The sequence below is a fragment of the Tauraco erythrolophus genome, chromosome 8, assembly GCF_009769465.1.
Source record: "Tauraco erythrolophus isolate bTauEry1 chromosome 8, bTauEry1.pri, whole genome shotgun sequence".
NCBI classification, from domain to species: domain Eukaryota; kingdom Metazoa; phylum Chordata; class Aves; order Musophagiformes; family Musophagidae; genus Tauraco; species Tauraco erythrolophus.
This window is the reverse complement of record NC_141472.1, coordinates 22,857,699-23,115,704: the sequence shown is the minus strand read 5'-3', so window position 1 is coordinate 23,115,704 and position 258,006 is coordinate 22,857,699. Positions and strand designations below refer to the sequence as shown.

At 40.9% G+C, this 258,006-nt stretch overlaps 4 protein-coding genes across 4 annotated transcripts; 2 read left to right on the top strand and 2 right to left on the bottom strand.

Annotated features, from left to right (window-relative positions):
- Positions 1-40,720: 40,720 nt before the first annotated feature.
- On the top strand, positions 40,721-168,046 carry CERS6 (ceramide synthase 6). The gene is made up of 11 exons (XM_086615692.1): positions 40,721-40,890; positions 81,570-81,675; positions 84,175-84,305; positions 109,767-109,824; positions 127,224-127,274; positions 131,043-131,135; positions 140,793-140,921; positions 145,065-145,171; positions 163,024-163,180; positions 164,179-164,202; positions 167,885-168,046. Exons 1-11 carry the CDS (start codon positions 40,721-40,723, stop codon positions 168,044-168,046), a joined length of 1,188 nt encoding a protein of 395 aa, XP_086471818.1.
- Positions 168,047-184,767: 16,721 nt separating this feature from the next.
- Positions 184,768-188,236, bottom strand: SPC25 (SPC25 component of NDC80 kinetochore complex). Its single transcript, XM_009983439.2, has 6 exons — positions 188,083-188,236; positions 187,930-187,995; positions 186,979-187,125; positions 186,723-186,827; positions 186,321-186,419; positions 184,768-184,892 (listed from the first exon to the last, which is right to left on the bottom strand). The coding sequence occupies exons 1-6, from the start codon at positions 188,234-188,236 to the stop codon at positions 184,768-184,770; spliced, it is 696 nt and encodes a 231-aa protein (XP_009981741.1).
- A 7,546-nt stretch (positions 188,237-195,782) lies between these two features.
- Positions 195,783-202,389, top strand: G6PC2 (glucose-6-phosphatase catalytic subunit 2). Its single transcript, XM_009983793.1, has 5 exons — positions 195,783-196,000; positions 196,328-196,437; positions 199,594-199,705; positions 200,580-200,695; positions 201,878-202,389. The coding sequence occupies exons 1-5, from the start codon at positions 195,783-195,785 to the stop codon at positions 202,387-202,389; spliced, it is 1,068 nt and encodes a 355-aa protein (XP_009982095.1).
- Positions 202,390-207,513: 5,124 nt separating this feature from the next.
- Positions 207,514-252,710, bottom strand: ABCB11 (ATP binding cassette subfamily B member 11). The gene is made up of 28 exons (XM_086615979.1): positions 252,635-252,710; positions 248,672-248,693; positions 247,213-247,260; positions 247,069-247,117; positions 245,607-245,848; positions 244,001-244,088; positions 242,939-243,072; positions 241,158-241,329; positions 238,253-238,377; positions 237,331-237,505; positions 234,894-235,007; positions 232,806-232,916; positions 231,755-231,880; positions 229,184-229,387; positions 227,751-227,921; positions 227,206-227,407; positions 226,412-226,490; positions 225,323-225,458; positions 222,894-223,055; positions 217,593-217,697; positions 217,333-217,494; positions 215,016-215,219; positions 211,901-212,142; positions 211,629-211,785; positions 210,393-210,590; positions 209,437-209,643; positions 208,469-208,615; positions 207,514-207,714 (listed from the first exon to the last, which is right to left on the bottom strand). Exons 1-28 carry the CDS (start codon positions 252,708-252,710, stop codon positions 207,514-207,516), a joined length of 4,059 nt encoding a protein of 1,352 aa, XP_086472105.1.
- Positions 252,711-258,006: the final 5,296 nt, after the last annotated feature.

Here is a 258,006-nt window from a genome sequence, read left to right as displayed (position 1 = left end):
TACAGAGGCTCCTAGTAGTAGAAAAAATATTGCACATTTTTGTGCTAAACTAATGATTCCTCTCAATCCCGTTTTTAAAAGCTAAGTGATTAAAATATTTTCATATGCAAACATTAGAAATTATCTACTTAAAACTGAAGGTCAGCAAGACTTGGAAGAGGAAGTATTAAATTGTCATTCAATATTAAGCTTAATGCCAAGACTAGACAAACTTGTTAGTAGAAAAGACCTTTCTGCCAGCAATAGCATGGAGGAAAAAAAAAAAAGTAAGACAGCAACAGCACAGGCCAAATCAATCAGCACAGAAAAATGGGTTACTCACTATTGATGGAAAACAGCCAACTTCTCCATCTGTACTCGGTTGTTGCGGGTGGTGGCAGGGGCTAGGGGGTGGTTTTAGTTCCTGAGCCATGAATTTATGTGATCCTCCTGCCATATCACTACCTAAACTGGTGGTTTACATCTGATACCATTATAGTAATTTTTGTCCCTATTATTGTCCCAATTTGTCCCACTAATCCTACAACTTTGGGAATTTCTAGAGTGTACCTGCACTCTGCAATTTGTTGAAATGAACAGCTTTTACAGGAGGAACTTTCCAGGATAGCAATTTTATGAATAATGGGACCTGCGGGAAACATTCCGTGTATTCAGAGTACCGCTCAAGAAAAGTATCAGACCCTCAGAGTCGGGTACAATAATAGCAAAGAAAGCAACAGCAAGACCTTGGAGCGGTGGCTCGGTGCCAGTGGGCCAAGCTGCCTTTGAAAAGCAGGTCCCCTGCTGGAGACATAGGAGAAGAGCCCTGCAGTACTGAAGGCTCTGCTATGGAAAGCATTAGAGGCAATACAGTTCTTCCACAAGACTTTTCAGACACTAAAAAGAATAGCAATCTGCAGATTTTGGAGATTCCAGAGAAAGAGCTGTGGCTCACTTAAAATCACTGTTTTCCAAATTGAAGACAGTTCAGAACAGTCCTGTCTGAGCATGGTTTGCCTTTTCTAGTGCTTGAAGACATACGACTCCAAGAGATTGTCTGGGTCACTGAGTCCAGTCATCAAATGATTGATTCCACAATGAAAAAGGCTTTACATAGCCAGGCTACAATCAAAACTGGCAGTATTTAAAACCCTGTAGGCTGTCATGGAGAAGAGTTAAGTCAACACTCAGATCTTTCAATAGTCCTCAGCAGTACCCTCTGCAGATAGAGAGGAAAAAAAAAAAAAAGAAAAAAGTTTAGAGCAAAATAACTAGATTTCATTTCTAGGTTTGAAGGATTTAGGCAAGAATGACATTGGTGGTTACAATAATGTTTCAGAACAATTAATTGGCTTTAAACATAAGCGTACCTATATAAAGTCAAAGGCAAAGCATGAGGACAGGGGTTCATAGGCAATGGTACGTACACTAGAAGCATGCAGAAGGCATAGCAACCACCCAGTCCTTTTTTTCTGAGCAAAAAGGCAGCAGATACAACCTAAACAGCTATATAACTTACCGTAGACTAAACCAGAGCAAGAAGGAACTATTCTCTCTACTATCACTTCTACCCCAGAGAAATAAGTGAAGTAAAACCATCCTCACTACCAAAAACTGGCCTAATATTGCAGTTGTGACCATCACATGATGTAGCACAACTGTCTGTAATTATGCACATAAAGTTTGTAAGTGTTTAATTTGGTAGCAGTGAGGGATGGCTGTGCTTTAAAGGGCATCACGAGATATGAAGGCTGACACAACAGCAGCTGGTGCTGATAGGAGTGGGATAAATGCTTTCAACCTCGCATGAGCTTCCACAAGTCAAAATGCAAGGTCCTTCACCTGTGTCGGGCCAATCCTAGGCACAAATATAAACTGGGCACAGAGTGGGTTGAGAGTAGCCCTGAAGAGAAGGATTTGGGGGTGTTTATAGATGAGAAGCTCAACATGAGCCAGCAGTGCCCTCATGTCGCCCAGAAGGCCAACCGCATCCTGGGATGTTATCAAGAGAAGCGTGGTCAGCAGGTCGAGAGTGGTGATTCTCCCCTTTATACTGCTCTTGTGAGACCCCACCTCGAATACTGGATCCAGTTCTGGTGTCCCCACCATAAGAGAGACATAGATCTGTTGGAGCGTGTTCAGAGGAGGGCCACAAAGATGATCCAGGGGCTGGAGCACCTCTGCTATGAGGAGAGGTTGCGGGAGCTGAGATTATTCAGCCTTGAAAAGAGAAGACTTTGAGGAAGACCTAATAGCTGCCTTCCAATACCTGAAGGGAACTTACAGGAAGGCTGGGGAGGGACTTTTTGCAAGAGTGTCTACTGATAGGACAAGGGTAAATGAGTTTAAGTTGAAGGAGAACAGATTTAGATTAGATCTTGGGAAGAAATTCTTCAGTACGAGGCCCAGAGAAGTTGTGGGTGCCCCCTCCCTGGAGGTGTTCAAGGCCAGGTTGGACGGAGCCTTGAGTAGCCTGGTCTAGTTGAGAGGCGTCCCTGCCCATGACAGGGAGATTGGATTAGATGATCTCTGAGGTCCCTTCCAGCCTATGCCATTCTATGATGATTCTATGATTCTCTTCTAGTGAATGGATAGTTAAATAGGTAACATGCCCAGTACTGTTACTAGAATGCTTGCTTTCATCAAAGCTTGCTGCTTAGGTTAGTTTCTGCTCACACAGAAGACATGAGAATCTTCTTGGCGATTCACATTACAAAAAGCATCTTACTTAATACACTGGAAAACCTTTGATTCAGAAGTCACTGTCAGCTCTGTTCTTACTAAGTCTCACTGAAGTTAATGTCTATCAGAGCATAGTGACCTTACAAAATAAACCACTTCTATTTTCTTCCTAGGTTGAAGGCCTCGATGCCTTTTTCTTTTCTTCCCCCTCTCCTTGTAAACCTTTGCAAGCTGTTCCATTCAGCAAATTTACTTCTTAAACTCAGGTAGGAAGATTTTCTGTTCTGGATGTTAACAATTGTTGAACCAGTAACCATTAAGCTAGAATTTATTGTTATATAATCACAAGGGCCTTTAAATTATTTCCTTATATGCCATACCCCAAGCTGTTACCGGTCCTTGCGATAGAAACTTCCCTTGCCTTGCTGGTAAGTGCAGTCAGTGCCACAATACATGCCACTGATTAGTGACTCCATTAGAAACAGAATGAAATACTGTTCTATTTCATGTGAACACCAGACCTTTTTCTTAAATATAGTCTTATTTGACCATCTTATTTTTCAGGCCACAAATACAGGAAATGTTCACATCTTTGTCTCAACCACTCTGAATGTGAGCAGCACAAATGAGGGCAATACCCAACTGTGCATACATATAGAATATTTACACACTAGCCATTCATGTATTGGCAACAATAACCTTTTTGCAACAAATGCCTTTTGGAACCTGCAGGAATCACAATTTCCACTATGATGATTTGAATGAATTTAGGATACAGTCACCATGAACATGAGAATGGACTAACGATTATTGTTTCTTCTGAACTCCAGTTTACTATCATTAAGATGTTGTGGAGGGATCTGACTAACTGAGGCTTTTAGCAGGAATGATCTCTCTGTAGCTGTGAATGGATAAAACGCATATAAAAGAGTTGATCTAGGAACTTCCGTGGCTTTCATCACTGTAGGACATGAACATCTCACGCATATTAATAAATTAATCTTCACGTACCAAAAGGCTGGGGAATATAATTATCTCAATTTCAAAACTGGAAACATAGGAAGCTTATGGGATTTGCTAAAGTTCATACAAGAAGTCTGTAGCAAAACTGGGAATATAACATATATTTTCTAAGGATAGGATTTCACACAGCCTCTCAGCAAGATCAGGGACCTAATCTGGCCAACAATTAATTCCTGGTTTGGTTCAGCTGAAAACATTAACTAATTCACTGGACAGCCAAACAAGTGATAGAGAGGGTAAACAGGAGAGACATGGAAAAACGTGGCCAATAGTGGAGAATGGGATATGCCGCCGTTTAAGCAGGAGCACAGTATTAGCTTTGTTAGCTGGTGATGAAATGACACTATGTCCAAAACAAATACCTTAATTATAAAAGGCTGTTCAGCATTTGAGTAAATGACCCTAGCCTTTCTTCATGTTCTATTTATAGGATCAGAGAAGGAACGGTTCATACTTTACTGGAAAGCTACAAGCTTCAATTCAGCAATGTTTGTAAAAGTGCTTGAGTTCTTGGGATTAAAACACTTTGATATGTTTTCCTTTTAGTTTTGGGGATGTAAACTGAAATAATTTTGTAATCTAAATGCTACAAATGTGCCTGTCTATGAAACCCAACCATTAACAAAAATTTGTAATTACATTTAAAATTTCCAAATTTTTTTTCCTGATGGAAAACCTGGGGTCTGATGAGCAGCACTTTCTGGGAAATCAAAATAGTGGTTAAAAACAAAATAAACCTTGCTCATATTTTATGCTTTCTTTCTAGCGTTATGATTTGCAAATGACTAATTAAACTGTCCAGAGCTGCTGGCTAAATTTACCCTCAAGTAATTCAACAAGATTCCCAGTCCAACCTGAGCATTATAAAAAACTCTGGCTCCTATCTCTTAAGGCAGCTTGCTCCGCTTTTGCAGGACTGGCAGAGCTCCTCAACCTAGCTCATTCTTGAGGAAGAAAACTGTTTAATGAAGAGCTCCTGCTTGAGCAAGCCGTGTCAGGGCACAGCGAGTGCTGGGCTGCCCTGCGAGGGCAGGTGAGCCGGGAGCCGTGGGTGCCAGCAAGGCAGCAGGGGCAGTGGCTGCACTGAGCAGGGGGCAGTCTGGCAGGACCCCAGCCAGGTGAGAGGGGCAGGCCCGGGGATGGATGGCAGCGGCATCCGATGACAGCCAGGTGAGTCTGTAGGGACAAGGCAGGTCCAAGCTGCCGCTAGGAAGCTCAGGAGGTCAGGATCAGCAGGGTGCAAGACTGGGCGCCACTACAGTGTAGTAGGCTCAGATGAGGACCGCGCACAGCTACAGCGTAGCTCAGCAAGGACCACGGGCAAGGGCCTGAGCTTGAACACAGCAGAGGACCCAGGTGAGGCTTCTCATAGCTCTTTCTTGCAACTTGGCTTTTTTCACAGCACCCTGATCCAAGGTTACAGGGCAGCACCATGTCTGAGCTGGCCTTGAGTACAGACAGCGGAACCCCCAGAGCAGGGAAAGGTTGTAAATCCAGTTGGTGTGCTCAGAGTCCTGGCAACATGGTCTCAGCACCAAGAAGTCTCAAGTGTTTCTCGTGTCGGGAGTGCCTGCTATATCCACCATTAACTTCCAGAGTTGCAGTACAAAGGAAAAGTACTGTCAGCATAGCTTCAGATTTGGATTCAGAAAACTGCCTATTGCTCTAATTCCTGCTACTCTAATAAAGTGCTGAAACGTGGCAATCTGCCCAAAGGGGAAAGGTCAGAAGTTGCCATCCCTTCCTATGTATCAATTAAAGCTCACAAAGCTTCCTGGTACCAAGACAAGCTATGGAATAATGTCTGAAACATAAATCTGGTAACAAATGAGTAGTCTCCACTCTAGGAAGATTAAAATGCCAGTTAAGGCGTTAAAAATAGAACTCAAATCTAAAGAAAAATCTCTCTTCCTTAGAACAATGAGGTGCTTTAGAATTCCTAAACACTCTAATTCCTTTCTCTCCTATCTGTAAGAAAAGCTAAAACATACAGTAATAATCTTCTCTAAATGTTCACAATATTAAAAAAAAATTTGTTAACTCAAATATTTAGACTTTAGTCTTCTTTAAAAGACCTTTAACAATTGCTCTGGGTCTCACACCATTTGTGTAATTGAAGCGAAGGAGGCTTTAAATGTAGAGATATAAACAACATTCTTTTCCAAGGCATCCCACCTGGAATACTGTGTTCAGCTCTGGAGTCCCCAGCACAAGAAGGACATGGAGCTGCTGGAGTGGGTCCAGAGGAGGGCCACAAAGTTGATCCGAGGGCTGGAACACCTCTGCTATGCAGACAGACTGAGAGAGTTGGGGCTGTTCAGCCTGGAGAAGAGAAGGCTCCGGGGTGATCCTATAGCAGCTTTCCAGTACCTGAAGGGGGCCTACAGGAAAGCTGGAGATGGACTTTTTACAAGGGCATGTAGTGATAGGACAAGGGGCAACGGATTTAAACTGAAAGAGGGCAGATTTAGATTAGATATAAGGAAGAAATTCTTCACTCTGAGGATGGTGAGACACTGGAACAGGTTGCCCGCAGAAGTTGTGGATGCCCCATCCCTGGAAGTGTTCAAGGCCAGGTTGGATGAGGCTTTGGGCAACCTGGTGTAGTGGAGGGTTTCCCTGCCCACGGCAGGGGGGTTGGAACTAGATGATCTTTGAGGTCCCTTCCAACTCTAACCATTCTATGATTCTGTGATTCTATCCCTTATTGTTTTTATGATTTCTTTAAAAATTTAATTTATCTATGAATGATGGAAACCTAAACTCATCAATGCTGTGCTTTTAATGGACAAGAAACAGAAATTACGCAGCTTAGGCACAAACTATTTTTACGTTTTACTGACATATCATTAAAACAAACAAAACACCCCAGCAGCCATCATTATTCACAGATGCTGTACCCATAAAAGCCCTACATTTAGTATATACCACTAGCTTTAACATGCCAAGAAAGCATTCCTAATATTTTCAATCATTACTGTTACAGCCTGTAATGCACTTTCTGCAAATAGAGTGATCAAAGTCAGAGCACTGACCTGATACTCTGGCCAGTAAGATTGCACCTATGAAACCAGTTATAGCAGCAGAAAGCATACTTTGACTAGTTCAGTTTGCTATGCTTATGTAAAGATGCTTATTGTACTAAAATTAAAGCCTAATTTTGCCAATATACAGGCAGACAGATTTGGAAATGGTGCCAGTAAAATTCAGGTTTTCCTCTGTTGGTGAAAAAGTCCTAGCATAGGCATAGCTTTGTCTTACAGGTGATTACACCAACACGTGTGTTAGCATAGTGCTGGTATGAAAGTACTCACTGATATAGGTCATACTACTCACACAAAACATCAGCTGAAGTGGTGTAGTTCTGGGATGTGATCTCTGAGTGGCACCAGAGAGAGCTGTATGGGAAGCGGATGCTCCAAGCAAGCGGAGCAGGCACAGCTTGCTCTGGGATGTGTAGGGCCCAGGGTGAATATTGCTGAGTAACAACCAAAAGGCAAGTGTAGTATTTGATGAGAAGAATGGAGCTGTTGGAAGCTCTGGGACAACTGAATATCTGACAGTACAAAAGACGACAGGAAGACACTTAAAAAGAGCTTTCATCTGACTGCAGCGTCAGCGAAAAACCCTCTCAGAGTATCACGTCATTTCCTATAGTAACTAAAAACTCTAACACATCACACACAGACACTGTTTACTTAGAATAAGTTTACTATAAAGTTGTATTACAAAGACTTAAGCAACATGCTACACGTACATTTGAAATGTATGAGTGCAGTGTCTTTTAACCAAAGGAAAGTGGAACTATAAGGGAATATGCAACCTGCCTAAGCTATGCGCCTTTAGGGCCTGACGTACCCTGGTTTCCTGCAGTGGACTGGGTTGTGGCTGGAACTGTGAACAAAAACTTCATTCTCAGTATTTCAGTAGTCCAAAATCTTGGCTAGCCTGCTGACATGCTGAGACATCTGAAGTTGTCCACTCTGGGAAGAAATCTGCAGAGTGGAAAACACCCCGATGTTCCACATGGGATTGAGAACCAGCACAGCCCTGAGGGGAGAAAGGTAGCAGAGCTCAAAATACGGGAAGACCTGCAGGTTCTGACAATAGCAGCACAAATGAAGGCAATACCTAACATACAGAAAACAAAGAAATGCCATGAAAGCCTTTGCTTCTGTGAGTGAAGGAAAGCAAAAGGCAGGCAGATAATGATTAGATCAAAAAAACAGATGATTGATGTCAACAAGATGTGGATTGTGATTGCCAAAAATGTAGCTGAAGAGCAGAACCTGCAAAGTTAAGGCCATTAGCATAGTTTGGGACAGGAGGTGCCCAGTTCCACTTACAGATTCTGGAGCAATTCAAGATGTCAACTTTTTTCAAAAGACAGCAGACAACTGATCTTGTTAGAGAAAAATGTATTAAAGTTATAGGCTATATATGGATTTAAAAAGCAAACAAAAGAGTTAGTAAAATTTTATATTGGCCTCATTGTAGCTTCTGTGACATCAGATTAATTGTGGAGGCTTGTGATACGCCACAGACACAACTTCAGTGGAGAAAAAAGAGTTATGTCCTGATGACAAAAAAAAAGCCACAGGTAAAATCTTTCATAGACTTGTTTATGTTGATGGCAAAAATATATAATTTACTATTTTTAATTTGCTGGAACAGATATGCAAATGGAGTATTTCAGCTAAGCAGCAGATTGACAAAGTCAGACTTGTTTAGCTGGATAAATATTCTGTATTGCAGTTTATGTGGCACAAGTTTGAGCAGGTTACAATAAAGTTGGTTTTCTTTTTCCCTTAGTTCACTGAGGTAGCTGAAAGTAATTTTAAAGTAATACCATACATACTGGAAGGGATTGTAGTGAAACAGTGTCAGATTCAGTTTCATTGATGCCATATCCTGTTATTTAATACTGCAAAGTATAATTGAACAGTTCTAACGATGAATAATTTTGGGGAATCTGCAGACTTTTTTGATAGAAAACTCCAAACTGGAATACTAATAATGGAAGAAGCTGAAGGTAGAAGAAAGATGGGATGTGCAAACCTATAAAGAAATAGAAGACCTCAAATAACAAAGGTAGTGAGTACTTAGGAATTAATGCCTCTTTGAAAAAAGACAAAAATGGAAATAAGTCATCACAGATATCAGATGACAGATAAGGTCACCTCCAGCCAGAGACACTCAAAGGAACATATGGCACCTTACCCAGCTCCCAGAAAGGAGAGAGACCAGCCACGTACAGAATGAGATGTAAGAGTGATGGTTTGCTGCAGAACTGAGGCAAGACCACCAAATCCCCTGATATAAAACAAGCAGAACAAATGAATTTTCTGTATCAACAGTGACAGTGAAATGACGACTGAAAATCACTATCATTTTTAAGTTGTCAGCCATCTAAGTAGGCTCCACTTATCACCTGGAAATTTTAAAAATAGTCATATATTTTAAACTGTGGTTGAGAAAGAAAGTCAAAGCAGTAAAATCAGCTAAAGACTTTCCTATGGTCATTCACACCACCTCAACTGAAGGGAAGGAACTCCTTTCTCTGCTACAAACTTTTTAGCAAGCAGATATCTGAATGTCTTCCAAGAACCTATTAATACCGTGGTTGAGGAAAACTAAACAGGTTTTGTACTTGCTCTTACATCTGAAAGTTTTTCTCTAATAGGTAGAAACATGGTAGCTTTTAATAATGGGAACAGAAATTAATATTTCCTCTACTGCTTTGTCAAACAAGAAATAAAGTACAAGTTCTTTTTTGTTAATTCTCCCAAGACTCCTGTCGCTCACCAGCCTGGGCTGCGGCACCAAGGACGCTGTTGCATCCTCCACAGCCAGGAGGAAACGGCCTGCCTCTTGTAGGCAGGATAGGTACCTTGAGTTGATTAGTAATTAGTAGTTCATTATCTCAACTCAGTCCAGCTGGGTAAGAATGATTGGTGCCATAATTCCCCCTTTTTGTTTTACCATTTTTTGTTTTCACAAAGGCTTTATGGGTGAGCAGAGACCCGGCCCATTCATCCAACTCCAGCACACTTCCCTCCCACAAATACCACATCGGGGCTTGCGGCTTTACCTTCTTCTCCAAAGGACTCTCGCTCAAGCTCCCGGCTCTTTTGGCTCAGGCTCCTTTGGCTTAGGCTCTCGGCTCGGCGAGGGAGTCGGGGCTTCCCAGGGTCTCACGGATGTATCACGTCAGGGTCACCAGTTGTCGCTCACCAGCCTGGGCTGCAGCACCAAGGACGCTGTTGCATCCTCCACAGCCAGGAGGAAATGGCCTGCCTCTTGTAGGCAGGATAGGTACCTTGAGTTGAGTAGTTAATTAGTCATTATCTTCAACTCAGTCCAGCTGGGTAAGAATGATTGGTGCCATAGACTCCCAGCAAGTGACAATACATAAAGGGCTTTTTGTTGTCTTTCCCTTAAAGGGAAAGTTGTCTTTTTATTGTACTTTGGCAGTTATAGAAGAGTATTTTGCAATGCTTGCAACAGTGTAATATGTAAACTCAAAATATGTAGGAGTTATAGCATTTGCAAGAAATATTTTTTCTGCTACAGTATAACGCTACTATTTTTAATGAAGCAAACAACGGAAATGGTTTCTTTTCACACTAATCATGTGCATATTTATTGATATTCTCTGATGGAGTTCCTTTATGAATGCAGTATTGAATAATTAAACAGCATACATATAGAGACAGAGAGAGAAATTAGATAATATGTTTACTTTTTAGATTCAAATATTATCTGCCAAATGCCTTAAATGAATATTGTATAATAAAGACTTATACTTTAAATTAACGCCTTAGATTCCAGTCTGAAAAGTAAATTAACTAGTCTAGGCTTACACAAGATTTTCGCGCAATATGAATAAAACAGTTTTGGTTTTGTTTGCTTAAATTAGCCTTTGCACTGCAGATAGTACTAGTCCTCTTCAAAGCTGCTTAGAAATTCTGGCAAAGTACTTATCCAACTGTGTAACTTCTGTGAAGCACTGGTGTATGAGCTAGTCCAAAAGCAGGGGGAAGAATTTAAGTCAGTTTAAATGTTTTTTAACCCCAACTGACCAATATTTCAGATTTTTTTTTTTTAAAAAAAAGCAAAACCAAAAACATTTGCCATGTATATTTGCAGAGAACTTAAAAGTGACTCACAAGAGGTGCAGGACTCAGCCCTAATGGCTAAGGCTCACTGGCATCAGTACAAGCGAAGCATCAGCGTATGAATGGTGCTGACCCTTCGGGAAACTGCCCCTGCTGACTGTGATGGACCCCGAGCTGGAAATAGTGCTGCTCACTCACCATCACCATTAGGACTGTTTTCTTAGGGCATATATCCAGCCGCATTTAAACACCTAAGCACCCCAATGACAGTGTGAGATCTCTGAACAAGCCTCTGGGTTCAAAACTCACTATTACTTTTAAATCGAGATCTTATATTCTGCAGAGCTGGGCACTGATTCAAGTACTAGATAAATATATCAGGCAAGCTGCCTTCAGCCAGGGGAGCTGCAAGCTGACACACGCATTATGAATCAGGAAAGTAACCAGTATTGATCTGTATTAGTGCTGATCTCATATTCCTCAGCAAGGTTCAGGTGACATTTCCACTCCCTTGATGAATTGGAAGTTCATATCATTTGCAGAGGCAAGCCAGACAAATGCGAAGAACTATTACTTACAAATGAGAGATTTCATAACTGTAAAAGCCTATGTTTTCTCAAGTTTTGAAGTATTTTTAACCTTGTGCCCCTGAAAGTTGCCCAGCTGACTAGCCTGGATGCTAGAACCACTTGCTTAATGGAAGAGTAATACCACAGGCAGACAGGCAGGCTTCCTCCGGCTGCAGAGTCAACACAGTCTCAGACTCCACCACTCCATCAGTCTTCAGTCTGTCTGCAGAGAATGCCACCAAGCATCATTTAGCGGCACCCCCAAACTGCAAGGAGACACTGAACAGATTTCAAAGCAGCTGCCTTTCACTCAGCCAGGTGACAGGGCCAGGTACACTCTGTAATCAGAGGCAAATAGACCATCAGTTTCTAGATTCATAGGCTAATTTTTAATTCCCACTCTTGCCTACTCTTTGCTTGTAAATTCAGCTATCTAAGCAATCTGCAGAAGCTTGAATTATTTTTAGCAAGTGGATGTGTACATCCTTCTGTTACTTATAGTCTGTTCAGTCAGAGAGGTTTTGGTTAGACTATAGCTTATATATATCTTTATACTATCAGAAACAAGGTTGTGGGAGGGAGTAATCTCTTACCATTCTAATTGATACTGTTGGGAGGATGAAAAGGAAAGACAAGTCTTTAGATCACAAGTTCTTCAGTTCTGAAGCAGAAGCAGCAAGCTTGGAGATGGGTGCAGTCAGAATCGGAGACAGCTGGCAAGGACAGAAACGCCTCTTGCCTTCAGAACGTTTTTAGGGAACAGCCACTGTAGCTCTGGCCTCTCACTCTTATCCTGGGCTGCTTTCCAGAGATAAGTGTAGGAAGAGCAAAACATAATTTCACTACCGATTAAAAATCATAAATCCAGTACAGATAATTTTTACCATGCCATGCCTGCTGTTGATCCAGAGCTGCTGACTCTACATCCTGCAGCCCTGACACCTTCTCTGCCTTGCTGTCCCTGTCTTCCTTGCTGTCAGGTGTCTGTGCCTTGCAGGTGCCAATTACCCTTTTCCCTTAACTTGTTTAAAGGGTTTAAACTCTGAGTAGTTTCTCCCTACCTGTACTTTGCCTGAGGCTTAGTGACTCTGTTCCAGGACTGAAGAAGTCTATGTGTTCAAGCGCTCTTTTATTCTCTCCAGCAGTATCAGTGCTCTGTAGAAGATGTGATCTCTCATCTTTATCCCGCCGTAGCTTTACGGTACCACTTCTTACTCTTCCATATACCTTGATTACTTCTCCCATGGGGTATTTCTGGGACTTATCACACACTGGGGGGGGAGTGCACATGCAGTTAAGTGTGTGCAAGGGAAAATACATCTTGTGTTTGGTTTTAGCATTGGCTGTATTCCCAGACTTGGAGCCTTCTGGAAGGTGCCTGTGTCCCAGCTGTGTCTATCAGGGCGCAGCAAGTGCTGGGCTGCCCTGCAAGGGCGGGTGAGCCGGGAGCCACGGATGCCAGTGAGGCAGTGGGGGCAGTGGCTGCCCTGAGCGGAGGGCAGTGAGGATCATCAGGGCTCAGTGTTGGGGCCTGTTCTCTTTAACATCTTTATCAATGATCTGGATGAGGGGATTGTGTGCACCCTCAGCAAGTTTGCAGATGACACTAAATTGAGACGTAGTGTTAATCTGCCTGAGGGTCATGAGGCTCTACAGAGGGACCTGGACAGTCTGGATCGATGGGCTGAGGCTAACTGTATGAAATTCAACAAGACCAAGTGCCAGGTCCTGCACTTGGGCCACAACAACCCCCTGCAGCGTTACAGGCTTGGGGAAGTGTGGCTGGAAGGCTGCACAGCAGAGAAGGACCTGGGGGTGCTGGTCAACAGCCGATTGAACATGAGCCAGCAGTGTGTGCCCAAGCAGCCAAGAAAGACAATGGAATCCTGGCATGTATCAAAAACAGTGTGGCCAGCAGGAGCAGGGAAGTGACTGTCCCCCTGTACTCAGCACTGGTGAGGCCACACCTTGAGTACTGTGTCCAGTTTTGGGCCCCTCATTTCAAGAAGGATGTTGAGGTGCTGGAGCGGGTTCAGAGAAGGGCAACAAAACTAGTGAAGGGTTTAGAGAACTTGTCCTATAAGGAGTGGCTGAGGGAGCTGGGACTGTTTAGTCTGGAGAAGAGGAGGCTCAGGGGTGACCTTATCACTGTCTACAATTACCTGAAAGGAAGTTGTAGGGAGATCGGGGTCGGTCTCTTCTCCCATGTTATGAATGACAGGACGAGAGGGAATGGCCTCAAGTTGTGCCAGGGGAAATTTAGGTTAGATATCAGGAAGAATTTCTTTACAGAGAGGGTTGTGAAGTATTGGAACAGGCTGCCCAGGGAGGTGGTGGAGTCCCCATCCCTGGAGGTGTTTAAAAACCGTGTAGATTCGGTGTTGAGCAACATGGTTTAGGGACTCTGACAGTGCAGGGTGAATGGTTGGACTCAATGATCTTGAGGGTCTCTTCCAACCAGACGATTCTATGATTCTATGATCACTCCAGCCAGGTGAGGGGGCAGACCCAGGGATGGATGGCAGTCAGGGTCGGTGGCAGTCCGATGTCTGCCAGGCGAGTCTGTAGGGACAGGGCAGGTGGAAGATGGAGTCAGGCTGTAAAACAGGGTCAGGCTGTAAAACAGGGTCAGGATGGGGCAGGAATGAGCCTGGCGCAGGCAAATCTGCAGCATAGGCAAAGGGCCTGTGGTCAGGTGCACACTCCAAGCAGAGGACCAGAGGTCTGAGGTGAGGCACCTCATGGCTCTTCACAGCAGGCTGGTCCAGGTCACCAAGCCACGCTGTACCGGAGTGGATCTTGAGCACAGGCAGCAAAATCTCTGTGGAGGACATTGCCTGGGCAGGCACTCAGGGCCAACAGTCCTACGGCTTCATTTTAGCTCAGTTTTGTCCATTGGGAGTTCAGCTTTGCAAAGGATAGAGGCTGCTGGTGGGACCTGTAGTCAAAGGAGAAGCAGTGCTCCCTGACGTGGCTTCGTCACATCTAACAAAGCTCTAGAGTTTAGGATCAGGACCTCACAAGTGCTGTAATATTTGAAGAGAAGCTGATACAGGTTAACATTTTGTACTAGTTATGTTGTTGTGTTTAACAGTGATTAAACTGAAAAATTCAGTGGTCCTTTAGTTAATTATAATTCAAAATTCTTGTTACACACACAGCTGTACCTGACTCTTCCCACCTCTGGAACATGATCAGGTGAGAAGGGAAGGGCAGCCAGAAATTGTGTGTCGATGTAATGTTTCTCCCAATGTGTATTCACTCCACCAGTGTTTTATTTATTTATACTCTTTATCCTATTCTCATCGTGTCACCTATTTTTTAAGCTATCTTTCCTTGTCTTTAAAAAAAAAAAGTTAGAGATTAACAGCAGAATGTGAGTGCTGAGAATTCCCATCTAAAACATTTTCCTTTAATCAGAAAGGATATGTAGATTTTGCATGTCTTTTAAGCAAGTCTTATAAAAGTCTGTATTCATATGGACAAGAAGAGAGAACAGAGTGAGAGAGAATCGCTGAAGATTCACTTGTTCAAGAAAGTTTTGGGTGTATTCATTTGCGCCAGCTTTATTCCCTGTTGTATGTGTGTACACGTAATGAACACGCAACATAATTTGGTTGATATACAGTGCAGTAAATAAAGCTCTTTGTAGGGCAACTGCAAAACCAGAAGGATTGCTAACGTGCATGCACTCAGAGAAGTCGCAAGTTACTGGAATTACCCTGTCACCTTCTGTTCCTAATATTCACTTTGGAGGGTTAAATAGTTGTTTTGCACAGCCCTTCGGAAGTATAATAAAAGCCACCTCACTATCATGCTGGCATACCAAAAAGATAAATCCTTTCACAGTTTATCTTTCTTCAAATACAGTACTTGACATGAAAAGTGATGTTTAAGCTATTTCTTATGCTTTGATTTTCCCTTTAAAAAGATACCCCAATCTAGAGCCTACCCTCAGACTTCAAACACTCCCCAGACTCCAAAGGGTTGGAGAACACAGACCCAGGTCTTCCTGGAAGAGCCCACTCCTCCTGCCTTTGTGGGGAAGGGGCAAGCTGAGGCACAGGCAAGTGAGATAAATATAAAACAGATTCACAAAAAATTTATTCCCTTCCATTGCCACTGTTCTATGATATGCTTGCTGAGATATGCCAGTGGTCATAGGATCTACTGCTGGGGGCACAGGGAGGCTAGATTTTGCTCCCACTGAATGCCTTTGCCTAGAGACAGCTTGTTCAGTCTCCTTGAGAGAGGGGCGTCAGCACTGCACCAGCCGCTGCCACAAGCAGGGAAGTCTTCCAGTCCGGTGCTATTGAACAGAGCAGGGCTGTGATTTTCTCTGATTATACAAATAGTCTCTTGGCAAAGCAACTAATTAAATTAGGATGATGGAGCTGAAATTTAGATCTATTTCATTATTAAGTTACTTAACAAAATCTTCTATCAGAAAGCAGAAATTGTGGACCACATGACACTTGAAGTGATAAACTATTGAAATAGGAGCTGAGAATGAAGTAGCAACTTTTAATGAAATAACAGCTCTGAAAATTATGTCCCCAGTTTTGGTTTTTGGTGTATGTTTTAAGTCTATTTACAGCTTTTACTGTAAGAAATGCCTTGACATAGTTATCATATGCCACAAATTTTAGAATCAACCAGGTTATTCTCTGCAATGTCATTATGGCAACTTAAGTGACAGCTATAACATTTAAAAACAAAAAATACTTCCTTTTCTGTTCCAGTCATCATTATTACGATTCAAGTCTTGGAGAGAGTGAAGACAAGAAGAGAAAATGAAAATCACTTCATTTTCCAAAACCATAGATTTGCAGGCATTTATTTTAATAAGCATTATTGTAACTTCCACCAAGGTTATCTAAACCCTATCTCTTGCCATTTGTCTGCATTTTGGTTTTGAAATACACTTTTTCGGGGGTGGGATGTCCCAGGAATTTGTTGAGGGAATCCCAGGTTCTAGCTCATGTTCTGAATCAATTCTGTTGTTCCTGACCAGCACTGACCCTGTTTGGGAAAGCAAACAGAAAGTAGCTCTGCTCTGCATAACACAGTTATTTGAAAAAGGCAGATAGGATCACACCAGATCAAAGTGTGATACTGGAGTGAGGTTCTTGTACAAGATTCACAGGTGCCTTCTTCAACAGTAATGTAATTCCCCTTCTCAACACCCAGGTAACAGAATAATGCTCTCTAACTCAATTAATAGTTCTAGTTGCACATTTCTAATCTCTCCATGTCCTGTACAGTGACAGTCAAGCTTTCAGCTATCGAGTTTCCCATTAAAATCCTGACACCTGATTCCTGCTGCCTGAATACCCCTTCCCATCATTGCTGCTTAGGTATTTGTATCTCCTCTTACCCCTTCCAAACCTCAGTCTAGTCATCTTTGGTTCAGGTGGCACCTAAATGCTTTCGGATGCTCTTCTCACCTGAAATCTGTCATGACATAACTGTCTTTTCAGCTAGTCTTCTCTCAGGCTAATCCAAGGCCTCAGATTACTTTTAAGACCAATGTTCATTTTACCTCTGCAATGAAAATCAAACCATTGGGAGCCAATCAACTCAGTCCTTAGAGAAAGGCTGAAGGTGGCAGTCAGATGGCTGTCACCTGCCTGACCTCTACAGCAATGGAGAGAGATCTCCTGGGAGCTCATGCAGGTAGTTCCCTCCCTCCTTCTTCACTCCTCCAGGCAATCAAGATGTGTAAGTGTTCACCTCTATAATTTTTCCTAAACTTTTTCCTATGGTACTGGAGAGATAATTGTTTGTATGAGCTTGATATATAAAATTACATTTCTAAGTACGTAATATTTATATTTTGTGGATAAAAGTATGCAGTAAAGCAATTTTACGTATGAACTTTACATTTTGATGTTGAAGTTGCAGAGGAAATTTAGGGAGACACAATGACACAGTCGCTAAGGCACATAAAGAAACAGGCAGTAAGTAGAATAGCCACCTCTCCTTCTGACTTTTCCATAAAATTGGATTTTAGAAAGGATGCTGTAGTCTCTTTGGTGATCAGATATACCAGAGTACTCTTCATAAGCACTGAAATTTTAACAAACATGCATGTAAGGAAGAGAATAAGAATCTGCCCGATCTCTCGACTATTGAAGTACATTCAGATTGCATTTCAGAATCCCTTACTGAATCAACTTTTTTTTAATTGGTCGTTGATCTTGTTTTTTTTCTGCAAAACCTGCTAACACTCCTTCTTGTATTCTACTAACCCTATTCCAGCAGTTCAAAAGTCCTATCAAACTTGTATTACAACCTTTGTAGAATACTTGTTTTCCTCAGTGAGTTCTTCAGGCTTTGACTAAAAGCAGAGTGCTAAAATGTACAGAGTTAATGCTGAGACTAGAGCTGAAGAGTGATTCCCAGCTCTATGTTCAGATGATGGCTCTACGCAGTTAAAAGCAGTGGTCTCAAAGGAATAGCATAGCAAAACTGTTTGAGACAAATCTACAACCGATAAGACCTCTTGTTTGGATACTGGCAAAATATCAGTTCTTACAGCGCAGTGGATAGGATACTTTATCACAAGAGTATGTTTACATGCAAACATACAGATTTTTTTAATGCATGATCTTTGAAATCACAGAGGGAAAATTCCATAAATAGTTTTCTTGCATTACATAATAGCAGATAGTTTGCCAACTGATGCAGCCATCATGTACTGCAAATCACTTATTTCCTGGCAATTAACAATCAAATAACCTGTGTGATTGCTTGGGCAAGTTTTTGACTATATACTCCTATTGTTTTAACCCATTTGGTCTTAATTGATCAATGGTAACATGCCACGGAGACCATGGTATGTTTTTCCACTCTGTCTCAAATGCCCTTTTTTTCTATGCTTTGATCAACCTTTACAGCTCTAGTAATTAATTCACAGATTAAGTGAGCTTTTGCTTTTCCTAGAAAACATCATTCAAATTTAAAACGTAGAAAATTTTCTCTTCCCTCATAGTGAAAATTGGTCAACCAGCCCAGAAAAATTAAGTGGTGATACTGGATTCTTAGTTGTCTATGCCCTGATTAACAGTCATTTCTATCTCTTTCTTTGGCTTCTCGCTCTTGATTGGGTACTTATTATGGTGGCTATACCTCTGCAGTTCCACTAATAATTGAAATATTTTAACTGTTTCAGGGAAGAATGAAAGCATTCACAAGAAAAAAACAATTATAAGAGAGCTGATTATTTTTTGAGAGAGAGCGCTTTTACTCCCCTTTCTACACTCAAAGCTCTTCCTTATGTAAATTTTGCAGATGCCTGGCAAAATCAAATTGTAGTGACAATTTAATCTGATACATCCATCACTGGCATTCCAGTCTGTCCTTAAAGGAGAATGGACTTGCTCACCAAATAGATTTTTTTCTGTCTCCCTCTGCTATGATTATCTACTTTATATGCCTCAATACCAATAGAAAAGGTCATCCTAGTTCAGAAAATGTTGGCTAATAACCATGCAAAGACAGAGACTGCAGAAAATGCTGTTCTCCACATCTGAGACATCAACTTGAACGCCTGGTCTGTATAGAGGAACAGATTTGTCTGAAAGAATCCGAACAAGAGAGTGTGCATCTGAATGCAGATTTCTTGAGGATTTTTAAATTATTTTGAAGGAATTGGAGGCTCCCTCTTGTGCCCAAACTATAGCTGAGAACAGAGTTTACAGTGACTAAATTCAGGTAAAAGCAACATTCCATGTTTTGTAGTGGATTTCCAAATTCTACTTAATTATTATGTAAATAATCATTTGCAAGAACTCCTCCTTCAGACAATGTGATGTAAAAGTCTACCTGACACAGCACGTAAGGTGTAGGACTGTTATTTACTCGTTGTGTAGTTTTTGTTACTAATTTGGTGAAGTACAGCTCTTCAGGAAACTTTCCAATGAGGTCTAAAAGTACATTTCACTAAAGATGATTTAGCCACCTTTGTTGCTAGTTCTTAGCAGCCCAGCCTGTGATCATCTGCTCTCTCATCTCTTTCCCACCTTGTTTTCAAAACTCTGCTACAAGTAAGAGAAGTTGCATCTGCTGATTTCTTGTCCTGCATTTTTCAGGCATTCCGTATGTCTTGGAATATAAGCATCTTAGTGGTGACTTTTCAAACTGTGCAGTGGGACCAAGAATGAAAAGACAAGTAATTATTGATAAACAGTAACAGCAGCACATCAGCAGCTAAAGAAACAAAATTAGCCTCCTGTGTGTTGCTGTCCTGTTCAATCTATTGTGTAAATTTGCTCTTATGTAGGAGTAAGATTAATCAGTAAGATTAGAATAATGTTTGTGAAAAAGTCAGATTCTCTGTCTTGGCAAGAAAATATTTCTCTATGAGAAAATGTGTCTCTTACAGAAAGTAATCAATGGTCTATTGTATCTTGATTTCCATGAAAGGAAACAGAAGGATGCAACATGTCTTACTGTCCCTTACACAGTCCTCTTACACTACAAAATTGAAGGAAACTAGCTGATACCTCACCCTCTGTTCCTAAGGTGGCCAGAAAATGCCAGCTCCCAGGAAAGTCTGTGTGAATGCAGCTTTAACTTCCCATGTACTTCAGTCTTCCAGATGTAAGTCAACAAGTCCTTCTATACGAAGACAATATTTGGTGGGAGTGAGAGTGAGGTGTGGTACCTGCTGTGCTCAAAAGTTACTTGCTAGAAAGAGACCAAGATAGACACAGACATTCCAGATGGATGGCCAAATGCAAGTACTGCTGCTGACCATAAGTGAGACCTGGCAAGCAGTAATTTCAAAGGTTTGGATGTGCAAACAATAGGAAGTCTCCATCCCACAACTTTTTATAAAGGGATGAAGTCAAACGCATCATGTTGTATGTTCTGTCTCAAAAACACTGGAAGATGCTGTTCCTTCAAGATAACTGGCTGCTCATAACAAGGTGTAAGTTCCCCTTCTATGGGCATATGGGCTTCTCAGCACCATGCAGAAGGTACTCATTGTGAAAGCTAATTCAGCAGGACAGATACAAGAGGAATTCACTCATAGCTATGTGGCAGCAACCTTCACATTTCTGGTTTTTTACTAGCTCTTTCCAGCAGTATGCTCCATTTCATATCTGGATAAGGATCTATCCTAGTGAAATTAGATCCTAATTAAAAATATTAAACCCTGAATATGTATCAAATATTGCAATGCCACAGAAGAGAAAATACAGAGAATTTCCCAACATTATGTTAAGTGATTTTCAAATCAAATACATTTTCAGACTATATATCTATATTGAAATCAATGAGCTTATTTTATACTGGGAAAAAAAAAGAGTCATTTTACTTGAATAGTGGATTGCTATTGTAGGACATAATAACCTTGAACATTCAAGTTAGTGGGAGATTTTTTTTTTATTTGACCCAAATGACATTAAATTCAAGCTCTTACTCAGATATATATTCAGCAAAAACCATTAGGTTTTTAACGCATAGATGATAAGGCTCAATCTTGCATCTATTGAAGATGACAAGATGTTTCTGTCATCAGGAAAATAACAGCTTTTAGTGCACACATGAATTAACATAGGTGTCCTTGGTACATATTTATACATGAACTGTATGACCAGTATGGCAGGCCAGCATTTCTATTTGGTTGCAAATGAAAGAACCTGTGTCCTCTCCAAAAGAACATTTATATTTGGCCATGAGAGCACAGACATCCTCCCTAGCTCTTAAAAAAGATAGATATGTGTAATAAAGCACATGAGCTACTGAATTAGACTGTCAGTAATGTGCATTTTAAAAGGACCCTGAATAGGCATTGTAATATGGTATATGAAATGTATTTGTAAGAACCCGTCAGTAAATAGGAGAAATTCACACATCAGAAAATATGAAGGGTGTCTGCCTCAAGTATTCAAGGTTAACTATTCAGTTTTAATCTGAGGATATTTTCACCTTGATGTATGAGCACTAGTATAAGTGGATGCATGTCAATGCACGAATACTTCAGAGAGAAAGTGCTAACTGATGGTTACAACAAAATATTAAAATAGTGCCTGAAGATACTTCTTTATAAACATCTCTCTGGTACTTTGGAGCTGATTTCATAGTACTTGGCTATCCTAAAGGGGTACAGCGAAACTTTACATTGTATCTGAGTGAAAAAAGCTAATAGAATCGTAAATTATTAGTGCCCACATATCTTCTGTACTGTGGCTTATGAGCAACGGTCCAGGTCGTCATAAAGCATTACATAAAACCACAGGGATGGGGGCTGATATATCATCTCATCAATTTGTAACTTAAGTCTTATTTTTAATAATAGTTTTCTTTCAAATTACTGACAATCAAAAAATATATCTGGGACCAGTATTGAATCTCTGGAGTTCTTGGCTTTTTGACATGATGAAACTGTTACATATGAAACTATATGAAACTAACTATAATGGGTTTCCTACGTTAATAGGTTGCAAAAGATCATTGTTGCTTCCTGCTAAGATGCTTAGAAAATAGTATATATAGCTATAAAGTTGGTATCAAGATATTACTGATAAAGAATCATTACTGAAGTCACTTTCATCTGCATATGGTCTGGAGCAGAACCCAAAGACAGTGTGGCAAGTGGAATTCAAAGTCAAACTTTAGATTTCCTTGTTTCAACGCGTTTTAAAAAGTAGAATAAAACAAGATAAGCAAGAAATCTTCAAAGAAAATAAGTATCATCAGCCAGATGGAAGTTTCATGTGAGTTTGGGGTTTTTTTGACAATCTAGCTTTCAGAGATACATCCTGCACGTTGAAGAGCAGTCTTCCCTGCTCTCTTTAGTGTCCAGAAAGAAGGTGGTTTTGGGAGGCTGCCTGTTTGAAAGATCATCATTTGCAACAAGCTGTAGTTACATTGCGGTTGGTTCCATACACCCAGCCCCTCCATATTACTATAGGAATCATTGCTTCCTTATAGGAGAAATTGTCTTCATATTAGTTAAGTCAATGCTATAGGCAGCCTTTCCATATTCCGAAACCCCAGAATGAGTGGTCAAACTTACAAAGAGTAACTCATTCATTGCCATCCCATTACTCTTCTTTTTAATTCAGTGATATCATTCAAACACCATGGCCAGCACGAATGGTGCTCCAAATCACAGTGCTGATCGCTGAGAGAAGCTGCAGCTTGTTGATGGGTGTTTGACATCTTACAGTTAAACAGCATCAGTTTTGCACATCAATGATTAGGCTCCTGACTGACTTTTGGCAGCAAAACCAAGAACGACATTGCCTGCAGCTGCTGTAGGAAGACTGTGAGAAAGAAAAAAGGGAAGGATGTGAAGCAGCTCCTTCTGAAGGAATTACTTTTGATTCAAACTCGCTTTGTTCGATGTCAGTTCCAACAAGCATCAACTGGCGGAGAAGAATGTGCTGCACACCTGGAAGACTCAGCAGTGGCAGCAGGACCAATGCCACCTTTCTAGAGATCTCTGCAGAGCTCTCCTCTTCTCCTCTAAAACCATGCAAAAGAAGCACAGGGAAGTGAGATGCCCCTGTAGTACTTTCATGGTCCCCATTGCCACTGCTGACTAAGTTCACTGAGGTACTCAGAATCACAACTGCTTTTATTTCATCCTTGGTCTGAGCACAAACATGTATTAAATTAGGCTGCAGGAAGCTAAGACTCCCCTTTTTAGCTGGTGTAGAGCAGGTGATAACTGCCTTGCCACAAGGATGTGTTCTCAGAGGTACATTTCTTCTCAGTAGCTGATAGCTGCTCATCTAAGACAATCAGTAGATCCAGCTCACAAGGAAGGTAAGCACACACCAGGGTATGTGTTTCTGGAGAAGCGTGAGGGCCTTATTTGAATCAATTTCACTTGGTGTAATGGTGCTTCTAACAAGTATCCTGGGGGGCCACTGTTCTCCATCGTCCATGTATCTGGTATGACTGAGGGTTAAAAGTTACTCTGGGGGGCTAATATTGCAGGAGGTCAAACCTATCAAGCAGCTTGCCAGTCAGAGAAAGGCATCTAAGGCCATCCTGGCAGGTCCCAGGAGTGGTTTAAGAAAATAGAAGAGCTTAGCTGCCAGGTCCTGTCTCCTCTGAAAATGCCAGAGACTGAGCTAGAAATGGTGCCTGAACTCTGCCCAGACCAAGATGGTTTAGATGTACATGGGATCCAAGTTCAAGCCTAATTACCAAGAATCCTGGTGACAATTAATTGAAGGACCGCCAGTTTTGTAATACCATACACTACCACACTATCTATTTACTGTGGAAATGTCTGTATTTGCATGATATTTTCCTGTCCTGCAGACTATAATTATCCCTATTTAACAGCTGGAGAGGAAGCAGAACTACAGCAATTTTATTTGCCTAAGGCCATGTTGTGTTTCTTTCACAGACATAAGGATATCAATTCTTATATCTTGGCTCTCAAGCTAGTTCTGATCCTCACTCTTACTCTTGCACTTTAATCAAGTGATCGTTTTTCTATGTTTTTACAGATTTTCCTCCTGACACAGCAATAAATGGGTACAAGCATTTAAGTAGCTTGCTGATCTCCAAGTTGGAGACGCCAGTGGAATGTACTTGAAATAAAAGCCAAAGTCATTTTCTGAAAACCAAAATTTACAAAAAGAAGGAACGCACTCTTCTGATACAAGTACTTATGCAGTCAGTTGTTAGGCAGCCCTGCTAACCCTATTTCACAAAAGTATTTCACAGTGTACTCCTTGACGAGAAGTGCTGCCAAATGGTTCATTTTGTGGAGAGCAAAGCACTTAATTCTCAACTTCAAAGAAATCTTCAATCATATGGTTCACACAAGCATTACTGAAGACTTGTCATGGCTGATGTGTCCAGGAAATATCAAACAAGGACCATATGCATAGATGATCTAGTGGTACTGAAATCATCAGAATCCTATCATTAATATATTAATGAAGTGACATTGTTATGTTTAATTTAGGTAACTAATGAAGAGTTTTGTTTGCATTTGCCATATGCTTTTAAAGAAAGGTTGAGATAGCTTCACTTAATCGAATAGACTTGACTTACTGGGATCCCTAAATACATTTTTAAATAAGGTTTTAAAAAACTTACAGCCAACAGGCTTGATCCATAGTTGCCAGAAAAGACTATAAAAATAGTTTTTAAAACCTATCCAACAATATCCCCAAACTTGTAATTTTCTTGCAATTTTAATACCGTGAAACTGTAGCATAAAGGTGAATAGAGAAGTATTAAAGAAACCGATGTTTGCTTTTTATCATCCCAGTTTACTTCCGCAATATAAAAGAAGTTGAAATTATCTAGGAGGCTGTCATTTAGGAAATTATCCAAGAGAATAAAGCACAGTTTATGAAGAAAGAGGGGAATTTTTTTAAAATGATCTCTTTGAAGTTCCCCAGATTAGATAGAATAGATTTTCCAGTGCTGAGATATGCAATCTACTGTAGATTAGAAGGGGAAAATTAAACTAATCATATGTCTCACAGGAGTCCAAACTAATTTAAACTTAAAATGAAGCATCCCTGCAGGTTTCTCAATGGGCATCTGTGGCCAAAAGAGCAAACAAGTCATTAAAGGGAAAGAAAAGAATAGCAGATTCAATGTGACGGAAAGAAAATCTGTCATTGTATTGACACTGCAGCATCAGCTGCATGGTCTTGGTAACTCCATGTCAAAAAGGATACCACAGAGCTAATTAAAGTGGCTTCAGGAAAAGGGGCAAATTAAAAAAAGATGATCAATCAAAGGAGTGGAAAAAACTCTCCCACGGAGGCAAATTAAAAAGACAAGAATTGTTTGCTTGAATGAGGAGATAAATAAGAACATGGTAGATAAAAATAATATTATGAACTAGCTTGAAGCTTTCTGTCTGCACTACTTTTATAGACAAGAACAAGGCAACATTCAATTAAATTAAAGGATGGTCATACAAAAGTAATGAGTCTCTACACTGAACACCTAATATAACCTTTGTATTCACTAGCACGAGGAAAATGATGAAGGCCGATAAATGTTAGAATGTCACTGGATAACAAACATCCAGAGTTGTAACTCTGGACAAAGCTCTCTGAAAGATATTTTGGGGGGATTCACAAAATCTCCATTAGATCAGGAAGAAATCTAAAGCATGTGTAGGGGACAGCGGAAGACAATGTTTTTCTCATATGCCAGCTGCAGAAGTCTTACATATTCCTCTGAAATACCTTGTACTGACTACTGATAGAGAAATTGAATTCTGGGTCTCATTCAGCTGCCGAGTTCTTGGTTTGTTCTGGGACACATCAAAATATTAAGTTCTTGACTTTAAGTTTTGCAAATGTATTGATTGTGTCAAATGCATTGGAAATCAATCAACTGCAGTGATGCAAACTAAAGTAGCATGTGCCTGCTGATGAATTTCAGACATGGATTTACAAGGCTGGAACTCTCCTTAGAGAGATAAGCAAGTCCTGCTTGCTACGACCTGCACTATGTGTCAGAGGAAGAGGAAGAGCTGCAGAGCCTCCTTCCAGGCCACCTGTGAAGGCTGTTCCTGCCCCAAAACCTCTGGGCTGAATTCTCAGCAAGTCTGACTCATTTTATGTTCCTTCAGCCTCCTGCAGTCACCAGCTCTGATCCAGAGCCTCTGCTCTATCCTTCTACGGCCCCTGTAGTACAGTGGACATAAGGATTACAGGAGGTTTTCCCAGCAAAGAAGCACGTGTTGTGCAGTAAAAATGTTGAAGCCTCGGACTGTCAGGAGAGGCCTGTGTAAAACCTTGTCAAATGGAAGTGTCCTCCGACAGCAGGGGCTTGAATTTTTGAGGTATCTTTGCTCTTTTTCCACAGGGAGATTGCCTCATATCTAGGACAAGGGCAGGGTGCTGGGACATTCCATTTTAGTGAGGAGTGGACTAGATGAGGGTAGAAAGAAGTAATCTGAAACCATTTGTATTTCAGATGTCTTGGATTAAAACACATCAGAATACAAATTGCTCTGCTTACAATAGTACTTCAAAACAAAGCAGTTATTTAAAAACAAATACGCTTCATCAAGATACAGTTTATTCCTAATGTTGCACTTAAATGGTGAATAATCACCTAGTAACTGCTTTTGTTCTGGTGCAAAGACAGTCTGTGGTTTATCAGGTGTTAGCTTCTCAAGCTAGACCCTGGGCTTTATGCTAGGCTTAACTTTAACCAGCTCATGACTGCAAACTTTTAACAGCTTGGTTTACACTAGGATTTGAAAAGGTGTTAGTAAACAGTACATGTTAAAGTAAAGCTTTCTCTAGCAGAGTCTCAGTGGAGTAAGCACAGCCACAGAGTACATAAGGATAACAGCTGCCAAGTGAGATGAAAGATTTTTCACGATGGGGTATCCCTTTCTCCCAGTTCCCAGCCTGGCAAGATGGATATGATCTGGCTGCCAGCATGTGCCACTGCCTGAAACTCCTGCATGCCAGAAAGCTGACTATTTCAGGCACCCAGTTTCCACACAGCATGTGCCCAAAGAGGAGAGATTTCCAAAGAGCAGAGTTTGCCTCACAGGTGGGGCCAGATCACTCAGAATTTCAGGGAGTTACACAAGATCAAGGATTCATTTCCAGCCTGCTACCTGCCTGCCAGAATCTGGTCACCACACTCCCTAGGGATGATAGTTTGGCTTTTTTTTAAATTGTGCCCTCAATTTTGTATCATGCACTCCTAGACATCTGGCCCTTGGGTTAACTTTAACATACGGTAGATGTTGCACATTCCTTAGTAAATTGTCTGCTAGTGTGAAGGAATTCCCCGAGAGAAGATTGTGTCTTTGCTACATGCTGTATGGAAAGCAGTAAAACAGCTTCTCCCCTGGGGAGTGTGTCTCAGAAAAAAACTCACACGTGTAATGACACCTCCCAGAGTCCACCCAAGCGAATGATGGTGGGACGCTCCCTTTGCGCCTTCCAGAACCACAGGGCAGGGTGGCAGCACGTAGGCTGCAGCCATTGCTCATCCCTGTGGCAGGTTTCCCTCCTGGCGTGTTTGCACAGGTGGCGTTGCAGTCTGCAGTATTCTTTGGAAGGGTGTAACTCTGTTTATGTCTAATTGCTGTATTCCTCTTTTGTCATCAGTTGCAAAAGCGAGCAGACCTCCAGCACCTCACACGTTGCCCCTGCTGGCGTATCTGCCGTTAGCTCGAGCGGCAACGAGGCAGCACCTATGGGAGCCCAGGGGCAGCACATGGAGGACACAGCAGAGTGGGCAGCCCACACCCAAGCCGTCTTACCAGGTGCTCTACCAGGGCCACCCTGGCTGTGGGGCACCAGGCACCCTTGCAGCAGTGCCACGTGGAAGTCAATCTGGAGACCGTTTCTGTCCATCCCAGCTACCCGGTGAGCCGCAGCCTGCTCTCCCCAGGTTATGGCATCAGAAGACAAAGAATTCAAAAGCAGCATTAAACAGATTTTTCGCTGAGTAAATCCCAGTCTTAGGAGCCTGAAGCATAATGGAGCAGCAAGGCAATTATTTTTTCCTCCAACGGCTAATCTTCCTTAGCTTTTGGCCTGTCTTTTTGCTGATTCTCAGAAAGAGTGATTTGTAGGTGTTTATTGCTGAAATTTGAAGTGATTTAAAATGAATGCTTATATGTAGTATGACTTTCAGAACTAAGTTATTCATACATTACTAATTTTCTAAGTAGTTAATACTTTTTAAGGACTCATAATTTATTAGCACACTTCATATCTCATAGTTTATGCAGAAATGGCAATTAACCCACACAATGTGCAGTCAAGATAGATGAGGATTAAGTCCCTACAGCCATAGGAATAGCAGGGATGCAATGACCTGAAAATCGTATCCTTCGCTCCTTTGCCTGTAATTAACATAAATTCACCAGTGAAGTGCCTTTCCTCTTTTTACTAACCCCTTATCTCCAGTCCTGGATCTCTGTTGCTCAAGCAATTAGGACAGATAGCTTATGCTTTCCTGATTCTTTCAGATCTGACTTCAGACTTGCAAGGGCTGCCTGACCAGGCTTGATAAACTGGGGAGCATAGGAGGACAGGATACAACCATCCTTCATATGTGCAATAAATTTCCAGTTATGCAGAAAACACCAAGGCATTTAACCAAACAGCTCTCCAGCTCGTATTTCTTGTGCATTTGTTTTTGTTGCGCATTTTTGAACATGCATTACGTCTCCTCTTCTTTACTTAGTGTCAGCCCTTCCACACTTTGTTTTCTTCTTTGCTGCCTGCTGGCCCAGAAATACAAGAAGCAGCGTAGGACTATGGAGGAAGCCCCTCTTTTGTGCATGGAGCAGCAGGTGAGAAGGAAGGACCCATGGCCTTGCTGCAGTAACAGAGGCATGGTACAGGATAGGATGACCAAAATATTTTGATAGGGAACAGAAGTAATTACGTCAATGCTTTTTCTCTCATTTCCAAAGGCACCCAGTGAAGGTAGAGTCTACTGTTCTGACTCCAGTTGCTGTCGACTGGCATAAATTTTAACACATCTTTTGCTTCTGGTTTGCCTTTCAGAGCTACGCAGCTGCCATCGGAGCCAGGCAAATGAGCAGAGCTGCAGGTGCACGTGGTTAGCTGACTAGAGGGATATTTGAAACTGCTCAGGTCCTGATGTGGGTACCAGCATCACCACACAACTAAAGACTATCAGAGAGAAAGGGATGTCTAACAGACTTTCAGAGACTTCAAAGCCAGCATTAGATGGCTGTGGCAAATGCTGTGAGTGATACAGGATTCAGGTTGGTAAAGAAATTCATTATAATGTTCTCTTTTTCTCTGTGAAATTACTTAAGATTTAATCTCAAAATAAAGAGGAATGCAGACCTTTGTGTGTCCTTGAAAACAAAAAGTGCAGTATACTATTTCTGGTATTTTACAGGTGTAAAAATTAAGGTTAAGGAAGGCAGCAGGGCTTCACTGAGGCAATAGGAAAATTTCAAAAGCAGTAGGATGCTTATGCTGCTCCTCAGAGTTGCAGGAAGATTAATCTGTGTTTTGGCTTAGAAATTTTGTTCCACTAGCTGAGATATTTATAATTTTACACTACTTTGTGCACCTCTTTGAATGTAGCTCATTTATTAAGCAGGAGGGGCCTTAAAATTGGTAAAGCATTCCCTTAACAAGCTCTGACATCAAGGAAAGATAGAAACCTACAGCTAAATGAAATGATTGAGAAGGCAGGAATCTGTGCTGGGAAATAAGGCCATGAGTCATAGTGACAAAAGGATTTCTAGGAGTCACCAGCTGACAATGCTATAGCAGATCTATGGAAGGAAATACATCTAGTGATCTAATGGGCAAAACTGATAGGATTAGAGGAGTGCTGAGAAGCAGTTGATTAGAGTCATCTGTTTAAGGCAGAATGACATTGAAAGTAGGAGGTCATAGGATTTAAGGATTAGCAATACTAACCTTAAAAAAATAGTGAACTCGGAAGTCAAAGCTGCTAGATAGTTGTCTTTGGCACATTATCAGTTACTGCAGCAGGGGAAGAATAGTGGCATGTAATTGGCATAGGTGTGTAGTTTAAGCCATGTATGGAGATGTGTTTGTTCTCATTGTAAAACCATCGAAGTATCTAGCCTTTAATAGCTAGCCTGGGAAGGCAAAGATTGTTAAAGAATCTTTTTCTCAACATCCATCCAGATATGTCATCAGAAACAGACAAGAAGAAACCAGAATTTGCTATTAAAAGATTGCTGGAAGCCATGGTACTCACCTGAAAGATGATATAATTTATGCAGTGACAGGGGAACAATTAACTGCTAATCTAAAGTGGATCTTGTTTCTGATTATAGTACTTTCATGCAGCTAACAAACATGCTGTCAGCTGGGTCTATGTAGTCTTGGTGTAAAGAGAGAGGTGGAGGTGGGAGCAGATTATTTTTGGTCTGTCTAGCAACCTTTGGGTCTCAGTTTCTATTAACACAGGAGTTCCCCTGTTATGATGTTGTGTCTCCAGCCCAATGGCATGGCATGACCAGCCCAAGAAGGGGCAACTGGTAGTTGCTCTGCTAGCAAACCTCACTCAAGAGTGATGGTTAAGTAAGATATTTTTCTGCTTTGAGCTACTGGACTGGGAAACAGCATGTGAAGTGGCCCTTAAGGTAAGTGATGCACTGTGGACGAGATGCTAATCTCTTCTGCCAGGCAGACTGTAAATCATCTATTGCCAGGTGCAGCTCCCTTCACAGCTGCTTCACCTGATCCCTTAGTCAGAGGTGCTATGAGAGCTCAGGCTTCCTCTAGTGCTGCTTTCTGTGCCTCTGAGGTCTGGGGGCAACACACTTCTGCTGCTGGCAGCCTTTTTCTGATGGTCCTTCAGTCACTCTTTTTCTCTGTCACCTTGAGATGTTTGCAGAATAAATGGCAAGTGCCGAGGTAGATGAAGAATGAAAGATGAGGTTTTTTTGAAAACACAAATCCATTTATCTCCTTAGAAATATGCACTTTTTATTGTTGGTACTTTTTCCATCCTAAAGTTGAAAAATCTGTCAGTGTTGATTCAAATCCAATTGGTATTGGTGAAATCCTTGCTCATGCTTCTATATGCTTTGCTCCACACTGTGTTTTACTAGATGACTAAACATGCTGAGAATGTCATTGTAAACATGCTGATTATCTTCAATATTGGTGGGTGAGTGATTTTTTTAAAGCCTATTTTAGTACCCTCCTGATTCCTATTTGAAACAGCCTCTGCCTATATACTCTTTGCTGTTTTCCGTTAGTTCCTAGGCTGATTTTTGTAATCAAATCAGCATGAAATCAAACAGAACATCATAATTTTGTGAGTGCACTAATAAACAAACACATTAACCATCTGAAATAACACTGTGGCAAAAATATATGTATTTTCACAGCTCAAATTTAGTGAACATTGAGTTTCAATAATAAGTGAGTGGAAAAATGACCACATACACAGGGAAGGACAGAAGAGAGGCAGTCAAGTGAGAAGGAAAAATGGTTTAGAAAGCAGTAAGTAGTCTGCAAAAGGAAAGCATTAAAAAATTGTTGAGACGGAAACTCAAAGAAATAATCAGCAATTAGGGATTTAAATACCTAATTAATATTATCTTCTTAGAAAAGAACACCTGCAAAGCACTGACTACTGGATCTTTTTACAGTCACTGACTGGTAGAAGGAAAAAAAAGGACAAAATTGCTACTGCCAACTGTGGTTAAAAGTTGGCAAATTGACACTAAGTGCTCTCTCACATGGTGACTATTCACACTGTTATCAACTCAGCCCATCCTTGCAGATGTTTGTACTTTGTTTAGTGCTCAGTATTACCATTCTTCATTCCTCCTTGGTTTGTTCTGTATCATGTAACAGATTCAGTGAAACACAATTCAACACGATAGACTGAATTTACTAAAGAGAAAGCAGTAAAGTATTTTCCTCATTTTATTTTTAAAAGTCATTAAAACTTAAGTGTATAGATAGATGCTGACCACTTCTAATGCTGAGAAAACGTTGGTATTTATGAAGTGGGGTCTTTCTACTTTTTATAATACTACAGAGCCTGAGTCAACACGCTGTAGAGTGTAAAACCTTACAAGATGTCTCTTGAAGATTTAATCCCAAGACTTAGTTTGAAAGCAGAGGGTCCAATACAGACTTCTAAAATATTATTATAGTGAAATAAATACATCAAACATGCTAGTATGGCACAAGGAAAATCTTACATATTTATTGCAACAAGCAGAGGATTATAGCCATTGTATTGTGACTCTACCTGCTGACTGACTTCAAAGCAGATTTGAACACCCATGTAGCAGAAGGCACAACAAAGACCCAAAATAACATGCCAAGGAGTGTTTATTTTGCCTTACAGTGGAATTCAAGATAGAAACTATATAATAATTTCATAAAAATGATAGAACCATCCCCATCCTTCCCCACCCCCCACAAAGCTGTGCTCCAAATGACTTGAAACATATAACATAGATGACTTAATGTGCCTTAAAGAAGTGGCATTTATTTAAAGACAGGCAAATTGGGGGGTGGGGATGTATTTTGGAATGCAATGCAGCTGTGTGTGTCTGGCTCTGCTTAATCACAGCTTGTGTGAAGAGTTTTTGTATGTTTGAAGTTGTGCAGCTACAGCATGCTGCCTGCCTTCTTCTATCATTTCCCGAAAAAGCTTGTTATGGTGCCACTTTGGTGCAGGAGAATTTCACTTCATAATTGAGGCAGCTGGGTATAACCCATCCCAGCTCTATTCCCCGTTCCTAAGGGCTGCATCTTTTCTTCTGCTCTGAACCGCAGCTATGAGATTTCATGAGCAGCAAAAATTGAGCTCCAAAGAAAAAGACTGAAGAATCTGAACTTGCTGTGGCGAGATCGGAGAGCACCGGTCTCAGGTTCAGCTGGAATCATGTCAGAGCATTTCTCTCCATCCCCCATCTGCCCCTGAGGGCAGAACAAAAATGTGTTGTACTTGGTGATCAAATCCACTGGAAGGTGCAACAGGATAAAGAAAGATAATCTTTCCTTTAAACTGCATCCCTTTAACTCCCTTTCCTGCTCCCCTCGCCAACACTTTGGGCCCCAGCCAGCTGGATCTTCATCCTCCGTTGATATCCTAAATGCATAGTTAGAAATGAGTGCATTGTGGTTTGCGTTATTTCATTTGTGTTTCTGTGATGAGTTCTTACTTCTAGAAGCAGCATTTCCTTCCTGAGGTTTAATTACTTGGGGTTTTAGTAAATGAAAACCTCTTTTATTGATAAATAATAGCAAATAATGATAGTGAAAAGCATTTTAGTTAAAAGATTATATTTAACATTGTGACACCAATATGTTTTTTCCCCATGGAGTATCCTTTCCAAGAAAAAGCCATCGTTTTGACTGAAATTTTGGGAAAAATATTTTTTGTTTTGAAAAAAAAGAAGCCTACCAATGTTAATTGATATTATTCAGCTACCCGCATTTGCTTGGTTTGGATTTCTATTTAATTTAGCTGTCTTGATACAAACCTCACTCACCAGGGAAGCTCCTGAGCTTTTGCAGCTGTATTTATTCTGATCTTTTGTAAAGTGGGTTAGCTATCAAAAAGTAGTTTCTAACATATAATTTATGTTTATGAAGTTCCCAAATTATAGCCTGCCCCCCTTCATTGTGCAGAAGGAAAGGCTTCCATAGCACTGCAACAAAAGCCAGAGTATGAGGTAGCAGTGCTGATCAGCATGTAGTTTGATATCTGAATTTGGTTCCTCTGGAATGATGAAGGCCACTAACCTCAGCAGTATCTACTGTTAACTGGGAAATGAATTAAATAATAAGACTGCTCTGTGCCTGGTAAAAGGATGTCCCTGCCCAAACTCGTTTTCCAGAACGATTTTTATTCATTGACATACTTGATTTGTTCAGGTCAGTTTTATAGAAATTCTTTTCATGGTACCTCTAATCAGTTAAAATAGCCTTCTCCTTGTTTTGTTTCTGATTTGTAGGAAATTCAAATGTACACCAGTTAAAGCAAAATAGCAACAACCTGGTGACAGTCAGAAAACAATAAGCTCAGCCACCTGCCTTTTCTATCAGTCTGATAGTTTTTCTTTGAGGTCAGAGACAAAACTGTCACTGATTTCAGAGACAGATTGTACACAAATGGTATAAAACCACAAAACCATTAATACCTACTGTTTTTTTCTTATCTTAACACTGTGTGCTTTTAGGAACTCCGGCTTCTAGGTCAAAAGAGATGAAGGCCTTACAGGTTTGGAATCTTTTCTAAAAATAAATTCTCTCAGCTCTACGTATATATCTAGATACAATTACTTATGCTAAAAATGTATTTCTAATAACTGCTTTTTATCCTGTTTGATAGAATGCTTGTATAGTTAGATCATGTTATGCAGATTATAAGTTTAGAGCTGTATGTCTTTGCAAGTACTTCTTCTGGGGTTCACTAGGCTGACTTGCAAATTTTGCAGTCTTCTCTGCTGTTCCATGATGGCATCTATCTGTCTGTGATGCTTTGCAGAGCATGAGGATCATTCATCGCACCAGGATTTTCCCCTACAGCAGACAGACGTAAGAATTCAAGGCAAAATTATTGCCAGCATCGGTCTTTCTCTTGGTGTGAAATGCAATGGGGAAAAAACCACAAAATAATCACCAAGCAATGGAGCCCATTTGACCTTTTCTAGATTAAGTATTACTAAAGAAAATGTAATCTTTCTTACAAATAATAAAACTTTTAGTAACAAAGGCCCAAGAATAAGTAAATTATAATGTGACTCTATAGCCCAAAGCTATAGGTCACATGAATAGGTGTGAAGTAGGTGTTTCTGAAATGCCAGTTAAAGTATAATGCAATGTATCTAGTTTGAGATAAACCCGGCACTTTTTGCAGCCATCTGTCTATGCTAAGAGTTGTGCAAACCTCATCAGAAGTTTTCTTTCAGGATAATTTAGTTAAAATTGGTGCAAAAGTCTCTGACTACTCTTACTGAAGTTTGAATAGGGTCTAGTTCAGTTTAGCGTAAGCTCGGGTAGTTAAGCAACATTGACATCAAGTGAACTATGACTGTATCATAATTAGGATGTACACTTTGGCACGCTTTCTTTAAATTTAGAGCAGGAAGCCAAACCCAAGTGAACAATGGAGACAAACGAAGCACAGAGACATACAGTGACTCAGGCGATCCCGGCTTCCTCCTCTCATTCTGGCCAGTCCTCATCGAGCAGTTCTGCTTCAGGTCTTTACTTTAATTGGAGCCCAGCACAAAGCATGAACCCTCCCAAGGCTTGTAAACTCTTTCAGCTAGAGCTACTTGTCCACACGTCTTTTCACGACAGCCAAACTAATTACCATTGCATGTCTTCCCAAGTGACAAAACTTGCTTGTCTGCCAAGCCAAAAAATTTGGAGACTGTGAAGTGATATAACCTGGGGACACCTACTGCACTGAGGTATTTTAAGCACTATTACAGAGCTCTGCTACTGATTTGAATTCAGGCTATATTGTTTGGTAATTGGGTGAAGCCAGACTAGTCTCTAAAGACTCATACAACCCCATGCAGCAGTCAGGATTGATCTGACTAGCCCAGCATAGCTTTTGTAATGACTGTGGCTCTGTTAGTGTGATTTTACTTAGGTGAAATTATTAAAGAAGCTGGCAAAACTAGCAGCACAAAAAATTGGAAATCCCCACAGCTGCTGGGACCAACATGCAGAAGACACGTTAGGAGAATGACAGCCCAGGGTCATGCCTTCCACTGCCACTTCCCCCCATGCCAGGGTCATGCCTTCCACTGCTACTTCCCCCCATGCCCATGGTCCTCCACCCTCCCCAGGAGGATGCAGAGCAGTCACGCAACACCCAGGCAGCTCTTGGCCCTTCTGCTAGGCACATCATTAGTGGCCTAATGATACGGACCTACGGAAATGGGACTGGCACTGCTGCTTTTACATGGGCCAGCCATGCTGTCTCTTCTGCTCAAGAACAACCCGGTTCAGATTTGGACAACAAAAAGTCTCAGAGGATCGCATTATTGGCACCTGTACTATCCAGTCCATTAAACAGACTGGCCTGGAGTTTGGTCGCAGTTCTCTGAGTGTAAGCCTGGTGCTACTCCAGAATTACAGCAGACTAAATGAGATAAAAAATTTGGCCAGTTGCTTTCAATTCTTTAGCAGTCCTTTAAAATCAAGAGATTTTTGCTGCAGCTTTTCCTGTTTTGGTGGAGGATCCCCTCCAGGTGGGCAGTAGCACGGCACAGACACATTGGCGCTAACAAACACACATTACCAAACTCACCGAATGCGCCTTAGAGATGCAATACACGCTCCTGCTGACAGCAGATGGATAAATAAACCATGACAGGTAAATAAAAATAGTGGGCTATTACCCACTGTAAACTAGTACAACTGCTTTTGAGACATGTCCCCAGTGGGAAAGATCGCTGTCAATATCCTTCAATGAAGCCTCCAAGGTTTCATTGTGAGCTTGTAACTCGAGCCATATTTGCAGTATGAATGTAGTGCTTGAAAACTTTAAATGGCATTTCTGTGCTAAACAGCTGAGTTTAAACGGCACGCTGCTTTTCTACACAGTTTTTGCAGTATCTGTTTAAACATTGTCCTAATCAACCAATATCTTATGTGTCCCATTACTTAAAGCAACTCTCTCATCTTAGAATAATGTCTAAATACTGGTGGGTTTTTTTTAATATTTGCTTCATATGCGGTTATATCTGTGTGGAAGCCTAAGACAGCATAAACCACTGCCTATTTTAAGCAGTTTAATATTGATAGAAAACAAATTTAAATTTTCCAGAAAACTTTCTGAATTTTCATTTATTAAAATGTATTTTATTAAAATGTATCTACGTTGGAAAGTGTCACAGAGTTTATTCTGATCTGTGAGGAAGTAAGTACTAGCAATCTCCTAATCTGATGTGAAGAGGCTACTGGAAGTTCATGGGGGTGAAGTATGCGAAGAAGTAAGGCTGATGGGCAAAAGGAAGTCTTCTGCTCTGTGACAATGCATTTCATACACTTGTTCGAAGCCTGAAGAAGGAACTTCATTAGACTAAGAACAATCATTCTGTTTCTAAAGCTAAGGAACCTTTTCTTTTGCACTTGAGATCTAACCTGGCTTCTTAATGCTAAACAAACAAGCCAGACATAAACAAAGTCCTTGATTTTAGAGTGGTCACGCTGCTGGCTGCTCAAGGTCTTGAACTAGCGATGTGCATGCAGTCTGTCAGTTTCCTCTTTTTCTTTTTGGAGTAGAAACAGAAGATCAGTAACCATTGGGGAAATTGTGTATATATTATTGTTTAGTTATTACCAACTCTTGTATATTACAAAGAGTGCCCAGGCTGGCCTTTTGAGGAAACAACTTCACTCTCAGCCCTTTACTTTTTTTTTTTTTTTTCCCAAATTCTAGCACTATATAGGAATAAGTTCCTTCAGGATGTGAGACCACCTATGAAACCACATTTAAAGTTCTGTTGGACTCACTTTTGTGATATAACAGTTTTAGAGGGCAGAAAAACAAATCCTGGTAATGTCTCCTTTCAAAGCACAAGATATGCAGACAGCTTAGACAATCTGGGTTTGTTTAGCCTGAAGAAGGCTCTGGGGAGACCTAAAGGGGGCCTACAAGAAGGCTGGAGAGGGACTATTTGGAAGGACATGTAGTGATAGGACAAGGGGCAATGGCTTTAAACTGAAAACGGGGAGATTTAGATTAGATCTAAGGAAGAAATTCTTCTCTCTGAGGAGGGTGGTGAGGCACTGGAACAGGCTGCCCAGAGAAGTTGTAGATGCCCCATGCCTGGAAGTGTTCAAGGCCAGGTTGGATGAGGCTTTGAGCAATCTGGTCTAGTGTGCCCTGGAAGGTGTCCCTGCCCATGGCAGGGGGGCTGGAACTAGATGATCTTTAAGGTCCCTTCCAACCCAAACTATTTTGTAATTCTATGATTCAAGCATCCTCATTCCATAGTCCTGTCTTGGCTACGTCTACATAATTGCTGCTACAGTTTGAATTCAATTAAAAGCTTTTAATTGGTCATCCTCCCAATGATGAGAATGTTTCAGAAATGTCATTCATTTTCAGATACACTTAGAGATCTGTCGTCCTAACATAATTTTAGTCTGACACAAAAATCAATTACACTAATTATTCAGCAGGAATTAACCTCTTATGCATCACCAGATTGTTACTGTTGCTAGGTTCACTTTGCAAAGATCTGTTCCTTTCCTGTATCTGTACATAAGCGATGTCGAGCACCAGCGAGCCTCAGTACTGGCTGGGAAAGAACTACTTCGCTATATTGGAAAGTATTTGAAACAGACATACATATTGAATATACTTCTAAATTGATTGAAATATGCTGCAAAAAGACAGGTCACCTTCAGGTGCGGAATAATGATACCAATTTTCTGATTAAAATTAACTTTGTCTTAAATGCAATTATCATTAATGAAGCAAATGGTTATCTGTGTATTGTAAGCTATTAAAATGATATTTAAAGAGCTTTTCATCAATAGATTTCAAAGTTTATGCTTCCGATGTCATTCTGAGGACACACATTCATATCTCCATTTAAGACTGGCTTATGCAAGTCCATTCAGAAAATGGAGTGATCTGAGTATATGTACATATATATGTATATGTGCAGGAGCCAGCTCAGGTGTTTGTGAGACAGGGCTGGAAGCTGAGCTCACAATGAACTACTTCTTCCCAGGAGAAGTTCTAGGTCAGCTGGGTAATCCAGCCTTGAGAACAAGGCAGAGGTTGGAAGGAGGAAGGGAGATATTAACCAGTTACATTTTTGACACTGGCTAAAAAAGGTCTTACTAATTTGAGCAAATAAATGTTTTCTTCTGCTTGGAAAATTATTATTTGTAAGTGAAGAAGGCTGCATTAGAGGCCTCTAACTTCCATGGTCAGTTTTCCCTCTGAACTGAAATCACAGCAAAGCCCTGGGTTTTGACAGATAGCTCGTATCGGAGACACATAGTAGGATCCTGAGATGATTATGCACAGGGTTGAAACCAGTGGGTAGCTGAGGGCTCAGATGGGTACTGACAGTGGGCACTGTGCTAACTGCAGTGAAGGAAGAGATGGGGGCAGGTAGATCTGACAGTGGTGCTAGAGCCCACGCTATTTTTCAGATGATTTGAAGGACTAAGTGTCCATGGAGCAGCCTCCCGCTACCAGCTCTTTTCTCTCTCACTAAGAAGCAACCCCAAGAACTGAATCAGAATGTTTACAGACACTTAGGATGTTGGCTCAGTAGTAAACCAGAAACATTCAGTGGCAAGTTCACCTGCATGGCTCCTCAGCCATCCTGCCAAAGCACTCCCTGAAACTGCCCCAAAATGTCCTGAATGGGAATTGCCTCTGTAAACAGAAATGGTTTGGTTTTGTTTAAATTGGTAGAGTGTTCTTCACAGCATCGGGGTCATGTGTTTAACTTAGAATTTTCTTCAGCACAGACATGAGGAGCTGCGCGATTAATTTTTCAGGAACAGCAAGTAGAGTCAGTAGGTGGAAAAGAGCAAGCTAGCTGAAAACCTAAAGGCAGGATGATAAAACTCCAGAGTATGCCATGTGCAGAAGTCAGCGTCTCTTAGTATTTAGTAGCCAGCTGGAGAGTGCGATGATACAGGGGAGAAAACTGAAGCCATCTAAAATGAAGTGAGGCAGGGCAGACGAAATGGTGATGTGATACATGAGTGCTATACCTACTACGTGAGGTAATTTTATGCCTGGACCACCACGTGTACAGTCCAGCTCCTACAGCCACGCTCAAGCCTGCTCGTCACCTTTGCTGTAAAGTCTAGTGGAGACAATTACGGTTTTCCTCTTGCAGCTTGTCTCTAGCGGGGCCGGGCAGAGAGGTAAGAAACCGAAAGTGAAAACCCATGTCAGACAAAAAGGTTTTCTTTATCCGGGAGCGCACAGCCACAACAGCGCTGACCTGTTTTGTTGCTTGATGAGCGGTGTGCGCTCAGACGCTTTTCCGTGCCTCATTCGCAGCTGTTTGCTGTACACGCACACAGGGTGAAGTCATTAAATGTTTCAGAGGGTCCTTTCACCCGGGACAGTCCCGCTCCCATTTACACGCCTGAGCAGGAGAGGGAGAGCCGCGCTGCTGGCAGGGGTTACTCGCGCGGGGCCCAGGTGTCCGGCAGGCGGTGCCGGCCGGTGTGGCGGCGGGAGCTCAGAGAAGGAGGGCTTTTTGTTGCTGCCCTCTGCCTCTTCAGATCAGTCGGCAGCCTTTCCAGGCTCGCCGGGAGCCCCGCAACACCGCGCGGCGGCTCAGCCCGGCTGAACGGCGGGAGGGAGGGCCGCGGCGGCCAGGCGGGCTGACGAGATGCGGAGCCGCGTCGCCGCCGGGCCGGTCGGACGCTGAGCTGGCGCTGAAGCGGCGGCTGCGTCCCAGCCGGGTACAGCGCGCTGCTACCGGCAGCCTCGGCCGCGGTGGGTGCCCCCAGCACGGGGTCCCCGCTCGCTCGGGCCGCGTAATTTCTGCTTCGGGGTTTTTCAGAAGAAGAAGAGCGGGGACAGGCCGCTCCTGGCCGCCCGGCCGGCCCAGCGCCGGGGCCGCCGGAGGAGCGCGGCGGGCCCCGAGGCAGCCGAGCAGCGGGGCGCGGGCGGGAGCCAATGGGGGCCGGCGCGGCCGTGTGACAGGCGGGGCGGCCGCTGCCCCGCCGGGCGGCCGGGGCGGGGAGCCGGCAGAGCGCGCCGCGCCGCTCGGCAGCATCATCCGCGGCCGCGGGGCTGACACACGCCTCCATCCTCCTCTTCCCCCGGCAGCCGCTCGCACACGCCTCGCCGCGGCGAGGGAGGCCGGCGGGCGGAGCGGAGCAGAGCAGAGCGGGGTTCGCCGCGGCAGACAAAGCAAAGATGGCAGGGATCCTCGCCTGGTTCTGGAACGAGCGGTTCTGGCTGCCGCACAACGTCACCTGGGCGGACCTGCAGAGCACGGAGGAAGCCGCCTTCCCGCAGGCGGAGGACCTCTACCTCGCCTTCCCCCTGGCCTTCTGCATTTTCATGATCCGGCTGCTCTTCGAAAGGTAACGCCGAGCCGCCCGCGCCGCCCCGGGCTCGGCGGGGATGGGCGGACCGCGCGGCTGGCGGCGGCCGCTCGCTGAGGGGCAGCCGGGGAACCTTGGCTGCCCGGCGTCCTCCACCGGCCGCCGCTTCTCTCCTGGCCTTGCCGGGCTCTTACGTTTTCCCTCCCCTCTCGGTCGGTCACGTAGCGGGCCCGATGCAGGAAGGTGGAGGGTTCGGGAGGCAGCCGGCGCTCCTCTGCCGCTGCCCGCGGCGCGGCCCGGCGCGGGCGCTAGGAGGCGAGGTCTCCCCGGGAATGCCCTCCCTCCACCTGCAGCGGCCGCGGCGCCCCGGCCCACCGCTGGCGGTGGGCGAGAAGGGCCCTCCGGCACCTGTGCGAGCGGGGGTCTGCGCGCCCGCGCGCCGCTGCCCACGGGTTGCGGCGGGGTCCTGGCTGCCTCCCGCAGGAAGCTCCACGGGGACGGGGCGGGGCGGGAAGCTGTCGCGGCCGGAGAGTTTGCCCGTGCCCCGCCGCGGGGTCGCTCTCTAGAGAGCAGAATTGCGGCGCAGCCCGCGCCGCGCTCCCGCCGCGGGGCGCGTGGCGCCGCGGGGCAGGGCTCGGCCTCGCTGCCGCCGGAGGCGCGAGGCGCCGCGCGGCGGAGGGCGGGCGGCGGCCGTCGAACCCCGGCGGCGGGTGGGAACGGGGGGTCTGGTGGTGAGCGCCGGCCGGGCGTGAGGCGGGGCTGGGCAGGGCTTGCCTCGGCCGGTCTGCGCGGTAGCGGTGCGAACGGTCCGTGCCGAACGTCGGAAGCGCTCCCAAGAACCGTCAGGATGAAGCATCTCGGTAAAAACACGCTCCGGCCGCTGCTCGTCGCTGAACCGAGCTCACCGTTCTTTGAGATCCCTGGATTCAAACCGCACGTTTCACAAACGCATGCATACGTACATATGTATATTTAAACACGAGACGTCAAACTAGTGATTGGTCAGCAGCGAGTGTTTGTCTTCTGTGGGTGTTTCCGCGCGGGTGTTCAGCAGAGGTGCTGGTGACGGGGAGGCAGCTGAAGCCAAGCGGGCTGCGCCCTTGCGCACGCTTCTGTGCCGCCTGACAAAGGTGGTGTTCCCTCCATCTGCGGAGAACAAAAGGACGGGTCCCTGTGCCAACACCTACGTGTTTTCAGTGCTGTCTTCCTAGGCGATGCTGCTAGGGTAGTCAAAGAGGATAAAGGAAGACCGGTAGTTACCACGTGCCGGAGAGAGGCTATAAAGATGCTTTAAAAACGGTAAAATAGCTGATGAGCCGGAGAGCACTCCTCATCGCCTAAGCATTCCCTCGCTCTGGTTAGGATATGGCACCTGGGATGTTGGTTTGTGGAAAAGCTTGGCTGTTTTCGTGACTCAGTTGAGGGGACCATATTTGTTTTGAAAAATAAGCTGTCGTGGGCTGTTGTTAACTTCCGTGTTGCTTTACAGATTTACTGAAAAAGACAGCAAAACTTGTGGTCTGCCTGAAAATCTGAGGTTATGAAAAGTTGATTGAAACACTTATCCTGAATTAAATACTGCAGTATAGTTACATTCTGAGTGCCAAGCATTATTTGGATAATGTCAAATCATTAGTGTTTTGGTTTTTTCTTTTTCCTTTGCAGTCTGTACAATGTGTACTTTTGAGCACTGAAAGTGGGTGCGTGATGTTGCATCTCTTGCCATCTGAACTGCAATATGTATCACAGCAGGGCCGTGTTTAGATGGAGGAACATTTAGTCGGGGAGACAATTTCAGCCTAAACTTAGAATCACATTGTTTCTGCTAGTTCTAGTGCGACTGTTGTTACTGTTATAGAAGCTACTGTGATTATTTAATACTCTGTATCCACTCCCTCTGGTTATTTTTCCTCATTCAATTAAACTAAATTTTTAATTTTGCAGTACATTGTATTTTTAAGTGTTATACAGATGAGAAAATCGGTACTTTTTCATAATTCTCTTATACTCCTTAGGCCAACTTTGAAATTCAGACCTGGGAATGTGTTCTGCTAGCCTGGTAGTAGGTGAGAGACCTCCAGAGAAGTTTTGTTAACAATTAAGTGTATTTTTTTCCTTTTTAATTTCAAATCAATTGCAAAACTCCCCTGTGAGAGTAGGATCAGGCTGTTTTGTGCGGAATTAATCCACACGGCATGGTACCATTGTGATTTTTCATGTAGGGCATTTTATCAGAGCAGGCTGAGCAAAAGTGACCGGACCTGCTTCCACTGATCAAAGCGGGGTGGGGGTGGGGATTGTCTCTGACTTGAATGGGGGAAAGATCAAGCCTTATTATGGCTCATTAGTAATTTATTTTGTCAGACCTCTGTGCTTCATTTGTTGGAAGCCACAGAAATGCCTCATGCACATCATTAATTAAAAGCTTGCAATTATTTCAATTGATAAAGCTATACAAGATCTGGAAGGGCAAAAGAGAAGAATATCTGTTAAACTGATAATTTTTTATTCGTCTGTGTATTAAAACAGCTACACTTTTTCCTTTGAAAACTCAAGTTGTGGATGACTGATGTTGTACGTGCTGCATCCTCGAAGAAGCTTTTGCAGATCTGTAACAGATCTCTGTTTTTTCAATGGTAGCAACTAAAGCAAAAATAAAAATAGATGCTGTAATAAAATTAAAAAAAAAAACAAACAAACAAAAACAAAACCAGGTTAACTTTAAATCCATGGTTGTACAGCAATATTTGTGACATCAGTGTATTCTTTATTTTGTTTTGTAAGATACCTACTACAGGTGCTCTTGTAATTCTTTATATTAGTAGAGAAGCAGCCACAAGGTGTTAAGAATCTGATTACATATTTTATATCCATTATTTTCAGACTCCTTCACAGCAGCTGACTGCTGGGCTGCTGGAGCAGTATAGTTTTACTTCCCTTTCTATGGAGGGTGACTAACTTCATGGATCTTCTCAGTAGTAAGAAATATGATTCAGGGGGAACTATAATTTGGACTTCACATGACTTTGCTTACAAAAGTCTTGATCTGTCTGGGGGATAAACCTTGTCATGCTAAGGGCCAAAAGCTGACTTCATGTTTGTGTATATGTATTCTATATACATATATATTTGTGTGTATGTATTTGTGGGTGCAATTGAAATGTCAGAACTTGTAAATTGTGTTCTATACATACTGACCTGTTATTAACAGAATTAATCCTACTGGGTTGTGGTTTTTTGTTTGTTTGTTTGTTTGTTTTGTTACCAGTTTGGTGAATCAACTAACCAGGTCAAGAAAAGAATCTAGACACTTCTGATTTTTTTTTTTTTTTTTTTTATTTCGGATAACTACTTTTGTGCTGCTATCCCTGACCAGCACTCTTGAATGAAAGAAAAAAGTAGATTAGAACATTAAGTGTATGCTGAATCGCTTCAGCAATTGGATCTGATGATGATGAGTGCTCTTGAAATAAGCTTTGCTCTGAGGTATAATCTCATAACCATGAGATTTAGTGGATCTATCTGCTGAGGCCATCATAGTTATAGATGAGGTGCTAAAATACCTTAACAGCCTTTTCTCTTTTCCCTTCCTTCTCATTCATCTTTCTTTAAACACAAAGTACATTTTAGAAAATTGTAATAACTAGGTGCAAAGATGGCGTTACCTAGTAATGTGGAAGATGACAGGAGTTTAGCAATGCAGTGGTAATGTGGGGACATATTTCTTCATAGTATCCCTCTGTTTTGTGATACTATTTTTTTAAAGGTATGTAAGCAATTAAGAATCGCCTTTTGTACTATACAATGCCTTCAGCTATAAGGAGATAACATAAATGCTCGATAATACCAGTCTCTGTCTCTCTGGATCCTTTCCAGTTGTAGTGCAGGCAAGACAGGTTAAAGCTGAATTGAAACTGGTCTTACTAATAGCAGGGTGTTGTAGTGTTGGTTGGCCTAGAAAGATAAAGAAGCGTCTGTTATTCTGAGCAAATAGAATTTTTCTTCTTTCTTTTATACGATCACATAGCTCTTCTACCTCTGCGCTAGACCTCACTGCTCAGAAGCAGCATCCTCCCAAGCACATCCTCTGTGAGGGGCATATGGTTATATGAAAACAATATTTGCTCGGAAATTGGTGTTGGACACAAAACAAGAGAGTAGCACGCCTCTGCTTTAGAGACTTCTCTCAAGGGAGAAGTTGGCTGAATCCTCCAAAAGAAGTGCTAGCTAAACACATTTCTGATGGGCCCAGCAATCTTCTGAGTCTAGTAGTCCGATATTATTGCTTTCTTTAAGCTTGGAACATGTACTGAAGTTTCTCAACTCTCGTTTTTGCATTGCAGTTACTTTCCCTCACCTTGTAAGCAGCAGTTTGGGCTCAGATCTGATAAGATCAGCAAATTAGGCTTTATAATGCCTTTATTGTCCTCTGGCCTTGACTAGGGTGGGGAGCAGTCCTCAAAGAGGAGGCTGATATTCCTCAGTTGATGGAATGGCTCGTGTGGTCAGGGATAGCTTGATCATATACAGGAACAGCCCTCCAGCAGCACTGATTTAGACTGAGCCAGCCTCATCATCTACTGTCAGTCAGATCAAGATACTCTAGACATTGAGCGTCTGGAAATTCACGGCTTTTGTATGACACTTTGCTTTTATAATGATAATTCAGCCTCAAAGGTAACCTCAGCTGACTCATTTAGTATGACACAGTAGAATTCCTCGTGGATCAGGGTGACATAATACAATGACTGTGTGTGCGCGCACATATGTGTGTATATATATTTTGCTAACTGTAAAAATTCTTTCAGGTGAAAATACATCAAAGCCTTGCAAGTGTTCCTGGTACGTGGTGTATACATACCAATTTGATTTTCATAATCCTTAGGACATCTAGTGTTGGTGCTTCCTTATAAGAATCACTCATAGAACGGTTTGGGTTGGAAGGGACCTCAAAGATCATCTAGCTCCAACCCTTCTGCCATGGGCAGGGACATCCTCCACTACACCAGATTGCTCAAAGCCTCATCCAACCTGGCCTCCAACACTTACAGGGATGGGGCATCCACAGCTTCTCTGGGCAACCTGTTCCAGTGTTTCACCACTCTCAGAGTGAAAAATTTCTTCCTTAGGTCTAATCTAAATCTCCCTTCTTTCAGTTTAAAACCATTGCCCCTTGTTTTATCACTACATGCCCTTGTAAAAAGTCCCTCTCCAGCTTTCCTGTAGGTTCCCTTTAAGTACTGGAAGGCTGCAATAAGATCACCCCGGAGCCTTCTCTTCTCCAGGCTGAACAGCCCCAACTCTCTCAGCCTGTCTTCATAGCAGAGTTGCTCCAGCCCTCGAATCATCTTTGTGGCCCTCCTCTGGACCCGCTCCAGCAGCTCCATGTCCTTCTTGTGCTGGGGACTCCAGAGCTGAACACAGTATTCCAGGTGGGGTCTCATGAGCAGAGTAGAGGGGCAGAATCATCTCCCTCAACCTGCTGGCCACGTTTCTTAGGATGCAGCCCAGGATACGGTTGGCTTTCTGGGCTGCCAGTGCACATTGCCGGCTCGTGTTGAGCTTCGCATCCACAGCACTCCCAAGTCCTTTTCCTCAGGGCTGCTTTCAATCTATTCTCCGCCCAGCCTGTATTTGTGCTTTTCTTGGGAAAGAACAAGGAGGCTAGACAGGATACAGAATTTGGAAGAGAGTGTACAAACTTGCTGAATTTCCAGCAGCCCAAAACCTCATCTGGGGAAGTTGAGTGGGGCAATGATCGTTATTTCTTTCAAAACCTGTTTGTAGACTATGATGTTTGTAGATTTCTTGCTTAGTTCCCTGTGTATTAGGTGAAATCTGACCATTCAGGTATAATTCACTTGTAAGTGGATGCACATGTTCACTGACAATAACTTTCTCAGGTTTTTTTCTCTATTTTTTTTTATTATTACTTTTTTCATAAAATTACCTGCAGCGTCATTTTTTTTTCTTGATTGCTATTTAATAAATGCTTAATTCGGTTGAAATTGGAACATTGAAATTGATAACTTCCTAGGAAAAGGCAATGTAAAGAAAATAATTAAAAAAACCCTATTTTTTTTAAACTTTAAACCAATTTATTTTTAGAATAGTAACAATAGAGCATTAACAGCAAATAGCTTTAAAATAAATTTGCATCTTGCTGTTTGTACTGTCCATTTCTCTGTGTTTCTTTTCATTAGTTATTAGTTTTCTATCGTTTATCTTTTCCTTTATGTAACCAGTTTTTGTTTCCTAGGGCTGCAGCGTTTGAACTTCAGCCACTAACACAAGTAGATACCTCACAATGAAATGATTGTTTTTACCTGGAGAGCTGTTGTCTGTCTTGGCATGGGAAGAACCGTGTCTTACCAGCTCTGACCAGTGCGGTGTATGGTCACGCAGCTTGATTGTGTCTGCATTGGCTCGTATGCACCTCTGTTGTGCAATGTAGTTGTGTATTCAGGTGTAAGCTGAGAGTGTTCCTTTAAAAACAGGTGGAGTGGATAAAACGCATGCTATTTAAACGTCCTCCGTAAAGGACCAGTTATAGATGCACATTAGTGCCAATCTCAAAATTGTGAGTTAAGTGGGAAATATGTGTTGAGCTCCAGTAGAGAATGCCATTAAAACTGATTTCTAAAATATCCAGGTGACAGAAGTATGACAGCCAAACCACAGCTCGGCTGAGGGAAAGGTTTCAGTGACAGGTCGCTAGTGGGTACTGGGAGCCTATTACTGAGGCGCAGCTGCTGTTAGTAGGGTTTTGTCTAAGTGGGGGTTCCAGTTACTGTTAGAAACTCCCATTCAGTTCCTGCCTGGATTCCTGTAACTGCACAGTTGGATCCAAATTGCCTGTGGCTCTTTCGGTTGCTCCTACTTCTGCCTCTGTCACTGATTAACAGACGTTTGCTGAGAATTTGTTCTTGGGGAAAAAGAAGAGGTTCTGGTGTGCTGCCTCTTTCTACTCATCTACAGACCAGTGTCGTCTTAGTCCATACAAAGTACTTAGTAAATTAATATTTGGGGAAATCTGTTTCCTTGACTCTATCTCTGTTATCTGTCAACAGAGGAGAGAGCAAGCGGATGCCTGAGCTGAACAGTGCTTATTTGGACATATTTGTGTTTTGTTTTGGTGTTTTCCCAACAGTTGTTAAATATCCCATGCCTACAATAGTTTGATAGTTAATTAGCATTCAGGGTTTCTGTGCCTGTCTCAAGGTGGTCTTGGAGTATTGAGAAGAAAGTGGAAATTACAGCATAAAAGTATGTGGCTTTCATAAGTGACGTAACCTTATATAATCAGTAGTATGCTTAAGACTGTAGTGGGCACCTTATGGAGAGTCAAATGCATACAATGAGTGTCAATGGTTTCTTGGAGGTGTTCATCTAACACCTTGATTGCTCTGTGTCACTTCCTTCACTCGTCGGGCACTTACAGATTTTGGGAGTGCAGCAGGGATGAGCATCCAGGTCAAGGGAAAGAGAGGGAAACATATGGGTCTCTGTTCACTTGAAAGAGGAGGAATCGTCGATGTCTTGCTTTAAGGTGAGCAAAGTTTCTGACAATCAGATGGGCTGAGATCTTTGGTCCTCTGCAAGGGAGGACCAAAGCACATCATCCTTGCAGATAACTAACTCTACACCACCTGACATCCATCAATTTCTCACAAGGGCGATACCTCTCTGGTTATTCTGAAGTAGTCAAATTGTGGCAGAGGTGGGAGAGGTGGAGTGTTTAGCATAGCCGGTTATAATCTTAGAGATGGTTTTCATAATGCCGGTGGACCTGTAACACAAAGCTGTGACTTCTGTACCAAAACCAGAGAGTAAACTGTAATAATTTTTTTTTTTAAATGTAGTTAATACCTCTTATGACAGCATTTTTGCTGTTGGTAAGCTTTCATACTGCTGAGTAGTTGTGAAGCCTCATGTAACCGTTACTGATGTGACATAGTCATATTTTAACTCTCAAGGTAATTGTCTGCGTGATTACTAGGACTGTCTAAGAGCCGTAAAGAAGCATAACCTCCAGTTAGCCGTGTTGTGTATTTTATAATATGTAAGATACATGTGTATTTATATGTTGGCTATTAATCCAAGTTACCTTTTGCACTGCGAGGTATGCTTAGGGTTCTCCAGACTAACATGTATTAATGAAATATCTTGCAGCTTCACTAACCTAAACTTCATTTTAATATTATAAATGATGCACTTTATAGTTTGATCTGAAATGATGAAAAGCCTTCTTTGCACTCATAGGTCACACTAGGATGGTTAAAGCAATATATCTATATCGCTTGCATTTTTTCCTCAGCGTGAGTGCAGTAAAAGCTTCCTTTTAATAGTATCTTCTCTGTCTTGGTTTCCCCTGTAGGGATGGGGAGGAGAATAACCTATAGTACTATATTAAAAAAAAAAAAATAAATCTAGCTGACATAGTTACACTGGTGCAAAAAGCAGAGGTTAGAGCCCAGAGGGTGTTCATTGGCATAAAATCTTAAGATTCCTGGGGCTGTTTGAGTATTTGTGCATGCAGTAGTATTCATCTCTCCTTTATAACAAGCTAGATTGTTCTATTTTTAACAGCAATGGGATGACCCAGAGGAAAAGTGGCTCTTTCATTTATTACACGTGGTGTCATCACATCTACTTGTGGCCCATTTGCCGTCCTCTGAGATAAACTTAATGTTCTTTAGTTCTGCAAGCAGAAGGAGAAAAAGGCTTGATAGAAATGATGCTGAAATCCTCACTTTGGAATTGAGATCTCTTCACTCCCTTTTTGCCTTTGTTACTGACTGAATTCAGTTCTGTAAAACATTGTATAGATACCTGAACTTTCACCAGGACTACTGTTTACTGCATCCCTAGAACTCTGATCCTTACTGAGAAAAGCATAGAAGCAGAGGCCGCTCTCAGCTTCTACTTCGCTATGATGTTTGGCATCCTGTAGTCACACAGAACTTTCAACTATGAAAGTTCCTTTTGCACCACTACTGTCTACCTGCACAAATGGTACAAAGGAGCATAACTGCCTAAGCCAGTGAGAGACGCCTTCATGCAGTGGCAGGCAGTTGCTTATTTGGAAATAAGAGTGTGCTGCTGTACAGTGCAAAGTAAAGGGACCCTGCTTACTCAAAAGTAATTGCTGACCACAAAAGTGAATAATGTGAGAAGAAGATCAGTGGCACATAGTAATATCCCTTCGCTTGTGTCTGTTGTGACTGTGTAATGTGTCTGTTGCTGAGAAACGTAATGGTCCACACAGCTGGAGACAAGCTGCTTGCTAGGTGTGCTGTCATGAAGGAGGCAGTCCAAACAAGATCTGTTCCTTAAGAAGTACAGAAATTAGCCATGATATAGCAACTGCTGAAACTTTGTAGGTGAGCAGCATAAACATGGAATGCTGGTTTAAATTCGTGGCCATAACAGCCTCACAAAGCAGACAAATAAAATCTCTGAGAAATGAAAGTGAGAGGAGAAATTTTGGGGATGATGAGTGAACTCAAGTGGTGGCGAGCTCCCCTGATGCTTCTCAACCAGAAGGAGACCTGCTCAGCTGAGGAGGTGGAGGGCTCCAGCCTCTCACCAGCTGGCTGGTGACGGGCTGTGGCTTTCCTGGGAACTGCTGTAGCAGGTGAGACCAGTGAGTCATCAAGACCAGTCTCCCCTTTGCAACTGGTGAGACCAGTTGCTTCTGTTGAAAACAAAGTTTTAGGTGATGAGTGGGTTATGAGTGGGAATCTGCCTGTTGATGAGCTTTTCCGCAGTTGTCCATTAGATTTTCTTGAACTTCTGCTGGATGAGGTGATTTGGTCCAGTTGGGTGTTTTTATTCCTCTTATGGGCATCACATTGGAAAGAAGCGTTGAGAAAAAGAAAAGCAAGTGGTTAGACCACAAGCAGGAGTGTGTTTTGTATATATTGAAGCAATAATTGGGTGGTAATTGGGTGGTTGATACTTATCTGTCAACTTTTCCCACACACATATTATGAGGGAAGGGAGAGAACTGATGTGATAAGAGAATAGCCTGAAAATATGAACAGTTCCAGTGCTAAACACTCCCCAGGATTACAACACCATTGTACTAAATTAACTTTGCAGCAATTGCATTGATGTGATTATGACGAATTGAACTGCAAATGGAGTCCTGGGAGCACTAGTGGACAACAAGTTGAACACGAGCCAGAAACGCACCAGCAGCATTGGGGAAAGTGTTGCCAGCAGGTTGAGGGAAGGTATTATTTCCCTATACTCGGGACTGGTAAGGCCATGTCTGGAATAATAAGTCCAGTTTTGGTTTCCCCTCTACAAGACATGAACATACTGGAGTGAAGGCAGTGAAGGGCCACTAAGGTGATTAAGGATTTGGAGCATCTGATATGTGAGGAGAGTCTGAGAGAGCTGAGACAGTTCGGTCTAGAGAAGAGATGGCTTGGGGGAATCTTACTGGTGTGTACAAATACCTGATAGGGAGAGCAATGAAGGCAGGGCCAGACTTCTTAGCGGTGTCTGGTTAAAGAACAAGAGGCAACAAGCAATTGATATGCCGGAAATTCTGTTTAAACGTGAGAACAAACTTTTTCCTGGGATGGTCATGAAACACTGGGACAGGTTACCCAGAGAGGTTGTGGAGATACTCAGAAACCAACTGGGCACAGTCCTGCTCTAGTTGACTGTGCTTTGAGTAGGCGACTGGACTTGGTGATCTCCAGAGGTCTCTTCCAACCTCAGTGATTCTGTGAAATCATAAACCTCACGGAATGGCATGCTTTCACAGTGCAGGGCTCTGAGGGGCTGCTGGGATCCTACGTCTGTATGAAGTGTGTAAACTATGTTGACAACCTGAATAGGTGAAGATTAGGTTGAAGTTCACTGTAAGCCTACAGGAGAAACTTAATTAGGGCAGAGCACGTAACACTTGATTGAATGGACATCTGGATTTTCCACTTGCTATAGAGCGGGTCTTTTGATTTTATTGTGATCTGGCACGTGAACAGATGGGATGTAAATCAAGAAATAGATGTGTACCTCCTCTACCTAAGACAGAAATTACCGTGTGTGTACCCAGAATGAAGTCTGAGTTGCTGTGGTATAAACGCATTCTGTTCTCTTCTACGATCAATACTTTGAGTCTCATACAGCATTAAATTTGATTATAACAGGCAGTTTTGAGGATAGTTTTAGTTTTGTTGCCATTAAGTTTATTCTTCTCCACAGTGCAATATCTTCAAGGTAATTTTGTTTTTGAAAAAAATTCACAGAAAGATGCTTAGAAGATGGGAAACGGTGATCACGTGCCTTAGAGGAAAAGCTTTTATTCACTTTGTGTTCAAGATAATAAGAGTAAATCAGTCTTAGGAAAAAAACCAAGAGAAACTAGTCTTTAGTTCCACATTCACTAATTGTTTATATAGGCAATATATGTGTATAGTTGTAAATATATATATATGTATGTTTGACACAGTAATTTATACACCACAATGGCATCATATCATTCTGGTGTAGTACTTTTTTTTTTTTCCTATTTTATTAAAAATCATTAAATTAAAAAAAAACTTTAAAAGCAGCTCTAAAATATTGACTGGTATAGAAAATGAGATATTTCAAAATGCCAGTTGTTGGAGTGATAATGAAAGTTTGATGTTTGACAGAAGAAACACACTGTATATCTTAATTAGAGGAACTCTTGTGTGTGCTAAACTGGAATTGTTATTTTCTAGAGCATTTATAGGAAATGTGAAAAATATTTCGTTTTCTTCCAGTTTGGAATGAAATGGAAATTCAGAAATGTCAAAATTTAATCAGGAACAGATGTCCTGACTTTTAGCCAGCACTGATAAATGGGTCTGGTTACAAGACAATGATGTAGAGGTAACAGTGAGATCTCTGTAGCATTGCCAGCCTCCAGAAGCATACGTTCTTGACCAGCTCATTTAAGAGTTACTCAGTTTGTATCTATGCGTGGTGCACAGAAAGTTTTGGTGTGGATTTTTGTTTTGGTTTGTGTTTTATTTAAAAAAAAAAAAATCTCTGAACAGATTGATTTTCTTGAAAATAGGCTGATGGTTTGCTAGAATAATGGCAAGAACTCAAACCTCTAGCCTGGCATTTACCTTCAGTTGTCAAGATGAAAAGTGTGCTACCAGAAATGGATGAACACTACTTCATCTTGCTTACTCTTTCAAGGTTTGAAGAGAAAGTAGCACTGTGTCCATCACCGTAGCATTACTTGTGTTTTGCCTTGTTTCCTGATTGGAATAACTCGGACATAACACCAGAGTGGCTTAGAGCTTTAAATACTACTAACAAGTTTCTTACTAGAATAGAAAACTGCAAAGTTACCTTGAAGCATCTGTGTTTACTCTTATTTTTAAGTGCATTGTAGTTAAATCATTTGCCCTATTCTGGAGGGTGAATTTAGTGGTGGTATGAGGGTTATTTTATGGTTGGTTTTTTTTGTTTGATTGTTGTATTTTGTTACCATGCTTTCATTTCTAACTTGAAACATGACAGCCATCACATCTTTGAAGCATCAAGGCAGTACGAATTTACAGCTAGAATTTAGGATTCTGATTGTTTCATATCTGCTATGGAAGCTGCCTATTAATGTTTCAAAAAGAATGCATTGTTTTGGGGCAAAGCATATGGTTCCTGACACTTTAACTCACTCACTCTTTCACTTCTCATCTTACAGCTGTGCCCCCATCTCAAAATAAATTTCCCTTACATGTCTTATTTAAATTAAAATTATGATTTATTCCAGTATTTCTTGTTAGGCATCTTTCTGATCATTGTCTCTTCTTTTATGTGCCCTATCAATGTTTTCTTGTCCTGCATCTGCTTCCATCTTATCTTTTCTTTTTATTTGCCCTCTTATTGATTCCCCCTCACCTTTGAACAAAAGCTATCTGTCCATTCATGGTGTTCTGCAGAGCTGCTGGTGGCAAAGAAAGGCAGATCTGAAGTTCTGGTCTTGAGGTTTGTTCATCGCTGCCCAGATCTTGTGTATGGAAGAGGCAGCAACTGAAGTAGAGAAAAAACAAAGTCTTTGCCCCTCTTCAGTGCTGTTACGGTGTGTATCGACTCTACTATTCAGATGAGCTGCTCTTCCAGTGCACCTTTATTGAAGAGCAGTGGTCAGAGCATTACAGACTCCTAACTTAGCTTTTAAAATGGCATTTAATTGTAAAAGCAGCCATAGAGGAAGGCCTACTGTGTCCAGTGGTTTGTAGGAAGATGGATTTGGGTTGGGAAAGGGTTTCAAGCTGATACTAATTTTATCAAGGATCTTTCTCAGTTTGGTGGAAAAAGAGTACATTGGTCATCTTAATCACAAAACTGTCAAAGTATTTATTAAGAAAATCATAGCTTCTTTCACATTTTCTTTCTGCAAGGTCCTGTATCAATACCAGCAAATATTCCCTGAAAAATGGTTGGAAATAACCCAAGTGCATTGACTAAGAAAATGACATTATCTGCTAAATAATGTCATCTGCTCCCTGCTCTCAGACTAGAGCACAGCAGGATGAGGAACCATATACAGAGAAGGAGATAGCTACCAAAGCAAGGATGTTGCCAACTACGTGGTCCATAAGGTGATTCATTAAGCAAGGAGAAGATAACCTTGGTTTCAGTCCTCCATATCCAGTGCTTTGTGTGCAATATCCAAAGGACTTCTGCTTCCCTTGAATAACTGTGGCTAACTTTAGACCTTGACCAGAGCAGGAAGGTGCTATTATGGATTGTTGTTTGGTTTTATTTTGGTTTGTTTATGGTGGGTGGTGGCCCTCTGTATTGGGGAAGGCTTGTTGGAATGAAGAGCCAGGGCGGTAGTTTCCAGCATCTTAACTTTTCTTCTTGTTGATATAGTTCTGTGTAGAGATGCCAAATAAAAAGCTAGATTATTTCATATATAAAAATGATGTTTAGAATCCAGGAGTTATCACTTGCATCTGGTTTTCTCTTTCAGTAAATATTAACTTCACCTGAGGCTCCTGTGAATCTCTTCCAAAGCTTTAGGCCTGCCTGCTGCACATGGGCCAGTAAATCCTAAGTCATGCGTGAAAAACATACAGTGGTCAGGGTTTTTCATGTTCCCTGGCCAATGACTTCCTACAGCTTCTTATGAAACATCCTGATGTCAATACATCAGACTAGCTGTCTCTCTTGGAATATTAGCATTTGCTTTCCTATATGAATTTTAATGTGAAGAGGGCATTAGTTTTGTGAAACTTTATTACGTGCATAAAGAGAGCTTTGTCACACAGTCTTATTTGATTACTTACATGCTGGTAAGGTCTGCTGGTGGTGTAAATCAGTTTGTTTGAGGGTGGTCAGACTGATTTATATCAGTTGAGGATCTATATTACTCTTGAATATGATTTATTTACTCACAAAGGTCCTGAATCTGATCTTCTGCCAGTATAAATTAGAAATTAGCTTCTGCTGAGTTCTGGTGTTATATCAGCATAAAACTTGTGTGAAAGACCAGAAATTGTATGTCACTGTGTATGGTCATGTGTAGCCATCTGATTACTGTTTTAGTAATTAAGAAGCAGAAGCCATTCAATCCGTTCACCTAGGTAGAAATCAAGGTGATCTTGTATGTGTATATATATATATGAAAAATAATGTTTTTCTTTCCTTGACTAAGTGCCATGTTTCTTCCCCTTCCCGTGTTTTTCAGGACTGGTAGTATGTGTGCAGCCATGGAGTATTGTTCTGTGAAAATCTCACACATAGGAGGTTAGTTAACATTTGATGTTAACTAGGAAGACTTACACTTTTTTGGCAGAGTAAGACATGGGCCTCTGCTCCTGCATGGTGTGATGTGATCGATCAGTCAAAGGGTCACGTGATAGTCTTGCTTCTTCCCTTGGTCCCTTTTGAACAAGAGCATCTCTAATACTCACTAAAGGTGTCAGGTCTGCAACTCAGCGACAGGCTATTAGTGAGCACATTGTGGACAGCTTTCTTGTGTCCTGCCCCAGTTCTGCTCTTGCACAAAGCTACTTTGTGGTGAAGAAGGTCTGATACATCTGCGCAGTGGCTGTAGCTCCTGTCAACAAGTGTAGGGTGGCCTGGAAGGAGTATGCTGGTGTTGCCCTAACGGGTGCTGTGCCGCAGCTGTGTTACTGTCAGTCCACATGTCAAGTAGCTTAATGTGAACCCAGGTGTTCTATGTGAGTTACAGTCACTACCAGAGTCACCATGTATGCATCTATTAAAAGCTCTGTTGAGTGCACACAAACAGAAAAAGAAAAGTGTCATCCTCAATGATGATGATGTTTGTTCCTGTCATGGTTCAGCCCAGCTGGCAGCTAAGCTGTCTCTGGGTCACTCGCTCACCTCCTCGCCTCGGTGAGGTGGAGAGGAGAAAAAAATAACAAAAGGCCTGAGGGTCGAGACAAGAACAGGACAGGATCACTCACCAACCATGGTCCTGGGTGTAACAGACTTGGCTTGGGAACAAATCAATTTAATTTATTAACAGTTCCTTGAGAGGATAACAAGAAACATGCTGTCTCACCACGGGCTGCAGGGGAATCTCAGCTCCGGCACACCTCCTCCCGCTCCATCTTCACTGACCTGGTGTCTGTGTGGCCATTTCTCTCAGATCTCAGTCCTCTCTTTGCTGCAGCAGTGCCGGGCTGGACGAACCTCGGCACTCCTGGCAGGATGAACTCTGCTCAGCGGATGCCTCGGGAGCGGGGCGCTTCAGAGCTCTCCAAGCTGCGCCGCAGTGGCTATCTCCAGTCAGGTGGCACCGGCCCAGCAGGGCTGGTCCCTACTCCTACCCCCTCTCTTCACTGCAGGTCCGAGCCCAGTTCAAGCTCCTTTGTCCCCATCTTAAACAGAGCATTCACAGCAGTGCCAATTGGCTCAGCCCTGGCCTGAGAGGGATGGGGGAGCTGACCTGCCCAGAGACCTGTCTGACTGGTTTTGGAGCCTGGGAAGTTTTTTTTGCAGCTATTTACAGGGATCATCTCTGCAGCCCCTCCCCTGCTACCGAAACCCCACCACATAAACCAGCACAGTTCTACATGTGATGATTTTGTGATTTAGAGAGTACAACTCTGCGTGTGTGTGTACATCTGGATATTAAATAGGTTATAATGATGACCATCTCAACGAGTCTCCCACTCTGCTTCACAACATAGTGCACTTTTTGCTTTGCCTGATAGTGCTGCAGGTATTTATTTATATGAAATGACATAAAGAGGTCTCTGAATGAGTACACTTGCATAATGAATAGGAAAATGGAGCACACTGGATCGACCCTGTATTTTCTTACAGTTCCACTTTAAGCAAACTCTCTTCAAGTGAAAGATTGGCAAATGTTCCCTCTCAGCTTTGCCCACAGAAAAACAGTTATCAGCCAGAAAGCTTAATTGCAGGAGTGGGTTCTGCATCCTCCAGAGCCTCCGCAAGTCCACCCTATGGGACAGTGATTGAAGTATCCTGGTCTGGTCTTGCTGTTGACATTGAAAGAGCAAGGCTCCTGGCTGCAGGAGGTCTAACTTTGAGTGTTAAAGTGAAGCAGAGGACTGAAAATTTGTGTGCATGTTTTCTCTGCTGATGATTTTGGATGATCTATTATGTAGTCTTAGGGCCTGGGATCCTTTTTTATAATAATGAGTGTAAGAACAGTACCTGCTTCTTGCTTCTAAAATATTTTCACGTTGTTTAATGAGAACTGTCATGAATAGCAAAAAGTTTTCAGAACTTACTGCAAGGCGAGCTGTTCTGCTGAACTCCAAAACCCCCTTCCTCTTGGACAGTTTACAGTCTTACAGGTGCAGTTGCTTCGGTTCTGGAATAGCTTCAAAATGTGGGTGGGATATATGAAGATAGAGGGGGAAGAAGGAAGATGGAAAATTTCATCTTCACACTTGAGTTTTCTGGGATATTTTTCTCTCCATCTCTTAAGTAAGACTTAAGTATAAGGTCCCAGGGACAGACAATTGCAACCAACCGTACTAAGCATCCACTTCTAAAGTTAGGTTATTGATCCTGCAGCTCGATTCTTTATGGTATAAATGAAATAGTGATAAAATGTAAATTCTTTTGGTCCTACTGCAGAATAAGCTGAGTGATTTTGGGTTTCCAAAGCTGCTTAACTAATAGTGTTAAAATAATGAGTAGCAAAACCAAAAGTTGGAATACTTCTATGCCATCAATAAATATTTGCATCGCAAATGATGGATCATGTCAAGTCAACCCCCTCATGTGTGTGAGTAATGGAAATAATTTTTGTGAAGATACAGTGCAGCAACCATGTGGCTTGTGGTGTGACAATCTGCTGCTCTTCAGTATCTTGACACTTCTATTGCTTACTTGGAACTTAAAATTCTCTTCTTAAAAACTCCCCAAATTCCTCCTATACTTGCTAGATAGAAATTGTTAATGGAGAAGGGAGGAGCAGAGGTGGGAATGGGGCAGAGAAGTAGAATTAGAAGGAGCACACGTGTTTTCTGGAGTGTGGGAGAGGGGAGTGAAACTAACGATAACAGTGTGAGGGGGAAAACATCACCATGATGTATGTGTGTGCACCTGGGAGGAATGTCCTGTAACCAGGCATGCCTGTTTGTTTGTTCTCATCAGAAACAACATGCGTTTGCAACTGCTCCCTTCAGGTATACTTCTAAATTCAAAGGTATAGGAGAACACTTGTATCCTAGGAAGGGAAGAAACTTGATATATATGTGATTTGTCTGCTTCAAGTTTTGCATGGAACAGATCTGAAAATTGTTAAGAAGAATTAAAATTTTGCTTTTTTTTTTAAAAAAAAAAGTAGGCAGTAGAAAGCTATAGTGTTTGTCTCATTGCAATCCCCTCCCACATGGAAGGGTGTAGCATGCCCAGGCACCACCCCCACCTTCTTGCAGCATCTTTAATGAACACAGGTTACAAATAGAAAAGATATGCCAGCTGGCTAATGTGACCCAAAATGATTACGGACTGGTATCTGTTTATCTCTGCTGATGGCATCCAGAAATCTGCCATTTGGGAGTGACAGCACCCTTGCTACTATTTTCAAATTAAGTCAATAATAACTTTCCAGGTTTGGCTGGAAAATGCAGGTACTGTTATTTCTGGCAGGTCTTAGGTGAGAGATTGGATCCTCATCATTCATCAGAGCCCTAGATGGTCAGTGAGACCAGGAACACTGGAAGGAAATGCAGAGATTTGTATAAAACTTTCATTAGGGTAGGTGATTTCCATCTGTAGAAGTTTTAAGTATTATTAAAATGAGCCAGTTTCTGATTGCTGAACTGCAAGCTCCAAGGATAGAGAAATTGCAGCTGCACATGAGATGAGGTGACGTATGTCAGTATAGCCAGGAAGAATGGGAGATCTTGAAGATGGAGGTAGCAGGTGAAACTTGAGTCTGATGGGCCTTTTGTGGGGAAATAAGAGCAGTACTGTTACATGCAAAGCGGACTCTACCCTTTTCTTTGAACTGGAAAGAGCCCATTGCAACTGCCTACCAAACTCTGCTGTTGGCAAACCAAGACGACCGATAGAATTACTGATTTCAAGTTAGAGAGCATTTTCAATCAGCTAGACGAGGCATTCTTCATATCCTTAGGCTATCACAGTACGAAAAGTACTGCTTAAATAATCTAGGGAAATTTATAGTGTGCTGCTCTGATGACTTGATTACCACTAAAGGTTTATTTTATGACATTAGATTTCTAATTTCAAATAATTGTTCTTACTTTATGCTGTACTGTAAGGAGGGATGTGTGTGTGGATGTGTGCCTGTGTGAGAGAGAAAAATGATAATGTTCTCTAGTAACCCAGAACAGCTATGATTGCCTGGATCATCTAGAAGCACGAGATGTTTTCAGCAAATAATTTATAGACTTAGCAGATGTTTGTTATGGCAAAAACCCAATAAACAACAAGAGCTGTTCTCTGAAAGACTGGTAGTATGTTTTCCCAATAACTGAGGCTTAGGAGAGAGATCCACAAACTTAATTTCCTTATTGAGAAACACCTATTTCATAAGGAAGATCTTCTGTTAAGTTTCTGCTTAGAATATCAGTCATAAGATGGTTTAATGATCTCGCAGAAGGAACTTAAACAATTGAAAAATTTGCTTTCTTTACTCAATACAGTTTGACTGTTCTTGAGAGCTGCTGTTGAATTGTTTTGGTTTGAGTAGTTTTTTAAATAAATTAAAGAAAAAGTAATTTCCAACTTGATTTTTGAGTACACTAATTTCAGCTGGTAGATTAAAACTAAAAATAAACTTTGTTTCATATAGAAAGCAAATCTAGTTGACAATGCTGTTTTGCTAGGGATCTTTAAAGAATGTCAGATTCTGAATAAATTGTGGAACAAGAAATCATACTTTGGCAAATGAAGCTGATCGAATTATTGTACAATGCATCTGTTGAACAGGATGGGGAAAAAAAACTTTTGAATCTCAGACTGTTTCTCATTCTGGGGCAGTATTTAAAAAATGAAAGATAAATTAAGGAAGTATCCTTAATTTAAATTAGGTAAATACAGGCATTCTATTTCACCTGTGTTAAAAGGATTAATGTCAAATGAAACTTTGAATTTTTATAGAAGCAAAACATCTGTGTTAGATCATCATGCTTGAGCGCTGCTTAAAGAGAAGAACTGAGCATTAAGGTACAGACTTCAAAACTGAGTATTTGCTTTGCTTTAAGTGAGTTAAAGTATGCTGGATGCTGCTACCTGATGGTGTAGTGGTTCTAGAATGTTTTTAGCTTGGAAATTTTCTCACAAATGATTGTTTTCCCTACTGTGCTTTGTCCAGCTCCTCATATCCACCTCAATAATCCCAGCACTGCCATTTCCTTACTTATCTTCTGATCAACTAGACATTAAGCAGAGCTTGTTAGATTGTGTTTTGCATCTTATTTGGTCCAGATTCCAAGTCTCCTGGGTTCAGGTCCAAGATGCCTCTTTGCTCTTAATGTGTCACTGTCAAAAAAACAAATGAAACAAACAAAAACCAACCAACAAGAAACCCCCAAACTTTTTCCTCAGGATTTCCATAGCTGTTTATCTAAGGTAGTGAGACAATAAATGTTTATGGCTTGCTGAGTTAAGGATGAAAAATTGTCCAAGACTATGAAAATTCAACAGTGACCATTATAGATAAGATCCAGCTCAGAAACAAAGTCCAGATGGGGCTGATTTAGATGAGTTATGTGTAGCATAGCCTTGGCTTCAAAGGAATTTAGCCAAAGGCAGGAAGGGTAAAGGTAAAGAAACATCAAAGACAAAGGCTCTCCCTGCACGTTCCTGAATTTAGGATGCATTCTGTGTAGTCTGCTGCTCAGCTACATACTGTGCTTCAAATGGCTTTTCTGGGTGGTCTGTGATAGTCCTGGGTTTACTGGTGAGAGAAAAAGGCTTTAGCAGCACAATGGAAACTCTGCTGAGCACCTGTGCAGAAGCAGAAATTAGGATGATTTCCGTTAATTCAAGCTAAAATGGCTTGAAACTGGTTGTGTGTTTTGCCAGCCAGATCTGCAAGTATCACATTCCACAATGGCTTTTATTTTCCATCAAAGCAAATGAATGGGACAGTCCTGTTTAACAGCAGCATGGTCCCCCCTGCTGCCAGCACTCCTTTCCCACTGCGTAAGTCCCTCGACTGCTTATAAACAGCATATCCCAGTCTTCCTTGAAGAGGAAGCAGCAGCGTGTCTGAGGCCACTGTCACCACATTGTTGGAGGAAGCTCTTGCCATTAAGAATCAGGACTGGTTCCCTCACCCAGCCTGTGGAGCATGCCAATGTTCCCCCAGCCTTCAGCTGTCAGCAAAACATGCTCTGGCAATCAATCATATGAAGGTTGGGACATGTGGCTTGTCAAACCAGTTAGGTTGGCCATCACTGCAGTAAGTCAGGAAGTTGATTTCTTTGCCTTCTTGCAGTAGCTTGTCAGGCAGCATATTGTGTGTGGTAGAAATGGAGTTGTAGAGTGATTTGTTTTAGTATTCAGCTGGAACAGAATTGTGTATCTCTGTTTTTTGTGGTTCTTGTTTTTTCTTTTTTAAATGATGGAACTGAGTGCCTTCTGTCTGTGCAACAGAAGGAGAGAAATGAATAAAAATGAGCTGAAATTGGACTGACTTGGTCCCTACATTTTATGAAGATTTAAAAAAAACCCACTTAATGCCTTTGTGACAGTGAATATATGAATTGCAGTATGTGAGTCCTTTTTTCTGAAAAGATAATTGTTTAAAACATACACAGGGTGACTAGTAGATATAAAAACTAGTATTACAGTTACTCTTTGGAAATCTAGTGTCAAATGGAGATATTTGAGGTTTCTAAAACTGTTCACTCACAAAGCTGTAGAAAATACACTAGCAAGATGTCATTAAAAGCAGCAGATGCTATCGTGTTTTTGCTGCAAGCACAGCAGAAGCGAAAGCACAGCAATTCCTCTATTTTTGCCTCTTTCTGGGCTATCTTTGTCTCTTTCCTCCCTTCCTCCTCTTTTATTTGTTAACATGCATCACTGTTTGGCTGCTAATGGACTCTAGTAGCATTGAGTACATACGCTCTAGGATTAGGATTTGTGAATTGTAAGGACTGTAATGATTTAGTTTTTCCCCTTCCATCTGTAGGTGTCTAGATGACCGCCTTCCCCCCCTCCACTATGTACCAGGCAGAAGTAATTTGAGACCTGCATGACAGGTCTGTTGCATTCTCATTAATTGATTTCTTCAATAGCTACTGAAAGCTAAAGGGGAGGAGGGCTGGAGAGGATAGCAGGGAGGTTGACTAGCAAAAAATTTGACCTAGTTTTTTTCAATCTGTGTGGTTCTGCAGACAGATTCAGTTATAAATCTGCCTCTTTAGAAGAGCTTTTATTTATTTATTTTTGTTCCCTGCATGAACAGCTGCATTTGTTTTGAATGTTCAAATTTAGTGGGCTAAAATGTAAAATTTTCTCATCATTGTGTAATGTCATGGAAATGTGCATGTAAGGTAAGGCGTAAGAGAAGGAAGGCACTGACTTCTCTGGATTGCTGTGGGGGTTTCTGCTTTCTGCCGTGCCCTTCCAGCCTTTTCCTTTCTGTGTGTTTAATAGCTGTTGGACCTTACACGCTTGGGTTTTAGTCCTACTGTCGTGGTTTTAGGCTGATCCAGCAACTAAAACTCACAGTCTCTCCTTCTCCAGTAAAGTAGAGAGGAGAGAAAAAAAAACAAAGGGGCTGAGGGTTGAGACAAGAACAGAGGGAGCACCCACCAACCATGGTCCTGGGCAAAACAGACAGGGCTTTCTCAAAGCAAAACAGTTTATTAATGATTACTTAGAAGGACAAAGGGAAACAAAAACCGATTACTCCAGAGGACAGAAAGAAACAAAACCAGATCTTAAAACCGACACCTTCCTCCCCCCTTTTCCTTTTCCTCCCGGCTCTACCTCCTCCCCCCAGCAGCACAGGGGGCAGGGACTGGGGGGTGCAGGTCAGTTCATTCCGTGCTGTTACTGCTGCTTCTTTCTTAAAGGAGAAGGAGTCCTTACACCCTTTTCCCCTGCTCCAATGGATCCCCGACCCACGAGGAAAAATCCACAAACTTCTCCAGCGTGAGTCCAGCCCACTGGAAACAATCCTTCCCCACAGATTGCTCCGGTGTGGGCTTTACCACAGTCTCGGGTGCTTAGGGAGCTGTAGCCACTCGCTCCGGCGTGGGTCGTCACGCAGACTCCAGATGCCTCTCTGCCTTGTCGTGCACCCCAACACGACCATCCTCGGGCTCAGGCATCTTCTCCCCACGGGCTGCGAGTGGGTCTCTGCTCCACCGAGGCCGTCCTGGTTGCAGGGGGGCCGCCTGCTATCTCACCATCAGCCGCAGGGGAAAGTCGGCTCCGGCACACCTCCTCCTGCTCCATCCTCACTGACCTGCTGTCGATGCAGCTGTTTCTCTCAGATCTCAGTCCTCTCCAGGTGAACTCAGCCCAGTGGGCACCCCGGGAGTGGGGTGCCCCCGAGTTCCCCAGCTGGCTCCGCCGCCGCCATCCTCCGTGGGCGGCGCCGGCCCGACGCAGGCAGCTGCCCGGCCGGGAGCCAGGGAGCGGGGGCAGTGCCCTCCTCCCTTCTCTGCTCGATCCTGGGCAAAGCACCTTTTCCGGTCCCTTTGTCCTGACTTAAATAGGGCAATTCGCAGAGGCGCCCTATTGGCTCAATCCCGAGGGGGATGGCAGTCTGATCTGGTGGCCAGAACTAAGCCTAACCCGGTTCCAAAACCGAGGAGGTCACAGGGACCAAAACCCCTCTCCTGCCACCAGAACCACCCCCCCCTCCACATCAAACCATGACACCTACCCTGCAGTATTAAAAAGCATGTGAAATACAATCACTCTTCACTTTATGCGATTTTTGTTGTGATGCTGCTTTGCACAAAAAGCTAAACAATGCTGAAATACTTGTTTTTAAAGTTTTCGATAACATCTCTAAGCTAATTGTCTTGCCTTCTTATTTCTGTTTATATCAAGTGGTCTCAGCTTTCTCTTGGTTTGCTTGTTTGTTAATTTTTCTTCCCTTACTTAGCAGTGAAGGACTAGGGATTAGTACTAAATACTATAACAGCATGGGGATTCATGACAGACTCTCAATCAGTGCTTTGACCATTGGGATGCTCTGGATAAGCATTGCAACAGACATCTGAAGGGGGATATTCAATTGCTGAGTAGGTATGTGTATGTTTGTCTTCTGACGTTTGATCACAGAGAGGTTTCTTTCTAGAGTTGTTCCTTAACTGAAGCACAGGATGAGGGTCTTACCTGTTCTGCTTTCTTTAGTAACTGGTTTTGTCCTTGAACTTCCTGCATTTGCTACAGAAAGAACATACCCGACTGAAAGCCAGAGAACTGACTTCTGTTTCTGGAACTGCATCAAGAGACTGGATAAACCCATCCTTGCTGGTTACACTCTGGCTTCCCACCCTCCCCAGGCTGAGACTCTCTTTCATTGTGCCGTAGACGGTGTTGCTGGAGCACAGCTTTGTGCAGCTTTGCAGTTTGTCACTGTTTGCTGTGATCTCCGCTCCCTTATGGCACTGGCTATAGCTCCAATGTTGGTTCTTGAGTGCTGTAGAGGCTCTTTCAGCAAGGAGGGGGCCACAGTGGTGGAGAATGAGCAAAGCAAAGGTGGTGCTTGGACCAGGGGAGGTTCTGTAGGTTTCATGGGAGCTCCTCAGAGGTTGTCTTTCTCTCTTTCGCTGGCCTGTATATGTCAGTTAGCAATATTCACCTGCTTTAGGCCAGGAAATGATAGTTTCTGTATGCTGCTGTGACCTTGGTGTAACAGCATTCCCCAGCCCTCCTTCTTCCATCCCTTCTTTGTTTTGCAAGTGCTTCTCTCTGAAGCTGAAAAGATATCCCTGTAGGTAGAAGCTGATCTTGCAGTGGAGTAAATTCATCACAGTTTAGTCTTCTAAAGTGAAACTTGGGATTACACCATAGTTCTGGGTATTCTGAAGACTTTTACTTTTCTTTATGTTGCTAGCTGTAGGCATGAAGGCAGCAGTCACACTCTTTGGGAGCCAGACTGTGTCAGTAACATTTCTCTAGAGGATGATGACTGACATGCATGTCAAGAAAGTGACTGTTAGCCCAGGGGCTGAAAGGCGGTGCCCACTCACAGGAACTGCTGTGAGTATCCTTCTGAGGCATTACATCTGCTGGCCTGACATTTCCAGTCCCACTTTAAGTGAGCTACAGTCTTGGACTGTGATAGTTCCTCATGTTTCCTGGATATAGTTGTCATGTCTAATTTGTTCTCAAGGGAAGGCAGAGTTTGATCTATAATTCTGTGTAAAGTTGGTAATTATCAAGTGCTTGCAAAGCCTTGCTGCAGTTCAAGCACCGAGCAGGTACTTAACTGGTGTGCGTGCTGAATGTTGTGGAGCATATGCAAGAGGGAACTGCGAAGGTCCTAGCAGCACGCTGGCCAAGTGCATATGATGGGCTATAAACACTTGTATTTGCCTGGGCAAACAGTCTGTATGGGTAAGTCTTCAAAATGAGTCCTGCAGCGATTCCTACCTAGGTGTTTCCCCACCTTGTTCCACCTCCTCCTTTCTTCCTCCTCTCACCAAGCATACAGCACTCTACAGTTCAAGTGCAGCGATGTAACCCGTGGCTAATCCCTAACCCAGCTGGGTGAGAGACTGGCTGTCGCTTCCATTTGAGTTGGCAGACCAGCATACTAGATACCACACTGAATAGCTTTTGTGCTTTTTCCCCTGAGCTGCCTTATAGTTCTCCGTGCACACCAGAATGCTCAGTTTACTGCAGTGCCTAGAACACTGGGACGAGCTCTAAAGACCTGTGAAAGAGGTGATCTCCAACAAGGCAGTGTGTTTGTGTCTAAGTTCTGCTGGGTGGGCTTCGGTGGTTGGGCTATGTTAGTGTGTTGCTTCTCTGCTCAAGCCATACCCTCGCAGTGCCTGGTCACAGTTTATTTTAAAGGCAGAATGTTTTTCCTTTTGACTTTTTAGTTATACTCCTAAATAAGAATTATTTGATGACCAATCTTAGGAACCATGTTTCTTCCCGTTTAAAAAATAAAACTCATGGTCTACAATTGTGTAAAAATATTCTATAATGACGTGATTGTAACTCATATGGGTTCCCAATTTTGGTGATTAGTTTCCATTTTTATATTCTAATAGAAGGTACTAAACCAGTTCAGAGCAGGGTCCTCTGTAATGTGGTGGAGGTCATGGTATGTGGGAGAAGCTGCTTTTATCCCAAGCAAAATGGGCTGTGGTGTGTTAAAAACAAATAAATAAGCAAGACAATTCTAATGATCCCAAGGAGATGAGAAGGCATATAGCACCCCTAAACAGAAATACAAAGAGTAACAAATACTTGGCACTTTAAAAGCTTTAAGTAACTATTCTCTTGTAAGTATTTGTGACCTGCCAGGTCATACTACGTGCTCTGCCTGGTTTTCTGCACTGGGAATGTGTCTCCTTTTTTTTTTTTTTTTTTTTTTTTTTCAAACTCTAATAGGAAGAGAGACACCTCTTGTGTTACCATCTCAGCATCACTTACTTATGGCATCTAATAGCAACCACCAGGGGACAACATGACAGTGTCGGGCTCCGTCAAATATCCACCTGCCCAAATATTATTATTTTTTAAACCCTCTGCTAATAGACTTTGGCAGTTAATATTAGGAGAGAATCACGTTTCAGTCAGGTGTGCTTTGTGGGATCATTTGAAGTTAGAGTGCACAAATTGCTGAAAAAAAATCTTGTAATGAGCTAAAAGAAAATAGAATTGTAACAGTTTCTTCTGTGTTTTAATGTACAAAATACACTTGCTTATGGATCCAGGGTGTAACTGATTCACAAATACCCCAGATTTGACATTACATCTTTTCTTTTGTTTGACACATGCTACAGCATTTTCAATTGCTGTCAAAACTGGTGTGCCAGCATTGCTTTCATGTGGTGGGCTCCTGCCGCTTGCCAGTAGCTGTGCATGCAGCTCATCAGTGCGCCGTGCCCTATGGCTCCCTTCCCGGTCTGCCACTTCTGGCTGCAGCAGCCCAGGGAGTTGCTTCCAAAGTGGTGTTTGGGTGATCCGCTAGCATATCCTATTATTTGTTAATAGGATTTGTTCTTGCAGTGCTTTGTCCGATCACTAATTGTTTATCGCGCATTAGGAGTACAATGAGATGCCTGTCAGCTGTGTTATGAGCGTTTTGTGTGCGAGACTCATTGTTTGCCTTCGATGGTGGGTTTTGCTTTGGGAAAGCCTCAATATGGAAGGCAGAAAAAAAAAGTTCTGCATTTCAAACACTGCAGCATATCCTACGCCTCAGTAGGCACTAGTTTCCCTGGCTCCTCAGTAGATTGTGGGGCACATAGAGGGTCAGTGAGCTTATCCGGAGGGCTGCGTGCTCTGTGCTTGTGGATGCAGAGCCACAGCTGCTTTCCACATTGCCTCTGTGCCTTTCCGAAAGTGCCCTGCTGAGGTGGCAATCAAACAGGAAAGCATTATGAAAATGCAGAAATAATTTGAAATAGAATAGAAAGTTGAAGATGAAAAATGTACATGAAAGCTTGGGAGCTAGTGAGAACTAGTAGTTTTTTTTTTCTTTGTTGGATGTTTTCATCAGTTGGGATGGTATTTAATGATCACACAATGCGGGTAGAAGCTGCTTCTCAAAAGGGGTCCATCTGAGCTGTTTTTTGAGGTTTCAGATGTGAGCATTTGTGTAGGTATTTTTACAAATATTTTGCTGAAATAATCCTTCCAGCAAAACGAATTCATAATAATTGTTTTGGATTATAGGTACCCTAATACGCTTTTTCAATCCCTTTTCTCAGAAGAGAATACTTTTTAAGAAATACTAAAATCAGATTTCCAAAGGAGAGTGTGGTCCTGATATGGCTTAACTTGAGCCTCTAGAGAGTTCATGATCATTGCTTATGTCTCAGTTCAGCGATGCTGGAATGAATTGGATCAGGTCACTGATCCAGCTGAAAACTCGATGCTCTTCTGGGGAGGTGGACAGACAGTCTTCAGTTTCTCAAAGCCCTAATCTGTTACTGGCTGCAGTAAAGGTGCAGGATGGGACAAGGGTGGGTGAGGAAGCCTGAGTGTTTTGAGTGGCTGCTGCTGCTCAGAGTGCTGTGCCTGGGCAGGTGGGGCTGGCTCAGGGGAGCCTGCCCTGGCCTAGTTAGATCCAGCTGGAAATTCTAGCTGCAAATTTTGAACAGTCCTTACCTTCTTAAGTAATCTCAATTTAAGGATAAAATAGGCAAAATAATTTGTTGTGTAGTTTGGCTGCATGCTTCTTCAGAAATAGGTTTCCTGACTATCATGGAAACGTATTCATCAAATACATGAAAATAACGTGTATTTGTTATCTTTTTGTATTGAAGATAAATAGAAATAGAGTGAGGAACTAGATTTCTGTACCGGTTAGGAACAGCGTTTTGTTCTCATTTTGTGCAAAGCATCTGGAAAGAAAGAAGCCTCTAATTCTTGTTGAGTAGTCAATCAATATGCTGAAGTTTGATTGTTTATACATGCACATATATACATATATATGTGTGTTTCTGTGTGGATATACATATATACATGTGTTTATACACACACATATAAAAAATATAGAATCATAGAATCATAGAATGGTTAGGGTTGGAAGGGACCTTAAAGATCATCTAGTTTCAACCCCCCTGCCATGGGCAGAGATACAGTGAATGAATACCATTGTAATCGTCTTGTGTGACTAATACCTGCCAGCCAGGATGAAAATTGGTTCATCCTAAAGTTCCCTCAAAAGGTTGTGGTGATTTTGTGACCTAGCTCTTGGAATGAAAGCTTACCTTCCAAGTCAAACCAACCATCCCTATTTCAAGTACTTACAGAAATACAGCCATCCTACTGTGAGCTATCCATGACCTATTCCTTTTTCAAAGGGAACAGTCTTCACTAGAAGAAAGCTTCAGTGTGAGCTTTCATCTCAGAGAAGGAAAGTTCCTGAAACATGTCCTGCCTCCTGATTTAGGGGAGAAATAGGATTTGCACCAGAGGTACTGGTTTGTCAGTAAGAGTGAGGCACATACTTAAATTCTCTCTGTTGTATGCCATGACAGCCCACCCGCAGTGGAGGAACCAAACTCCCAAGAGGATAAAGAGGAAGCTTACAAATATTTAAATACTTTGTGGTGTGTGCTTTTCTCTGGAGACCTGAAGTTTGTGCCTCTTCCAGGCAGCATGATGACTATGTTCAGGAATAGAGCATGCCTATAAATTGTGCAGGCAGGCTGGAACGTTTGCTCGAATGCAAATGCACACTTGTAGCAGACAGGTGGAGGTTTGGGCATTGCTGATCATGCAGCACCAGCGCTTGCTGAGGGACTGGTTGCAGAACCTGTGGAGGAAGGCAGCAGGGAGAGGTTCTTGAGCCAGACAAGCATTGAAACATTTTGAGGACTTAAATATTTTTTTAATGTCCCATTCAATATGAAGCGTCTTCTGTCTTCTCTGCTTTCAAAAAATGCATGCTAACCCAACATAACTTTATGAGTTCCTGTTCTAGGTGAGTAACACAATTTCTCAGCATTTCAGAGACCTTTAGGAAGGCATTGCTGAACTGTCCAGTTCTATTCTGTGACTTGCTACAGTCTTTTGTAATAATATCAGATGGACTGATTGTTGTTAGAATGATCACTAGGGATTTTTAACTACATCCTACATTATTTTACCTCCTGGTAGTAAAGAGATCAGAGTAAGGAAAATAAATTAGAATATAGGAGGACATTGATGAGATGAGCTATCACTTAATGACCAGGCTGAGAACTACCACAGAGGCACCTGAAGGAGTAGCATTGGCTTTCTAGTGGGCAGAGTTATGTTATTTATCAAAATGATTGCTGAGGCTTTTACTTCTTTAGACAGTTGCTCTGAGCCACTTAGCAACTTTTGGGTCATGTCCAAGTGGCAGATAACTGCAGCTTCTTTTTGCGTCTTGGAAGCTGCCTTGGTGGATGAAGGACAGCTGCATTAAAAGTGTGTCTACATGCCAAGAGGCTGGTGGATGATATGACTTGGTTATGACTTTAATGTACGCACATGTATTGCTCACATTTTTATTTTTTTTTAAACCTTGCTTACATATTGAAAATGTGACCAAAGTAAAAGATAAAACAATGCTGCAAGGCCTAGTGGGTTGGAACAGAGTCATAGTATTCGGGTGATCTACTGTGATTTAAAAATCAAATTGTCGACCTTCCCTTTCTGTATATGCTTTCTTCCTACTCTTTTCTCTGTCCAGCATTTAATCCTATTTGGGCCATGTGTCTTTTCATATGTAGGTGTTTTACAGCTGGCTCTTCGCTTTGGTTGTCCCAGACTTGCTGAAATAGCGGTACGTATCAGCGTTGTGTTTCAGGAGGTGGCAGAGGGGAGTAGGACATGGTGGAGGGCAGCTGAGAGAAGGCACTGTCTGTATGAGTTGGAGGGGATGGAGTGCATCTCCTCTTCCATTCCTTGTTCCCTCAGCCTCATCTGCACTTGGAAAGTTACAGAGTGACTAAACTCTTTATTTTTAGACATTACAAAGAAAGCAAGCATTAGACAGCTGGCTGCAGAAATATTTATTTGTGACCTTTATCTACATTTGTGCAGTTCTTGTTGCTATTCTGGAGAGAGCATGCAGTTCCTCCCTACTTCAGCTCGTTGGTCTCACGGAGTTTCAGGAGAAACTGAAATATTTATAGCTTCATGCATGCATATATTAAAAAAATAATAATAAAATGCTTCCATGTTTGGAAAACATGGCTACTTCTGTTTGTAAGCTGTTGGCCTACATTTATGTCCCATTTTCCTTGAAACTTATTAACTGGACAAGCAACCAGACCACTGCTGGTAGGGACTGTGCTGGGGTATTCCCATATTGGGGGCTGAACACCCTCAGCTCCAGTCAGACCTGTTATGAACTAACCTACAGTTTGAGATAGACTCTTCCTTAACCTTTCTACTTGTAAGAGAAAGGGTTAAGAAGTTTTGCCAAATCAATGAGGCGAAAGAGTTTGGCAGTGTATGTGAACACAGGCTGGAATCAGGGCCATGATCAGTGTGGTCTGGCCTGCAGCTTGTGATGAGAGCTACCAGGCATCCAAATGTAGCTCAAGCCAAGCAGATGTTACTGGCTGTGGTTTTTGTGATTGGAACAAAATCTCAGGAAAAAGGGGGTATTTTTGACTTTGCACAATTGGTAGATGTAACTTTTAGACACATTGCATGTTCAGTCAAAAAAAAAAAAAAAAAAGAGGCAGGACAATATAAATGTGAGAAATCCAGCTGCAAAAAAGAAATAGTTTTACAATATTTGAATGGTATGGGTCAATCATGTCAGTTGTGTTCCTTCAGAGTAATACTGCTGTTGAGTGATGAGGATAATTTGTTTTATTTACTTAAAATGATGTGTGTTAGCCCTGTGCTGCTTGGTAAGCCTACAAGCTGAAATGCAGCTACTAAATCTTTTTTTTTTTTTATCACAGCTACCTTTCACAGGCTGTTGAGTAAAGTGAAACTTTCTATTATGTGACAGTACTCTTGGATGGAAGCCCTTGAGTCCCTTATTACCCCCAAGCAGATTACTATGACCAAATTTTCTTCTCTAAAACTGATCTGTATAAAACTATTTTTCACTTCTATAGCATCTGAAGTATGAAAAACACTTGATGCTGAATGCTAGGACAATATGCTGAATTTATAGGGCGCTTTACTTCCCAGCTAAAAAATTACTAAAACCTTTTTGAAGGTGAAGCATTACTCTTGCAAGCAGAGATGGAGCCGTTTTATGCAGCTAATATGTGTATATGTCAGTATTCTTCTTGCATCAAGTGTTACAGGTGTAGTGCTATTCTTCAGCCTGCCTTTTATATCCATCTTTGATATATTAAAGGAAAGAATATTTTCTTGTCAAAAGGCCGAAAAATGCACAGACATGCTGCTGCAGCATTACAGGAGCTGCCATGGTACTCAAGTACTAGCAACTGGTATGCCAGAAGAGTATCTGGCCAATGGAGCAAGCCTGATAGAGCGAACATGTAGCCATGCTTTGGCTTCTGCCACAACTGACTTCCAGGACTCTGCCCACACTAGATCCTAGCAAATACCTGCGCTTAGTAAAGCATTCCTTATTTCAGATGAGCAGTTTCTCATTCCACACCATTAGTTCCACCAGCCCTCAACGACGCTGCAGGCTGCTGCCAGCCACGCTCCCTGAGGTCCAAGTACTGTAACAGATGCATTTCCTACCGCCAGTTTGACGTGTACTTTGATTTTTATAAAGAATGAGCAATGTCCTTTGTTAGGAAGCATTTCAGATAGCTTCGCAGCTCTATGTTTAAGAAGTAGCAGGACATTGGTGATCATTGTGTGGGTGGTTGTTGTTTTGGTTTGGTTGGTTAGTTTTCATTTTTTTAAAGCTTTCTAATGAAACTTAGGATACTTCGTAGAAATGTCGAGGTCAAAAACATGTTTGCTTGTTGGAAAGGTTTCACAGGTCAAAACATTAGCAAGCAGCTTTCAAAACCTTGGACAAAAAAACCCACCCCAATGTACTGATTTTCCAGCAATCTTTTCCCCCCCCCTCTAGTGAGTATAATGCTGTCTAATAATTTGAGCCAGACAAAGACAGAACTTCACTAATTCAGTGAGCTGAATTATCTCTCAAGCTGCTTAGCTTTTATTTTTTAGAAACACATGTGAGTTCCACAGTATAGTGCTTAGTTTGTATAACTTGATGGGAGGTATGGGATGTTGATGCTGGTGTGGAAATAGCGGCTAATGTATCTCTAACAAGAAGAGAAGGAAGAAGCATTGGACCTCAGATGAAAGGCATATGCGTACGTGTGCTTCTCTCAAATCATTTCAGGCGGGCTGGGAATAGGTCCTTTCTGAAAGGGTTGACTGCGCTCTGCCTGCTGAGGCAGCACTCGTGATGCTCAGTAGCAGAAGGCTCTTGCTGATGTACCAAGTTGTGTGCTGGGCTTCTTGCTTGGGCAGGCAGGTTCTTACCTTTCAAAGGTTTCATTGTACAAGCTGTGATCGATTTCCCAGCACAGCCAACAAATTTTAGTGAAGTTAACTTTCCGGTATAGCTGCTCAATGAGGTTAGCTGGATTAAGACCCCTGCCTGTGCTTCAGACGTTGTATCCTGGTGGGTCTTCTGTAGCAAAAAGTGTTGGGGAACATAAAGCCAAAGTCGGTGCTGGGATAGGTATACTGAAGTGACTATCCTACTTATATACTGAATTTGTCCTAGGACTGTTAAGATATTTCTGCTTTTTTTTTTTTTTTTGTTAGCAATACAAGTAACTTCTGAATTAAGTAGGTCAGCTGTACAAAAATAACAAAACAAATTCAGCAATTGTTTTTGTGTGTCACGGCAGTAAATCTGTTGAGCGTCTGCTCAGAAACAAGCCTCTTCTGCTTTCCCTCATCCTTGTAGTTAGAGCAAATTTAGATTGGTTTCTGTTTAAAACCAGCAAGCAATGTCCAACAAGTTAGACAATTGTAATCATAAATCCCAGGAACAATCTGTTTAGAGAGCATAAAGTTAGATGAGCAGGGAAAATTTGTTTTGCATCGGTCTTTCAAAATGGGAGCCAGACTCTTCAAAACAGATCTGGTTGCCTGTTTATCACTGAGAGGGATTTTTGCTGGTTATAACTGCCTTCCCTGGTATTTGTAAATATACTGAAACCAAACTATGAGATTTGACGGACATACTTAATTTGTAGGAATAGCTTGCTTGTTTTTTTGTTATGGAGCTCACAGTTGGCTGGTGTTAGCAACATGAACAGTCTTTCACACAAGCACCACTCGAACTGTGCCTGTGTCTAAGTTAGGAGTTTTTTACCAGGTTCGCAGAGAGGCTGTATGTATGTAATCTGGGTGTATCACTTAGCTTGAACTAGAGTTCATTATACTTGGAGGTGACTCAAGGATTCTCTCCACACTTCACATTCACCATAGTTTTCTCAAATTTCTCTATGTAGATACATCCTCAGCACAGGAAAGGGAGATTCAAACTTGTATTGTACACTGGCAAGCAATTAACTCAAAGGTCTTTGTGGATATGAAAGACTAAAGCAAAAATGCATATTCTCAGTTTTCATGGGGACCTTGTAGCCAGGATTCTGCCTGATAGCTTTATAAAATTTTTCATCTGTTAGCACAGATCGTGTAGGAGCAGTCTCCAGGGTGATTTTATGCAGATACTTTGTGCCATGCTGAAGTACCATTCCAGAAACCAGGTTGTTGGTCAGGGAATGGATGGGCTCCTTAGGTCTTGTGCTGTAATAAGGAGCCATTAGTCCTGTCTGTTGGTCCATGATATGACCTACTTTTGATAAAAAGGAAAGACAAAAGGGAACAGTTCAAACTATGATCAACAAACATTTTTTAAAAAGTGTGAAATGTGCAGTAGTTCAGCTTTTCTCTCTTGCACTGATGAAAATTTGCAACTGGGCTTTCATATTGAAGTTGACCATAAAATAAAGTTATTTAAGTGTGGGAAGAAGCCTTCTGTACTTGAAACACGTCAAGGGAAACAGAGGCCTGTTAGCCGTTAATATGTCTTACACCCTACATAAAAAAGTCACTGCTTGAACAAGACTCATGAAGAATAAGAAGGTTGATGCAAAACTAAGAAATAACAGTAATAGGGGAGAAACTGAAACGAATTCAGTCTTTGCTTGCAATCCTCAGGAGAGATTTTGAGGTCAAGGAACAGACAGGTCACTTGTCTCAGTGCACATAGTTCAAAAGTTTTAAATTAAAAATTTAACATTGCAGAAATCTTCTTGACATACAACAACATTTAAAACATAGTGCATGTGAATGGCAGGACAGCTTATTAAATCTGATAGGGGAAGTCCATAAATTAAATAAAAATAAAAAATCTAAGCTTGTTTTGTTGGCAGTTATTCCTGGGTTTAGCCTAGTAAGACTTCTTGCAGCTCCATCCCTTGTGATGGTGACTTTTTAGGTATGCCAGTTTTAAATGCAGAAGTGTAAAAAACACCCTTTTTCATCTAGTCGAAGAACATCGTCTTGATTTAAGTTCTCTTGAATGGATACTCTTGTCCTTATCTTTTTGTAAATAATTGGACAAGAGTTCAATAGCTTTTATTGCAGATTATATTAGGACAGTAAAATAAAATCAAAGATCGTATAATAAGTTCTTATCCTCCTGCAGTGGTGGGGGGAGATCTATAGCAGACTTTGTTGTTCATTCAGTCTATTGCTTCCCCATTCCTGGGCTCTTTTCTTGTAAACTCAGGTTTGAGTTTGAGAGAGGAGAGCGAGCTGTGGGGTTTGGGTTTGTTTCTCTGTCTCTCTCTTTCTTTTTCTCTTTCTCTTTCTCTCTTCCACCCGCCCCAGTAAAAATGAAGAAAGGTTTATGGTTTTCAATTTCTGGATTCTTCTGTCTTGTTCTAGAGAGAATTTTGGTGAAGTGAAGTGGGTTTCTAAATAAAGCAGAAACATTTGACAAATAAGCATTGCAAAGCAGTACAATTTTAACACTTCAAAGGGCATGGGAAGGAATCTAAACTTACTTTGAACTGGTTAACGTGTATCACTTACCAGCTAACATTGTCAATTATTTTAAGACTGGTATTTCATAAATTGAATGTTTAGAACAAGCTATTGAGTGTTTTCTTTATATCTCCCCATACATTTAAAAAAGAAACTGCATATTTAATTACATGAATCAAATATTCATTAGCCCTGTTAGCTTGATGGTTTGTTGGAGGTTTTTTTGACCCTGTTTGGAAAGCCTTAATTCTTGCAGACCTTTTAGCCTGCTTAAAAAACCTGTAACCCCTGTTAACCTGTTGTGGGCCCTGTGGTGGTTTGAGCGTCTTCAAAGCTGTTGAGAAACTGTCAAACATGGATTTGCTAAAGGACAGCCACTGCGGTCAGCTCAGAAATGGCAGGTGACCTGCTGATGTGGGAACACTACATTCATGTGCTATACAAGGGCCCTTCGGGCATATTTCCAGTGCCTCAGATGACCAGATTCAGAGCAAAGATTGAGTGTCGCATGTAGAGCTGTTTGATTTATAGTAAAATCCAGAGATTCACAAAAAAAAAAGTGGTTTTTTTTTAACTTTTCTCCTCCTCCTTCATATGATACTTAAAAAAAAAATTTATTTAATGCAGACTTTGCTAGAGTTAATGAACATCAGCCTGCAAGGATTTTGAGGGTCAACACTAACATTTCTGGTTAATTCAGGGATTAAAATGATGTAATTTATCAAGATGAAAAGCACTAAACTAAAAAGGTTACATGGCAATTAATTAGTAGGGTTCAAATAGTAAAGGAGAACAGAAAGAGCTCTGAGTCAGTGGGGGCACATTTTCCTTACTCTTTTATTAGAGGTTAGTTTATCAGTGATACTGCAGTTAAGTTTCCAGTTGATGTGCCCAGAATGGCTTGTGCTCATTGCGGATCTGACCTGTTCATATTACTAAAGAGAAACTTTTACAGGGTGTGAAGTGCCCAGGAAGTGGAGCCAGCATATTTTTAAGCTGTGAGGAATTAGATGCCTAGCGCAGAGCAGTGGGAATGGCTTCTGAAGATTCTGCAGGTTTCGGATTTCATTTTCCCCAGGGTTGGTGGCCTGGTGGGATCCTCATCTCCCTCAGGGCAGCACTGCACCTGCTGCGATCGCTGCAAAGAGCAGGTGGTGCCCAACTGGCACTTATCTTCCTCCACCAGGGCAGAGTTAATTTTTAGTTGTTGATTGTTGGGTTTTTTTGGTTTGTTTTTTTTTTTTACTTCTCCTTTTTCTACTTATTCATCTGTTGTAATAGCAACTGTCTTTGTCTAGTTGACATTTGTTAAAGGGCAAGTGGGAAACCCAAATGGTACTTGTTATTGATCAAATTTACATACTTCTGGTGAAATGGTGCTTCTTTTTGGGCTCTAGGGGAGGTGGGGGATCATTTTGCAAAGAGTTTCTTGACCCCTTTGAAGAGAAATACTGATCTCTGAGTTTGGGGTGGAGTATGAGGCCTTGCTCTCACTGTTGTAAATAATTTGAGAAAAACAGAGAGTATCCAAAATGCAAACCAGCGCCTGCCTTCAGGGGGTACAGGACCCTCAGAAATGCTTGTTGTCTTCAGGCAGATGACGCAGTATTTATGGGCCTACAAAGGCTGAGTGCTTTCCACGCAGTGCTCTACAGTAACCCACGTTATCTGAACTGGCTGGCTGTGGGCTTTTTGGTTTGGTTTTGTTTTTAAATGAGGCTTTAGACTGTGAATGAGGAAGCTGCCTTTATAAAGGTTCTTGAATTCTGAGTTTAATTCCCCTGTTTATTTCGGTCTTTCATTTCTAGGTCCAGAATGGGTGGGACTCCATTCGGCAAAAATGCTTGTCCTTTAATTTCTCTGTAATTGAATGCCAACTTTCAATTCAGCTGTACTGGAATCCTTTGAAAAAGAGATATTAGTGTGGTGTTTGTTCAGATTTACATGTTTTAAAGAGAAAAGCTGGCAATATACTTAGTTCTGCTCTGCTCACTCTTTCACAATAGTTCTTCCCTCTTAATTGTACTACCTTATGCAATAAATAGTCCCATGGGTTTCTGTGAGAGTGCTTAGGGAATTGAATACCACAGCAGTAGCAGAAATGGAAAAAATGAATAGTGCTTTTAAGGAGTGAAACATTTGGCAAAACGCTCATGGTTTGTACACATATCAAACATTAATTCTGTTTTGTTTGCTTATGAATCTATTTAAATTATTGCAGAAAACTATCAGTGAGAATTATGTTAATGATGCTTTTTATGGCACCTGGTGTGACATTTGGGATCCTATTGATTAAATTCTACTTTTAAATTCTATTTTAACCTTGAAAAACAATTTTTATACTGCAAAGAATAGCTTCAATTCATGAAGTTTTTGTGTAAAAAGTAAAAAATATCTCTTAAATTTTACCAGTTCCATCAAAGGCAATCACATAGACACGGCTCATGCACACGTGAATTGATGGTCAGACCTGCTCAGTATTGCATGCATATAAAATGTTTCTGTTAAAATGGCTTATGTCCCTAGAGTGTCCTAATAGGAATTAACAAGCCTTTGAGGGGATTTTTTTAAAGCTTTTCTTCAAAAGTGGAGAAAGAACACAAGAGCGTATCAGGAGAGACCTTTATGGCTTTTATTAGACTTTCCCTGTCCCTTCCTCCCTGATGTAGCTGGCCAAGATCATCCTGTGTCTTGCAGCTGTGTACTCTGTGCACGTCCTTACTGTGCTTTGCTGTCCTTGTGGATGAGCTCTGGTTCATGTCATGTGCCCATTCCTCCAGTGCCTGTGAAGAACATAACCAGCAAAGGAAGAAAAGTTTATATTTTTGTTTGGAAAATACCAGATTGAAGCAGAAATGTGTTTTGGTTTAGGTAATGAGTGTAACATCAATATTACAATTCTCTTTTTTTAAAATCTAGACCTACACTATATCTCTGTGCTTTGTCCTGGATTTATCTAGGCTGTTCATTAGCAAGACATATCTTTTTAAGAGCAGCATTTAAGCAAACCTGGCTGGTATGCTTAGTTTTAAATGAAGATCAGCTCAACATGAGGTTTGTTGGGATTGCTCCTTGTGGAATTTTTCAAACTGGGACTTTTTAATCTGCTTTTGACTACCAAATTAAGTATTTTTTTTCCTTTTAAATTAGCATGTTTAGGGAGCTGCCTTTCTATTGAAGTTATATCATGTCTGTCTCATTCCTTCACTCAGCAGAAGGAGAAAAGCAAAATAGAAATTGAAAGATGTATGTGTGTTTAAAAAAACCCAACCAAAACAAAACATCAACCTAAAAAAAAAAAACAATAAAAAACCAAAAAAACCCCATGAAAAACCCCCACCAAACAAATCACCACCCCTCAAACAAACAAACAAATGAACAAACAAAAACAAACCAAATCAAGTCTTACTGCAGAGGAAACTGGCTTTGCAAGTGCCTAGAAAATCCATCTGAAACAATTTTTATTTTTGTGTTTATTTAGTGAATGTTTCTTGATTGTGCTGTTGATGGTGAAGGCTGAGCTTGGGTTCCTCTGTGAATGCATGAAGCTGATAAAGAAGTTGTCTCTCATTTCTCTCATTTGTTTTTATTCCACCTGCAGCACTCTTCTGCCCTATCTCTACTTGTAAGTGTTTCCTTGTAGGGCTTTGTAAAACTAGCTTGAACACTGATTGGCATCCCCTTCACTGTCTGTCTTAGGCTTGACCTTTGTAGGGTTCAATTACTTTCTCTTCAGGACATTGAATTTCTTTGATAGCTAAGACTGGAATTTTGGGGTTTTTTTCAGCTTTTTGGTACAAAACATAGACATAGATGCCAAGATTCTCAGCCTTGCTATTATAGGGCTAGAAGTGTTTTACAGCTCCTTAGAATTAAAAAGTAAATTTCTGAAATCAAACTTTATAAGCATTTTGTTAGCTTCTTCAGCTACCTTTTTGGTGATCAGCTAAGAGCAGTGGCCAGCACTGGTTTGTTTATGACCATGCTGAACTACAGAATACAATTCTCACTTCTTCTTTTATCACCTTATACTTCAAGTAATACAGAGTTTCCAATGTAGCTAGATTACAGTGTATTTACATATAACATGTACAGAGTTTATATGTTTCCGTTTCATGAGCAGAAAACTGGACTGTTTTCTTCTCGAGCTCAGCAGTGAAACTGGTATCGTCAATGCTCTTAAACTAAGGAATTTACCTGATGCAGTGCCGTTGATTTGGTTGATGCTATGGAGCTAGGAGTATGGTTGCAATCTGCAGCCAATCCAGATTGTGACCAGACTTTTACAGAGTGTAAGTTTGTGGGATTTTTGTTTGTTTGTTTTTCTCTTACAGCATACAAAAATCAAATAGTGAGTTCACTGATACACTGCGTATGTCTTTGGATACATGACTTACCACCTCCCTCACAAATAGTCACCACAATGATTTCAAGCTATAGAATTGGCTTTTCTGTGGGAATGGTATCGATATATCTAAACTTTTTCCTTGGAAAACCAAGGAAAACAGGTAATCTGGCATCAGCCATCTTTATTTACCAAATGCTATTGCCGTGACCACTGTAACGTTGCCTAGGTCTTAATTCTCTTTAATCAGCTCTACTGTCTTAAACATAGCAGAAACTGTAGTTGTAGCTCAAAACAGTGCTTAATGGGGCTTGCATGTGGATAAGAATTCCATGATTTTTAAGAGCTTGTGTTCATTCAGCTGGATAAACATGGAACTACTTCTTAACTACTGAGTGTGTTGTTTTGGTCCCTGCTAGCAACTGAAGTCTTAGGAAACAGAAGTCTTTTAAGTGAAATCAAGAGTTACGTAGTTCAAAGATGGCAGAAGTTCATACTGTTGATGTATGAATGTGTTCCCTATACAGACTTTGTAGCTTTCATGGGGATTCCAGAGTTGGACTCATAGTTACAAACAATCTATTTTTTAATGAGTGGAATGGTGGTCTTTGAGTGTGTGTAATGTAAACTAGGTAATTCATCTCTAAAATGTATCCGAGACACCCAGTTTATAAACTAGATGAATTTACGGATTGGTGTTTGAATCTGTGACAGCTTCGTATTTTAGCAGAAAAGTTTGGAGGAAGAGGAAAGTCTTTGAGGCATGGCTCAACACCATTTAAACTTTATGATTTAGAAAGTTGTATTCACTGGGCAGCTTCAGTGCTTGCTGCCTTTAAGAACTTTGTTTGAATTTCCACTGTGCAAAAGGAGTCCTGAGGCAGTAGCTACTCTGGAAACTGATTTATGAAAAAGGCTCTGTTTGGAGGAGAATATTATGTGCTCCTCATCTCTGCAAGCTACCCCGCTCTTTTCTTTAGTTGATGCTTCTCTAGGAGGCATTCCTCTCATACTTTTGTTCTGTCTTTTTTTTTTTCACCACATGAAAGAAAATCCCCTGTTTCATGTGCTCCATGGAGTTCCTTTCATCCTTCAAAGTGATGTTACTTATTTCGCGGTGTAATCGCCTGTGTGAGCTTGCTTTTGAGCTGTAAGGCTAAGTATTGTTTTTCTTGGCAGGGTTATAATGTCTGCACATTTACCACATGTCATTGATTGATAACAGTGATGAAGTAAATAACTGAAGGATTTCACTTGTTTTCTTTTTTTGTTCTTCTGTTTCTCATAGGTTCATTGCTAAACCATGTGCCTTAGGCCTTAAAGTCCAAGCCAACGGACCACAGAAAGCTCAACCTAATGCTATCTTGGAAAAAGTTTTCACAGCTATTACAAAGGTAGAGTATTTAACTAAAATAGTTACCTTATGAAGTGGGATATGGCACTATAAATTATGTCTGAACAAAACAAAGCTAACTGCGAAGTGCAACGCTGCATTTTTACAGCTAAAATCAGAATATGTAAATGTCAAGATTGTCATTGGCATGCCACCTTGAGCAGTTGTGCATCCCTTCATGACATCTCCTGTGAGCTTTTAATCAAAAAAAGTTTCTGCAGAGACACTGTGTAGGTTCCATATGGCCATCAACTGTTTTTTTTCTTCTTATCTTGTAGAAATTTCCACAAAATCATTGGGTTTTTTGAAAAAAGAGCAAACAGTGAGCCAGTAAGATTGGGTTTACTGTGTTTTCCATGGAAATTCAGAACTACTCCTTCTAGGGGAACTGCCTGAGCACAGGGTGCTGGTGGCTTTCTGGTGTCCCAGCTGTTTACATTGTGACAAATGTCCTTTGAAATTGTGGCGGGAAAAGGCTAGACAAGAGGGTGGAACTCAGCGAAAAATGTTTTAGAGCTTGCAGATTTTTTTGTACAAGTTTTTCCCCCACCGCTTATGCCTCTGTTTCTACGGCTCTCACTGTATGATATCTCAACTGAACCTCTGTGTCGTCCTGTCCATGCTTTTGAAGCATCCTGAGCTTTCTCATAGCAGTAGGCAGTGATCAGATGTCCTTTAGCGTCTCCTGAAGACCTCAGTGGTCAGCTGCTTTGTAGTGGAAAGGCATGTGGAGGGCTGAAGGACGAAGCCACTGTGCTTCAGGAGCTTCCCAGTCCCACCTCTGCTTCATGGTGCAGCTGAGCACGCCACAGAAAAGGCATCAGCCTAAACTTCAGAGAGTATTAGAGTCATAGACTGGGTTCAGTGTCAGGGACAGTAAAATATGTTGTGAATCTCTCTTGCTTGTGTGTCCTACCCTATCTTGAGATCACTATGGCAGCTGATGTGTTTTTTGTCCTGTTTTCAGTGAGGGAATTGCACATACCTTGTTTCTAAAAGCTGCAGCACATGTACTCTCTGCCCAGACTCAGCTGGAGGAAGAAGGGGATTTATTTATTTATTTATTTTAATTTTTCCTTGCAAAATCTGCTAGTCTGACATGGGGCCTGAGAGCGTGAAGTGATATAACTAATGCCTGTGAGTCATGGTAGGAGCTGGCATGCATGGCTCACAGCACCCCGTGCATGGAGACGAGCGGGAAGAGCTCCAAACGAAAGAATCTACTTTCCTTCAAGAGTTTGGTAGGGCTGCTTGGTAGCTGCTCTCAAAGCAACTGCCCAATTTAGCTAGCAGTGGTTTTTTGTCATGTGCAGCAGTTCTCTCTAGTCAAACTCCCAAGAGCTGCATCAATCATTTGATTTTTCTAAAGTTACAGAGAATGGCTTTTCTTAGCTTTCCATTGGAAAACTAGTGACTACTTTGGTTGACTAAAACCTGAGGGTTTTTTGTTTGTTTGTTTGTTTTTTGAGATGGATGGCAAATACTTTGCCCTTCTCTTGTCTCATCCTTTCCCTTCCTTTCCTTCCTATCTTTTCCTGGAGGCTGATTGATGAAGCCTGACTGAAGCTTTGCTATTTCACCTCTTGCAATATTTTAAAAAATCTTTTTTTGTGGCAGCTCTTGTGCCTTATTCAATGTATGTGACTGACTTGCAGAGGTAAAGCTAAAGCTCCAGAAAACAGATTGTCCAAAAGCTTTTTCTATTTCTGTAAAATAGAATGTGATCAGGAGAAATATATAAATAGTCCTCGTGCAGTACATACTTGTAGAATTGCTGCATGATTGGAAACATGGCCTGTATTGCTCTTCTCTGTATAGTAGTCAAATTAAGGACAGACTCATTTTCTTTTGCTTTACCTCTGCACTGGTTTGCAGCCACTCTATTGGAAAGAGAGTTCCACATTTGCTACTTTAGAGAATAATTGTGTGTAGCTAATTTTACAGAAAAAAATTCTCCCTGTTGTCAAGGTGATTTTCCTTTTGAAGTTGTCACTTTGTTTAATGACCTTGGTTTTTAACATTAACATGCATGAGCATGGGATATATCTTCTTTCCACGTCCGTCAAACAATCTTCACTACTGCAACAATTGATAGGACAAGGATCCTGATGCAGGAGAATGGAACAGTCATAGTGTGTGGCAGGCAGGAACTGTCTGTAAGCCCTACTGCTCGAGAAACACATGGCATTTTCTTCCTACTTATCATTGCTTTCCAAGTTTCAAGCAAGATTTCATTCCATTGTCCCCTGTGAGTGTCTTATTAATAAAAACCTGCATGCAATATTACAGTATATGTCCTTCTAGATTAATAGTCATCACTGTAAACGTACCTTGTGGATCTGCCAGCAGAGATTTCTGTGAAAGTCATTTTATTTCTATGTATCCATGTGTCTGACAGGCAGCCTCTAGGACATCGAGAGGCAATTCAGTGGTTCTAAATTTAAAGTGAAGTTACTGGAGTGGGGCAAAGAAATAGTTTTTGTCCTTCTCTGTTCTGTAGCATCCAGATGAGAAGAGACTGGAGGGCCTCTCCAAGCAGCTGGACTGGGATGTACGCAGCATTCAACGTTGGTTTCGACAAAGACGCAACCAGGAAAAGCCCAGCACTCTTACGAAGTTCTGTGAGAGCATGTAAGGATGCGCGTTTTCTTCTTGAGTCTTGTTGAGCATGCGTCCTCCTCGGATTTCCCCTTCGTTTTTCATGGATATTTTTGTAGATGGGTGGAAAATGATACAAATTGTTAGAATATAACTTCTTGAATGAGGAAAACAATCTCCTTTCTCCTGAAGGAGTCAGATTGTACTTTTTGTGTACTTTCAATGATGGGAAGCTTTCAGAAATCAGGTGGTTGTGATTCTATGCTGTTAGGGTGCCAGCTGATCTTTTGAGACAAATTGCCTGGTGTTAGAGTGGGAAGCTGTCTTTACAGCACAGCCTTTAGCTATACAACCTGACAGAGATCTGAGATGGAGGCGTAAATAAACATAAAAGCTAATTGGGTTGTTAAACCCCTTTGTTTTTTCTCATCCCAGACTTGTCCCCTTTACTAGCCCATTTCCCTGGGTGCACTGAACTCTGAGAAGCTAAAGGCTTTCTTTAGGAAGTTATTTTTCACCTGCCAGGCTTTACTTCTAAGGAATCTTTCCCCACAGCCAGCTGTTCTTCAAACTGGTTATCTACATAAAGGTCGTTTTTCTAATTAGATTCCATTGGTTTTAGTGTCTGAGTTTCCATGCCAGCTGGATGTAACATTTTAATACTTAATCTGCATTGAAAGAGCATGGAAAATTAAATCTACTTAAAATATTTACATGTTTTTCTTAAAGGAGGACTGATAGACATTGAATTCATAACAAAACACAGAAAACAACACTAGTTTATTTGAAAGACTCATTAATTCCAAGACTCAGCCCTCTAGCACTGCTGGATGTTGTTCCTTTGATGTGGAAGGTCATGCATTTAAGACAAATTTTACATGCTCCAAATTAAGAGACTTGGCCAGTATTGCTGAGGCCATAAACAAGTATTGGCTTTATTACACCTTGTTGGTCAAGCAGTTGTGTTATTGCTGGCTTAAAAACTCTAGTTACACTTTGTTAGCTGGAAAAGAAGTGTTAGATAGAAATGTCAGCAGAAATAGAGGAAGCCTATTTAAGTTAGAAAGCAAATCTTAGTTAATCGTGATTTCCAAGTTTTGTGTTTTATTTTGGTGGTGGTTTGATTTTTTTGTTTTGGTTTGGTTTGTTTTTTTTTTTTACCCTAACAATTCTTAAATGATTTCTCTAAGAAATTTCAAGCAAAGAAACCACAAAAACATTGCAGACTGCTGGAGAGTGGGGTGTACGTATGAAAGAAAAACAACTTGTGGAAAAATACTGTTGTATCATTCATGTAGATTTGCTAAATATATTTCATACTTTTTGTAGGTTTCCTAAGTATTTTCCTTAAACTTTATTGTCCTGTGAAAATATACAGGAAAATTGATAATATGGTCCTGAATAAATAATTAAGGCATTTTCTTCTAAAGCCAAACCATAAATGAAATGTTATTGGAGTAGCAATTGATACTTACTTTCAACTAAGGACTGAATAGGAGAGAAATGAGAAGAGTTACTGTTATGCGTATTGGCTCTCTAGCTCAGAGAAACAGTCCTTTTTTAATTTTAGAAGAAGAAAGATAAGTTGTCTAAAGATGATGACCCTTTAATAAACAGAGAAACTTAACTGTTAGAATGCTTAAATCCTTTCCTTGGTATTTACAGCTAAAATCCACCTTACTTAATATTTAATATGCCGGTCAGGGTGACATTATGGATAAACCTAGTCGTCCTGTTGCTAGCAGCTGGTGGTCTTAGAATTACTAATTTCTGAGGTCAGTGAAGAGCTCCCTTTTTTCTACAAGGTTTGTAGCTGTTAATGTATACATTTGTCTGCTTAACTTGTAGGAAAGGCTGTGGAATCTTGGAAAAAAAATAAAATTCTGTTACTGTTAGAGCTAGCATATTTGGGTGGTGTATTTGTCTGCTTCTATAACTCAGGTCAAAGACTTCATTCTCTTGCGTTACTGCCAGCGCATTTGGGCTGACCTAAAGGTAGAAAAAATGTAAACATATCGTGAAATACAGGCACATATAGGAAAGTTACAGGTGCTGAACTTGCTCCTTTGTGGCATACATTATGGAAAAAGCATGCAGATGAGAGCTATGAGTGCGAATGGAAGGTAAGGTCAAGCTGTAATGAATGTTATTAACGTATGCTGGCAGAATTAAGGACCAGCTTCATTTAGAGAGCACCGTTGGGTGATACTGCAATATGTGTACTTAATAGTAATGATAATACTTGTCCAAAAAGAAGCAAGGTGGTGTAAATAATAAGTGGATAGTTCAGGTTCTTTCTGCTCATGGTTTGCAGAAGGTGCAGTGGGAGTTGCCTCTCCATACGTACATGCTGCTGTGGGAATGTGGTGTTAACCATCCGACCGTGTGTTCATTGTCCTGACAGCATTTTCAGTGCTGCAGTGTGTGCCACCAGCCATCCTGTTGCACATGCTGGATGGAGTTGTTGGCAGGTAGTCAGAAGAGCACTGGGAAGCCAGGGATACCCTTTTTTTCCCCTCAGTATGGGTGTTAAAAGGTTGTCTAGTTAAATCTATCCATCAGAGCACTAAGCGTGGTGCTTCACTTCAGTAAGTTTGAAGCAAAGACATCCTTTTGTATGAGATCTGTAGCCTTTTCACAGCTATTGAATTAATGAGGTGGCTTTGTGGATGAAGAGTCCATGTGTGGCAGCTGCTTTGGAGCTCCGGGGTGCGTAAAGCACATGTTCCCATGACAGCCGTGGAAAGGAAAGGACTCCAAGTCTTCAGGAACTGGGGTGGCAGTGGAGAGTTTCGTACCCCTGACAGAGAACAAAATGTGCCCTTATGCAATAAGCAGTCACAGAGCAGTCAAAATGACTGATCCCCACCTACACCTTCAACTGTTGAGCTGCAGTTGTCCTTCCAGAGAAGACTTCAGTTTTATTGGCAACTGCATTGAGTGACTGTGACTTGGGAAGAAAAGTGACAGAACCCACAGCAAACACGGAGATGCTTAAAAATATCTCCAGCCCTTTTTACATGGAGATGATTCAATTTACTGCTAGAAAAAGTATTCCTTGGGCCCAGAGTGGCTTTTCCGTGACGCAAGGAGAAGGCAGCTGTGCCAGGAGGGCCGTGGGCCATTTCTAACTGCCTTATCTTTCTTGCCAAATGAGTAGTGTGGGTACTAAGGTAGAGGAGCTTCAATAGACAAAGGCTGAGAGTGAAACTCAATGATAAACACGCTCAGCTGGGATGAATGACACAAGGATCCAGGCCCAAACAGACTAAACCAGTAGCTTAATCATTAGATTCTTCTTGTCCCAGATTTCTCACTTTCTCTACTCCTTCGCTTCTTTTTCTCTTCAAGCAACTTCATTTCTGGTCCTCAACTGGAGAAACTCCCAAACCTATGTTTTCGGTTGTTTTTCTTTTTTCAAAATGGAATAGTTCCTTTGCTGCCAGCCTTTGTCAGATGTCTTGGGCATTAGCAGATGGTGGTTATATGAAGAAAAAGGCAGTAAAATCTCTTGTCTATAGACACTGTTAGTGCCACAGCACTGTGGTGAAAATAGATTACTTTTAAGGAACCTTAACCAGTAATCACCCCATAGTTTTATGTGTCAATCTGAAAGAGAAGGCGCCATTTGATTTTTGGAGCTGTGGAGACTGCTAATGGTAAGACTTCAATGGCATCATATACCTGCTTAAGATTTCAGATGTTATGGTGATAAGTACCTATATGAAATATGAAATAGATAATTTCACTAGGTGATGATTCATGATCCAGTATTAGTCAGAAAGACAGTAATAATTTAGGTGCTGAGGATTATTTTACTGCAAGTCAATGGATTGTTTCTCAAGGATTTGGTGATTTTGACATTAAACTTGGACTTAACAGCACAGTGTTTGTAGTCACTAGGAAAGGCACCCACCTAGTGTAACCTCAGATTGTATTACTCAGGCACTTAGCTTACCATATTGACTGCAGGGGAGAGACTCTGTCCATAGCTTTTCTTTCTTTTGTGGGAGTTCAGACAGCTTTGCTTCTTTCCTCAACTTGAAAGATCCAAGGTGCATAAAGGAGAAGAAAAGGTGGTGAACTGAGCATGCAAACTGGACTTGTCTACTGCCATGCACTTCTGTTGTTTTTATTCCTTTCTCTCTGTCCCCATGGCAGAGCCTCACAACAAGGGAAGACAAGCTTTCTCCTGAACAAGAGTAGGCTGAGGACTTTGTGCTCTGCACTTTGAGTCCATGAGAAAACACAGAAGGCAGATTACCTTGGAGCTTTTCTGAAGCTTGTGTGGTTTCTGTGTTATTCATGGAGAGTATCTGCAGTACTTTACAAGGGTAAAAGTTGTTTCTGCAGAGGACTATCGATCTGTTTATAGGTGGGTGATACAAATTGGATCAAATGCTCTAAAAACTCCACTGGAGCATAGTTCTGGCACACAATTTTTTAATTTTTAATTTTTTCCTCAAAAAAAAGGTGTCTGACCACAAATCAGTTCCTAAAAATGTCTTAAGGTAGGATGTTGTATCTGAATATGGTGGAATGGGAATTGCAGACATGGAATAACCTAGGGGGCAAAGCGTTTCAAGGTATGCAGAGAACCACTCTAAGAATGTAACTCTTGAAAGACCATGCATAGTGACTTTGCTGGTTGCCAGACAGAATACAGGATCCAGGAATGTCGTTGTTAATATGTGACATGTCAGAAAGCCAATGCGGTATCGATTCCCAAACTACTTCCAGTTTCTTCTCGGTTTCAGTGTATTGTGCTGCTGCTCAGACTACCAGTGCGTAGGCATGTCTGCTTTTTTCAAAGACTACATAGTATAGAAAGGGCAAGCATCCTGTTGTCTTCCAATGCTGCCCAGAGCAAAGGGAAAGAATCTGTGATGCCCTAAGTTATTAGGCTGGGACTTTGGAATGTCATCAGGCTCATGACTTGTCTGTCCTACAGCTATATACATTTAAGCAAGATGTTTAGTAGAGACATTTATACGGTTTCCAAGGAGTGGCTGGCAGAAACATATGGCCAAGAGAGTTTTTGAGTTTATGCAACAGTCTGCATGTGAAAACATGGAGATGAAGACTGCAGAGCCAAAGCTTTTTTTTTTTCCCTTGTATTTCTGTAGAAGAAGCTTGGATACTAAAGTATCTATAAATTAGGTGTGTTTTAGTTTTGATGTAGAGGAAAGAAAAGTCTCTGTCTTATCTCCTAGCCAGAACATATTCTTTTTCCTAAGGAATTGAAACTGTGCTTATGCACATTGCTTTTGGAGAGACTTTATCTATCTATAGCTGTATATATCTATGCGTACATGTGTATGTGTATAGATAGAGATAGATATACACAGAATATTTTTTTTTTTGCTTACCATGCACGTTCGTGTGAAAACTTTATGGGCAGTTTGCAACTTCGTGGCCGTATTGCTTTTCTTGACTAGCAGAGTAATTCTCTCCTACAAAACTGTACTGGAAAAATTAACTATGCAAGGGAAAGAAATTGAGACAGCTGCTTGGCTGTTGAAATTCTGAACTGTGCTGGTACAAATCTTAACAAAGCGCATAAAAGAATTCATCAGTCTGCGCTTTGTGTGTAGTAGTAAAGCACTAGAAAATAAATAGGCGTCAGAATGCCTCTAGCTCTGAATTTTGAATAGCCTTAGGCCCTCTCAAGTCAGCTTCTAAAACACTGCTGAATACAATGATTTTGAGAAGCAAGCAAAAATATGTGGTAAATGGTATTATGGGCCTGTTTAGTTCTGATTTGTGAATACAGGTTTTCAGCTGCCTCAGTTCTACATGCAATGGAGGACTAACCAGTATTTCATAACCAGAAAAGAGAACAAGGGAGTGGATCTGTAAAGCTGTGCTACGTGCTCTGGGGCGAGTGTGATAGTTACTGTTCATTTGTCTTTCTCTGCTGTTTTCCATGGACAGGAATGGCTGTTCATCCTCACTCTCTCATAGGTACGAGGCATAACCTCTCCTGTACTGCTCTGGTTTGTTCAGGAGATATAAATCATAGAATCATAGAATGGTTAGGGCTGGAAGGGACCTTCAAAGGTCTTCTAGTCCAACCCCCCTGCAAGGAACAGGGATATCTCCAACTAGATCAGGTTGCTCAGGGCCTCATCCAACCTGGCCTTGAACGTCTCCAGGGATGGAGCATCCACCACCCCTCTGGGCAACCTGTTCCAGTGTTCTACAACTCTCATGGTAAAAAACTTTTTCCTAATATCCAACCCGAATCTACCTCCCTCTATTTTAAAACCATTACCCCTTGTCCTATCACAACAGGCCCTCCTGAACAGCCTCTCCCCATCTTTCCTGTAGGCCCCCTTGAGGTACTGGAAGACCGCTATAAGGTCACCCCGGAGCCTCCTCTTCTCCAGGCTGAAGAGCCCCAACTCTTTCAGCCTGTAAAGCACTGATAACAGCTGCTTGGTGAAAGGGAAACTGCACACCTAACTAGTATGCTGATAAAAAGTTAGAGGTTTTCCTTGCTATTATAATTCTAGATTTTTTTATTTTTTTTTTTAACTGGGCAGATAGTTTTGCTGCTCCTTCTCCTGGTAACATCCTGCAGTGGACTGTGTCCTGTTGTGGGCTGAGTGCTGCATGGAGGTGCTCGTGGGACAGGTGCTTCTGTTGACAGATGATAATAGGACCAGCAGCCTCACCTGAAAGAAACATCAAGGAAAATGGAATATTTCTGGAAGTCACTGTGAAATAGCAGCAAACTCTGCAATGAGGCATAGTACTGGAAGCCTTTAAGTAATTACTAAGATTTCTTTCTTCTAGAACACTTTGTACTGAAACAGTTAATAAGACTGATAAATGTTTATACGGGTGAAAAAAGTGAGTCATTTGCGTATTTTTCTTGCTGATCCTTAACTTCTTTACTGCTTCTCAGTATTTCGTTAGCTTTCTGTGACCTTGAGTGAAATATTCATCAGTGCTTCACAGAAACTGTTGTGATACTGGAGCAGCTACTTCATATTTCTAACAGTGGTGTCTGAAGAACGCACCATTGTATGATATCATTGAGTAGGAAGTGTATATTTGTGTACACCTCTTTGTGTCTGGATGTAGATATTTGATTTTTTTTTTTCCTTTCTCCTCCCTGTGGCCTTAAAACAAAGGGAGTTGAGTAGGAAGAATAAGAGGAGGAGTATTCCTTTAACCACAATAGCTGGATTTATAGCCAAGAGGCTGCTTTGGCTCAGGTCAGGCAACAAGGTGATTTCCCCAAAGCTGATAACTCAAACCACCACCGTGTTAGAACAGGCCTGTAAAGGGGAAGCCAGGGAAGCTGTCAGCTGCTGTGGTTGGCCCAGTTTCTCTGAGCACCAGTGTCAAGCTGTGAAGTTGCCCAAGCTAACTTCTTTTAACATATGGAAGCATCAAGTTGAGGCTAGATGGTGTGAATATTCAACATTTCAGGTTGGATGTTAGGAAGTATTTCTTCTCTGAAAGGGTTGTCAGCCACTGGAATAAGCTGCCCAGGGAGGTGGTTGAGTCCCCATCCCTGGATGTGTTTAAGAATAGGGTGGATGAGCTACTTGAGGATATGGTTTAATGGGGATTAGGGATGGTTGGACTCGATGATCTCTAAGGTCTTTTCCAACCTAGAAATCTATGAAATCTATGAAATACAGTTTTGGGGTTTTTTTTCTTTAAATCCACTCAGCAAAATGTAGCACTTTGCCAAATAGATTTTAAGTCATCCTACTTTACTTTGAATAAGTTTTTCAGTGTCTTTGTTTGCTGCTGCTGTCTATATGCTCCAGCTGCACCAAGCTTGTTATTTCATAAGGAAAGAGAAGTAACTGCTACATGATCTGTCTTTGTAAAACAATGTGCCCTTTTCAAATTAATTATCTGAGAAATTACTCTCACTTAGCATAAATCTTACGGCCAGAGGGATTTTTTTGTTGTTGGAACCAACGATTTTATTTTTACTGTAACACACACACACACAAAGCGTCATCCACAATTTTGATTTTTTTTTTCCATGTGAAGTCCTTATTGTTTTGTACTAGTTGCATTTGAAAAACCAGTGAAGGTTGAGCCTGACAGAAGTAAAGACCATTTTACTGGTATTTTCTAAAGGTCCTTATGGATTACTTTATTTATTCCTTACTGAATGTCATGTAACTAAGTAATGTGTATCTTTCCATTAAAAGATATGGGAACTTCATGTCAATGATTCCTGATTAGCAGTATGTTATAAAACTGCTGGTGAAAGTAAATTGGTGGCTTTTAAATAGCCATAAATTGTTTGTAAAGCAAGAAGCATGTTCTTGTTTGGTTTGGGTTTTGACCACTAGAATGGAGTCAAAAACCTGCTGTGTGATTTCCGAGGTAGAAAGAACAACAAATAACAAAAATGGATTCTTGGTATTATCAAACTTGTGAAGTTCTATTATCATTTTTATTATGTTAAGTGTCTCTCTAAAACCAGCAGCTTGAAGACCTCAGCTCTCATTTACTTGAAATAAAATAATGTCTAAAAAAGTCACCTTTGCCTTCACAGTGGAACCAAAGCTTGAAAGTAGGAGTTGCACCTTCACTGTCACACTCCTTTTTGCCCCGGGTGATCTCATCTTCCATGGGCTGCACCTCATGAATACTGATTTGCTACTTGACTCCCTTCTGTGGTGATACTGCTAAAAAGGGAATGCAGGCACTATTGAAAGGATAATTCATTGGAAATATAATTCACTCCAGGGTTTCCTCCAGACAGATGATATGGATATAAAATTTGCCAAATCAGACTCTTCCAGCTGGGATAGTTATCCAAGCAGGGCTCATGCCTTTACCTTGTGCCACAGGCCAAGCAGCACATGCTTGGTGTCAGGCTATAAAAACACCATTCTGGCAAGGTGCAATACATCGGTCTCTAGTATTTCAGAAATGTAGATCCTTCTTACAGGGACAGAAGAAAAGAAAGGGGAGTACGACAAAAAAAACCCCGCACAAATCCCCATGTTTCACTGTGCTATCCAGTGTTCCAGCCCTGAGCACTGTGAATATGAGCCCATCCAAACTAGTTGGTCTCTTGCAACCTTGAACTCCATGAAAAGTCTGGGTAAGGATTCATACATCAGGTGATACAGATTTAATGATGCTGTTAGTGTAAGGCAAAGGGAAACAACAAAGGCTAGCTTTTACACTACTCAGGAAAAGCTGCCTTTGAAGGGAATAGAACTGTTACTGGTGAAACCTATAGAGCTGGGTTCCTGACACTATTTCCCAGTGTGCTGCTAGACTGGTGTGAGCAGAACAAACTGTTCCATTGCCATTTTTAATTAAGATTTTCATTAAATGTAATGTGAAAGTATGGTACTTTGCAAATGCAAATAGCAGCACAGTGACTGTAGATGCTAAAAGGATTGTGCAGGAGATTAGAGAGACAATGGAAGAAGAGAGAGGGTCGTCTTAGTACAAGATAAAGGCATATGGAAATGATTACTTGTATGAAGAAAATACAACTAGAACAACAATTGCCTATCTCATTGTGCAAGAACCAGGCGGTATTATGTGGAAAATAAAAGAAGCATATTCAAAATTGAATAGTGAAAATGGTTTTTCACACTCTGAGTATTTAAACAGGATTTCATGTTTCTTTCATGGAATTCATTGCTCTCCTGAGGTAATAATTCAGCAGTAATTTGTAATTAAAGAGATTGTTTTATTTACTTGTGCAACCAGAATATTTGGTATTGTGCTGATAAATAGATTGTATCCACAGTTTGCTTAGAAAACTGTTGTGAAAGCTGATCTTAAGTCTTTAACTATAAAGTATCATGCATGCTGAAACTGGAGTACAGAGGTAAGGAAGAGAAGAGCCAAGTGAGCAAACAGCGTTGGTGGCATGAAGGGTGTAGCAGGGAGTAGGGACTCGGGTGTTGGCACAGTCAGATTTGTGAAGCAGTTTGGCGAGGGAGGACATAGGTTTTCAATGAGATGTGGAGGGAGCTGGAGTCTGTGAAATTGTTCCAGAACAGGGAAGATGTGACCTTTGCTGAGTGCAAGCAGAGTTTATTATAGCTGCAGGTAGTAGGGAGTTTGAGATGAGTCACGGATGCCAGAAAGGAGGCTCTAATTGAAGGCATCTAGCAAGTGGCAACTACAGTGTAGAGAGTAGCAAAGACGATCTGGCAATTGTTATCTATAGTGAGCATGTAAAATACTGCGATTTTATCACAGTACTGCAAGAGTTATATCTAGACTCTGGGATTGACAACATTCAAGGACCTATTATTCTCTTAAGAGTATTATATCTAATAACATCACAGAAAAGGAGAGATGTACTTGAATGCAAGGCCTCAGTGGAAGGTAAAAGAGAATGAGGCATTTATACTGAGACTCATGTCAGGGAAACTGATGCTGTGCAAAAAGACGTGAAGTCATGATTGGATGTATAAAGCTAAGACAGAAATCCTGCTCCATTTTGCATTCGGGTGAGGTGCTACTTTGAGAGTAGTATTAAATAGCTCTCTACGTTACCAATTCTTTTGTGTGATACCAGGGTAGGCTGAGTCATGTTGATGTTTCTCTCTAAGTCACGTGTGAAGTCAATGCAGAAGAGTATTGATGAAGCTTTTTATTTAGTGTACATATGCTTTTTCATATGGTGGCATTCAGTGCTGGTTCACTGATAGCTTCCCTGGTCCGAGAGAAAAGGGTCAGATGGTACTGGTTGCCTTGAGTTACAGAAAATACAGTAATTTGTAACTCGAGTTCCTGGGCACAAGAATAAGTTAATGGCTGGCAAGCTGTCCTGATTTTAAAGTTATGAGAACACAGTGCAGCTGCTGACAGCAATTTCAATTCTGCCCTTACAGTTGCTCTCTGATGAATCAGGACTAAACAACTTGCATGTACCTCCTCTCCAACGCACGCCTTGCTGAGCACTCACGCTTCCAAAGGCAGAGTCTGGGCAGTCACACCCAGCTGCTACAGGGTGGTTTGCTGAGGGTTTACGCCTCCAGCTTTGCCTCTCGGAGCATCTGTATTAGACTGTGGTCTAGTCACATTTCTTTGGTGGCCAAGCTGGATAAGTAGCTTAATTATACATCCTTTTATGATTTTATTATGTGCTTTTGTGCTGTGACATACTTGCACAGACTGGCTCAGGCTGTAGTTCAGCAGCACGGGCTACCGTTGCAGCACTAATAAGCAGTAAAGGCCACTGCCCTGAGCTCTGTGTCCTTGCCCTCCCGTTTGCCCTGCCCTGTGCCAGACAGCTGGATGCACAGCTGTGTTTTAGGGCAGCACACTATACTTATTGGGGTTAAAAGTCATCCTGCATAAAAACATAAGATTCTTGTCAGTTCAGTTTTCCTGTTGTGGGTCAGAAAGTGGTCACATAAGCATGCTGGAGTGCTTGTGGTGGTGGTGAAGTATGTATGAGCCTGAGTAACAAAGGGAAACCGAGGAGGCATGAGCAGTATTTACATCCAATGTGAAAGCTCAGGTTTTAGTGGGGTGGAGGGGAGAGGGGGGGAAATTGCCGCAGCCACCTGGCCCCTTCCGATGTGGTAGGGTGGGAGGACATGGTGTGGTGGGGCAGGGCATGCCGTACTCTTAAGTGCGTCTCTTCCTGCTGCCAGCTGTATATGAGTGCTTAGATTAGTAAGTTTAGATTAGATAGCTGAGAGAATGAATGCTTTCCTGCTGAACAGCTGCTCCTGTGGCTATCTTTACACCCTTTATCTAGCTCTTCCTGTTGTTATTTCTCAGTTTTGAATGGTAAAGTACTGGCTCTGACTCTGCTCTTGTTGCCCTGCTGTCCCACTGCGTTAGAAAGCTGAACCGTCTGATAAAGGGGAAGGTGGGAGTAGATTTCTTGAAGCTCTGTAGTGTGCTGCTCAAAGGGCTCCAATTAGTTTGGGACTGGTATGAAACAGACCCCAGAATTGGGCAAGGTTGGCAGTTTCCCTCATGATTCCTTTTCTACCGTATCTGCCATGCTCACATGTGAATCTGGTCTATGATCTGTTTTCCCTTTTTAAGCTGGACTTCAGGACATTTCTGTGACCAAACATGGGATTAGGGGGAAATTAAAACATTGGTTAAGTGTCAGGAATCGTCAGCCCTCTTCCCATGCTGTTCTGCTGGAGCAGGCAGGCAAAGATATCCATGCCATGTCGTCTGACTATGCTCACTGTATTTTTAGGCTAGGCTGTAAGCGCTTTTCATTTTGCATTTTATGCAATTCCGTTCTTCCTTCAAATAGGATTACTTAAAATTTTGAATTCCCTGCTCTTACTGCCTTGTGTGACACAGTTTTTAACACAATTAATAAATTTAAATTAACTCATGTGCTGGCTCTGCAAAGGCACGATCACTTAACTTTATCATTGCACATTAAGCAAGGTTATAATAAATTAACTACATTTCCATTCTCTTGCGGTTTGTGTGTGCTCATCATTATTTTATGTTATGGAAATTAAATAATTCTTCCCTAAATTCTAGTTAATATGAACTCTAGTTCAAAATTACAGTTGCAATATAACGATTAAGGACAACTAAAGGAAAACTGCAAAGACTGCAGTAGTTACTGCTTTCTTATGTTCCATGCACCTTGAATTGTTTAACTCTTGATTATGGAAGAGACCAACTGTCTTCTTCTGTCAGCCTTGACTTCAAATGAAGTTGCCAAACACCACAGACAAGTGTCTTGAAAGTGGAGGAACAAGGAGGTAGAGCTGGGATTTTTCAGAGGAGCCATAGGGGATGTACAACTAAGAAAGCAAGGGCTCAGCCTGGGATGCTACAGGCTTCAAGACTACTTTTGGTGCCTAGTAGATGGGATTCACAGGGCTTAAAAACTGAATCTTGATGTATCTTATGTGAATTTTGCGCAGAGTTTTCTCCCAGTTTGTTTCTCTTGTTCTTCTGGAAGCATTGGGCTGCTTCTTCACCATTTGTTGAGTGTGTTTGTCTGTGATACTGATCTCTCCTAAGTTGTAGATTTCAGGTACTGACATCTCTTCTTAAAAATATTTTACTGCTGGCAAAATTTGAGGGCTTTTCTTTATTTTTCTTAAATAAAGCTTTCCAATAATAAAACCATTCTTGCCCCAGTAGAATAGCAAAATAGTGTAAAATAGTTATTATCTATTAATAGTGAAGGTTGCATTTGCTTCTCAAATCTGTAATGGTGCTTTTCGGTGCTTTGTTTCATCTGTGATACTGGATTTAAAAGCTGAGTGGAAGAGAGGAAAGACAGCAAAAACTTTTCCTCCCTTTCACAATGTGTTCTGCTCTTCTCATTGCTTTTATCCTGTGGATTTGGTGTGTGCTTCCTTTGTATGCATTAGTGGTTACTTCTGCAATTTTTGACTGGTGCTTTTTACCTCCTTATTGCTTTGTCTCTTCTTAGAAAGTTCTCTTTTCTGTCTCTAAGATGTTCATTTTGTTAGCAAACCAAACTCTGCTTGTGTTCAACCTGTTATGTATTTGCAGTGTGAAAGTGACATGAGCAATGTTCGCTTAGGCTGTAATAACACTATGAAATGCGTTACAAGCAAGTATTTATTCATGAAGAGTTACTGTCTAATTCAGAATAAGTTCTCCGTTTTTATGTGAATGGGAATTTTTGGATCTTCAGTAAATGCAGCGATCCACCAAGTTTTATTTTTATTTTCATTTAAAAAAGCAAGACAAATGTGAAGAAAATGCCAATTTAGAAGGATGCTCTTCTTACTCCCATTTCTACTGTCTTCAGGGTTGTTAGCTGTTCTGCATGTGTAGCACTAGCAAATGGCGTTGGCCAAATTCACGCAGAATCCATAGATGCTTGGTCCAATGGGACCTCCCTAGGGATAACTTTTGTAGCATGCTGTTCTCTTCCACAGGAGACTGCAAACTACACAGACTCAGTAGTCCAAAACTATTTCATATCTTTTCCTGTTTCAGTCTCTACCAAAAGAAATAACCTTGAGTATGACTTACTCTGTACGGGTTGCTAGTCACAATCAACTGGTATCAAAATATCGTGCTCACTGAAGGGCAGTGACAGTAAGGTTTTAGTTTATACATGGCAATGAATGAATGAGTCAATGAATCAATGAATTCATAAATGAATCTCCCTTATTTATGTTTTTACACTGTTTTATGTTACATTCGATTACCTTTCATTTTATAGATACATGGACTGCGTGCATCTGTTCACAGAGACAGTTGTCTGCATTTGTTTGGCTGCAATTGCAGTTGTCTGCAAATGCTGCATTTGTTTGGCTGTCTATCAAATACTTCTATGGAAAGATGTCTCCTGTACCTACATGGAAACAAATTTTTGATTGGCAGAATAGTTTTTCTGATATTTGGGCATAACATCATATGTATGTCCAGGACAGCAAGGTAGATGTCACTGGAGCATTGTTAGGCTGAAAAGAGGTAAGTGGTGACCTGTGGCTGAGCAGATGTTGTCATTGGCTTCAGCAAGAAAATGTACACAGTGGTTTTGGGGATGATGCTATGGTAGTTGTTAGTGTAGCCATAGGCATGTGGTAACCCCATAGAATCATAGAATGGTTAGGGTTGGAAGGGACCTCAAAGATCATCTAGTTCCAGCCCCCCTGCCATGGGCAGGGACACCCTCCACTACACCAGGTTGCTCAAAGCCTCATCCAACCTATCCTCTAACACCTCCAGGGATGGGGCATCCACAGCTTCTCTGGGCAACCTAACCTCTTCCAGCCTCACCACCCTCAGAGTGAAGAATTTCTTCCTTAGATCTAGTCTAAATCTACCTTGTTTCAGTTTAAATCCATTACCCCTTGCCCTATCACTACATGCCTTTGTAAAAAGTCCCTCTCCAGCTTTCCTGTAGGCCCCCTTTAAGTACTGGATGACTGTTATAAGATCACCCCGGAGCCTCCTCTTCCCCAGGCTCCAGCCCCAACTCTCTCAGCCTGACTTCATAGGAGTGGTGCTCCAGCCCTTGGATCATCTTCGTGGCCCTCCTCTGGACTCGTTCCAGCAGCTCCATGTCCTTCTCATGTTGGGGACTCCAGAGCTGAATGCAGCATTCTGGGTGGGGTCTCATGAGAGCTGAGTAGAGGGGCAGAATCCCCTCCCTCGACCTGCTGGCCACACTTCTTTGGATGCAGCCCAGGATACAGCTGGCTTTCTGTATAGCCTTTGTGTCTTCTGCTTCAGTGTCTCACCAGGGTGAGTATACACAGACCTGCTGTGGCAGAACACAGAGCCCAGGCTGCAATGGAGACCTTCCTGATAACTTCATCTTTATGCTACACACTTTGCACTTCTCATATGTCCATGTAATTCCACTCATTCCATTTTACTGGTATCATTAGTGTGATGGGCCCTTCTGTTTGTATTGACTGGTGACCAGAATTTGCTCCTTCAAAGATGCTTTCTTTTTCACTGCCCTGAAGTTCAAGAAACTGGCAGATGAAAAAAAACTGAGTATGTGAGAGTTAAATTTTGTCATGGATTTCTCAGGAGGAATCAAGTAATGCATCAGCTCATGTTGTCCCATTTACTTGCAGGTTAAATTTTCTAGGATCAGGCCCTGAAACAGGCTGAAATTGTGACTGGAAATACTCAGTACAAGGTGCTGCAGAAACTATGTTTTGAAATATTTAATGCTATCCCTATGGTTAGTTATTTAAATACTTTCAGACTAATGAGTATAATTTGGTTAGATGGTGGTTCTTGGTAAGTTTGGGTTTCTGGCTTCTTTAGTTTTATTCTTGCTGCTGTGATGACAGCACTTTTGCATGAAAAATAGTACAAAAATTTCCTGTCCCTGTTTCTTTGTAGTGTGTTTGGAATACTGAAGAATAATATATTAGATCTTTAAAGACAAACAACACACCAAAAAATGACCTTCACTGTAACGAGCGTCTTTTAGCAATTTTTCTAAAGTTTCAGTGATGCAACAAATGATGACTGGGAGGTAGGGAAAGGGAAGGAAAATAAATGACTAAGTAAATGTACTTCTTCAGGATGCAAAAGGGGAAGTAACATTAAGGACAAGGCGATGTTTGGATGTACTGCTACAAACTTTGCTTAGCCTCCTGTCTCAACCATGACAGCACTGCAACTCCTGCTTAGAAGATGGCGAGGTTTATCAGCTGAAATGGAAGTACAGAACATGAAGAAACAGCACACCCTCCCTAGAAGACTGATCTATAACTGTGTAATATCAAGGGTGTGTTGTTGCTGTGCACAAACTCAATGTGTATGATGCACAGACTGAAGTATGCTGCAGAGCTGCGTGGTTTCTTCAGGGAAACAGAGAAACAACTCTAACACCTAGCCTATGTCTGGAAGGATCAATACCCCTAAGGGATCAGCATCTGCTTTAGCAGGCTAAAAACCAATCTGAGGCAGATGACTTCATGCTACAGGAGAGTAACATTCAGCATCAGAAAAAAACGGAAACAGGTAATACAATTTGGTCTAAGAAGAGAGTTACCTGTTACAAAAGTTGCCTTATGCCTGTATGTTGGCCATCATGGCTGGGACAACATTCAGCATGAGAAAAGCAAATGCAATCTGGAAGTTTTTGTTCCTCTAGAACTGTAGAAGAGTGGGACAGCGAGTTGCTGTTGTGATATCCACAGGGGATCTGAAAGGCCATGTTTGGAAACATAGGTGACTTATGAGGTCACCAGTAAGAATGGAGACTAGAGGTCCAGGCTGGAAAGACTTTGGGTCAGTTTTTCTCTCCAAGACTTGTCAGCTGTGTGCAGTGAACATCACTGATGAGAAACCAGTTCTGTTGATCAGACCACAGGGGAGGGTGCGTGGCAATGACATCTGGCTTTTCTGTGAGCTCTTCCCATGAGCTTTCCAGATAGTAGTACCTCTTTGTAGGGCAAGATTTGGCAATGCTAATTGATCTCTGACATCTTATCAGAGCTTTATTTCGTGTAGTCCTTGAAGTACTCAGAAGAGAACAGTTGCGTAACGATTAAACAGAAGCTATGTAATCTGGAAGGAATTACCAAAGCACCTATTATATTATGCATCTTTTCTGGTCCAATTATATAAATATGCTTTATTATTTATAAAACTGCATCACTTCAAAATTTAGTGCTGTATTTCCTTTTTTGTGAACTACTATATTTTGCTCTTAAAACTTTCAGAGCAGCATTTTGAGCATACAGATTTAGGACAAGACTAGTCTCAAGTGGCACTGTAACATGAAGTATTAAATAACTGATTCAAACTGCAGCCAAGAGGAAAATCAAATGACAGCCAAATCTTGAGTCAGAAAATTGAAGAGGAAAGCAATAAAGATTTCTTAATTTATCATACCTGCTATTTTACACATCTTAGTGAGCTGTGCATAACTCCTTCCTCAAATAACTTCTGCTTAACCATAGTGCAGGAACTAGTTACTGTTTGCTTGGTTGCTCCAGTCTAACTCAACTTGCCAAAAAGCGCAATAATAAATCTTTTTTTTTTTTTAATTAACACTCTATATCCAGTTGCATCTGCCAGGCTTTGCACAAATGCAGCAAATTATCATTACAGAAATCTTGGGAGGCAGCAAATTGGAGCAGTGGGGGCTACTCCCGTCAAACATACTGTCACACTTGCAGTTTTGTATAAGACTAGTTATCAGGAATGAAGATAAGCAAATATTTAGTGGAGGGTACAGACTGTTCGAAGCAGAGTTGCACTTCCATCTGGTTTCTGAGCCAACTGAAGGTATGCCATGGGGCTGTCCTACATGCTAATCGTGTTTCTGATGTGCTTTATGTTTGGCTTTTCAGTGTATAGGTCTGTCATGATCTAAGCATATAGAGATGTAGGATTTAATAAAGCTCTTAGTTTATTTTAAAAGTGCTTTATTAGGTGAAGGAGATTATGAGATTGGAACTCAAGAGTAGATATGCTTTAGGAGATCTCTCTGAAAATTTGCAAGTGAAAATATACCTTCATGTGTACCAAGCCAAATAGTATGTGCGCTCCCTGGGTTATCAAATTACCTTCACCCTGTCTTATTTTGAGTTCTGCCTGGAAAAGAGTTGGAAGTCTGATTTTTCTAAATTCCTTAAAAAGCTGATGTCTCAAAAGAAGGTGGCAATTTGTTGCCTTATTCTTCTAGATAGTGACGCAGGCTGTGAAGTATTAATAGACACCCACCACAGTTCCCTGACAACCCTGGGAGATAGCGCTGCTTACTGCTTGTGTGTGTTAGGGCTTTGATCAGGGAAGGCAAAACATCCAAAAAGATTGCTCAGAGTGAAACACAGTGACACCTGAATTGTCATGCGCCTGGTTTGTGCAGTTTGTGCAACTGAACTACTGTAAGACTGAAGTCTTAATACTTTAAGATTGACACTTGTGATGCAATACAAAAGGTCTTAAGCTTGAATTTGTAAGACTATTAAATGTTGGAGGTGCTAGTAGCCCTCCTAGGTTTTGGATGGATTAAGCATTAATTTTCTGTGCTCTGTCTTGTATTTTTACATGGTTTATTGCCTAAAAAAGTATTATCTTTGTGAGAGTGTTTTGTTGTTTTAGGGGAGGAGGGTTGCTGTTTGTTTGGTGTTTGGTTTTGGTTTGGTTGGTGTTTGGTTTTGGTTGGATGGGAGCTATAATAGGTTTTGGTTGGATGGGCGCTATAATAGGTCAGTAGACAATGTCACAAATATTAAGAAGTTGATCCAAAAGTTCAGAGACTGTTGGTTTTGAGATCATGATCTAAATATCTCTCCTTAGACATAACCATCTAGAAGGAATGTGTACCTCTGGCTATGCCAGGAGCAGAATTAATTGGATTGTCTCCTTGGGTGAATCGGAAAGTTGAAGGCTCTGGTACTGTGTTTGGGGAAGCAGAAAAATGCTATATGAGGATAAAACATGGACTGCTTTAAGTCACAGTGGGCAGGTAGGGAACTTAACAATGCTTACCTTTTAAAAGAAATATTCAGTATTGTTTAAACTCAGCCTCAGAAATGCTCTTTTGAGCAATCTCACAGTGAGCATACTCTTCACAGCCACAGGAAATCACAGCAGCAAAAATCGTTTCAGTCTCAGCGAAGGATTGCAATAGCCCAGCTACATGCTCGCCTGGTTCGGTCAGACAGTGGGTATTAAAATGAAGGGAGAACAAGCTGTGTGATGGCAGTTCAAGGCTTCTTGTCTTCTCCAGGACCAAGGCCTGCAGCTGTGGAGTTTGCATGAGGCTCGGTTTGGCTTTCAGTGCAAAGCCTGAACCCAGAGGTCTGTGTGCCATGGCCAGGAGCTGAGCAGCAGGTGACTGAGAACAGCAAATCTGAAATTTTACTGAAGTGAATTTCCATGGGAAAAAACGCCAGGAGCCTACAGTTTCTCTGGAAATAGTTTTCAGAATTGGAAAACCTGTTTCTTCAACTTCAGGCAATGTGGTGAGCCCATGGCTAGTTATTAAATATGAGGGGTTTTAATATTCACTGTTTTGAAGCATAGCATTCTTACACTACTGTTTGTGGCCCTGAAGGTAGCAAGTCAGTGGCAAAGCATCTCTGTAAATAACATCTACTATTCTGGAAGCGAAATAGCCATCATGTTTTTAACATTGTGCATTTATTATGTTTTGTGTTTGCTTGTCGAAAGTCACTGTCTGTGGGTAACTGTGGACCCTGGCATGCCATTGCTGAGCAGTGGGCACTGGTTTGGCATCGGAGCCGTAAGGGGTGTGCGAGGGGCGTGCTGCAAAGCACGGGCACTGTGGAGTGCCCGTGTTCACAGCCCGGCTGGCTGGTCTGCCTGCAAAAGAAATGGAAGGAAGGGAAAGCTGCAGGAGCAGAGAGGCCTTGTGCCTCTTCAGCCTTATTTCTGGGACAAGCAGCCCTTTTCTTCAGAGAGCAGCCATGCTCAGCTTGCTCTGCTGGACAGCAGGTCCATGGGAAGGATGGCATCTTTCTGACACAGAGCACAAACCCCATATGGTGGGCTCTGCAAAATGGTGGGGGTGTGTGTATATGGGGTAGGGGAGGGCTTTTCTTGAACGTTGCTTGAACAATTTGTTTTTATTAGCTGAAGTTTGATTTCCCATTTCAGAACAGAAATTTGGAGGGAAATTTTAAGAACAAAGTTCATCAGTGTGATGAAGGGAACCTGATTAGACATATGCAATAAGTGATGTGCTTGCTCAAGTGTGCACTTAAATAGTTTTTGCTGAATTGGGCATGACAGGGTATACCAGTGTAGTTGGCAGAGGCTCTCGAACTTTTCCATCTTCTTAGTGTTCTGTATCATGCTGAAGCATCTTTAAAATTTTATTAGCAGCTCAAAGTTAAAAGGATCGAGAGGTTAAGAAACTGTGCTCTGGATCAGGAATGCACTCACATGTTAAAGAAGAGCAGTCAGATCTATTGCTGCACTCTTGAGGGGCTCGAGAGCATTCATTTTAAGACTATGTTAGAAAATAATTAATTTTTTTGTTACTGAAGAGTCACTTTTTGGCCTGACTATTCACTGCAGTGTGTCACATCCATATTTGAATCACTGGCCTGGTAAGCACCAGCACAACCTGAAGGATTTGCCAGAAGGGCCATATGTAAACAGATTTGATCTCCCTCATCCTGAGCTTGAGCAGACCAGATGCAAGCCTGGTTCAATCTCGAAGTCTTGTAGGCGTGTTTGTGCAGGACTAAAGTGAACCTCATAAACCCTATTGCGAGCAAACAGATCAAGTCTTCCAGAACACTTGTTCCTTGAGTGCTTTCATCTGGGTTTGCTGGATTTAAATTAACCTAAGAAATCTTTCAAGCAGCACGCTTTGTTTGTATATGGGTCATTCAAATTCCATGTCTCTCTACAACTGACTGGAGGAGTGTTTGAGGACAGAGGGTGAGAGCAAATTCTCACAGAACAGAGCAGCTTCAGCTGTCGACATCTTTCGGTTAAATGTGAATTGATGTGGCGGTCGCTTACAATGGGGTGCTTCACCTAGTGGCCTCCATTGTATTGCTTTAATAGGGCAGTGAGTATTGCTGAGGGGAAAGGGGAACAAAAGGTGTCTTAGTGCAGATCTTGCCTTGCTTTTCCTAGTCTGTTGGGCTCTGGTACTGCTGCTTTAGAAGAGTTTTTGTCACTTTCACTGTTGCAGACAACCAGCTGTGACCCAAATGACAACCATGACCTGGGGACGTTCAGCATTAACTGCTGATGCTTAAGGGCTTGAGCAGGATGCCGGAAAGGGCACTGGAGAGGGTTTATGCCACTGGCCAGACATCCCTCCCTGTTCAGACTGCTCAGGCTAAGGGCTTTTCCCAACCATGAGAGCTGAGACTATTACTTAGGATACATTAAAGACCTCTCTTAATCAACTACCACTTTGTCAATTCACTTGGGAATAAGACTTGGTAACCTCACACTTCAGAAAGACGTCCTTCTCTTCTATTATGTCCTATGCAGAGAGGAAGAACATTTTGCCTAATTTCCCAAAATATACTGTGAGTGGACATGATTCCTACTCGTAACTGTTTTCCTCTACTTGCATCTCTTCATCATTGGGATGCAATGAGACCCAAATAGAATCATAGAATCAGAGAATGGTTTGGGTTGGAAGGAACCTTAAAGATCATCTAGTTCCAACCCCCACTGCCACAGCAGGGACACCTTCCCCTGGATCAGGTTGCTCAAAGCCTCATATAGAGAGAATAGAGGGATAAAGAGGTATATACTGTAGATCGTGAATGATGGATTTCATTAGAGTACTTGTTGCAAGAGAATTGAATTGAGAGTTCACCTTTGGAGGAATCTTGCCGGACAAATCCATCTTGAATGAAACATATTTATCTCATACCTTCTGGCTTGTCTGTATGATTCTGAGTGAATAATGCAGCTTCACAACCTAGTTCCTGTCCCTTTCCTCCCTGTCCTTCCTCCCAAGGCATGGAGTATTTTCTGCTACATTAAACAACTTCACAAGAAGAGATGGTCTTACACACCACAACTTTGTGGCTAACAAACCTTTCAGGAGCATGTGAGAGATGTGACAGAGGAGAAAATGGAACCTAGGTCTTCCAAAGCCTGGCAGGTGTTCTTACTGCTAGGCTACTGAGTAAACGAGGCAGCTGAAGGGGAGTGAGGACTGTTCATATGCCAACAAAGCATCAATGGGGTTTTAGGTTACTGGCTCCCTGCAGCAAGGTAGAAAACAGGGCAGAGAACTGAGGGATAATTAAATTCCTTGTGTGTTCAGAGGCATAATGATCTGTGTGTGACCTGTGCACAGGGTTTTTGGTGTGTCTACCATTAAATTTCTGATAGCACACAGCTGACAGCTACAGATAGACTCTTTGACTTTTTTTACAGCTGAAGCTGATGGGAACAACATCCCTTAATTCTGGCCATTCGTTGTATGTATATTTCTTCTGATTGTGATGCCTCGCAAATGTCACTCCTTCTATAAATGGTCTCAATTGTTGATTAAGTTGAATTTATAGATCTCGATATATGTTAATTTGTAGGCTGCAAGCATTTAGTTGCATCTTTATTTTATTTTATTAGACAGTTGCAAATGAAATATCTCCTGTCGTTAAGGTCATTGTGTTAGCAGTTAATGTGCAACATTTACTAAAATGTTAAACATAGTTACTTAGCTAGTTAGACCAGATATATTCACTTACTGTGTAATAATAAATACTCTAATAACTTAAAATTACCTTTTTTTCAAACCTTCTTGTGTTCATCTATTTGACTTTGGCCAGTGGATCCTTTCCTGTTAATTGCAGAAACAAGCCATCTACAAGTAGTGGTAAAACAATGCGGGGAAGCTCCTTGGACTCTTTGCATGGGATTGAGATTTCAATTGGAGTATTGAGCCAGCAGAATTTCCCTTTGAAACTCACAGGAAAGGCAGCTAGCTGCCTGGTACAGAGCAATGGAAAGTCCTTTGTAGTTCTGCTACTACCAGAGTTAGCTGATTAATGATGATAAATATACCGGGGGCCAATTCTGACTTTGCTTTCTTCTGAATTTTTCTTTATTGCAGTTTGACCAAGCCAGAAGTTTGTTGAATAGCTTTTGTGGATGCTGTTTAGCAGGAATGAGTAATTTTTTCTACCAATATTACTTCCTTCTTTAAGAAATTCATACTTTGACCAGCTTCATCTATCATCAAGTCCTGAGCCTTGCTTTATCTTCTGATGCTCAGTCCAAGTACGCTTGTTTGGCAGGTTAGGGAAAAAGAGGAAAGAAGACCAATAGCATATATTATCATATACTTGTATACATGTGTCGCCTTTGTAGCATTTGAACAATTGGAGCAAGTCGATTTTCTTTGGCAGACTCAGATACTACTGGTGGCTCTTGGCTCTGAGTTTTTTTCTGAAGCATCAAGAATTCTCCAACAGGGCAATCCATGGCTTTAGCACAAATCTATGGCAGTGGCAGTGCTTTGCGGGGTGAGTGGAAAGTTAGACTGGGAAATCGGTGTTTCTGAATTTGCTTGTTTCGGGAAAGGACCTTTTTATTTCCTCTGAAGTGATAGCTGCAGCAAATGCTGTGACCAGAGTCTTTCAGATGTCTGTGCAGACTGGAAAAATCCCTGAGACCCATCATCTGAAACTTAATTGTTAACATATTTCAGATACTTTATACTGCCTTTGAACTCCGCTATGGAATATTGCATCTCCCAACAGCAAGCTACAAATGTCCTCAAACATGTTACGAATTTTGCTTGGAGTAAAGTGAAATGAAGGTAATACTGAGGGGATTTTTCAAACAAGGAAACTCTTTGTGAGGAATTTGTCAGAACTGCCCAGGCTTGGGAGTGAAAGAAAGGCACTGGAAATGCTCAGCAGTGAGATTAAGTTAGACAGTTTTTCCCTCCTAATATTTTTATTTCAGTGACAGCCTTCAAACTTTCACTAGATAAGGTATATAACCTTGAAGTTAAATGGCAGGTTTTCTAGCCATAGGATCAGCCTAACAAGAAAATCGTTACCCAGATAAAACCTTCCTTCATACTGCTGTCCTTGCTGTTGCTTCCGTGTGCGTGATCTGAAGGTTTCTACCAGCACAACTAATGTTGTGCCTCCAAGGGCTCTCTTTTCTCAGTTATCTTGAAGAAACTGCCAGCTTGAAAGCTGTGAGCCGTGTTGCTAGTGTGACTGAACCCTTGAAGGGATTGGTATTTGTATCATGTCAATTGAATAAATTAATCTCTGCAGTGCTGTGGAGGCTACAGGATAAGAGTTTCTGTTCAGCTGAAATATCACACTTTAAATCTCATTGATGTTCTTACACTCTCCGGTACTCAACTTGTCAGACGGTTATTTATGTATGACACAACTTTATTTCCGAATACTTGTAAAAGTAGCTTTGAAGAGGAAGGTTTGGATTAACCTTCTTTTACATAGGGGCATTTTCAGTTTTGAAGCCATTCCAGTAATGTCTGAACATGCTTCAATGCCAATTAACCATAAGGTAATAGTTCTGCCAGTGGAGAGAAAGTTTTAAGTGCTGTAAAATATGTAATTGAACATGATTCATGCTGCAGTATTGTCTCACACTAAGGTAAAAAAATCTCATCCTGCTATAAACGTTATGAATAGTACCTCACTGGTGTTTGTCAAGCATGTTTGTGTAGTCACTCCAACCCTTGGAAAATAAACAGGAATTCCTCTAAGAATTTACACTGCATGTGGTTTTGATTTTATTTCCTTGTACTTCTCTTAGACTCTTCTTTCCTTAGACTCTTCTTTCCTAAGCCAGTAATGGGTCCAAAAGATAGGAAGATACTCTGTATGTCTGCTTTTATTGGGGAAAAGAGAAAGACCTAGAGAAGATGATTTTGTATTAACTCTTCTGCTGGTTTCTCTCTTATTTTCTGTGGATCTTGATCCCAGCTTCTAGTTTGCCACTATCTGCAAAGAAAAACTAGAAGCCCGGCAATTATTTCATGTGTACTTGGGAAAATGTAGAACCATCTTTCTCAAGGAAACTCTTTGGAACTGAAGATAAATTGTGGATATATATCTGTATCCAGCATATCTATCTGATGCAAATGCACTCCCTGAAACCAAGAGTGAAGTGCTGGAATCTGCTAAGTGAAATTCTGGCTTTTCATTACTAAAGACTGTATTTGATATGTAGCACTCTAAAGTCACTTGTTGAAGGCTTAATGACATTTCTTATTATCATTGTCCTGGTGTCTAATAACAAGTCAACTTCCCTGCAATAGGCATGTGAATTGGACTTTGTCCTCCACTGTCCTGCTAGTTTTTGTGAAGCTTCAAAAAAAAATATCCTTGAAAATTTGTTTTTTTTTCCTGTGATGTTTAGGTTAAATTAGCCAGTATTTTCAGAGGGCTGATGGGAGGCTGGGAAATGCAGGCAGATGAGCTCAGCTCTTGATAATAAAAGTTGTAGAAAACCAGACCAAAATTTTTCTTCACCTTCTGTTAATGTCATCAGGGTGTGGAGGTTTGGCAGTGCTGTAAGAAATCATGTGTTGAACTGTAAAGTACGTAAACCTGATACCCTAATCTCTTGTACCTTTTGCAGGTGGAGATTTACATTTTACCTTTATATATTTACCTATGGAGTACGGTTCCTGAAAAAGGTAGGCACTGACATTATTATGCTTTCATAACACATCACAAATTTGTTTGAAGTCTCATGTAGGTATAATATAAAGCACAGGCATAAAACTTATGTTCATGAAGAATAAAAATTAAAATTTAATTTGCATTTATAAAATGAGTTGCTACTGGCATTGGTAAGGAATATAAGTTCTTATCAATATTTAATGAGATTAAAAAAAAGTAATAATTGGTATAGCAACACGCCTAGTTCACTTTATTACTTTTCATTATAGGTGTTAAGCTGGCAGTAGGGCTTACCAAAGTATTCATCTCAATTTCTGCATCATCCTTGTTTAAATGCCTCTGGCAGAAGTTGCTTTTTATTAACAAACAAAATCCAATAGTGTTTTATAAAATGCTATTTTTTGCTCATTCTTTCTCTGAGGTACTGTGGAGAGAAGTTTCCATGGAGTTTTCCATCAATGCCGTGTTTCTGGTGATTTAGCTTCTAAACACCCTGGCATAGGTCTATTAACCCTGCCATGGGCAGTAATATGGATTTATGGTGCAAACTGTTTTTACAATGTGACTAGTTCTCAGAGCTTTTGTGCAAGTCGGGCCATATTTGTGTAATTCTGAGAGGTGAAATTAGGGGAATATAAGGTCTCGGCACATTCATGTAATCTTATTTTCTTTATTTTGGACAAAAATTTGACAGAAGAAAATGTATCCTAAATGTTTCTGGTGCTTTGTAAGTAAAAGTAGTTATTAAAAAAAAAAAGAATCCTCATTGTTTTTATGGTTGTAATTCTTGAGGATGTCCCAGGTGCCAGTCAACTTGGTGCCGGCAAGACTGATGGTGTGCCTGTGCGGAGAGGGGACGTCAGAGCTGTTCTCAGCTATTTACCAGTAGTCAGCCCCAGAGGAACTGTGTGTGCCAGTCCTCCAAATGGACCAGAACAGCACGTAATTTGCAACTTCTCCCTGCCTCCTTGAACATTTACACTTTGTGTGTACTTCATCCATTAACATGCTATATGGTCATGATCTGATACACAGTTTTCTGCCTTTGATTCCATCCGTGTCTGTGGTATGAAATACGAGAATAGTTTTAATAAGCAATTGTCACAACCTAAAAGGTTACTTGGCCTGCACGTGTGTGGAGGTCACAATCATGGGTTCATAGGATTCTGCAGTACATGAGGACACGGAGGCTTTATCTTCTGAATTTCTCTGCTTTATTACAGATTACCACAAATACCACAAAAATAACCATTAGCAAGTATCATGAAATTACTACTAGAAAGCATACCTGTGATTAATAAAGTGCATCTCTCTCAGCACAAAGAAATTGCTTATTCCAGGGAAAACTGTGAATACCAGTATTTCTAAAGACTGAGAAGAATACAGTAAATGCATCCTTCATTACAGGCCGTTGTGAGCTGTTTCTACAGGCTGAGTTGACACAGAAAGTGCAGGATGTCTTTCTCCCAATTCAGCCTATCTCTGCAGTTTGAGGGCTGGCTGACATAGCATGGTTGTTTGAACAAGGTGTACCATTGCTTGCTTAACAAGCTTAACAAGGATGGCTTGTGTAATTTTGCTGTAATTTTAACTTTCAACATGCTTAATTTTTACAAAGCGAACTTGTGCCTTATGTAATTGTGTATGTATTTTTAATTACTCATTTTTACACAGTGTTGTAAATGAGTCTTGCAACATTTTATGCTCTAGTCATTATTCCAGTGTTCTGCTTTGTATACTCAGGTCTTTCACATGGGAATGTATGTAAATTAACAAAATTATGATTGTGATTGTATTTATATTTACACCATCTCCCTAATAACATCGTGTAACTAAAAGAAAGTACAGGCTTTTTGCTGTTCGTCAAACACCAAAGCTTTTACTGGGTCCCCCCTTAGGGGGCAAATGTGGGTTTGCAAGGAATGAAATCTAGATCCTAAAATCTGGAGGGAGATACTTCTTTCAGAGCTTCACTGCAGTACCAAAGTGGATAATCCTATTTAATTTGTCTTGGTTTTCTTAATGGAATAATTGCAAAGAAATGCTTACTTGCTTCCTTAGGAAGCTAGTGAAAGAACTTAAGCATAATAAATTATCTTATAAATTTGATAAAAGGATCTTTCCTTCAAAAAGCTGTTTTGCCTGGAGAGAAAGTTCATGTCAGAATCAGCCATGTCTTGCTGTGCTAATGCTACAGTAGAGATCTGCATCCTTTCACATAACAAGGTCTGCTTAAGACCATCACTAAGATACCTGGTCTGGAAGACTGATAGCATGGTGAGTGAGCCCAGTGCAGTGGCAGTCCTGAGGGGTGCAGTTCCGTCACGGCAACACGTGCTCCCTTACACGGAGAGGGGAGAAAGAGTAAATACTACAGGGGTCCTTTTTTGAAGAACACAATATACCGCCATTATAGCACCGTATTGGAAATACTCATTTTGACTTTTGAAAACTAAGCTAAGGCTTAGTTAATACATAACTCACAGATAGTTGGGTAAGACATTTTGATACACTATGTCTTTCAAACATCCGAATGTAATAAGAATGTATTTTTAAAAAGGAAACTGCATTTTGGTGCTTTTCAAATGAACAGAATCATTCAAGGTTGGTTGTTTTGTCCATTTCTGGATAGTTAAGATCCTTGACTTGAGAAAGCTGATTTTGCCATCGTCAGTGGGATGTGCTCCTTGTTAGTTGATCTTATGATTTTTACTCTCATGAAGTACTCTCTTTAGAAAGGTGAACCAATTCAGTTGTATAAAAGGCTCTCCCTAAAACACTATGCCCAATGCATTGCCTCTTTTATAGTTTCTTTGTTGCTTCTAAATTGCTGTGCAACAAAACACTTTGATTCCTGTAGTATTGTCCTTCCCTCCTGACTTGACCGAGTCTCCTTCCAACCTACCGCTCCTTTGCTTTGCTGCTTATGTTGCTGACCTGATGGGTTTTTTTGTTCACGTTTGTCTCTTTTAAATGTTCTTTCCTTGGTTTGAGGGTGAAATTAATCTTTACCTACAAGACTGGCAGGGAGCCTGTCAATTACTTAAGCACCACTTTGAGCTAGTTTTGAGGTCCTTTGCTTTGTGCTGGCCCTTTGCCTGGAGGCCAGTTTCACCTTCTGGATTCTTTCTGGAAACACCTTTCTCATAACACAATGAATTATTGCTACCTTGTCTTCTGCTGTCACCTCCCCTATTTGTTGTGTGAAGCAATATTACTGCATCAGTGCAGTATCAGCAGAAGGGTGGATGTCTGTGTTTCCTTGTGCCCACCAAACCACCTGAGGAAGATACAAACAGGATACTTTGGCAAACCGCCATTCTTGCAAAGAATGCCATTAGGTCTCTGGTGGCTTTGTAGAGCTGATAAGCTTATCTGGCTTTAAGGGAAGATGTGCCAAAGCTTAATAAGCAGTAATTAGGTAGCAGACTTATCAACTTTGTTTGTTTTAGTTCTGTAAGTGTAATACTGTCAGCCTGGCACACATGCTGACGTTAATTTATTTTTAGAACGGTAGTAACTAACTACATTAAAGTTTTACATTTGCCTGGCTAGAGCATCTTGCAAAGAGAAAGAGACCTGGGGTGTCAGCTTTGATTTTCACTTCCCTACAGAAGCACATGAAAGCTAATAAAGCTGTCGTTTGGAGCAATTGTAGCTCTCTCTAAAATGTCGTGGCAAGCTTGTCTTTGTTACTGTCCATGACTACTGTTAATGGCTTATCTAGGTAAAAGAAATTTCTGCACTCAATAAAGCAACCTGTAAGTCTTTGTAGTGACAACTGCACGTGATACGATATATCAGTTCTTTTGCCATGCTATAATTGCTGAGTACATTGCTACAGATTTAGAAACTTTCTTCTCACTGAAAGCTCTGTCTCTTTATCAAACTGTTCTTTTGGGTCTTGTCTTTTTCCAGTGAGAAGATGTGTGCTGTTAAGTCATAAATAAAGTAAAAAAAAAAAAAAATCTTACTTTTGTTGAACGATATTTTCAAAAATTCTCAGTTCACAGGAAAAAATGCCTAATATAAAGCTTTATCTTCAAAATTTGCTCTCTTGCAACAGCACCTGTCAACCTATATGTTTTAAATAAGTTTTTGTCTTAGTGGTGTCTGCAGGACACTTAGATTGGGCCATTTTTGGGGATTGTTCAGCCTGGAGAAGAGAAGGCTCCGGGGTGATCTTGTAGCAGTCTTCTAGTAAGGGAAGCTGGAAAGGGACTTTTTACAAGGGCGTGTTGTGATAGGACAAGGGGCTTTTACTGAAAGAGGGGAGATTTCGATTAGATACAAGGAAGAAATTTTTCACTCTTGATTCTGTTGTAAAATTTTCTCAGCTATTGGACAGCTATTTGCAGAACATGTTGCGTGTTACTGACGTAATTTGGAGCAGAAAAAAATATCTGCATCAGAATGATCAGTATTTCATTTATCGTTTCCATCTTCTCTTGCTGTACTTGCTTCATCTACTTTTCCACGTAGCTAATGCTTCTGGATATTTTGCAGAACTGAATAATACAAGAAACACAGCATCTTGGAAATATTCACACAGTTTGGAATACATCTGACCATCTGATTCTTAGAATGAGACTACTTAAACCAGGCTAAATTTTTCTGGTTTTAATGCTGAGATACCAAAGCATAAGTTTGTGAAATATCTACCACCTTGGTTTAAACCAGAACTGACTCTAGAAAACAACAATGTGGCAAGATCTGGAAGCGGGAGGTTTGCCTCCAGAGCCCTTGCTGCCACCCTCTCCCTCCCTCATTCTTGAATAATTTGAAGCAGGCATTCAGCTGGGCACTTTTTCTAGTCTAGTCTGCATCTGTTGTGATGTTTCCTTCCCGTGTTATACCTAAAAGGTTGTTATATTATCTATTACTGAAACCTTGTAATTACTTTTGTTCAGTGAGCTTATCTGCCCAATACTGGATAAATACTCTCATTTAAATGAAGAATGTCAGAGGCCACTCTGGAGCCCTTTTAACACAATGCTGATATTTGATATTTTACTGTGCTATTAACAGAGGGATAATGTGATACGTATCCCACTCAGGGAGGAAATGAAGTCTGCCTTTGGCAGATTGTGCTTGCTGTAAAATTGATTTGGACTCTGTTTTTCTTTTTTCTAAATCGGACACCAAATTGCAGAGTATCTGTAAGTGATGAAAATTGTTAAGCTATAATAGTTTTGGATATTAAAATTCAATCATACTCTTATTCCTTTCTATGAAAGTAAGGCTGAGCATTAGATGCTCAGTAAAACAATTTCGAATTCACTGTGTGAGCAGGAAAGAGCACTTGTGCCAGAGTCTCCCGAAGGATGCTGTTGTGAAAAAGGTGAGACTCCATATTACATTTTTAAGTAAGCATCATCAGTGGAAAAGATTTCCAGTAAGACCAAAGTTAGATCCCATTTAATAGAAAAGGAATTTGTTTCAGTTATCTCTTCAAAAGGGCATCAAAATTGTTGAGGGCATTTAGGAGAGATTATAATAGAGTGCTTTGGATGTCTTAGATATAAATCATGAGTCATACTGTGAGAAAGATCGAAGTCAGTGGAGAAACTTAATTTTAAATTAGTCCAACATGTCAATGTACATCAACAAGGAATAGGAATGCATTTTGGACAATGAGGATTTGTAAGAGAAGGCCAGTCAGCATAGGAAGTAATTTATTGTATAAGCTGTTGGAAGTTAAGGTAATAACTGGATCAGGCAAAGAGGACAAAAATAAGCCAGCTGTCAGAATTTATTTGTGGCTGAAAAGGAACAGAAAGTTTTTGAAAGTAACAAACAAAAGGAGGATATTAGTGATACTCGTAATTTAGTAATAGGACTCTGATAAAAATAGGACTTTCAAATGCAGAAATGAGGACAATTTGACATAAGCATAGGGAGGAAAAGCAACACACTGATTTTAAAATTTTGTCTAGAATTGTAATTTTACTTTATCTACCTGGAATCCAGCTGGAGGTATTTAATAACGCCATAGTAATAAGTAAACACTCTGCAATCAGTAATTTGGAGAGTTAGGCTGGTACTTGAGCTATACACAGCATCTTTATTATTTGTACGTTACACTTTGTTCAGGGCGGTGAAAGCGGGGCCGCCAGCCCTCGTGTCCCCCTGTGGACTGGTTGCCAGTTTTGGCTTCAGCACAGTATTCATCTTTTTTGGTAGGACAAGAAGTAATAGCTTTAAACTGAAACCAGATAGATTTAGATTAGATAGAAGGAAGAAATTCTTCACTCTGAGGGTGGTGAGGCACTGGAACAGGTTGCCCAGAGAAGTTGTGGATGCCCCATCCCTGGAAGTGTTGGAGGCCAGGTTGGATGAGGCTTTGAGGAATCTGATCTAGTAGAAGATGTCTCTGGCCATGGCAGGGGATTGGAACTAGATGATCTTTAAGGTCCCTTCCAACCTAAACCATTTATGATTCTATGATTCTTGGCTGTCCAGCTTTTTGAAAAGTATGAATTTTTCAGTGTCGTATGCATAAAAATGGCAAATCTAGAGGAAATACTTCTGGAAGTGTTTTATTTGGGCTATTTTATGATAAAAATAGTTTTAATTATTCTGGAAACTAAGGTGGTTCATTCATACCAGTAGCAAAGTATTTAGCACAGCGCTCCTCTGTTGCCAGGAACTTTTCATATTTTGCTATTCAGATGAATAAAACAGTCCTATTTTCCACAGATAGTTAAACCTGAGCAAAGATTACACTTTTAGATGTAAGAGCAGGTTATTAATAATATGACTGGTGCTTTGAGTTGCCATTATTGAGCTGAACTCACTATTGAGGCAGTGACTTGAAGCAGGAGAGCTGTATCCTCATTTAAGCTAGTGTAACCTTTAGAACAATATGTATTTTTATACTATAAGGGCTTCAAGTCATAAAGGGCTTCACTTTACCCTCAAAGTAGTGGAGAAAAGAAGCTTGCCAGTTAAATAAATACGTTGTCAGAGAGCCTTTTTTTCGTATATTCCCTTTGAGTGTTATCCTGTTACACCTGTCAGGGCTTTCTCATTTCTCCTGCCTATTAATGATATTGGTTACTGGCTGTGAACAATGACAGAAGTTAGCATGGGGAAATACTACTTTAAGTTCAAATCTAATTCAGAGTTTTTCTTCTTTTAAATGCTATTACCTCACACGTGACTTAAGGAGTTTCACCTTCAGGTTTTTGTTTGGTGCCTGTCTTATCCCATCCCCTAGATTTGTAGACTCAAGAAACTGAGGGAGAGCAAGCTCGCTCCTCTTGCCCAGTTACTCTAGGATTTTGCTGTGCCCAAAATTTACTGTTTATGGTTTTATACTAAAACTTTATACAAATTTAACAGTTATAAAATATAAGCATAGTTCCTCTCTTCTCATCTCTACCAGCTGCTCTTATTGCTAGTTGTTTAATAGATCGGTTGCAGAAAACACTGTAAGTTATGTCTGAATAGATCTGCTGGAAGGATGGCACATGGAAACAACAAAAGGTTTGTATCTGTGCACTTCTGAGCCAGAGAGGAAGGTGAAAAACAAAGAGGAAATGGATGTAAAATTTTATGTAGGCTTAGACATTTCTAAAGGTTTGGGAAATTATTTTGGCTGTCTTCCTTTGCTCTAGTGAAGTAAATGTTACCATTGCCAGTGACTCAGAACGGAGCAGGGAAGAATTCCTTGCAAACTGTGTTTTTGTATTAAAGTTAATTAACGTTTCTCCCCATTCTCATTCTGTTAGAGGAAAACACAATATGAGTGATATTTTATTACTGGGCTTTTTCCAGGCAGTTCTTAGTACTTGTGGCATTATTAAATACACCAAGTAGTTCAGTACTAAAGACACCTGCAGCCGCACGAGTGAATTGCTCTGATGTAGTGTATATGCACTAACCTCAGAAAAATGCAGCAGCTGCAGGAGCGGGAAGGGAAGAGGCTAGTGTGTCCTTACTTATTGTTGCTTAGGGTTATGCCTTGTTTTAGCTGTACCCAGTGACTGTAGTGCTTGGAAATGGGCCCCTATCTAGTGACCATCACACTGGTGTGACTGGAGATGGGGACCGTTCAGCCCACCTTTTCCAGCAACTTGTCTGGAAGGAGCCCTCAGTCATCAGGTGAGACTTGCTGGTGTCTCTGTTTAGAAGCAGTCAGCTCTTCTGTCAAAGTTTTAGTGGCAGCATCAAGACTGAGGAGTTTGCTACCAAAAGGCTTCCTTACCAACTGCCCGTAATGGCACCGTGTGATTCGCACACACTCTTGCCTCTCTGGGGATAAATCTTGGCCCTGTGACCTAGAGAAGTCCTGTATTTCCTATTAAAAATTCTGCAGTTGCAGTAACTTTCTAATTTTCAGACTGTCAGGGATGATTTTGAGACCTTGCTGCAATGTGTCTATACTAAGGTAGAGCTACACACAGCTGTTGGAAGAGTGGAAGGTGGAGGGGGTTTTTCCTCTATACAGTTTTTTTCCAGTAGGCGGTATAGGTTCATAAATACCACAATCTTAAACGTCTAGTTTTGTGTGTAAAATTGTAGCTCAGTGGTCACTTATTAAGGAGTTGTTGATTTGTTATTATTAAAAATCGACTCTGTCTCCCTTTGTGAGCTGCATGCAGTAGTGGAGCATGATGTCAGTGAAGCAAGGACTTACAGCACATGGGGAATCCTGCAAAGGAAAGCAGCTCTCCAGGGATTTCCAAAAGTCAGCGTCAGGGGTTCGATGGAGGACGTGGTAAACACTTCCCATCAACACGTGGCATGGAAGTCGGTGGCTGGCCAAAGTCAGACAGACAGATGCACTCTTCTGGCAGAGCAGCCACAGGTAGGAGCTGTGATTACAGAGGGTAGATAGGTAATGAGTTTCGTTACTAACCACTTTCCTTTGCCTTTGAGTAACTGTAGTATTAGAGCACAGAGTGCTGAAAACCCTGGAGTTTTGTTGAAGCTGCGTCCTGTAGGAAAACAAGGAGTACTCTGAAATCGCACAGCTCTGCCATGATCTACTAGAGGTGAACTGCCCTATTTATTTGTTTAATAATTTGGGCTTGGGATTTTTGCTGATCTCTCAAAGGTATAATGTTATACAGGTCACCCTCCTACCAAGGTATCGTTTGCCAAGTGTAAACCTCAGCACTCCCTCTTTACAAAGTAATTCCAGACCTACAGTTGTATATTGTCTGTTTTAATAAAATAAATTCATAAATATCCTCTTAGATGCAAATTCTAGGCTAATTGATGTGGTCTGGCTCTGTGGTCAAAAACAACAAGGCATCTGTAAAGCTGACAAGTTTACAGCTGCTTTGCTTCAGCAAAGTGTTATCAGGCATCTGGAACACTTGCCTGGATGTGTCCACTACTTTTCATGCACTCTTCATAGTGTGCAGATAGAGTGACTACAGAATACTTTGAGTAGTGTTGCTGGGAAACCCATTAGCTGCAAATTAATAGGAAATTTAGCCTGGCTTCTACAATATTTACGTAGACCTTCAGCTGCTCTAAACTGTCATAGCAGCACTGGCTGCCCAACTTGCTCATGACAAAACAGTCCTTGAAAATGTTACCATTACACATGAAGGCAAAAGTTTTATAAAGTTTTGCTTACTGAAAAGCAACTAGCAGGGGAAGTGTCAGAGGAAGAAGGTACACACATGAGAACAAATATTTTGGTGGCTGGGCCTGCTGAGGGGACTGGTGGCTGGCCGGTCCAAGCATGGGGAAGAGATGATGCAGCCACCAGCTTCTCCAGCTGGAGTGTTCTTCACTTCTGTTCAGAGCATGCGATGGCTCAATATTTGAACCCTTCCAGATGCTCTGGGATTATCTGTACCTTTTGCCATCTTCATTTTCCACATAATTTGGAAGTTGAAATTATGTGTTTATCAGCACAAGACATAAACACCAGATCTCTGTACATCATGTTTTTAAAGGGAAAAGTGGATGTATTTGGTACATGGAGCTTACTCTGCCTTTCCAGAGATAATTTTATGTAAATAAATCCAGACTTGAATTCATTTTTTTTTCTAAAAATATTTTTGTGCACACACATACATTTGCATTTGAAATGTCAAGTGCATCTTCCCGTGATTGTTGTTAATCTTGGCCTTTTATGTGTTCTTCCGTATATTTTGTAGTTTCTGATTTGTAGAAGTATCATTTTTAATTTCGTTTGGAAATCAGCAGTGCAGATTGTTGCGAGGAAAGGCTGAGCACTCTTCGTTGCAAAAGCATTTTTTCCCCCCTAACACCTTGTTTCTGCAGACACGAAGCACTAAGCTCTAGAGAAAAAAACAGTTCTGCAAAAACTTGTAGCAGCTTCCTTAGTCACACAATACCTGGGAAGAGAACCTCAGGAGGTTCATCAGCAATGTGTCACATTGTCTTCACTTCTATTGTCAGCTGTGCCAAGAAATATGAATGACTGCTTGGGTCTGTGAAGATTTTATGAAAATGCTGTTCCCTAGTGTGAAAAGCAACTGCATCCCAAACCAAATCGCCAGTCACCGGAAGGCAGAACACGCAGAGGTTGATGCAAAATAGTAACTATGGATTTTGTCATTTTGCTGAGTTCTCTTTCTTCCCAGCATGTTTTTTTTGACAGCACGTAGTCATTTTGTGGGAAATATACTTAATTTTGATGTGTAGGTGACTAAACACCGGTGCTTGCAGAGAGTCAGTTTATTCTGCAGTTCATCCTGCCGTACGCAATACCAGGCAATGCTCTTGGCGTTGTTTGCTGCTAAGGTTGTGCCGTCAGTGCCTGTCACAAGTGGCCAGTGGAGACTGGAAACTGAGGTATTTTCTAAATCAGTGAGACTTTAGTAGGAGAAATGCTTAAGTAGTAGCAGAAAAATACAACAGTAGCAAGGGATGATGTTAACATGGTCCAGATCCTGTCTTATCCAGGGTAATTTTTTAGAGGATAACAAGAAAAAAAACACATTTCTAGATAGTCAGAGACAGTTCCCGAGACACAATAAATCTGAATTCCTTGGAGGCCATTCAAACTTAGTGGAAGATGATAGAAACTTTGAAAAGCTGGCTCAGAAAGTTCTGTTTGTTACTTTGTAAATCTTCTTCTAAAAATCAAGGAAAATGAGGAAGAGTTTAATTTTCTTTCTGCTGGAGAGAAAAATGCTGCAAAATATTGATACTTGTGAAAAGAGAGAGGTCACTTTCTGTGACTTGTAAAACTGTGACTTATTTTACATCAATTAATACCAAGGACTTTTTCTGTAGTTAAAAGGACAAAAAGTCTATTAGTTTGTACCTATTATGCAGAAGCAAGTGTTTTCGTGGGTATTTACTCTCCTTAAAAGAGAAGGGCTGCAGTAGTCTACACTTACACTGATCCCCATTGAGCCAAGTAAGAAGATGGGGAAGGAAACCCAGGGTCACTGTGGAATTTGCATCTAAGAGATTAATTTATTGAAAAATCTCTTTGTTATACCATAAATGAGTGGAGTCATTTTTACAGTAGAACATAGAGCCCCTGGCATGGGAAACTACATAAGGATGCTTTCTGTGCTGCCTGGTAATCTGACTTTCTCTCTAATGTCAGCAGCGATTCAGCATATCATGCCAAAAGGATGCAGGTGTTGCAGAAAGAAAAAGCAAGTAAGCAATTTAAGTGATTCCACTCTAAGCAAGTGCTTCTTCAGCCAAGTGATATGCCAGAGGAATGCTTGTTAATATATTGAAAAAATTGCTGTAATCTCTAGCCATAATTAGGAAAAAAAGTGAAGATTGAGATACTATTTAATTTAAGCATGTAGAAGATCAAATAAAAAAAAACAAACAACCTAACCCAACACCCCAAAACAATTGTCAATTATGAACAATTGTCCTTCAGCTGATGTTATGAAAGGTGCTGTTCACAAAAAGCCTGTAATTTTCAGTTCCTGGATAATTAAAAAGAAGTGAAAAGTGTTAAATAATTCTATATTTTGCAATTAAAGATTTTAGTCTCCTCCTGCCCTGCTGTTACAATCGCACTCTTAGGTAGGTAAGCTGTAAAGCTCAGAACACAGCGAGGTGTTGGTCCACATGAGCAGGAGATGGTGTTCTGCCTGTCGTGGGAGAAGGCAGCTGCTTTTGAGGAAAAGAGTATGTGTATGTCAGAGATCATACGTGTGTGTCAGAGAGAGAACGTTAGGTCTAGGGGTAAGAGCAAATTGCACACAGCATTTGGGGGCTAAGTAAATGCTAATCAAGAGGAAATCTTCTGACCTCAGTTTTACCACTTGTTTCCATGAAGAGCAAGGACCTGCGCTAGTTTGATGAAAGTAGAGATACGAATGCCATGAGATGTCTTTGCCTGTATCAGCCCAAAATAAATGAGGTGGGTAGAACTTTGCCAAAAGTATGTATTATCTTTACTTTAATTAATAGTGCTAATTTCTGTTCCACTTAATATTGCTTGTAGCTGTTGAAGACAAATTATGTAAAGCTATATCCAAATACATTAACCAAGCCAGATAAAATCTTGGCCTTTTGAGACTGCAGATTAGTGAGTATATACACAGTGAATGCTCAAGATTTCTGTATTGTGCTGGCTTTGTTTCACAGGGTCAAAAGTTTTCTAATTTCAAAAGCAACTTAAAATTATTTTTTTTTTTTTGACTGAGGATGTCTCATTTTGATTTGAAATGTGGTTTTGAGCATTAATAGGTTTGTGTGAGATGTGGGGATTCTGTCGTGGTGTTCCTGGATTTTTACATGCTGTATTCTGATAAAAACAGCAGGCAGATTGTGTTTCTTTCTCTGCTGGAAAAGTCAGAAGATTTTTCTTGCTTACTTGGGAATTTGGGAAGAACCCCTTTGGGAGTTACAACATGGCTGTGTCGTCAGGAGTAAATCAGGTGTGTAACAGCTCTATCTAATGTTCCAAATTGCTAGGGCAGAAGCTGCTCTGTAGAGAGCTGAGTTTTGCTGTCATGAGGCTTAGTGATGTACTTCTGGAAGTGTTTCTTCAATGTGTTACTTGTTTTGAGTTTATGGACTACAAAAAGGAAAAAAATGAGTGCCAGCAATGCTGTATTCATTTTTGGAACATCTCTTATTTATGTGTAGGCTCACACTTCCAAGCTCAAAGCAACATCAGTGCTTGTGGGTACAACTTGCATATTGGGGTTTCTGGTTCTGCTGGGTACAAGGAAAACTGACTCAGTTGCTGATACAGCAACTTGCAGTGAGACAGACTGTGAAAGTAACTTTAGCTGCCCAAAACCAGCAAATTATTTTGCAAATTTATGTGGCCTACGTGTAAATATATTTATGTTTACTAACACAAGTGGATTCTATAAAACGTGCATGGAATTCGTTTACGCCTGTGACATGCCTGATACACACACATCTGATGGCTGGCTTGCTCAGTCTGGGAAAGTACTTGCTCATGATGTGTACAGCCCTCATCTGTCTCCTTGAGAACCTGTCCTGGGGCCTTTGTGTGTTTCCTACACTCAGTGAGTTCTGTTGGGTACATGTGGATGAGAGAGGAGTATTCTTGGTTATTTTTATTACTGTATGATGAACCAAAATTTAACTTGTTATTTTAAATAATACTTCCTCAGGTGCATGTATTGCCTCCCTGATAAAATACACACAAAAATACCTTTTGGCCAAATCAGCTGTCCAGGGAACAGATCACAAATGGAAGGATTTTTATTGTACTACCTTTCCCCCCCCCCCTCTATTTACTATCAAAACTGAACTTTCACATACTAGGTACTAGTGGCACTTTGAGCAAGACTTGCAGATTTTCATTGCTTTGGGGCTTCTGAAGGACAGGGCCCAATGCTGGCCCTGGCTTTCAGAAGCTTAGAAAGCTTAGAAACTTTCTCTAAAGATAAGCGAATCGGACAAAGGATACAAAACTACCCGAGGCTTCTGGCTAAGCGTGCAGACATCTCAGATAATTTGTTCTTTTTTTCTCCCCAAATCCTCAGTCATTCCCTTATCTCAAGAGAAGTTTTATTTCTGAAGGAGTTCTTTAAAATGACTCCCTTTAATCACAGAGTTGGAGAGAGGTTTGATGGAGCTTTTGATAGATATTCCTGTAAGGAAACAAAAATAATAGAGATTTGTTCCTTAGTACTGTAAATGACAGCAGATTCAGCAGCTGTTTACCATTCTCCTCTGTCATTGGCACTGCACTGATTAGGCATGGCACCAAAGTGTGGTAAAGCTCAAGTTTCCCTCTGAACTCCTTTATGTTCTGTAAGGGAGGGTGTCAGTATTGTAGGACTGGTGCTTTGTCACTGACATAATTGATACTGAAGTTGTTAGTATTCTATTTCCAGCTTAAGGATGCCTTTTAGTTGTCAGAATCCTTGCATTTCCTCCCTTCCTCAGAGATTCTGTACTGAGAACAAGAAATAAAATGGAAACTTGGGTATTAAACAGGCAGTGGAAAGAGTAGCATGCTTTTTACGTTCATCAAAAAAAGGATCTGTTGAAAGCCAAATCACTGACCTTTTCTCCCCATCCATCATGGGACTTTCAGGAAGAGCTGGACTCTGCTGCACAGTGAGCTTGCCTGGTGTGACGAAGTTCACAGAGTGTCCGCTGAGCACACGCAGGGCTCAGCTGAGCCCTGGGAACGGCTCAGGGTGTTAGGTCCTTTCTGATTAATCCACCCTTCACCTGTGTGCCTAGGTGTCACACTGCAGGCTGCGTGGGCTTTTTTAGGATTTTCTCCTTCCTGCTGAAGCCTGTACAGAGTATCCCCACAGTTGTGAGGCTCACAGAGGAATAAACAAGTTGCCTCTTTCTCCAACTGTAACAACGGTCTGCATGGAGAAATTAGGTTCAATCTAGGACTATGTTCATTGTGGAGGTCAGAGGGGAAGGTTGTGCTTAAACCAAACTCTTTTTCTACCTCTTCCCTAAAACCCTCCAGGGCTAGCATAACCAAAGCCCCCTGCTGCTACAACTGCTAGAGTCAACTCAGAGATGCCAAAGCAAGTCAGGAGGAGGGGAGGCTGGGGAGGAAAGAGGGGTAAGAGGGTGGTGTAGGTACCGTGCTGTCTTAGCCACTGTTGCCCATATAGGATCCATTAGGTTTCCAAACAGCAACTCAGAAGCATTTTGAGATGGTAGCGTGGGTTTCTGAGCCTTATGTGGCTCAGAAGAGGCAGATGTTCTGCAATGTATTGGTCTTTCAGGCTTAATGCGTGTGTTATATTGTTTGTCAGTTGGTTTGTCAGCTTTTCAGGCTTTGTGATTATTGGTTCCTCCAGTGAGGCCTATTTTATTTAGCATCCAGCATTTTAATTGCGCATAAACCTCTGCAGCTCCTACAGAAGGCATCTCTGAAGAAGCTTTAAGATGTCATAATATTTGAAAGAGGAAAACGTGCTTTTTTTGCTAGCACCTGTAATTTAGGTAGCAAAATAATTGGGTAGGAAGCATCTCTTATCTCTTGTTGAATCTGATATGAAAGACAGTTACAGCTTTTCAAACCTGGCTAAAACTATGAATTATCCTACAGTATTGGGATGGATCTAATTTAGGCAGCTGTCAGACAGAAATATTTTAGATTCTGTATATTAGTAACACTTGCAGAGAGGCTGTGGCTGTTTCCAAAGACCTTTTTTGTTGCATGAATTGAGGGGAACTCACTTAGCACAGTAACTACTGTGGAGATGTTTGAACAAATAAGTTGCTTGCGTGAAATAATTATTCATAATAGAGAGAAGGAGCAGTTTGGGTAGACTTTAATCATTCTCACAGCATCCTTGTGACAGGCATATCAGAAACTCTAGGAGATCTGTTACTTTAAGTGTTAGTATACTGCTCAAGTTACTGTAAGAATTATTCCTTACCGTTTCAGGAGCACTGGGGATATGGGTGTGCAAGCTTTATTTTACCTTATTTTCTGTGTGAAGGACACGTTCAAAAATCTAGGAAGAGCCTTTAGTAACCATATTACATCAGTGTTAACCAACAAAAGGTGTAAGGACCTTCTACAACACAAATCACAATTAGAACTTAAGTATCAGTTGAGCTATAATTCTGACTAGTATTTATCATGTCTTTCGATATGGTACAAATCCTTTCTATTTAGCCTGGTTCTCAGCCCAGGGCTTTCACGTTCTGTTTAGTGTTCATTTTACTTGGTTTGACGCTCACCCATTGCATTTTGCATGAGCTTGTTACTCTGCTTTGCCTGAGCTGAAGTGCTCCACCTGATGGAGAAAACGAGAAAATGCTCTCTCTCATGCAACGAAGATTTAGTTGAAAAAATGTAATCTAGTGGAAGCATTTAATGCTGTAAGGGTGTGTGCCTTAATCCAGGAGACCTACTAATGATGTTCTGCCCCCTGTATACTTGGATGTAGAGCAGTTAAGGTTATGTAAAGGAGTTGCACAAAGACCTTGAATCCACAGTTTTCTTTCATGTTTCTAGTGAGATACCCGGTGCCTGAGTACTTGTACTGTAGACGTGCTTCTCAAAGTCCAGATGCTGCCAGAGCCTGAGATGCAGCTGTGCTTTGCAAAACATGCATATCTGAGAGGAGTTGTTCCTGCTCTTGCACAAAAAGGAGCGTGACTGCTCGGTAGCTGTTGATTTGGTCGTATTCTTACTACCCAATGTGGAGATACATAATGGTTGGGTATATTGGTAGAAGAGCTTGCCCATATGGTATTTTCTATCTTGAATCCATTAATTGCACAGAAAAGAAGGTAAAAAATAAAGAACTCTGAAAGAAATAACCTGCTTACAAGACAAGATTTAAAAGGCTCTCTTGTGGCATTGAAAGAGAAATAATCACATAAATCTTGTGCAAGCAGCAAAGAAACAGGAAATGTAACAGAGCTGCACATTCCCAAGTCTTAGTTTGCCCAGCTTTTTGCAATGCAAGAGTCTGTAGATGCATGCTACAATAAATTTGTCTCTGGCACCTTTCTTATTGACCTAAGATATTAGAGTATTTTCCGTGTGGTAGCAAGGTCTATTGTCTGTGGACAGTCACGTCTTCAGCCAGGAAAGCAAAAGATTTGATATCTTGAGTTGATGTGGCTGGGACAAAGGATGGATCCTGTATGGAAGGATGCTTATATCTAACAGCACATGCAAGGAACATGATTTATAATATTTGAATAACTTAAGGCCAGGATTTTCCATTTTACTGAGAAGGTAATGTGAGATCTGACCACCTGAGCACAAGCTAATATGATCAGCCTGCAAAAGCTATTCATGTAAGGTCATGGTGCACCAACCAAAAATCTCTGCAAATTAGGCAAGTTGCTCTAATTCATACTGTGAAACTTTGAGAAATCTCCTTGTTGTATTCAATTTTCATAGCCTCTTATCAAAAATTGCAAATTTTAAGCTATTCTGGTAGTTTTGTCCTTCACTTGTATTAACCAAAATGGTGTGTACAGACCTTGTTTTTTTCTTTTTCTTTTCTTTCTCTCTCAGACACCCTGGCTCTGGAATACCAGACAGTGCTGGAATGGTTATCCATATCAGGTAAAAGTTACAGTGCTGCCTAAAAACAAATATGACACCTCTGCAGAGCTCTGTTTTTATTATAGTGGAGCTTTGTTCAGTATGTTAGTGTGAACGGGCTACTCGGCATTTCAAAATATTGCTAGATGCTTCCCATCTTACTTGAGTTCAAGATGGGAAAGATAACTATAGCTGTCACACCTGTTTTGAAATGAAACACAGGATCTGAAAACAGATCTGCACAATCTAACTGTGAAAGCAGATTTCTGCAATGGTGGTAGAATGGTCATTTTTTACAAAGTTCTGAGGATACTCAAATTCAGCAGGCTGGGAAAAGCCAATATATATATAGGCAAGTTCTCATAGTTGTTATACCGCATATAGGGTGAGACTTAATCTCTGGCAGCAGGTGTGATCAAAGAGGAGACTGAAGAGAGAAGGTAGGTTTCGCCTTTAGGTACCTAGTTAGGGGCTGTCCAGTCCTGGCCTCATGGAAGCTTACAAAGAAAGAAGGTAAAATAAGTGGGAGAATTGGGAATGGTTTGAAGTCTTTATTTTCAGCACTGTCTGCATTTTCACGGTTTGAAAAAGCATCAGTCTTTCTCTCTGTTCTAGGTCAAAGTATGTAACTTAACTTCAAAGAAAGAACATGAGTCATTCATCTCCTTTACTAAGGAGAAAAATGCCACTTTTAAAAGTAAAAATGCTCTTTCAGGTGGTGTCCTGCTGCACTCATTTCAGTCCTCCAAAAAATTTTGCTCAAGTTTGAAATTTGGTTTTCTTAAAACAATCTTTAAAAGGACAATCTTATTGGACATAGTTGTTAAAGTTTGGGTTGTATTTAAACAGAGCAGTCAACTTGCTCTAAAGAATTCCATGTATTTTTCAGAAAAGGTAACTCCTGAACTCTGCCATGGCATTTTGCCTCCTGGTCTAATAGAAGTAACTTCCAACATGGATGTTATGAGGATCAGTAAACTAATTAAAGGAACCCTTTTATTATTATTAATAATAACAGTAAGGTAGCCCTTTCGAGGAAGAAGTATCATCATGTACGTGGGCTAGGAATGGGCTTTGGAAGCCCCTTGGAAAAGCTAAGAGCCACCTGTTTCCTTAATACGCTTTGTATAACAGGAAACAACAAGAGATTAAAGTTGTGAAGTATAATTTTTCCTTGTGTTATAAATCAGAGGTAACAAGTGCTTCAGTTGTGACCTAGTAAGATGCTCTTCGAAATTCTTAATAGCTTTTGAGGATAGCTTTTGATAGCTTTTCAAATTAGTCTGAATTCTAATTCTAAACCTGAGCTTCTTTAAAATGCTTTTTTTTTTTTTTTTTAATTTAGCATCCAGGAGTCTCATATAGACATCATTGAGACATTGTACTACCTGTTATTAAAATATGATTGACATTGAATTCCAAAAGCTCCAGCAAAGATCTTTGCAATTTAAGAGTCTGACCTATCTAGGGCATACTGCTTTTTTTTTGTTTTTTTATTCCTAAAGGGCAGAGAGGGAAAAAAAAACACCCTCATTGCCAGACTGGAAAGTATGAAGAAGGGTATTATCTGAAAGACACATGAATTCCCTGTGACAGTGTACAGCCCTGGACAGGCTGAACAGGTGAACTGTGTTCAGGTTTGGGTGCTACTATTCTTGAAGGTTATGTACCTGTTGGAAATAGTTCAGTGGAGATAGTTCAGCAAGAATGACTAAAAATCTTGATCTGAGAAAGGTTGAAGGAATTTGGTCATTTTAGCCTGAGAAGAAATAATGACTTAAATTCCACTCAAGGACTGGAGTGTGAATTGAGTAACATTAGGGAAGCGGCAGAAGAAATTGAATGGGGGAAGTGTCAAATCTTCATCCCTGAGAGATTTTAAGAACAATCATTTGTCAAAATTGATATGGCTGCAGTCACTAGTGCCTTTCAGTCCTGTTTTCTGCTATTTTTGTGTTACTACATGTAAGAAGAGATTTACTTACGACATAATACCGTGAATCTTAGTGATTAAGGAACATATGTTTACCAGACTTGTCAGAAGAAAAAGATCACTCAGAAAGTTTTTGGAGGGTGGCAACTGAACTTACTATCTCTAAAATCATGCTACTAGTGGGGAGGGTCCAACAGAAAGCAAATCATCAAATAAAAGTCATTATCAAAATAATTGTCTCAGAGCTAAAAGCATCTACTGGGTCCTAATCAGGATTAAGTACTGGGTTTTCAATTTCCTTTTGTTTATTTGAGATTTTATTAACTAGATAAAATTTCTAATCTCTTGTTTGCTACAAATCCTTTGTAAGTTACTCAACACAGCATTGCAGAAATCCAGCCGGACTTACTGTAGATACAGTCAAATGGATCATTTGGGTGACAGCTCTGCCCATAAGCACAGAATAGTCCTATTGAAGTTAAGTCTATGGAGAAGTGAAACCTAACATTTAAACTAAGTAAAACAGATACTATTGATCCATTCATGGAAGGAAACCATGATGTGTTTACAGTCCCCTTATGTTATCAGTATACATGGGTTTAGAAATACTAATGCTATTGTTAAGAAAGCAGCTGACAATCTTAGTTGTTTTACTAGACATTTTCCCCAGTGAGTTCTCTTGCAATAATGAGTATAATAGTTGTGGTTCACTGCTAGCTCATGTTCTCTTCCCTTTTTTTAATTACACCTATTTAAAAGCTTACTGGCAGTCTCACTAAATCAGAAAAGTATTATATTAGCAAAAAAAAAGGCTTTAAAGGATTGATTTTGAGTGTATATGTTTTTCATAAAGCATAAGCATATGTCTGTATGTAAATAACCCACATAGAGCATTAAGTGGGCACCTAAGGACTGTTTTTCAGCTGCAAAGATCTGGTCTGCTAAAGGAATGGGAATAAAAGAGGCAATTGAAATGCTTCTTGCCAGTGGAAATAGCTCGTGCCTTGCTTGGGTGCATGATTGTGCCAGTGCAAACTGCTCTGGAGATGGTTCATCTGATGTCTCAGGAGATGCCCTTAGGAGCTTCTCCTGTGCCAGTGCCCCTCTCTATCACTGCGATGGAAGACATGACTAGCAGGGAGACACAATCGCATGGAAATTAGGGTAGCTTCTAGGTCTGGCTCTCTTAGGCTGGGGGCTAAACAGCCTATATGTGCCACCAGTTATCTTCTCCGAAGTTACCCCAGGTTGGTTTTGGTTGTGCATAAGTTCCTGTGTCTCTTTATTTTAATTTCTTTTACTTTTAAATATCTGTGTAACCATGTCATGTATAAAACAATGTGCCTGGATAAATTTATTTTGTTTTGTTCTTTCAAAATGTTAACAGGTTCCCAGAAAGTGGTTAAATTCTTTTAAAGTAGGCTTTTATATTAGAAAGAGCCCTGTTTAAAGCTCATGTTTTCATCATGAGCAGATGAGATTATATACTAGCATTACGTTTCACTGATCTGCTTTAGCATTGTTTCTTTTGTTGTGCTTTAAACCTACATTACTGATTTACAGCAAGATGTTTCACGTAATCTTTCAAAACAGACTTAGGACCACTCAGCATTTAGTTTGTTCTAGGTTCCCAACAGTCAACTTCATAATTTTTTGGTAATACAATATTACAGTACTGTCAAGATTAAAACCTAAGAGGAGGGTAGGTTTGGAAGAGGCAACCATCATCATTTTTCTTACACAGGATGCTTATGTATAATTCCGTAATCCCTCTGTGATTAAACATGTCTCCTATAGACCTCAGCTGCCTGTAATGTCAGTTAGACTGTTAACTTTTCCTCATTTCCATCTTTCAGCCACTGATGCCTGACCTTCATTATTACTACATAGTTGAATTGTCATTCTACTGGTCCTTAATGTTTTCTCAATTCATTGACATCAAAAGAAAGGTAAGAACAATGAGACTAAAAACATTGAAAGCTTTAAGCACGTCTCTTTCTTGACTTGAGAAATACCTGTATTACCTGTGCAGTGAACTGGAAATACAGTGCTTTCTAGTCACCACCTCTTGCAGATACTCGTCACTGAGAAACTGGTGTTGAAGTGCTTGTCTCACTCTGTTCCTTGTTACTATGATGTGGGTTTTTTCTGCGCATGGGAAGAGGAGCCTGGAGTAATCAAATACTGAAGGGGAAATACCATCAGCCAAAAAAACCTTCTGCTCCCATACAGTGACTTGAATGGAATTGAACACGTAGTAGCTAATAGATGTACTGTTTCTTCTAAGAGTTAAATGGTGAAGTATCAATGACAGAACAAGACTGCCTCGTAAATTCACAGTATCACTTTGCTAAGATCTATGAGGGCTTTGAATTTATTCTACAAAGGAATGGTACAAACAGGGATACATTTAATATTAAAAAGTGATGTTACATTTAATCTTATCCTTTACTGTTATGAAATTTCAAGTAGCTGAGCATTGCTATTAAGGGGCTGTTAATCAAGCAAATAAAACTCTGGCCAGATTTTTCCAGGATCAGTAGCAACCTGTTCCATATTCCTTCATCCAAGTTCTCTCCTCCAAGGAGAGTGACAGTCCATAGCAGAAGAGGCAGCATGACAGTCATTCTGTAGTAACAATCCATTGAGCTATTCTTGCAGGTGTTTTTAATGTTGTAAAATTATTTGCTTAAAATATTTGGAAGGATTTAATAATATTTTTATGCGCCTCCTTCTACTGTCATTTAATTAAATGATTGTAGGCTATGCTAATGGAAAACCAGTTTTACCAGAATTAGTAAAAAATTAGTTTACTAGAATTTTAGCAGGAGCATAACTCTGAGAAGAGTAAATGAAGGATTTGGTATGTTCTGAATAAATTTATGTGCTATTTGGAACCACAGTGTGCTCCTGGGAGTCTTGTGTCAGAGCTATGTGTATCTATTTGAATTTCTAAATTTTTCCAGAGGTAGAAATCTCAAGAAAGCATCCACAAATTTTAAATCCATATTGGAGGGTAAATTGTAAACAAAACAACCAATTTAGGATGAATAGACATAAATCCCTTGCTTGCATTGTCTGTAGATGCTAAGCATCTGTTAATCATGAGCTTGAAATAAGTACAACTTCACTGTTTCAAAAAACAAAGATGCAGAAAAACGGTGCTCAACAGAGTTGTATGATAGTGGAGATGAATTTAAATCGAGAGTGACATTGACTAATGGACGTGAGCTGCAGATGCCAGCAATAGTGAATAGCCATTTGTCAGTATATGAACAAACCCCAAACCTCTGCTGCAATGTTACGGAATTGTTCAGGTTATTGCTGCAGTGATGAATTGTGTCTAATCCGTTCCCCTGCATTCATACTCAGCCCTCTGCACTGTGCCTTTTGGTTATATTTTATTTTCTTTGTGTTCCTCTTCAGGGAGAGGAAAATCTAACACCATTGCAATTGCAACAGTACTGCAGTTTTGTAGTACTATATATCTTTAAAGAATATTTAATTGATTCCTGACTAGTTTTTTTGCTTATGTGAAAAGTGACTGGAGGCTACCTGAACAGCATCTGGGTTCAGCGCTGAAGTATACTTCTGAAAAGGGCCATTGGGAGGGTCAGTAACACCTTTCTCGTTTACTACATCCTGTGAGCTAGCAGGGCTCATTCACAGGGCTTTAAACTAGACTTGAAGGGAGAGGGGGATAATACCAGGCTTGCGCGAGATGAGCCGAGAGCACTTGAAGAGCAGCAGAAAGGAATTCCAGGCACTCCAGCCAGTAAGTCACCTTCATCGGGGACCCAGCTTAAATGTTTCCATACAAACGCACGTAGCACGGGGAATAAACAAGAGGAGTTAGAGGTGTGTGCACACCTGCAGGGCTTTTATCTTATTGGCATCATGGAGACACGGTGGGATGAATCCTATGACTGGAGTGTTGGAATGGAAGAGTACAGGCTCTTTAGGAAGGATACAGGCAGGGGAGACAAGGAGGAGGTGTTGCCCTCTATGTCAGTGACCAGCTGGAGTGCATGGAGGTCCACCTGGGGATGGATGGGAAGCTGACAAAGAGCTTATGGGTCAGGATTAAAGGCAGAGCAGGGACAGGTGACATTATAGTGGAGGTCTGCTACAGACTGCTCGACTAGGAAGACCAAGAGGATGAGGCCTTGTATAGACAGATAGAAGCAGCCTCATGTTCACAAGTCCTGGTCCTCATGGGGGACTTCAGCCACCCCTATATCAGTTGGAGGGATAACGCAGCAGGGTATAGGCAATCCAGGAGGCTCCTGGAGTGTGTTGATGATAATCCTGGACTTCAGGAGAGTAGACTTTGGCCTCTTCAGGAATCTGCTTGGTGAAGTACCATGGGATAAAGCCCTGGAGGGAAGAGGGGCCCAAGAAAGCTGGATGGTATTCAAGGATCACCTCTTCCAAGCTCAGGAGAAGTGCATCCTAACAAAGAGGAAGTCGGGCAAAAACACCAGGAGGCCTGCATGGATAAACAAGGAGCTCCTGGACCAACTCAAACACAGAAAGGAAGCCTACAAAGGGTGGAAGCAGGGACAGGTAGCCTGGGAGGAACACAGAGAAAAATCGTCCAAGCAGCCAGGGATCAGGTTAGGAAATCTAAAGCCCTTAGAGAATTAAATTTGGCCAGAGACATCAAGGGCAACAAGGAAAGCTTCTGTAGGTATGTCAGTGATAAAAGGAGGACTAAGGAAAATGTGGGCCCTCTCCATAAGGAAACGAGAGACCTGCTTACCCAGGATATGGAGAAGGCTGAGGTACTCAATGACTTTTTTGCCTTACTCATCACTGGTGAATGCTTAAGCCACACTGCCCAAGTTACAGAAGGCAAAGGCAGGGACTGGGAGAATGAAGAACCACCCACTGTAGGAGAAGATCAGGTTCGAGATCATCTAAGGAACCTGAAGGTGAACAAGTCCATGGGACCTGGCAAGATGCATCCGCAGGTCCTGAGGGAACTGGCAGATGAAATTGCTAAACCATTATCCATCATATTTGAGAAGTCATGGCAGTCCGACGAAGATCCCATCAACTGGAAAAGGGGAATCATAACCCTGCTTTTTAAAAAGGGAAAAAAAAAGAAGACTTGGTGCGCTACAGGCCAGTGAGTCTTACCACTGTGCCCAGCATGATCATGGAGCAGATCCTCCTGGCAACTATTCTAAGCCACTTGGAAAATAAGGAGGTGATTGGTGATGGCCAACATGGCTTCACTAAGGGCAAATCCTGCCTGACAAATTTGGTGGCCTTCTATGATGGGGTTACAGCATTGGTGGAAAAGGGAAAAGCAACAGATATCATCTACCTGGACTCATCCAAAGCATTTGACACTGGCCTGGACAACATCCTTGTCTTTAAATAGAGAGACATGCCACTCAGTGGATAAGGAATTGGCTGGATGGTTGCTCTCAAAGAGTTGTGGTCAACGGCTCGATGTCCAAGTGGAGAGCAGTGACAAATGCCGTCCCTCAGGGGTCGGTATCAGGACCAGCACTGTTTAACATCTTTGTCGGCAACATGGACAGTGGGATCGAGTGCACCCTCAGCAAGTCTGCTGGTGACACTAAGCTGTGTGGTGGGGTCAACACACTGGAGGGAAGGGATGCCATTCAGAGGGACCTTGACAGGTCTCACCAAAGCTCATTAAGTTCAACAAGGCTAAGTGTAGGGTCCTGCACATGGGTCAGAGCAATCCCACGCACAAATATAGGCTAGACAGAGAATGAATTGAGAGCAGCCCTGAGGAGAAGGACTTGGAGGTGATGGTCAACGAGAAGCTCAACATGAGCTGGCAATGTGTGCTTGCAGCCCAGAAAGCCAACCGTATCCTGGGCTGCATCCAAAGAAGCGTGGCCAGCATGTTGAGGTAGTGATTCTACCCCTCTGCTCGGCTCTCATGAGACCCCACCTGGAATACTGCGTTCAGCTCTGGGGCCTCCACCACAAGAAGGACATGGAGCTGCTGGAGTGGGTCCAGAGGAGGGCCACAAAGATGATCTGAGGGCTGGAGCACCTCTTCTATGAAGACAGGCTGAGAGAGTTGGGGTTGTTCAGCCTGCAGAAGAGAAGGCTCCAGGGTGATCTTGTTGCAGCCTTCCAGTACCTAAAGGGGGCCTACAAGAAAGCTGGAGAGGGACTTTTTTCAAGGGCATATAGTGATAGGACAAGGGGTAATGGTTTTAAACTGAAACAAGGTAGATTTAGATTAGATCTAATGAAGAAATTTTTCACTCTGAGAGTGGTGAAACACTGGAGCAGGTTGCCCAGAGAAGTTGTGGATGCCCCATCCCTGGAAGTGTTGGAGGCCAGGTTGAATGAGGCTTTGAGTAATGTGATGTAGTGGAAGGTGTCCCTGCCCATGGCAAGGGGAGTTGGAACTATATGATCTTTGAGGTGCCTTCCAACCCAAACCATTCTGATTCCATGAACAAATGCAAGAGTTTTTTCTCTTGTGAATTGTAGAGTTTTTCCTTTGCTGAGCCAAGCATGGAGCTAAAGCCTAATTCTGTCCATAGTACAGATGCAATTAAACAATCCGTTGCAAGTCTGTTTTTCAGTTTTATGTAAACTACTTGTACTTGTTATCAGGAATACCTTACAGTAGCCTACTGTGGAAATAGAATGGAAAATGGAGATGGGGAAGTGGATCAGCAATTGCTAAGTAACATCCCTGCCGCAGAATTGCAGTGCCTGAACCCAGAGCACCAGATCAAAGCAGTGTCCCATGCATCTGCTCTGTCTGAGAATGTCCAGCGTCTGCAGAGAGCACGAGCACAATATCTGCAGTGCAATGATAGCAAGTCAGAAGTCTTTAATTATAAGCACCCTGCAGGAGACAGTGAAGGTGCCATATTTATAAGTAACCTATTAGATCAGTGACCAGATTGGACTGTGGAGGCAATTCTTTTTGTAGTGTAAGCAAAACTGATAACTAGGAAGATCCGACGGGAGAAATGTGGCGACGCACCGGTGTCATACAGTAAAACTGTTCTGTGGCCAGGGGAAAGTGCAAGCTGCCAAGGAAACCTATGACTTGAAAAATGTTAGCACTGGAGCTTACAGTAGTTGACAAAAAGTAGTACAAGCTTGACAGAGACACCAGCTCCTGCAACAACATAGTAGTTTTCTTTTAAAGAGCAGCTTTAGTTCAAAAATAAGTGGAAACCTCTTAATGTACCCAATATGCAATGTGTGAAATGGTGCCTGTATGAAATAAGACTGTTTAACTGGACGAAGCAGGAAATTTGTCAGCTAATAGCGGGCGCTCTTGTCATACTTCGTGACAGCTTATATAGAGCAGATTAACAGTTCTCAGCCTGAGAAACCTGTTGATGTTTTCAAGTTACAGTGAAAGGAATACTTTTAACTAAGTCTTAGTTATCATTTTAGATACTTTAAATGCAGCAGTGGCCGTGTTGTAGTCTGGGATGATCCAAAGTGCTCTGGCAGCCACGTGCACTGCAGGAATTCAACCAGCTGCTTTGTGTAGCTGGGTTTCTCTCAAGGTGAGGTGCGGTAGGTCTTCTCTGAAAGCACCAGCACTTGGCACTGGTCTCACTCCAGTACTGGTCTTTTACTTGCTGTAGCTCAAGAGAAGTGTACTTGCTATTTTCCATATCTGTTTTATTCTTCTCTAATAGCAAATTCATGACTTTAAAATTACTTCAGTTGGTTTGCTGACTTTCAAATACCTGTTTATTTAGGTTTTATAAATTTCACCAGGCTATCTTTGCCTGGCTGAAGAGGGGTGAGCAAACTATTTAGGCTGTTGCGCATACCTACTATTGGCATTAAGGAAGCAAACTGAGTAGATTAACTTTTACGGTTTTGTAATGGCATGTTGTTTGCTTCGTAAATATCTGCTATGTTGCTGTAATGATGTTCTGCCCTTAAGGGTTTTCATTTTCAACATTGTATGATTTAGTTTTTTATCATCTCTGTGCAGCTTCCCATACTGCTCTTTTGTAAACCACAGACATAAAAAAATTATATTGGGAGCTTTGTTACTCTCACAAGCCCCTGATGAGTTTTAAAAACAGTGAAGCTTATTTACATGCTTTCTGGATACATGAAGTATGGTTTAAAAGACAAACATTTGACGAGTGTATTTAAGGGAATGTATAAAATTTCTACTCAGTGTTTTAACAGGTTTCTAGATGATCTAGGAGACCATTCTCTGTATTCATACATTTTAGTTCCAAGCATTTGGCAATTCCTAGAGCTTCTGTGTTTTACTTTTTTAAAAATACGACAGTTCACTTATTCTCAAAATAAAATAATCTGTAGCTGCTAATTTTCTTGAATATTCCATTTTGATTCTAGAAAATTTATACTGTATTTCACTGATTCTGAATCCTGGATCTCTTTCTTCAAACTCAGTAAAATAAGAGTCATAGAGCTGATTTCTTTTGTTGCAGAAGGATTTAGATTGTGTACATTTTGCAGATCTTTACTAGAATTGTAATGGTTGAAACCTTTAACTGGTGATAATCCCTTGTTGAAGCCCATGATGTTTTGAAGATGATGTTTTGCCCTTCACTGGCACTAATTTTCCAGAGGCACTTGGCAGTTTAGTCAGTGAGTGTGTCATGTTAAACAAACATGAGTAGCAGAAGCCTTGATCGCAGAGGGCTTGTCTACAAGTTGAAACCCATGAGGTTTCTCCATTGTCTGCCCTGTGTTCTTCTCAGTGATGCTTTCAGGAGTCATTTTTTTCTTCTATTCTTAGCCACATATTTCCATGACACAGGCACATGATATCTTTCAGCTGTTTCAACTGGAGGCTACAAATCTGCTGTAAATAAATGCATCTTGCACAAATATACATACAGTTTGAAATGTATTTAAAAAAAAAAAAAAAAAAAAGCCCATTCCTGTACAGCTGCTCTTCTGCTGTGTACAGGTGAAAGTTCTTGCATAAGCTCTGAACACAAGTACCACTTGACATTATGGGGACTTGTACCATTAGTTTCTCTATATTCGTTACCCTTATGTATAATTAAAATCTAACAGGTTTCATCTTCAATGCATAATATTAATTACTGATGTAAAATAATGTCATAAACAGGAAAGAAAGGACCAGACTAACAAAAGTAGTCTTATTTGTATCACTGCTACTTTTCACTAACAGTTTTCGATAGGTCAGTCCAGCATCTCCGTTTCAGAGCTGGCAGAGTCAGATAACTGTCTCTTTTAAGAAACATTATCAGAGAAGGAGTTCCCTGGACAGCATTTCTGTAAGTAAACTCAGGCAGAAGTGCAGAAGACTGCTGCCCAAGAGCATTAGGGCTGCTTAGGAATAATCCATATTGTCAGTAATGCCTTGAAGAGTTCCTAAGAGGGACTAGAAATTTCATATTTGTAGAACATGAATGTGTCAGCTATAAAAACAGATGAAAATTTTCTACTTGGCTTCTTCCCCTGTTTGGACTGCCTATGTGCTAACATGATTGCAGTTAGAAGGAAAATGAAGAACAGTGCCATGGCATTTTCAGCTGAAGCACCTAAAGAGCTAGGCTGCAGTATGGCCATATGGCAATGCTAGTAGCTTACTTCTAATCCCAGGGAATAAGGTAGGTGCTTTGCTGTTTTGATTATGGTATGGTGAAATGGTCCCCATGTGTGGGTTTGTAGTTTCTGAAATTACTAAAATGCCATACCCTTGCTTTCCCTTAAAGACTCTTAGGAAGGGAAACAGCCTTTAATTCTCTTTTTGTTCAGTCTGCCTTAAGAAAATGGATTTAAAGCAATGGCTTGAGATGACTACTGAATGTATTTATTTGATTGTGCCCCACACTGGTGGGGACCAAATAACCTGGCTGAGAAATGCTGGGTGTATACCGAACTAGGATACAATTCTCTGCTTTTAGTGCTGTTTTTTTTCTTTTCTCCCGCCCCCTGCTTCCCCTCAGCTTTGTGTTGGAGATACTGACAATGCCCATTGATGAGTATGTGTAGGAAATAAGAACTTGCAGCACCTGATAGCTTTAAACATAAAATGATAGGGTGGGAGGAGGTCCTGTCCCTCTTCAGTGAGTGAAACTGCTCAAGCTGCAGGTTTTCCCGTGGTCTCCAAATGTACATTGCAGTGAAGCCAAGTGCTGGTACTGAGAGGCAGCGGCACTGCATGTCCTTGAAAGCAGTGGGCCTCCTACATGCCTGCTGCATTCCCAAAGAGAAGTGTAGTAACACTGGGCATTTAGTCTTCACAGTATTGGAGAGACAGGGCAGTTAGCAGCTGTAGCTGCTGCTTTTCTGGAATCGACCCTGTGTTAGTGGGAGCTCGCCAGCACTTTCCATAGTGCCCTCCTGCCCAACACATGTATCTTCAGTCCCATTGCAAACCAGGTGCTGCCACTCTACAGACCGCAGGGTCTCACTTTTGGTTTCTCTGCTGTGGGCCACTTAGCTGAAGACTACCACAGCTCAGCAGGACTGGCCCACAAAAGCTGCCAGAAGGCCAAGTGCCACCTCCCAAGATGCTTGGGAAGCAGGCTACCTGGAGGAGCTGCTGCTCCTGACTGCCTGGATCTCTCCCTTTAAACAGCCCTGCGTGAGAGCTGCTACATCTGCTGAGGGCTGGGGTAGCAACTTTGCACCTGGTGCGTGGAGAAATTCCCCAGTCAGATCATGCCTGTGATCTTTTCTTCAGAGTTTTGATATCACTTTCTTAAAGCTGTGCAGGTAGTTCAGCAAACTCCAGCAAGACTTCTTTTTGACTGGCTTGGCGCCTGCAGAGAAGAGTCTCGTCTCTGTGGGTCCTGTTCTCTCAGTTATCAGTCTGGGAGCCCTGACCAGGCTGACGAGTCGTGTTCTCTGCTCTGCCTCCCCTTGGCATGGGTCTGGGAATGTGATGTTACAGGACCTGCACTGCTCCTGGTATTTTTCAGTAGGAACATTTACTTGCTGGCCAAGTAACTCAGAGTTACTGATCTGGAGACCCGCTAAGTTGCACCATTTGGGAGATGGCAGATTAGATCTGAGTAGGAGGAGCTGTGCCAGCTCATTTGAAGACTTTTCTGACCCTGTTACAATATGAAGATAAAGCAGCTTCATTAGAAACAAACAAAAAACTGGAACTGGGATTCTCAGCTCGGTGAAAGCTCTCAGTTATGCTTGGCAGGTGACTGTTGATAACTCCTGGTGTGATAGAAATGTGTTTCCTGTTCTTTTGTAGCTATTTGAACTCTTGGAAATGGTGCATTATTTTGCATATTATACGTTGCTTGGTGTATAAGAAATGTGATATAATTTGATTTGTATGTACATATGCCTTTTGAAAGCAACTTCAGCCACAAATGTTTGCTTCATTAGGTTAATTTACTGTGAACTGAGAAGTGTAGATGTTGCCTAGCTTTCAATAATCTTTTTACATTTTGTTAACGTACAATGATTATTTTATTCAGTCTAAGTGGAATATGTAGCAGGGTATTTAATGCATTTATGTAGCAGGATCTTTATGTAACATAACCATAATGCTGGGTTTAAAAAACATCCATCCATTTTTGTATAAGAGTACTGAATCTCACTGTTTGGTTCATTGTTTTTTGTTTTTCTTTCCCTGCTTCTTGCTGTTCCAGGATTTTGGCATCATGTTTACACATCACATTGTAACAGTCACCCTGATAACCTTCTCATATGTAACCAATTTGACACGAGTGGGAACCTTGACCTTATGTCTCCATGATGCGGCTGATGTTGTCCTAGAGGTGAGATAATACGTGTGTCATCAGTGCCTATACATGGTATTCACTATGCTGAGAGCTAGCATGTCAATAGGTAGAATCTGTTTTCTGTTCAAAACAAGTATTTCCTAAGCAAAGAGGCCATTTCAAGATGGTAAAGGTGATTAATATAGTGTGTTTCCTTGCTGAAGTATATTACACTTGTAGCAGAGTGTTTTTGTGACTTTCAGCTGGTTTATCCCTTGGTAAGTTGCTTCTACAGAACAGAAACTAGTCATGAATTGTATGCCAGGGAGGGTTGCACACAGATCTTAAATATAACATGGTAAAATCAAACGCTCAAAATTTGCAAAATCTGGAATGTGATGATTGTGTGGGATAGAAGCTCCTGGTTCTTGACCCGTCTGAAGTGATGTGTGGGTAAGAACCCTGACTCCGAAAGAATCATGGTGTCACAGTTTGATTCTACTGTGCTTTGCTGGGCAGAGAGTGCTGGACAATTTAAGTGGCTGTTCTGTGCATGGGCAGTGAGCTGACCTCTGGTCCCCAGGATTTTCCAGGTTCCTGTGTCTCCACATCCAGATGCAAATATTAAACAGTTGGCTTTGGAGAGGAAGGGATGATTGAAATTCTTTTAAGTCAAGATGGTTTGTTACTTCTGTAGCAGTGATTTAGAGAAGTTGTCATCCTGTGTCTTCATCAGTTTTAAGACAGCTCTGGGTGATGCTGGAATCAGGCTGTCTCCATCAGGATCAAACAAAAGTTAGTAACTATTTTGTCTGAAACTATTTTTTACTAAAATAGTTGCAGGGATCCTGTTGTTCAAGAATATAATCTCACTGTGTGAGTCACCTTTTGCAGAATCAAAATCCTGGCATTCTGTTTCAATAGTTCTGTAAATCTGTTTTTATTTTTCAGTCTTTTTTTAGTCTAGAAGGCACATGACTGCTGGAGATAGAGAGCAACAGAGAATCTGGATTTCTCCTATTAGAAGTAATTACGTCTTTGCAAGTTTGTTTTTCTGATTTAGCAATGTGTATAGATCCATTCTGCTAGCTGTGTGTTCACCCAGACCTTCTTCATTCCTCTTTTCTTGCCACCTACTTGACAGTGTTCATTCCAGATGAGACCAGTGCCTATGGAACTCTAAAACCACTGGAGATCAGCTGTAATAGGCTAGCTAGAACCTGAACTTGAACACTGTGAGATACATGTTTTTTCTCAATTCCTCTGTTCATTCAGTGGCTAAGACAAAGAAATTGCTGGTATTCTCACGTTATTTAAAACATGCTGCAAATGCACTTCCCATGAGACACATACTTTAGTGGTCTTTCTAGTAAATTTGTTCAGTCTGTTCTGACTGGAAGTACTAAAGCCAGTCTAAAGTGTGGAAAGAGAATCACAACTCCTGAGAAGCACTTACTTGGAGGGCTATTACAACTCAACTGACTTTCTTCTGCTCGGGCAGTGGGTGACAGCTCCAGTGCTGCATGAGAGAAAAAGGACTCCTACACACTGCTCACATTACTGAGTGAAAATTATCAAACTGCAAACGAAGCTGGTAAAATGCCTTGCATTGCTGGGTCAGTTGTGCACCTGACCTGTTTTACATATTATATATTTGTAAAAATGAAAAGCTATTTCCAGAGGTCATTAGACCTTTCCATCTACCATTTCATAATGAAGCATGCCCAGTGGGAAGCTGGAATGCAACATTTTTGCTATTCTCCTTGCAGAAAGTAGTATATATTGGTAGGAATACTGAAGGTGAAGTATTTTCCATAGATCTTAAGGCATCTGCAGATACCAAAGAGTTATAGCAGGATTTTCAGGAATACATAGCTGTTCTCTTAGGTCTGAGTGAAAGTTATCAGGATACTCAAAGCAGCCTAGCCACAGCAAGACAGACCAAACATAAAGCCATTTGCTTGCCTAGGAAGCCATTACATTAGCTCAAGCTGAAATCTAGGCTACTGCAACTTTAAGAATCCCAGGTAAGTCATTTAAAGGGTCTTGGGTATCATTGCACTGCAGTACAGCTTGTGGGTTGGAAACAGTTACCTAACCTGCTGAAGCACATAAAATCCCACCTATTTGGGGACCTTGTGACTTCTTCACTTAATTAATGAACACTGACAATTTTGATACCAGGGTATGGATGTGAGTAGTTGCCAATTGGGTATGCTTCTGGTGTATGAGCCTCATATAACTAACAGTTTAACCTGAATCCTTTCTGTCAGGTTCCAGCTATCTCCCAAAACACTTTTAGAAAAGAACAGGGAATGGACTCTTCAGACCAAGGCAAAGAGCTGCACTGTAAAATAAATGGATTTAAATAGACTAGCAAAAGTATCTGGAAGAGCTATGTTATTCTGTTGTAGTCATGTTTTTTAAGCTTTGAAAATTGTGTTGTATAGTCTTAGGTGGCCAATTCCATCCAACAACATACTCTTTCCCTTTTTTTTAGTCCTTCCTTATCAATATCATTTGTAGATTTGGTAGTTGAGAACTAATGGCCCAACAGCTGTACTGTTTTTGAGAAATGGCGTGATGCTACAAGTTTCTATGGCAGTGTCAGCTCCACACAATATGAAACCAGTTTTTTAGACTGCCACCATGGAAATACATCCAAAATTCATATCTGAACTTTCAGTCATCTGAAAATCTAGGTATTAGTAACTCTTCTGCTTTGCATGTTGGCACCAAAGTATTCTCTTTTCTTTAAACCAGACAGTACAAACTGCTAGGAAACTCATTTGTGTCCACTGTAGAATATAGGGCTGATTCAGAAGGGTATGTTTTCTTTGCAGCACTGGTGACTTTCCTCTTATGTTGTGAGCTTCCTAACTTGTTTTCTGTTAGTGAGGATATCCTTTATATTCAGATTTTGAGTGGAAACATTGCAGAAGTTATGTAACATCAAAAAGCGCAAGTTGGTTTTGGCATCCAGATTGTCTGACGTGAGCATTGAGCACTCTCGGGTTCAGTGTGTTCGTACCAAAAAAATCAGACAGAACGCAAGAGTCTCTCTCACACAGACAATTCTCTGGTTTGAATTCTGCATTCAGAATAGTATTCTATATGCATAGTTGTGGTAATTTTGCTCCCTCTTAACCCTCTGGAAAACCAGCAAAAGTAAGCATCTTCTCAATACGGGGCCTAGATATAGGCCCCCTTGGAGGAGGCTTTGAAAGGATCTCCAGTGACTTAAGTGGACACTGAATCAGGCTTTTGATGTACTTCATTGTTCAGTGACTCTCTGTATACATTTGACAGAAAGTATAAAGAAAGGCTGTCCCTGCCTTGAAGCAGATGTTTTAAAATAAGTAAGTATTTGCACATACGAACACTGTGGAAGCAGCATAGTCCTAAAAGAAGCTTGCTTGTACATGCTCTTTTTCTTCAGGGAGAAGAGGGCAAAGAAACTTCAGGAAAGATCAATGTTTTAATGAGTGATTTGAGTGAAGAGTAATGAGTAGACTCCTTCACTGAGGAGGAGTCGGAAGACTGCATGAAGACAAATGAGAAAAGCATGTAAAAATAGGCATAGGGCAACATGTTGGAAAGCAAAAGTTGGAAAAAGAGGGCAAGAGAGCCTTGGAAAAAGATTTGAAGAAGAGGAGTATAATCTTAGAGGTAAAAACCGTTCCGTATAGGCCAGAAAGGAAGAGGAGATGATGTAGGGGAACATAAGATAAGGGGCACAATAGAGAATTTGAGACAAAGTTTATGTATACCAACACTAAAAGGCCAGAGAGCATGGGGCAGGTGAAAGACGGATGGATGCTAAAAAAGCAAGTGGAGCATACCGGAAAGGTGAGATAAAAAGAAAGGTAAAGAGGACAAGGACAGCATAAACACAATGGAGTTCAATAAAAAGTTCAGAAGAGTTTTGTGAATCTGAAATTGTAGGATTTCAAGAAGGAAATTGAATGAGGAAGGAAGAAACGAGAGATGTACTCCAGTTTTAGACAGTCTCGTTTTTTTTTCTGAGAAGACATTTTCCACCTGCATGGTGGAGAGGTATTACGAGGTCACTGTGAGGTGGCCCAGTGAAAATGTTAAAGACTTCATAAAAACTTGATTTCTGCTTCTTACAGCTTATACACAATACAAGAGAACTCAGTTGTCCTCACATAAGTAAAAAGACATTTCTTTCTTTTACAGGCTGCCAAAATGGCAAACTATTGCAAGTGTCAAAAACTGAGTGACCTTCTGTTCCTTACATTTGCCATTGTCTTCATTGTCAGTAGACTTGGCATATATCCCTTGTGGTGAGTAAGCATATTGTTTTCCTCAAATGCTAAGTATCAAACAAGCTTGGAAATAACTATGTTGTAATTGAACATGATTCACTGACATTACTCTGTTTCTGAAAGCACCAAGGAGAGTTTCAGATGTAACCAGGTGCTGAAATAGCCTATTTGCTAGAGTGCTTTGTGTTTACTGTGTGCTAGACAAGAAACATATGGGGCTTCTGCTGGTTTTAAGGTAGAAGTGGGCTGGAGACCACATAGCTTCAGGTTAGCAATTGTTTGCCCATATTGGCAAGAAGTTAGAGGAGAAATAAAACATTAGTCACCAAAGACACTGATCAAAGGCTAAACTTGAAGCTACAATCTTCTCATTAGCTTTCAGTGCACACTTTATGAGCATGTTCAATTTAAAAGAAAAACACAGTCAGATAAGGAAAGTCTGGCCCACTGAAATCAGTATGAGGATGTTATTGCTATGCAGATGGTAATACTGCAGGCTACTCCTTTGCCACACCTCCTTTGAATAGGGCGTCCTGGGAAAGCTGTTTAATGCATACATCTATAAGGTAGTTATGTAGGTGTTACTGTAATCTCAGCTCTTCCCAGACAAAGCCAGCTGCTCGCATGAGCATATACTCTCTTTTCTAGGTACACATAGGCGCATGTGTGCAAACAGGACATTCTAATTCTTTAGCTAGCATCTTCAACATCCAGAAGGCAGCTGGCTAGTTAGGAAATACAGTGATGTACTTCAGTGTGGAAACCCATTCAAGTTTCTCTGAAACCTATGCCCTGTATATGAGGAGAACTGGGAGAAGGTGTTGGCCTCACTCTTTTGTGTTCTGGATCCTTCCTTTCTCTCGTGTGAACAGAACTAACCTGTATCTCTGTATCCGTATGACAGCAAGAGGTGTCTGTCATTGCATCAGAAGGTGACAGTGACAGTTTTGGTTTTGGAAAGCACCAAGAATGCCAGAAATGCTACCCTTTGCAGAGTTTTATTTAGAGAGATTACCACCAAGCTCCTTATTTAAGCACGCAGAGGATTTACAGATGTCAATATCAACCTCTCCACCACAGTTTCCTTTCAAATCCTCTAGAACGATATCTCTTTGGGGTTTTGTTAATGCAAACAGGATAACACCAAGGTGCCCTTAGGGAGCTGCGTCATCAGCTCTGCTTAATAGTGCAATGTAGAAGTCTCATTTAGCATTTAATGACTTCGAAGATAATGTGATAATGCCTGGTCCCTACTGCACTGTGAGCTGATGAAGGACCATGACAAAAGGAGAAAATGGACAGACAAACTGTGTGTTTAAAAATGCTTGTTATTTTTTCGAAAGAGCAATTATTTGTTCCTTAAACAGCTTTGCTTCCCTTTCCTCAATCCTTCCTTGAAGCTAACTTGGCCATTTGCTGAATTTCTGTAAATAAAGTAAGCTAGTGTTACTACTTGTGTGTTCTCAGATAGGAAAAACGGTGACACTCTTGCTCATAGAATTTCATCTGCGTGTTGCATTCTGGTTTATATTGAGAAATGGAATGAGAACCCAGTTCCACCAGTGCAGTTCTGCCACTGGAGACTGCAGTACATGACTCTGCTTCAGGGAAGGCTCAGTCAGATGAGGACTGAATGGTTCACAAAGGATAAGGTAAAGGGGAAGTCATCCTTGACCAACCTGGTAACCTTCTATGATGAAATGACTGGCTTGGTAGATGAGGAGAGAGCAATGGATAATAGTCCATCTTGACTTCAGTAAGGCTTTTGACACTGCCTCCCAGAAGATCCTGAGACAGAAGCTGATAACGTATGGACTAGATGAGCAAACAGTGAGGTGGACTGAAAACTGGCTAAGCCAGAGGGTGGTGATGAGTGATACAAAGTCTAGTTGGGGGCCAGTAACTAGCAGTGTACCCCAGGGATCAATACTGAGTCCAGTCCCATTCAACATTATCATTAGTGATCTGGATGATGGAGCAGAGTGCACTCTTAGCAAGTTTACACATGTTCTAACATGAGAGGAGCGGCTGATACACCAGACGATTGTGCAGCCATCTAGAGGGAAGGAACCTCAATAGGCTGGAGAAATGGGCCAGCAGGTACCTCCCGAAGTTCAGCAAAGGCAAGTGCAAAGTCTTGCTCCAAAGAATATGCTGAGGGCTGACCAGGTGAAAAGCAGCTTTGCATAGCAGGTACCTCCCGAAGTTCAGCAAAGGCAAGTGCAAAGTCTTGCACCAAAGAATATGCTGAGGGCTGACCAGGTGAAAAGCAGCTTTGCATAAAAACTGAGAATCCTAGTGGACACCAAGTTGAACATGAAACGGCAATGTGCCCTTGTGGCAAAGAAGGCTAATGGTATTGTGAGGTTACAATAGCAGAGGTGTTGCCAGCAGGCTGAGGAAGGTGATCCTTCCACTCTACTCAGCACTGGTGTAGCCACACCTGGAGTACTGTGTACAGTTCTGGGCTCCCCAGTACCAGAGAGATACAAAGCTACTGGAGAGAGTCCAGCAAAGGATGACTAAGATTGATTAAGGGACTGGAGCATCTCTCACAAGAGGAAAGGCTGAGACAGGTGGGACTGTTTAGCATAGAGAAAAGAAAGCTCAGGACACATATTATCAGTATCTATAAATATATGAAGGGAAAGTGTAAAGAAGACCTAGCCAGGTTTTTTTTTTTCAGTGGTGCACAGGGCCAGGACCAGAGGCAATGAGCATGAACTGAAACACAGGAGGTTCTGCCTGAACATCAGGAAACACTTTTTCACTGTGAGAGTGACCAAGCACTGGCATAGATTGCCCGGAAATGTTGTGGAGTCTCCATCCTTGGAGATACTCAAAAGCCGTCTGGACGTGGTCCTGGGCAGCCTGCTGCAGGTGACTTAGGTTGAGCAGGACGGTTGAGCAAGATGACATCCAGAGGTCCCTTCCAACCTCAGCCGTTGTGTGATTCTGTGAGCTGCCTTACATGTTTAGTTGTGACTCCAGCATTTAAGCCTCACTCTGTATTATTTGAAATGGCAAAGGACTTGAAATTTTTTATTATTCAAGCACAAACTTTACCAGATCACTGCCAATTGCTTGCCTTGCTGAATAGTCAACAAAGAGCAGATTAATCTTGTCCAGAGTGCAGAATTTTGAAGGAGGTCATTAGTCTTCACACATTTAACTAGAAGCAGCTGCCCAATACGCTTTTTCTCTTGAGACATCTGAGAATCAGCAAGGTCAAGATTTTTCCATCCTTTGCATCCTTACTATAGTAGTCAAGTTTTGGAAAGTCCACACTTTCAACCTGAAGTGTTTAAAATAATACTGTGTGTTTATACCTGAAACTGGAGGTTCACGCTGTCTTGAGTGATTTCTGTCAAGTGTTGCAGCCAAGTGTCACACTGCGCAGGAAGCCCTTGCTAGGACTAGGCAAATCATAAATTAAAGATTGACATGGCTAGTGGGAATCAGGCATCATAGAGCTGAAGTCTGTGTAAGTGTCCGTAATACACACCTCACACTGTCTGACTGGCAGAGTCCCAGAACAGATTACCAGCACAGCGATAAGTTATCTGGCAAGTGTCAAAACTTGAGCCCTGCTTTACAGCTGTGGCATTTTGTGCTGGTGTTCTGCATGTGCCCATCTGTTCCCATATACATTAGGTGACAGCAGCACTTCCACGGCACTTTAGACTGAACCTTGTCTGAGCCCTGCTCTGTAGAACAGCTCTGGCCCAGCATGCTGAAAGCAGGGTAAAAATCCAAGCAAGTAGATCTGAAGAAGAGAGAAAGGGAAGAGGGCTGCACAGCAGCTTCTGTTGTTGTCGGCTCACTTGGTACTGAATATTGGGTTAATGAAGGCAGCAGGTTACAGCTATGGGTGAGATTTGCTGATGGGATGGATAAGGTCAGCACAGACTCTTGAAGACAGTGAAGGCAGAGGGATTGTGTGTTATGGGAATGCAGCAGCCGGCAGCGTGCTGTGTGCTCCTGTGTCACAGACAGGGTGGTTACACTGGTGATCCCTCTGCCTCTCCTCTGCCTTAATCAATGAAAGAACATATTTATTTATTTGAATATGTAAATGGCACAGTGTGGTGTATATCATCTTTGATTTTTAAGACTGTCTTACTTCCAGACCAAAGCCTTGGTATATGTACTCCTTACATACACCTATAATCACAGAGCCCAGAGGCAGTTTCATAGTTCTCTGCTGTACTGTGGACATTGAATGTGGGAGTCAGGGTTAGCAGCGATGAAGCATGGGACATATGAGCTTGTCTCTCCCAAATCCTTTTTCTCTATGAAGCAGCAATTCTAAATCTTCATTCCCATTAGCGTGCATGTCAGCAAAGATGAGTCATTGGAGTGGCAGCAGGCCAGGAAGCATAGTTTTGCTGTCCTTTGCTGAATATTCAAAATAGCAAAATTTGGTGCCTGATTAATATTACATAAATATGCAAATTTTTCTGGCATAAAGACTGAGAAGCATAAACTTGGTGTGCGCATAATGTAAAAGGAAGACTGTAATTTATAAGAAAACTTCCCCCACGCAGGAAGGCGAAAACCCAAGACTTCCAGAGACATCGCTTATAAAGCACTGGCATGCTGTTGTGCTCTGACTTTGCGCAAGTGCCATTTAATTTTGCATAAAGGTGCTAATAAAGAATTCAGAATGTATCAAATGCTGTTGTTTGAAGATTGTTTAGCAGCAGGGCTAAGACAAAAGAAACTGGCAATTAGGTGTATATTTAGCAGTCTTTCTGCAGGCATCTGGAGTCATTTCAGCAATAATTCAAAAACCCCAGGACACTTTCTGCCTCCTGCTGCGAAGTGAATGTAGGAGTAAAGCTGCTATTTTCACTGACGAGACATTTTGCTTGTGAAATTCTTTCACTTGCGCATGATCACTGTTCTAGCAAATTACAACATAAAACATGAGTCGGGGGAATATGATGCCTTCTCAGGTGATACAGGATTGTAAGGAGAATGAAAGCAATCTCAAACCAAAGAATTGATATAAATCATGTGAGCCCTTGGCTAGTCTAATCAGGCTGGGCAAAGCAGTTACCTCAAGCCTTTCTTTATTTCAATAAGCCTTGCAATTCCTCTTTCCAAGGCCTCAAATGCTTGTTTTTGCTGTAGTTACATGGACATAGTCTTCTCTCTGTTGATAAAGGAATGGTTTGCTTTTTGCTGTTGTTTTGTTTTTCTGTCAATATCCAGGAAGGGAAACTCCATGGGGTCATAATGTTTTATTTGTCATTTTTTGAGGTGTGCAGATGACAAACAGGCTTCTTCCATTCCAGGAGACATGAGTGAAGAAGGTGATGCACTGCATTTTCCAGTCTTCCTTTGCTTATTGCTAGCTGCAGAGTTCACGTTGTGAAAACTGTGAAACTCCTCAAGTCTAGGCTGTACAGGAGACCCAAGACTACTCACTTTGCTCATTCTTCTGAAATACATGCTTTTTTTGACAGGGCAGTTTGAATAAATCTCATAATCCTGTGAAGAGTTGGTATCTGAAACTGATTTCACAGAATGACCACGAACCGGGGTATTTCCAAGAGCTTCAGTGGAAGAAGGGTGGTTGGCATGGGGGGAGATACAAGGTTGCTAAACCTGTTTGTCATTTTAAAAGATAGCTTAAGGTAACTGCAGGTAAAGGTGTAAGTTTTAGATTTGAAAGAAGAAGAAGGTGGCTCCCAGGAAAGCTAGACTGATGTTTACCAGGTAAAGACAACAAGCTGGGCAAATTAAAGTTTTTTCAGGTTGCTCTGACTAGTATGAGTATGCAGTTGTTTTTTACTGCTTTTGATTATTTTCATAATCAGTTATATTGTATGAGAGGTAGAAGACAGTGGGTTTCAGGGAAGCATTGCTGACAAGTACTGCTGCTGTCAAAAGGCGAGGATGCAGGGAGACAGCGTTGGCATTCGTGCGACCTGTGAGGTCTCAGTATGCACATATTACATATGTACACTGACAAATGTAAAACACTGGCTTAACTGTACAAATGTAAGTGAAAGCCTGATTTAAGCTGATTATAAAGAACACAGGTCATGTTCTGCATGTGCTGTCCCACAAATTCTCCTCTAGGCAAATTTGGTATAACCCAGGTAGTCTGTATGCCTTCCTGTCCTAGATCTCTTCAGACCCTGTCAATGCCTGAACCTACTGTGCCACATTACAAACTGTGAGGACAGACAGTCAACCACTTTGGCTAGTTGGTATGGTCTTGTTTAATGTCAGTAGGTATGTCTTAACTGGATCTTCTGTTTGTAAGTCCGTTTGGAAAGGTTCTGTCAAAAAAAAAAAAAAAAGACAAAATAATTCTCATTGTTAAACTCAAAGCTGTTTCAGGTGCATGTCTGCTCATCAACTGCAATGTACGGTTGCTAAATGGGATTTTTATGCCAACAAATCCTATGAAAGCATGGGTATGCCAGTCCTCAGAAGAACAACTTTGTTCCTTGTTATTCTTTCATCTTTAAAGATCATGAGAGTACACACAGTCTGGCTCATGGCTGATTTCTAATTGCCTTTTCATGGCAATGAGTATCTGCATGAACCAGACAAGCATGGCACGATTCTCGCTGAGTTAAAATTAGCTTCTGTTCACCATGGTGTGCTGTAATGAACCCTAGTTACTTATTACCAGTCTTTCTCTCATCTCTGCACAACTGGCTGAATAGCTCTTTGCGAGTTTTATCACTGGTCGAACAATAGCATGGGATATAGCCATGCTGTTAATACACACACTGGGTCTCCAAATAGTGATCCCGTATTGCCGGTTTGCACTGCTCTCTCTCCTTTCTTTTATCCTGGAATCAGCTTCTCTCCGAGCAAAATTGCAGCTTGAGTTACAAATAGGGCAGCATAGAGCCCCCCTGAGTAGCAGCTGCTGCAAAGATTTGCTGAACCTCTCTTTCTCCTAGCTTTTTTCTTTTTCTAGCTGATATTGACTGTTTTTGTGCAGCTCTTAACATGCAGAGAAGCTGAGTCGTTGTCTTTCATACTGGTTTTCCTTTCCTGGCATATTTTCTCCTGTTTGACCCTTGGAGCATGTGTATTGTGGGAAGGCAGCACATGGACTTCGGCAGAGTCACCCTGCTTTGCTTCATTTCTCTGAACACATTGGTGAAACAGGAAGCTCAAACCTACCCTTAAAAAGCATCCTACTATGTCAAAGCAATACATAGGCACTAGTTAAAAAGCAAGAATGCTGATCAGTTACTTGGCCTGGTAAGAATTTAGGTATCCAGATAAATCCCAACTGCCCAGACTTGTCCGGACCCTGAATGAACACAGTGGTTTGTGATGGTTTTAGTTACTCTCACTGCATCCTGAAGTTGGTGAAAACCTTTTTAGCCTGGCTAGTATTACGTATAGAGCTGGACAAACATCTCTGACCATTCTATAGTAAAATAACTTACCTTTTTATTAAGAAAATAAAGCTCTTCTGGCACTGTTTTGAGCTCATTTTGCTCAGAACGTTGTCTAAACCAGAGCGAAATCTAAATTGTTCATGAGTAGCGTATATTGAAGGAATAAATTATTTCGATCCAAGGTGCTTGATTCCTGATGTTATTCATACTGTCAGTGAGTGGCTGCTGTAGAACTACCAAGAATTATCTAATGTGCTTATATTGCAGGCTGTTTGTAGTTTCAGCAGGCAACTTACAACCCATCAGTTTATCAAGAGCATTTAATAAAGTTTTGACAAGCTATCTACAGTATATTTGAAGAACTCATAAACTTCAATTTATGGATTAAAAAGAAGGTTTAATTAACTAAGCCTCCATAAATTTACTCACAACTCCTGTCTTAGCTCTTTAGCAGAGAATATATAATGTTGTCATCCCATCTGCTTTTGACAAAATGTTATCTGATACTGTCCTTCCTAATGCCTGGTTATTTTATTTCTTCAAATTGTTTACAGCACTTGTGAACTCCGGCCTCTGAGTGCTACATGAAGCAAAGCTGAAGTGTTTGGAGTGCTGGGTTAATACCAAACCCGCTATTTACAGGGAAGCTATAAGAAATGGAAAGGTTACAGGTGTCATTCACCATTATGGGTTTGCAGTGTAAATAACAAAAAGTGGCATTTGCTCAGTGTTTCCATTTTTAAGATTTTCATGTGATCAGAACAGGAAAAAATTATATGAAAAGGGGATTTCATCAGACTTCCAAAGCCAATTCTTATCCTTATTTGTAGTTTCTATAGACTAGACCCTGTGGCTGTAATAATGCTTTCTGTTGTCAAGGATAGGCTGTTGAGTAAGTGTTCTCACTTTCCTCCTTTTATTATTAAATATGTCCTTTCTAAAATCTGTTCTCTGATTGAAAACAGGACAGAGCCATTGCTGTGGCACTTCTTTTGCTCAGAATCATTCTGAGTGTAAATGTTTCAGTGGAAGGGAAACAGCATTGGTGTTTTCTTGTGGCCAGACACGTTAGCCACTTTTAAATCAGCTCTGTAAGGCATGGTGACTGCAGAGTATGGATGATCTGAAGAGGCTGAACTGAGAGTTGTTTCTGCCATGGTAGTCAGCTTCCCATATAAGCTGCTTTGTAGGCAGCCGAACTTCTCCACATCTCCTCTGAAGTTGCATCACTTGCAGAAAGGAGGGGAGAAAAAAGGCTGACCATGGGAATTTGAAGTTTTAACTGTTTTTTTCTGAGAGAGGTATATGAGGAAACTTTGCCTCAAAATGCATCTTTAAGCATTGCCCGTTCTGTGGAGGGGAGAGCTATGCTCCTATGGTAGTACCACAGACAGCCCATACGAGTGCTAACCGTCTGGGTGGCTATAGGTAGTTTGAGCATGTGCAAACATTGTGCCTCTTCTCAACCCCTTTTCTCTTGGGGGCTGTAACTGTAGCACCAGGGTTTGCTGTTAGTGGAGCATGTTTTGTAGTGCTACAGAGTTTATATAAACGCAGAACAATGCTACTGGTTCACTGCAAGCTGCTTACGTATGTGAGACATAAAAATCATAGCTGTACAAAAGCATGGGAATATGATAGTTAACTTATCAGCTTGAAACAGTAAATTGCTTTTGAACACCATGATCAACAGCTGTGATGCAGCTAGGGTCTCATTAGTATTTGGCTAGGAGGAGGTCATTGTGGCTAAACACTTTGGGAGAAATCCACCAGCCGTGTAAGTGAGCACATTCTGTTGGTTTCAGCAATGTTGCACAATGGCAGAGTTTGACCCAGGATAGCTATGAAAGTAGAGGTCATTACTAAGAAAATTGGATTAAACTGGAAACTGTTTAGGGCTAGTTTCCCAGATGTTGGTGTGGAGGAAATTCTTACGGTGCTTGTGGGGGCAAAGGTACAGTTGATTGGGGTTTTGGTATTGGGTTTTTTCCCCTCTTCATCCACATCTTTTGGCATTTCTTCCACAACTGGACCATAATGCTTGAGTCATTTCTTTGAAAAATGAGTCCTTGGCAGACACTGCCACCACACTTCCTTAAGCTGCATGATTTTTATTGATTTTAAAATTATTCCATTGTTCTACGGATGTGTTCTCAGGACTAGACCAATGAATCCAAAGTGTACTACTCCTACTATAGATGGTATGTAAGCCACTTGAAAGACGTTGGGTACCTGGCAGAGAACTGGCCCCAGCTGTTCTGTGATGTTCTGTGGGCTTTTGAACTAGTTCTGCTTATTTCCTGCATTTACAGAAACTTTGGGTAATCTTTTTCTCCTGAAATGTCTGCCATGGCAAATAGCTAAGCACGAGGCAGTGTGTCAGTGTGTGCTCCAAAAGCAAAAGGAAAAAATACTCCTTCAGCAGAGATACTGCACTTATTTTTATTTTTTAGTCAACAGAAAGAGGCATGGGGAAGGCTTCTTTGTTCTCTCATGCCCTGTTTTGCAAAGATTGGAAACTGGCCTCCTATAGTTTACAACAAATGCCTTTCCTATTTGGAGAATAACATGAACTCTAGGAAAATGGATCTTGATATATATTCTCTGTTGCTCATATGAAAGTTTTATGTGTGCCTGGAGACTTTCAGATTTGGAAGTGTCATTCTTAGCATAACATAGTTTCTCTGTGCCTGTGTTGTGATTACAGGCCTTTACACAAGCACGTTGCCAGAACACGTTACTGGTATAACATTTTGCTGAGTATAATTACATTCTGCTAGGAAATTTGAATTCTCTCCATATCCTAATGTCTGTCGAAAGACTCTCCTGAGATTTGAGCTTGAATTGTGAAGGTGTCTCTGACCTTGTATTCTTGGGTTTTTTTCTCTATCCACAAGAGTGGAAATACTCTTATTCATACCAGTGGCTGCAAAATCAGTTAATGGGCAGTAACTGTTGATGACAAGGAATTGAGTGAAGAGAAAAGCACAGCTGAACCCAGGACAGTGACAGCTTGATCAGAATGGTCTCTTTTACAGTACATCAAACATGAATAATTTCTTGTCTGTTCCATCATTTTATTTAAGTAATTGGAAATCCCTTTGATCTACACAGAGCTTTAAATAACACAGTCTCAGTGGCAGGGCTGTGATTTCTGCAAAGAGGTGCTGTTCTCAATTAGTATTATTAACAGGAGCCACCCATCTCTACGGGATCTGAACTTGTATTACCACCATGTCAGGAGATCCTCTGATGTGGGGCTGGTATTGGTGAGCAGAACTCCACATGATGCTGAGCTCACTGATAAAACTGAAGTGTGTGGGTTGAATGAGAATTCCGACTCAAGAGTTTATATCCCTTTTGTTACTGCATTTCGTGGAGATCTTTCATCAACTTACCGTCTAAAAGAAGAGAATAATGAGCATCACCAACCAAAGAATCTGAGGAATCTGTCTAAGATGCTATTGAAAGATCATCTCTCTCTCCCCCCTGTCCTTCCTTCCTTCCCTGTTTCATTGATGCTGTGTGGGTGACTGGTTCATCTGACTCTTCTCAGTTCACAGTGGGTCTCTGCTGCTTCCCTCATATTTGCCATGCACTGTTTAGTAGCACAAATCCTACTCTGGGAGACTGAAAACCTAAGAGACAGCAGGATCTGAAAAGGGAAACCAGCTTGTTCTTCCACTCAGCAAGAACCAAGAATCATCTGTTCAGAGCAGAACAGTGATATAGACACAGTCCTAACAGCAGCTGGCCAAGCTGAAACTCGGAAGAGGAAGAAATTGGCAGTAGAGCCCTTTATGTGCTGGATTTGCTATAATTAAATATTTAGCTATGCTGCAGCTTGAGGGCTCCAGGACATGCAAGAGCTATAGACCAAAGTTTCTTTAATGAGTATTTTGTGTATAATTTCATTGCCCTTCTCAGGTAAAAAGTTGGGTAACTCATCTGAAGTCTCTCCTGCAGAAACATCTGTGTGTCAGGTCACCTGTTGTGTAAAGTTAGCTTAGCATTGTCGTTATGAGTAGGACAGCCTGAGACACAAAGTCCTATTAGATTTCAATCAAGGTCTAAATCCAAGAGAGAAATCTTGACTGCTGGTGAAATGTGACCGATTTATCATTGTACGGCTGATCAACATGTGCACATACATGTGCTTTCACATTCCACTGCCCTTTCATTTATCTGTGAATCTCAGTGATTTTTTTTTTACCTGTCAGTTTTATGGGATCTTCTAAGCAAGTAGTCCATAGTGGTTTATAAACAAGCTAATTAATTCATTCTCCCAGCATCTTTTCGTGGCAGACAAGATATACCAATACCTTATGCCCATCTTGAACAAGAAGTAAACTATGTAAAGAAATTAGAACATTTTTTGCGTCACATAATAAGTTAATAGAACAGTTAAATCCAGAATTTAGGACTCTTGACTCTTCGTTCGCTGGGCTTGGTCACTTTTAACCATGTATAATGGAGAATAAACTACTATGTTTTGAGGCAGAAGTAAGGGCAATTATTAATATTTTAAAGGAAAAATTTTAAAAAGCAGAAACTTTGAAGCATTGCTGTCAGTAGTATTGTTGGATTACTTGCACTAAATAGGATCTGAATTTTATTAATTCTCACCTAGATGTAATTATCTATTTGCTCTGTAATGAATGCTGTGTTGAAGGATGTCCCAGTGCAGCTGGTTATGGTGCCAAATAGAATACTGTTGTCTAATATACACTCGGTAAAGGAGATATAGACATTTATTATGAATTATTTAGACAAGCTGGTATCATGTTTTGCTGTCCTTGGTTATGCTTTGAGACTTCTGGCTTTTGCACTGTGGTAACAACATGCCTGTTATTCAAGCATGTTGCAGGTGGAGTATGTTGGTCGCTGGACAGTGCTGCAGAAGTTATGGCAATGTGCAGTAGCACTCATTTCAGCTGCACAATTTCTGCTCCTGTTGGGTGTGATAATAGTGCCCATCACCCTGCTGCGCTTCATTCTGCAGAGTTTATCATGAACTTCCTGCCTGTCTGGAAGAATGCCTACTCTTTCCACATGGCCTTCTTACCTCCTTTCATTCCTTTCAAGATCCTTTCAGAAACAAACACAGCCAATTCTCACATTTTTGCCAATTCTCAGACAAATGTAATTAAACGTTTTACTCTTCCACCCATCCCTGTCTGTCTTTATCTCTCTTCCTTCATCTCCCTTTTCTCATTCCATCCGTGGTGCAAGACAAATGATCAAGTTGCCAAGAATTAGTAACTGCTAATCCAAGAGCCTGGACTTGTGCCCACTAAGTTGAGGGGAGGGAGTGTCATCTTATGTGAGTCAGTGTATGGGCCTGTTGCCAATAGCCTCCCAAGTACTGCCTGGCTGGCTGAAGAGTTAGATGGTAGAGGGAAAACCTGTGTTATTGTTGATGTGATGCACCTGATTGTTTAGTAGTTTTTGAAAATGTGGTAATTGTATTCTGAGTGTTTAATTAAAGCGGTAGTACAGTAAGTAGAGAATTACCTCTCCCAGTGGCTCAGAAATTGTGGCAGTGTTCCTGAAAGTCTTCCACAGTTCTCTGTAAGAGTAGATTGGATCTGAAGTGGTGAATTTGTTTTCACTTGCCCTCACCAGCCACACAGCATAATTCAAAATGCTAAACGGGGAGCTTCATGCAGCCAGGTGCACAACCCAACTTGGGATATATTTAATGAGAGAAGAGAGAATACCTTCCATGAGATTCTGTTGTTTTGTCTAGCTATCAAAATCTTTTAGGGCCTCAGAAAAATTGCTCCAGTCCAGAACCTATTTGCAGAAGCTAACATTTTGTTTCAAATTGCAGAGACCTGAGAAATGCTGACCAAAGTTTTCAGAGAGGTAGAGCACTTGCAGCTTCAAGTAATTTCTCCCTGTGAGATCAAGTCTAGTTGTTTCAAGTTAGATAGCCAAGAATCCAAGTTTCCACCATTCATTATGAAAAGCTGGGATTTAACCACTGGAGAGCTTTGAAAAATTCCAGCAAGCACATTTGCAAATTTAAGTGCCTGACTGTCTTTTTGAGTATTTGAACCTAAGATTTATTTGCATATACATCCCACAGGCACTTTCTCTTTCCTAATCCATTCTCATGCTGCTTTTTGCAGTCCCTGTTACTTGTGTAGTTGGTTAAAATGCTTCTGTTGAATCCTTGCAGTAGTGGAATTGGTGGAAAGTTGTCTAACCTTTCTTTCCTCCCTCCCTTCCTCAGTCTCTACAAGTAGAATTTCTCTCTGTGTTCTGCCCATTAACCTTAGGATTTTTCCCCCCATTTCAGACTTTTGACATGAAATAATTGATTTATTCTGAGAAAGTTTATTTACTTTCCTCATTTTTTTCTATAGTATTCTGTATTTTTTATTCAGCTTCTACTCAGCCCTACGTGCTTAGACGTAGCCTTAGCTCCATCTGCACACCTAGCCTGCCTGTCAGGTCACTGACCCCTCTTAGCATTGCTGAGCAATTGGTGAGATCCCTCGTGCAGCTTTAACGGAGAGTTCCAGTCTTGTCCCTAGTTTGCCAGACATGAGCACGTTAGAAAGAGGTCTACTTTTTCAATGAAGGCATATTTACCATATCTAATACACAACAGATGAGTTGTTTGCACAGTGAAACTGCTTTTGGAACCAGAAGCACTCTTTTTGGCCTTGTTGTCTTCCTGATATTTTGGACTTCTGCAAGAACAGACCATCTGCATCTCTAATACTGCTTTTTTTGACTTGAATCTGTAGAAGTTCCCAGAGATGAATTAGGTCCAGTGGATGAAAATATGAACAGAAACCTGTAGAAACTACATTTATAGTTCTGGAACACATAGAATTTTGGACATAAAAAAATACAGTTGGATATAAACAGTGGTAGCTTTACATGCCAGAGTTGTTGGTTTCAAGTTTGAATTTGGTATAGTGGTTAGAACTGAAATAAGTACTGGTGAAGTAAACCAGTGCTGACTACAGCTGTGTTTTGATATGCATGAGAGCATCCCCTTGAGTTATAAAGTGGGGTATTGCTGTGCCATGTAGAGCTACCATTGGCAGAACAAATTGCACAAAGCTGCGACTGAAACGTTTTAGCTGACAGAAGCAATAATATGACAGGGGTTTTGCAAACTGGGAAACAGTTTCTTTTCTGATGTTCACTCCATTAATAGAAGACTGTAAAAACACAGCTGCATAGTAAGGTTATAAAACATCCACTTCTCAATAAATTATGAAGCAAACATGAAGTTTAGTGTAAGAAAGCAAAAATAAAAAGGTAGAAAATTTATTATGAAATGCCCTACAGTATTAAGGCCAGTGTATTAGAATTCACTGGCTGATTTTTGATCAATGCTGTTCATACACAGCACGTGGACCACTCGGTGGATAAGGAATTGGCTCAATGGCCGCACTCAGAGAGTAGTGGTCAACGGCTCAATGTCCAAGTGGAGACCGGTCACGAGTGGCGTCCCTCAGGGGTCCGTGTTGGGCCCGGCCCTCTTCAACATCTTTGTCGGTGACGTGGACAGTGGCATGGAGTGCACCCTCAGCAAGTTCGCCGATGACACCAAGCTGTGTGGTGCCGTCGACACGCTGGAAGGGAGGGATGCCATCCAGAGGGACCTTGACAGGCTGGAGAGGTGGGCCCGTACCAACCTCATGAAGTTTAACCAGGCCAAATGCAAGGTCCTACATCTGGGTCGTGGCAATCCCAGGCATAAATACAGACTGGGTGGTGATTGGATCGAGAGCAGCCCTGAGGAGAAGGACTTGGGAGTACTGGTGGACGAGAAGCTCAATATGAGCCGGCAATGTGCTCTTGCGGCCCAGAAGGCCAACCGCGTCCTGGGCTGCATCAAGAGGAGCGTGGCCAGCAGGTCGAGGGAGGTGATTCTCCCCCTCTACTCTGCCCTCGTGAGACCTCACTTGGAGTACTGCGTCCAGTTCTGGAGTCCCCAACATAAGAAGGACATGGACCAGTTGGAGAGGGTCCAGAGGAGGGCCACGAAGATGATAAGAGGGCTGGAGCACCTTTCCTATGAGGACAGGCTGAAAGAGTTGGGGCTGTTCAGCCTGGAGAAGAGGAGGCTCCGGGGTGACCTTATAGCGGTCTTCCAGTACCTCAAGGGGGCCTACAGGAAAGATGGGGAGAGGCTGTTCAGGAGGGCCTGTTGTGATAGGACAAGGGGTAATGGTTTTAAAATAGAGGGAGGTAGATTCAGATTGGATATTAGGAAAAAATTTTTTACCATGAGAGTTGTAGAACACTGGAACAGGTTGCCCAGAGAGGTGGTGGATGCTCCATCCCTGGAGACGTTCAAGGCCAGGTTGGACAAGGCCCTGAGCAACCTGATCTAGTTGGAGATATCCCTGTTCCTTGCAGGGGGGTTGGACTAGATGACCTTTGAAGGTCCCTTCCAGCCCTAACCATTCTATGATTCTATGATTCTATGATACACATGAATCATTACCACGTAACATTGTATTCTGAGTGCACTGTCTGTACATACTTCTGATTTTTGTGTCGTTGGAAAGGATTGTGGCAAAAGTGGTTGCTTATTAAAAAGCTGAGCCCAGTACCTCTGACTTTTCAAATGAGAGCTGTGCTGTTCTGAAGCCCTTACAGGACCCATGTTACATCTCCTGCCTTCCTCCGACAGAGCTGCTGCAGCCCCAGAGCTGTGCAGTCGTTTGCTTGGTTAAATGTGCCATCTGGTGGCGAGCGGGGCGACAGCTGATTTAAGGAAAAAAAAAAAAAAGGAAAGGAACAGAAGCCAATGGACTTTTTAATGCCTTTTTCCACTAGCAGGGAAAACGGATGGAGGTTGACAAATCCTTCTGTTGCCTTCTTTTTCTCCCCCTAATTAACAGGTATTCATAGATCATTATTTGTTTCAAAAAATGCTGTTTGCTGAGGTCCAGATTGAAATTGTCTGCCATGGGGGAGTATTTGGGCAGAATAATTAGTGCTGTATTCACAAAGCCTCAGAAGTCATATTGTAACATCACTGTTACTGCCTGCATCTGAAATGTTCATTCTCTAAAAGTTGGTTCAAATGCCTAGAACTGCCTGAATTTCATAGAATGTTTTGGGTTGGAACGGATCTTTAAAGGTCATCTAGTCCAACCCCCTGCAATAAGCAGGGACACCTTTCCCTAGATCAGGTTGCTCAAAGCATCATCCAACCTGGCCTTGAATGCTTCCAGGGATGGGGCATCTACCACCTCTCTGGGCAACCTGTTCCAGTGTCTTACCACCCTCATTGTAAAAAAATTATTCCTTATATCTAGGCTAAATCTGCCCTCTTTTAGTTTAAAAACATTACCCCTTGTCCTATCACAACAGGCTCTACGAAAAAGTCTGTCCCCATCTTTCTTATAAGCCCGCTTCAAGTATTGAAAGGCTGCAGTAAGGTCTTCCACCCCTTGCCACCTCCATGTATCCCTGTCCACTTGTCCTTTATGTAACTGCTAAACTTTGCTCTTGCTTGTACGTAAGCAGTGTACAAATTGGAATTTGTGCAAAAAGAGGCCACCAGAACTACTTAGTACCTTCGTGGTTAGTGCAGGCACCGAGGATGTTCAAGACCCAGAGTAAAGCTCCTTGACTGGTTGATTATTTTGACTTAGGATTCCTCTTGGTGCTGAGGTTTCCTCTGAATAAGAGTTCATGTTGGGACTTTCAGCCAAAGCCCCTACCATTCTTGAAAAACCCTGCAAGAGCCTGAATCCTGCTATGTGTGTGCCGTTGTTTCACATGCCTCTGAAGTCTCACTTTAATTGAATGATCTCAGACTGTTTTCAGTTCCACACAGCACATCACTTGCATTGCTGATACCAAGAGGGCAAAGACATTCATAGCTGTCTACTCTGAAAGAAACCCATTGTCTTTGAGATCGGGTTTGGGAGAGAGGGCTTCAGATGGGAGCATACCAGGGAGCATTGCCTGGCTCTTGGTACAGGTTTGTCTCGCGTAACATGGGAGAGGTCGCAGCTCACTGTCACAGCCCGGGAACGTGGTTTGAAGGACATGGTACTGCATGTGGGTTGCACTGCAGTGTAACAGTCCTCGTATGTGCTCTTACCCTTTGCTAGTATGGGGGCACCAGACCGCTGTTGGTGGCAGTTGAGGTGGAAAAGCTTTATTTAAAAAAACAGAATAAAGAAATCTTTGTTACTAATCAGGGAAGGAGTTGAGACAACCAACACCTGCCAGCTTTATAAAAAAAAAAAAAAGAAAGGCACACTGTGGATCTTTGTTTTGTGTGTGTGATGTTTGCAAAATTAAGTTAAACTCTGAAAGCAACACGTTGATCTTTCTCTCTGGTGACACCTGTGTCATTCAGTCCGAGTCACTATTATTCTGAGAACCAACTATCCATGTGGATCCCATCTGATCAAGTACTTGCGATATTGATTTTGAAAAGGCTTCTTTTAGTTTGTTGGCTTAAGGAAAATATTATTTCTCTGTCCCTTTCTCTTCTAGGATATTAAACACAACATTGTTTGAACTGTATGAAGCTCTGGGCAATTTTCCTGCCTTGTGGGTCTTCAATGTGCTACTTGTGATTCTTCAAATTCTGCATTGCTTTTGGTCTTACCTAATCATAAAAGCAGCCTACAAAGCTATTTCAAAGGGCAAGGTAAGACAGCACAGTTCTGTTTCATGTTTAGGATTTTAACTTTTCCAATATCAATACAGGTTCACTGACTTTTTGGTTATTTTTTCTTTCTAATCCATAACACATTACTGAAGACACATGTTGTTTTATGTAAACTCTTCTTTCCTTTCATGGAAACTTTTTTCCACTCCTTCTAACAAATGTCAGATAAGTAAATATGCTCTTTATAGTGATTGGATTTATATGTGCTTCCACACTTCTTTTCTATAATCTGGTACACTGAACCAAACTACGTTAGGGTAATTGCATTTAAAAAAGAAAAGCAAACTTCTTTCTTGAGGCTGCCAGTTCTGTTTTTTTTCTTTATAGTAGTTGTTAGCAAAGTGTTCATTTCCCAGCTGGTAGTGACAGTAATAATACAAACTGAAATTCTGCTGCCTTTGCTAGTGGCAAAGTTACAAATCACAGCCTCTTTGGGGTTTTGGTATTAATGAGGTTCTGCAAAGAGCTATGTACTTTCTTTCTAGGATTCCCACAGCAAGACCATTTGGTCTTGCTGACATTGTTACATTTGACAGGAAGATCTAATTCACAGAAATGCTAGCCCGGTTCCACTCGCTGTGCAGATATGGTGCTTTCATTTAAATGATAGAACTAATGCTTACAGATCATGTAAAGTACAGGGCATTTTGCCCTTCAAGAGTAGAGTGCATGAGTAGATGTTTTAGACATGTGACCGCCCCCTGAAGTGAATGGGATTGTTCTGCAGAAAACTGCTTTCTATGAATGTACTGGAGAGCTCAGCCTTGCACTGGATGGAGCCCAAAATCTGCCACTCACTCTGTATGAAAGTGCATTCATGAACTGTGTTTTGCCTGGTAGCCACACTGCAGTCTCCTCTGCTTTTAGCAATTATTAGCCTCAGCTGTCCTGTCTGAATTACACCAGTGACTTCAAAGAGCGCTTCGTACTCTTTCTTACTCTGCTTGTTTATCCTTTCCCTTGTGCTATGCTGGAAGGCTGGGAAGTGGAACCCCTTGCATGTAAGTTTCTTTAAATTTACTATGCAAAAGATTTATTCTGTCCAATGTGTTTGTGGGGCTTTTCTTAATTTGTAGTTTCTGCGTGGTATTTGTATCCATTGTTTGTGTTTATAGATTTAAATGAAGGCTATCTTTAAAGGTGATTTTTACTTCTTGTCTATGCGTTGCCTAGTACCATTCAAACCCACTTCTATCTGTAGTATCTGTGTGCTATTATATTACAACCTTTTTTACACATACATAGCAGCAGGATAAGCAGCTGCTCTGTCACCATTCATGAAGCGTACTGGAGAGCATGAGTCCTCTGCCCTGTACTTCAAACAGTTGCACAGGAGAAAATTTAGATTGTACGAGAGCAGAGTTAGACATTCGCAGTAAGACAGCGACCAGGTTAAAGATGCATATGTACAGCATATACACAGAGGATGCTTCTTCCTTCAGATCTTAACTTACTTCCTCACTTGCAACCCTGTTCTTTCCATTTCTGCAGTAAAATAAGCAGTGTTTTCACAACACGTCACAGGAATCTTACAGTAGATCTTTATCTTTAGTTAAAGTAGTAGTATCTTTAGTATCCACCTTTGAAACAGCTCAGCTGATAAAGAAATTTATTATCATTATATTTGTAACTAATCCTGATCATCTATTTCTTACTTGCTGTTATGCTGAGGAGTTTTATAAGCCTAGATACATATTTTCTAGACTCTTTCTGTAGAAACTACTCTAGTGGATTCTTTGGGGGATAAACAAAGAGAACTAAGTACTGCAAGATGCATTGCATTGATATCAGATTTTAAGTGCAAAGACCCTGTTATGTTGCTGCATTTTAAAAATAAAGAGAGTGGATCACATATTTAATAGAAGTGGCTGCAGCATAGAATCTTCTTTTGATTGTTTGGCTTCAGGGCAGGACCTCAGCACAAAAATTGGCAGTGAATCTAATATATTAAGAGAATTTAAGATGATGCAGAATTTTTCAATCATCTGGTCTGCCCTCACGTCGATCACAGGCACTCAGTACCGTGTGATGGGCCCATACTCTTCTGTCTAATAAAAGTATAATTCTACGTGTATTTCTGTATCTCAAACAGCTTTGATATAGTCGTTTATATAAGAAACTGAAATAATGTGTTAATTGAAGCTCTGCAAGTTTGGAATCAAATTTCTGACCTCAGCTGAAGCCCAGTTTCATGGGTGAGGTCAGAGTTGCAGGCTTGCTAGACATTGACATTAAAAACTTTACTTATTAGGAGGTATATGGGAACTGTGTGTTTCTTTTTTCTCTGTTCCCAAGCAGAATAGTGTCACTCAGGTCTTACCAATATTGCAAGGATGGTAGCAACATTGGGAGCCTCAAAGGCAAATGGCTATTTCTGAGGCGAGACCTGGAGAGCTGAATTGTCATGAGGGCTTTCTGGAGTAGAGGATTACTGTAAGCAGAAAATTACATGCAGTGGCCCTGTTCCTTAATTGTTTCGAATTTTTTGTGAAAAGACTCGCCATGTGTTTTTCCCACTTGGTGTCCATTTGCTGTAGTAAAGTCAATTGTAATTGCCCGATGTGGCAATCAGCACAGCATGTATAGATTCTGAACGGATTAGGAAGCTCAGCTATACAAACAGGGTAGAAGCAGGCATGGAAAGCTGCATTTTTAAAGCTGTATGCCCCTTAGACTTCAGACCTCTTTCCGTTGATGTGGGTTTTTTTTACTTCATGTGATGCACTCTTGCCAGTTTTGCAGATTTTCAAGATCAGACTTTGTAGAGCTTTGTGCGATCTTACCTGACTCGGCAGCTGACCCTACTTTGAGCAGGAGGTTCGACACAGACTTCCTGAGGTCTCTTCTGACTGGGGTTATCCCATGATCCTACACATTGGCAGTGCCATTGTTACCTCTTTGGGAAAAAAATCCAATTAAAAACAGGGCAGGCAAGGCCTTTCCTTTATAGGATTTTCTTTTCACTTGCCCTTGTTTGCCCTCCTTAACCTCCCTGTTGTTGGCTTCTCATGTTTTCACTTATTTTGAGTGCACCTGACAGAGTGGGGTGAAACAAAGTCACCTCAGGGATTCTGAAGGGACTTAGCTTTCAAACTTAGTGATCTTCCTCTGACCTTCAAAGAGCTCTACAAAGGAGGAGAATGGACTCCTTAACCTAAGGAACAGCATGAATATAAACCATCAGGAAGGAAGTCAGCTGGAAATTAGCAGGAAAACTCTAGCAATTAAGGTCATTCAATTTCTGAAGCAGCTTTCCAGTGAAGTACAAGCTGGGCAGAGAATGGACTGAGAGCAGCCCTGAGGAGAAGGACTTGGAGGTGCTGGTTGATGAGAAGCTTAACATGAGCCAGCAATGTGCACTTACAGCCCACAAAGCCAACCATATCCTGGGCTTCATCAAAAGAAGCGTGGCCAGCAGGTCAAGGGAGGTGATTCTGCCCCTCTACTCTGCTCTTATGAGACCCCACCTGGAATACTGCATTCAGCTCTGGGGACCCCAACACAGGAAGGACATGGGCCTGTTGGAGAGAGTCCAGAGGAGGCCCACAAAGATGATTTGAGGGCTGGAACACCTCTCCTATGAAGACAAACTGAGAGACTTGGAGTTGTTCAGTGTGGAGAAGAGAAGGCTTCAGGGAGACCTTCTAGCAGCCTTCCAGTACCTAAAGAGGGCCTACAAGAAAGCTGGAGAGGGACTTTTTACAGGGGCATGTAGTGATAGGACAAGGGGTAATGACTTTAAACTGAAAGAGGGTAGAATAGATCTGAGGAAGAAATTATTCACTCTGAGAGTGGTGAAACACTGGAACAGGTTACCCAGAGAAGTTGTGGCTGCCCATCCCTGGAAGTGTTGGAGGCCAGGTTGGATGAGGCTTTGAGCAACCTAATATAGGGAAGGTGTCCCTGCTTATTGCAGGAGGGTTGGAACTAGATGATCTTTAAGGTCCCTTCCAACCAATCATTCTACAATTCTCTGAAAAATCTTAAAAGGAACTCAAAATTCAGATTTAAACAAGTAATACTTGGAAAATGCTAACAAAGGAACATATCCTATAAAATAAAATCACATTAGGACCTGACCCAAAGCCCTTTAAAAATCTTTTTCAAATCATATCTTTATTCAGATCATATCTTCATTTAACGTAAAGTGGGAAAAAAAAAAAAAAAACACACCAAAGAAAATTGGCCCTGAGAGCATTGTCCTTCATTTTTCTTTACAATTAGGTTACTCAGATATTAATCATAGCCTACATGCAGAAAAACATTTTGCTTCAAAATAGAACTTGAATGTCTTGCTCTTGAAACAGTCCCATTCAAAGGAAACACAGGAAATAAAGTTGTAGTAGGAGGGCAGAGGGATGGGGGCTGGGTTGAATTTGGGAGCTTGTATTGTTGGTTCCTTCAGTGTGTGCACAACCCTTTGCTTTGAGCACCATGCCCTCGCTTGAACTCAGGATCTTCAGTGCAGCAGTGCAAAGTTCTCACCCTGCCTTTGCACATGGCATATGCATTCATGTTTGAAGTGAGTCCAGGCAGGCAAAGGCAGAGAAGTGTGCCAGAGCGGAGATAGCCTTCAAAGCTCAAATTGAAAAATGTTTGAATTCTCTCATTCTGGCTTGAACCAAAAAGCTCGGTTGTTTCCTTACAATCACCTACTGCTTCCTTCTTTTTCGAATTCTACAGGTAGCGAAGGATGACCGAAGTGACATTGAGTCAAGCTCAGATGAGGAAGAAACAGTACCTCGTTCAAAGACCCCGCACAGCACTATCACCACTAATGGGACTGGTGGTGCCAATGGGACAAACGGATATCTTACTGGTGGCACTTGCTCAGAGGAGCATTAATCCTTGAGTTCAATCATGAGACATGAACAGAATGAACTGTTTGCTACTGGAAGTAAATTATAAGTTGTGAATGCGGTTTCTTCATATATCTCAGCATCAGAAAAAATTAGGAGTTTCAAAGCATTCTGATAGTGCACTGCCATATTTCCTGTTTGCGAATGAAGACAACACATCATTCTGTATACGTAGGCATGCCGTATGTGTATGTAACTGACACAATGGGAGCAGTATCTTCACTTGTACTGTCTTTGAAATATTATTTATTTTGTATTCTTTTGGGAACTTCTGGACAAAAGGGAATATCCATGCTCAGACTTTATCTCTTGGGATTCTCAGTGGTGGAGAGCGTCAAGCTCAGATCTCTTCTGTCCATCCCTGTTGCTTTTGCTCAGTCTACTATAAGTAATAGTTGCTTGATTTGTTACTTACAGTAAGATAGAACATAGCTTTATAGATTCTAGATCTGCTTCAGATGTTTTTGCTATCTTTGTGTTTTAAAGTGCTGGTTTTGAAATTGCCTATCAAATCACAGTGGCCGTTCCTCCAACATAAAGTTTTGAAACACTGGATTGATATTTTAAATAGTAGATAATGTGGTCAATTAGCAATTTGGGAAAAAAAACTGTGGTAATTGTGGGATATTATTTTGGCATAATTTAAAATTCAATCTGGTGATTAATTCCATTAGAAGTAGACTTGATTAGTTGTGCAAATACCCAAAAGCATTGATGTCAACAGTTAGGATACTCATTCTCACTTTTTTTTTTTTTGCCTTGCAATTTTTGACCTCTATAGATTCTAGCTTTTTGCAGAGATTCCATGTTGAAAGGTGTTTGTTCAAGTGCACCATTGTGAATCCAGACCTCACTCCTGAAACTGTTCTTGCACATTCAAATGGATGAGAGCAGGAGTGTAACGGGAAAAACAGCAGACGAAAAGTTCATTGCTTCCTCAGACATAGTTCAATCTAGGTATTGTTCTTAGAATTATTGCCACTTTCTTAGCAGGCTGAAGAGAGAGAAGGCAGAATGTCATACGTCGCTAGAAGTAGTGTATTTTAAATGCATGAAAACTTAAGCAAAATTTACTTAACGTAATTCACAGAAAACTTTGAAAGCTCAGCAGTATTTCATCACCTCTAGAAATAAAATTAAGGGTGTTTATAAAATAATTTTGCTCTCCTTTTTAATCCAAGATTTACAAACTGTGTCCCAAAAAAGACAACACCCAAAATAAATTTCTTTTTTAACATTATATACACGCTTCTTCCAGTCTCTAGATCAGAGTTTGATGTAGGATGCTAAGGATCATACAACTCTTGCAGGACAATTTTCTGTGATATGTGACAGCAGTGCCAAAAGTAGGTGAGGTTCTTGGATAACAAACTCTATGCAACCTACTGTTCAACAGTATTGTGTATGTGCACACAGAACCAATGTGCTTATAGACCAAAGACTTATATATTTAAAAAAAGAAGGAAAAAAAAAAAAAGAAAAAAAAAAAAAGGAAGGAACAAACCAGGGAAAAAATGTAAGTGTGTCTTCTGTATACAAAGGGATTGGAGCGCTGTGTTCAGCTGGAACTCTAAGACAGAAAGTATATCTAATTCCTTCCACCTATGCAAATATTAAAATTTAGATGGTTTCTGATGCCAGAAAACATGTTTAAAGGCTCTATTTTATACAGACTTCATTAAAGAAAGTTGTGCTGCCACTTCTTTCTTTGGAAAAACTGAGATTTGTCCCATTCTACCAGTCAGTCTTGAAAATTTCTGAAACGTTTATTATCTTTAGGGACCCTTGTGTTTTAGTAAAAACTATGCCAAAAGTAAGAGCAGAATGGCATGAATGAGAATAATACCTCCATTTAGTAGACCATAAAGGTAAGAACACTGAAAAATTGTAAATCGTAGAAGAGCTCTCAGTTTTACTACCCGCAAAGCATCTTTTGAAAAAGCCAGGTAACCTTGTAATTCAGCAGCTGCCTAGCTTATATGTCCATGAATATATCTGAGGGAGCAAGGGAATCTTATTTAAATCTCCTTCTCCCCCAGAAGCTTCTCGGCCTATAATTTTTCTTGTCCATGTCCTGTGCCTCTGATTTCATAGTTATCTGCAGGGCAGGTTATACATGTGAAAATACACTGATTGCAATAGAAAGTATCCCATCTACAGTATTTGAAGTGGCAGTTGTTTAACAATTACTGTCAAGATGATACCACGATTTAAAAACCATCCTGGGATATATTGAATGGACATTATAATTTCTGAAATCTGACCCACTAGGATGGTCATTGAGAATAACAGTTTAAGTGCACCTCTTTTATGGTGTTGATTACTACCTCCACTGGACCATTTCCCTTCTGTAAAGGTGGTTACAAAAATGGCATTCTGGCAATATGTTTTGTCTTACATGGGGACAAAATGTTGCTCTGAACTATCAATGTACACAACATACAATAGTGCTGTAATGTTGTTGATACCAGGACAGAGAGCAGTTCCCCAAAAAAATCCCTGTGCAAGAGGCAGGAGATCTTTGGTCTCTATTGATCCTCCCCAGCTGTGCTGTATAGTGTTGATTCAGGTGTACAGTCAAGCTACAACCCTTGAGTTGATTCACCATTGCTGGCTACATATGCTCTTAGTATACCCCCACTGTTAAATAACACAACTCAGTTTGAAACTCTTCCTTTGAGGTTTAAATTCCATTGCACCTATGATGCTCTCAAACATGTACGCAGTTACCATGGTTCAGCTGACACCCAGTGACTTGCTTATATCGTGTAAACCTGGCTTTTTGGAGCCTGCTCTTAGCAGCCTAGAATAAACTTAATACAGATACATCTGGAAAATAGGTGAGATGAGAGATTCAAATGACACATTTGAAGAAATGGGATAGGACTAAGGAAGCATTGAGAACTTCACTTAACTTTGCTGAACAATCACTAAACTTTCAAGCTACCATTTTTTAATGGAACTTAAAAATTCACACAATTTTTTCGTCTTTAGTGGAAAGGACCAGGTGTTTTGGTGATCATACTTGGCAGTGTGTTTTGATTCATTGCTTTAACCAATGGATGTCAAAACTTTGACTTCACCTTCCACTCTGCAGAGTAAATGTCATGCAACTATTTCGTTTTTCATTTGAATTTGTTTGCTTCTCTGCTGAAGAGCTTTGCAAGGTGCTTTTGGAGGCCATCAAATATTTAGAGGATAATCACACATATTCCAGAAAATGGATTGAAATTATTCGCACGACTCATAGTAAATGCGAGATCTTAAAATGTTCTGTATATTTGTACCTTTTGTAGAATTGTCATTTTAGTCATTTTAGAAATGAGGGTTTGTACTCTATAACCTATTTGTCTTCAACTTCTGCGCTCCCTTTTTATAGTACAGTACACAACACAGTGGTTGAGATGTTGAAGTAGAAAAATGAAGAAATGATATGTAGAGTTTATTAGTAAATAGCAAGAATTTGTCTTCTCTCCCTAGCCAGCCCAGAATATAGTAAGGTAAGATTCAGGTCTCCTTTTGTTTACTGTTTTCCATATTGGCATATTTTGTACCAAAAGAAAAATATATTGGTGGGTTTTTTTTTCATAAAAACCTAAAAGCAAACATTGCAGAAAATGGTAGAAATATCTGATCAAACAACAAGGGTGGATGATGGTGATCAATGTTAAATAGCACTAGTTCTAAAATACCAAAGTGTCCCATGCTGTTTTCTTGTTGTCATTTTGTAGGTTTTTCTATGTGTTATTTATTTAATGATTCCAGCAGAATTGGAACAGGTGTCACAGCTTCAGATGCTCCTGTTTCAGCCTGTGACCATTCTGTGCGACTGCCAATACCAAATCCTTTTTCTGAGACCCACATACGTGCACTAAAGCTTTGCTTACAGTGAAGTGATTCTTGTCTTAAATCTGATCTGTTTCAAGTGAAAATCACTTTCTGGTTCTGAACAGGACACAACAGCAAAAGCTGTTACTCTGCAGCAAATGTCAGTGATGATCAACACGAGTTGATTTAGACCCCACGTGTGTTTTACGCAGAGTATTCTAGTATGAAGCTTAATGCCTGTTTCATTCATCTTCTCATTACTGCAGCCTTCCGTATTCTTGGAGAAATATGGGCTACCATTGGTTTTCTACAGTTGATGTTTCGGCGTTTTTTTAATCTCTTTGCTACAACTCATTTTTGTATGTTTCCTGTTGTCTACTTAGGACATTTGTGCAAGAGAACCTATCAAATACTTTTTACCCTTCCTATAGTGTAGACCCTATTAGGCCTAACTTCAGTGTTCTGCAAACTACAGTTGCCTTTAAACCATAAAGCAAAACCTGTTTGTATTACTTGTTTTGACTGGTTTTGATTTGGAACAGGGACCTAATGGGAACTTCAGTAAGACAACCTTATGCTTTTTTTCTTTTCTTTTTAAAAAGCACTAGTGGAAGTTTGGAAAAGTGGCGTACCTGTATAGTCTAAATTGTAAAGATTTCTGATTGTAGTTGCAATGAAAACACAGTGTTTGAGTGTGTCTGTACAGAATTCTAAGTCTTTGAAATTGCTTTCAGTTAAAAAACTGGAGAAAATACAATGAAATTATGTTTTGGAGCCATGTCGATGATCACACATGTCAGACAAAAGACCAAAGTGATTGTCTTACGTGACTTAAAATGATCTGTGCAACAAAACACATTTTCTGGCTTCTCCTGAGCTTCAGCTTCTTGCAGTCCTGGGGTTTAACTTTTGTACTCCAGCTCTCATACCATACTGTGCATGTTGACTACCTGTTGTAAGGCAGGGTGAGGCAGATGACACTATTTGACCTGTGTTTTCATGACAATCCTGTGCTTGAGCAACTCTTTCAGAAACTCAGTGATGTGTAGGAACTCCACTGTCCCAGACACAGTGATGTGCTAGCTAGAAGTTCTTTCATGTATAGCTGTTGTGTAGAACTTTGGGAGTTATTTTGTGTTTAACTCAGTTGGTTTTGGGGTTTTTTTTGATATGGAAAATAATTATTCCTCATAAAATCTCTGGAAACAATCAGTATTGTGGGCTATTTTAATTTGGAGACACTTTCATAATAAACATAAGTATTAGGAATGTAGTGTTGGTTTTGTTCTCTTTTCTGTGAAATGCAAACGATGTCTTCCTTTGTTTTAGCTCAAAGATTATCCACACTGCAGACTCCAGCATTTTCAGAGCAGATCCAAGTATGTCTTTGCTGAGTTCATCTCTGTGTTTTTTTATGTTATTTCTTGTAATGAAACTGTTTGTAACATTAAGTGTTAGAAGGATGGACAAGTTCTCTCTATACAAATTAAAATATTTTTAAAAAGACATTTTTCTAGGATTTTAAAAGTAAAATTTTGCATGTTAGTAATTTCTGAATGTCCAGCTGAACCCACTTTGGAAAAGCTATCTTTTTTCAGTCTAGGTGGTCAGAGTTTCTTAAAAGTAGATGTTCATTGAGATATTTAAGGCTAAACTGTCACTCAGCAAAGCACCACCTACTGACCACTTCTGGAAGTGAGAGAAAAGGGTCGCTTGTACAGCGGTTCTGCTGAGAAGAAGCTGCAACTCTTGATTTTGCCAAGGAAGCTGCATCTTTCAGACCTCTACCATTATAGTAGACCAAATCTCCTTGCTTATTTATGATAGGATTCTGCGTTTTTTCACTACTGTTAAAAGGAAGAGAGGTAAAGGGGTTTCCTTTTTTGTTGTTGTTTTTTTGAAACAAGGAGCTATATATGTGTAGCAGTGCACTGAGCTGGAATCGCTTTCAGACACTCACAAAAGTAAAGTCTGCAAGATACCAATATCACTCAGGCACTGGTGCTTTAAAAGATGATGAGGAAGTACTTATAAATGGGATGCATGAAAACATTCTTACAACTTCACCAGAAAATTAAGGCAACAGTTCTTGTAACGCAAATAATGGTTATACAAGAATCTCCACACTTCAGTGAAGTTTTGCCTCTGGAAGAGAAGTAAACCTGGGGATTTGTGTTGTGTTTAATGAACTAATTACTGAAGTTGTTAATATGTCTCCATGATAATATATATATAGAATCTTGTAGTGCATTTAATATGACATTTAAATTCTTGTTTATTGAAGAGATTTATGAAGAGATATAATTACATGGAAATTTGTCCAGTTTTATGCCTAATGTCTTTTGCTTCCTGTTCCATATATGCCCCTCAAGTTACATAGCACAAGGGAGAGCCACTGTGTACAGAAAATGACTCAGGATACTGTGAAAAAGAGCTAGAATTTTTTAATGTACTACCTTTATATCTGTAAAGGTCCCTGTGTTTAAGAAACACAGTGGTTCTCAGGAGAAGACGACAGGAGGTCTGTGCTGCTTTAGAAGAGCTAAAAGCTGGTGACACAGCTGATCACTCCAGTGGTACAGAAGGTGAGTGGAAGGGATCCAAATGTGTAACTGTGCCAGATGGGCAAATCGCCGTGTGACTCAAATTGCTCATCATGCTGTGATGGACAGAAGCTGGGAGCTTGTGTGGAGGGATTCCCGTTCCACGCTGTTAGTCCCAGCTCTGCTAGGGTGGGTGGAGGGTTGCTGTTTCCCTAATTTTGCTGGGTTTTTGGTCCTCTCTGTGCCCTGTTCTGCAGGATGCTAGTCTTGCCCTTGACAGGTTTTACACTGCCTACCCTTGTTGGTGAATTACCTTCTTAAGTGGATTTCACAGAGCAGGATGCCAATTTGTGCACCAGTATAGAGGAATCCAGGATGGTTGTCATATGGTCATCTTAATGCCAATAATCCAAAACCTATTTGTGCAAAGCAAATGAATAAAACAATAACTATGTATTAACTAGGCAGAATAATGGTGTACCTAAGGCACGTGCCATGCCAGGCCTAACTCTGCAGAGCTCTGCCAGGAGAAGACAACAGTGCCCACAGGAGGCATCTCCACCATGCAGTGGACGGGGAGCAATGGTAAGGCTCATGCATCTTCTGTCTTGTGCCTCAGAAGGCAGCTTTATGGCTATAGGATAGAACACACTTGAGGAAAGTGGTTTATACCTATCTTTTTCAGCCCTGCGTCTGCCAAGCCATTGATGACTCTTGAGGAGGGATTACTTTAAATGCAGCGTTGTGGGCAACGCTGAGGTGTTTGTAAGGTTCCAACTTTCAAATGTGATTGTTTAGATGTGATACATAATCGTTAGCTTTAGTGACTGGAAAGTGCAATATGCTATCAAGTATTCCAAGGTAGTTTTGTATTGTAATTTTTATCTGTAAGAGCAGTATGACCAACTTGTAATGTTAGTGCTATAGCTCACTAATTAGATGAAAAGACAAGATGCTTTCTAAAGCTACTTGCTGGCAACGTATATTTACATTCCCAAATTAATAACCTCTCCTAAACATCTGAAAAACACCGTTGTAGCTCTGGTATTTTTTTAAACACTTGGAAGCATAAGGTCCTCTCCTTAGAAAATATTATGCAGCTTATTTTTATTCATTCAAAAATAGGACTTGAGTAAGGCTCCCCCCATACAGCTGCACAACAGTAGCATTTCTTGCCATATTTAGGCAACTTTTTGCAATCTTTTCACATGAAAAAAGAATCCTGAAATTCGGAGGTGGGATGTGATCCTTCCTTAATTAAAATAGCATCAGCTGCCTCCTGTGTCAGTCTAGCAACTTTCTGCCCTGTTTCTGGGCTCATTTTAAAGATAACCTCCCCTTTTAACTCCCAGTAATAGTAATTTTAATTACTGTTGCTTTCATAAGGTATCTTTGAAAGAGCTGCCTCCTACCTTTACAGTTATATTTGCATAGTCTCTCATCTAGTTTTAATTTAAACTTAATTCAGCCAAAGCATTTAGGTGTTACTCCATCTCATTTTTATATGTGGTTTCTCACTGAACATTCTCTAAGTGAGATCGTATGGATATGCATCCAGCTGGTACAAATTCATAATTATGTAATTAATTAAGGTTTAGGCGCTTCCTACAAAAGGTGGGCCATTTCCTCCTGGTTGTGGGAGCTGCAGCCTGTGTTGGTGAGCAATGTCTGGTGACCCTGACATGATTGTAGAACAAAGAGACCCTGACATGACTGTAGAATGATATAAAGAGACCCTGACTCCCTTGCCAGAGCCAGAAGAGCTGGAGCCAGAGTGAGAATTCCTTCAACAAAGAAGGTAAAGCTGCTACCCCGACAGAAAGAGGGAAGCGAGAATTTATGGAGTCAGAATGTTAAAATCTTTGAAGAATCTTTGAAATCTTTGAAGCTATTTAACTGGGTCTCTGCTCACCTTAAAGCCTTAAAAAAAAAAACTGGCAAGCAAAAAGGGGGAATTATGGATATGCATCCAGCTGGTATGAATTTGTAATTAATTAAGGTTTAGGCCCTTCCTACAAAAGGTGGGCCATTTCCTCCTGGCTGTGGGAGATGCAACAACCTGCTGTGGAGCTGCAGCCTATGTTGGTGAGCAACAAGATCAGTGCCCATAGCTGTTATTATATGGGATAACCCCATCTATATGTCAGCTTCAGAAAAGGCTTTGCACATTAGTAGTCTAGATGACTTAAAATATAGGTCCAATATCTGGTATTTCAGCAATGTTGAGGAAGTGGTGACCCAAGTTGTAGTACCCCCTGGACCGGGTGGATGTGAAAAGCAGCTGGGACTGCTGTGAACTTCACATGAAGTTCTTTAAATAGCTGCTCCCCTTTCATAGCAATTTCCTGCTAATAGAATCCATTTTTTCAAATAAATTAATTTAGTCAAATAAAGAGTATGCGAATGTTGAGGTTGCTCATAGCTAAACTGTGATATTCTGTGCTGCTCTTGCAACTACTCTAAGCATCTAGCACAAAATGAGTTGTCTGGCATGGGAGAAATCTTATGTGAGAACTCATTTGTAAGATTTGACAGGTAACTACTATAAAATTCTAACTATGTTATCTGGAAGAGGAAAAATGGATTGCTAACAGTGACATCAGCTGCCATCTGGATGGGATTAATGCACAATCTAAAGCAAGATTGGATGCAAATTTTTAATGCTTGTTCTGCAGCAAACAATACAGTTCAGAAATGATAGTTGAGGGAAACTTCAGCAGGAGCAGCTGAGGAAAGTAAACCCTCTTTCTCATGTAAATTGCAAGAACATAGACTGTAAATTTGCTCTTTTGATTCATTGTGATGCCATTAGCAAAGCACTTAGGTGGTCCTTACTGTAATACAGCCCAGAATAAGCAGTCAGAATTAGGGACTAACCTTGGAGGAGGCTGGAGCCTAAAATGACAGCTAATTGCTGCAGAGTTGCAAATGACAGCGTTAAGGATTGCATGTCAGAAAAGGTTTTTCCTTTAGAAACACGGTTTTATCAGATGTCTTGTCTGCCTTTGCACTAAGTATAGGAAAATACCAGTAAGTCATGCTGATACTAATGTTAAAAGAATACAATTGCCGATTCGCTGCATTGCCTCTCCATTAATGGGGCTGCGTCAGACATGGAGTTAAACAAGCAAGTTCATCTCTTGTTAGCTTCATTTGGGAAGTTAAGTATTAGCTATTTGCCTGTTCTTGTTTTTAACCTACAAGGTAAGCATTTGCTTGAATGTTTTGTACTTTAACTTGGACAGCTAGTACACCACCCACGAGGCCACCTGTCTATCACTTCTACCTACTCCTCACTTAGCCAGAAAGTTAATGTATGTAGTCTGCTCTTAAATGCCTGGAATCCTTAATGATAATTGCCACCAGTGTAAAGTAAGTGTAGCATGCTTCTAAATCAAAACAATAATGACGGTGTTCATTCAGCAGACCTGTTTCTCTGCCAAGCCAGTTATTCCAGCTGAAGCTCTGGTGCAGAAGATACGGGACAGTGAAGAACAGCCCATGATCCAGTAGCCAGTGTAAAAGGATTAATTGAGGCAAGTCAATCAAAGAGTATGTTTCCATGTAGAAAGTTATCCATCAAACAATCACGAAACAGATGAGTCAATAGCAATTAGCATTGTTCAACATGCTGTGACTGAAGAGGAAGGAAATCAAATTAACACTAATTGTATCTTCCTTCAATTAATCATTTCAGTGCATAGCCACTTTAAAATATATTTAAGGTCTACACACTCGCATGATTAAACACTATTTTTAGCAGTCTGTCAGTCTCCCTAATAACTTTTGAACCCATTGCTCAATTAGTCCAAATTTGAAAAGGAGATTGTGTTGCTGCTATCAGTGTTCTACTGCGTACTGAAAATCAGCAGCCGGGTAAGGGCGAGACTCACAAATCAGTGCCCTGCACGGGAGGAAGGGTAGGCAGAGCACACCCTTGTCCTGCAGATTTAGCAGCAGCCAAGCAGAGGCTGAAGCCCACAGCTCCGGAGTGATGCTGACTCTTCTACACGAGTGGGGGGGTAAAGAAGAGTAGGGGTATCGCAGTGAAGAGAATGGCGCTGTTTAAGCACACCACCACAAATCTGTAAGACATCAGGCTTCCTTACCTCTGCTTGTGGTCCAACAACTTGTTTATAACCTCAATATTCTAAAGGGTTCCTTGCGTATAATTGTTAGAGTGATTAGGGACAATATGAAGGACAAGGAAAAGGACTTGGGAGTACTGGTGGATGAGAAGCTCAACACGAGCTGGCAATGTGCGCTGGCAGCCCAGAGAGCCAACTGTATTCTGGGCTGCGTCAAAAGAAGCGTGGCCAGCAGGTTGAGGGAGGTGATTCTGCCCCTCTACTCTGCTGTCGTGAGACCCCACCTGGAGTACTGTGTTCGGCTCTGGAGTCCCCAGCACAAGAAGGACATGGAGCTGCTGGAGTGGGTCCAGAGGAGGGCCACGAAGATGATCCGAGGGCTGGAACACCTCTGCTATGAAGACAGGCTGAGAGGGCTGGGGATGTTCAGCCTGCAGAAGAAAAGGCTCCAGGGTGATCTTGTAGCACCCTTCCAGTACTTAAAGGGGGCCTACAGGAAAGCTGGAGAGGGACTTTTTACAAGGGCATGTAGTGATAGGACAAGGGGCAATGGCTTTAAACTGAAAGAGGGGAGATTTAGATTAAATCTAATGAAGAAATTTTTCACTCTGAGAGTGGGGAAACACTGGAGCAGGTTGCCCAGAGAAGTTGTGGATGCCCCATCCCTGTAAGTGTTGGAGGCCAGGTTGGATGAGGCTTTGAGTAACGTGATGTAGTGGAAGGTGTCCCTGCCCATGGCAAGGGGAGTTAGAACTAGATGATCTTTGAGGTCCCTTCCAACCCAAACCATTCTATGATTCTGTGATTCTAAGTCTTACTGCCTGGCAATCAGAGCTGTTCCCCCACAACCTTTCAGGCATACAATCCTATTCAGCAGTAAAGCCTGATATAGTTGGATTGCAACTATTGCTTTCAAAAAGGTAAGAGTATTACCATAATTAGATAGTATGGTTTATTCGTACAGTTTAAAAAATGTATTGTAATCTGCCTGTGGCACCAAGTGATTTATGTGTGCATATGTTTGTTATATCGGGTTCGGCAGGGCTTTTAAAAAGTTATAAATCACTCAAATGAGCTCATAGTGATTTTAGAGTATTATAATGACAGGACTAATTTAGACAATACCAAGGTACCGAATAAATTCACAAAGTTAGTTGAAGCATTAGAGAAGATAGTAAGTAATATAACACAAATGGAATATGACAGAAGCACAGCATAACTTCCATGTCTGTCTTAATTTTCACAAGCGTAGCCATTATTTGTTTGTTTGCTTTTTAAAATATGTCTAGCAACATCGGAGAGGGTTTATGAAAAACGTCAACAAACTCAGCTTAACCACCTCCACTCTTAGTTGAGTAGGTGCGTAATAAAACCGTTCTGTTAGCCAAACGGTCTCTTACGGTAATTTGATTTCTTTTCAGATCTGATCTCCAGCTAGCATACAAACAACGATTGTGATTAAATGCACTTAGTACATATGTTATTAATCTTATTTTACCTTCCCAACAGTCCTTAAATTCACAGTGTATTTCTAATATCTAATGAATTAAAGATCTTTTTTCTAGATTTTTACATTATATTATAAAATAAATTTGCTAAGGTGCCGAGCACCAGTACATCAGCAGTTTTCTGTATGGTCAGCATTAGTTGATGGCCCACACCTTTGAGGCTTGAGCCTTGCTAGCTAAGTACAGGTCAGCAGTTTGAAAGGGAAAGCAACGTTCAGGGCTGGGCAAACTGATTTATGAAAAAATAAAAGCCTTTACTGACCTTCCCTAAAATCTGTGTCTGCCTGAAGATAAACCTGATCCTGCAGATAGATGGAGCACTAGCACCAACTGGAAGGGGCTGGTTGATTGTGTCTCTTAATCCCTAAGCTGCATATTGCTTTTGAGCTCAAGAGCTTTCCCATTTGCTCTTAGAGGCCTTTCAGTCTGTATTTGTATGCTATCCGGAACACTGGGGTCCCAATAATTGTATCTGTTGGGTCAATATAATATTATCCTATTGGATATTGCTGTATTGTGCAGCTTCCTAGACAAATAGAAAATTCTAAATTTCCACAGATTCAGGTGTGACATTCTGTAAATATCAAGTGCATTTGATAAAGGCACAAAGGTTTTAAGACAGATCTTCAGCTAGCATAAAGGCAATTCTAGGGATGTCACAAGCCAGTTTTACTTCATATTTTATAATAAGCAAAGAACAAATCTATTGTCTACACTTTCCTAGCTTTTACCTGCTTTTGGAATGCCTGGCTCTGTTTTAGAGGAAGCGAGATCTGCATCTGATTTGCCTTGGCAAATATAAGCAGGCTCATAATTCACACTCCAAAAGGAGCTGTAAAGGTTTAAATTACACACAATAAACATTTCAAACTTTACTTCTTGCTTTAGGCATATGCACAGAACATTTACAACCAAGCACATCATCTTTTCTAGCAAATAATTCCTAAGAATGTAAATTCCAGTGCAGTGGTTGTCATATATTTTATGTTCTGTGCATAGCAATCTTGGCAAAGTAATTTTGTTAGAAGCAATAAACCAACTACTCATGTCTGGGATGAACATGAAAAGAAAATGGCAGAAAGTCTGAGCATTTGTCTTTGTTACTCATGGCATGTTTCAATTTTTTTCGCTTGTGAAGATGATGATCAAATCAGATGTGCTACGGAGTACATCTGAGCAATACGTACGCCCTTAATGAATAAACAGCTCCGTCTGAAAACATGGAAATGAGGTGGCTGCATACTGCCTGTATTTTTGGTTCCATACAACTGCTGTAAAATACTTGGTTGAGGATCCTGAAGTTCTTACTTTCCAGAGCAACTAAGAGTTACCTGTCACAGACAGGTGGAGAAGGGCAGCAGTACACATCAAAATGAATATAGCCATTCTGGATATAGGTGTAATGCGAATAGTGAGAAGCCAGAAGGTCCTGCACATGGGTTGGGCAATCCCAAGCATAAATACAGGCTAAGCAGTGAATGGATTGAGAGCATCCCTGAGAAGGACTTGGAGGTGATGGTCAATAAGAAGCTCAACATGAGCCGGCAATGTGCGCTTACAGCCCAGAAAGCCAACCATATCTTGGGCTGCATCAAAAGAAGCGTGGCCAGCAGGTCAAGGGAGGCGATTCTGCCCCTCTACTCTGCTCTTATGAGACCCCACCTGGAGTACTGCATTTAGCTGTGGGGACCTCAGCACAAGAATGACATGGACCTGTTGGAGCGAGTCCTGAGGAGGCCCACAAAGATGATCTGAGGGCTGGAGCACCTCTTCTATGAAGAGAGGCAGAGAGAGTCAGGATTGTTCAGCCTGGAGAAGAGAAGGCTCTGGGGTGATTTTATAGCAGCCTTCCAGTACCTAAAGGAAGCTTACAAGAAAGCTGGAGAGGGACTTTTTACAAGGGCATGTAAGAGGGTTGCCCAGAGAAGTTTTGGATGCCCCATCCGTGGAAGTGTTCAAGGCCAGGTAGGTTGAGGCTTTGAGCAACCTGATGTAGGGGAAAGTGTCCCTGCCCATGGGAGGAGGGTTGGAACTAGATTATCTTTAAGGTCCCTTTCAGCCTAAACCATTCTGTGATTCTATCATAGATTTTCTAACATGGAAGGAGAAGGCTTCTGTACAAGGAAGGAAGAGAAGAGATACCATGAAAGCAGGATAATACAGTATTCCTAGCTCCTGGGAGAGAAGATACAAGTGAAAAGTGCAGAGCTGGCTGAATGCATTTTTTAAAAGTACTGGCTAGTCTTTTGACCTACATAAAAGTGCCTACAGCATCCGTTTGGTGATAGAAGTAATTCATTGCAATAAATACCTGCTATTTTAATATTCCTGGTAGTAGGGTTGAAAAAGAGGCAAAATCTGCTCATGAACTAGACCCAGTTCTTGAAGGCAGCCTCCCAGCCTGTGCCTCTGTTTGACCCATTGTCGGTTACAAAATTCTCAGAGAGTACACGGGACTCTCTGAGATGAGGACGTATTTCATTTGAGATGTCATTCTAGAAACGCCTAGTGATCTGCTGCCATTCTGGTCTACAACTGTGATCAGTTGGCACTTTGACCGTCCTCACTGCTCTTGTTTTGTGTATAGCTGGCAGTAGGACAAGGAAAAAAATCAATCGGGCATACCAAGGAAAATGATGCATTATTTAAAAAATAGCAAATCATGTCCTATAGGGAAGAAGAACTGGAAGGTTATCTCTTTTTTGGAGCCAACATGTGCAAACGTGGGTTAGTGGTTTTTGTTAAGATGCACTTTGGCTATACCACAGAAGATTGAGTGCATAGTCTGTGCTGTATCCAGCAAGTTATACTGTTAAGTTTAGCCAAAGCAAGTGATTTAAAATATGGTTCACATCGGACTGGGCAATATTTTAAACTGTAGTAGGAGTATCTTGTCAGCATCACCAGCTTTAAACATGCCTAAATGGCCAGGTTTACCTATGAAGAAGCTGATGAAGGCATAGAAATAAGAGGGGGGAGGTGGAAGGGAGAAATGGGGGGAGGGGTTTGTTTTGGGTTTTTTTCCCCAAGCATAAGATTATAGGTTGGGGCAAGAACAGTGAGTGGTGCCATAGTTATGTTAGTAAACAAGAAGACCAGCATCTGCACCAAATGCTGGTTTGGACCAGCTCTGGTCTGTCCTATGGACTACATAACATTCACAGCAGGAACGCATGATGTGTGCATCTCCCAGTTTAGTTGCATTCAAAAAGGAACACAGTTTGCATTTGAGATGTGAACCAAAGTGGTGTGGATCAGGAGATTCACTCCAAAAGCCTACTCCTGATAAAAAAATGAAAGGCAGATGTAGGTACATGCTGTATAAATTTAAAGAAATTAACTGAACTAGCACCTCACAGGAAAGACAGGGGCCTCCATTTACAGGTGCTTTGAGACAGGCAGTTATTTTAAATAAAGAATTTTCACTTCACAGGAAATATTCTGAAGTTTTATTTATATTGAAAAACAATTTAGAACATTTTTCAAAAAAGATATTTTAAAGGGTTATTTTCATGGAATTCTAAATACTTTTTCACAGGGTTTTCAGTGTTGGATATTTCTACTCTTTATGCTGCATTTCATTTTAATCCTTTGACAGGGATCATTAGTTTTTGCTTCAAGTGGTCTTTTACTTCACTAGAAATTCCAGGACTCAGTTTAGCAAGATTTTATTTGAACTATGTTGTATTATCAAATGAAGAGTTTTCTTTCTTATTGCAGCTGTCCAATTAAATATTTTGGGAAAAGGCTTTACAAATAACAGAAAAAGAATAGTTTTAATCAAAGCTAAGTACTGTGGCAGTTATAGTCTTCCTGATAAGCTGCAAGATACACTGATGATTTATCTGTAACCACTGTATTTCATACTTTAATACATTACACTTCAGGCTTTGCCACGTCTTAACATTTCCAATGACAACGATAAGTAGTCCTTCGCTGAACCTGCTTTAATAAAGCAAAATGACTAGTCTCTTCTAAAACATACCCAATAAAAAACACTAAAGCTGGTCATCTTATGAATGAGTGTTACTCATTCACCACTGCAGTTCAAGTTTCATGCCAGCTTTTCTGCCCAGCTGGGTGTTGTGGGAGCCAGGAACCTCTGGGCTACAGCAGGGTTCTGTTTCAGGTCTCTAAGATTTCTGATCAAATCAATACAAAGTTCCCACTTCCTCCTATTAAGAGCTTTATTTGAGAACAGCATGCACTTCAAACTGCTCTCATTACTAAAACCAGACAGAGGCATCCAGACAAGAATCTGAAACGGGCAGAGAACTATGTAGTAAACTATACAGCTTAACAGACCAAAAGAAAAAAAATTTACATGTATGAAAGTGAGTGACAACACTGGAGAGTACAAGACAACATACATTACAACCACATACAAACCTGAAAGACACTCCGTGCTTTTGGAAGAGAGACATAAATTACCTAAAGTACTTTATTTTGAATATCTTTCTGGGGTAGCTAAGTAGAGATCATTACATCATTCAGTTACTTGCTACTGGATCAAAGTTTACATGTCTGGAGACATACGTTTAAGGAAGGTAGTTGATTATACTGTTGCTTGAAGAATCGTCCAAAGTGTCTCTACACAACAGCAGACTAAAATACTATTTTCATTATTTTTATTTGGAAATTAGAGTAATATATGGACAAATACATACTTTCACAATACAGGAAGGAAAGAAAAAGTGTTCTACATCTAGAAAGGGAGGTATAAGCTAGTTTTTATGCAGACTATTTATAAGATAAAGCAGTGAAAGCTTTTCTGATGTTGGCAACAAACGCAGAAAAATTGTTAGTTTCTCTCACTTTGAGCTGGAACTCTGCTATACAGTCCAGAGGAGGAGTACAGGAAGTCACTAAAATGACACAAATTTCCAAAAGATTAGACTATCATAAAAAAAAAGTGTTTTTCCATGCTTATGAAATACACATGTAGTTTCTTGTCTTTTTATGTTTTAGTTTTATCCAGCATTATTTTTGAGTAACCTATTAAATCATTTTCTTTCAGCAAAGACAAAGCCTCAAAGAACTCACATTTTTTTTATTTCCAGACCTCCAACTCAGCACTGTGCTCCTGCTTGAATTGTTACAGCAATTTCTAGTAATCCATAGCCTTCTCAAAAACTGAAACACATTCCTAAACATTTTTGTTGCTCTGCAGGTTAGCAGACTGAAAACTGATGTAGCCCAGCATGTGATAAACTTTTAACTTCAGCACAGTTTAGATTTGAATTAGTGAAAACAGAAATCTATTCAGTCCACATCTAGAGGCATAGTGGAGCAACAGGAGCATCCGTCTGGAAGCTACACAGTACAGTGCTCAAATTACCACTGCTGTTCTTTGTAAGTGAAGTAAGATCTGTACTGCAAAAACAGCTTTAAGATCTGAAAGGTTGTACCCTTGCAGAAGAGGAATGCTGGATTTCAAGTTTTAATTTTTCTCCTACGTCACACAACTGTAAGGGTTAGAAACATAGAATCGTTAGGGCTGGAAGGGGCCTTCAAAGGCCATCTAGTCCAACCCCCCTGCAAGGAACAGGGATATCTCCAACTAGATCAGGTTGCTCAGGGCCTCATCCAACCGGGCCTTGAACGTCTCCAGGGATGGAGCATCCACCACCTCTCTGGGCAACCTGTTCCAGTGTTCTACAACTCTCATGGTAAAAAATTTTTTCCTAATATCCAATCTGAATCTACCTCCCTCTATTTTAAAACCATTACCCCTTGTCCTATCACAACTGGCCCTCCTGAACAGCCTCTCCCCATCTTTCTTGTAGGCCCCCTTGAGGTACTGGAAGACTGCTATAAGGTCACCCCGGAGCCTCCTCTTCTCCAGGCTGAACAGCCCCAACTCTTTCAGCCTGTCCTCATAGGAAAGGTTCCCTGTGTAGTGGGGAACCTCGTTTTTTTCTGCCCTCTAGGCCTCTCAAACAGGTTGAAACATGCCTGGCAGCATAAGCACTCACTCTAGCATAAAGGGAAGAAGCAACAAACCACACGCTGAAGCATTTATCTATGCCTGTGTATCTCTTTTCTCTCCTGCTTTGCTCAGTACCGAGTACACAGCAGCTCCAGAAATGGAAGGAGGTGAAGATAACACAGTTCTATTTTCCCATAAATTAACAAGAGAAGCTTCATTAAAAAAATATTACCATTTCAATATTTTTCATTCAGAAATTGGAAGATAAAGGTTAAAATTAAACTGTACTTTACTCCTCTCCCCCTTTTTTTAAATAGGGGCATCAGATTCTGTCCTCTTGCTTAAGTATTCAGCATTCACATACCTTCATACTCTCCCTGTTCATTTATGGAAAGGGTAAACACATATGGCTTGTCAGGATCTTTGTGGTCAATGTGTCTGAATATAAACTGTAACTGTTCATCTAAAGGAAGCACAAACAGAATTAATTAACGCCATTAACCTCTGCTGGAGAGTCACAGTGATGACTAACAATCACAACGTTAAGCTACAGTTTCACATAATATTCTTAGAATACTTACAAGTTAAGCAAACCTGGTCTCTGAAAGACAAATGCATTTTAACGTACCATATTGTGCCATTTGAGAGATAATGGTAATACGTGGGCTGGGGCAATTCTTCAGTTGTGCAAGCTAGTATGTTCTTTACTGCACAATCCAACATTCACCACGTTGCATCACTGCACATGAACACTACAGAAACTTACCGTGAATTCTGCGTATCTCCAGTCCAAGCCGCTCTTCAAATAATACTTTAGACTTGCATAGTCGTTCCACTCTCTCCTTACTGGCTTTGTTTTTAGAAGATATTACTAGAATTTTAAAAGCCACCGTGAATATCAAAGTAAAGGTAAAACAAGCACATAAAAAAATGCAACAGTAGAAAAGCCCATCAAAAGCGAGTGTTGAAAACAATTCCTCCTCTAACTAAGAAAATCTACTTATTATCCTTGGCTTACTTACATTCCTTTTTCTTCATCAACTCTTCTTTAAGCTCTTGGATCCTGTCAGTCAAGTCCTTCTTTTGCTCTTCTTCTTGATTTAGATTAGATTTTATTTCTGTCAAACGCTCTTGATTTTCTGATATGCGTTGGCTCTGCTCAAGAATCTCTGAAATGAGGCAAGAAAATACAAACATGTGTAGTTGATTAATTAGGTCTACACTATTCAGTACTTATCTGTGTAGTTTGAGTTCATTTGAAAAAAAAAAAAATCTAGTGAAATGTATGCTTTCTCAGCTGAAAAGGGAAGTCAGCATAACTATTCTAAAAGCATCAAGTAAAAGCACAAAGTTATTCAAAACAGAAGCTACTAAGTAGGGAGCTCCTCTGATACGTCATTCAGATGCAAACTGGTTTTGGTGCCAGAACTATATACATCCTCAAAGCAGGAGGATGGTGGATCCTGTTCACAGACAAATGATCTGACAGAAGGCAAGGAACGAAACACTGACTGATATTAGATGGCAATTATTTTTATTTGATATTCTGAAGTTTAACTACAAAATTCGGAGAAGTTAATCCTACACTGATAGGCTGACTATATTCTGTTACTAATACGGAAGACGCATAAGTAACCTCACAATATTTAACTTCAGTAATCAATTTCATTTATTTTTCCTATTGCAGCCAGCAATCTCTGGTACTTTGTTGTTTTGAATACTTAAACACCAAAACCCTTCTACAGAAAACTTTTACCGGATCTTTATCTTTTTGCATCATCAAAGAAGTTTTCCAACAAATTGCTTTTGACTTGCAATTTACATATCATAACCAACCAAATACTATTGGTTTTAATTCTATCTTCATTCTGATGTTCTTGTTTACCTTTTAAAATGGGAAGTTAAACATTGTTCAGCTGTATTAAGTTAATTTTAGAAACACTAGACACGATAAATAAAACACCATACTGTACCATTGCTATACTCCTGAATTTTATCAATCATCATGTCCCCTTCTTTCAGCTTCTTGGACCATTTCTCTGGAATAGAAAGTTATTCCAGTTATCGAAGAAGTTTGATGATAACTTGGAAAAAGTAGAGGTAACAGGAACATAGAGCCTTTTTACCTGAAAGCATTTTTATGGACTCCTTGCATGAATCTCTCAGTGCTAAAGTCTGATTGATTTGTTCAGTGCCATAAAGGCTTTTCAGTTTGGTCCAAAACTCCTTTGTTTCTCTTTCAAAGAGGGCAATTTCATCTTCTGTCTTTGTATTAGCCATAGTGCTGCAACAAACACGTAGGCGAACAAATGTGGTGTCAAGACACACAAGACAATTGCGGCAGTTACGAATCACAAGATAAATCTTCGGAGCAGTTTTTATCCCCTTGGCTGGTCACTAAAACCTCTCCCCAGGAGTTGTCGTCGTTGCTGTTGCTACAAGAAGCAGTAACGGCAGGAGCTGCATTTCTTCCGCCGCTCCCCAGCGACGGGCTATCTGCGCAGGGGGAGCCCCCGCACCGCGCCGCGCTCGGCACCGCCGCGGCCCCGACCGCCGTTCCCGCCCGCGCCCTCCTGCCGCCGGGGCGCCCCCACCCCTGCGCCGCCGTCCCGCGGAGCTCGCGCCGCACCAGGGCCCGCTCCACACGCTCGCGGCCCGGGCCGAGGGGCGGCCGGGGCGCGCTTCCTCCTCCCGCCCGACGGGACGCTAACGGCGGCGGCCGGGCTGCTGCGGCCCCGCGAGCCAGCGGCGCTCCGCGGCGGCCGCCGCCGTGTCCCCGCGCGGGGACGCCTGCCGAGCCCCGCACGCAGCAGCCCTGCCCCAAGGAGCGGAGCGGGACGGGGCGAGCGAGGAGAGCCAAGGGCCGCCTGCACTCACCGGCTTTCAAACCGCCAGCGCCTTCCCGCCTCCCCAACGGCTGCTTTCTAACTGGGCACCGCCTCTCGCCTGCCTCGCAGCAAGCGCACTGCTGATTGGCTCAGCCGTTTTCGCAGCCGCGACTCCCGGCCGCAGGGCATGCTGGGAGCCGCCGTTGCTGTGGTAACGCCCCTCCGGGGCGCGGTGCAGCCGCCATGGCCGGGGGTCGGGTTGGGGCCGTGCGGCGTGGCTGTTCGCGCCGTCGAGCCTTGCGGAGGCGGGCGGTGCCCGCGCTGCGAGGGAGAGGCGGCTGTGAGTCCCTCTCCTTCCCGTGGGAAACGCCCGTTGGGATTAAGACGTTCTTCCAGGGCCCGCTGAGGGGGGCGGCTGGGCGGTGTGCAGCGGCGGGGAGCGGAGCCGGCGGGCCGCGCTGGAAAGCCCGGCGCGGTGTGTGGGATTTGCTGTTCCGTGCTGAGTGAAACCAGGTTCGAACTGGGGAGCGGGCTGGCTCCTGTGCGCTCCTCTGAGCTGGAGCTTGTTTCCAGTGTCTGGTTTATTCACGGAACGCACTGGGGGTAACTTAGGCGTAAGTTTCGTGACGCTTCTGAATTGCCTTTTAATTCCCCGAGCCTGAATTCTCTCCTGAGTGTGGAGATGTTTGCCTATCTTTATGATAGGTAAATCGTAAAAAATTAAGGTGCATATTTCTGACAGGAGACTGACACGCAGAGGTAATGGCAGCCCTTTCGGTATGAACAAAAGGACCATAGAGCAGCCCCGCCTGTGCCCAGTCGAACGCTTGTCAGAAGCCTCTGTCATTGTGAATGTCCTCATCACTTCGCACCTAATTTCTCTCCGTTTGGGTGTGTTCCGTTTTGGCTCTGGAAAAGCACTAGTTTGTGGTCTCGGGTACCAGCCTTCAGTTCATCATGGAGGCTACTTGTTAATCGTTTTGTTACCACAGCTAATGAGTTTCTCCTGGCATTAATTTGCTTCAGTACTATTTAGAAGATCTCAGAATAATGTAAGCTTAGTAAAGCTTTGAGGATTGCTGTCTGAAACCATTGATTACTCTTCCCCTCTGCACTGTATCCGAGGCAAAGTATGATATGAGACCACTAAATATTAGTTGTCATATTCTTGTATAAACTGTTATTGCTGGTGGATAGCACTTCTGCCCAACTGTATTTCTGTCTCATTTGTCTCAGACACCTGTTCTCCAGACTTAAGAGTTTCCTCAGCATTAGTCCTAAAACTCATTATTAGACCACTGTTTCTTATCTGCTTTTGGAGGTAAATTTACAGAAGTCGGGCTGGTTCAGAAATGATTACCTAGCCACATATAAATTTGGGCATTGTGAAGCCTATACTTTATGACTTTTTTTTTTTTTTTTGACTAGGACCATTTCTCTCTTCTTCCTATTCAGACCTTAACCCTAGCTGAGTGAACATTGCCAGTATGAAGTTTAAATGTTGCCCCTAATACCTCTGGTCTTTGTTATTTTAGCTGGTAACTTTCTGAATGCGCGATTTTCCCAGCCCCTGGCGTTTAGCAAATATAAGTTCAACCAATCTAAACAAATCCTGAATTCTAATTCGTAATCTTTTGGTGGGTTCTTCAGTCTGATCTCTTCTGAATCCTTTTACTAACTTAGATAATAGGTTCACCCCACAGTAGCTGGCACTAGCTCCAAAATGTTAGGTATCTTTTTTATCAGTAAATACTTTCTAGATTTTGTTATCCTATTCCGTTGGTTTAGACTTTCACCAACCAAAACCTAAATATAGCCTGTGACATTTGCTAGCACAATCCATACCTTAATTGATCTTTTTTCTGACTGATTTGAGAGGCCTTTCTCAGAGTTTTCTAGAGACATGAACTTACAGTATAACCTTGTCCTCAACCTTACTTTCCCACTACGAACTCTCTCCACAATCAGCTTACCAACTGCATGTTTACACGAAGCATGGTGATTTTAGCAGGTACTAGTTCTCTGTTCAAACTGACAGCTCTTACCAACCACAAACAGAAGTGTGGCCTCATGAGCCAAACTAGAACAGGTCATATGCTTTTTAACTCCTGTGTTGGGTCTGATTCAAGAGGCTCCATAATCAGAAACGCTGGCACCTGACCTTACTGTAACTCTAGCCCAGACTCTTGTTCTGAAATGTTTTTTTCTGTCTGTCATATAAGCCACAGGGTAGTCATGGATGGAAGAAAGTTTTAACCATGATTTACCCTATTTCTAGCACTATGAGCTTTTTTGGAGAAAATGTAATTGTACCGCGTGCAAATTTTCTGCACTTGCTAGCTCTTCATGGGTGTCTTTGTAACCCTAAGTACTTGGTTAAACGTGAGGTTCCAAGAGGTGCACCGGTAGCAGCAGGGTGACAGTTAACCTGCAGTCAAACTGAAGGGCAGGCTATTGCCAAAAAAGGTCTGTTGCTTTAGTTTATTGCTAGCTCCAATTCCATGCTGGGCTGTTCCAGTGCTGAGTGAAGGGGTAGTTGAGAGCTGCAGTTCAGGGTTGGAGAACTGCTGCAGCTTAGGTGGAAACTGCTAAGAGAACACAAAATTTAAGAGCCAGTGCTCATAAACAGACTCAGCTACTTCTTTGGCAGGTTTCTGACCTCACTGGGCTAAGGTTGGCATGGGGCTAGTTTCAGGGATTAGAGAATAGCAATAAATAAGGCAGTGATCTTATTGGAAAGGGAACAAAAAAAACGCAGTGAAGATTGTTGCCCTTTTGGGTCCAGACTCCATTTCCGCTTGCAGTTTATGGAACTTGAAGGATTTTTATTCACTGTTAAACTCTAGATTGCTTGTAATTTCTAAAAAGTAGCTCTTCATACTTAAAATTATAATAACTAGGATTGCTTAGATGTGACTTTTTCATGAACATGTCAAAATTGTGTTCCATGCATTGTTTGTATCATTTATACTGTTACACACACAAATATAAACAAGTATTAAGGTCTGGCAGTTATTGTGGTACTGCGAACACGAGGTTTGTTAGTTTCCTGTATGTGCATAGTTAACTTTATAGCAAGGAATAATGACGGTGTAGTAACTAGGAAAGATTAGATTAATAAGGTGGCAGAACCAAGAGAAAGAAAGTGTGCCACATTAGTGTTTGCTAAACCTCTCTGCTGGTCAGTCCAGCCCTGAAGAAGCCTGACCTTAACTAGGGCTGCCTGCACTCCAATGAGTGCGTGAGGGAATGGAATATGGAAAGAAAGAGCGAGCTTCTTGCGAGTCTTCTCTTCCTAAATTAAGATTTATCTTTACAGTGTTCCATTTGGAAAATATTCATTTTCAGCTGCCAGTTGTTGTACACAGTGTCTGCTTGTGAACTTAGTAAATTGCTGGTTAATCCTTGTGGCTGGTCCAGTGCCAATGAAAACACTGATGTGGAAGTTAATGTTATTGTTCAATTAACTAAGCATAATGTACCAGAAAGTTAGGGCCAGTACATAGGCCTCCATTAGCAGTGTTTCAGAAAGTGTGTGCTTTGATGGCTTTTCCTTCCCTTGCAAACATTTGCTTAACAGCATCTGATATCCGTTATGTAATATTTGCTCTAATGTGTAGGTGTAAAGTAGCTGTAAACATTTTATCCTCCCTTCAGTGGATCATCAACATGATTCTTGTTTCGATACTATTACCAAGAATATATAAAGTTTTGGATAGTCTCTGTTTTTGTATGTCTTGGAAAATAAAATAAATAGCAAATAGTTCTATTTCAAATATCATCTCAAGTGACTTTGAAATACTAAGCATGTTACAGAAGCATTTTTGCAGTGTTTTGCATAGAAAAGGAGGGGGGAAAAAAACTTATTGAGGCAGTATTTCTCCTTTTGTAGTTTAAATAAGTTATTAAATTTAGTATTTCAAGACATGTTTTGCCATCTTTTCTCTACTGGTGACTAGAGTTAGGAAAGTCTTTAGTGTCTCAGACTTTTACAGGAAGGACAAGAGATGACTCAAATGTCAGCTGTTGATTGCCTCTTGGATTTAGATGGATCATGAGAGCTTCCAGGCACAATGAGAACATCACCTGAGCTGTCTCTCTCACAGAAACCTACTTACCTGTTCCAAAAACTCCCTGCATATCTTTTGTAAACGTGACTCCTCTGGTATATCTAAGATGTGGATGTAGGAGCTTCTGAAACAGTCAGAAAGAACGTAGGAGAAAATTAAAGCTTATTTATGTTTCCTGTTAGCTGATAGTCTTCATGATGTCTACAGTACTTATCTTTCTATTGTTCTATCTAAGCAGAAACATAATTAGCAGCATATGAATCAGCAGCAAAATCTTAAAATTAATATCAGAAGTCCTTGAGCATTTATGCTGAAAGAGGTTAGTTACTCTGCTGAAACGTTGCCAAGACATACCTTCAAACATTATATTAATAAAGTTTCTGGAGAACCCAAAGCGTGCCTGAAGAAATGTTCAGCTTGAGCAGATGCAGCACTATCCCAGCGGGTAACATGGGTGGGTGTTTTTATATTTATAAATAAAACATGCAAAAAGTTATGGCAATGGTCCTGCACATCCTGCATCAGGCAATTTTTCTGATACTATTGAGTAACAACGGTGGCATTAGAGAGGGACTGGAAAGTGATCTGGTTTATTTCTTGGTAGGCTCTCCTGAGGACATTAAATTGTATCTTGATGGAAACTTACTGATTGTAAAATATTTTTTCTAATAGAACATTGATTATTTAGACTTAACCTCATTACAATTGCTGTTACAACTAAGTTTTAACTAAGTACTAGAAACAAGATGGCTGTTATTCAGCCAACAACTGACTTGACATTTAAGATCATGTGTGAAGCTACTATTCTTTATAAACTAGACTGAAAAACAGAAGAAAACTTCAGATTCTCCACATTTTTGCATACTAAGCCTCGACATGTGTAAAAGAGTGATTTTTATTGTTGTTACCGTAAGTCCTACTTATCTTTAAAGGAGGGATACTTCTGCTGCAAAAAGAAAAACGTAGCAAAAGGACATTTTCTCTAGTAATAAGGTATAAAAAGTTATTTGAGAGAGATGTTTCTAAACAAGTGAGTTCTTGGGAAAGAACTGGGAGAGGAAAAATTAGTTCTATCAGTTCGTTTATATGACAGTTCCGTTGCTGGACGCCCTGAAAACCTATAAGCTGTACGGCTTAGCAAGGAACAAGCCTCCCCAAATATTTGCAGCGAAAAAGCTAGGAAATATTTATTGTTGAAATATCCTGAAATTTTGAGTTTGGAAGGGTTTTCCTTGAAATCAGGTGAAACCAATTGAAGTGAATAATTCAGTCATTTTACAGCAAAGTACTGTAGTGGTTATTCAGAAACTATATATAGAATTTTAAGTCTCTTTTTAACTTTAAGGTTTTCTACCTGGCTCAATGCAACTGGTAGCAAAAACTGTAGGATTTACATCTGCTGAAAGTTTCTAAAAACAGACTATTAATAGCTAGAGTAAATGTGAGTAGCTAAAGTAAATGTGAGATTGCGTGAGGAAGAGAGGTCTTCTAAGTCCATTTAGTTGTCATGCCTTGTTTGTCCAATCTACTTAACGTTTCCGTGTGACTTCCCTGACCACCCATCAGAAAGCCCTGTTAAGCTGTTAAGTCTCTCTTCAGCTAAACAGTTAAGTAGTTGGTGTCTTTGTCTCCACAGCTTGTATAGTTTGGCTTTAAGTGCCTTGGAGAAAGCAGTAGGGAAGTCCACAGTGCATATGTACAGCTGCTTTTGTTTTCTGCTTTTAATTGTTTCAGATACATAGATAATCTTTAATAGAAGATGTGGATGTGAGAGCCTGATAAAGAACTGAAGTTCTCCTCGTGCTGCTCTGATGATGTCAGATGATGGTATCATCAGACTTTTGGTATCCATTTAATCTCTTGTGGGAAAAAGTTTCTCAGGTAGCCACCTCACAAATGAACATAAACCTTTTCTATACTACAGTTATTAGTACTAATATTGATAAATCTGATGTACTAATACATTATTTGCTGTATACTCTTAAAATCCTGCTCTCTGGCAGAATGTCGGTTTCCTCTTGGCTGTTTGCCCTGGAGAATCCAAGTGCTTCACTTGGAAATGCTTGAAGGAAACGCTCATAACGGTGTTCCCACCCTTGCTGTGGTTTGTGAAGCAGGTCTCCTTTCTGCCAGGCTGGGCAGCACGAAGGGAGGCCGCGGTGGGCAGAGGGGTGTAGGACTTGTGTCCTGTAAGCTATACATGAGAATGGCCATACTGAGTGAGGATGACTGCATCGTGCCCTGGCTTAACATGGCCTCTTGTATGAAGGAAACAATTATTTTTCAGTGCTTTGAGAATATTGCTGCTTTAAAAAAATGAATCTACAGCTTAACAGCATTGTCTATGTGTGGATGCTGGCTGTATTTTCCATGACCGAAAATGTGTTGTGCAAAGTATTAGACGCAGCACGGTAGCCAAATTCCATTTTGAAGTGAAATGTACAGCTTTAATGGCAGTTCTGCAGAGACCTATTATTTGTGTATTCTTTCTATCCTTTGTACAGGCAACACTTAATGAAGCATACACATTACTAATGTCCATCCTGTAGAGAAATGAACTGTGAAAAAATTCAAGCAAACATGTTCCAACTGTTCATACAAAGGGCAGCATAAGTCACACATTGTGTTTCCACAAAACTTTCCCCACAATTTGCTGCTGCTCAGCATGTACTTCACTTAGTTTCCTCCAATTAAAGTTTGCAAACAGAAAAGCTTTCCAGTGCTAACAGACTCATGTGCTTTCCCAGAGATTTGGAGCCACGTGTTCCAGGAATGGCTGGGTACACCACGCCGATACAATATAAAGGCAACGTCAATCACCTTCTCTCACTTTTTAATAGCTCCCCTCCATGGTTCTCATCCTCCATCACTAGAAATCTGAGATTAAAGGAACTTTACTATATTTCAAGTACAGTTTAATCCATTAAGATGGATCTCCTTCATAGCAATGGCATACTTATCATTCAGCATTTACAGAGAGACTACAGGGCTTACCAGGATTTCCTTAATTTTATGTCACATGTTGGCGATCCCCGGAATATATTCTCAATTTATTTTCCTCTTTGGTTTCAGCTCAACCAAGTGGTTGGTACTAAAATGATATGGGTGGCAGTCATTGGTGATTGGTTCAACCTCATATTTAAATGGTAAGAAGTTGGATTTATTTTTAAACTCGGTATTTCTAATGATGGTTACTATATGTGCCTCAAGTTTAGAAAACTTTCTGTGAATAATGTACTAGTAGACTTTCCCCTGTAATTACAAAACAGGAATTCACAGTGAAGATATTTAAGATATGTTTGAAATGGCATTTTGATAAGACAAGAAGAACTTCTAGACCTATTATAGGATAGTTTTGGCAAAATAGCTCTTCATATTCATTGTAAAATTATTTATCATGCTTTGCTGAGGCCTTCTTACATAAAAATCTTTTTATTGTGTTTCTGCTTCATTTGATTTTATTTTTTTGTCAGGATTTTATTTGGCCATCGCCCATACTGGTGGGTGCAAGAAACAATGATTTATCCCAATCAGTCAAGCCCATGCCTTGAACAGTTTCCTATAACATGTGAAACTGGACCAGGTAAGAAATGTTGAAAATTACATTGGTACATTTCATAGAGATAGTGGCTTTTGGGGGAAAAGGATGTGACTTATGAAGATCTTATATGATACACAAATCTCAGAGCTCATGTTTAAAATAGCACCAAAACTCAGGAAGACAAAAAGGAAGAAATAAAATGTGGTATGTATTTGATTGCTGTATGATAAGAATGTTTACTTCATTGCCTTTAAACAGTGCAAGGGAGGGGGATTTGCTTTAAAAGTAATGCCTACTAGAATGAACCAGCATATTGGAAAGGAATTTTCACAAAATTTGTGTCATAGGTTCAGGAAGAGTGATTCATGTGCTTTGTGAGATCACTTTTAGGAACAGTGCCAATGACATCAGCTTGGGAAGAGAAATTCCACATTGTTTAAGAGTGTTCCAAAACAGAGCAGGGGACTGTTGAGTTTGACAGCTTGTGCACTCTGGCAAGAATTATTCAAAGCACAAAAACTAGGGGGTCCTTCAGTGTAAATAACAATAGTATCAACAATCGACCATGTAATATATCACAAGTGGAAAAAGGAACCCCTCTTCTCAGAACCAGACCCTGACACTGAATGTATGGGGGGGAAGGGTAGTTATGTTTGCAAATATTTGGGAAAAAAAACTTGAAAAAAATGTACCTTTTCAATGTATTTTCACTTATTTGTATCTCATTGTCGTCTCTGTGGAACTCGAATGCAATATTGCTGAAGTTAAATGAGCTTGTGCAACTCTAATATGTGAAATAAGGTAAACTTGCTTGGAGCTAACTGACTGAATTTAGTTTAATTCGTTGTACAAGAAAATATTGACTCTGGAAATCAAAGTGCTTTGCGCCTCGTCAATGCCACGGCAAGCTTTTAAGTGGTTTACAGAGCTGTATTTTGTTAACCATATCCTGCATTATACCCCGTTGTAATTTTGAATGAAAAGCTTAAGCCCTTGTATCAGGCAGGTTTTAATAATGCCTGGTCTATACGTGGTCTGCAGTCTCTTTGGGACTTAACCCAAAGTATTAAAGCCCTTCAGATCTTTTCAAAAGCCTCCAGAACCAACCCCATTCAGCACCATGTAATTCCAAGCCCTGCCTAAGGAACCAGTGAGTATGCTTCATTTTGATTAATTGAACCAGAAGGCCTTTCTTCCTGTTACTTTCTTCCTAAAGTAACAAGTCATTCCTGTTTCTGTCCAGTGAGTACCACTGTCATATCGATTCCTTATTTGCACTTAAATTGACCACATTTTCTCCCACCTCCAGATTTGCCCTTGACCATTGACAATATCTGTCACTCACCTGTTGCAGTCAGTGCAACTGTTAGGTGCACACAATCATTGTGTGAGCTTACAGGGTACTTCACACACTTTTAAAATATGTGATCTATATGAAAAGATTAGAGAAGCAGTCACAGATGCGCGAAGGACATATGCAAACATTGCTAGGGTAGCCTGAACCCCAAACTCTGTGGCTTAACAAAAGGGAAAGCCGAAGGAACTGTTTATATGACTACATGGCAAGCCATTTAGGACCTGAATTTGGTTGGTACTTCTGGAATGAACTGAAGTAAAACCCTGCAGCCATCTTTTCTCTGGTGTTTGTAAGGTTTTAAGAAAATGAACCTTAAGGTGGAGTTTATGCTGTTTCTAGTAGGTAATTTGCTGACGAACTTTGAAACATTTTTCCTAGGTGACATTTTCCTAGATGACTGTAACAAAGAGAAGCTTTCCCAATGCTGATATACAACATTATGGTTTCCTTATCAGTGACGTTTGTTCTCACAGGCTTAGAAGTGTACGTCTGTTAGGAAATTAATAAAAGAGTTGGTAGCGTGACTACTACGGATACTGCCCAGCAGAATACCGAAAATGAGTGCAGGGAGCCGGAAATCATTGTGCTTGTCCTCCCTAGACATTCCTGCTTTGCTGCTTCACTGAAATACTCTTTTGCTTTGCGAACTACTATATAGTGCTGGGTCATAACACATTCTTCAGCCAAAATGATTTCTTGTGCCTGTGGAATAACCCTGTCACTTTTACTTCTCTTTCGTCTCCAGGGAAAGCCAAGCTGTAAAAGGCTGATGTAGACAGATTACAATGATTTTATTTTCTCTCCTTCGCTGTTTCAATTTGTTGAATGTAAACCTGGTGAACAGGGGAACAGAAGTGACAGAGTAATTTTAGGAATCATTTTCCTTTCATCATGCCAGCATACTTTGTTTTTTGGTGATTTTCATAGTTCTAGGCTTCATATTGTTTCCAGTAAAATTAAAATTTCATTCATTAAATTAAAACAAATCGCACCTATGTTATTATGCCTCGACTAAAAAGAAATCATTGATCTCTATATGAGAGTTTGTTCTCTGTTACAGACTACTGTGGGTACAGCAATTAGTCCAGTATGTTACAGCATCATTTTATGTGCCAGTTCCACTGATAATCTGTTTCCAAGCTAGTTGCCATTATATAACACTTTAAAATTTATAAATCAAAGCAAAGCATTAAGATAGTTCTTCTATCATACTTCATATACATTTCAAAGTTTATCACAAACCCACCTTAAATGTGAATTACCTGGACTGTAATGTTACTAATGAGAGAGATCACAATCGCAATTGCTAAAGCCATGGTAAGTGGAGCAACAGATAAAAGGCTATTTGGAAGGGCTATCTAAAGTTATACTGGTACTTTGATTTAGAATGTTATAAAGAGCTCAATCTCTGTTGCTCCCCTTAATTATGAGGCAGCCATTCAAAACCTATCTCATCTTTTCCTCATATATAACATCTACGTATACGCTGTAGCCATAAGAGAGCCCTACATGCATTATTTTTTAAATCACAATCCAAACCCAAGTGATAGAAAAATACTATGCTTTCCAATCAAGATACTAGCTCACACCATTATAAAATGGTTAAGCTGTTACCTACTGGATTTCAGACAAATATTCTAGACCCCATATAGTTGAGTTTTCTGAAAAATTCATATTGAGAAAATGAACTTTGAGAAGCAGTTGACATTGTTTCAGCCTTTGTTAACCATTTTCTTTCTAAATGATTAGACGTCTGAGTAATTGCTGGTAGACATTTTCTACACAACAAATGTTACAGTCATAATTTTTAAGTGTGAATATTTCCTTTTTGTTTTTACTAGGAAGCCCATCTGGACATGCCATGGGATCTTCCTGCGTCTGGTATGTAATGGTCACAGCAGCACTTAGCTACACAGTTAGATGGAAAGATAAATCAGCAGTTACCCTTCACAGGTCAGTGTCTTTCCATTATTCTAACTCATACAGGTATTTCTCTCTATACATGCTATGTTTTTAATGGACTTATTTTAACCAAATATTCATAGTCTGTTTTGTCCAGTTTGTAAAAAAAAACAAAAAAACCCAAAAAAACAACCCAGCTTTATTATGATCTACTTCAGCTGAAGAAAAGGAATATTAAGAGGATTTATCCATTTGTATAGGTTGGTACCTATTAACTTACAGTCATTGCATACAGTATCTCTGAGTTAGCCCCTATTAAAGGTTGTGTTAGGTCTTCAGTGTTGGAAATTTTGAATTCTGTTAATTGTCTTTATGCATGGGATCTTTTGATTAGTGCATAGATTTACTGCTTTGATGGTAGTCCTTCTTACCCCGTTTTAAAGCAGATGCGCATAATGTTGGCAAAGTTCAGTGTAACATGTTACTCAGCTCTGTGGGGAAGTCTTATAATTGTTTTGATGGCTGTTCTTTCCAAGCTTGACAAGGTTGTTCCCATAGTATGTGAATTTTGTCACCAAATAATTGAACTTTTGCGTTTAAGTATGACTTCCTGATGAGAAATATGTTCAAGGTACCAGTGCGAATTCAACTTGCCATTGGTGCCTTTCATCGCTAAAACCACGGTGGTGTCTCAGAGCTGAAACTACTGGAGTCTGTTCCTGCAGCCTTAGGTGTGGCTGTAAGAGCAACCACTCTTGCTAATGTTTTAGTACTGACTTGCAGGTTTTAATCATCTGATTCTAAACGTCTCTACTTGTAAACCTCTGCTTGGTAAAAATATGAGCCTGGCACAAGGGGGCCTGGTTTAAATTACTAGATGAAATAGCTCGTCTTAATTTTTAAGCGTCTTCCTTTTCCCTCTTAGACTGACGTGGTCATTCCTCTGGAGTATTTTTTGGATTATCCAGATCAGTGTGTGCATCTCGAGAGTATTCATAGCGACACATTTCCCTCATCAAGTTATTCTTGGAGTGTTTGCTGGTAATGCTGCTGGTTTTCTTTTCAACATATGTGCAAAACCTGAAAAAATTAAGTATGAGAAAAGGCAAGAGATTTCTAGCAGTGCTACTTAGCTTGCAGCTCTAGTGGTACTCTGCACTCTCTGAAAGATCAAGGATTTGATGACAGCCTAAAGGTAAAATTTGGGAGGTAGTGTGTATCTGCCATCTTTGTAATTCACACAGGGAGTGAGCTCTTGTCCATGTGCCAGTTGATGCTGACTGCATTATGTCCACACTGCCCCAGACCAGTGCTATCTGGTTTGTACTGGCTGCATCTGATCTTTATCTGTGCTGCCTGTGTGGAAGGGACCAGATAGGAAATTGCTCCTGTATGGCCCTCAGGAGGAAGCTATTTGGTTCACTTCAAATGGTGTCCAGGTGCAAACTAGCGTGTGCATAGTGTGAACAAGCATGAGGGCAGAGACCTGGGCCAAACAGAAAAAAAAGAAATTAGTGGTGCAAACTCCCCAGGGTGATTTAAGAAACTAAAGTACATTTTTTCAGAATTACTTAAATGTATTTCAGACTGGTACTTAGGGAGTTCAGACTATGAACAATCTCTCCAGTATCTATCTGATTTTTAAGGAGGGTCACCAGAGTGTTGAGCGGGGGGTTGCCTGCTCCTGTTCTCTTTCGTGGATGCAGAGCAGCCTGGGCAGCATTGGCGAACAGCTTCCAGTCCAGCTCTCCCTTTTCGTAACCAGGATAAAATGAGTAAGGAAGAAGGTAACGCTGTTCTGCGTCTTTTCCTTCGACACTCAAAGCCTATGTGGGAACTGATATTGAATTTGGCAATGCTGGGACCAGTCTTTGAGTGGAGGACTCTTGTGGAAAAGGAATGCTGTAGTTTCTATCTAGTATTTGATAGGTTGTCATCTGGGAGATGCAGTCAGGCCTAAGGCATGCCTCATATCAAAAACATGTCTTGCTTGGTATTTAATTTTTTCTTTTTCCAAATTAGCAGTTTTGAGTGGGGGGAAAGGCTTTGTGCCATACTACAGAAGTGGTAAATAGTGTGTAGGTGTATATATACCTACATATAAAAAATACATAGATACATTCTTCTGTCTTCAAAAGTCAAATTCTACAGGGGCACCGTAAAAAGTACTTCTTCAAATTATGAGTGTGTTGTTCTCTGTAACACTGAGTTTCTAATCCGCAGGAATTCTTGTGGCAGAAGCATTTGAGCATACCCCTGCTATTCAGACAGCAAGCTTGAGAATGTACATCAAGACAAACTTGTTTCTTTTCGTCTTTGCCCTTGGCTTTTATCTAGTCCTCAAGCTCCTTGATATTGACTTGCTATGGTCTGTTCCAAAGGCCAAGAAGTGGTGTGCCAACCCAGACTGGATAAACATTGACACAACTCCATTTGCTGGACTGGTGAGGAATTTAGGTGCGCTCTTTGGCTTAGGTCTCGGAATTAATTCTGAAATGTTCATCATGAGCTGCAAAGGTAAAAATAGCTGTAAGAAAAGTTTCCGCGTATTGTGTGTAGCTGCTTCTTTAGCTACACTGCAGCTGTATAATTTCATTAAGATCCCTACTCATACTGAGTATTTGTTTTACATTCTCTCTTTTTGTAAGAGTGCAGCTATGCCTCTGACTGTAGTTGCCTTGGTTCCCTACTGTGTCCACTCGTTAATGAGGACAACTGAAAAGAAACTTAATTAGATAAAGTTTTCAAATGGTTAGCAATGTGGGGATGGATATGAACTGTTCAAGAACGCACCGCAAAGGCAGTTTTGCCAACTCATTTTAACCAAGGGGGATGCCACTGCATCTTTGATGTGCTCCTGGTAAGTAACCAGTACATCCAAAATTAGTGCATTCAGGAATGACTTTGGCAGCTCAGACTTATTAGTTGCTGATTTTATTCCTAGAAATATTGCAATGAGGGACACTGCAATACGGTTATACATGACCCAGTACTCTGGGTCATAGCGAAGTTTTAAAGTATAATCAACTAGTTTTATTTAGCTACTTGGTGGTCTTTTAGTTCTGTCCATCTCCAGCTAGATGGTGTTTCAAGCCTCAGTTGTATATAGTGATACTCCATATTTAATTTTTTTATATATAGATATTGTGTATTAAACTGCTAGATAACGGTGTGACAGCATCATACCACCTGCGACTGTACTGCTGTAACCAGGCACTGTGAAAAAGGCCAGCATAGTTATAAACAAGGCTTTAGATTTAACTTACTGAGCTTCCTGAGCAAAACAGCTTCTGATTAAGCCAGATGAGAAAAAAATAAAAGTTTTTTTTTCAATTAGATTTTGTAGAATATATTTTTGTATTACTGTGTGATTTTTGTAATTTTTACTTTTTGAAAGTGGTCACATAAATCATGAATGATACAGATTACACCTTTAATATTGAAAATGCATAAATATGGTGTAGTAAATTTTTGGGTTCTGTACATCTACACAGAGCAACAAATGAAGAAAGTTGTCAGTAATGAAATTATCACAGCATATCACCTCAAGAATGTTGTTCACGCTGCCATATTGCAAAGGTAAATTAATCTAATTCTTTCATGTCAGGAGTCGCAAGCCTGAATCACTGTTCATAGTTGTGTAAATCATGCTAATGTGATTGCAGACTGAGTCATTACAAGCTTGTGTTCTTGTCAGTTTGGTTTACCTAAGCACACAAGTAATTAAAATGTTAAATATATGTTTGCTATATAAAATGGATGCTCTAAATAGGCAAAGGCAGGTACTTTCCCTTCTTATTAATTATTTGGCATCCATTGTTGCATGTTCCCTTTTGGTGCACAATCTTTAAGCAACATTTTGCTGATACCATCTCATAATACTTAGTATGCAAGCAGCATAAAGCTATAATATAGGTAACGAGGGCAGTGTATGTATGATCTAATAGCAATGAGACTTAGAAGATGTAAACATGATATTGCTTCTAGACTTCCAGTTAGTTGTGGCATAACTGAAATGGAAAGAACCTTATTTAATTGGGAAAACAAGGTGAATAGTTTGAGTTGGCCCTTGGGAATGAAGATGATACAAATTACAGAAGGAAATCTGAAACAGGCATCCTTATTTAAGAGCCTACTAAGACTACCTTGACTTGAAAAAAATTATTGATCTGGTTTTAACAGCCTGAGGAGTATTTATGCTTTATGCATCTCCTAGTATCTTCTGTAATGATTCTCTAAACTCTTCTTCCTCCAGCAGCTGAAACCAGTCTTTCAATAATTGTGACTTCTTAAGCAAAATGACTAAACTAATGGGACTAGAAACAAATAATGAAGAACAAGGACAGCTATCCCCTGTTCAAGTTGCTCTGTGCTTTGTCATCCCCCACCGGTGAAGTGACCTACAGAGGCATCACAAAACACTAGAAGGTTGGTCTAGGTGTCATTCTGTTCCTCACTTCTCCTGGCCAACAGCAGGGGATTCTTTGTGCGCAGCCATCTGTGGCTCTTGCAGCAGGGTCTGGGCCTGCTGGCAATGTTGGCTATTTTAGACTGGGAGTTCTGGGCAGACATCACGTTTCTGCGCTCCTACCACATGAGGGTCTCTCCTTCCTGGTACTGACAAAGACTCTTGGTGTCCCTGTTGGGAAAGACACGACCATAAATGTGGAATGAGAACTAGCATTTCTGTAGTATTCCTCTAAGTACCATACAGACACATAACAACACATGGGCTCCCACTCGCTTTTTTGGAGTGCAACTTCTGTGCTTCAGGGAAAGGGACAAAGACCAGCTTCCTGTCTGAACCACCTCTTACTCTTTCTGCAGCTAGTAAAACATCACTAAAACCAAGAATAGTAGGAAAAGTGAACAAACTAAGTTAGTTTAATATTACCAGTGACTTCAGAAATTAACCTATTGATAAAGTAAGGCAGTAGAAAAAGGCACTTGCTGAGCAGCTGAGTGTGTTGGGCCAGGGAGTTTTGTGCAGCTGCCTGAAGAATCTCCAAAGAGGCCTCTCGAACCCTCCAATGGAGTTAGCCTTTTCCAGAGTGGTGAGATAAACAAGTATCTAGATACAATCTTGATGTTTTGATAGAACCGCAAATCAGGAGCCAGCCATTTAGTTGACAGAGTGAAATAGGCCTACATGTCCCTTAGTCAGGCTTTAGTGAATTTGTCACAGTTGAAATTTACACTTCAAGCTTTATTTAATAAGACTGTGTGACGCCTTAACTAAGAGCTATCAAATTGTTAGACATTTAAAGTGTAACTTCATTAGGCTTTTGCAGCTGCTTATATTGTTAATATTTGGAACAGATACAGAGCCTATACACCTATTCGATAATGGGCTGAACTACTCAGCCTCAAAGACTGGTAATTCAGAGCTGGCTCTGCAAGGCATAAGCAAACTCATTTGGGTCCCCTCAGGGGTCATGTCATCAAGCTCCAGGGCTGGGAGATCTTACCTGTGGGGCAGCTGCAAGGGAAAGGCCAGTCCAGCTCTGCACTGAGCAGTCCATCAAGGCTTGTTGCTCCTGCCCAGACGCACTGTGTAGCTCCGCTTGCGCTTTAATCCCTTCGCACAGCTACTGAAGGGCTTTATAATCAACTGGTTGTCAATAGCACACAAGTATAAAGTGGCAGAAGATGGCACCCAAGAACGTCTAAGACCAATGCAACTGTTTGTGTACACCATGAGTACCCTCTGTTACATGGGCATACCTCCCAATACATAGCTCCCGATATTTCCTAGCCGCCTAAAAATAGGATGATGTTGTGATGAAGAGCAGTAGTAGTACCACTCAGCTGGGCCCACATCACTGTGCTCCTGCAAGGAGGTGGCAGGTGCCTTTGCCGGCAGGGGCTGGTGTACTTGTGTCGGGCTTTTCAACAGCTCATCCTGCACGGCAGACCCTTGTCACAGACATGATCTAAATACACAGAAATACTTGTTACCTGCTGCGAGATACTCGTGTGCTTGTCTGAAGGGCAAGAGATGAAGTGCTAAGGCACAAGAGCCAGTAAAAAATACAATTTTTTGGTATAATTTGGGCCACAAAAGTGGTGTCCTTTAGGCAAAAGAATTATGGATTAAGTACACATAGTAATTGTAGTTTTTAGTAAAGAATAGTTATTTTTCCATGGCCTTAAATACTAATATAAATTACGTATCATACAGGTATGTCAATAGGTTATTGATAGTCACTCTGTCAATAGTTTCAGTCCCGAGTCATCCAGACTAATTATTGTTCTGAAACATAAAAAGGCTAAAAAGATTAAAACAGAAGGCAAAATAACACAGCTTCCTTTTTCATTTTCAGTAAAGGATTAAAATACAGACTTCCTTGGGAAAATAGCATTTCAGTCTCAGCTATGTGATGCCAGTAGGTTCTGTTGAGGTAATTCTATTAAAGGAGTTGTACAGAAGTTGAAATTGTTTTTTGCTGCCTAGAATTAAGGGATGTATCCTAATAAAGTTTTCATCCTTCCAGCTCTATTCAAGTTTCAGCAGTTGGTACTGTTCCTTTTTTTTTTAAGAGACTCCATTGTGGTGTGATTTGTATAAAATGGGTGAACCTCCCTTGCCCTGGCTGCAGATTTCAGGACATGGAGAAAGACTTTTCCAGTTAATACTCTATTATTCAAAATCAAGATTTAAATTTTGAAGCTGTAGTTTAGACTTTCTGTCTATCTCATCTCCTTTGTCTCCAAGATCCCAGTCACTAAAGGAAAGAGTCCTGTTGTCCTGCAGACAATAACCAATAACATGTTTCAGAGAAACATTCAGTAGACCTTACTGTTACATATACAAGCTTCTGCTAGAAGAAGATACCTCCTGACCTTTGTCATTTCTGAGTGAATTGTTGCTCTATTTATTAACTCAGCCATAATTAACTATTTGTTTGTATTAAGCAATCTTTTTCCCCCCTTTTACTGAATATTTATATTCACCTTTACTGAACATATTTATGTTTTCTGTAAAAATACTCATCTTCTTGCCTTCTGAAAAAAAGGTAACATATTATCCATCACCGTCTCAATAGAAGAGATGTAAATAACTGTGATGATTAACTGTAGGATTTTAGACTAAGTAAAGCATCTATTCCTATTCAAAATCTATTTGACAGCTTTCATCAGAGTAGTGAGTACAGGGAAATGATCCTCCCCAGCTTCTTCCTCTTCTTGATTGCTTTCCTTACTTCAGTGGAGCTGCCTTCTTTGTAGGTGCTTAATGGTTTTGTTGAAGGGACTTGGCTATGTCAGGCTCCCGGCGCTGCTGTGTTGGTGCTGTAGTGGCACGCAGCGGCAGCCCAGCCTGCCCCGATGGCACGGCTGCTGCGTGGGATGAAGGGCTGGAAGAGGTGGGGGTTTTGTACCCACAGTCAGGGTATCTGGTGTCGTCCTCTGCAGACTGAAGGTTAGGAGAGATTTGATCCCTTCAGATATACAGCATCATTCTTGGGCTTTTTGTTGTTGGGTTTGTTTTTTTTTTTTAATTCATACAGCTTTCCTAGAGAAGCAGCAGTTTCCAGAAGAGCAGAGCGGAGTCTTCCTTGATTGCTAGTTGAGGAATGGCAGGACTGCAGTCTGACTGCAGGTGGTGGCGATTCCCCCGCTCACCAGTAACCATCTTGCCCCTTTTCAGGCCTTCTTTCCCTTAGCAGTGGGCTAAGCTACTTCCTGAACGCATCAGCCTATGCTTAGTGCCCGGCACGTGCCTGAGAAGAGTGCTTGATGCAGACAGCTACGTACAATGTAGAGCACGTTGTAGCACAATGGGTTACCAACATACGCATACCAACTGCAGAGTATTTGCTCACAGAAAATAAATCTTTCAAATATCGAATCACAAGAATTCAGCTAATTGGGGCTCCAGTGGTAACAAGCTTATAATAAGCTCCTTCCATGGCCATCAGTTCATCATGAGTGCCCCTCTCAATGACGAGTCCTTGCGACATCACAGCGATGATGTCGGCGTTCCGGATCGTGGACAAGCGGTGGGCGATGACGATGCAGGTACGCCCTTCTCTGGCCTTATCCAGCGCTGCCTGCACAGTCTAAAGACAACAGACAAAGTGTCAGAGTAAAAACATGCAAACCAAATTAGGGCTTAGAGCTGGAGAAATGTTAGCTTCAGATTAATTAACCATATAGTTAATTAACATACAACACTTGTAAAAGTGACTGTGAGGCTAAATCAAAGGTTATGTTACTGTTGTACTTAGCGGGGTCATGAATTCAGTGTATTAGCAGTGTGAAGAAGGGACAGGCAAGCACAGATAGCAGTAGAAATTAGAGCAGGCCTTTATTCAGCTGACGTGCTGAATGTCAGCTCAGTGCCAATACAGTTTTAAATTTCCACCATTTCTCTAATCTCTGAGTGTAACCAGGCTACGCAAAGTATTGCCCAAGTTCCTAGGCCTCTCACTTCTCTTCTTACAGGATATTCAGGCTTATCATTCATATGCTTGAATACATTTGTGTGTGTTTGTTTTTTTCATGTGCAGAGCTGTATTTATGAAACATTCCTACTGAATGCTTTGAAGCCCAGGAATTAGTTTGCACATTTCTGAAAAGTGCAGGCTCTCATTGGCAGTCTGTGAGCCCTGGTAGCTGGCTGTTTTCTTTTTATAGCTGTGCTTCCTGGATCTTTCGAAAAGATGATTAAAGGTGTAAGTGCTGAATTAATAATGTGGAATACCGTTGCAGTCGTGTAGTGGAGTACATCGGGATGTCTCTATGGGACAGAAAAAGTCATTGCACAGTGTAAGCCATTGTATTATCCCGTATTGCTTATCACTGCCTGTTTACCTTTTCACTTTCTGTGTCTAAGGCAGATGTAGCTTCATCCAGTAATAAAATTTTAGGATCCCGTATGATGGCCCTCGCTATAGCAATGCGTTGTTTTTGCCCTCGAGACAGCTGGGATCCTTGAGCCCCAACATTAGTTTCGTATTTCTGAAAAATACACAACAGGAAGATTTTATTCAGTTGTAAGCAAACACACTACTACACAGCCTGAAGGAAGAGCAGGAGGAGAGAGGCAAGAGTGCCGACCATTGCTGTCTCCTCCTTAAAAAACCCGGCAATGCAGAAATACTGTACGAGTGATACACGTGTGGGGAGATGTTTCTGAGCCATGCTTTGCAGTGCACATGGCCCTGGGGCCCAGGCAGTATGGTGACGGGCCTGGAAGAAAAATTCGATAGCAAGATGTTGGATGATTTGTCTGAGGCAAAAGAAATACCCACCCCCTCCTAGATTTGGGAAAGCGGCTAAAATCTGCACAAGTGTTTTGTTTGGGTGCCTAAATTGTATCCATACCTTTTATGTTCTTCTGATTTATATTTAGATGATTTCAGTGCATTTAAATACTTCTTAAGTGCACGTAAGCAGCCAGCTTCAAATATTTTTGTCAGGAACATGATTTCTGTTTCCTGACTCCATGTAACGCTTTGACTGCTGAACTGTGCTGCTACTTCTTTCTTATCTGTGACTCCAAAAACTCCTCCCTTTTCTCCTAGTTTAGAGTTGTAACTACTGGTTCAGTTTTATAAATGTTTGCCTACTGTGTAAAAATCCAGTAGCAACTCATGCTCAAACTCTCCGGAACATAACGAATGGTCATGACACCCTCTTTGCTCCTACTGTTAAAGCTATAAAAGTAAATAAAAGGTATATGTGTGTGGCAACTGTGACTGGGCTTGGAGCAACTCCTGCTGCAACGAACCCCGAGCAGCCTATCTGTAGTTCACAGCCAAGGCCTCGCAGGTACTTACATCAGGCAGTGACATGACAAAATCGTGCAGCTGAGCCAACTGGGACACTTCTATGACTTTTTCCATCGTTGCCTCTTTGGTGTTACTGCCGTATTTAATATTATCAGCAATGCTGCAGTCAAATAGCACAGGCTCCTGGGACACTATTCCAATTTTTGATCTAAGAAACTGTATATTTATTTTCTTGGTGTCGTGTCCATCTATTAACTACCAGGAAATAGGAGAAAACTTGAAACATCATTCCCAAACAACAGCCTGGAAAAACCAAATAGTTTATAGCAAAACCATATGATTTACCCATATTACTCAAATGCAAACACAACTGATTTAAAGTAATTTGAAGAGTCTGCCTATATTTGACTTTGTGCATGACGTGTATTTTCTGGGTATGTCTGTGATCCAGCCAAACACTAGACCATTTGCTTAATCTCAAATCCCTGTGAACTATTTAATTGCTTAAGGTTAGGCACATGCTTTCTTGCCTCCTGGCATAGTGATCACCACACCGATTTTTTCCAAAGAAAGAGAAATCAAACTATATGGTTAAGTATTTACATGAGGAATAGATACAAAAGCTTTTTAAGCTGTTGGTAATTGTAATAGGGGTGTTCCAGACTCTTTGTTGCTCCATTCACACTTGATTTTTGCTTATGCTCCCACTGTGTACACCACACATTTTATGTTTCATACAGGAGCTACCAAGGTGAATGTCTATGGCCTACATAATGCACAAGGGTACACATGAGGCTTGTAGTATTCTGATCTTGCCTGAGTACATCTGGGATGATAATCAGGAATTGTCCAAACAGTCCATATCTGTTCAAGAAGGAGCTGAAGCCCCAAACTGTGTACGTCCATGCCACCACTGCTAGGCTGCACAGTCGAACACATTCAGAAGAGTCCTTGTAGCGTTGCTGAAAACAGCAGCACGTGCAAACCACGTTCCCTTTGCTTACCACACTTCCTTTCTCAGGGTCATAGAAACGCTCCAGAAGCTGGACGCTGGTGCTCTTACCACAGCCGCTGCTTCCAACAAATGCCAAAGTTTGTCCAGGCTTAACAGCTACAGAGAGTCCTTTCAGGACCTGAATATCAGGCCGAGAAGGGTACGTGAATTTACAGTTAAGAAATTCAATGCTTCCCTTGAAATCATCCTGGTGAAAAAAAAAAGAGAAAGATGCTACAATCAGCTCGAGCTCAAAACTGAGTTGTAAAGTACAATGTAACTTTTCCTCACATTCCATCCTTGCATCTCTTATTTGAAATATGACATCAGTTCTTGTGAAATTAGCCCAGAAAGAGGGATAAAAACCATACTGGAGTAGCTGTCCGAGAGATGAAGCCCTTAGTCATAACACTATTGCTCTGCTTATACTTCCCCATACTGCAATGGTCAGAGGCATCAACTGGAAATAGGATTGCCTTGCAAATCTTTTTTTTTTTATTTTATTTTAATACAAACACTGTGGAAGTGTAAATTTGGTGATAGTTCAAATACATTTGTACAAAAATCTGGATTCAGTTAAAAAAAAAAAATCAATCTAACTTCACAACGTTAAAATAATACATGACTTCAGGTCAATTTTCCCAGAACTCTTAAAAAAACTCTTCTACAAAACTCTGAAGGGAATCAAAATACTTCGTTTTCATGGTTTGAAGCAAAATACTTAATGTAGTTAGTTCATAACATTTCAAGTTTCTATTTAATTCTGGAAAAAAAAAAAAAAAGAAAAAGAAACCATTTGAATTTTCTGGGTCTGACTTTTCCATTCACCAAAAATTGAGCATTTTAATTTTCTCTGACTCAAAGATGATTCACCTCCGCATAAACACTCCCAGCATTTTGGTGTGAATGGAAAAAAGCCTCCATTATAAGCTAGTGATAGTCGGGTTTATGTGTGAACTGTAGGGCAGAAATAACCCCCATGCTATTCTGTGAGTCATCCAAATTGGTCCTATTCCAATTTACAGGAGTTTTACACTGACAAATTACTAATAGCCACACTTTATAATACTCCTGCTGTCTAGTACAGCGCTCACTGCTTCCGAAAGAGCAAAGACAAGTAGCAATTACACAATCAGCGTAAGCTTCCTGTAAAGCCATGATCCACATTGACTTATAAATCATTAGTGCAACTTCAATGCTTGTTTTGAGCTGAACGACATCACAGATTACTCATCTCCGCTCTTACCCATTTTTCCCCTTTTTCACTGTAAACACTGGTTGTAGGAAGCTGATCAATCAGTTGAAAAAAGCGTGCAGCAGATGTTTTGGCTTTGGCATAGTTCGGGGTGTAGGAAGACGCTCTTCCCAAAGCAGTTCCACTGGTCACAATAGCAGAGATCACCCTGTGGGGAAGGGGAATTCTCAGTCATTCTTGGGAAGCCACTGAGAAATTGAACCCTGCTTTGAGACCAGCACTTCTGGAGAGGACCGTGTTCCTGGCTCCAGGCAGGCACTCACCTGAACACAAAGCTGTAGTGGAGTCCTTCAGTGTCAACTAGAAACCCTCCGTATCTGTAAGAGACGGCGTTGGCAATGAACACTATGCTCTGGGCAAAGCCGAAGCAGATTCCGTAAACATGTGCTTTTTTGATTGCAGCTGTATAGGGCATATCCAGGTGCTTCTCAAAATTGTCGATAAACATGTTCTCTTTCCCTATACCAGCTACAGTCCTGATGTTAGAGAGGGCTTCATTGGAAATCTGGAAGAGAAAAAAAAAAAAAACGGGTAAAAGCTCCTAATTTTTACTTGGAAGAGTGTGCTCTTTCACAAATGCATGATTCTTTCATGAACACAGGGCACTAATGCCATATACAAAGAAATGCTACAGACCGGCCCAAATATCAGCCAACCTAAAGTGAAACTTTCCTGCAAGCAATTATCTACTTACATCCCCAATAGTAATGCTCTGCCTGCTCTACTAGAGCTAAGTTACTGTAAGCACACTTAGGAAAGTGGGCACTGCCTTCACTTGTGACTTATGTAATGTAATGTGAATAAATGGGACATCCACAAGAGCAGAAATGGTTTTAGGAATACTGTTATTTCCTTAATTGCATACATTCATTAATTAAATATGTTTATTTCAATCATTTGATTTGCTTTACTTATAGCAATAGTCAGAGAAAGTTAGAAGGGATGTTATCCCCAACTTCTGTTTTGTAAATTAAAACCACTTGAATTTACTATATTTCCTCACCTTCTCACCCTCCCTCTTTCTCTTGTTTGTGTTCCAAAAGCCTGATGAGATGGAACAAAGAAATGGAGAGTGACACCTTCATTCCTCTAACATCAGTGACACAATTTCCAGAATTTTTACTTTGTACATAGGCAAAGAGTAAGCAAATGCTTACCTGTGTACAGTGAAACATGCAACACAGGAAATTATGAGATAATCCCCACAGAAACTTCTCTGAGCTTTAATTAATTGTAGGCTTTATATTGTGCTTTGTTGCAAGTCAGAATTTGGGTGTCTGTCTCAAAAAAAATAGCACTACAGTTTCAGCTATAGAAGTAAATTGACAGTTTGTTTGAGCCTAATTTCACCCTACTTATCTCAAGTAATTTTATTAAGAAATTTGTGTAAAGTGCTGCAGCTTGCCTGGACTTTGATAGTAGCTTCATAGTCTGATGCTTTCCCTTGGGTAGCAATAGTCTGGTATATGGCTTATGAACGTTTTCAGCATGTGGGAAGAGATCTGAACATAAATCATTAAAAATATTCCATTCAATTTCAGGGTTTTTTCCCTGGCCAAAATTAAGAGGCAAATCTCTTGCATTATCATGCAATGTGAAGGAGCAGTAAGTAGGTACTGTCAATTGGATTGTACAGGCCGTGCTTTTCCATGTTTAGCATGGCTGATGAGCACTCACTGTGGAAGAACTCGGAGTGTTTAGCATTTGGATGCAGTGCTGGCAAATAAATTAGAAAATAACACCAGACATAATCAGTCATTGCCAAAACTGCTGAAGCATTGAATGCCCTTTTCATCCCAGCCTCTGGGTCATTCTGTCAAATAAAAGCTGATGCCTTGACTCATTAGTGAAGTTTTTCTCCTTGTCAAGACAGTATTTTGATTAATCACTTTTTGTAAATAATTAAACCATTCTGAATGTGAGCAATTGGTCAGGTCTTAATTCTTCCTTGGCTTTCTGGAATTGAAGATTGCATAGAGGGATGTGTAGAGGGAAGGTTCAGAGGGGGCAGGGTGGAAGGTGCGATGGGTAAGATGCTTGGAGGGCAGAACTTTCATGTGGGAAGGAGAAGGGTTGGGAGGAGTGGGAACTCTGCAAGAGTCATTTTAGGATGGGCTAACGTACCTCTCAGAAGGAATATCTTTGAAATGGCCTGCGAAACATTCTTTTCCTGATGCTAGAAATATGGCAGCCCAAAGTGAGAGAGCAGGCTCAGGCACTACTGAGCAGGGTAGCCTGAGGTAGTCTTCCTCATGTCGCCTGTCTTCTAAATCCCGTGTGTTTCTGATGCAGTTCAGTTTCTGCACGGTTGAACTAGGTATGTTTAAAAGGTATCAGGTTGTGGGTCATGTGCCAGAACTTAGTGACCCAGAACTACGCTCAAAGGAGCAGCAGATCTGCCCGCTCCTCTTCGTGCATAGGAACTGAACTGGTGAGAAAATGGCTTTCCTTTCTCTTGTGTCCCTGCCTCTCCTTGTTTGGTGCACGGACTGGAAGGCTGCTCAGCCAGCGCGAACTTCCTAAAGCTATTCTCAGCCTTGTGGGAACTGCAGACACCTGTTCTCAGCCTTCCAGGTGAGGCAGTTGGCAGGGTCTTGCAGCCAAGGGAGCATGGGATGCCGCTAACCATGATGCTGGAGTTAGAGTAACAAGGAGGAGGGCTTTAGCCGGGGGTCACTGAACATGTCTCCCATGCTGGTTGGTTTAATACCCACGCAGGTGTGTTTTCACCATGGAGCCAAATTTAAAAGTATTATGAGAAAGTGCTATGTCTCCTGTTACAAACTAACAGAAAAAGGGTTAATGTTTATCTGAAAAAAAAAAAAAAATATATATACTAGCTGAGAAATGAGAATTGATAGAATTTTGACCCTTAAAATCCACACACGAAAATGAAGTTATGCCTGTGATCTAGCAGCACACATTGATGTAGACGCCGATCAGCTAGTAGGGCTCACTGGAGGAACAACTCTGCTCCCTCTAAAATCCACATACTGGTCTGTGGTTCAGCGCCAAATTCTCAGATGTGAGGATTTCTAAGTGAACAAGTATCACTGCTTTCTGAGCACAGCATAATCACAGGGCATCAGCAAACGGGTATTTAAATAAAACTGGACAAAGGCGAAACAGACTGCTGAGAGATCTGCGTCTACCAGTTAGGTGCGATAACTTTTGAAAAGTCAGTCACATTCCATGCAGCAAGCGCGTTTGCAGTTAGGGCGCTCCCAATGGTGTTTCAATGGCTTGACAAGCTGAAATATTACAACTTATTTGCAAAACATTGCCAGTTTAATTATATTTGAATTACTGATGGTCCCAAACACCCGATTTTTCAACTACCCATGACTGCAATATAAATTAGTTTTTAAATAACATTACCCGTCCAGTAGCTTCCAGCGCTTTCTTGTCCTGAGAGGCGAATCCTGTCAGCATTTTAGCCTGCACAGCTCCAGATAAGGCCAAAAATGGCAGGAAACACAGTATGACTAAACTCAGTTTCCAGCTGAAGTAGAAAGCAATGACCATGGCCACCCCGATGTTGGTAAAGGAGCTGACAATCATTCCTATCTGTGATCCAGTTGCCTTCAAAGAAAAGAAACAGAGTTGATTGACTTGCACTCCAATAGTAACACTTCACTAATCTTTATATAAATTTTCCTATAAAACTTTAGAAAACTCTAAATGATATTCAAATACCACAAGGCACCAAAGGCTGCTGACTGCACTGGAATTTAGTCAGTTTGGATATACTGTTTCCAATTAATTGAATCAGGAGAAGGACTGCAAATCTCCAATATTTCTTTCACCCACCAAACTTTCAAATGAGAACTCAGAAAATTGTTTCTAAGGATCATGAGAAAGATAATCTAACTATTGAAATTAGTTCCCTTAGTTCCCTGGAGAATCATTTGTCTTAATACTCTGTTTAGCCCCTACATTTATCCATCCAGATTTAAATAACAAACAGAACCTCTTTGCAACTTGACTATTAACGACAAAGTCTCAGCTGTGCTAAAATCAGCAAGAAACATCACTAGGAAAGGACAAGTTAAAGTTGCATGTCTGCCTGTCTCTTTATTACAGAAAAATTTTAAATATGCCTTTTACATCACCTTTATTGAATGCATTCATCTTCTCCTTATGTGCTTTGAGAACACTATTCTTTGTAATAAATTTGATTTATTCACTCAAAAGTTATTTTCTTTCATAGCAGTAAACAACAGCCCTAGATAGGAACTAGGTTGCTATGTATTAGAAAAAAAATATACATTTTATATCCTCGATCATTTTCAGTGGAATTCATTTGCAGGATGTGAACTTGCAGCACATAATGCCCCTCATCTACTCCTCCTCTGACCTGCAGCAATAGGGCAAGGTGCCTCAGGCCTGGCCACGGTGGAAGGTACATCTCCTAGCTCTGCAGAGGCTACCCAAAGGAGCAGCCATAGGGCTGCTCTTACCCGGGTCCTGCAGCTCTAACACCCACCCAGCACTCCAAGAGCCCACTTCTTACTCCTGGTGCAGATGTAGATGTTTTCAGACCCTGGACACTTGGGTGCATCTTCTCACCTTCATCTCTCTGCAATAGCAGCAGTTGGCTGCGAAAGGTGGAGGACACTGCTTCTCAAGTAGCTCTGTTTTTTCCCCCTGGAGCTGTGGGTTGAATGGCTGTGCCCCACTGCTCTGCATGTGCTTAGAACAAAGATGTCCCCTAGGAGGCTATTACATGGTTCAGTCAGTGTTTTACAAGTTTGTTTATTTCAATTAAAATATGCCCTGTAAGTGCCTGTAAGGGCTGAAGACGTTTGCAGCTGGTTCCTCTGATTCTGTAGAAATTGCTGCTGATGGGTTTTGCAAACCTCTTCTCTCATTTGTCTTTTAAATTCTTAAAACCTCCATTAGTATTTTTTAAAAACTAACCTACCATCTTTGGTCAAACTGAAACAGGACAATTTTTGTAACAAAGAAATATGTATGTTTCCTTCGTAGTCTCTAGAAAATTGCTTGCATTGGAGCCAAGTAAAATGACATCTGAGTCACTTCTATCAAAGCATCAATTCAGAGGTAACATTTACAGCTCAGCGTGATTTAACCCTCACCTACTAAGGAACACAATGCGTGGAGTTAGTGGTTCACTTTCCTAAATAATAAGTCTCACTAAAACTGGCTGCATGATTCCCCAGCTGGAGCACCAGCCAGTGCTTTAAACTGTTTTTTCAAGTGGACTGTCAGTTTATTTCAAAACTGTCACAACAAGCACAATACCATGCTGAAAACTTGAAAACATGATTAGTGATGAATGTCACTAAAATACTAATCTGATGTGTTTTTGAAATAAACACTGAAGCATTGTGGCAAAAAGCTAATTCATCTCCAGAAAAAATAAATTAAAACTTTTGCACTGGATGCTCCTTCTGGTTCCACTGATTGTTGGTATTTTACTGATTTTTGTGCCCTTGTTTGGTAATACAGGCAGGAATAATGGGCACTGAACTGTGGCCCTATTTGTGTCTTTAGATAAATACAGTGATAATAGTTCCACATCGACAGTCCATGATAAATAGAAATAGCTTAATTGACTGACCAAGGACTAATGTACTCTGACCTCACTGGTTGCATGCTAGCTAATTTCTGTGACAAAGTGCCAAAGTAGGCCCTCCATCAGTGCAATGATTCTTAAGCTACCAGGTCTTACCCCTTGGACCTGTGAGGCATCTGTTGCAAGTCTTGTAGTCAAAGCACCAGGGCTGTTCTTCCGGTCATCAAACCAACCAATGTCTTGCCCTAGCATAGCCTGGAAACCAATTTTCCTTAACCGTCTTGTAAGCAGCTCACCAGACTTGGCAAAGGTGTATCCCTGTGGAGCATAAGGATAAATATAAATATTGTATAGAAAGAGATACCCACAGAGTAAGAGATCAGAAATAAAATTTACCCATATTGGACTGCTATTACCTGTAGAAACTGTGTGAAAAATGAAAGAATTCCAATAAAGACAAAGAGCAGGCAGACACCATTGATCTGGCTTCTTCGTTCTTCTTCATCGAGAATGGAGAAAGTCTGAAAAAAAATGGGTGGCATCATATTAGAAGTGTCAGTTTTGCTTTGCGTGAAGTTTATTCATGACTCCCTGTTGCCAAGTGCAGAAGCCCACCCTAGAACCAAAGCCAGAACACAGAGCTCTCCCTCACCCCTTGCAGAGGCCTGATTCCTTATCTTCCCTAAGGTGAGCCTGGGTACAACATAACGCTTTTTACTCCTGTTAAACAAGTTTTTGATACTCGGTGCCTGCACATACTGCTATTACTTGTTGTCCATCCCTAGTTACAATCAATCAATCAATCAATCAGTTATCCCCCTACTCTAAACAAAGTCCAGTGTGATAACCAGCAAATAGCTATGAGCAACAAAGCAACAGTGCAGCAGCTCCCTTACCTCCTCTAATCTTGACAATTGCGACTTTATTGGGCCATACAAAATGAAGTCCGTGTAAGTAATTGTGCCCTAGCATGTCTCTCCTTGCACAACACTAACGGACGCTATAATTTCTATAGGAAGGCTTCAAGAGGAATGTATTTTTTACTGAAAGAGTGTGGATATGAGCTATTTGCACACTGCTGGTACTTGAGAAAAAGCATTAGTGCCTAAAGTAGAGCTCCTTACACCCCATTCTGCTCCAGTCTCCATGGTATTTTCCTTTTATCTCTTGTTCTTAATATCTGGTCTTTTTCAACACCTGCCAGCGTTACTGGCTGCTGCTGGAGTAGTGGCCCAAATCTAAGTAGCCATCCTTTAGCAATTCCTTTCAGTCAGAGGAGCTGATACGTAGGTCAGTTAACCTACCTGAAGTTGTTAAATTACTTCTGCTACTTGCAGGTATAAGACACAGCTCATGTTTGTACTTCTCCACTAACCTTAAATTAATTCTAATTGGATTTCATGGGTAAAAAATATTATAAATTGACTAATCACTCAATCTGTTACTGTATGATGTAATTAATAATCACTTGTGCATTTGACTTTTACTTATACCAAAACCAGCTTAAATTCTTCTAGATAAGTATTTAACAGTAGAAAGAGAAGAAGGAATTTTCATTACAGCTGCAAAATAGAAAAATTCCACAAAAATAAACTTAAGTACTAGTCTTAAAAGGTCAACCCAAGTTATTTACTGTTCAAAGTGAGCTATGCATCAAAGTTACAGGAAGGAATTAGAGCATAAATTTGAGAAAAAGAAATAGCTGTTCTCTAGTGGGAATTCCACTTCAAGTATTTTAACTTTGTACATCAGTACCTTGGCAACAAAATAAATCCTGCAAAATCTGAAACAGTAATATAAAAATGGCACTTAGTGTTTCAAGCTACGAGCTGTTCCAATGCTATGCTGTCTTATCACTAGCAAGGTATATTACTTTCTCAGGTTAATCTTTGTTTAAAAACCAAAAATAATCAGGTATGTTTTAATCTGTCATAATACGAACAAAACATAAATGATCTGCTGCTCTTCCTGTCCCCTTAATGAAATCCACTGTACATTCAGTAATTCATGTTTGATCCTGAATTGAACAGACTCTGAGCAAATTTCATCTATCTTTTTAACTTATATATCTAGGAAAGATACCTACCACTGGTTTTTGTTCATTGTGGGTTTTTTGTTGTTTGGATTTTTTTTTTTCTGTAGGAAATAGTCTAGTTAAACATTTGGACTAAACGAGATACAAGGTGAACTCAGTGCATGCATAAACTGTATCCTATGAGGTATTTTCTGTATCATCATGGTAGGCAATATCTAGACAGGAATGGGAAAATGCACTTCATAGTAGTGGTCACGCCACATGCATGGGTAGCCTAAAACATTACCAGAGGAATAACTAACCACTTGTCATTGAGCACATTTGTTAGCATGTATGTCAATTACAGTGCTATGGTACTTTTTCATATGAAAAAACATCAGCAAAATCTCTGCTGAAATGAATAGAAATTCTAGTAAGTAAAACTAATAAACAGTATGATAAACCAAGTGTGTGATGGATCATAATAAATACACAGTTGTGAGCTGGGATGAAAAGCACTACTCTCCAGAGATGCTGATGGCTTTTCACAAGTGATTTGCATGCTGTCTCTGCACAGTCATCCAGAAACACTGGCATGGCCCCATACATGGGTTGAACTTTTTTTCTTTCCACACTTGGACATTTTTCTCTCTAGTTGAATGGATAAATATCAAATCCAAGACTGAGCATTGAGAAGAGAGATAAACACTTGCCCTAGGACCCTACAGTAATTCCCAGTAAGTATTCATGCTTTTTATAAATAAACTTTTATTCATTGCTTCTGTGCAGCTAGTTGATGGGCAAGATTAGGTAGGAGTCTTCATTTCAAGAAAGTCAAAGGCAACACAGTTCTTGATTTCAGGGAGGCTGGATCCATATCCATACTTATAAAAGGTGCTCATGAAAAGGGAGAGTGCTCAGAGCCTTTGCTTTAGTATCCTACCCATATCATCCACATTCAAAGTGATTCCCCTGCTTTGTCTTATGCAAGAAATATGTTGTGAAGGGCCTTCCCAGTTCCTGTGGCCAGGCTCTCCATTGCTCCTAGATACAGGCTGAGAGAACTGCAATGTCTGGAAGGCACTTTGCGGATTTCTGGTGAAGCCAGTTATTGGTCGGTCTGGGATTCCTATTGCACGCTCTAAATTCAAGGAAGCATCTCATCTCAAGAAAAGCAATGGGCTGAAGTGTGTGCTTACACTCTCCCTAAACGGAGATTAACACACTTTATCGTCCTACAAAAGGAAATGTGGATGACATTTGTTGGGAAGAGATGTCTGTGTTGCAAACAGAGGATTCTTTTCCCCTTGCAAATCTGTCCTGTAAGATTGAACTTTCTCATTCTGCAGCTATCCTAACATGCCCAGTTATGTTTTTGACCTATGTTCTTGATTTTAAAAAATAACACTGATTACAGTAACATGTAGCATGGACAATAACATCAAGTCTATGAAAGGAAAGAGTTGTTGCTGAGGTGTCCATCTTCTGGTTATACAAATTTAAACGATTTTAGCATGGACCATCTTTTGTCTGGGGCCATGGGCTACATGCCCAATAGCAGTTGGAGCACATCTTCCAGTTGAGTTTCACTGGAAAGGATCAATTTCCCATACTCTGAGAAAGTTCCACAGTGGGAACCAAAGCATAGTAAGAAGAAACTACTGAGAAATTTGTTCCAAAGGTACACTTCTGATTGGAACTAATCAGAAGACATATCTAGTATTATCCAGTTCTTCATTCACTTTTGGGGATTAATTTCTGAGAACCTTCAAGGTAGACTTTGCTAAATTTACCCCTTCATTTCATGGCTTTGGGGATTTTTCCCCTCACTTCCCCAGCATATTGGTTCCAGAGTACAAGCCTACATGTCTGTCACAACATCATTGCAGATATTCAGACAGCTTGGAAAGCAGATGCATATTCCATCTGCCTGACTGCCTTGGCACCAGGCAGAAATGTTTTAAATTTATGAATAATGAAACACAGATGTTGGACTTTGCTCATGTTCGTTATGGCTTGTTTTTTTTCTTGCAGCCTCTCTCCTTTGTAGGACTGAGATATTCAAGAGAACGAATTAATCTTTGGCATTTAGCATCTTTCAGGGTGATGTCAGCCTCAGACCTTCTAGTGTCTAGAAAACCTCTCTCAAAAGGAACGAAAGGTTAGATTCATTGCAGAATGCACATAGTAGTGTCTCACCTGCTGTCTAGTGAAAGCCACAGTCCTTGGCATGAGGTCTAGACACTCAAAAAATGTTTGGAGGTGGCACACCTATGGCTAAAAGGCAAAGCACATTGGCCAGGAGCCACTGAGTGGATCACCAGGGACTGGAACGTCTTTTGCTCTGCCCCTCCCTGGATCTTAGCTACCAAAGATCAAGCTGCAAGTAAATGCGATTCAAAGTCCTGAGTAACTTCCCAGAGAGAAATGTATAAGCCAAAACAACCCCCCAAAAAAACCAAACAGCAACAGGTCAGTCTTTCCTTTGGTAGATTGCTGGCACTGCTGTTAGGAGCATTTTCTCAGCCCTTTTCTAATCAGTAGATCATTGGGGCATGCATTCATTCATTCATTCATTCATTCATTCATTCATTCATTCACTTTTTCCGGCCTGAAAGGTTTCAGACCTTCAGTTTCTAGAAGAGTGTTTGCCCTTAGGTCATATATTCTTTGCACACGTAGGTCATGTACTTATCATGACCTAAACAAGTAAATGGGAATCACAAAACAAGTTTTATCATATCTCAGGTGGGTATCCAAACTGAAAAACAACAGTGTCATTCCCATTTTCTTCCTGGTGAATGTGTCATTACTTATCCAATAAGAAAAAACATCAACAGAGGGGTATTCTCTATCCGCCTAATTCTTGAAAATTTAGGACACTTTCCTAGGCACTAGTTAGAGCAGTGCTGAATTTCTTCAGGCAGCCCTTCATTTTCCCACTAACTTGGCAAATGTTTCCCCAAAAAGCTGTTTTACAAAAGGGAAAACATCCTCTTTCTGTTATGGCAAGTTCTTGTAGGAAAAAACAGTCATGGCTGAACTCTTGAAAAGTTTCAAATGAGGCTGTGGATTTTGATGCTAATGTATCCTTTAGCGAATGCCAAGGTTTAAAGCATATTCATATTTTCTGCTTGTCTTCCAAACTTGTTGATGCAAGTCTACTTTTTACTGGCAGCTATGCACTCTGTTACAGTTATCTACCTCTCCCAGGGCATTCTGCAGGGAGCAGGGAGCAAAGCAATGCCTGAAATATATGAATAAAAAGGTGAAGTATATTTTGGATCTGATCTAAAGCTTTCTCAAAAGCTTGGCCAAGCCTGTGGAATAAAATTCTGCAGAGAAGGACCTCTGCATGTCTCTCTCCACGGTACCTGCATATGAGGTACATCTTGTCACATTTAAAACAAACTGTATGGAAGTATAGAAACACACTCCAAACAGTTCCTGGAAAGTGAACAAGAGAGATAATGAAGAACACATGACAAATGCTAATGAGCCTACCCCTTCAAAGAGCTCAAATGATAGTGTGATGACAGTGATACAAATATCTGCACTGAATAATTGTTTATGGGCAAGAAGGCGAATTCCATTTACTTGACAAGATCTAAAGATTGCCCAAAACGTGTCAAGTTCTGCATCATACATTCACTTCCCTCTGCTTCAGAGCTAAAGTACACTTTAAAATGTTGGCATAACATACCCCAAGAATCTGACTGAATAACAAAGCATAGAGTGGACTGACTGCTCCATTCGCAGCTGCTGCCAAAGATCCAAGCACCATGTATGGCCATTCAGAGGCATTGTATTTCAAAATTCTGGTAAATGGTACAGGCTTGACGTCTTCCTCCACAACATCAGGTTCCTAAAAAAAAAACAGGCTGGGTTTATGAAACAAATGTATCCCCCCAGTGATGTTCTCCCTTTGACAGTGAGATAGAATAGTTATCGTAATCTGTTAAGCAGCCATCTAGTGCCCAAACAGCTGCTCTAGTATTGTACAGGCAGGGCAAGTGATGGGTCTTGGCTGCTGTCTGGAGCTCTTCTGTAGGGCTAGGGAGTCACAAGAGAGTGACATAAATTACAATCTTTACTGTTCCTGGAGAAAAAGAGAGAGATTCATGTTTTGTGCAGCTCTACTGATTCCAACCTATGAGGTTGATTATGACCAGTTCAAGATTTTCTGCCACTGAAACTCAGGCTGTTCCCTTTTTCTTGCTCCAGAGGTGTGATGCAATACCTAGTGCCAAAACTTAAACTACTTCTTCGCAAGCAGCTTTCTGTGTCTCACGGGATCTTCTTAAATATTATTTTAAAGTATTGTGGGTGAATACACTGATCAGACTCTACATCAAATTAACAGGTATGCTATATAATTAAAACAAGGGAGATCTCGGAGCGATAGCTGGATTCAGGCTTTATACATGCTAATTAGGCTTCCTTCTGTGAAACATCCTCAGACTATATGCCGAATTCCCATGATTATTCCCACCAAGAGCAGACTATTCATCATCAAATTATAATTTACCCTGCAGTTTGATTTGTGCAGAATTTTTGTAACACTCAGTGTGCTGAGCCCTGCCTATCTCCCTCAGTTCATATGGCTGGAAATGCCCAGACAAAACAGACACTGTGAAGACCTATCTGCTGGAAATGTGCAAGGACGAAGGGGTGGAAGCATCTTGTATTTTCTCTTCCTTCTGAGCTAGTGCCAGAGTGACAACACTAAAACCCTCTATTTATCCGCAGAGTAGGCTTAGCAATAGCAAGAACAGCCACGTCTAACTGCTGCTCTCTGCACTGAACAACCACAGCCATGCACATTCGCGCAGGGAGCTTCATAAGCCCTTTGGAAACCCACTGTGTATATTCCTACATATTCTGCGTAATTTTAAGGCACGCTGTCTTTATTTTCTATGCTAGTTGATTGCATAAGGACACTGTCAGTGAAAGGACTCTGGGTTAGGTTACAGTGACGGTCTCTCTACTCGAGTCTCCAGATGATTTTGAGATGAAAGTGAATTTACTCTTTCTTGAACAAGAAGCAATGTCATTTGTATCACTGAGTAGATAATACATTTCACAGACCGAGCATTTTACTTTTTGTCAGTTAATTCGGCTTTTATGAATGTCTTTTTCAACTTAATCTACAACATATATAAATTTACCAACAAGTCATGATCTGCTAGAAATTTTATATGGACCAATAAGTATAATAGACACCAAAATGCTGCTTAGGGTTTACATAGAGGATAAAAACTGAAGCTGTGGTTTTATTTAAGTAGAGAAAAGGATCAGTCCAAGAAGACTATCTGCCAACAACTCATATAACAGAGGCATTTTGTCTACAAGTTATCATTACCAAGTAATATAACCTGTTCATTGAAAATTTAATAACAAATGTCCTGGTTTCAGGTAGGACAGAGTTACTTCTTTTTTTACCATCTAGAAGAGCTCTGTGTTTTGGTTTTAGTCTGGGATCATTATGAGAAGAATGCTGACAGCACGCTGATGTTTATAGTTGGGACTGAGACCTCAAGGACTTTTCAGCTTCTCATGTTTTACCAGTGTGCAGGAGCACAACAGGCTGGGGGGAGTGTGGTCGGGACAGAGGGTCCACAACTCCGCTTATGATTTGAACTTAGATTTAGGATTGAGGGCTAAATTGGCCAATGAAGTATTCCATATCATCCAGTGTCATGCCCAGTATAAAGACGAGGGCTGACCAGAAATAAGGGCTTTTGCTCTTCCAGGGGCTCCCACTCTCAGACTCTTGGAGTGCTATCTCTCTCTTGCTCTCTTTTTGGGCCTCTCACTCAACCAGGATTGCGGTGTCAGGACTTAACCTGTTTCAGTATTGTTAGTCTGGGACGGGAGGGGCTTTGGTCACCGAGTGGTGAGCAATTACACTGTGCATCACTTGTTTGCATATATTATTATCATTATACATATATATATTCATATAGCAGTAGCAATAGTATTAAATTGTTCTTATCTCGACCCACAGGTTTCTTTCCCTTTTCCCCTTTAATTCCCTTCCCCATCCCTGGGAGTGAACAAGGGTGAGCGAGCAGCTGTGTGGCATTTAGTTGCCAGCTGGCCTAAACCACGACTCAAACCATTGGACCGGACCTTTTTTGCTTGTCCATCATCTTCTCCATGAGAAGGCGTAAGATACACAGACTCCGCATGATCGCTTGCAATGGATAATGGAGGGTCAGGGACCACATTAGAGAGCTGAGATCTGGAGCGCTGCCGAAGTGAAGCTCTGTAAAGAGGACATAAATGGTCTGTTCTTCACAGCTCATTAACACAATCCTTGCTTACAGGTGCTGCTGCAGTTTTCATATCAACTAAATCAAGATTCACTAAAGCAAATCATAGGAATCCTACATACTTTTCCTTTCTTAGTTTCTGTGTTATCTCAACCTCTTGAGAAGAAAATATCTCACAACAGGGGCAAATACTTTTCAAAATCATATTCCACCCCCACCACTCAGACCCTGTCTTATATGTACCCTGCACTGTGTATTTATTAAGCAAAATTGTGGTGTATCCTACTACCTTTGCACAAGCTGTTAAGACACCAAGTCAATCCATTGTTATCACTATCAAGTAATTCAGTCCAGCAAAACAGGATGCTGAAACAATCCACCTCTATCCCTGACAAAACATAACCCTCTAATGTAGGAGATATGTATGCACTTGCATGTATCTGACATGGGCTTGCCTGAAGGGAATAGTAAGTGTCTAGCTACAAGACAGTCTGGCTTGTAAAATGCTTTCACTTTCATCAAGTAGAAGCCATAATAAAAATGTCCTTGTACATTGCATTTATTTCTCAAGTAATTGCACAGCAAGACATTTTTCAAGTGACTGGGCTGAAAGTGCATTAGGTAATACAAATATATTATGGTAGTAATAATAAAAATGGAACATTAACACGGTAGACCAGAATTGGAGAGAAGGTACTATGGATAGAAAGGAGAGTAAACTTAAGACTCTTGCTATTTATCCATGGGCCTTCAATCAGTAATGCTTTACCCAAGCTATTTCTTTCCAAGTGAACTCTGTCTTAGTAAAATCCTTGCAGCCCTTCAATCCTCTTTTAAGCAACACACAGAGAAGTGATTCGTTAGCACTATTGGGATTTTGTAACAGTGGGATGAAGTACAGAGATCTGGAAACATATTGAGATTTACAATCATTTTTAAGACTCACCGCAAACTGTCCCGATAGCTTCCTCTGCTGAATGACTGGACTTCCTCAAGATTTGGCTCAACCATGCTATTTTCTGCTGCTGTAAAATATAGTATGTAGAGCTCTTCAGTTTTTGCTAAAACTGAATACAACGTAAGTCCACTTTGACTCTATAAAAAAGTGCAGTGTCCCCAAGTTGTAACTGGAATACTTTGTAGAAGGTGAGGAATGTAATACAGTCTTGCAACTCAACCTACACATTTGTATTTGACACAATGAAATTAACTGAATATTAACCCAAGGACCATCTCACTTGGGATGTGACTGCTAAAGGCTGTTTCCCTGTTTTAGCACTGTAATTGCTCTCTTCTTTTAAGATAATCATATCCAAGGTATGATGCTTCACAAAAATACAACAGATCATTCTGTTAGACCTCCATTTCCAGGACCTGTGATTCAAATCTGCCTCTAGTAAAACAAATAGGGTGGTTTCAGCATATTCTGTAATTTGCTTGGATTTCAAATGCAGCAGAACTGGACTGTCAGCACTAAATGGAGCTATAAAATGGCAGATATTGCAGCTCAGGATTAATGTTTCAGGGCAGGTCTATATTAAGAAGGTCATGCAGTGCATATGCAGTAAAAACACTTTGGCCACGGCAATTAGTGTATTACTTCTATGAATGCTAAAATTCAGCCATAAAGGCAGAAGAAAAAGAAGCAACTAGTCCTCATAAAAACCAAACCAAAACAAACAACAAACTTGCATTCTATGGAATTTTACACCATTTTATAAAATAAAACAAAACGCTTACTTTCTGTTGCTTCTCTGTTAACTGCTGTGTCTCCTTTGCTTTGTAAGGTCACCAGCATGAAATAAACCCCCTTCCTCTTCAAGAGTTCCTTGTGAGTTCCTCTCTCCACAGCCCTTCCATGCTCAAACCCAATGATGACATCAGCAGCTTTGATGGCTGACAGGCGGTGAGCTATCGAGATCGCCGTGCGGCCGAGGCGAGCCTGACAGGGAGCAACAACAGCCCCACTCACAGAGCAGCCAGCAGAAATGCTTGGAAACAGCACCATGGAACCCAAAGTTTGGTCAAATCAATAGGAGTCTTTCTAGTGTTTTCAGCTAACTGACTCGAACTCTATCCATAGCCCATAGACGAGCATCTGTTTCTGAGCGAAGGCAGATATAAATTATTTCCTGTCAATAATGCTAAGATTCTGCTTGTGCATACGAAACAGCTCTTAAGAAAAGCTTCTCACTGCTTTGTTGCAATTCAGCAGCACTCGCTGCAGCATGCATTAAAAACAATTCCTGCCCTTTAAGTCTGATTTATGCTATACTGTAGCAAACCTTATGAAGTGCTTCTTGGACAGTAGCTTCACTTTCATTATCAAGTGCTGACGTAGCCATATCCAGTAGCAGGATTTTCGGGTTTCGCACAAGAGCTCGAGCAATAGCTATCCTCTGTTTTTGACCTCCACTCATCTGGCTTCCACCCTCTCCAACATGAGTGTCAAATTGCTGTGTGAAGGTAAAACAACGAAAATGAAACATATAATAAAAGGGTCTGTTGAGCTTCTGGTGAAGACATTGGTGAAATATCTCTCAGATGTGTCTTGGGAGTAGACTTGAAAAGTTATCATCTTTGAAAGACAAAAACTTTGCTAATGAACCGGATTCAAAGGAGACCTGATGAAATAAATTCCTTCATAATGAACAACAACATTTTTCCGGAACTGGAGTTCCAATCCCAAGCCAAAAGTATGTACTGATAAAAAGGTGAAATGTCCTGGTTTGGCTCAAAATGACTGTATCAGCAAAAGCTGAAATGGAGAGGAAACACCTGTCCACTCTCTATCAGATGCCTCACCAGCAAACTTTCCACAGAGATGGACTTGTCTGCTGATGGCCTGTGACTCATGAACATTGTGTCTGTGATTCACGGACATCATACTCTAGTGGCATCGGGTTCAGGCGGAGAGTTACACACACACACAAAGCCTAGCACCTCGAGAGCCAGGATAATTCTATTCACCTAGAGCCGAATCTTGTTTACTCCTCCATTTCCAGGAAATAAACAAAGGCCTTTACACAGTCTTTCTGTGAACAGTTTCCTGGAAGCCTGGAAATGCATAGGTGGAGGATAAAAAGTACGTACTGACATTAGTTAATGGTACTTGAATCCTGTTAATCAGGTTCACTGTTGTAAAATCATAGAATCCTTTGAGAAGCTACTTGGCAAAATGACATTCTAGAAAAGTGTACAGCCCAGTACTATCAAATATGGGCTTTGTAAGGAGGATACCGTAGGACTGATCATAGCCCTGTCATCATATGGGAAGGAACTAGGGAAGAGGGAACCTCTAGCTAACTTACAGAGCTCGTACAAGATGACGTTGTCAGGATCAGTATAGTCTGCTCAAAAACATATACTGGCTAGTGAGAGTCTGGGCTCTATTTGCCTTTGGCCTGAGTAGAAACAGATCTCCATAGCATGAAAAGTGCATATTTTAAAATCATGCTATGATTATTACCATGGTATTCAATGTTGTGCATATGATTCCTGAGGAACTAATTTTTCTTATTTTGTGGTTGTCTTTTTTTAACTTGGTGACATACACATAGCAAGACCTAATTAACTCTAGTCCAAGGAAAGGTGCTGTCTTCTATCTATATTAATCTTCTCTTCCACCTGAGCACAAATGGCTGCTTGGGGGAAGGGACAAAAGGATTCTCTATTTTTCCATCACATTCTGCCGAACATTTTACAAGAGATGGCATACCTGCGGCAAGTCCCTGACGAAATTGTAAGCATTGGCCTGTTTGGCTGCTTTGATTATGTCTTCCATGGTAGCCTCATCCCGACCATAGCGAATGTTCTCTGCAATTGTAGTGGCAAACAGCACTGGCTCTTGTTCAACGATACCAATCTGTGAGCGTAGCCACTGGATATTAAGGGAACGAATGTCATGACCATCCAGGGTAATCTACAGAAGTCAATTAAAACATGGACCAAAAAAAAGGAAAAAAGTCAGGGACATTATCCCCTCCAGTTCAGAGACAGACACAATGGAAATGAAGGGCCTGTGATGCTGTGTTTCCATAACCAATGTAAAAAACAGCTTTCATACATAAAAGAACACAATGCAGTGACAGTAGTATATGCTAGTTCTTGGGCCTAGGGGCTGTGCTTTTTGATTTCATTTCCCAATACCTCTTTTTCCTTCAGAAATAATACCAAGTGAAAAGTAATCATCAAAATTATGATTATATGTTTACAATAAACTCTACACATTCAAATACAGGTCATCATGTATGTGGTTAGTGCCAACTAGGAACACATAAATGGAATGAGACTGTTAATAGATATAATCCATAGAATCAAAGAATAGTTTGGGTTGGAAAGGACCTTTAATGGTCATCTAGTCCAAGCCCCCTGCAGTGAGCAGGGACATCTTCCACTAGATCAGCTTACTCAGAGCACCATCCAACCTGACCCTGAACGTTTCCGGGGATGGGGCATCTACCACCTCTCTGAGCAACCTGTTCTAGTATTTCACCATCCTCATTGTAAAAAATTTCTTCCTTGTATCTAGTCTAAATCTGCCCTTTTCTAGTTTAAAACCATTACCCCTTGTCCTATCACAACAGGCCCTGCCTAGAAGTTTGTCCACATCTTTCTTATAGGCCCCCTTTAAGTACTGGAAGGCTGCTAGAAGGTCTCCCTGGAGCCTTCTCTTCTCCAGGCTGAACAGCCCCAACTCTCTCAGCCTGTCTTCATAGCAGAGGTGCTCCATCCCTCTGATCATTTTTGTGGCCCTCCTCTGGACTTGCTCCAATAGATCCATGTCTTCTCTGTGCTGAAGCCTCCACAGCTGGACGCAGTACTCCAGGTGAAGTCTCACCAGAGTGCAGCAGAGGGGCAGAATCACCACCCTTGACCTGCTGGCCATGCTTCTTTTGGTGCAGCTAAACATACAGCCAAAGATACAGTTGGCTTTCTGGGCTGAGAGTGCACATTGCTGGCTCATGTCCAGCTTTTCATCCACAAAATACCCCCAAGTTCTTCTCCTCAGGGTTGCTCTCGATCCCTTCATCCCCAGCCAGTATTTGTGCTTGGGACTGCCCCGACCCATGTGCATGACCTTGCACTTGGACTTGTTGAATCTCATGAGGTTCACATGGGCCCACTTCTTGAGCTTGTCCAGGTCCTTCTGGATGGCATCTCATCCCTCAGGCATGTCAATCACACCACTCAGCTTGGTGACATCTGCAAACTTGCTGAGGGTGCACTCAATCCCACTGTCTCTGTCATTGATGAAGATATTAAACACTATGGACCCCTGAGGGACACCACTTGTCACCGATCTCTACCTGGATATTGAGCTGTTGGCCACTACCCTCTGGATGCAACCATCCAAGCAATTCCTCATCCACCGAGCAGTCCACCCATCAAATCCATATCTCTCCAATTTAGAGAGAAGGATGTTGTGGGGGACTGTGTTAAAGTCCTTACAGAAGTCCAGATAGATGACACCCGTAGCTCTTCCCTTGTTAATTAATGTAGTCACTCAGTCATAGAAGGCCACTAGGTCGGTCAGACAGGACTTGCCTATGGTGCTGGTGTGGTGGCTGTCTCGAATTACCTCCCTGTCCTCCATGTGCCTTAGCATTGTTTCTAGGAGGATCTGTTCCATGATCTTCCACGGGACAGATGTACGGCTGACAGGTCAGTAGTTCCCAGGGTACTCCTTTCTGTCCTTTTAAAAAATGGGTGCAATGTTTCCCTTTTTCCAGTCTCCAGGGACTTCATCTGACTGACATGACTTTTCAAATATCATGGAAAGTGGTTTGGCAACTACATCAGCCAATTCCCTCAGGACTCGGGGATGCATCTCATCAGCTCCCATAGACATATATATTTAGTTTCCTCAGGCGGTCATGAACTTGATCTTCTCTTACAGTGAAGACACATTCTTAGCCAATCCATTACTAAATGATATTTACAATGTACTAAAGCAATATTATGGCATGATGATTAAATGTTCAATACTGTGTTTTCCAGAATGGAAAATTATTTGTCTCTCCTGATTTACCGTATCTGTAAGTATAGTTTTTCCTCTAATTTTGCACTGAATTTTTATTTTCTCCTAACAGTTTTTCTCTTTCACATAATTATTTTTGATAAGGCCATTCAGCATTCCCCTGAAATGCACAAGAGGATATTTCGCTCATTTAAAAAAAAAAAAAGGAAAAGAAAGTTAGGAGTCTTCCCTCCCACCTTGGAGAAGAAACCATGTCATTCTTTCACATCCCTAAGGCTAGAGAAACACATTCTAGACTGGTACACTCACCATGCCATCAGTGGGGTCATAGAAGCGCTGGATAAGCTGTATTATTGTACTTTTACCAGCTCCACTAGCTCCAACAAAAGCTGTTGTCTCTCCTGCTTTAATAACCATATTAAGTTTATCCAAAATCTGGAAAGGGAAAAAAAAAAAAAAAGAAACAGAATCTATCCATTCTTATTCTCTCATAGTCATACAATCAAGTGGGTATATTCTGTATCTTAAAATGGTGATTCAAAGCAATTTTACAAAATTCAGAAAAATGTTATGAAGAAAGACGAAAAAGAAAGCCAAGCATTTTTACATTGTTTGAAGAGTTTATAAATGCAGAGCACTGTTTTCCATGACAGGCAGGCAGAATTTGATCTTTGTTCCTGTTATTCATCATTAAGAACTAGTCAAGCTAATAGCACTGGAGAACTTGGCAATAAATTCCCTTTAAATAACACTGTACGTGTATTATGAGTGCCTGTCAAAGTACAAATATTAAGAACGTAGCAGTGAAATTATGGAGAAAAATCTGATACTTCATATGCTTCTGTCTTTAGAAGTAATAACACTCATTTTCTTGTCCAATAATTTGCTTTTCCAAGGAGAATTTGTCAATTCAAACACAGTAGTAGAGAAATGATGGGGTATACAGCCAATGCTTCTGCACCTTTTCCTAGCATTTTAATGGGTCACATGAGGTAATGGAAGCATTTAATAAAATCTCCTTGCACCCTTCAGCTTATTACTTTGTGTCCTACACTAACACATGTGGATACAAGTGCATAATTGATTGTAAGAGTGTATGCACGTGAACGTGTGTGAAATTACTATGAGTTTATGTCCAGCAGCAAGGAATCTGTATGGTGATGGATATGTCAGAATGGTAAAATAAGCAGAATGGTAAGTAGAAGAACCCTTTAAGAAGAATTATGTAGTGTACTTTTAAACAGAGGGTCTGAGCTCCTGGAAAACAAATTCTATTGAAAATCTAGAAATTGCTGGCAGAACAGGGATATTTTGATTGGCTACAGTAATTGTATTCACAGGATGGATGATGAATAATTACCTTTATGTCTGGTCTGGAGGGATAATGGAATGTCACATTATGAAATTCAATTTCACCTCGTACTTTATCCAGCTTGTAGCCATCTTCTGACATGCAGTCAATGGTGGGTTTCTAGGATAGAATTTATTGTGTTATTTATTTGCTGTTAAACAGCTAACACTGCTGCAGTAGACAAATATTCCCAATGGCACACAAAGCCATGGCGTGTCTGTTGGAGCAGCGCTTGGCTTCACTGAGCCAGCAGCAAGCTCTGCCTCAGGGCTAACAGGCAAGGGACAGGAAACTGAAGGCTACAGTGATGGGGGAAGTTGGCACCGGTGGGTGATGAGTGCACTCTCTTCTCATTTTAGGCTTACTGCAGTTACCACAATCGACCACTCCACACTGCCGGGACAGACGAGCTAATTGAGTGAGGCATTATGACTACGTTAATTTAGCCAGCTCCTCAGGAATAAAATGGAACTACTTCACTCATACAAACATTTTCTACAGTGCTGAACAGCCCATCCTTTGCTGAAAATCTGCACACTTCACCACTTTGCATTTAAAACACTTATCCTTGCACACCCAGTCCTAACAGCTGGAATCCTGATTTGAAGTTTTCCCATTGTGCTTTAAGTCTCACATACTTTTGGCCAGGCCTTGAATATTGTGGACTGCTAGATATAAGCACAGAATGAAGATAAATTTGAGGAATCCCAAAGAAATAGCATTTTCTAAGGATAGATTTTTGAAGCATGGAATACAGAGAATGAATTAAAGCTATAGCACAACCAGTATTTGATAATTGAAACGTGCATGATTTTTTTATGCAACCTAACAGATTGAAGGGAATTTTAATGTGAGAAATGTGTATGTTCTAGGATGTTAAGAACAGCTAAAAGATTGGTTCCTCTTTAGGAATACATCTTAATTAAATTCAGGTACTAAGCTATGAAGAAAAGCTTCACTCATCCTGCAAATGGGAACCTCAACATGGCTATAAGTTCAGTGCCAAAAAAAACCCAAAACCCTGTGTCAGGGCAGGGCTAAGCTTTTACTATCTAATCAAAAATCTACAAATTCAGCAAGCAGATGAATCTAATTTTGTCACACTTTCTCTAGACAGATGAAATCTCGCTTTAGTTTGCTTTTTTTACCCTAAGGTTGTCTGACTCAGCCCTATCTTGAATTTTATGATTAATTCTTACTGTTGCAACTCTTCTCTGCCTTTTAAATTTTTCTCTAAAACCACTTCCCTTATTCATCTCTTTTTCAGTTTATCTTAGAGCTTTATCTTATGAAGTGCATGTGTAACACATACGTGTTATCGTTATTATAGAACATAGAAGGGTTATTAAAAAGCTCATTAGCACTCCTACCACCCCTCTAGTCTTCTTTATATACCATTATGTGCTCTGCAAAAGACAAGCAGCATTTTAATCTGTTTATACAGCTTTTAGCACAATAAAACTTGTCAAGGACCGGAGATACTACATACTGCTAAGAAATCAGCAGTATTTCACCAATCATTAAATTCGTACAGATACAGAAAGGAATCCTCATCAATAAATGCCAGTGGCTCTGACTTTCTCAAAACCTTATTTCATACATCTGTCTAGATAATATTGTGATTAACATTTACAACTGCTGTGTGACAAGCACCTGTGCTCATTGGGTCTCTTTTTGACTCAGGGTAGCTCTGGGACAGGTGACAGAAGCCACCTTTGCCACTAATGCCAACAAAGCCACACCTTTTGATGCCATCTGGAAGCATCCAATTTGGTTGCAAGGTGACTGTTACTGCCTGCCTGTACCCTTTCCATGGGCCAGCACTGATCAATAATTACACGTCTGGAGAAATGGGAGTAAGAAACAGCAGTAGCTGAGGTAAAACTTCATTATTCAGAAACAAACCGCTTAAGAAATCTGTTCAACACCCTCTCTGAGCCTGTGTGCATGGTGCTAGACCTTTCTATTGCACAGTTAATATTCTTTAATTGCACTCATTTTTCCTCATTTACACAGTAGATAAAACTATTACAGCTTGAGGCTTGTTTAATTATTTTTCCACTACAAAGTGACACAGCTTAGAAATTAATTACTTACTTTATCTATTGTCTCAAAAATGTTTGCTGCAGCCCCACGGCCAGTGGCAAAGGCTTCCAGACAGGGAGATGCCTGGCCAAGATTTAAAGCTCCTACTAAAACACCGAAGAAAACCTGAAGAAGTGGAAAAAGAAATTGACAAAATATGATGTCACATTTTTATTACAGTTTAGAGCTTAGACAGGCAAATCAAACTACAGAGGCTTAATGACTTCTTGTGCATCAGCCGAGCTGCAGTGATTCACTACATGAGCATAATTAGCTCACAAGACAGCAAACAAACACATCTTAGAAGTCATTTTCACCGTCTTTCACAACTTTGCTTCCAGGCTGAAGTAAACCAACTTATCTCATGTTTGGCCTGGCCTAAAAACACGTGCGCCCAGAGATTTACTGAGGTAAATTTACGGAGGTGCCGCTTGTATCACACACACACACAAATGCATTGCCTGTTTTTACAACAAAGAGTGAGCTGCATCGTGTTGTAAGTATAGCTGATTCTTCTCAGTGCTAATATACCAGGGTGTACTTGTCAGAATGAACATTTTTTTCCTATAATTTGCTTATTTCTCCTTAGTTTTTCAGTCACAGAGGTGGTTTGGCAGAGCAGATTATAAAGGTTTGAATAATGTCTTTGGTGTAGGTTTTTGGTCTGGTTTTTGTTGTGGCTGATAGTTCAAACATTCACCCTGAGCTTTAGGAGAATGGATACGTAATCTTTTGTTGTAGTTTGGCAATATCTGAGAACTCTGCTAAGAAGCAACCAAGGACTCAGCTAGCCTTTTATTCAAAAGGCTACACAAACAGTAGTCAGGATAAATGGGCTAGGAGTATGAGGAAACACTACTGTTGAAAGAAAGTAAAAGTAAGTAAAGAAAGAAGAAAAAGTACACAGTACTCAGTTCTCTCTTGCACCATAGTGATGTTTACTGAGAATAACCCCATGGATAAGGCAGAAGAATCTACTGTACACATACTGTGCTCTGCAAACAACTACACCGTGATGTATAGATGATGCCATAAGTTCATTCTCAGCTTTATTACAAACTAATTTTGTTATGTGAACAAGTCCCAAGGAAGTAGGTTATATGCATGTCAGAATCCACCATAATCATGAGGGAGCAGGTTCTGTACATTTGATAGAAGAAGGAGGGAAGGCAATGCTGAGTGTATCTCAATGCAGTATGGCTGGTGCACAACAGTTTTTCAGAGAACAGGAAAAGCATATTTAAATGTTTTGTATCTTCAAATCCACCCCTACTCCTCCCTGCCAGACTAGGAGTGCATGGTAGAAAATGTGAAGTACAAGAAAGATAACTGGAAACTGAGAGAGGAAGGAGAGCACAAGGGAGAGCCTCTCCGTTGACAGCTACAGTTTTCCAGCGACAGGGTAGCTCCCCGCTGTTTGCCGTTTGCTATTTGGAGGCACTGAACTATTGTTACCATGTGCAAGGCAAGGAAATTCTTCACTTTGTTTTTCACAGCACCACCTTGCATCAACTACTGATGTCCAGAGCAGTTGCAAATGACTTCCTGTGAGGGACATCCTGCTTGAAGAGAATGACTCATTATTACAATGTTCTCAGAGTAATTTACCAAACTCCATTTAACAGGAAGTTTTGCACTGCATGCTGCTGGTGGTTGGGAGCTCTCATGGTGTGCAACAGGCAAAGAAGGATCAGAAATAGACATCTCATCAGAACACACAGGACTTACCAAGGTTCTGGAAAAATTTACTGTGGATCTGGACTGGAGTCTGCCGTTTGGGCAGTCCTGGCTTAAAGCAAATAACCAAAATATCTGTAGATGCTGTTTTTATTGCATTTAGGTCATCAATGTCTAAAGCATCTACTGTGCAGAAGTGGATGCATGAGTGCCGTGCAGGTTAGTACTGCAGGAGCCACAGCTATGTGTATTTTTATTAGCATGTATGTTTACATGTTCTTTGTCTTCTGTGGAGCTGCGTGGGCAATTGGCAACGGAAAATGGTGACTCCAAAGAACAGAAACTGTTCATGAGAGAGAGGTTAGATTTGATAAAACTTTCTTTGATCAGGTTTCTCTTTACTACAATAGGGTTTTTCATCACTAGGTAAGTTCTCCAGAAAAGCTGATATCCCAGAAGCCATATGCTGATCCACAAAGTGGGAAAGCTAGTTTGAGGCCTCTACCAATTGTATAGCAGGCTCTCAAATGAAAGCATTATTCTGATCACAAAAGGCGGCATTTCAAATCTCTAAAATAAACATGGATTTTTTTTTTATCTTATCAAATTGTGTCGTATACTTTCATACATATGCTGAGTAATGATCTTTAAAAGACACATACAGTGTTTGTCACCACTGAGCCACCAGATACTAGAACACTACAAATATGTGTTCTGGAATTCATGTTTGAAGAAACAGTTCAGAAAAGTTGCATCAAGTGAAAACGGGTACCTGCAGAAGAGTGCCAGGTGAATACTCTTCTTCTTCAAGAACGAGTTTAGAGCCATACCAAAAGGCTAATGCATAACACAGGAAAATTACAAGCCACATGTAACCAGTGAATAATCCCATTATTATTCCTTTTCGAATTCCCCACTGTTGAGCAAACACCAGATTATTATCATATCTGTAGAAAGACAGAAAAATAAAAGGGGATTAAATTAATTTGATAGAAAATTCAAAATTAGCAAAGACCAACAAAATGAGGTGTCTTCAACAACTGGTTGTGCTACAGTTACAGAGGGTCCACATAAGGTTGATACCTCTTGCTCTGAGGTGAGACCACTACTGAAACCCGCAATGCTCCCAGAACATGAAATCCATGTATGTTCCAGTGTAATAAGCAAGAAAGGCCACACTCACTGCGGATAACTCTCAACAGAGTTTGGGTTTTTAGCAGAGTGACACAGGATTTGAGAATTTGTCCAATGCTTTAGAACACGTCCTACACCATGTTATGTTTTAAATAAATTTAAGAGAAATTTGCAGTTTAACATCATCAAATCATGTCTTGCTGGAACTATTTCTCTTACTTAGCCTGAAAGTACCCAAAGTTTTCAGGTGTGCTGTAGAAGTGATATATCAGATGTTTAGGGAAAAATTTTACAGTATGTTCCTACAAGTGGGAATGACTTCAAGATAGTATTGCTGGTGTTTTATATAACTGATTGACTGAATTATGAAACTGGTTTTGCATATGTAATGTTATTTGAAATCTAAATTTCAGTAACATACATGCATATAATTCTCAAAGCTTACAGATGGTCATTGTTGTACAATTTAGAGACTAATTGCTGTGACTCTGAAGTTCATTACAGTGTCACGTTGCTACAGGAAAAAGAAATCAGAGACCTTACAATTTGTCCAGACAAACCTTTCAACTTCTTTCTTCTCCCCACCAAAAGCAGCCACTGTTCTGATGGACGAGAGCACTTCATCAGCCACAGCTCCTGCTTTTGCATAAGCCTTTAGTTCTCGGCCTGTTAGTTTTGCCACAGCCTAAAAAAGCATAAGAAGTGCTGGTTACACCTGAAGCGTAGCTGCAGACAAGGACAGCGGTAAGCAGTGCTGGCTATCACACCATGCTGTCTACTCTGCATGAGGTCGCCTCCTCCGCTCTGAGGAGGCTTTTATATGGCACATTGCACACTTGAAGACTTCTGTCTTCTGGTATTAGGACATATACCTCTGAAGCATGTTTTGCAGAACAGTTATCCCCTTGGCCAACAGCTCTGCTCCAGGTAGCTAGAAAGAGCAGCTGACAACACTTGCTTTCCCTCCACTGCTAATTGCCTTAAGCAGACTGAAGGTTTGTACATCATGGGAGGAAGGGGGAGCTTAAGTGGCAAGAGCAGCTCTTTAGCCACTGTGGCAGAGTCCAGCTTCAGGAAGAAGAGGTAATGGTACTGATGAGGGAGGATGGAAACAGATGTCGCCCACCACTGTGCTTTGTTTCATTAGCTGACAGCAAACAGGTCCCTACATGGCAGCCCAGAGCATACTGGATGCCAAAAGCTTACTTAGGCTCAAAAAAAAAAAGCTCAAATTAAAGGAAGAAAATGTAATCGTGTACAATTCTACACAGAGATACCACATTGGCTTGGGAATGACATATCACTAGAAATTGTGAAGTGTCATGATTTGCTTTCTCTCTTCAAATACCCTACCCCAAGCACCTAATAGCCATTTCTGGAGACAGGAAACCAGGCTAGACTGGCCTTGGGTCTGTCTTCTTTATGGTAAAAAACCAAAGTCTTGGGCTGGAAAGGCTTAGAAGGAGGAAACACTTAGCAGTGGGTATGTGAAAGGAAAGAGATGGGGACAGAGAAGTAAGAATGGAAAGGGGGGAAATTATAAACATAAAGGGGAATGAGCTCAGAAAGAAATTGCAAATGAAGGAAAGAGGCATTTGGGTGTTTATTTAATTCCCTGCCAGGATTCTGCTCTCCCACTTCACACTGAGTAATTCATGTCATCTCCTTGCAGCCAGCACAAGGTGCTAAAGGAGAGCAGAAAGATAAGAAATTAGTCAGAATTACATTAGAGATTTGATAGCAAAATGATAGCAAACTGTTCCTAATGTGGAAGAAGTAAGATAGCCAAATTGCTGATCCCAACTAAAGAGCAGTGTGCGAGAGAGCACGCAGAGGAGGAGCAGGAACTGCCCAGCCCTGCTGGGTGTGGGAAAGGAGGTGAGAGGGTGGAGGATCCCGCAGTTTCCCTCTTCGCTGTCCTTCCTCTGCACAGTGACAGGCAGTTTCTAGGGAACAGGTGGAGGAGCAGAATGGGAACAACAGGACACAGGAGCTTCCAAGAGCAGGTACAGCTTGAAGTAAGTTTGAGCAGTTGTTTTCAACTATTTTACAGCTCCAAAGCTTGATCATCTCTCAAGGTCCCTATTCTACATAAAGAAATCAAGCCCCATGTCTAGTAACTATCTAAACCAGGTGTGTAGTAAGAGAGGGAGAGTGTAGGCCAGGTTCTGATCTCAGCAACCGTAATACTCATCCACAAGATCCAACAGAAGGTATGCTTACACTTCCATCTTAGAAGCAGGATATGTAATTCTGGGAATTACAATGGTTCAATGTCCAAGTGCAGGCCAGGGATGAGTGGTGTTCCTCAGGGGTCAGTACTGAGGCCAATGCTATTTAACATCTTTGTTGGTGACATGGACAGGGGGATCAAGTGCACCCTCAGCAAGTTTGCAGATGACACCAAGTTGCGTGGTGTTGTGGACACGCTGGAGGGAAGGAATGCCATCCAGAGGGACCTTGACAGGCTTGAGAGATGGGCCTGTGAGAACCTCATGAAGTTCAACAAGGCCAAGTGCAAGGTCCTGCATGTGGGTCGGGGCAATCCCAAGCACAAGTACAGGCTGGGCGGAGAATGGATTGAGAGCAGCCCTGAGGAAAAGGACTTGGGAGTGCCGGTGGATGAGAAGCTCAACATGAGCCGGCAATGTGCAATGGCAGCCCAGAAAGCCAACCGTATCCTGGGCTGTATCCTAAGAAATGTGGCCAGCAGGTCGAGGGAGATGATTCTGCCCCTCTACTCTGCTCATGAGACCCCACCTGGAATACTGCATTCAGCTCTGGAGTCCCCAACACAAGAAGGACATGGAGCTGCTGGAGCGGGTCCAGAGGAGGACCACAAAGATGATCCAAGGGCTGGACCACCTCTGCTATGAAGACAGGCTGGGAGAGTTGGGGCTGTTCAGCCTGGAGAAGAGAAGGCTCCGGAGTGATCTTATTGCAGCCTTCCAGTACTTAAAGGGGGCCTACAGGAAAGCTGGAGAGGGACTTTTTACAAGGGTGTGTAGTGATAGGACAAGGGGTAATGGCTTTAAACTGAAAGAGGGCAGATTTAGATTAGATATAAGGAAGAAATTTTTCACTCAGAAGGTGGTGAGGCACTGGAACAGATTGCCCAGAGAAGCTATAGATGCCCCATCCCTGGAAGTGTTCAAGGCCAGGTTGGATGAGGCTTCGGGCAGCCTGGTGTAGTGGAGGGTTTCCCTGCCCATGGCAGGGGCGTTGGAACTAGATGATCTTTGAGGTCCCTTCCAACCCTAACCATGATTCTAATTAGAATAAGCAAAGTGGGAGCAAAGCCACCTCCCCTCTCCCCCACCCCCAGACTGCTGTGACCATAATCTGCCTCTCTTGACTCTAAAAGGGCATAATAGCCTTCCTTCTCTTCCACCAATCCTCCCAGCTCTATGGCATGACCTTCCTTGCTCAACATACTTCAACACGAACCTCTCACAATTTCCTTACCAAGCCATAGACAGCCGCTCCAACCCCAAGCAGAGGGCTGACTGCAATGATAACCAAGGTCAGTTTCCAACCACTGACAAATCCCAGTAGGAATCCACACACAACTGTGGTTAAGCGCTGGATAAAGATTGCTACTTGATCAGCAATAGCCTCATTAATTTTGTTAACATCGCTGGAAAAAAAAAAAAACAAACACAACAAAAACCAACAGAAGATTGGTGAGCATATCTTTCTATTGTGTTGCACATCTTGACTACATTTGGGTTACCTGCTTTCCCTGGGAGAGGACCCTTCCTCAGCCTTATTCTTTTCACCATCATCCCTTCCAAAGACCCTGGGCTACAGTGAGAAAACGTGGTGCCTTTGAAATGGCAGAAGACTTTTATGCATGAATACTGCAGAGAAGATACTGTCTTCTCCCAGGAAAAGCCATCCTGCCAGCAGACTCATTCACTCACTGGTTCTTACTACTGTGACTCAGCTGATTCACAGGAGGGGGCAGAGACATCCCAGCTGGATGCAGCTATCTGATAGCTGATGTGACAGTCCTCTCATCATGGGGCACTGAGACTATACCATACTGCCTCGCTGAGGGGGCAGGAAAACAGAAGGCTGTAACTCTCTTCTAGTTCCACTTTCCACCACCTCCTGGTTCCTCTCTCTGCAAACCCAGGTAGTCTGTTCTCTAAATGAGAGGAAGAGTGGGAAAACTGAGGGCTACTTTATCACTGTAGACAGTGAGAAAACATGACAGCTCTATCACACGGGCGACAGTGGAGCAGAGGTTCACATCAGTCAACCCCTAGGCAGATGCACAGTTCATTTGTTCTGTCTGATGCATTGCCAACACAGAAAAAATGTCTTAAAGCAAAACAGTCATTATACTTCTGCCACTCTTGGCTACTACCTCACCTCTGAGATTAGAAGAACCGGGAACTCCTGGAATAAATAGGAGTCAGTGATGTCGAGGTTTAAAGTGCAAAGTTGTTAGCTCATTGATATAGCAAGTGAAATTACAGTCCTCAAAAAAATCTAAGAGTGTTGTGTTGAAGAAGATGTTTACATTTCTTCTGGAGAATTTTTTTGCAGTCAGGAAACTTTTTGTTGGCACAGGACAACGTTGTTCAAAAAAACAGGGAACTAAGTGTTGTTATTAGACAAATACATGCTCAGTTCCTACTTTTTGCCAGAGAAATTCTTCACAGCAACATACACTTAACAGCAAGCCTTAAACTCCACTTTTCTCAGGGCTAAATGTTTACCCAGGATAAGAAGGTTTCTCCATCTACCTTAGGTGCCTTTCTAAAGGTAGATGCTTGTACCTTCTTTAGCAGATGAAGCAAGGCTCGCTCTTTTCTCTTAAAAGCCAACAAAAGCAAAGTGTGCCCCTAATGTAATTTTCCATTCTAGGAAGTGAGAGAGGGTTCAAACTCATATTGCCAGCCTCAGGGCAGTGTGCACTGGCACCCAAATTACAGATTTCTCTGAAAGGACTGGGCACAAGAGGAGAAGGAAAGGATAAGACAAAAAACCCCACCCCAAAACCCAACAAAAAATCCCATGCTTACTGACAGGCAAGACACAAAAGGGAAATAATTGAGGTTTAACAGTTGTAGCACTCAGTTCAAAGATGGGGAAGATAATCAGCTTGGTCCCTGCTCCCAGGAACATAGCTGTATGTTATATTAGAAGGTGTTTGTCAAATGCCTTGTTACTGGCACTGTGTTGTGTTTGGAAGAAGTGCAAAATGTTCTCTAGCATGTGTTTTCTAGATTACTTACTCAGAAATTCGGGTGTTCAGTTCTCCTACAGATGTACAGTCAAACCAGCCTATATCCATTCGCATAACTTTCCTGAAATAAGCTTTCCTGATTTTCTGTATCTGACGAGCTGCAGCCATAACCCAAAAGCAGATCTGGGAAGAGCATAATGTGGCTGATAAATTGCAGTAAAAGTCTTTCTACTCCCAACAAATGGGAAAAAAAGCAATTTGGCTAAAATGAGAAAGAGCAACTTGGCCATTGATAAAATTATTAATCAGGTAAAATATATTCTAGCTACACAGACATGATAGTTGGTTTATGTCTTTGATCTTTAAATAATCCAACGATTTTATAAAGCCTCTAGATCAAGCATTTGTCTCAGTTCTGGTAGGCTGGGAGGAAATGCAAGTTACATTACTAGTACTGTTACATGAATGTCATTCAGATACAAATTTTTCCATCTACAGCTGTAATACAGGGATGGCAGCCGTTCTACCTCAGCAAAATTCTGGGAGAGTTTTCAGGAAGGAGAATGACAAGTGATATTTGTGATTATAAAAAGCTTCAAAAGCACTGGGCCCTTTAGCAGATTATGCAGGAATCGTTCAAGCTCACGGCTGATCTCATTAAAAAGAATTGAACCACTACTACAGAATATGTAGGGTGCGGTCCTTCTCCAACACTGGTTTTTCCCTCTGTAATAGCTCTATAATAGAAACACAGGACTCAACGCAGTTGAGATGCCTACTGGGAATCTATATGCCCTTCAGCTGCTATTTTGGGAGGGCATGTGGATTCCACAGTAACCACACTTGAGCAAGTATTTCTTGTGGTGTGAAAGAAGCAGCATGCATCCATCTGACTGGCTAAAACATATCCTTACAAAGGTACGCACGTACAAATCCAAGGAGGTCTCAGATTGCCAGAGCTAACCTGTTTTAGCCAAGAGACTGAGAACTGAAAGCGTCTGCTCTGCCTAAAAGGGCAGCTGACTAAGCAGTTAAAACCCCCATAATTATTATAAACTTAATTATTTAGTGATTTAAGCTTTGAAATCAAAATTGGGAACAAAATACTGACTTGGAGGTATCCTAACACAAGTATGGCACAACCAATTCCTGCATAGTAACCTGCAAACTTGGTCATTTCTTGTTCAATGTCCAGCAGCCTGGAAACAAACAAACAAACAAACAAACAAACAAACAACAAAAAAAAAAGAGTTAGCAATACTGCTTTAAGTTTCTCACAGATTCCTAATCTGGTGTTTCTTCAAGTTAGAGTCATGTCAGCTGGCAAGTCAGCTCGTTTCTCTAGCAAAGGCGTTGTTTCCCAATACTGATGCTATGGCTAGCAATGACTGCTTGGCTTGCTCTGCCTGTTGCCCAGGGGTAGGGTGCTCTGCCACCCTAGAGCAGCCCTACAGTCTCTGAGAAACACCATGAGACCGCATGCTCCAAAACAGCACAGGTGAGAGGGTGTTTCAGGGAAGAGCTGCCCAACAAGTTTTCATTAGATGTTGAATGAGTTTGCTTTGTGTCATTATACCAACTAATAATACTCAGATTTAAACAGTGTTTTCAGGGAGAAATGAGGGCTGTTAAAGTCAATTCAAGTACTACTTTCTACCATAAGCTTGCTAATCTGAAATGATCATTTCTTTTAGCTCAAGTAGGAGTACTAAATTACTCCCAATATCAGTGAAGGGCACTGAGTTGCTGCTGTTGCATTTAGATTACTTTGAAATAGGCATTTCAGGTAGTTATCGGTTATGTTTTTAGACAACTTTTTTAAAACACCCTGCAGACAGCAAATTTTTTTGCATTTATCCAGAATTTGGTACGCTGACATTTTAAGCCGAAAGGGAACGCTATGTGCCTGACCTGATATCTTGCAAAAGACAATAATGGAAACAACTCAGGTTCCTGACACAAATATCAGTACCATTTTTAATGCTTTGATATATCCTGTCTGGTGCGTAGCTGCTGCTTCAGAGGAACAGAGGTCTGTAGCAAATCCTGTATTTTATCTGCCAGCCCCATGTTGGAGGGCTGGCTTGAACAGCCTGGAGCAAATGATTTGGCCCCAGCACCTGCATCTAGGAACGTGAATCACTTCTCACGTGCTCTGAATTTCAGAGACCTTTAGACAAGTAACTTTTAATTCTAATTAAATATCTAATTAAATGTCACTCAGAGATCAGAAAACTCTTGGAATGATACACTGAAAAATGAGCCTTAGGAAAGGTTCGAATTTGGGTTTGACAGGTATCTGTATCTGAATGAATCATCTGGACTCCATTTATTATAGTTAACGGCAAGAAACAGGCTCTCTTACAGGTAACTTCATCTGACCTGCCTTAGACATCTTCCATAAGCTAAGATGAATTGCATCCTAGAAGCACTCGTTTCTCTTCAATGACTAAAGTTTAGCTAACTTGCTCAGAAGTCATCAGCACCTATAGGTACCTAAGTTCTAATCAGAATGAGTAAGACCCGAGCTGACCACCCCTCCCTCCAGATAATATCTCCAGCTCAGAAACAGGACACAGCAGCAAGAACCATGCCACTTTTCTGCCTTATGGATAGAAAACGTAAGGTTTAAAGGCTGAACTGGACCTTCACTAGCAACACATTCTCTGACAAGCCATAATAATAAAGGAAAAGAGACAAATACATCTACTACTTACCCACATCTTACTGTGGCATTCTTTTCATTCTGATGAATTGTACCATTAATCCACACTATGGTGTTATTTACACATGTCTTGCCTGGGTCTTTAAGCTCTTGCATTTCAATGTCATATTCAATAAATGTGTCTGCCATTGCACCAAACACAAGCAACACAGCTGGCTGGGCTGCTCCATGAACAGCAGCACAGAGACTACCAACAGCCATCATTAAAATTTCCATAGATGAAGAAAATCGAAACTAAAGAGACAGGGGAAAAAAAATGGTCTCTGCTGAGAGGCAGCCTTCATGCTGATTGTATGCTGATAAATCATTTATCAGGTGGATCAGATAAAAAATCATTATCTTTAAATTTCAGAATTATCTTCAGAAAGAAGACAAATCTCTCTCTCTAATCTAATCTAATTGCACCTGTAATTACAATCTCATAAATTATTACGAGCTCCCTCATAGTTGACAGCAGAATCTGACCATGTGAATGAATGTATTATAATACAACATTAATAGCTCAATATCATTCCACATTATCATCATTTCAGAAACTAGCTAAAAGATTAAGAATAGTAATCATAATTCATATATATGTCTGCTTTGCAGATTTCCTGTGGGGACAGAGGGAGAGGGAATGGAGGAAAAAGCCTTAGGGCATTATGCAGAGCCTCTGAATAGAGTGAGCCAATTTCTCAAAAGTCTGGGGTGCTGTGGTAGAAAGCCAACAGAATTCAAACCCCTCCGCTTGACAGACATAGCCCTCTGCGTGGACAGGCTGCTCTCTCCACTCAACTGGGAGCTGAGATACTGAGCTAGGCAGAGTACAAGCCACATGGATGTAATTGCACTAGCCTAGTACTACAATCAGGACCATATTAGTTTGGACACATTACAAGCAAATTACCTAGACTACATGCAAAATAGAAGCAATAAAACCTCTTAGCTGCATGCTGCTGGGTTGGACATCTCTCTACTACATTAATTTTAAAATTTAGATGCACTCTATGGGATTCCAAGACTCATCAAAGGCTAGACATACCATACAGTATTGTGCCTTCTCAAGTTTCTATAGTTACCACGTCTTCTAATACCCATGGAGCAGTTACAAGGGAGCTAAATTATGTGCCAAATATCACACAGCAAAATTTGGCAGAAGTAAGAATTAACCAAGATCACCCAGATCTCTGCTGTGCATCTTGCTCTGTTCCCCACATCTACCTGTAGGTTCAATATCATGTGTTTAATAGGCAATTGTGACACAAATATCGATAATCAATACCAAGCTGACAAAATGACAAAGGGTTCCGGCGAATTCCCATTGATTTTAATGGCAGAGTTTCATGCCAAATGGTTTAATTCTGAAAAGTTTGGCTTAGTGACAGCTATTCCCCAAAACAACCATATAGATTATTGTCACTTATTCTGTGGCACAATACACATAAAATATTTATAGCCATTGCTTTCATTACCAGCTGAAAAAATCCAACACGAATACTGCTTTCTTTCTTTTCTGATGACCTTTAAGAAGAGAAAACATAAAATTATAAACTTGTATTTTAGTATATATTTTGATCTATATGTAAAGATAGTACACAGAATTGAACTTAACTCACTTTTCATTTTTCTTCTCTATAAAAGGTTCTTCATATGTATAGAAATTCCTAGTAAAAAGGATAAGATTTTACATTAGTTATTTTATTCTCTTGGTTACTTCTCTGAAATTACATTCTATTTGAGACATTTTGCCCAGAATTTTAAGAGACAAGCTATTTTTTTCAGATTTCTTTGGAACCAGTGATTTGATGGTTTTTTTTAAATTTTAGGCTGGGGCTAGAGTGGAGGTTAGGTTAAAACGATCTAAAGGTTTATTCTTTGTTTCATAAGAAGCTCCTCTAGACACTGTTGATATTATGTAGATTGTGGGTTCTTTGAGGTCAGTTAGAGAAAAGCCTACCATCCAAATTGTTGGCTAGTCCTTCTTTAAGACAGAGAGAGGAGGACCTGTTCTCATTGCCTCTTATATTGCCTGTATGTTCATAATGTCCACAGTGGCAGTAGAATCTCTCATCCTACCACACAGTTTTACCTTCAGTGCTCACACTATGTGTTGCTATTCTGTATGATCAGTTAAAATCTAAAGGACTACTTGCACCTTTATGGATGGGATCCATACTATAGCAAGTAACCATAAGCTGTGTACATTCGGTGATGAATGAGGAGGGATTTTGAATTTGGAAATTTTTTTAAATGAAAAAAATGAACTCAAAATATATTTGCCATGAACAGTTTTCAGAAAACAGATCCTAGAAAGCCTTAAGGAAACTTCATATGTGTAGTAAGTAGGACCATATGTGTGTTACACGTGAAAGTCCAACAGAACTTGGGTTTCAAGATGGGTGCGAGGACCATGGCAGACCCCGAATACTGGGCTGGTGCTCTCTGACAAAGACAAAATTAAGAGACGCTTTTGCTTCCTCATTCTAGGAGTAGTCCTCAGACTGTGTACACTGTGTCAGAAAGAGCTAGCACAAATTACAGCACCCATTAGGATGTCCGTCTGCTACAGAGTTGTCCCAAGATGTGGGAAGATGGAGGCTCTTAACTGCATCCACCTCTCAGATATTATAACTGAAAGTCAAGGTCTCTAAGTCATTTCAGCTTTTACCAATCTAGAATTCTACGTTTAAACATTAATATCTGACCTCAAATGATGCAAGCTAATTCCTTTTATTTTAAAGTCTCACAGTTAAGCCTTAAGAGAAATTAATCAAGATTGATTAAAATTCCTGAAAAATTAATTCCTCAAACTAAAAGCACTGAAGAATTTGAATACCAAAAACATTTTCAGAACAAAGACCATATTTTGCTGCCATTACTTGTTGTTTTTAAAAATTTCTGGGTCTGTTTTGGTCTACCTGTGTCAGTTGTATCAAATAAGGCAGTTCAACTCCTGGCGAACAGCTTTTCATTAAATATCATATATTCTATAAATATGTCAATTTGATCCGATGACATTCATTCCTTTGAATATTCCTAGAAATATTGATTGTTCTGTTTCTGTACATGACTTACTCTGATTTCTTGAAGCTGTTACCTGTTAGGGAAAATAAATGCACAGTCTAGTTAATAATTATTGTTAAAATACATAATCTTCTGTAGACGTGAAAAATAAACCCTAGAACCCCGTGGGACTTGGTCATTCCTGAGTTATAAGCATCTTATTCCCATTGATACATCTGGTCACGGGCACAAACTGACATGGGTCCAAAAATTCCCCAGTAAGTTTATATCAATTTATGCCTCCTTTCTCTTGAAGAAGTAGTCTCAAGTTTTCAATCTTCCAGATGACAAAATGGTTTTTACTGAATGCATCACTCAGGACACTTGCCAAAAGGCAAGTAGTTTTCATTGCAAACTGTTTGCTAGTGTTCAAGTAGTTCTCTTCGACACTGTCTCATCAAGGAATACTGCTCTACTAGCAGTCTATCCATGCTCCCTGAAAGGAGGAGGGGTAGCTCTTCACTCTTGCCTTCAAACAACTCAGAGACTGCAAAATAGTAGGAACAAAAGAGTCTGGTAAAATAGCTTTCTGGGTCAATTTAGAGATCTGATCAATTTAGAGAGCAAAATAAGCATTCTTTGAAGATGAAGAAACCCTAATCTATGAATTTGAAGAGGGAAATAAGAGTATATAAAGGCTATTCAAGGGTGTGACGAACTGCAGGCCAGCTCTTGTGAGCCCGCAGTTTTTATGTAGGAGGAGAATTTGGAATGACGTTACCTATGGTTAACTTGGAAGAAAGAAACAGATGAGTAACTGTTCAGACTGCTATAATTTACAAAATAGAAAAGGAAGACAGAACATAATTTTTATTGAAAAGAAAAGAATGTAGGGAAGATGAATGAATTTATTAACTCTAAAGAAAAAAGCTACAGTAATCTTTGAATGCTCAGAAAAAAATGAAAGAGGAATTAAGTCATTTAAGAACGAAATTTTCCAATTTGAAAAAAGCACAGAATCAAGGAAAAGCTGAAGAACATTGCCAAGAATTTGAGTTTTTACTGGCATTGTGAGAACACAGTAAAAGTTAAGCCTGAGGAAATCTGATTCTTGATTCAAGTGATGAAAAATTGTACTCAAAAGGCTCTCAATTAAAGCTGGCTCTTAACCACATCTACAGATATGGTGTTCAAGGAGGGCTAATTCTTACTGACATGCACAAAAGGTGGTCATTGAAACAAACCTCACTGGAGATTACAGAGCAGAAGAGATCAATCAGCAGAATGCCAGAAGGGTTTTAAAGCAATGATGTTTGCTTTGGGAAAGGTGCTCTAGCAATTCAACAAACTGATCACTACATTAAGCAGAAAACACAGTGCATTTCCAAAGAAACTGAGAAACCAGAGGCAAACCCATTTGAATAGGCCAAAAAAAACCTCAACTTAGAAAAGAGGAATAGCTTTGGTCCCAATAGAAAGGCTTTTGCCAAAATCCTACAAGTAAAAGTGACAAGTACGTAAGACAAACTAGCAGACAAAAAAGAACCCCTCAAACTAGCTAGATAAATCTGGGCAATCTGGAAGAAGTTCTAAGTGGCTGGAAGAGAGGAACAGTTTTCTGTCTCAGAAGTAGAAGGACATGCCCCTCTGCCTATTCACTCCCTTTCTCATTGTTCCTCCCCCCTCTCCACCAGTATTACAGTCCACAATGCCCCACACATTAAAACTGCCTTCAGTTAGCAGCCTAAGTGAGAAGTTTTAAAAACAAAACAAAACACAGCAGTGAAGGGGAGTGGGGAGATCTGTACTGCTTCAGCATGCAGGTGGCTGCTCATTCCAGCAGGGTGCAGAGCAGCGTGCTGGAGCAGCAATGTACTGGGGAGAGAACAGACTTTCAGAAATGTTCACATTGGTTTCTTTCACAGTCATGGAGCTGAGGTTGCTGCTGCTGTGTTGCAGACTTTAAAATCAGCTACAGAATCTAGCATGCCAACTTTAATTTTAAGAACACAACCAAGTTATTTGGAGAATAATTTCCTACACTATCTTCTTATCAGCTATAATAATAGATTGGAAGTTCCTAACAAAAACAGGCCTTTGAATCTGTTGAATAAGAGATTATCTAGTGTAGGAGAATAATCTCAGTCAAGTGAAGGAGATTTGATGAGGATGATTAAAGCCAAAGGAATTATCTGGCTAACACAGAAAGACAGAAGGTGGGAAGATAACACATTCTACATGTGAAGCTCTTGTTCAATTTCTAATGTCAGACCAAAGAAAGCACATGTACTGTCTTCTAATGGAACAGCTGCTTTTCATTTGCAGGTATCAGTCAGTCTCTACAAAGATAACCACAATCAAGGCTTAGTCCAAGCTCGGACTGGATACTCCAAATGTGTTCAAACTGTACTGTTATGCCCACAGTCCTATAAGACATCCTATTACAGATAAAGATTGGAAAGAAATCCCGAACAATGAAGGATACTAGATTTGAAATACAGACTTAGCATCAATCAGCAACTACTAAGTTTTAAAAATAACAGACATCACAGATCAACTTATAGCTGGGATACTCTGCTGCTAGATACCAAGGAGAGAGGCTTGAAGAGGGCTCTGATTAAAAATCAGTCATAAAGGATGAAAAAGTTTGATTATTTTCTGAAATTTCATTATATACATGGTCACATGAAGAATTTTGAGGCATGCCACAAGTACCTTACAAAAGGCAGATGTGTGGTTCCCATGGGACAAAAGAGGCTGAGGCTGGACTGCCTTAAACCTGAGCTGCTGTCTAGGTAAGGGAAAAAAATTCACTGTGACTCAGTCTGGTGTGGTTTGCTTTGATTTCTTTTCGTTGGTGAAAAATAGTTTCAAGAGAGAGGGACGGTCTTTCAACATGAGTCTCCAGTTTTCTGGAGGTAATATTTCATAAAGTATTTCAAGTGAAATAAAACTGCATAGTCTATCACTATCCAGCTCAATTGTTATAACAATACATCTAATGAATTAAAAAAAAAAAAACCAAACACAAAAAAAACACAAGATAAAAAAGCATCCCTCCTCCTCAAGCTGTGTTTTGTTCAGAGCTGACTTGAGAGCACTTATGTGATGAAGCAGGTGAAATTAAGAGTTTGTAAATCTCTGTAAGGCCCATGTTTAGTACATGGGCTATTTTGTGCATGGTCTGCAGCATTTCATTGGGTTCTAGGAGAATGTTTTTAATGAAAGCTTAAATGCTTCCAGGATTAGGCCACAGCTGTCAGGGAATTTGAAAATACAAAATGCATGTATGCTTAGGGAATGTGGTGATATCTGAGTGCTGGAATCCTATTCTGAACCCTTTTTCCTCTACATAAGGTGCATGTACATTGTATTGCATTGCAATTTATCTTTCATTATGTGCACTGTTTTGCTTTCCTTTGTACCTTACATTCAGTATAAAAATTTAACACCCCTCTCTCTGTCTGATTTTCTCAAGTCTTTTAAACAGAACTCAAAATATTTAGAAATTTCTTTTCATGTTTCTCCTTGACTTTTGTTGCACTTGGATTGGCAAAACAGAAAAGTGCTCATTACAAGGGAAAAATAGAAGAAAAGAGGAAAAGCTTTGATGAGAAGGAATGCATATATTCACACAGAAATAGCTCATAAGAATTCTGCCTAATACAACTACAGACACATGTGTTTGTTGAAAGCACCTCTAGAAACTATGGAAGACAACTTTTTGGTTTTTTCCCCAGTAAAGGCCCTTTACTTGTACACTAAAGTGCTGAGTATAAAAACCTGGGTACATACCGTGAAGTTGCAGGCTGATAAGTAAAGACTATTCATGAATAGGGATTGTTCTACGTAGTTCTTACAGAAAAATTGTTTTGCAGGCAGCATACCCATAACAGCAGGTACCACATAACTTTATATTTGTTCCACAGACGATTTGCTTTGTATTCTGTAGTCTATTTGCTCCACTTAGGCCACTCACCACCTGTTTTACAGGGTTTATAAAATAAGGACCTGACTAAAGAATAAGCTTCTTACATTTGCCATCCAAGTCAAAAGCATAGTTATCCTTTCCCAGAATCTTGATGCTACGCAGAACAACAGGGTCAGACATGATGATTAGTTACTTAAATCAGAAGTCCTGAAGAGAGGGGGAAAAAAAAAAAAAGAGTATCAGCATACATTTGTCTGTGAACATAGGACAATATTACATTAAACTCCTGCTCACCTCAGTTTTGCCCTCATTATACCACTGATTACAGCACAAGTTATGACAGCATAGATGTCCCAGAGAGAGTGCAACTGCAGAGTGGTAGAACCCCTGGGAGAGGCATGCCCAGCTCACCCTGCAGCACTTTTCCCCAGGTGCCACCTTGGGTGCCAAAACTGGCCCTACCAGCAGATTTTGCCTCACCAAAGTGCCTCTTTAACAAAAAAGTGTTAACTTTGTCTCCTTAGTTCTTCTCATGTACGCTGTCTGCTTGGCATATCAGTGCGACGAGTTAGGAATAAGCCCGCCCAGAGGAGCAGGGCAGGCCTGGCATCCGAGGTGGCACCTGGGGAAAAGTGCTGCGGACACCCTTCCAAAACACGGCCTTTCATCACCGGTCACCTCACCCACACCTTTGTTAATGTAATGTACCCCAAAGCATAGCCACAAAACCTTACTCCAGTCACTAAACATCAACATTTGTGTGTTTATACTTCTGTATAAACCTCTCACAACCTCTCATTTTAAGCATATCACAACGCATTCAGATATCAAAGCTTTAACATCTTTTGCCCAAATAACACAAGTCTTCTGTGTAAAAGACACCTTTCCACAGATGGTGTTACACCTCCTGACTCCCCAGCCAGCTGAGTTTTTACCAGTTTAGCCCTCTGAAGGAACCTCTTCTTCTCTGTTAATAGTACTAAAACTGCCCAAACCCTCCCTATTGGCAGCAGCTGTGCGATGAGCCACAGCTGGGCAGCTCCGCACCAGCGGGACGGGCGGAGAAGCAGCTCGGCTCTGAAACTGCCAGAGGGTGAAGGAAGTATACTCATTCCTAGATCCAAATGGAGCAACGTGACAGGAGCCAGTCCAGTGGTTCAGGATGCATACGTGACTTTTAACAATTTCACTTCCCATAAAGTCCCAGCCTTTCATTTTTGGTAATTTTCCCTCCAAACTGGCTTTCAAGAGCTGCTGACTCCCAAACAAACCCTTCTCTTTTTTATCCTCTTCTGGATTTCATGTGTGCCTCTCTTGGCACATCACTGGGTTAGGCTGGAAAGGCCAAAGTCTCTTGATTAATTCTAAGCATCCAAGGCTAAGTTCAATTATTCTTATGTCATTTTAACTGATGTTTATCAAAGACACCTGAAGAACTCCCCAGGCAATTAGTGCTTCACTATCCTTATTGCCAAAATACTTGTTTCCTAATGTCTAAACTGAATCTAATCTGTCATATTTTAAACTTCTTACTTTTTGTGCAATCTGTGAAGGATATGGAACAGAATAATTCTTTTCCACTTTGTAAAGTAGGCTGTATTTATTTGAATAACACTAGAAAGTCTCCCTCTTCAGACGAAGAAAGCAACTCATTCAATTGTCCTTGTTAGGGTGTATTTCCTAAACCTTTGGTAATTTCCACTGGCTTCCTCTGCATTCTAGCACGTCTTTCTTGAAGCGATGACTGCATAACAGCACCACAGCACCAGTTTTACTAACACTGAGCAAAGGAGAAGGATTATTTCATGTTTCACGGATTGTATTCCTGTTTATGCAACCCAGTATGACATTTGGTTTTTTAACATAAGTATCACATTGTGGATTCACATTTAGTTTGTAATCCAACAAAGCCACTCATTTTTGCAAACAATTTGCTACAGAGCCAGTTGCTTTCCAAATTATATTTCCTCAGTTGATTAATCCTTCCTGCTATTGTCCATATTTAATAGCACCTTACATTCTTCAGCTCATTTTACCTGTTTCTTAAAGAGATTTTTGACTTCTAGTCCTGTTCTTCCGCATATCTGCAGTCTGTCCTCCCTTTTATGTCATGATCAAATTTAATAAGGGTATTCTCCATTGTGTAATCCACATCATTATCAATATTACTGGATGATACCAGAAGCAAGAGACACCTCTGCAGAACTTCATTCAGTACGTCCATTCATTTAGACATCGGTTCATTGATTGCTACTCTACGGATGTGGTTTTACCTGCTTAAAAGTTTCTGATGAGCAGAGATGATTTATTCATCTGCTGATGAGTAAATTCTGACCCCCTCACATTCTGCGACCCCCTAAATTGTTACCCAAATTCTCTCCTTAAGTAAATGTGTAAAGCCAAATCACCACTGCAATAGCAAAACATCTGGCCAGGACTAGAATAGTCACTTATGACATCTCACAGGACATCACAAGAATCACAGGAGCTTTTAATTCATCCCCACATACAGTGAAAAAAGTTATGATCTTAATTATAATTTTTCCATTCTCTGAGACAGATGGCAAATGGGCTGATCAAGCTATGGTACTTCCTTAGTTAAAGTCTCTACTGTGTGCACATTTCCAAGTTCTCTTTCTGTTCTCTTACATAACAGAGTAAGCATGCAACACCTGCTTCTGACCTGGAAGAAAAGAAAGCATCACATATGTATCACTGTTTCACATGGGACCTGCCTACAAATCATTAAATTTCACTTCAGCTGGATTTGCATCAAGCATATGGAAGAGGATTTAACAAGGGCTTGATTTCCAGATGATATTTAGTTTATATTGAAATAAACGTAGCTTCCCAAAAAGAGCAAGCATATATTCCTGGCAGCTTTAAGTCCCTTGAGATTATGTTTTCACTGAAGATGAGAGCGACAATTTTCCCCAAGTGGGAAAAAAATTTTCACTCACTTCTTCAGTGAAAACACAGTTATTCTGCTCCCTCCCTCTTGTTTTTTTTTTTGCTATTTCTGATTGATTGAAATAGTCTCAAATAGAAGATCTCCAAAAACTGTTGTTCAAATCAACCTAAAGTTCCAGAAAGTTTCTCAGCCAGCTCATTTTTGGCAGTTTTGTCAGTGATCACATTCTCATTTGTTTATGTCAATTCAGCTGTGAGGTTGGAGCCATTTACAAAGAAGTTTGATAGCAGTAGCACAGCCGGGAGAACCCTTCACAGTGACGTGTTTCTAAGGAACATACAACTTAAATATGCAATTGGCCTAAGGCTGGTAAGTTTTTTTTACCCTAAGTATTTGTTTTCAGGAAGGACACAAAAAACCACGAATGAATAAATTTCTAAGAAAGCCAACAATGTGAGAAAAGTAATCAAATCACAATATTTGTATCTTTGTTAAAGCTTTTCAGATTTTTGGTTCAAATGGTTAAAGCATCATCAGCTGAATTAATAATATCCAGAAGATATCAACTGCAACGACACACTCATGCTTTCTTCTGCAAAAACAGTTCATCACAATGGTAATTTTACTAGAAATTTGTCCTTAAACACAAAGCCATCGTTTGCTTCTAGATCTAGTACTGACAGCTTTGCTCTGTTTAGTGCACTAGTAATGGAACTGTATAAAGAAAGCTGAGCTAATAGCCAAACTGCTGATTTTACACTGAAATTAGTGTAACTGGAAATGTAACCTGGATTATGAAAACATGTTCTGCTGGAGTAATGAAGCGATGTTCCTACATGTTCTGTTATTGAAATACATCTAAACTTTAAGGGTGGTATTTACACACACATTCCGGCAGCTTTAAAATACTTTACAACTTCACAGAAGTATAAACCTATTTAAATTAAGTGATATAAACCATCTGAACCATACTATTAAATGTGGCTCCCAGTGAAAAGCTATGAAAAGTTTAAAAAAAAAACCCCACTGCATTTCTGCTTCAGAAAGATAATGGAAAATGTTAAAATTGATGGAGAAGACAAAAGTAAAGCAAAGCAAAGTCTCTCTCTGCCTGTTCTCTCTCGGCTATTTATTATGTGACTTTGTAATCATAACATCTACAGAAAATTTTGTAATGGAACACTGTAAAAATCAATCTGTCCTTTAAATGCTGGTATAGAACATCGTGCTGGGAAGTCTCATTTCAGTGCTCGCTCCGACACTACGTTTTAACACTATGAAATGTATTTTACAACCGATTTTTTTAAGCCTGAATGTTGATGCAGTTTTAAATAATAGGAAAAGTGGAAAAAACCCTCAATGGTTGATAGACTTAAATATGAATTTTAGTTACAAACACTTGCTAGAGCTAAACTTTCTGGAATGATGTCACTTTTCCAATAAAATTGTTGTTCCACATTTTTGAAAGGAAACACATTTTTCCTATATTTTCTAAAGCGGGGCACCTCAAATAGTATCCACACACTATCCTGTCCAGGCATCATTCATTAGCTGACTTAAACAGATCAGTATAGCAGATTAGCATGCTGTAGTAGAATATTAAAATAACCTTCCTCAGAGTCTGAACGCGTAACTGGAGATCACTTACAACATCTTGTAAAATACTGTTGCTGATGTCTGCATTAAAAATTATTTAGATAATAGAAATCAGAAATAATACAAGGCATTAGATCATCCCATCTACCCCTGTGTGTGCAAAATACAAGCTAGGAGCAGAGAATACCTCAGAAACTGCAATAAAGTGAAATAGCATTTTACTCTAGCCAATTAAGGTATGGCTGCTGGATTTTTGATAAATAAAAATCTTTAATGAACTCAAAATTCAGATTTAAACAAGTAATACTTGGAAAATGCTAACAAAGGAACATATCCTACAAAATGAAGTAACATTAGGACCTGATCCAAAGCCCTTTGAAATCTTTTCAAATCTCATCTTTATTCAGATCAGATCTTCATGTAACTTAAAGGGGGGGGGGGGGAAGAAAATTGGCCCTGAAAGCACTATCCTTTATTTTCTTTAAAACCAGGTTGCTGAGATATTAGCCTACAAACAGAAAAAACATTTTGCTTCAAAAAACTTGAATGTCTTGCTCTTCAAACAGTCTCATTTAAAAAAAAAAAACAACAACAAAAAAACCCCACAACAACCCACTAACTGTGCAAAGGGGTTTTAGCATTTGGCTTAAATTTTCTGAAGGAACAATTCAGGTACCTTTCAGTTCAGGAAGTTTCATCAGTTAACTCTGAAACATTAAACATGATAGATCTTTTTACTCACCCACGGCTGTGAAAAATTTCGTATCACAGAACAAATTACGAAGATCCTGTTCAATTAGTCAGTGAAGCACCCAACCGTTTCACATCATGTTTTCATTATTCTAACCCATTTGTCAGAACTGAATCTTTAAATTGGGCATTGGCTATTTGCACCTGGGTCAATAACCGTGCGGTCACAACGGTTACAGTTCATTGACATCTAATGAAGGGTTTAAATTTGACTAATGT

Bases quoted from the DNA above. Each gene is read 5' to 3' on its own strand.
- SPC25 (XM_009983439.2), bottom strand. From the start codon at position 188,236: ATGGCTAATACAAAGACAGAAGATGAAATTGCCCTCTTTGAAAGAGAA. The intron at 186,828-186,978 runs GTAAGTAAGCCA...TTAAAATTCTAG, and splicing joins GTTGATGAAGAAAAAGGAAT to TAATATCTTCTAAAAACAAA. The intron at 184,893-186,320 runs GTATGTGAATGC...GTGTCATTTTAG, and splicing joins TGAACAGGGAGAGTATGAAG to TGACTTCCTGTACTCCTCCT.
- G6PC2 (XM_009983793.1), top strand. From the start codon at position 195,783: ATGGATCTCCTTCATAGCAATGGCATACTTATCATTCAGCATTTACAG. The intron at 196,438-199,593 runs GTAAGAAATGTT...TGTTTTTACTAG, and splicing joins AACATGTGAAACTGGACCAG to GAAGCCCATCTGGACATGCC. The intron at 200,696-201,877 runs GTAATGCTGCTG...TCTAATCCGCAG, and splicing joins TATTCTTGGAGTGTTTGCTG to GAATTCTTGTGGCAGAAGCA.
- ABCB11 (XM_086615979.1), bottom strand. From the start codon at position 252,710: ATGTCTGACCCTGTTGTTCTGCGTAGCATCAAGATTCTGGGAAAGGAT. The intron at 244,089-245,606 runs GTAAGTAGTAGA...GTTTGTTTCCAG, and splicing joins AATGCCACAGTAAGATGTGG to GCTGCTGGACATTGAACAAG. The intron at 237,506-238,252 runs GTTTGTCTGGAC...GTCTTTCTACAG, and splicing joins GAGAAGAAAGAAGTTGAAAG to ATATGATAATAATCTGGTGT.
- CERS6 (XM_086615692.1), top strand. From the start codon at position 40,721: ATGGCAGGGATCCTCGCCTGGTTCTGGAACGAGCGGTTCTGGCTGCCG. The intron at 81,676-84,174 runs GTAGAGTATTTA...TCTGTTCTGTAG, and splicing joins TTTTCACAGCTATTACAAAG to CATCCAGATGAGAAGAGACT. The intron at 164,203-167,884 runs GTAAGTTTCTTT...CGAATTCTACAG, and splicing joins GGAAGTGGAACCCCTTGCAT to GTAGCGAAGGATGACCGAAG.